The sequence below is a fragment of the Lutra lutra genome, chromosome 7 (assembly GCF_902655055.1).
Source record: "Lutra lutra chromosome 7, mLutLut1.2, whole genome shotgun sequence".
NCBI lineage: Eukaryota > Metazoa > Chordata > Mammalia > Carnivora > Mustelidae > Lutra > Lutra lutra.
Window position 1 is genome coordinate 127,316,846 of NC_062284.1, and position 288,358 is coordinate 127,605,203.

At 37.5% G+C, this 288,358-nt stretch overlaps 1 protein-coding gene and 1 pseudogene across 1 annotated transcript; both read left to right on the forward strand.

Annotated features, from left to right (window-relative positions):
- Positions 1-1,252: 1,252 nt before the first annotated feature.
- On the forward strand, positions 1,253-225,274 carry DIO2 (iodothyronine deiodinase 2). The gene is given in 8 exon segments (XM_047735554.1): positions 1,253-1,508; positions 40,487-40,614; positions 108,519-108,614; positions 143,133-143,224; positions 143,866-143,941; positions 211,022-211,295; positions 219,625-220,195; positions 220,198-225,274. Coding segments are annotated over 3 exon segments (816 nt in total). The 5' UTR covers positions 1,253-1,508; positions 40,487-40,614; positions 108,519-108,614; positions 143,133-143,224; positions 143,866-143,941; positions 211,022-211,073; the 3' UTR covers positions 220,221-225,274.
- Positions 225,275-276,297: 51,023 nt separating this feature from the next.
- On the forward strand, positions 276,298-276,426 carry LOC125105719 (uncharacterized; annotated as a pseudogene).
- Positions 276,427-288,358: the final 11,932 nt, after the last annotated feature.

Sequence of the window (288,358 nt, forward strand, 5' to 3'; positions counted from 1 at the left end):
AAGGTACTAAATTAGAAGTAGTGTCTGTGAATAAAAATATAGAGAAGTAGCTGGTGGCTACAGTTAAAGGGGATTTTGCCTGTTTAAAAGAAGAGAAAGTTGAGAATGTTTAAATGTTGATAGCAAAGAATCCACAGAGAGATGAAGGATGATGATGAGTTAATGATGTGAGGCAGTCCATAGGATTAGGTTCTCAAGAAGGCAGGACTATTGGGGGCACATGGGTGGCTTAGTCAGTTAACTGTCTCACTCTTGATTTCGGCTTAGGTCATGATCTCAGGGCTGTGAGATCGAGCCCCATGTTGAGCCCCATGTCAGGCTCCACACTGGACATGGAGTCTGCTTAAGATCCTCTCTCTTCCTCTCCCTCTACTCCTCCCCCAACTGCCCTAGTCTCTCTCGCACATGCTCTCTCTTTCCCCCTCTCTAAAAAATAAAAGAAAGGAAAAAGAAGGGAGGACCATTAAAAAATCCATGAGACAGGTAAAAGAATGATCTTCTTAAATAAAGAGATCATCCATTTTTCACTGTGGAAGGATACATGCATTGATGCATTCTCTTAGGTTTGCTGTTTTGGGAATTTTGGGAAACGTTTGGGTTTTCTCTGTGAAGCAGGAGGATGAAGTCACTGACTGAAAAGGCTTTGGTAGGTAGGGGTGGGGATGCTGGAGATTTAAGGAGAGTAGAAAGTTGGGTGTACTACTTATGATGACTGGAAGAAGAAGTCAACAAAAGAGACATTGCAGTTTTGCTGGATGGTATTGAGAGCTTGGTGTCTGGGAGTGTAGGTGGGGATTATTGAGGGAGAAATAACAAGCGATGTGATGGATCATCAGTGCAGATGACTGGGGCACTAAACCTAACATGAAGAGGTGGTGGGTTTAGAATAAGGTCACTTACAACTCTTATTTCCAAGAGGAGGCTAAAATTAGTAAAATCATCTTCCATGGAAGAATTTGAGAAGGACTTGATGGTTAGGAGTGACAATTGCCAAATATTCATCTTTATCTTCCCACAAGACAAGACGGTGTTTCCGGTTCTGTTCTGTTATAAAGAGTGAGCCAAGGACAGTTTTGTAGAACCAGGATTCCTACCTTGGTTTCCTCCTCCAGCTGCCTGGTGCTAACAGCTTGGAGTATTTTCTTACAGTCATATGATTGGTAACTACAATTCAGAGCAAGACTCCAGACAGGAATTTGTGCCAACCAATTAGAAAAGGTCATCACACTAATCCTAAACTGTACTAGGGGTAGGGAGAGATGCAACTGGCAAGACTAATTTTGTCATGTGGCATGCAAGGGCATGTGGCAAGCCAGTGGTCCCACCTTATCTTGGCTAAGAGCCTATAATCCTCGGTTATGATCAGATGTAGGGGGAAGGAAGGACTCATACTAAAAATCACCATGAAGTTAACTGTATTCAAGAGCAAGCCTTCAAGTTTCCCTAGCCATAAAGAATTCCAGAATGCTATGGCAGACTTGCTGAATTATCCTCCTCCTCATCACTTGGTGAGACTGTGTGTGTGTGTACGTTGGCAATCTCAGTTACCCTGTGACATGTTGCAGTGGGAACATTTATCACATTATGTGCTGAGAAAAGTAAAAGAAATGGGAGTTGGCTGAACCGAACAAAGTAAAGCCGGGATTGTTGATCAAGGAGTCAAATTACTAACTCTCGGATAATACCCATGTGGTGAAAGCATTTGTCACTGGATTAAAATATTAGGTGTGTTTTTCTCTCTATGTGTTTTAAAGAAAACTAGTTGTCTTAAAATGTTGTAAAGAGACTTGCTTCGTGACAGGGTATAAATCAACACATGTAGTGGAAAATCAGAATGTATTTTAATTAATATTAATCTCCTATGCTTCTTAAATGCCCAGTATTTGGAAGTGACAAAAGCTCATTTTTGATTAGGAGGTTTGAAAACATTTTACTTTCAAGTAATTGACTCAGGGTAATAATGGCTGAAAGCATTACTACTTGGTCATGGCAATAATAATGATAATGATAATAATTATTATAGCTTCTGTTTATTACTTACTTTGTGCAAGGCACTATATCATCCAAGCCATACAATAACCTTATAACCTGGTACTGTTATTTTATGCTAATTATTTTACAGAAGTCTTGTTTAACCAGCAAGAAAACTGGGCAGTACTAAATGTCTGGCTAGAATTCACACCAGGGTATATTTTTCTCTAGAGTCTATGCTGTGCTATGTTCTGCCATTTTCTCTGTGACATTTTAGTCTCCATGCCTCAGTTTCCTCTGTATAAAATAAGAATAATTAAACTTTAATTTCATTGGGATTTAAGGACTGAATGAGACAATACATGTAAAATTCAATGCCAAGTGCATAGAAAATACTCAAGCAAATGTTAGTTGCATGAATGCCCTAGAGTAAATAATGGATCCATTAGAAGTTTTGCTGCTTTTGTGTTGTCTGTCCTGATAAGCTGTCAGTTTGCACTTTGACTTGCTTTTCTTGCAGTAGCTTTTCTTGCAGTAAGAGGGCTGACCTATCCACAAACACTTCCTTGGGATCAAAAGCTCAGATCAACTAGTTGGTGCATGGGGTTACCGTTATAAAAATAGAATAAAGTAAAGTCTAAATGGCCTAAAAGAGAACTACATTCTGAGCTGTATTTAGCCGAAAGGAAAAAAAGCCTATAAAAAGAACAGTGTTTCGCAACAGGTTCTTTGAGAAGGGTCTGGTTAGTTAAAACCACAACTTTCTAAAGTGGGTTAGCAAAATCAGGACCAACATAAGAAAACCTGTGAGTGGGGCGCCTGGGTGGCTCAGTGGGTTAAAGCCTCTGCCTTCGGCTCAGGTCATGATCCCAGGGTCCTGGGATCGAGCCCTGCATCGGGCTCTCTGCTTGGCGGGGAGCCTGCTTCCTCCTCTCTCTCTGCCTGCCTCTCTGCCTACTTGTGATCTCTCTCTGTCAAATAAATAAATAAAATCTTAAAAAAAAAAAAAAAAAAGAAAACCTGTGAGCATGCATTCCTGTGAGGATTTTTAGGATATGAGGTCATCTGCCTCGTCTTTGCTTTCCCATATGTTTGGGAAGTTACCATTTCAAATCTTACTTGGGAGTACTACTCAGCAACAAAGAGGAAGGAATGTTGATACATGCTAAAATATGAATGGGTTTTAAAATAATTATGCCCAGTGAAAGAAGTCAGACAAAATAAGATAGTCTTTATGATTCCATTTATATATAATTCCAGAAAATGAAAGTTAATCTCTAGTGACACAAAGTAAATCAGTAGTTGCCTTGATACAGAGTGGGCGGGGAGCATTATAAAGAGGAATAAAGAAAGTTTTAGAGAGTGATAGTTTCACCAATGTATCAAACTGATCAAAACTTAACAAACTGTACACTTTAAATATGTGTTTATTATACTTCAATTACACCTCAATAAAGAGTTTAAAAAAATAAAGCAATTTAATAAAGCAGTTTAAAAATTTCACAGGATAATTTAAAAGATTCTTCTTTAAAATTGTAACTTTATTATTTTTTCCTTTAAACCTATTGTCATCCTTTTTTTTTTAAGATTTTATTTATTTATTTGAGAGAGAGAGAGACAAAGATAGTGACAGAGAACACAAGCTGGATGGAGAGGGAGAAGCAGCTTCCCTGCTGAGCAGGGACTCCCAGGACCCTGGGATCATGACCTGAGCAGACACTTAACCAACAGAGCCACCCAGATGCCCCTATTGTAGATTCTTATTTGAAAGAATTTTGTGTTTTCTGATAACCTCAAATTTCTGCATTGATTTTAGAATAAGCTATCAGATTTCCCTTACTCACTTATGCACATCTTTGTACTCTCCAACCCACACACGCAGGTAAACACATAAACCGGTTAACACTTTGATGAACTGCACTGAAAGTATACATTAATTTTGGAAGAAAAGACATTTTTATGATATTGAGTATCATGAACCATGAGTATAGTATATCTCCATTTATTTAGATCTCCTTTAATTGTCTTTCAAAAGTTTTACAATTTTCTCCATAGGTTTTATATGTTTCTAAATATTTATAATTGTATTACTATTGAAAGATATTATTTTTGAAAAATAATTTTTCTGTTGAAAGCTCATACAAATGCAATTGGTTTTTTTACACTGATTTTTAATACAGTAATCTTTTATTAATCCTTTTAGAGTCTTTGATTCTTTCAGGTTACCTAAGTAGCCAATGATAGCATCTATGAATACTAAGAGTTTTTAACCATTTTTGCTGATTCTCATGACTTTCATTTCTTTCTCTTGCCTCAATGTTTGGGCTGGTTTCTTTAAAACAATGTTAAATATAAATGGTGATTATTTCTTTTCTTCTTACTCTTATTCCTAATCTTAAGGGAAATGATTTCAGTACTTTATCACTGAGTATGAGTTTATTTTGTAGGAAGATTTTAAATCACAGATTCAATTTTTTTAAAGTTATAGGACTATTAATTTTCTGATCTTTCATTAATCAATTTTACTAAGTTACATTTTCCTAGCATTTGTTTTCAAATTTGTTGGCATAAAGTTGGTCATGAAAGTCTTACTACTTTTAAAATATCTGCAGCATTTTAAATTATATCTATTTGAGTCCAAATTTTGCTTATGAAAGCGTTCTCTTTTTTCTTGACAAATTTTGAATTTTTACTTTAACTTATGTTAAAGTCTTATAAGTTTGTAAGAATTAAGAAAATTAAGTTTATAAGAATTTTATAATTATAGAAGTAACTTTGTATTTGCAGATCATTTCTATTTTATATGTGTTCTAAATCTGAACTACTAGGAGAGAACTTCTTTCCTATTATTGTGGATAAACTGCTCAATGCTAAGTCTAACTTCTTCATCTGTGCATTAAGTTTTATACTTTTTTCCTACTCAAAGACACTGGCCTGCCAATTCTCCTCTTTCCCTGTATCATCATATTTCCCCCTGTTATTGGAACATTTCCATCAATGTAAAATATGCCATTATTTTTTCATCTTACAACAATAACAACAAACAGCATCCTCTTGACTTCACTGTTTTTTTTTCCCCAACTGCTGTCCTATTTCTGTTCTTTTGCAGCAAAACTCTTTTAGAAAGTTGTCTGCACTTGCTGTTTCCAATGTGTCTTCTCATTTTCTTTTTCTTGAATCCAGTCAAATCAGGCTTCTCACCAACCACTGCTCTGAAATTCCTTTCTTCTGGTCACCGCATTGCTGAGATCATGTTACCATCTTTTGATCCTCTTCTTAGTTACCTGATTAGTAGCATTTGACACAACTTGCTCATTCTCTCCTTTGAACCACTTTTCTTCCTTTGGTCCCAGTACAACACATCCAGCTGGTACCCCCTACCCCCCGTATTTCTGGCTACTGCCTCTCAATCTGTTCTGCTAGTTCCTTCTCATGTCATCACTGTCTAAAACTTTAACCCTTAACGGCTTAATCTTTGGAATTTGGGCTTTCTTTTATCTGTACCACTTTTTGGTGATATCATCTAGTATCTTGGTTCTAAATATCATCTATATTCTAATGACTCTAAAATTACATCTCCATCTTATATCTTTCCTCAGCACACCATTGTTAACTCTACTTTCTACGTGAACACCATAAACCTTCAATATGCCTGGTGGACAAAGTGGCTCTGAGGGTTTTTGGAAGTCAAAACCAGTTCAAAGCCAGTGCCTAATAAATTCTGAAATATCTGAGTTTTTCTTTATCCTATAGTACAGACACTGTGGGAAAAGCTCAAGGAAGATTTATAGTGTATATATGTGGCAGTGTAGCAGGCTGTATCCTCAAATGAAATTGGTCCCTCACTTTAATGAAAGGGTTCTGGAGTTATGTATGGAAACTGGGAGAGAGGCATTGTGTCAACTCATGTCTGATTTCCAACAGACTGAAAATTATTTTTTTTATAGATCAAGTAACATCTTAGTAAGCTATCTGCGCATTTCATTCTTAGAGACCCTGTAATAATAATTTGCCACTGCCAAAGATACCTGTAAGACAAAATATGCAAACTACCAGTTTATCTTCCCCCCATAGGGTAAATGTATCCACTTTGCCTCTGTCAGTTAGGCACTGACACTTGGCCTCTGAAACTGTAGGATCCCGTTGCAAATCAGGAGAACATCTCGACAGCAGCATCTTCCATTTTCATACCTCTCCTACAAAAAGCAGCAACCAGGGGGCTCTCCCAAGATTCTGGTTCTCCCCTTACCAATGTACAGCAAGTGTTCTTTAAGCTCTCCCAGTGAATGTAGCACAGGTTGAGGGTAGTAATGAGGTGGAAATGTAGGTCACATATGATACATCTGCTCTAATATTCTTATCTCCTCAAGCCTTTTGGAACTGTTCTGCATTTTGCCAGGGATGTTCTGGCATCTTGATCTCATTAAATGCAGGCTATCAAAAAGTCAAGGGCCACTCAACCAAAATAAGCTATTAGAACCACTTCCAATCAACACATTAAGTACATAAACACCATCAACACATCAAAAGCAATAAATCTGGTGTTTTCCAGAATTCTATTCCAACCTTCTTGGTCTAGCATCTTTAGAATCCATTTGGAGTCTTCCCTATCTTTTTCCTGAAATTGTTCCGATGCAATCAGAAAATCCATCTCACCACAGTCCTTGTTACCTGTAATGCCACAGTAGCTGAAAGGCCATAGTCACTTAGTTTCCCAAGGACCTACTCCAGTGGGCATCTTACAATAATCAATCACATGTAATGCTTTGATTAATCATATGCCAGTACATGTCATGGATCACTACCAATCCATTTCCCATTAACAAGGAGCTCGACACTCATGCAAACCCACAAAATGACCAAATTAACCCCAATATACTATGTTTGATAGTCTGCTTCACTGGATGGTTCCTAGTGCCAATATCTTTATGTCAGGGTCCATCAGAAACAAAGCATGGCAGTGTTTTGAATTAGTAACTATGACTAAAATTACTTTCTATGTATCAGAAAAAGAAAAAAAGAACAAAATAGAGAAAGACAAGGAGGGAGAGAGAGAGAGAATGAGGGTGTTTCTCTAAAACACTAGGAATGTCTCAGAGGTAGCAGTAGCTGGAAGCAGCCATTCCCTTAAGGATGGGAGAGAGCAAGAGGGAGAGGTTGGAAATTTTAAATCCCGGAGGTAGGAGGAAGGGCCTGTGGTGCTGGAAGTCAGCTTCTGACTAAGTTGTGCTTAGCTGGTGCTGATATCCTTCATGGGGCGAGGTGGGCGATAAGGATGTTTCTACCAATATTGGAATAATTAAAACTAGACTCAACTGCATTACTGAAAAGGTCTGCTGCTACAAGATGAAAGCAATGCTACAGGGAATGCTCACAGAAATAAGAACAGGCAGGAAGAAAACATGAAACCTACAGCAAACTGGTGACAGTTTGAGGCTCACTTTTATCTTGCAATCAGACTACACCCCAAAGAAGTTAAAGCATAGAAAATCACCAGTAGGGGGTGCCTGGGTGGCTCAGTTGGTTAAGTGTCTGCCTTTGGCTCAGGTCATAATCCCAGGGTCCTGGGATTGAGTCCCTCATGGGCTCCTTGCTCAGTGGGGAGCCTGCTTCTCCCTTCCCTTTGCCTGCGGCTCCCCCCATGTATGTGCTCTCTCTCTCTCTGACAAATAAATAAATAAAATCTTAAAAAAAAATCACTGGTAGGGCCTCATAAAGACTAAATTCTTAAAAACAAGAGAAAATAACACACATACACTACTGACAAAAGATTGGTAAATGATGTTACCTTTCCATCTGTCTCACTTTGTGGGTATGGTGTAAGAGCAAAACATTTGTACGCATGCATATGTATACAAGCGAAATGTTTGGGTTCATCCTTATGGTCACACAATTTAAATTTGTTTCCATAATTTCTTTCTTAAGAAGAAACTGTCAAGAAATTTAGTGAGCATATAATGTCAAAATATCATCTTTTATGTGTATTTATTTACCCCAGCATACATGACCTCCAAAAATAAGGAAGCAAGGGATGGGGGTGTGGAGAACAGAAGAATGATGTACCGTTCTGGGGCATAGTAAACATCTGTGAGATTCAGAACACAGGTCTGCTCCCGAGACTGAGAAAACCAAGGGGTTCTGAGACCTGGCCCCGAACATTCTGAGTAGTTGGAAACAGCACTGTGTGTGTAGTGCCACTTAAATCAGGCTCCTTGATTGCTATATAGGTATATATGTACGGATCTGTGTATGTAACTGTGCATATATGTGCACATAAACACTGTTTGAGTCTGCTTAGGCTGTTATAATAAAATACCATATACAGGGTGGCTTGAACAACAGATACTTATTTTTCAGAGTTCTGAAGGTGGGCAATTGAAGGTTCCAGCAAGGTCAGGTCCTGGTGAGAGCCCTCTTCCTGGCTTGTGACACCTGTCTTCTCTTTGTGTCCTCACCTGGTGGAACGGAGAGTGAGCTCTGGCCTTTCTGCTGCTTCTTATAAGGACACTGATCCTATCCCAAGGATGGACTCCACCCTTGTGAATTCATCCAGACCAAATTATCTCCCAATGACCCCACTTCCCAATATGATCACATTGGGGGTTAGGGCTTCAACATATGAATTGTGGGGGAATACACTCAGTGCATAGGATACATATGGGTGCACACACCCATTCCCCCCCGCAGGTGATTCTAATGTGCAGCCAGGGTTGCTAGCTATTGCCTTGAAACACTGCATCTCTGGGGCACCTGCATGGTTCAGTCTTTGAGCATCTGCCTTCGGCTCAGGTTACCATCCCAGGGTCCTGGGATTGAGCCCCACATGAGGCTTGCTGCTCTGCGGAAAGCCTGCTTCTCCCTCTCCCACTCCCCCTGCTTTTGTTACCTCTCTCCCTATTTCTCTTTCTGTCAAAAAAAATTAATAATAAAATCTTAAAAACAAACAAAACCCAGTGCCTCTCAAGCTTCAGCATGTATTAAAACCACCTGGAGAACTTGTTAATAAATGTTTGGATGGGCACTACCCCCAGAGTTTCTGACTCTCTAGGTTTCAGCTGGGGCACCAGAATTGCATTTCTACCACATGTCCAGGTCATGCTTGGTCGGGATCTTACTTTGAGAACAGTTTTAGAAGTTGCTGACCTCGAATGTACACAAGCTAGGAGAAATTAAGTGTAACTACTTCTCATCAGCTCCTGAGTTTAGGAATTCCATCCACACAAATTCTCTGATTTAGTCAACAAGTATTTTTTGAGTGCCTAGTAACATCTAGGTCCTCTGTTAGGTTCAGGGGATACGCTAGGGAATAAGGCAGACAGAAACCCTGCTCTCTGGGGCGTCTATTCTCTGGGAACCCAAGACTGTGGTGAGTCTCACTCCTTTGCATTTCTAAGGCACTACTCACTTTGCTTTGTAAGTATTTGTTTATCTCCTCACTCAAGGTGGGAGGGACTGAATTATCATTCATTCACTCTTTCGTTAGCTTACCAGAAAGAGGGCTTGCTGGGGAGATCTAAATTAAAAACCATAGTCCTCATCCTCAGGATATTTCCTGGGTAGCAGTGAAGACAACAAATGGAAAACTACAAGCCATGGCAATAAATGTGAGAGGAGCTGTAGAAGACTCTATTACCAAATCTCCTCTCCCTGACTGGGACACCTTTTCCTCAGCTGCTGCAGTGCTAAGGTAATGCCTTCTACCTTCCACTTGTTTTGGAGCACCGTCCCTGACTAATGGAAACCACCTGCCCTGGAGACTGTTGAGAGGTTATCACCTACCTATTACTTCTTGGAGTAAAAATAGACTCCAGCCAGGGGAAGGAGATGGGGAGAAGAAATGGACTCAAAAGAATCTGGGCAAAAGATTAATACATGGCTAAAGTGACTGGAACATGCTAGGAGGGTATGTGCTCTAGGAGATAAGCCTGGATGGTGCAGACAATGAATGTTTTTCAGTGACATAGGCAAGCATTTCATGCTATCTGCAGGATTTTAAATGGGTGAGTGACATGGTCAGATTTCCATTTTAAAACCATCACCATGGCTTGAAGGAAGGATTGGGGGTCAGGGGAGGTGAGGTTGGATCCACCGGGTTATTGGTTAACTGTCCTGGCTCTGAAGTCAGACTTCCTGGGTTTGAATCCTTGAACTTCCTCTTAAAAGCTGAAATACATTGGTTAAAATATGTAATTTCTCAGTGCCCTCAGTTTCCGTATCTTTACTTTGGGATTAAAGATAGAATTTACTCTTTAAGGTCATGAGGAGAAGTAGTTAAACAATTCATGTTGTGTATTTAGAACAGTGTCTGGCTCATAGAAAGTGCTTATTGTCAGCTGTCATTATTTACTGTTTTATTATGACTATTCTTAGCAGTAGCAGAAGTAGCACAAGGAAAGCAGCAGCGATGGCGGTAGTCTGTTGAGGTGAGAAAGGATTGGAAGCTAAACTAGGAAGGTAGCATTGGGGACAGAGAGGGGAAGAATTTTGTGTGATATTTAGGTTTTCAAGTCTTTGTTAACAGTTTGAACTCAGAAGTGGGTGAGAAAATAGCTTGAGCTCTTGGGTGGACATGGGGTCGTGCCATTTCCTGAGATAGGACTCCCAGGAGGAGATGCTGATTTTAATGAAAAAGTTGGAGTTTAGTTTTGTATACTTTGTATTTTAAACACATTTGCTACATCCTTAGGGGGATGTAGCATTCCCATGTGTCTTCTTGGAGGCTATATAGGTCTGACGTCAGGGAGATGGACAGACTTAGCCTTGAGAGAACTATTTGATAATCAGGGACATATTTGTGGGCGCCTGGGTGGCTCAGTGTCTTAAGCCTCTGCCTTAGGCTCAGGTCATGATCTCATGATCAAGTCCCGCATCAGGCTCTCCACTCAGTGGGGAGTCTGCTTCCCTCTCTCTCCTCTCTCCCTCTGTCGGCCTCTCTGCCTACTTGTGATCTCTGTTGGTCAGATAAATAAATTAAATCTTAAAAAAAAAACATATTTGCAACTGTTGTATCTATTGAGTGCCCTAAATATTTTTAAACTATATGAGAAAATAATTAGAAAAAATTGAGAGCAAAAATAGCTTTTAAAGATTTTAAGCAGAAGATGAGGATGGAGGTTTCAGGGCACAGCAAAAAAAGTAATAGAAAAAAAAATGCAGACTTGGGAAGAATACATGGTACATCAGAACTCTTAAATAGAACCAGTAATGTCCACCAGGTCTGTAAAACTACAAAATTGGACTCACATTGTCTAGGCAATGTCTTCAATTCCCAGACCACAGAGGGAATAGAGAGTATAAAAGGAGGCGTTTTTACCTTTAAAGTTACAGGTGACATTCCAGGTGCAAGGTGAGGAAAACATCTCATGTTCTCTTTGATGAATTTTCTTTTAACACCAGGGCCCAAGCTAAAGTCATTCCACAGTGTGTAATGCTAGCTCTGTAAGAAAAGCTGACTTGTTTTAGATGTTTTCTTAAAAAAAAAAAAAAAAAAAAAGCCACACACACACACACACACCCAAACCCTCCAAAAAAAAACAAAAACAAAAACAAAAACTGAGAGCATAGCATCATAGAAGGCTACTGTGATCTAGAAATCAATAAGTTAGAAAAAAATCAAAAGGGGGTTAAGTAGAATTGTTCTAGGGTCAAGAGTTCCCATTCTCTTGCCAGAATTAGATAAAAATGAAAACTATGTTAGAGGTTTAACAGTATTTTACAAAGCTAACTGTGCAAGACATATGTTACTTTATTTTTTGAATCAGATTAAATTTGGTCCTGAGCTTCTTTACCTCAGAGAGAGAGTGGTAAATTCAGTCTGGTTTCTTAGTGGGACTCCCTCCCTGTTTGTAAGTGTAATGCAGGGACGAAAGCTTTGGCCATGTGTTCTTTCCAGAGATTTGGGCTTCATTCTGGTTACCCCTGAAAAGGCCATGCTCCTTTGAAGTCCAGAGGTGCTGTTGCTCTTTCTCAAGCAGCTCTTGGAGCACAGGAATCTGAATTTTTAACCCTGAATTTCATACCTGGGGAAAACATACTTTAAGAATGAGGGGGAAATCAAGACATTTTAAAATGAATGGAACTAAAAGAATTTGTTGCCAGCAGATCTACTATAAATTACTAAAGGAAGTTCTTTAAACATAAGTTATGTTTGATGGTTTAAAAAAATTATTACACTGATAAGGCTTTAAATACATGTAGAGGAAATATTATTTCAAGTGCAGGAGAGTAAAGGGACATAAAGCTAGGTAAGGTTTCTACACATTACTTGAACTGGTAGAATGACAATACCAAACAGACTCTGATAAGCTATGTATATATAATGTAGTAACTCTATCAACCATTTAAAAACCTAAACAGAGAAACTAAAAAATGCTATAAATAAATTGAAATGGAATTCTGTTATAAAAAACGCCACAAGAAGACAAGGAAGAAAACAGAAAAACAGAGAAAAGAAACCAAAAAAATTACACATGTCCAATTATCTATTTTATTTTATTTTTTATTTATTTTTTTAAACATATATTTTTATCCCGAGGGGTACAGGTCTGCGAATCGCCAGGTTTACACACTTCACAGCACTCACCATAGCACATACCCGCCCCAATACCAAAACCCCACCCCCCCTCAACCCCCGTCCCCCCATCAACCCTCAGTTTGTTTTGTGAGATTAAGAGTCACTTATGGTTTGTCTCCCTCCCAATCCCATTTTTTTTATTATTTTTATTTTTTATAAACATATATTTTTATCCCCAGGGGTACAGGTCTGTGAATCACCAGGTTTACACACTTCACAGCACTCACCATAGCACATACCCTCCCCAGTGTCCATAATCCCACCCCCCTCCCAACCCCCTTCCCCCCATCAACCCTCAGTTTGTTTTGTGAGATTAAGAGTCACTTATGGTTTGTCTCCCTCCCAATTCCATCTTGTTTCATTTACTCTTCTCCTACCCCCTTAACCCCCCATGTTGCATCTCCTCTCCCTCATATCAGGGAGATCATATGATAGTTGTCTTTCTCCGATTGACTTATTTCGCTAAGAATGATACCCTCTAGTTCCATCCACGTCACAAATGGCAAGATTTCATTTCTTTTGATGGCTGCATAGTATTCCATTGTGTATATATACCACATCTTCTTTATCCATTCGTCTGTTGATGGACATCTAGGTTCTTTCCATAGTTTGGCTATTGTAGACATTGCTGCTATAAACATTCAGGTGCATGTGCCCCTTCGGATCAATACGTTTGTATCTTTAGGGTAAATACCCAGCAGTGCAATTGCTGGGTCATAGGGTAGTTCTATTTTCAACATTTTGAGGAACCTCCATGCTGTTTTCCAGAGTGGTTGCACCAGCTTGCATTCCCACCAACAGTGTAGGAGGGTTCCCCTTTCTCTGCATCCTCGCCAGCATCTGTCATTTCCTGACTTGTTAATTTTAGCCATTCTGACTGGTGTGAGGTGATATCTCATTGTGGTTTTGATTTGTATTTCCCTGATGCCGAGTGATATGGAGCACTTTTTCATGTGTCTGTTGGCCATCTGGATGTCTTCTTTGCAGAAATGTCTGTTCATGTCCTCTGCCCATTTCTTGATTGGATTATTTGTTCTTTGGGTGTTGAGTTTCTAAGTTCTTTATAGATTTTGGACACTAGCCCTTTATCTGATATGTCATTTGCAAATATCTTCTCCCATTCTGTCAGTTGTCTTTTGGTTTTGTTCACTGTTTCCTTTGCTGTGCAAAAGCTTTTGATCTTGATAAAATCCCAATAGTTCATTTTTGCCCTTGCTTCCCTTGCCTTTGGTGATGTTCCTAGGAAGATGTTGCTGCGGCCGAGGTTGAAGAGGTTGCTGCCTGTGTTCTCCTCAAGGATTTTGATGGATTCCTTTCTCACATTGAGATCCTTCATCCATTTTGAGTCTATTTTCGTGTGTGGTGTAAGGAAATGATCCAATTTCATTTTTCTGCATGTGGCTGTCCAATTTTCCCAACACCACTTATTGAAGAGGCTGTCTTTTTTCCATTGGACATTCTTTCCTGCTTTGTCGAAGATGAGTTGACCATAGAGTTGAGGGTCTATTTCTGGGCTCTCTATTCTGTTCCATTGATCTATGTGTCTGTTTTTGTGCCAGTACCATGCTGTCTTGATGATGACAGCTTTGTAATAGAGCTTGAAGTCCGGAATTGTGATGCCACCAACTTTGGCTTTCTTTTTCAATATTCCTTTGGCTATTTGAGGTCTTTTCTGGTTCCATATAAATTTGAGGATTATTTGTTCCATTTCTTTGAAAAAAAAATGGATGGTACTTTGATAGGAATTGCATTAAATGTGTAGATTGCTTTAGGTAGCATAGACATTTTCACAATATTTATTCTTCCAATCCAGGAGCATGGAACATTTTTCCATTTCTTTGTGTCTTCCTCAATTTCTTTCATGAGTACTTTATAGTTTTCTGAATATAGATTCTTAGTCTCTTTGGTTAGGTTTATTCCTAGGTATCTTATAGTTTTGGGTACAATTGTAAATGGGATTAATTTCTCTTTCTTCTGTCTTGTTGTTGGTGTAGAGAAATGCAACTGATTTCTGTGCATTGATTTTATATCCTGACACTTTACAGAATTCCTGTACAAGTTCTAGCAGTTTTGGAGTGGAGTCTTTTGGGTTTTCCACATATAGTATCATATCATCTGTGAAGAGTGAGAGTTTGACTTCTTCTTTGCTGATTTGGATGCCTTTAATTTCCTTTTGTTGTCTGATTGCTGAGACTAGGACTTCTGGTACTATGTTGAATAGCAGTGGTGATAATGGACATCCCTGCCATGTTCCTGACCTTAGCGGAAAAGCTTTCAGTTTTTCTCCATTGAGGATGGTATTTGCAGTGGGTTTTTCATAGATGGCTTTGATAATATTGAGGTATGTGCCCTCTATCCCTATACTTTGAAGAGTTTTAATCAGAAAGGGATGCTGCACTTTGTCAAATGCTTTTTCAGCATCTATTGAGAGTATCATATGGTTCTTGTTCTTTCTTTTATTAATGTATTATATCACATTGATTGATTTGTGGATGTTGAACCAACCTTGCAGCCCTGGAATAATCCCACTTGGTCGTGGTGAATCATCCTTTTAATGTACTGTTGAATCCTATTGGCTAGGATTTTGGTGAGAATTTTCGCATCTGTGTTCATCAAGGATATTGGTCTGTAGTTCTCTTTTTTGATGGGATCCTTGTCTGGTTTTGGGATCAAGGTGATGCTGGCCTCATAAAATGAGTTTGGAAGTTTTCCTTCTATTTCTATTTTTTGAAACAGTTTCAGGAGAATAGGAATTAATTCTTCTTTAAATGTTTGGTAGAATTCCCCCGGGAAGCCATCTGGCCCTGGGCTTTCGTTTGTTTGGAGATTTTTGATGACTGTTTCAATCTCCTTACTGGTTATGGGTCTGTTCAGGCTTTCTATTTCTTCCTGGTTCAGTTGTGGTAGTTTATATGTCTCTAGGAATGCATCCATTTCTTCCAGATTGTCAAATTTGTTGGCGTAGAGTTGCTCATAGTATGTTCTTATAATTGTCTGTATTTCTTTGGTGTTCGTTGTGATCTCTCCTCTTTCATTCATGATTTTATTTATTTGGGTCCTTTCTCTTTTCTTTTTGATAAGTCTGGCCAGGGTTTTATCAAGCTTATTAATTCTTTCAAAGAACCAGCTCCTAGTTTCGTTGATTTGTTCTATTGTTTTTTTGGTTTCTATTTCATTGATTTCTGCTCTGATCTTTATGATTTCTCTTCTCCTGCTGGGTTTAGGGTTTCTTTCTTGTTCTTTCTCCAGCTCTTTTAGGTGTAGGGTTAGGTTGTGTACCTGAGACCTTTCTTGTTTCTTGAGAAAGGCTTGTACCGCTATATATTTTCCTCTCAGGACTGCCTTTGATTTTGATTTTGAACCGTTGTGTTTTCATTATCATTTGTTTCCATGAATTTTTTCAATTCTTCTTTAATTTCCTGGTTGACCCATTCATTCTTTAGAAGGATGCTGTTTAGTCTCCATGTATTTGGTTTTTTTCCAAATTTCCTCTTGTGATTGAGTTCTAGCTTTAGAGCATTGTGGTCTGAAAATATGCAGGGAATGATCCCAATCTTTTGATACTGGTTGAGACCTGATTTAGGACCAAGAATGTGATCTATTCTGGAGAATGTTCCATGTGCACTAGAGAAGAATGTGTATTCTGTTGCTTTGGGATGAAATGTTCTGAATATATCTGTGATGTCCATCTGGTCCAGTGTGTCATTTAAGGCCTTGATTTCCTTGTTGATCTTTTGCTTGGATGATCTGTCCATTTCAGTGAGGGGAGTGTTAAAATCCCCTACTATTATTGTATTATTGTCGATGTGTTTCTTTGATTTTGTTATTAATTGGTTTATATAGTTGGCTTCTCCCACGTTAGGGGCATAGATATTTAAAATTGTTAGATCTTCTTTTTGGACAGTTCCTTTGAGTATGATATAGTGTCCTTTCTCATCTCTTATTATAGTCTTTGGCTTAAAATCGAATTGATCTGATATAAGGATTGCCACTCCTGCTTTCTTCTGATGTCCATTAGCATGGTAAATTCTTTTCCACCCCCTCACTTTAAACCTGGAGGTGGCTTCAGGTTTAAGATGAGTTTCTTGTAGGCAACATATAGATGGGTTTTGTTTTTTTATCCATTCTGATACCCTGTGTCTTTTGATTGGGGCATTTAGCCCATTAACATTCAGGGTAAGTATTGAGAGATATGAATTTAGTGCCATTGTATTGCCTGTAAGGTGACTGTTATTGTATATTGTCTCTGTTTCTTTCTGATCTACTACTTTTAGGGTCTCTCTTTGCTTAGAGGACCTCTTTCAATATTTCCTGTAGAGCTGATTTGGTATTTGCAAATTCTTTCAGTTTTTGTTTGTCCTGGAAGCTTTTAATCTCTCCTCCTATTTTCAATGATAGCCTAGCTGGATATAGTATTCTTGGCTGCATTTTTTTCTCATTTAGTGCTCTGAATATATCATGCCAGCTCTTTCTTGCCTGCCAGGTCTCTGTAGATAAGTCTGCTGCCATTCTAATATTTTTACCATTGTACGTTACAGACTTATTTTCCCGGGCTGCTTTAAGGATCTTTTCTTTGTCACTAAGACTTGTAAATTTGACTATTAAGTGATGGGGTGTGGACCTATTCTTATTGATTTTGAGGGGGGTTCTCTGAACCTCCTGGATTTTGATGCTTGTTCCCTTTGCCATATTGGGGACATTCTCTCCAATAATTCTCTCCAATATACCTTCTGCTCCCCTCTCTGTTTCCTCTTCTTCTGGAATCCCAATTATTCTAATGTTGTTTCGTCTTATGGTGTAAGTTATCTCTCGAATTCTCCCCTCGTGGTCCAGTAGCTGTTTGTCCCTCTTTTGCTCAGCTTCTTTATTCTGTGTCATTTGGTCTTCTATATCGCTAATTCTTTCTTCTGCCTCATTTATCCTAGCGGTGAGAGCCTCCATTTTTGATTGCACCTCATTAATAGCTTTTTTTGATTTCAACTTGGTTAGATTTTAGTACTTTTATTTCTCCAGAAAGGGCTTTTATATCTCCCGAGAGGGTTGCTTTAATATCTTCCATGCCTTTTTCGAGCCCAGTTAGAACCTTGAGAATCGTCATTCTGAAGTCTGGATCTGACATATTACCAATGTCTGTATTGATTAGGTCCCTAGCCTTTGGTACTGCCTCTTGTTCTTTTTTTGTGGTGATTTTTCTGCCTTGCCATTTTGTCCAGATAAGAGTATATGAAGGAGCAAGTAAAATACTAAAAGGGTGGCAACAACCCCAGGAAAATATGCTTTAGCCAAATCAGAAGATATCCCAAATCGTGAGGGGGGAGAAAGGGGATAAAAAGGGGTTCAAAAAGAAAAAAAAAAAAAGAAAAGAAACTATTAAAAGAAAGCCGATAAAGAAAAAATATAAAAAGGAAAAAAATATATATATATATATTAGATAAACTATTTAAAAAACATTAAAAAAGAAAACGGTAAAATTAAAAAAATTTAGCAGAAGAGAAAAAAAAATTGAAAAAGAAAATAAAAATAAATTAACTGCAAGGCTAAAGAATCATGGGGAGAAAGCCATGAGTTCCGTGCTTTGCTTTCTTCTCTTCTGGAATTCCGCCGCTCTCCTTGGTATTGAAACTGCACTCTTTGGTAGGTGAACTTGGTCCTGGCTTGGTTTCTCATTGATCTTCTGGGGGAGGGGCCTGTTGTAGTGATTCTCAAGCGTCTTTGCCCCAGGCGGAGTTGCACTGCCCTTACCCAGGGCCGGGCTGAGTAATCCCCTCGGGTTTGCTGGGTTTGCTTTCGGGAGCTTTTGTTCCCTGAGCGCTTTCTGTAGAGTTCTGGAAGACGGGAATGAAGATGGCGGCCTCCCGGTCTCTGGCCCGGAGGAGCAGAGAGCCCGGGGTCCCATTCCTCAGTGCGCCCTCAGAGAACAGCGCCCAATTACTCCCTGGCCTCTGGCCGTGCTCCAAGCTGACCAAGCCTGCGACCGGTTCAAGGTAACCCTGAGCTGAGAGCTCACTCCTCGGCTCTGTCTCTGTAACCGGCTTCCCCGTTCTAATACCGGTAAACTCTGTGACACTCAGACACCCCGATCCTTCTGTGACCCTGTGGGACCTGAGGCCGCGCTGACCCCGCCTGGGCTTCACCCCAGTTAAGCCTCTGGAGCGATGTCCCTCAGCGGAACAGACTTTTAAAAGTCCCGATTTTGTGCTCCGTTGCTCCGCCGCTCACCGGGAGCCGGCCCCTCCCCCCGCGGTCTTTCTTCCAGTCGCTTTGGATTCACTTCTCCGCCAGTCCTACCTTTCAGATAGTGGTTGATTTTCTGTTTCTAGAATTGCTGTTCTTCTTCTCTTCAATCTCCCGTTGGATTTGTAGGTGTTTGCAATCTTTAGATAAGCTATCTAGCTGATCTCCTGCTACCTGAAGTAGTCTCAGCCTGCTACTTCTCCGCCATCTTGACTCCTCCCCAATTATCTATTTTTTGTTATTGTTGCTTATGCTTTTGGTGTCATGTTGATAAAATCATTGTCTAATCTAAATTTGTGTAGATTTACGCTTATATCTTCTAAGAATTTTATATCTTGATCTCCAATCCATTTGTTAATTTTTGTATATGATGTGAGGTAGGGGTCTAACCTTTGGCATTCTTATTGAAGACCAATAGTGTTCATTTCAGGGTTCTTAATTCTATTCCATTTGTCTATATGTCTACGCTTATACTAGTACCACATTGTCTTGATTGCTATAGTTTACAGTAGCTCTTGAAATTGGGAAATGTGAGTTTTCCAACTTTGTTTTGCTTTTTCAAAATTGTTTTGGCTGTCTCATCCATTGCATTTTCATAGGAATTTTAGGATCTGTTTGTTTTTTCTGTGAAAAGACAGCTGGTGTTTTGGTAGGGATTGCATTGAATTTGCAGATCAATTTGGGGAATATTACCATTGTAACAATATTAAATATTCTGATCCACAAACACAGGTGTTTTTGTATTGAGTTAGGCCTTTAATTTCTTTCAATGATATTTTGTAGTTTTCAGAGTATAAGTGTTACATTTCTTTAGTTCATTTACTCATAAGTATTTTTGATGTTATTTTCAGTGGAATGATTTTCTTGATTTCATTTTTGATTTGGTTATTGCTACTATATAGAAATATAATTAACACTGATATTTTGATGTATCTTGCAACCTTGCTGAACTCATTGATTATCTCTGTTTTAACAGTTTTTTAGTGGGTTCCTAGAAGAGTTTCTATGTATAAGTTTATAGCATTGGCAAATGGAGACAAATGTACTTATTCCTTTCTTATCTAGAGATTTTATTTAATTTTCTCACATAATTGCCCTGGTTAAGACCTTTACTACTTTGTTGCATAGAAATAGCAAGAGTAGACATCCTTATCTAGTTTGCAATTTTCACCATTAATTATGTTAGTTTTAGGTTTTTTGTAGACAAGCTTCTGTATATATGTTTTTGTTTTTGTTTTTAATATTTATTTGTTTATCTTTTTAATAAACATATAATGTATTATTTGCCCAGGGGTACAGGTCTGCAAATTATCAGCCTTATATATTTCATAGGACTCACCATAGCACATACCCTCCCCAATGTCCATCACCCTGACACCCTTTCCTTACTCCCCCTCCCCCCAGCAACCCTCAGTTTGTTTCATGAGATTAAGAGTCTCTTATGGTTTGTCTCCTTCCCAATCCCATCTTGTTTCCTTTTTTCCTTCCCTATGCTCTACAACCCCCCACCCTGACTCTCAAATTCCTCATATCAGAGAGATGATATGTTAATTGTCTTTCTCTGATTGACTTGTTTCACTCAGCATAATATCCTCTAGTTCCATGCACATTGTTGCAAATGGCAAGATTTCATTTCTTTTGATGGCTGCATAATACCACATCTTCTTATTCCATTCATCTGTTGATGGACATCTAGGCTCTTTCCATAGTTTGGCTATTGTGAAGATTGCTACTATAAACATTTGGGTGTATGTGCCCCTTTGGATCCCTACATTTGTATCTTTAGGGTAAATACCCAGTAGTGTGATTGCTGAGTCATAGGGTAACTCTATTTTCAACTTTTCAAGGAAACTCCATACTGTTTTCCAGAGTGGCTATACCAGTTTGCAGTCCCACCAACAGTGTAGGAGGGTTCCCCTTTCCTCTAATCCTCACCAACACAGTTGTTTCCTGACTTGTTAATTTCAGCCACTCTGACTGGTGTGAGGTGGTATCTCACTGTGGTTTTGATTTGTATTTCCCAGAAATGTCTGTTCATGTCTTCTGCCCGTTTCTTGATTGGATTATTTGTTCTTTGGGTGTTGAGTTTGATAAGTTCTTTAGAGATTTTGGATACTAGCCCTATTTCTAATATGTCATTTGCAAATATCTTCTCCCATTCTGTTGGTTGTCTTTTGGTTTTGTTGACTGTTTCCTTTGCTGTGCAAAAGCTTTTGATCTTGATAATGTCCCAATAGTTCATTTTTGTCCTTGGTTCCCTTGTCTTTGGCAATGTATCTAGAAAGAAGTTGCTGTGACTGAGGGTGAAGAGGTGGCTGCCTGTGTTCTCCTCAAGGATTTTGATGGATTCCTGTCTCACATTGAGATCTTTCATCCATTTTGGGTCTATTTTCTTGTGTGGTATAAGGAAATGGTTCAGTTTTATTCTTCTGCATGTGGCTGTCTAATTTTCCCAACACCATTTGCTTAAGATACTGGCTTTTTTCCATTAAACATTCCTGCTTTGTCAAAGATTAGTTGACCATAGAGTTGAGGGTCCATTTCTGGGCTCTCTATTCTGTTCCATTGATCTTTGTGTCTGTTTTTGTGCCATTACCATACTGTCTTGATGATTACAGCTTTGTAATAGAGCTTGAAGTCTGGAATTGTGATGCCACCAACCTAGGTTTTCTTTTTCAACATTCCTCTGGCTATTTAGGGTCTTTTCTGGTTTCATATAAATCTTAGGATTATTTGTTCCATTTCTTTGAAAAAAGTCGATGATATTTTGATAAGGTTTGCAATAAATATGTAGGTTGTTCTAGGTAGCATAGACATTTTCTTTCAATTTCTTTTCAATTTCTTTCATTTTCTTTCAATCCATTAGCATGGAATGTTTTTCCATTTCTTTGTGTCTTCCTCACTTTCTTTCATGAGTACTTTATAGTTTTCTGAGTACAGATTCTTTATCTCTTTGGTTGGGTTTATTCCTAGATATCTTATGGTTTTAGGTGCAATTGTAAATGGGATCAACTCCTTAATTTCTTTCTTTTTTAAAAGATTTCATTTATTTATTTATTTGAGAGAAGAAGAGTGAGAGAGAGCATGATAGGGGAGAAGGTCAGAGGGAGAAGCAGACTCCCCATGGAGCTGGGAGCCCAGTGTGGATCTCTGGGATCATGACCTGAGCCAAAGGCAGTCGCTTAACCAACTAAGCCACCCAGGCTCCCTAATTTCCCTTTCTTCTGTCTTACTGTTGGAGTATAGAAATGCAACTGATTTCTGTGCATTGATTTATACCCTGACAGTTTACTGAATTCCTGTATAAGTTCTAGCAGTTTTGGAGTGGTCTTTTGGGCTTTCCACATAAAGTATCATATCATCTACAAGGAGTGAGGGTTTGACTTCTTCTTTGCCTATTCAGATGCCTTTTATTTCTTTTTGTTGTCTGATTGCTGAGGTTAGGACTTCTAGTACTATGTTGAATAGCGATGGTGATAATGAACAGCCCTGCTGTGTTCCTGACCTTAGGGAAAAGCTCTCAGTGTTTCCACACTGAGAAAGATATATGCTGTAGGTTTTTCATAGCTGGCTTTGACGATGTTGAGGTATATACCCTCTGTCCCTACACAGTGATGGGTTTTGATCAAGAAAGGATGCTGTACTTTGTCAAATGCTTTTTCAGCATCTATTAAGAATATCATATAGTTCTTGTTCTTTCTTTTATTAATGTATTATATCACATGATTGATTTGTGGATGTTGAACCAACCTTGCAGCCCAGGAACAAATCCCACTTGGTCTTGGTAAACAATCCTTTTAATGTACTGTTGGATCTTATTGGCTAGTATTTTGGTGAGAATTTTTGCATCCATTTTCATTAAAGATATTGGTCTATAATTCTCCTTTTTGATGAGGTCTTTGTCTGGTTTTGGAATTAAGGTGATGCTGGCCTCATCAAATGATTTTGGAAGTTTTCCTTCCAATTCTATTTTTTGGAACAGTTTCTTTGGGATGGAATGTTCTGAATATATCTGTGATGTCCATCTGATCCGGAGTGTCATTTAAAGTTTTTATTTCCTTGTTGATCTTTTGCTTAGATGATCTGTCTGTTTCAATGAGGAAGGTGTTGAAGTCTGCTACAATTATTTTATTATTGTCGATATGTTTCTTTGATTTCATTAATGATTTGTATAATTGGCTGCTCCCATGTTAGGAGCATAGATATTTAAAATTGTTAGATCTCCTTGTTGGACAGACCCTTTAAGTATGATATAATGTCCTTCTTTATCTCTTATTAAGGTCTTTGGCTTAAAATCTCATTTATCTGATAAAAGGATTGCAACCCCAGCTTTCTTTTGATGTCTATTAGCATGATAAATTGTTTTTACTCCTTTACTTTAAATCTGGAGTTGTCTTTGGGCCTAAAATGAGTGTCCTATAGAGAGCATATCGATGGGTTTTGTTTTTTTATCCAGTCTGATATCCCTGTGTCTTTTGATTGGGGAATTTAGACCATTTATATTCAGGGTAACTATTGAAAGATATGAATTTTGTGCCATTGTATTGCCTGTGAGGTGACTGTTCCTGTATATTGTCTCTATTCCTTTCTGGTCTGTTACTTTTAGGCTCTCTCTTTGCTTAGATGATCCTTTTCAATATTTCCTGTAGGGCTGTTTTGGTGTTTGCAAATTCTTTTAATTTTTGTTTGTCCTGGAAGCTTTTTATCTCTTCTTCTATTTTCAATGACAACCTAGCTGGATATAGTAATTTGGCTTCGTATTTTTCTCATTTAATGCTCTGAATATGTTATGCCTATTCTTTCTGGCCTGCCAGGTCTCTGTGGATAGATCTGCTGCCAATCTAGTATTTCTACCATTGTATGTTGTAAACCTCTTGTCCAGAGCTGCTGGATTTTCTCTTTGTCACTAAGACTTGTAAGTCACTAAGACCTGTAAGTTTCACTATTAGATGATGGGGTGTGGACCTATTTTTCTTGATTTTGAGGGGGATTCTCTGTGCCTCATGCATTTTAATACTTGTTCCCTTTGCCACATTCTCTAGTATAATTTTCTCCAATATATCTTCTGACCCTCTCTTTTTTCTTATTCTGGGATCCAATTATTCTAATATTGTTTCATCTTATGGTATCACTTATCTCTTGAATTATCCCCTTGTGGTCCAGTAGTTGTTTGTCTCTCTTTTTCTCAGCTTCTTTATTCTCCATCATTTGGTGTTCTATATTACTAATTCTCTCTTCTGCCTCATTATCCTAGCAGTAAGAGCCTCCATTTTTTATTGCACCTCATTAACAGTTTTTATGATTTCAAATTGGTTAGATTTTAATTCTTTTATTTCTCCAGAAAGGGTTTTTATTTCTCCAGTAAGGGACTTTCTAATATCTTCCATGCTTTTTTCGATCCCAGCTAGAACCTTTGGAATTGTCATTCTGAACTCTAGTTCTGACATATTACTAATGTCTGTATTGATAAGTTCCCTTGCCATTGGTAGTGCCTCTTTTTCTCTCTCTCTCTTTTTTTTAAAAAGATTTTATTTATTTATTTGAGAGAGAGACAGTGAGAGAGAGCATGAGTGAGGAGAAGGTCAGAGAGAGAAGCAGACTCCCCGCGGAGCCGGGAGCCCGATGCGGGACCCAGTCCTGGAACTCCAGGATCATGGCCTGAGCTGAAGGCAGTCGTCCAACCAACTGAGCCACCCAGGCGTCCCTCTCTTTTTTTAAGGTGAGTTTTTCTGCCTTGTCATTTTATCCAGATAAGAATAGATGAAAGAGAGAACAAAATACTAAAATGGAGGCAAAAACCCCAGAAAAATACACACTAACCAAATCAGAAGAGACCCCAAACCAGGGGAGAAAAAGAGAGGGAATATATATATATATATATATATATATATATATATATATATTTATATTGGTGAATAGAACAGGCCACCCCATTGATTTTGGGTGTTCTAGTTTCTTCGAAGAAAGTACCTCCCAAAATTAAAGAAAGAAAAACATATATACTCTATAATAAGGATAAACACAATGAAGGAATGGAATATGACTGTGACGATGTAAATTTAAAAAGATTCTAAAAAAGAAATTGATAAGTTGGTTGGAAAAAGAAAAAAAAAAAGAGGAGAGAATGTGATCAGGTTGGAGACTAGAACAAAGCCATGCACTAGATTTAGGGTATACTTTGATCTACTAGAAGAAATATCATCCCAAAATTTTAAAGAAAAAAAGCCTGTATGTATATAAAAAACAAGGTTAAATACAATGAAGGGACAATATATGACTATAACAATGAAAATTTTAAAAGATTTTTTTAAAAGATATTGATAAGATACAATAGTTAAAGAACATTAAAATAGGAAAGAGGAAGTTAAAAAACAATAAGAAAAAATAAAATTAAAAAAGTTTAACTTTGAAAGATTAAAAGATCATGGGGAAAAAGCCATGAATTCTATGTGTTGCTTTCCCCTAGCTCTGGAGTTCTGTAGTTGTCATTGATGGGTAAACTTGGTTTTGGCTGGATGTTCTTGCTGATCTTCTGGGGGAAGGGCCTGTTGCAGTGATTCTCAAATGTCTTTGCCAGAGGCGGAATTGCACTGTCCTTCCCGTGGCTGGGCTGAGTAATCTGCTTGGGTTCACTCTTGGTACATGTTTTCTACAAACACTCTCCATTCAGCTCTGGAGGATGGTAATGAAAATGGCGGGCTCCCAGTCTCTAGCCTGTAGGAGCCGAGAGCTTGGGGCTCCACTCCTCAGTGTGCCCTCGGAGAAAAGCATTCAATCCCTCCCATCTCTCTGGTCTCAGGCTGCACTCCGACCTCTCCTGGTTTGTGAGTGAGCTTTTCTATCTCTGGCGCGTGGCCCCATTTGGAGTCTCCAAACCCAGCAGATTCCTTCTCTGTGCTCCCGCACTGCTCCTCCCAGAGGAGGAGTCTCCCCAGATCTGCTACTTATGGAGTCCCTGCTCAAAGATCGGTAGCCCGACTGTGCCTCGGATCATGGTTTAAGGTAATCCCCAGCTGAAAGCACACTCCTTGGCTTTGTCTCAGTAGTCAGCTTTCCTGCTCTGATACTCTGGCAGCTCTGCTACACTCAAACACCCCTGGTCATTCTGTGACCCTGCAGGTCCTGAGATCACACTCTCCTGACGACGAGGGCTCCACACACTCCACCCCCTGTTTAACCTCCCTCAGTGGAGAAGAGTTCTGAAAGTTCTGATTTTGTGCTCCAGTGCTCTACTGCTTTCTGGGAGCCAGCCCGTCCCTCCCTGATCTATCTTCATGTCACTTTGGATTCACTTCTTTGCACATCCTACCTTCCAGAAAGTGGTGGATTTTCTGGTCTTAGACTTGTTGCTCTTCTTCTCTTCTATCTCTTGTTGCATTTATAGGTGTTCATAATGGTTTGATAATTATCTAGCTGAACTTCTGGGACCTGATGATATTTCAGTCTCCTACTCCTCTGCCATCTTGCTTCTTCCCTTTTGTATATATTTTTAACACCAAGGGGATCATACCAAGTTTGGTAATTTTCAGCCTGATTTTTCTCTCAATATACCACAAACATTTCTCCATATCATTAAATCTTTTTTTTTTCTACATGATGTAATGGGTATATGCTATTCTATTTTATGTTGTACCTTTTAAAACAAATTCTTTTGTAATTTCTCTAAGGTTAGTCATTCTAAAAATCAATATAAACCCATGTAGACTGCTTATTTAGGTTAAAACTGAAGAAATAGCATATCTGGTTTCAAAGACATATACCTGTGATAGATTTTTCTAATTCTATTTAATATGTATTCTTCCTTTTGATAACATTTAGAATATTTGTATATGTTCTTTATTCAACTTTATTGTACCTTTTTTCCTTCTGGGGTATCTGATTATCAAAGATATTTCTAGTGTTTTTTTTTTTTTTTCTTTTTTTTTTTTTTCTATTCCAGGCAGAGAAGGAGCATCAGAAAGGCCCCGAGAATACATTGTTTAAATAATGCAGGATTTGAGGCAAAAATTTACTTAGTAAGTTTAATTTCTTTAAGTTTATAGCTGGAATGAATGGATATCTCTTGGTTGTTGAAAAATCATCAAAGTAGTCCTAATAACAATTTGCAACTAGATAGGCATGAATTGACTGAGAAATTAGATATGTTTAGTAGACACTTTGCAGAGGTAGGAGACTATGAGAAACTGAGTTAAGGAATGGGAGGGGAGGAGTCATCCTACAATAATGTCCAGGGGGCAGGGGGACAATGAAAATCTGTGCCTGATGAATCAAACAGGAAAAGGCAATGGTCATTAACTGTGAATAATCTGAGCTTCCATGCTATTAGTGTTTACTATAATATAAATTTCTATTTGGGGATCACTGTACCAAAGAAAAAAATGACATTTTGTTTTTAAAAAAAAAAAAAAGAAATAGGGGGCACATGGGTGGCTCAGTGGGTTAAGCCTCTGCCTTCAGCTCAGGTCATGATCTCAGGGTTCTGGGATCGAGCCCCGCATTGGGCTCTCTGTTCAGCGGGAAGCCTGCTTCTCCCTCTCTCTCTCTTCCTGCCTTTCTACCTACTTGTGATCTCTCTCTCTCTCTGTCAAATAAATAAAATATTAAAAAAAAAAAGAAATAGTCCTCACACTGGACTCCATTTTACTTATAGTTGTTTTCCAAGGAACACTTAAGAGCCCTTTCTAAATGTGACATTTCAAAGCCTAGGATTCATGCCTATATACAATTCATCTCTTAGCATATATTAAAGGGAAAGATGTGTTTATGAAATTTTGCTCAACTGTTAGCAAAGTCAGTGCCTTTAAAATTTGGAAATTCCAAGTTTTCTTGTCAAGATATCTACATCTGTATCCCCAGCTCCTTAGCAAGAAATGTAAACACTTAAAATATTAACTTATTCCAGGCACCTGGGTGGCTCAGTCAACTGAGCATCTGACTCTTGATTTCAGCTCAGGTCATGATCTCAGTGTTGTGTTGAGATCTAGCTCCACTTTGGGCTCCGACCTCAGTGCAGCGTCAGCTTAAGATTCTTCTCTTCCTCCCTCTTTCTCTGCTCTTCCCCAGCTCATGCACACTCTCTTTCTCAACCCCCTCAATAAATAAATAAATCTTTTAAAAAATAAAATATTAGCTCATTTACTAATATTTTTTGAGATACAGAATGGCAATGCTTTGCTAAACCTAGGCAGGACTAAGGTCCTGTGCTTGGAGATGTACATTCCAAGAATAGAGAAAAAAATAAAACAAGCTGATGATGATATAATATAAAAATCTATGGTATAGCCTTATATATCTGAGCTGCTTAAGACCAAGACCAGACTAATATACTGAGTACCTATGCTTTAGAGGAGGTTTGGAGGTAGAGGATCGAGAAGCCAGGTTAAACAGGAATGTATCTTGCTGTGCAAAGAGCCAAGTGTTCTGGGTGAGATGGGGCCTGAGATTATAGCCTGAAGTGGTCAGATAGGATCTCTGATGCCTCTCAATTCCTCAATCAGATCATAAAGCAGGAAGCACATTCATTCTCTCAGTGTAGGGGAACAGAAGGGAAGATTTCAGGAGATGAGAGGTGGCTGTAAACACTACCTGAGAAATGCAGTGAAAAATGCTGAAAGCTCTTGGTCAGCATGGTCAACTTGGCACCCAAAAGTGTTCCTCACTGCCCTCTGTGGGCATGGTGCTGTCTTTGTTTAGATCCTTGAGCAGTCTGCACAGAGGGGCCTCGCTAAAGGTTGATGGACTGGAAGGGAACCAAGGGTGCTGAAAAACCACTGAAAAAATTTGATCACTGTGAAAGGGATCAAATACTGGTGTGCAGCTGCCATGGTGACCTCAGTTTCTATAGCTGAGAGCCCTCCTCTTTTCTCTCATGGCTACTGCTGCCGTAAGATGGCTACCTGGCCACTGGGTAAAACCCTTGTTAGGCAACACTTTCAATGTCTGCCTGCCTCTTGTCCAACCATTCTTTATACTAATGATCAATCTTTGCAAAACCCAACTTTGAGCAAGTCTGATCCTGCCGACTTAAAGTTTCTGTGTCAAGTTCACACTTTACTGATAATTTTTCAAGTACTTCCATAAATTGTTATGAACCTTATTTCATACTTTTTTTTCCCCCAGATATTTAGTCCTGGCTTCACCTAAGTCAGAATTTTTATTTTTGCTTCTGTGCTTTTGCTTAGCTATTTCCTTGGCCTCACTCCCCTTGGTTTAGATTCTACTGACCCTTCAAGGTCCAGTCTAAATCCTATTTTTAACTTGAAATTGTAGGCTACATACGTCATCTTATGAATGTTTGTTTTCTTTTCTCTTTGCCAGGGATGAGTCTATGACCTAAGAAGCTGGGAAAAAAATGAACTCGTTTAACATTCTGGTGAATCCAAGAGTTTCCTATCCTCCCATTTTGCTTTCCGTACCATATAGTAAACACTTGACAATGAAAGTCATTCTGAGGATCCTGTAGTACCTTGGACAGTGCTGGGCATCAAGCAGTTAACACACAGGGTGTGCTTGTTGACTGAGGAAGCCATGTTGAAAGATGTCATAAGGGTATACAGTATACGGAAGTGATCAAGAATTGAATGGCACTAGTCAGAGAGAGTTTCCAAAGAAGGTAATATAATTTTGCAAGGATTTTGCTTCTTTTCAAAGATGTAGAATGGGGGATAGAAAAGGAAAAATTCCAAATATTATGTGGTCTGCTCTCTTGTTTGGTATAAACATCCCAGGGAAAAATGGAACCTGGAATATTTGATGGATCCTGCAACTATGACATATCAACTTGGAATGTGCTTTATTATTTTTTTTTATTACTCAGAATCCCTGTGATTTTTAATAGTGGAAATTATCCAAGGGCAAAGAATGTGTGGTCCTTTTGACCAAGAACTAGTTTCCATAAATAAAATAGCTTACCAATTATCATCTCTTCTGTTTCCAGTCCATTTCTGCCACCCATAACAATGAAGGACTTCATTAAAAAACATTACTATTTTATTAAAAATATTAGATTGATTTATTATTCCTTTTAATTTCCCAGTAGATTTTGAAGAGATTATGGAACCATCTGCATATGCCCAGAAGCAATGATAATAATAATAGCAGGAAAACCTGCCTCAGATTTAGTGGTCTTTTCCTTTCTTTAAAAGTGAGCTGAATGGGGTCATTGCCTTTACTAATCAGTCATGGTTTTCTGTCTTTCAAATTGATAACGAGGGAGATCATACTTCTCAATACTCTTTTAGGGCATAGTAAACATGAATGTTTGCTGAAGTAAACAGTTCATGCAGACTACTTAATGGGTATATGCACTAATCAGAGCTCATGAAAAATTTGAGCCAGTTCATCCTTCACTTGTTTCCCTGTGCTCTCTATCCTTTATTAGTCTGGTGAAGCTTAAGAACCACATCTGTACCAGTTATAAAGCTACTGTTTCTTAGCTGCAAGCTTACTCCTCTAAATTCCACTTTTTGATGCTGAGGATGAGACTTTGCCAACCACGTTTCAGCCTGACCACCTGGCTCCCCATGAGGCTATGCCAATGGAGGCACTAGAGATAAATGACAAGACTAGGGGCTGAACAGGGAGGATTTCTCCTTCGTGTTTGTTTTGTCTGGGTTTCCTGTTTGTTTCCTAATACTGTGCAATACTTCTGCCCCTTAGCATCACAGTATACTTGCATAACAACAGCTGGATTCATTCTGTTGCTTCTCCAACACTTAACGGAGTTGGGTTAGGGTACCACCTCTGCGACCTCAGCCCCAGCTTGTACTCCCTTCTCAGGAGTCTGCATTTCAGCTCCACAGGGTCTTTCCTCTAAGTTTAAAAAGTTCCAACCTCTTCCTTTTTTTTTTTTTTTTTTTTTTTTTTGTCATCAGGGCAAGGAGTGTGGTTGCCTCTTGCAATTGTTACCTCTGTGATAATTTAATGCTGTGGTAGTAACTACACATACATATTGACTGTCGCTCCTTCTGTTCTAGAACAGAAGAGTTGAGTTCTTATGATGAATACCCAGTGGCTATTAAAATATTGGCTATCTGGTCCTTTATACAAAAAGTTTACTGAACCCTGCCTCTGTGTTCTATTCTTGCCTTCTTGCTAACAAGTTTATACTAGAATCTAAAAATCTCATCTTACATTCCCTCTGTTCAAATAACTCAAATGGTTCTGTTTCCTGCTTGGCCCCTGACTGATTAAAAACAGGCAAACAAACTGGTTCCACAAGTAGTCCCAGGAAATGGACACCCAAAAATTGGGATTTGGGGATTGGTTTGGTCATGTTCTTGGGCTTGGGCACAATGCTGCAATTAGGTGCTAGTAATCCATGGAATGCAGTAGCATCTTGTTTAATCAAATGATCATTTGTGATTGGTCGTGACAAAGTGAGTGCCTAAAAAGCTACTGACCTTGACCATTAGGACAATAATGATGATGACAAGGACTTTGGTGTGGAATGTATTGTGTGATTGCTCATACAGAAAGAAAATGACAAATTCAGCACTCAAAAATTCAGACTCTATTGCTATGCTAAAAGAATATTTTATTTTTTGTAGCTACAGAGCTAACACTGCTGAAAATCAGATACAAAATTTCAACTGGATAGGATGCAAAATTACAACAAAAGTTAAATTCACAATTTTTTCAAGTCTCTCATGTATAAGTTCTGACTCTTACTTGGGAGAAATGCATTCCTATTAGTCTGGTGAAATCTATAAACCCCTCTTGGACTACGGCTTTTAGATGCATAAGATAAAACACAGAGAATCAGAAGGATCTAACATTGAAATAGAGTAATCAAAACGTTAAACACATTTTTAAGAAATGAATACTTTAAAGAATAAGATCTAGCAGTAGGTCTTATAAATGCCATAATTTTGAACTCTTTCTTGAGATATCTGCATCAACTGTAATGTAGTATTTTCATATCCACTATTTCTGTTGTTGACAAAGTAATTGGTAATGATAACACTACTGTGGGTTTTTGCCCACATATATTATCAAAGGAAATGTTAAGTTTCACTTAGTGGTTCATACAAATAAAGATTTTTTTTTCTTCTACATCCATGTATCCCAAACTAAGAATCTCTGTTTTAGTCATATAGCTATTCTTGAGAAGTTACCTGAATAATACCTGAGTTAATTAGATGAGAGCCAAAGCTGTGGGGCTCATTTAATCTCCTTTGTACTCTATCTACTTACAACCCATCCTCATATCATTCTCCATTTCTTAGCCCAGGAATCTCTTCTCTAGGAGACTGGGTAAGCTACATCTTCTATGTATATCTATGTAGTACCTTGGACTTTCTTTTTTTTTAAAGATTTTATTTATTTATTTGACAGAGAGAAAGATCACAAGTAGGCAGAGAGGCAGGCAGAGAGAGAGGGGAAGCAGGCTTCCTGCTGAGCAGAGAGCCGAATGCGGGGCTCAATCCCAGGACCCTGAGATCATGACCCTAGCCGAAGGCAGAGGCCCAACCCACTGAGCCACCCAGGTGCCCCCCTTGGACTTTTGGTATCAAAAATCTACTACTTAATCTGGACTGTGCTTTCCCTGTTAAAAACTATGATACTATACTGCCTATTTGCCTTTAGGTATTCTCCCCAATAGACTCTAAGCCCTCTGTTATTGGAGACTATGTCTGACTTGTTGTCTCTCTAACACAGGAACAACTACCTAGGAGATACTCCATCTATATTTGTGAATAAACAAGTGAATGAATTGACAAATTCCAAGGTGGAAGTAGTTTTTCTCTTACTCACGGCCGAAGTTCTCAGCTAGGTATTTTATATAAATGTTGCCATGAGTGGAGATAGAAGAGAGAATGTGAACAATACATCCATATACATCTGCTCACCATTAGATAAGCAACCCTGTGTTCAGATCCTACTGACAGTGGTATGCTAGACATGTTATTTACTAGGGTGGATGCTGTTGGTTGCCTATGCAGTAACTACTGTTCCATTTTTCCTTGCGGATAGAATTATGATTCATTTTTACAGTATCAGTATGCTATATATGTTAGGGGAGACTAGGTCTCCTGTTAGGAGTAGGGGTGGGAGAGGAGTCTTGTTCAAGCTGATCTAGTCATAGTCATTCCCTTTGGCAGTGTTTGCTTCAGGCATTAGCATGTGATGCAACTATGGGTGATGAAACAAGATGACAAATCTGCTGAGGGGTGTCTAGGAAAAGACAAAAAGAGATCCATGGGAGGCAACATGCCTGTTCCTTTCGCATGGAAGTGATTATACGAGGAGGTGATGCTTAGAGCTCATACAAGCAAAATGTGACAATGAGGGGAGCAGCTGGCACACAGAGAGTGGCAGTGTGTAAAAAATGGAAAGAAAGTGCGCCATTGTTGGTATCATTGCGATGCTGTATTAACCAATGTTGTACTTGTTATACAACAGATGTCTTTATTGTTTAAGCCGTTTCTTTGATTGGCTCTTTTGTCACTTGTGTCCCAAAGTGTCATAACCACATCATCTTCTTAAGTGTAGGACAGCTTTACAAATGCTCCTAGACAAATGTGATAGGGGTTCCTTTCTGCCCGAGATTTCAATACTTGAGAGTTGCAGAGGTCTGCCATAGGATACGGAATTTTTTTTTTAGAGATCCAAAGCTCTAGCAGACAAATTTGGAGAGTGGGTAGCGTGCCAGCCATTTGTAAAGCTCATCAAATGCAGGCATTTAAAGCTGAGTGATAAGCCTTTGTAGGTGAACTAATGCCAAAATCCTTTTCAAACCCCAGTATTCTATGGCAAGGCATTCTTGCAGCATGTTATGTGTTACCATGTTATGAAACTGGCTTTGACATTTGGATGTCTACCACTTGGTGAGTGGTTAGTTATAAAATGCTATTGGTTCAACACATTATACTTCTGGAATAAAGCCTGGACTTCTGGGATCTTTTTAGTGGCTGGTTTATTTGTATTTCCAAGGCCATTTTTCCAATAAGCCAACACAATCAAATTACATGCAGCTTTGAAGACATTCTACCTTACAGTTTGACATTTTAATTAGGACTTTAAAGAGATAATAATCACTGCCCACGACTTCCCTAATGTTCCCTAGAAATGGGTCAGTTAATTAGGATCCCAGAAAAACCACTGCATACATTTCTTTTTAATTGTTTTTCCAAACTTCCATCACCACATCTCTTGGCTTCAACTCAGACCAAATCAAACAAACAGCAGGGAAGGGTTCAATCTCCAGACTTCTGAAAAATCCAAGGGTGCAAATAAGGAAGTGTTTGTGTCCATCATCTAAAACTGTATGTTTCACTCTGCATAAGATATTTTTCTTTCATTTCAAGATTGCTTTTGAAAGGAAAACCATGCCAGTTCATTTTATTAGATCATTCTCCATTAAAGCCATTAGGACCCTGTCCACCTGGTCCCTTTGATTCTTATATCTATACTTCATTATTCTTTACCTCTTCCAGGGTAAGGTTATTAATGGGTGGTCCCACTAAGGAATTTTTTAATGCTCTCTGACTGCATTAAATTACTTCTTAAGTGGATTTTACAAGGTAAGAGGAAAAATGAGTCCATCTATTATGGACAAACAAAGGGGCCCGGCGTGTGATAGTGATTCAAGAAATGAATTCTGTTCTCTTGGGTGGATTATGTATAACAGGATGATCACTGCCTCACCAAGACTTGCCCCTCCCTATCTCTTGGGTCAATATACAAGAATGGAAATGTGGTAAAGGTCTGAGTTGCTTTCTAATGCTCTGATGTGTTTTGACACATTCAGGATGGAGAGGTGGTTGCTGCTTCCCAGAAAAGGTTTAAGGAGTGTAACAATATGTCACTCCATCCTTCTGCCAAGCAAGTACATTTAGTCTCACTTTTAAACCTGATCATATGTGCTTCAGTCTCCACTTGGATGATCAGTTGCCACCTTTATCTCGGTTCCTGAGATCTTGCAGTTACAAAGTTCTTTTAGTTAAACAGTTGGGCTGTTGGTGGTTAATTTGAAAGGTAACTTCAATTTGCAACTTGATTGATGACTTCTCTAACATCCTGCTTAATGTATTCACTTCACTCTCTTTCACCGTCAGAGACAGGTTTACCTTGAACTAAACGAAGCTCAAGTTTTAAGACCCCTTGTTTGCACAATCCTCTTCCAAGTCTCTAGCAAGCGCTCTTGCAGTGCAATCCCATGTTTGTGCAAAATTTGAAAATACAAGATAATTTAACAACAATCGGTTATAACCACCATATACTCTCACAACAAATTTTATATTCTTTCTCTTAAAGAAGGATCCCCAAATTTCATAAACTTTAAGGCTAACAAAACTTGATCTGTCTCCTTCATTATATAAATACTTTTTAAAGGATTGTAAGTCCTAGATTAGAAAAGTGTGATGTGTCCAGATACCCACAAGGTTGCTTTCAAAGTAGCTATCTATGCAAAGGAATGTCCTTAAAGCCGACAAAATTTGTTTGGTATATTTTACTTTTCCTGACTATGTTTCTCTGAGATTTCTCCACATTCAAGATCTTTTTCTGATCTTGGGCGTTTAAATCAGTTAAGATATGTGTGCCACTTAGGACAGGGAATAGGCACAGTAAGTCCTCAGTGAATGCTAGCTATAATAATTATTGTTGTATTTACTTCCTCCAAATTTTGCAGCTTTGTGTATATCTTTTACTACCACTCCTCACTAGAGGGACCAATTCTACTATCACTCTGAGAAATGCCCCATGCCCTAGATGTGTCATTTGTTTTTCTTCTCTACTATTGAAAATATTTCATTATTTTCAGCCATCTGGAAGAATAATACAATAAAATTCTTTATGATGGACCACCAAAAGTGATGATGGCTTAACACAGTGTCCCCAGATGGCACAGTAGAAGAGTGTGGAGACTAAACGTTGCCTCCACAACTTACCGGTTAGGTGACCACCCTAACTTCACTTACTTCTGGGGGAAAAAAAGAGATAATACTTATTTTATAGGATGTTTTGGGAAATAAGTATGTAAAGCACTTATCTCAGTATATGGAATAGACTAGGCACTAACAAATGGGCATCATTAATGTAACCAGACCACTGACGTAGTGTCTGAACCCAAAAGAACGCACCTTTAACGGAGAAATTCAGATAATTTTTTGTCAGTTAGGGAGATATTCAGAGGCATGGTGATTTATCTAGTGTTTTCCCAACCCAGTGTAGTTAAAATTCCTATGCCTGTGAATAGCTCTATGTTTCCTAAGATATTGGATGAAGAACAATGAAAAGATAATATGCTGGCATACTTAGAAACGCTAAGTTATCTCATAGGCTCACTTTGCAGGGTTTCACAGCCCTTGGATTAAATTCTAAATCTAACTAATGGACTTTGGAGTTTACTAGAATTTGATAAAAATGTTATCAGAATGAAATTTGAATTTATCTGCCTAACTGATATAACCTTATACTGGACTTATATATAGGCTCAAGGAATAATTGGTAATGGTTAAGAATTAGATAGAACTTATTAGCAAATATAGTCCTCAAATCTCATTTGAATCAGGGATTTGAATTACTGCTTTCTACTTTACCTGGAAATTTTAAGAAGGATATCTATAGTAGTTTGTTAATTCGTATAAACTATTTGTTATTGTTTTGTTTTTATACTTAATGTATAGATTGTCTCTTAACTTCTTTGTCTATAGGGCCAAAATTGATAAAACATTCTCCTGAATTTGAAGAGGTCTATAGTCTCAAGGGTGCTAGACCAAGTTGGGCATTTCTACACTGACACACACATAAAATGGATGAGTGCTACATAAGAGTATATATAGTCCTCTTAAAAATAAATATCTACCAAATATGAAATATATAAAATTCTAGACTCTGAGGTTCTTAAGGGCAGCATCTAGCTGAATGCCTGGAACATAGTTGATGTTCAATATGTATGTGTTAAGTGAGTAAATGAATGGGTTGACTTGACTTTAATTAAGTGAGGTAGTTTGGACTTGGTAGGGAAAGTCCATGAAATATAATGAAAAATCTATGAATTTTTGAGCCTCTTTGGGCCTCTCTCAAAGTCAGAGACTTTGAGGGCTTAGAAAGGAAGTTAATGACTATATAGGCCAGCTGTCTCATTTTATACCAAGGAGACTGAATAACATATGTTAACTAGGGGTGGAACCAGGAGATGGTATAGAGGGCAAATGAGGTATACATTGTATACTGTGTCTCTAAGCAAATCTGTAAATCAGAATCACATTTTATGGAATGACATTAAGAAAGCAGTGCTATGTCAATGGCAAGATTTGTTTTTTTTCTCAAATTATTTGTTTACTTATAGTTATCAATTCCTTTCACATGAACTCCCAAGGACTGTCCAGAAAATTTTGTTAAAGGGAAAATTATAGTATTGCATATTGTCTGAGAAAAAAGATATGATTGTGGCTTAGGGGTTTAGAAATGTCTGTCTTTCAAAAGTTTCTATTTTAAGGAGGTGCGACCTATATGTACATGGTAGGAGTGAAAATTTAAGGGGATATGAGTAATAGGAAGTAAGTTTAAGTTTTATACAGTTGATGAAACCTGAAGCACAGCAATCCACATGGCTCTGATTAGTGTCAACCCCCATTTAGTTGATCATGGAAAGAAGAGGGGCAAAACAGGAAAGCACTGTGCTTCTGAACTTGAGAGACACCCCACTACAGGCATTTGGGTTCCTAGACTTCTGTGTGTGTCTGTGTGCGCGTGTGTGTGTGTGTGTGAGAGAGAGAGAGATGGAGAGAGAAAGAGTTAGTTTTGATTCATTGGGTACCTGAGTCCTTTGAGGTATTTGGCTTCCTTAGTCTCATGCAAAGCTCCTTGCCCAAGGAGTATAAGGAACAGATCACAGTAAAGCAGGCATGTATCAGTTCAAATAACTGGTCAGCTTTTTAAATCCCAAAGGAATTTTAGCTTCAGCCAAACATTTGAATTCTTTGAGCAACCCTCTGGGCTGATGCTTCTAAGAGTGGTTCTTCCCCATTAGTAACCACCATGAGGTCTGAACTAGTCCCTTTCCATCTCAGTTTTTGAAGACCACTGCTGAACAAATTAGGGTTTGGGCTGGTGATCTGTAGGATTGGTAAGACACCCCAGACTAAAACTGCCTTGTCTTAAAACAAGAAATAAACAATGAAGGCTATTCTTAGTGGTGAGTAAAAGACAGTAGGAAAAGTTGTAAAATTCAGGTGTGTCAAAAGCATTACATGTGTCTTGCCAGCATGAGACCAGTAAGTACTAAGGAGAGTTATAGCTACAGGTGGAAAATATTAAATTACTATTTTTGTACTTTCTATTGCCCTCAAAAGTTTTGGCAGAGATATGACTATAGGCTGCTGCTCTGGCTGTACAAAAAAAAAAAAAAAAAAAAAAAAAAAAGAAGAAAAAAGAAAAAGAAAAGGAAAAAAAAAGAATTCAGTAGAGAAATTGAATTCTGGATCTTTACTCATAGAGTTGGATTTGAGTGAGCAAATGTTAGTTTTTCAGTGAAATAATTTCTATAAACTGAAATTAAATTGATTTCATGGCTCTGAAGCTAACACATTTGGGTGTCCTCTTTAAAGAATCTTTTGAAATGTCAATTTGTAGTAGGGATATGAGGCTCACAATCATCCTGGAAAAAAAAAGGAAGAAAGAAAAAAGATTTCATTAGAATATTTCCAGTATTTTCAAAATTAATCTTGTACCACCTGCTATTATGGGTGCTTGCTTCCCAAGCGTGGCTGGTATACCCAACTTTGAGTGCTAGTTGGGACTTTTGCCAAAATATACATTTACTTGCCCAGCTTGGGGGAATGAAACTAGCAAATGGATGGCACTTTTAGGCACACACTTTTTGGTAGATGCTAAGTGAAGGAGTTTAAAAGAAAAAGAAAGTTCCATTCCCACAAACCTCTTTCTTGTTAATATCCCAGAGCTGAGTTGCTTGTAACATTTGGGCGGGTGAGGAAAGTGGAGAAATATCTCTGGCATTTAGCTCTAGGTGGGACAAACCACATTAACTCCACACTTTAATTGTAGCACATTTTTCTTTCCTGAGTTTTCAATCCTTTCTACATTACCTTTGACCAGTGACCTCTGCCTGGAATTTCCCTAGGTATCTATAAGAATTAGGAAGACTATACCCTGGAGATAAAAGTAGTCTGTGTTTCTTATCTGTGTGTCATTTGCTTGTACCAACCTGGCCATTCTATGATTAGGGCAGATTGTATTTTTCCAACCTCAAAGAATGTGTTTTACTAATTCCTTTCAAATTCTTCTCACTCAGTGAATGATTCAGAAGGAAAATGCTCAGATTCAGGTGAAGGCAGTCATATCAAATACTTGCCAGACCACAAAAACTTCAGCAGCCTGGGCTTAAGGCTGATTTCAGTCACTTAAAAATCTGGGGTTGAAAATACTATTTGTAGGGAACTTGTAGGAATTCCTCAAATGTCACAATGATAGGGATTGGGTCTGTCACCATTCAGTTGAAAAACCACTCAACAACCAGTCTTCTTTAATGACTTTTTTTCATCACTTTATCATCATTGTTTTGATTCTTAGCCCCTCTGATAATTTCCAGACTCCAGGATTAGAGTTTCTTTCCCTGGAGACATTGAGGATCGGCCCTGATGATCTTCCTTTGGGGAACATGGCTTGCTCTGTATTGCTTTTCTCTTCTTTGTGCTTTGGTCTTCATGCCCTAACTCAGTGGTTCTCAAATGTGAACATGTACCTGAACCACTAGGAGGCTTGCTGAACTATGGATTGCTGAACACAACACCCCCATCACCCCAGAGTTTCTGACTCTAGAGCATTTGGGTTTCTAAATCATTCCCAGTTATGGTTGATGCTGCTGTCCCCGGGCCACACCTGGAGAGCTATGCACTAACTAGCCACCAGTGCCCATTCCCGAACATTCCAACTTTCTTTTGTTTGCTGGTCATATATTTCTTTCTATCCATTTTTCCCCACTCGTTTTCAGATATGATGCTAAATGTACCAAACTTGCTTAAGCCTTACCATCTGATGTAATAACATTCAAAATACATAGTTTTCATTCACATTGTTCATCTGGGCATTCTAGTATTGCAACTAGTTACCTGAGGATAGTTGGACATCTCCAGCTATCACAGGCCAGCTCCCGAATTATGTAACTCAAGCAGACAAGGACAAAGCAAGAGTCACAGTAAAATTCTGTGCTGGGATGCAAGCTTATTTCCATTTTGTGATGGAGTTCTTCAGCCCAGTGATGTTGTTTGTTAATCAACCCAGGCTCCAGCTATCAGCAAAGGTGTTCCCTAAATAAATACTTTGGAAAACAGATGGGTTTATGTTTTCATACAGCGATGCATTTGTCAAAGTATTTTCAAATCAGTTATGCATAAATTGTTTGGGAAAGCTCAAAGTAGATCATCTGAGTTGGTCACCACCAGCAGGAAATGACCCTTGCTAAGGGTAATATAGATGCGAAGGTAGAAGTGTCCCTTGTCAAATTCCAGCAAGGGCAAGCGATGCAGCAGCTGCAGGCAAACCTGTTCACAGTGGCCTGATGGGGGGTGGAGTGGGGTGCATGTCAGTACTTTGAGGATCCTGGCTCTATCCCTACCCATGGGAGAACCTTGCATGTGATCACAGCCACAATTATAATGGGACTTGACAAAGTAATTGAGAGAAGCAGCCACTTTTGCAATGTTCAGGACTTGTTCAATGGATTTTCTTCCCCGTTTTCAGCAGCATTCAGCAGCTTTGGTGACCAGCTATGTTGTTTGGCAGCGGGCTAAAGGGATCACAATTGCACTGAGCAAGGAGCATGCTGAACAGTGATGTTCCAGTTTAGAAGGACAGAGCTGCAAACAAAGGTAGGCTTTTATTTTGGGCAACATCCTTTCAACTGCACACAATCTCATGCCCGACCACATGCCATTCACCACTGCCACGCTCACAGCACCGGGCATATGTCTTCACTCGCTTATGCGTGAATCCTGGGCGGGGGAGGGGTACTCAATACCAGCATCTTGTCTTGAGTTTCCTATTTGTTTAACTCTCTCCAGGTCTCATTTGCCTCTTTGCTTCTTTTTACCCATTTCAGCACCTATCCCCTCCTTCTTTTGGGGCCCATGTTTTATGAAGATGATTATATTTTTGGCAGGTGGTTTGGTTCCCTGAATGTAAAGTTCAGCATTCTCTTTGGACAGGAGAAAACTCATAGTACTGCAGCCTTTGTATATAATGCAGAGTAGGAAGCCCTGCCTGTCCACAGGTCCATAGGGAAAGCAGCTGCCTACAGAGTGTGGCAATACTTCCGCATTGCTGCCCCTGTCAGTTAATAGTTCTAGATATTTGAGTGACTATTTGACCAAAATCTATCTTCCTCACTGGACATGGACCACCGCGAAGACAGCAGCTACCTGTTTTGCTGTTGAGACTATTAGGTCTCAAGTGCCTATCAGAGTGCTTGGCACAGAGCAGCCACACCGTAAAACGTGTAAGGAAGAGAAGAATATACATCTCCGGTATACCAGTTGAATCACGGGAGGTCCTTAGCTGATCTTGAGTCCACATTGGGGATGCTGCTTTCCTTTGGAAAGAATTGTGCAGAAAGTTCTAAGTTTCATTAATGAGTTAGGTTTTTTGTTTGTTGTTTAGGTTTATTTTGAGACCTTCAAATGATGGTTTGTATGTGTCGAGTGGAAGTAGATGAACAATAAGAAGAAATACTAACTATGATGTATTATACACACTTTCTTCTAGTCTAGTAACTTGTTACTGAGATATATAGATTGTCAGAGCTTTATACATTAAGTTTCTCACAACTTTGGAAGTATGGTCTATAGTAGTTTCTCTAGGGTTACCATAATAACTATCACAGACTGGGTGAGATGAAATTTATTGTCTGTTTTGGAGGCTTGCAGTTGAGATCAAGGTGTCGGCAGGGCTGGTTACGTCAGAGGACTGTGAAGGGGAATCTGTTCCATGACTCTCTCCTAGCTTCTGGTGGTTCTTGGCAATCACTGACATCCATTGGCTTGTAGAAGCATCTCCTTGAGCTCTGCCTTCATGTTCACATGGTGTTCTCTTTGTGAAGCTGTGTCTTCTTATAAGGACACCAGTCATTTTGGATTAGGGCCCACCTCACTCCAGGATGACCTCATCTGAACTAATAACATCTGCAACAACCCTACTTCCAAATAAGGTCACTTTCTGAGGTATTTGGGGTTAGGATTTCAACATACAATTTTCAGATGGACAGAATTCAACCATAACATGATCCAGGAAGATGTAGCTATTGAACAAAAGATGCAGCTGCTCAGCCAGAAACTCTGCACCCAGAGCTACCTCTCCATGTTCCCTGTCACCTCCCTTCAGTGGCAGGGTTTCAGCCTTTTCCAACACAGGGTCAGGATTATCTTGGCTCAGCTATTAACTTTGATTTAATGAGCTGAACTTGTCTCAGAGAGCCAGCCAGCAGGTGAGTTGCCAGTTGGCCCCTCTCTGTGTGCCATCTCCAGTGGCAGTTAGGGACATGGTGTGAGACAGTACAAGAAGATTTCTGATGTCTGTAGAAGGCACAAAACCTGCTTTCCTCCTCACTGGTGTTTGCAGGGAAGTCCCCTCTGCTCCCCTCAGTGTGTGAAGAAGGCAAGGAAGCTTCTAGAACAGCATGTAGTGTTGGCTACTCAAAACCCTAACATCGGCTGATGAATACCATTGATCTGTTCTGACAGAAGAGTTCCTATCAAGGGAAAACTAGGGTGATGAAATACACTGGAACCATCTGACACAAATATTTTACTTCACCATAGTAAAGGGGGAAGGTAATGTTTGACTTCTGGCTGAATGTCCATGAGAAAGACCAATATGTAATCTTGTCTTTGGCTTGTTATCAAGAGAACATGTTACATCACTTGCTGGTAGCTTCCAGGTCCTTAAAAAAGTAACTTGTTGAGATACAAGGGCTTCCCAGATTGTAAAATTCAGTCTGTTGTCCCTGTTGATGCTGCCTGGGCTCCAGGGTATAGTAATTGCTTTTGTTTTGGGGTCAATGGGAGAGAAAGAGGGAGAAGAGAGTGAAAGAGGTGGGGGGAGTAGGAAAGAGGAGGAGAGGAGAGAGACATGAGCAAAGTTACAGCAAGGGGCCAGCACTGTGGTAAATGATTTGTCCACAGGGCATTAGTGGCAGAGGTGGAGGTTGAGAATGGATCTCTTGCTGAATGGGGCCAAGTGCTTTTTTAAATTAAAAAAAAAAAATCACTGGGTGAAGAAAGTGAGGAAAGATCAGGGATAAAACTATGTAAGAACCAAAAAAATGCAGGTGGTAAGGATGAGTGACAAGCCTGAGAAAGGATTATACACTATGGCCCTGCATCAGCTCCTGACTACTTGTGACATCCCAGATGAGGCACCTTAGTACAACGGGCCTGTGTTTCCTCACCTGGAAGCGAGGGTACTGGGACAGCTCATTTCTAAGGAAGTTTTATGGTAAACCTTCTATAATGTTGTTGTTTCAAGCCAATCTAGAGTCTGGATTCAGTGTATCTTTACTTAGCTACATCTGTCTCCATAGTCTTTTTTTTTTAATTTTAAAATTTTATTTAAAATCAATTAATTAACATATAGTGTCTTATTAGTTTCAGAGGTAGAGTTCAGTGATTTTCATCAGTTGTATATAACATCCAGTGTTCATTTCATCATGTGCCCTCCTTAATGTCCATCACCCAATTATCCCTTCCCCCCACCCACCTCACCTCCATAAATCCTCAGTTTGTTTCCTAGAGTTAAGAGTCTCTATGGTTTGTCTCCCTCTCTGATTTCATTTTATTTCTCTCCCTTTCTCTATGATCTTCTGTTTCATTTCTTAAATTCCACATGAATGAAATCATATAATTGTCTTTATCTGATTGACTTATTTCACTTAGCATAATACCTATAGTTTCATCCATGTTTTTGCAAATGGTAAGATTTCAATTTTTTATGGCTGAGTAATAGTCCATTGTGTGTGTGTGTGTGTGTGTGTATACACATCTTCTTTATCCATTCATCTGTCGATTGACATCTGGGCTCTTTCCATAGTTTGGCTATTGTGGACGTTGCTACTTCTAACGTTGAGGTGTGGGTGCCCCTTTGGATCACTTTTGGATAAATCCCTAGTAGTGTAATTACTGGGTCATTAGGGTGACTTTCCCACCAGTAGTGTAAGAGGGTTCCCCTTTCTCTACATCCTCACCAACATTTGTTTCCTGACTTGTTAATTTTAACCATTCTGACTAGTGTGAGGCGATATCTTGTTATGGTTTTGATTTGTATTTTCCTGATGCCATGTCTCCATAGTCTTAAAGTTTTATATATTTAGTTTAAGCTTCCATCTGATTGGTTCATGTCCTTTTATATATAATACTTATAATTTTCCTTTATGTCCATGGTTTTAGGGCATCTGTGCCACAAAATATTCCCTGAAACTATTTTATAAGAAGCAAGTGACCAAAATAAAAAAAACCTGCCATTTTCAAAGCTAAACACCTTTTTTTTTTTTAAGATTTTATTTATTTGCCAGAGATAGAGAGAGAGAGTACACACAAGCAGGCAGAAAGGCAGGCAAAGGCAGCGAGAGAAGCAGGCTCCCTGCCAAGCAAGAAGCCCAATGTGGGACTCGATCCCAGGACCCTGGGATCATGACCTGAGCCGAAGGCAGCGGCTTAACCAACTGAGCCACCCAGGCGTCCCAAAGCTAAACCCCTTAAAAAGATAAACCTCAATGGCGAAAAGTGAAATCAAATCCCCTCTACCAAATGGTAACTAAAACAAAAAAAGAATCTGTGTGTTCTAAAGTGGGGTCCTTGTGTTGTTGTTGTTTTTTAAAGATTTATTTATTTTAGATAAGTGTGAGAGAAAGCACCAGTGCACAAGCAGTGGGGAGAGGCAGAAGGAGAGGGAGAGAAGCCAACTCCCCGCTGAGCATAAAGCCCCATGTGGGGCTCCATCTCATGACCCTGAGATCATGACCAGAGCCAAAATCAAGAGTAACTTGAGCTATCCAGATGCTCTTAAAGTGGAGTCTGTAATACATATAAAATCCTGCCTCCAGTTCTTCAAACTAGAATTCTGAGGATGGTTGTACACCAATAATCAAGCATATAAGGGGAGAGGAAGTTCCCATTGAAGATAGGCTTTAATATCTATACTGTGAATTTAAATCCCTAGTGTATGGATTTGTTGATATTTTCAAGTACAGTGAGAACATACTCAGTAACGGTCTAGTTGTGTGAAGTCTGTCTTGAACTTATAGTCAAGGTGGCAGGATTTTACTTCAGGTGAGAACTTTCTTCCACACAGAAGACCCTCACAGAAGTTCTAGTAAGCAGCATCCATAAATGCTCTTGTTTTGGCACAAGTTTGTGATGCTGTGTTGATAGATTATATTGGGAAGGTGGGAGGCCATGATGGGTAGTGGTCAAGAACGCAGGCTTTCCAGATCCCAGTGGTTGTTTTAAAATACTATTTTCACTTCTCATAACCATGTGACTCTGCATGAGCTATTCGATTTTGATTTTCAAAAGCCTCTGTTTTCTTACCTATAACTGGGTGATGGATCTTAATATATATCTTAATTTTCTTTTGTGTGTATTAAATGAGATTATAGATGTAAAGTGGTCAGTAGAGTGGCTTAGGCTAAGTTCTTAGTAAATACTAAGTAATAATTATTATTGCACTTGTCATGATATCCTCCTTCTTGGAGAAACTAACTCGACTACAATAATGGATTCAGAACCTGTGGACTTTTCATCAGTGTGGCTCACTTGGTTCTTAATCTTTGACAAATCACAAAGCTCCAAGTGTACTGGAACCTAACATCACCCTGTAGACCCAGATCTGAAGGGAAAGAAAACACCCTTGAGGTAATGTTTGGGTGTGGTGGTGCCGCCTTCTTCGGAGCACCCAGTCCATTACAAGTCTGAACGATGTGATCCCGGCTCTCGGCACAAACACTGTGCAAGGAGATGTCTGTTTTGTAAGAAGACAGTCCAGACTTGTTTTTCAGGGCCTTCCATAATCCCATACTTTGTAGCTGCTGCAGCAGCAAGAAGTTTTGAAGATGGGGCCTAGATGTTATGAGAAAATGAAAATGAAAAAGAAAAGGTAGTTTGCAACCTCAGGGTAAGTAAATGGAAACTAAACAGGAAAAGATACAGTGAAAACAATGTGAATGAATATAAACATATATCCCTAGGTACAGGGGAATACAGAAAGTTTACCCCCATTTAAAAGGCCACCCCATTTGAATAAATATCTGCTCCTTTCTTGGCTATCTTCAATCAGAGGGCACTCCATGTCTTCTTAAGCATCCCACCCACTTTCTCTAGGAACTAACTTTATAAAGGTGATAATGAGGAGGAAAAACAACAACAACAACAACAAATCTTTATTCAAACCTTGTTTTCCATCTATTGGTTAACATTTCTGAACTTGAGAGGTAAAATAAAGCCAGTATATAAGTGGACATCCTATTAGTACCTACTTCATGAGGTTGTTGTACGGATTCATTGAGATAATCCACAGAACTCCTAGAGCACAGTGTCTGGCACATGACTAACACTAATAAAACCAACTGAGTATCCAATTAGTTGTGTTATGATTGAATGGGACTGTCTGGTTCCAACATTCTAATCCTGAACAATTGACTTTATTTTTCTGTACTTCTATTTCCTACTTTGTAATTAGGGATTCTAAGAGCACCTATTCCATGAAATTGTTGAGAGAATTAGATGAGATGATAAGATACATCTCTTAGAATAGAACCTGGCACATAGTAGGGGTTCATTTCACGTTAGCCATTATTGATGAAACTGTTCTTCTGACCCATCACTACTGGTCACCTGAGCCCTTCCCAGCTTGCTCTCTTCAGGAGAACTCTTTTAGGAAAAAATCTGATTAAAGCCAAGGCAGTAGGCTTACACTTCCAGACCCACTCTCATGTGCCTCCCAGGAATAAGGGTGGATGAAAATGAATTCATTTCCAGGGACAGCTGAGGGAGCAACCTGAAGAGAAGGCCCGAGGGAGAGGTAGATCAGTAGTTTCAGTGTGGTTTAGAAAGAACACGGAGTACTCTGAGGAGGGGCGGCCCAGGATGGTTGCAAGACAATGTGGTTTGGGAGTCTGGTCATGTGGTAGATGTGTGAGTCGCTCTGAACTTGGAGATCTTGCCCTGCCAGGTCCTGCTCACCTTTCATAAGCATGAAATCCACTTAGGTAATGCTTGGTACATACCCTACTGAATCCACAGTTTGTTCTTTACAGGTTTTTGGCAAAAACTGTTGTTTGCTAGTCACACCCAGCCTATTCTATATTTATTCTGAGTGCACAGGACTAATGAGATAATCATACCCTAGGGGCTGAACTGGTTGAAATCTGTAAATCACCTAAAAGTGTGATTACCCATTCATAATCCTTCTTTCCAATATTGTGTAGAGCTCATTAGTACGTATCTTTTTATTATTCTTTTTATGAAAAAAATTGAGGTTTTTTGCCTTGAAAGAACAGTTGGTGCAGGAGACCTAGGTGTTTTGTTGGAGCTATTTGGTTTTATCTCCATGATCAGATCAAGGAATGCACCTCCAAATGTAGGAGACTCTTAGCAGCCAGTTCTGTTCAGCTTTTTGCTTTTAGAGCAAGGACCCTCTGTGAAGGCCTGCAGGCACTGATGAGGCTAGAACACTGCCCAGTGAGGACTTGGCTAAAACTGACTCTTATCTAGGAATGGTTCCTAGAAAGACGTGGGTCCATGCACCATCTCAGGAAGAGGAATTCTGCAGAAAACAAAGTTAATTCTATCACAGGTTCTACAGACAGCCCCATGGCCCTTTGCCTGAAGTATCTTTCTAGACTGGACAGCAACCACAGGAGATTTATAGGTTTGTACTCTGGAAATTGCAGGTGATTGGAGATTAGAGAAATGTTTTTTCAGAAGTTACTTAATTTCATGATTTTTCTAGGCAGAGAGGACATGAGCATTAATGAAATTTTCATGACATTCCCAGTTTAATTGGTTGGTTGACTCATAACACATGGTACTATGATACACCTTCATAGTATATAAAGTGGTTCTGTAAATTTCTTTGACTTTTCCAAATTATTATTAGTACTACTACTACTTCTTCTCCATCTCCTCCTTCTCCCTCCCCTCACCTCTTTCCCCCTCCACCTTCTCCTTCTTTTTTGGTTCTGCCTAATACCAAATAAAATTGCTTGAAGTCATGTCTCCAAACTGTTATGTAGAGTGGGGCAGGGCAATGGGATGTGTCTGTGCATGTGACCCCATAATCCTTCCTGTAGTGTAGTGTAGCTAAAAGAGCCTTATTAAAGAAGTAGCAGATTAAGATTCTCCTTCTGTCACTGGCACCAATCTGTATGCTATGATTAGTGGGCCACTTCTCTAAATCTCAGAACACAGGGGTGTAGACCACATAACCTCTGGATTAGAATTCAGCTGTCTGTGCACTGCAGCAAACCATGGCTCCAGCCTTGAAAGGACTCCTATGCATGGCCTGTTTGGCTAAGCAGTCAAGGGGGTTGAGAAGCAAGACAGTGAGGAGGGGGACTTTCTAACAGGGTAAAAAAGGAGGGAAGCTGGGGTATGGAGGCAAAGTTTGTCCTTTGCTTTCTGAATGTCCTAATGTCCCCATGCTAAGGAGCAGGGATGATCCTGAAGAAACTCTCTCTCTCTCCTACTCTACCCCATCTCAACTCCTCCAGGAAAGAGAGTATGAACCCTCCATAATTATTTATTTGATTCACTTTCAAAAGGCATTTCTCTAAGGGGCTTTTATGCCAAGGGACCAAAAACATTTAGACAGTCTGAGTCTACATTTTTTATTTGTGTCCTGTCTATTAGGCATGTAGATAAAGAGTATAGTTTTCTAAACTTCCAAACTCTGGATGTTTCTAAAAACTTGGAGTAGTGTAAGCTAAATATATGGGTAATAACTTAAAATTTCACTTTTGACCACTTAGGTTTAATGATATAAGTTTTTTAGATCCAGCCTTTATTCTGTGATATAAGAGTATAACAAGTCTTTGGTGACTTAGAAAAAATCTTCTCCCATAACACTGTAGCTTCAAGTATCTTAATGAGATTTAGAGTTTCTACCTTAATATAATCTAACTGCTGGATGAAGTGTGATGATCTCCATCAGAGGCAGGCAGAAGGCAACTTCATTTTCCACTCCCTTAATCCTCCTTCATTTCCCTCTAGGGAGCCTTCTTAGGTAAAGGACCTTAACTGCTCTAGGTCAGCTGTTTCCCACGTGCTGTGGACCACATGCAGTACTTAGAGAACATTTATGCATCCTTGTCTCTGCTATTAGAGGAAGTTCAATTTGCTCTCAATACAGCTTGCTTTTCTTTAATATTTGATTTATTTGAGAGAGCAAGAGAGAGAACAAGTGTTGGGGGATGGGGAGAGAGAGAGAAGCAGACTCCCCACTGAGCAGGACGCCTGATGTGCACATCAATCCCAGGACCCGGAGATCATGACGTCAGCTGGAGGCAGATGCTTAACTGACTGAGCCAATCAGGTGACCCTCAATACAGCTTTTAAAATCACATACTATAGGCAGCCTCAGGCAGCTTCTTGTCTGGAGACTTTTTTCAGGTATATGTATTACATTAGATCCTGTACCCCCAAAGCTCTAAAGGGAAACAGGCCAATCCCCCCACGTGCTTCTCTTGACATGTCTTTCATTTGGCCCCAATGAGGAGGAAGTACTCTCCAACTTCTCTATTAATAAATAGAGTGGGGAGTTACGTGGAGAGGGAAAGGTACAGTATCCTAACAAATCCTTCCAAAGAAATAGTTTCTCTTCTTGTCTCTAACCACAATCCTTTTATCCCCTTGAGGAGAGTGTTGGACTAGTTGGACTACTATAAGGTTAGTTTTTGTCCATCCTCTTTGCAAGTGCTGTACAGATGGCCTGACATCTTAAGGTGGGCATAGATATATAGATAGATAGATAGTAATGTATTATATGTAATATATTATATATGTATGTATATATGTAATATATAATCTATAATGGTTTAATTTCTATATATATATAATCTATATATATAATCTATTGGTTTAATTTCATTTATAATGATTACATTAATTGTATGTATATTAATATAACATATAACAATATATTATTATATAGGTCTATAAGCTCCTTTAAGGTAGAGGCTTTTGTTGTGTATATTTATACTCCTTAAAATACCTTGGTCAGAGCCCCATGTAGAAGGTGCTTGATGTATGTGTGATGAGTAAATAAGTGAATCACTGATTGTCTGCTCTCCTGAAGAATGACCAGTTTCTGTTAAGCTGTGCACACTTTCAAGTTACCCTCCTGCATTCTGCTTCTCATGTAAGTACTGTTATTAAACTTCTAAATACTTAACAGAAGGCTGTTTTTTGGCAGTGAATGAACTCCTTTTGTCTTCTGTCCCGTGAATATCCTAACTACTTTGTCACTTTGATCTAGGGGGCATTTCATCCTCAGAAATGCAAAGGAGTTGGCAACTGCACAAAATGTGTCCTATTTCCTATTGCCGTAAAATCCACTGCTCTTGAGCCTTTGCCCGCCCCCTTTCATGACAATGTGTAAGCCACTAAATTGCAGTTACTGGCTGTGGCCATGGCCATCAAAAAATCGTGAATGCCATGTAGATTTGAGGCTTGCTCCACTAAAGAGCCCACAATGGCTTTACTGTAACTGGGTTAACTAGAACTTGGCAAGAGCTATCCAAGGAGGGTGATACCAAGCACCCTCCCCCCTTCCAGGATGCTGGCCTGATCTTCTTGTATTTGTGCAACTGGCCCATCCAGAGACCCACGAAAGCTGGGAGGAGGGCCCTGGTGAGGGCAAATCTCTCTGGGTCAGGTTGCCCTTTTGCAGCTCCCTTTCACACAGCTTCTCTTCCTGCAATGTGAAGTAGGTTAGAGGATAGCTTGTTTTCTTTTGCTATTTCAAATACAGCATTTAGGGTCATGCTCTGAATAATTTGCGCTTGTTAGAAATGACTGTCGTCCTCTTGAAGCAATAACAAAGGACTACATTTAAATTAAATTCAGCCAAGCAAGAGCCTCTCCACAAAATCAATGGAGCCAAGCATTTTTCAAAGAGTTATTTTGAATTTTTTTTTATCTGTAATATTCTAGGGCATAAATCAGCAAAGATATCCCAGAATCTAAAAAGAGATACTTCATAAGTCTTTAAAAGTATTTGGTAATATTTGGGGTGGGAATGAAAAAGTAAGATAAAGTATCAGATACACTCATCTTTAATATCACCTCTTTTAAGGTTTGGCAGACTTTATTCTTCCTTATTTTCTAGTATAAAATTTCAAATATGGATTTTTGGAAAGATACCTTCATTTATTTATTAAATATGTAAAAACCTTAATTGATCAAAGCCATGTCAGATATAGTTTGGAGATATCAGTTTGCGTATATGTTTTCCTACACACGTACAACACTGTGGTCTTCTTAGCAAATGTGGCATCAACGGTGACCAGCCTCAGGGGCTGGGTAGAGACTCGCTGTGTCAGTACACAGACACATACATTTTTTTAAGGCTTTATTTATTTATTGAGCAGTTTTAGGTTCACAGCAAAACTGGGAAGAAAGTACGAAGACTTCCCATATATCCCCACTCTCACATGTGCATAGCCTCCCTCGTGGTCAACACCCCCCACCCCATTATAGGAACCTATCTAGGTTTAAAATACTCTCTTTTCATGGTGTCTGTAGGAAAACCCACTTGAGTACTCAAGAATCCAGTCTGTACTTAAATATATCACAGCTGGTCTAAAGTTCTTTGAGACCGAAAACTCCATTCTTTTCTCATGCTGGACAGAGAAATAAGTACCTGGAGCTGCCAAACTTCATATTTTTAAAGTCAAGAAACAAAGTTCCATCAGTTATTTCAATAATTTGCCTTATGGTTGTTCTGTTCAATTAGGGATTAATCCTAATAAACCCAATGAGCAGCTTAATTATTAATAAACTCTGAAACATTAAACTCCTCATATACATTCACCTTGTCTGTATGATAGGCAATATCATTATCATATGGAAACATGTACATCTCTGCTATGTTTCTGCTTTCAAAACAGAGAGTAGGTTTTTAAATTTTTGTCAGTGTTTGTAAATGTTTGTTTAAATTTGTTGTAAATGTTGTAAATGTTTGTTTAACTCTAAACAAAGTTATTTTACCTGATTTTTGCCTCACCAAGAGCAAGCTATCTTTTTTCTATGTTTGCTGTGATTTTTTGCAGAATTCTTTCTGCGTAGTTCTTTGCAGTGGCATCACATAAACCCACAATACTCTCCTCCTTGGATATTCACTTACTGGTCACAAAGGCAATGCAACGTACATCCGGTCAGACTATCCCTTTTCCCCTTACTGCCTTCCCATGCCTCTCCTAGCTACTTTGACCTTAAGGAGTCTTGCTCAAGGTCAAGAGCAATATCTCTAGCAATTTACACAATACTTTTTCAGTCTCTGAAGCACGTGAGAGGAAAGATTCCTTTTCATGACTGAAGATGATATACACTATTATTATTTCCTCTCAGTTCAAACATCACATTCTTCTTGAATCCTTTCTTCCTGCCAAGGTCAATTACCTTCTCCCAATACCAGCTTCACCTCTGGGGCTTTCTTCTGTCTTTGGTAAAGTGTCTACTACCAATACTTTTCAGACCTTGGTATCATTAGAGTCAGCAAGGTTAACTTTCTGAAGCCCATCTTCCAAAATATAGCTATCATGAATTCATCCTTAGAAATTCTGATTGACTCAGTTCATTTCAGATGGCACTTGAAAACCATTTCACGAACATGATTCCGAAGTGGTCACATTTTGACAAACGGTCCAATTGCTTTCTCTGTGGCAATGCTACCTTTGTTACATCGGTATGACTTAACACTTTCTGGTTGTCTCAACAAAACAATGAAGGGAGAGGGGAGAGTGGACATGGGAAAGTAACCAAAAGGCAAATACTTTTATTTTCTGACAAACATTTGGTTGCTAGAGAAGTACCCCATCTCTTCATCTTTCAGAAGATGAGTAAATTTTTCCTTTTTTACTTAGAAGACACACTGGTGATAAGATAAAGTATATTAGCTCATCTAGAACATGATCTGTCTCCATTCCCCATCCTTTTATTTATTATTTTTATTTTTTTAAAAGATTCTATTTCTTTGTCATTTGTAAGAGAGAGAGAGCAGAAGCAGGCATTGTGGCAGGCAGAGGCAGAGAGAGAAGCAGGCTCCCCGCTGAGCAAGGAGCCCGATGTGGGACTCGATCCCACGACCCTGGGATCATGACCTGAGCCGAAGGCAGCAGCTTAACCGACTGAGCCACCCAGGTGTCCCATCCCCATCCTTTTAATAGTCTATCCAGTGTGACTCTAGCATGATCAGAGAAATTATGATCTGTGGACCCATGTGCATGCTATTTGCTGCAAAAATACCTCAATCCTAACCTCAAAGTATCCTGCCTTTGATTGATGAGACTATTATTGAATTATTACTTTGACATTTGTTGGCATCCTGAATTTAGGAATAACTTCTCTTTTGAATACTATGAAATTTATTGAATGAAATACTATTTTTTGCATATTCAAATGTCCAAAATTAATCCAATGTAGTAATTAAAATATAGCCATCACTTCTGTGTCATGGTAGTAGAAGTTCAATAACCATCTCCTTAGATAATGCTGAATTTGCAGGGCAAATGTTATAAACTTTGGAAAAGGATCAGTAATTGAGCTTATCTAGGGAGTTCTTGAGTTTAAAATGGTAATCCCATCTGATTTTCTGCCTATGCTTGTAGGTGTAGGTTGTATTTGAGAAGGGAGTTTTGAGTTCAGGAGTCAGCCTGGCAGCCAGACCAGGATGGTTAAGGACCAGGAAAATGGACTCATCTCTGAAGTCCCAGTCTCTAAAGTCTTATCCACTCTGGTGAGTGGATGGAGAGGTGGGGAGGTGACATTTTAAAACTATTCTAGGGGCACCTGGGTGGCTCAGTGGGTTAAAGCCTCTGCTTTCAGCTCAGGTCATGATCCTGGGATCCTGGGATTGAGCCCCGCATCGGGCTCTCTGCTCAGCGGGGGGGCCTGCTTCCTCCTCTCTCTCTGCCTGCCTCTCTGCCTATCTCTGTCTGTGAAATGAATAAATAAAATCTTAAAAAAAAATAAAACTATTCTAAAACAGTTGAGGAAGAAGTCCAGACAAGCAGGGAACATGCTATTTATAGAACTTAACAATTCAGCAGCTGGTCGGTGTCAAAGTGGTCCAGCAAGACATGATCTTGGCAACAGGTGTCAGGCACCAGTTGAATGATGAGATTTGTTTAGCATGACTGCAGCCTTGAATTGGCTAGAAAATTAAGGATGGATGCAATATTTATAAGTATTGCCTGTAGGATCTGAGAATCGTATCTTTCTTTGGCCTCCGTATAATCTCTAGACAAATAGCAAATTAGTGTCTTTACTTACTCAATAAATTTTAAACCCTTTTCCAAGCATGGTAATGTAAGATTAATAAATTCTACAAAAGTAAGGTTAACATTTCTGCTATATATATCACTTTGCACTCAAGACTGAAATGGGCGTTAAATCAGTACAACTTTGAACTTACCCTAAATTTCTTTATACCGTTAGCATTTAGTATCAGTTATATATTTTCTTGGTGAATCTTTGAACTTTCATATTATCCCTTCCACCACAGTTTTAGAATATCAAGTCATGAAGAGACAAACTAGTTTTTTAGGATACAAAAGAGCTTGTATTAGGGTATAAGAGAAAAGCTCATGAACCAAATATAGGATATAAAGCAACAGTAGGACTAACTAGAAGGTTAAATTAGTGCTGAGTTATATGAGTTATTGAAATAAGAGTTCATTCATTCATTCATTCATTTCCCTCTTTTAAGATAGGGGAAGCTGGGGCACCTGGATTGCTCAGTCAGCTAAGCATCTGCCTTCAGCTCAGGTCATGATTTCGGGGTCCTGGGATCAAGCCCCATGTTGAGCTCCTTGCTCAGTGGGGAGCCTACTTCTCCCTCCCCTGCCTTCTTGTGTTCTCTCTATCCCACTCTCTCTCTCTGTGTCAAATAAATAAATAAAATCATTAGAAATATATAGGGCAAGCTCCAGGTGTGCAAGTGCCTTTTTCTTTTTTTGTTTTATTGCTGCTGTTCACTGTTATATCCATATAATGCAAACAATGTCTAGCATCTGGTAGGTACCCATTAATTATTTGCTAAATGATTAATTGAAAATGATCCAAATGCTAGTAAAGAATTATCTGGAAGTAGTGTATAAGAGAAAAGCTCATGAACCAAATATAGGATATAAAGCAACAGTAGGACTAACTAGAAGGCTAAATTAGTGCTGAGTTATATGAGTTATTGAAATAAGAGGATAGGAAAAAGGAAGTTAAGGAAAGCAGCTCATTGAAATTTTCAATAATCCAGAATTCTCAGCTATAAAATACATGTGTTAAGACTAACCCATTTTGCAGGATTAAAACTGGAGAATCACTTCTTCAAAGTAAGTACTTTAGTGGGGAGGAGTCAAGATGGCGGAGAAGTAGCAGGCTGAGACTACTTCAAGTAGCAGGAGATCAGCTAGATAGCTTATCTAAACATTGCAAACACCTACAAATCCAACGGGAGATCGAAGAGAAGAAGAACAGCAATTCTAGAAACAGAAAATCAACCACTTTCTGAAAGGTGGGACTGGTGGAGAAGTGAATCCAAGCCACGGGAAGATACACCGTGGGGGGAGGGGCCGGCTCCCGGCAAGCGGCGAAGCAACGGAGCACAAAATCAGGACTTTTAAAAGTCTTTTCAGCTGAGGGACATCGCTCCAGAGGCTAAACCGGGGTGAAGCCCATGCAGGGTCAGCATGGCCTCAGGTCCGGCAGGGTCACAGAAGGATCGGGGTGGCTGAGTGTCGCAGAGCTTACAGGTATTAGAACGGGGAAGCCGGCTACACAGAGCTGAGGAGTGAACTCACAAGCTCAGGGTTACCTTGAACCGGTCGCAGGCTCGGCGAGCTCAGAGCTTTGCTGGAGGCCAGGCAGACGGGAGTAAATGGGCGCTGTTCTCTGAGGGCACACTGAGGAGTGGGGCCCTGAGCTCTCGGCTTCTCCGGGCCAGAGACCAGGAGGCCGCCATTTTCATTCCCGCCCTCCAGAACTCTACGGAAAGCGCTCAGGGAACAAAAGCTCCCGAAAGCAAACCTGAGCGGATTACTCAGCCCGGCCCCTGGTAAGGGCAGTGCAATTCCGCCTGGGGCAAAGACACTTGAGAATCACTACAACAGGCCCCTCCCCCAGAAGATCAACAAGAAATCCAGCCAGGACCAAGTTCACCTACCAAGAAATGCAGTTTCAATACCAAGGAGAGCAGCGGAATTCCAGAGGAGGAGAAAGCAAAGCATGGAACTCATGGCTTTCTCCCCATGATTCTTTAGTCTTGCAGTTAGTTTAATTTTTTTTTCTTTTTCAATTGTTTTTTCTCTCTTCTTCTGCTAAATTTTTTTTAACTTTTACCCTTTTCTTTTTTAACGTTTTTATCTAATTTATCTAGTTATATATTAACTAGTTTATCTATCTATCTATCTATATATTTTCTTTTTTATATTTTTTCCTTATTCATTTTCTTTTTTGTTGCTTCTTTTTTATTTTTTCTTTCTGAACCTCTTTTTATCCCCTTTCTCCCCCCTCACGATTTGGGATCCCTTCTGATTTGGTTAAAGCGTATTTTCCTGGGGTCTTTGCCGCCCTTTTAGTATTTTACTTGCTCCTTCATATACTCTTATCTGGACAAAATGACAAGGCGGAAAAATTCACCACAAAAAAGAGAACAAGAGGCAGTACCAAAGGCTAGGGACCTAATCAGTACAGACATTGGTAATATGTCAAATCTAGAGTTCAGAATCACGATTCTCAAGGTTCTAGCCGGGCTCGAAAAAGGAATGGAAGATATTAGAGAAACCCTCTCGGGAGATATAAAAACCCTTTCTGGAGAAATAAAAGAACTAAAATCTAACCAAGTTGAAATCAAAAAAGCTATTAATGAGGTGCAATAAAAAATGGAGGCTCTCACTGCTAGGATAAATGAGGCAGAAGAAAGAATTAGCGATATAGAAGACCAAATGACAGAGAATAAAGAAGCTGAGCAAAAGAGGGACAAACAGCTACTGGACCACGAGGGGAGAATTCGAGAGATAAGTGACACCATAAAATGAAACAACATTAGAATAATTGGGATTCCAGAAGAAGAAGAAAGAGAGAGGGGAGCAGAAGGTATATTGGAGAGAATTATTGGAGAGAATTTCCCCAATATGGCAAAGGGAACAAGCATCAAAATCCAGGAGGTGCAGAGAACTCCCCTCAAAATCAATAAGAATAGGTCCACACCCCGTCACCTAATAGTAAAATTTACAAGTCTTAGTGACAAAGAGAAGATCCTGAAAGCAGCCCGGGAAAAGAAGTCTGTAACGTACAATGGTAAAAATATTAGATTGGCAGCAGACTTATCCACAGAGACCTGGCAGGCCAGAAAGAGCTGGCATGATATATTCAGAGCACTAAACGAGAAAGACATGCAGCCAAGAATACTATATCCAGCTAGGCTATATTGAAAATAGAAGGAGAGATTAAAAGCTTCCAGGACAAACAAAAACTGAAAGAATTTGCAAACACCAAACCAGCTCTACAGGAAATATTGAAAGGGGTCTTCTAAGCAAAGAGAGACCCTAAAAGTAGTAGATCAGAAAGGAACAGAGACAATATACAGTAACAGTCACCTTACAGGCAATACAATGGCACTAAATTCATATCTCTCAATAGATACCCTGAATGTTAATGGGCTAAATGCCCCAATCAAAAGACACAGGGTATCAGAATGGATAAAAAAACAAAACCCATCTATATGTTGCCTAAAAGAAACTCATTTTAAACCCGAAGACACCTCCAGATTTAAAGTGAGAGGGTGGAAAAGAATTTACCATGCTAATGGACATCAGAAGAAAGCAGGAGTGGCAATCCTTAGATCAATTCAATTTTAAGCCAAAGACTATAATAAGAGATGAGGAAGGACACTATATCATACTCAAAGGATCTGTCCAACAAGAAGATCTAACAATTTTTAATATCTATGCCCCTAACATGGGAGCAGCCAACTGTATAAACCAATTAATAACAAAATCAAAGAAACACATCAACAATAATACAATAATAGTAGGGGACTTTAACACTCCCCTCACTAAAATGGACAGATCATCCAAGCAAAAGATCAACAAGGAAATCAAGGCCTTAAATGACACACTGGACCAGATGGACATCACAGATATATTCAGAACATTTCATCCCAAAGCACAGAATACACATTCTTCTCTATTGCACATGGAACATTTTCCAGAATAGATCACATCCTGGGTCCTAAATCAGGTCTCAACCGGTATCAAAAAATTGGGATCATTCCCTGCATATTTTCAGACCACAATGCTCTGAAGCTAAAACTCAATCACAAGAGGAAATTTGGAAAGAACCCAAATACATGGAGACTAAAAAGCATCCTTCTAAAGAATGAATGGTCAACCAGGAATTAAGAAGAATTGAAAGAAGTCATGGAAACAAATGATAATGAAAACACAATGGTCCAAAATCTGTGGGACACAACAAAGGCAGTCCTGAGAGGAAAATACATAGCGGTACAAGCCTTTCTCAAGAAACAAGAAAGGTCTCAGGTACACAACCTAACCCTACACCTAAAGGAGCTGGAGAAAGAACAAGAAAGAAACCCTAAACCCAGCAGGAGAAGAGAAATCATAAAGATCAGAGCAGAAATCAATGAAATAGAAACTAAAAAAACAACCAATAAAAGAAATCAAGGAATCTAGGAGCTGATTCTTTGAAAGAATTAATAAGATTGATAAAACCCTGGCCAGACTTATCAAAAAGAAAAGAGAAAGGACCCAAATCAATAAAATAATGAATGAAAGAGGAGAGATCACAACGAACACCAAAGAAATACAGACAATTATAAGAACATACTATGAGCAACACTAAGACAACAAATTTGACAATCTGGAAGAAATGGATGCATTCCTAGAGATATATAAACTACCACAACTGACCCAGGAAGAAATAGAAAACCTGAACAGACCCATAACCAGTAAGGAGATTGAAACAGTCATCAAAAATCTCCAAACAAACAAAAGCCCAGGGCCAGATGGCTTCCCGGGGGAATTCTACCTAACATTTAAAGAACTAATTCCTATTCTCTTGAAACTGTTCCAAAAAATAGAAATGGAAGGAAAACTTCCAAACTCATTTTATGAGGCCAGCATCACCTTGATCCCAAAACCAGACAAGGATCCCATCAAAAAAGAGAACTACAGACCAATATCCTTGATGAACACAAATGCGAAAATTCTCACCAAAATCCTAGCCAATAGGATTCAACAGTACATTAAAAGGATTATTCACCACGACCAAGTGGGATTATTCCAGGGCTGCAAGGTTGATTCAACATCTACAAATCAATCAATGTGGTACAACACATCAATAAAAGAAAGAACAAGAACCATATGATACTCTCAATAGATGCTGAGAAAGCATTTGACAAAGTGCAGCATCCCTTTCTGATTAAAACTCTTCAAAGTATAGGGATAGAGGGCACATACCTCAATATTATCAAAGCCATCTATGAAAAACCCACTGCAAATACCATCCTCAATGGAGAAAAACTGAAAGCTTTTCCGCTAAGGTCAGGAACATGGCAGGGATGTCCATTATCACCACTGCTATTCAACATAGTACCAGAAGTCCTAGTCTCAGCAATCAGACAACAAAAGGAAATTAAAGGCATCCAAATCAGCAAAGAAGAAGTCAAACTCTCACTCTTCACAGATATATGATACTATATGTGGAAAACCCAAAAGACTCCACTCCAAAACTGCTAGAACTTGTACAGGAATTCAGTAAAGTGTCAGGATATAAAATCAATGCACAGAAATCAGTTGCATTTCTCTACAACCAACAACAAGACAGAAGAAAGAGAAATTAATCCCATTTACAATTGTACCCAAAACTATAAGATACCTAGGAATAAACCTAACCAAAGAGACTAAGAATCTATATTCAGAAAACTATAAAGTACTCATGAAAGAAATTGAGGAAGACACAAAGAAATGGAAAAATGTTCCATGCTCCTGGATTGGAAGAATAAATATTGTGAAAATGTCTATGCTACCTAAAGCAATCTTCACATTTAATGCAATTCCTATCAAAGTACCATCCATTTTTTTCAAAGAAATGGAACAAATAATCCTAAAATTTATATGGAACTAGAAAAGACTCGAATAGCCAAAGGAATATTGAAAAAGAAAGCCAAAGTTGGTGGCATCACAATTCTGGATGTCAAGCTCTATTACAAAGCTGTCATCATCAAGACAGCATGGTACTGGCACAAAAACAGACACATAGATCAATGGAACAGAATAGAGAGCCCAGAAATAGATCCTCAACTCTATGGTCAACTAATCTTTGACAAAGCAGGAAAGAATGTCCAATGGAACAAAGACAGCCTCTTCAATAAATGGTGTTGGGAAAATTGGACCATTTCCTTACACCACACATGAAAATAGACTCAACATGGATGAAGGACCTCAATGTGAGAAAGGAATCCATCAAAATCCTTGAGGAGAACACAGGCAGCAACCTCTTCGACCTCAGCCGCAGCAACATCTTCCTAGGAACATCGCCAAAGGCAAGGGAAGCAAGGGCAAAAATGAACTATTGGGATTTTATCAAGATCAAAAGCTTTTGCACAGCAAAAGAAACAGTTAACAAAACCAAAAGACAACTGACAGAATGGGAGAAGATATTTGCAAATGACATATCAGATAAAGGGCTAGTGTCCAAAATCTATAAAGAACTTAGCAAACTCAACACCCAAAGAACAAATAATCCAATCAAGAAATGGGCAGAGGACATGAACAGACATTTTGCAAAGAAGACATTCAGATGGCCAACAGACACATGAAAAAGTGCTCCATATCACTCGGCATCAAGGAAATACAAATCAAAACCACAATGAGATATCACCTCACACCAGTCAGAATGGCTAAAATTAACAAATCAGGAAATGACAGATGCTGGGGAGGATGCGGAGAAAGGGGAACCCTCCTACACTGTTGGTGGGAATGCAAGCTGGTGCAACCACTCTGGAAAAGAGCATGGAGGTTCCTCAAAATGTTGATAATAGAACTACCCTATGACCCAGCAATTGCACTGCTGGGTATTTACCCTAAAGATACAAACGTATTGACCCGAAGTGGCACGTGCACCTGAATGTTTATAGCAACAATGTCTACAATAGCCAAACTATGGAAAGAACCTAGATGTCCATCAACACATGAATGGATAAAGAAGATGTGGTATATATACACAATGGAATACTATGCAGCCATCAAAAGAAATGAAATCTTGCCATTTGCAACGACGTGGATGGAAATAGAGGGTATCATGCTTAGGGAAATAAGTAAATCAGAGAAAGACAACTATCATATGATCTCCCTGATATGAGGGAGAGGAGATGCAACATGGGGGCTTAAGGGGGTAGGAGAAGAATAAATGAAACAAGATGGGATTGGGAGGGAGACAAACCATAAGTGACTCTTAATCTCACAAAACAAACTGAAAGTTGCTGGGGGGAGGGGGGTTGGGAGAAGGGGGGTGGGGTTATGGACATTGAGGAGGGCATGTGCTATGGTGAGTGCTGTGAAGTGTGTAAACCTGGCAATTCACAGACCTGTACTCCTGGGGATAAAAATATATGTTTATTAAAAAATTTTTAAAAAAGTAAGTACTTTATAAATTCAAAATTCCTTTGTAAAGATTGTAAGACCTGAAATCCAAAAATCTGATGGAGAAGATAGTTTGAAAGTTAGAGTATCACCCAAAAATATATAGATGGTACTAAAAGCTAAATAGATAAAGAAATTTAAGAGAAGTTCCAAGTTGTAATGGTTTAATGGCCATTCCATTCTTTTTTAAAAAAATATTTTATTTATTTATTTGAGTGAGAGAGACAAAGCAACAGAGAGCTGGAGCAGGGAGGACAGGGAGACGCAGGCTCCCCACTGGGCAGGGAGACTGCCCTGGGGCTCGAACCCAATACCTTGGGATCATAACCCAAGCTGAAGGCAGATCCCTCACAGACAGAGCCACCCAGGTGCCCCTGGCCATTCCATTCTTAAGTATAAGTGATATATATAGCAGAAAATGTTCAGTCTTATTTTACAGAATTAATAAATCTTACCATTACCTAGATTGGATAAAGGCTCTAAAATTTATTGAGTCAGTGGAGAAACTAATTTGCTATTTATCTAGAGATCTTTCGGAAGCCAAAGAAAAGTCCAGCGTTTTTTTTTTTTTTTTAATTTTTTGATTTAGAAATTATAATTCTGTCTATTTTCCTCAAAATATTATGAAATCAACACTATCATATTAAGGAGGTTTCTTATATAAACAGTTCCAGCACATTGAATGTTATAAATGAATGATGTCTACTGCTAGATTTTATCCTTTGTATGTTATAGAATTTTATTAATTTTCAATTAAAGACATTCACTTAAAACTTACCACAATGTATTTGAACCCATGCATAATTTCAATAATTAAAGAAAACCTCAAGAAAGGATATGACAATTTCTCTTTTCACTTTCCCCTTGTCTCACAGTTATTTTGATTTAGTCTGTAGTCATGAGCACTTCATGAAAAACCTACTGTATTGTGAATAAAGTTGAGCTTCACATAGTGTCCTACAGTTAACACTCTCTGGTTTATTGAAAGCTTGGTATCAACAGGATTCTACCTGAGAATATCTAGTTCCTACCACCATGCTATTCTCTGTTGAAAAGTAGACGGAATCATAAACCTGAGCTTTTATGGTTCATTCTTTTTTTTTTTTTAAAGATTTTATTTATTTGACAGAGATCACAAGTAGGCACAGAGAGTAGAGAGAGAGAGAGAGAGAGAGGAGGAAGCAGGCTCCCTGCCAAGCAGAGATCCTGATGCGGGACTTGATCCCAGAACTCTGAGATCATGACCTGAGCTGAAGGCAGAGGCTTAACCCACTGAGCCACCCAGGCGCCCTATGGTTATTCTTCAGAATTATAATCAGAGTCAGTGCTTCCCAAGCATCAGAGTAGGAATCAGTTCTGGTCAATGGTCAAGTGAAAAACAGAAGGACAAGGCAATGAGTTTTCATGAAGCCTTTTTTCCCCCAAATTAAAGAAATCCTCTTTATGTAAAGGTGATATTGCTCTTATTATTTGGCATAGACCATTTTTTCATTATAATTATAATGATAATAGATAGTTTTTTAATTTTAATAGATTTTTTAAAAAATGTTCTTACTTGGCTACCTAAAATATCAATGACACTGTTTCCTTCATTAAACCTTAAAAATATATATATGTATATATTTATAAAAAGTATAACAATCCCATGTGTATTCTACAATTCATAAGTCATGGTCAATTCTATTTTGTCTGACTATATCATTGCTCATCTACCTCTTTTCTTTTTTCTTTTCCTTTTTCTTTCTTTCCTTCTTTCATTTTTTTAAGCCAATCAATCTTATATTTTCATCCATAAATATTTCAGCATTTAATTATAATAAAATAAATATGAATTCCTTAAATGTATCTTGAAATTTTAGTGATTGTAAAATCCCAAATAGAATTGAAATAGATTCCAGAGAGGGTATTTAATTCCCTCAAATACTGGTGAGAATATGGATCTCAGAAAAGGGAAACACATTCACACTGGTAATTGGTGGAACTAGTATTTCAGCTTTGGAATTTTGATTCTAAGACCAACAATTATTCATGATAATGCATAAAGAAAAATACAGAGGACTCCTACTTCCTATCATGTACAAAAATTAATTCAAAATGGATCAGAGACCTAAATGTAAACACTCAAACTGTGGAAGTTGTAGAAAACAGAGATGTAAATCTTCATGACCTTGGAATAGACAGTAATTTCTTAGGTCTGACACCAAAAGTATCAACAATCAAGGAATTAATTAATGAAATGAACTTCATTAAAATTAAAGACTTTTGTGCATCAAAGGACACTATCAAGTAAGTGAAAAGGTGACCCACAGAATGGGAGAAATATTTACAAATCATATATCTGATAAGGGTCTAGTATCCAAAATATAAAAATAATGATTACAACTCAGCAATAAAAAGACAAATAACTTGATTAAAATGGGCAAAGGATTTGAATAGATATTTCTCCAAAGAAGATCTAGAAATGGCCAATAAATACATAAAAAGTTATTGAACATTATCAGCCACCAGAGTAATGCAAATCAAAGCCACAGTGAGATACTACTTCATATCCATTAGGTGGTTATAATATAAAGACAGATCATAATAAGCATTGGTTAGGATTGTAAAATAAAAAAAAAAAGGAATGCTCATGCTTGTCTGGAGTGAATGTAAATGGTGCAGCCACTTTGAAAAATAGTGGCAGTTCCTCCTCAGGTTAAATATAGAGTTGTCATATATAACCTCAATTCCACTCTGAGGTATATATCCCAGAAAAAAGAAAGCATATGTTCACACACAAAAAAAAACTTATACAAGAATATTCATAGCAGGGTTATTCATAGTAACCAAAAAATGGCAAGTCAAATGCTCATCAACTGAGGAGTGGATAAACAAAATGCGACCTATTAGTACAATAAGATATTATTCAGCCATACAAAGGAATGAAGTACTGATTTACATTATACTACAACATGGATGAATCTTGAAAACATTATGCTAAGCGAAAGAAGATAGACACAAAAGGCCAAATATTATATGATTTCAGTTATATGAAATGTCCAGAATAGGCAAATCCATATATACACAAAATAGATTAGTGGTTGCCAGGGGCTATGGAGAGAGGAGAGTGGGAATGATTGCTAATAAGCATGGAGTTTCTTTTGAGATGATAAGGAATGTTCTGGAATCGGATAGTGGTAATAGCCGCACAATTTTGTGAATACACTAGAAGCCAATGCATTGCACATGTTAAAAGTGTCAGTTTTATGGTATGTGAGTTGTGTTTCAAATAGATGAGCATGTTTCCATCCCCCAGAGTTATTGCTATTTTCATTTTAGTTATTTTCTTCCTTCATCTACTTTTTACTACCCTTTCCTAAAGGAAGATTCTGTAGTGGTAAACTGAAGTTGTAGATGAACAACATGTTAAAGAGCAGAATTATTTTTGCTTTTTAATTTTTCAATAATCTTTTCAGTTTAGAGTAATTTTAGATTTACAGAAAAGTTGCAAAAATGATACAAAGAAATCCTCTATGTCCTTCACCCAGTTTCCCTTAAGGTCAGCATCATATACAACTTCAGGACCAAGACCAAACACTAAGAAAGTAATATTGCTACGTTACTATTAAATGAACTCCAACTTTATTCAGATTTTACCAGTCTTTCCACTAATGTCCTTTTTCTGCACCAGGATTCTGTCCAGGACACCACTGTGCATGAGACATCTCATGCAAAGTTGTCACATCTCTTTAGCCTCCTCTGATCTGTGACTGTCTCATTCTTTTTTTTTTTTCTTTCTATCTTTTTTTTTTTTTTTTTGACCTTGACAGTGTTGGAGAAAATTGTTCAGGTACTTTATAAAATATTACTTAGTTTATGTTGTCTGATTTTTTTTCTCATGATTAGATCGGGCGTGTGCGTTTTGGGGTCTATTATGAATGGCCCTCTCTCATTACATCAGATGAGGGAGCATATGGTATCAACATGACTTAGCACTGGAGATATTACACTTAAGTTCTTGCTTAAGTAATGTTTACCAGGTTTCTCCACTGTAAGTTTATGATTTTTCTTTTTCATACTGTATTCTTCAGAAGTGAGTCGTAAATCCAGCTCATATGCAGAGCAGCGTGTGGGGAGATTAAGCCTTACCTTTTAGAAGGGTGTCTTTGTTCCGGCAGTTACAATAGAATACCATAAACCCGGTGGCTTATCAACAACAGAAATTTATTTCTCACAGTTCTGTAGGCTGACAAGTCCAAGATCAAGATGCCAGAAGATTGGATGACTAGTGAGAGCTCACTTTCTATTTCATAGACAGCTATTATCATGTTGTATCCTCACATGGTGGAGAGCAGACAGAGCTCACTCAATCTCATTTATAAGAACACTCTCCTATTCATGAGGGTGCCACTTGATGACCCACTGATGGCCCATCTCCTGATATCATCACATTGGGGGGCTAAGATGTTAACATGTGAGTTTTGGCAGGGGCACAAATATGGGGAGGTATCTACATAAATTACTTGTAACTTTTCTGTTTGAAAGATGTGTCTTTTCTCTTCCATGTATTTATTCAGTCATTTATATCAATATGGACTCATGTATATTTAGTTTATATTTACGTCATAATCCAATTCTATAATATTTATTTTGTTGTTCAAATTGTCCCAGCTTTGGCCACTGGAGCTCTTTCAGGTAAGTTCCTTTGTTTCTCTGATATGCTCCATCTTTTTAAAAAATAAAAATTTTTTTTTTCCATTGAGCACTTTCTTACTTTCTGACACTACAAAATGCTCAAGGCCCATCTTGTATACCCTCTTTGTATACCAGACCTAGAGCCAGTCCCATTTTTTTTTTTCAACTGGAAAATGGTATTAGAAACCAAGATCTAGGTACAGGGTGTAAAAACAGTAATATTTTTATATTGGCAAATGTCAGCTTGAGGGAAAGGAAGGGATCATCTGTCCAGTGGAAGAAAGAAGAGTGAGAACTAAGAATGAAGGGCACGGTTTGGATGATAGCTGAGGATTGAATGATGTGTTGAAGCTGGAGATCAGTCATGGTGCCCACTGGTTACCCACTTGAAACACTGTATATTAATATGCATGGTGACTCTACCCGGCATTTTAAATTGATGATGAGTCTATGAGGTAAATATATAACAAGACACCTTTGAAATTGAGTAGAATGTGCAATTCTAGAAGAAAAATTCCTAGCTGACCTCTAAGACCCAACCTCATTTGCATTCTCAGAACCAAGTACTGCTTGATATTGCTCTCTTTGCACTGCGTTTTCTTTCTTTTTATGAGGTAAACTCAAATAGTCCCTTAAAATATCAATGGTATAATAATGATAATGATAACTGTAGAGTGCAGTTGTTTGGGCTTCTGAAGCTCCTGTTTGTGTTTTATTATTATGACTTTTTATTTTGTCCCAGACAGAGAAAGACTGGATACCAGACATGCAAATAGCTGTGGTGGAGAGATTGGAAGGGAAAAACAGTGTAAAGGTCACGGTACAGCAGGCAGGGAAAGCATTGAAATTCTGTTCTCTCTAAACCTGAAATGCAGAGGCTGGCTATGTGGGAGATTGTAAAGGGAAATCTGCTTAATAGGAGAGCAACGAGGTGGACAATCTCTGCTATACTTATATTAACATATGGGCACCTCACCAAATACATTTTGAAAATGCTGGCAGACACTTTTTTTTTTTTTTTGGAATAGAACTGGAGAGTGCAGTTTTTTCTTTTTTTTTTTTTAGCAGCTGAAGATTTTGAATTGTACTATAGATTAGCTAGAAGTTACAATAAGCCCTTCCTGAGTCAGCTAAATAGTGAAATGAAGTTTCCCAAAGTTGGTTTAGCACTGGTGGGTAACATAATAACTCAGGAACCATTGATTCAATCCGTTTAGGGGACAGAACAAATGTTTTGATTTTACCTCCTTATTTGCCCAGGGTACCTGAGGGGGCTGCTATAATTAACAGTACATTGTTGTACCTGTAGAGTCCTTTTTATCTCAGAAAACCTATGATCCTGAAAGAAATAGATCTTACTAGTTTGCCTTAAACCAAAGGAAATGGAATCTTTCATTTGATCTATGAAACTGGATTTTCCTACTTACCTCTCCATGGAGGCAGCATGGCTGTGTTACAGGAGGCAAGGGCTGGGGATTTACCCTGCCTCCACTATTTACTTACTGCATGGCTGTCTGACCATCATGCTTACTATGGACTAAATTATGCTCCCTCCACAAATTCATATGTTGTTCTCCTAACCCCTACTGCATCTGAATGAGTATTCAGAGATAGGATCTTTAAAGAAATAGTTAAATTAAAATGATGTTATTAGGGGATGGCTCAGTCGGTTAAGCCGCTGCCTTCGGCTCAGGTCATGATCGCAGGGTCCTTGGATGGAGTGCCATATTGGGCTCGTTGCTCAGCAGGGAGCCTGCTTCTCTGTCTGCCTCTGCCTGCCACTCTGTCTGCCTGTGTTCTCACTCTCTATTTCTGACAAACAAATAAATAAATAAAATATTAAAAATAAAATAAAATGATGTTATTAGGATGGGCCCTAATCCAATATGATTGTTGTCTTTATAAGAAGAGGAAATTTGGACACAGACACATACTGAGGGAAGATAGTGTGAAAATACACAGGGAGATGATAGCTTTCTATAAGCGGAAAGAGAGGACTGAGATGGATCTTTCTCTGATGTCCCCAGAGGGAACCAACCCTGCTATATCTTAATATCAGATTTGCCAGCCTCTAGAACTGTGAGAAAACAAATTTCTATCATTTAAGCAAGTCTGTGCTGTTTTTCAGAGCATCCCTAACAAGCCAATGTAGTGCTATATGGGGCTATCACAGAAATCTTTCAGGGGAAAGAGAAAACTAATATTTGTTGACAGTCACTGTAGAGACAAATAGGAATAAACTTAAGATCTCCCTTAATCATCACAACTACCCTTTAGATTGGCATTAACTTCATTATATTGGTAGAATAATGGGCCCTGGGAGAGATAAGGTAGTTTGTGTAAAACTAAAGAGCTGCTGGTGGAATATATTTAAATTCATATCTCTTCTACTTCTAGTCCTTGCCCTTTTTACTCTGTGTCATTGGGAAATAAACTATAATAGGTAACCCAAGGCCAACCCTTGGTGTACTTCTACAGTGATTTCAATAAAAGATATACTTGCTTACTTAGGATTGAAGCCCAAGGAAGCTTTAAATTGGAAATAATCCAAACCTCTTGATGAAAGGAGCCCCCAGGATGACAAACAACCCTCTTAATAATCCATGAGTTATTTTGGTCTCCCACTAGATGGTGCTAGAGCCTATTTCTATGTCGTGAGGCATTTGGTCTGGGGATCCCGCTCAATCCAGTACTACTTTTGGTGCTTTGACCATAACCTATTTAGGTTCTACATTTCTCTCCTATTATTGTTCATGTTTCTTTACTTAAAATTGTTCAGGAGACCTTAAAAGTGCCTAAGTGAGAGAGTCGTCCACCATATTGGCATGGCAGGAAATACACACCACTATCGTGGTATGAGTAATACTATATCCAATGAGCATAAGATACTTTTTATTTATGGAAAGGTCTTCAATACCTAATCCGTGGTTGAATGCATAGAAAACAAAGGACTTAAGCTTCTATCTCCAGTGATTGATTCAGTCTGGGGAGAGGCATACAACTCCTCACAGCCCTAGTTTTTCCATTTATAAAATAGAAATAAAATATAGGACACTTACTTCAAAGGGCACTAGGGAGATGAATAAGGTAGTGTCTCTTAAAATACTCAGTGGCTGTTAAAGAAATAGGATTATATCCTCTTTGCAAATAGCACAAGAATGATGAAACCTACAACTTGACTTTGACCCACCAATTTGATGGCTTATTTGAATCTTTTGACCCCACTTGGTCACAGATTATCCCCAAGTACTTCACTGTTCTTTTTCTCCATAAGATAAAAGGGCATCCACATGATGGAAACTACCATTTGGGAAATGGATTAATAGTTGCCTTTCAGTTTCTCAATGGAGAAATTTGTTCTGCCCTCCAGAAGTAATTTCATCTCTATTTTTCTCCGTGCCCAAATGCTTTGCTAAGGGTAACATTTGGGATAAGGTTTCTAGATGGTCTCTTTATTCTTAGTCAGCAGGAGAGGTTTCCACAGTGCTTTGTTTTTCCAGATGTGTTTAGAAAGGCACATTGGAAGGTACATTGGGAATGAAAGATGATGGATACTTATGGCTAAATCAGATTTTATAGGTTTGAAACGTGCTATAGACTGAATTGTGTCTCACCAAGTTTCATACATTGAAGCCCTAATGCCTCACTGTGGCTGTGTTTGAAGATAGGGCTTACAAGGAAATAATGAAGGTTAAATGAGATAATGAGGTGGGGCCTGGTAGGATTGGATGAGTGTCCTTACAGAACAGTCATCAGAGAGTTACTGCTCACTTCTTCCTGCTCACTCACTTCCAATAGACCTCCCCTCCCCCAAGTCATGCTAGCACATAACAAGTTGGTGGCCCATTATAAGCCAGGAAGAAAGCTCTCACTAAAACCCAGCGGTGCTGGCACACTGACTTACAACCTTTGGAACTGTGAGAAGATAAATGTCTATTGTTTAAACCACCTGGTGTGGGGTATTTTATTATGGCAGCCCAAGCTGACTAAGATGAAATACTTACCTCTTAGCTCTAAGAAAGAGGTTAGCACACTGTGGCTGTAAAGGGCCAGATAGCACATATTTTAGGCTTTGCAGGTCATTTTAAAAGACAAAAGTGCTACTTTTAAAATCCCAGATACTCTGAATTTTAGAAAACCAACCAATTCTGATTCAGTGTCGTGCCCAAGTACCTTTTTTTTATAAACAGGGACCAATGCCACATTGCTTTTTGTATTTCTTTTTTTTTTAATGTTGCCAAAACCAAAAGTAGCTTTTTTCCCCCTTGTATTTTGCTACTTTGCAGTATTTGTGTGTGGTTTTTTTTTTCTTAATTTGAAAGGGACAGCACTGTGTATGTTTATAAACTAAATGAAGATATTATTTTGTATACACATTCATCTGAGAACAATCAGAGCAGTAGCCACATGGTGCTGGCTCGTTTGCAGCACAAACCTGGTCATCCTCATGACTACAGAAGGAAGACTTGAAAAATCACGTGGGTTCTCATCACCACCCTCTCCCTTAATGGAGTCTCTGATCAAAAAAGCTCCTATTGTATTGCTTCCTTTCTTTCCTTTCTCTTTTCTAGAAACTGGGTGGTTGTACCAGAATGGAATTTCACTTCTTGGTTATCCTGTGCTTCAGATGATTATAATCTAACCTAAACTAGAAAAAAAAACCACTCAACTCTGCCATGGTATCATGGAAGCAGCTATAACCAGTACATAAAAAAGCAAATGAGGCTGTGGTCTCATAAAACTTTCTTTATAAAAATAGACAATGAGCTAATTTGGTCATAGGCTATAGTTTGCTGGCCCTTGCTCCAAGAAGACACCAAAAACAGGGGTACCAGTATAGCCTCTGCCTTCGGCTCTGTCATGATCTCAGTGTCCTGGGATCGAGCCCTGCATCGGGCTCTCTGCTCAGGAGGGAGCCTGCCTCCCCCTCTCTCTCTGCCTGCCTCTCTGCCTGCTTGTGATCTCTGTCTGTCAAATAAATAAATAAAATCCTTAAAAAAAAAACAAAGCACTAAAAACAAACAAACAGCCAAAGCAGATATATTCTGTTTTTTTTTTTTTTCCTCAAAGACAGGTTTTCATTATTACTAAACAAACACAAAATCATGACAACTGACTATCTCTTCCACTTTTTAAAAGTTCCAATGTATGATTCTCCTTAGTAATAATAATAGAGTTACTTTGAAGCAAGAGGCACGTGGGCTAATGCTTATTTCTTTGGCTAAACAATATAAATTCTGAGTTCCCTGATTTTTATTTCTCCTAATCCAGTGAAAATCATCTCTCTAATGTCTTGTGTTCTCTTGTGTGAAACATTCAGATGGGAGATAATTTATGGCTCAAATGTAAGTAGCCTGTCTTTGTGATACATACCATGCTTGTTGACAAGTCCTTTTTGTGTCTTTGTATGATCCAGTTCTGACAGTTACCTTTCACCCCTCTTCTTCCCAGTGCTCTGCGACACTTAGCTGGTTTCTCCTTTTCCTATGTATGGGCTATAGTTGTTTGAAAGTGCCTCACTGGCCTCCATGACTTTACCATGACTGCCAAAGTTTTCTACTTGATGGTTTAGCTGTAACCACAACCACCGTTCCCAGGATGCTTATTTGGTTCCAGGCACGAGGGCAGCTATTTTCCAAATATAATCTCATTTAATTATTCTAATATTCCTATAAGGCAAGTATTATTATATCCATTTGGTAGATGAGGATAATGAGGTACAGAGTAGTTAAGTAAAGAGCCCACAACTGAATAATTGGCAAGCAAGCAGCAGAACTTGGTTTGGAACTCAAGAGTGTCAGAATCCAGAACATGAATTTTTATTCACTATTCCCTGGTAACTCTTTCCTGCACACACTTTGAAAATCCTCTTTCTCTTTTCTCCTACCCTCACAATACCAAAAACATGATCTCTATGTAATTAACAACCGTTCAAAAAAGCTGTGAGTACTGGAGATAGAATATATTATACATCATCTTAACAAAGACAACCTAAATATTTTTTTGTGAATTCTACAATTTAATTTCTTGTAAAAGATGGATTTTTTAGATCCATGCATGTACCATTTTAGAGCATTGTTCTCCACTGACTTAAATACAGGTTAGGTGACTCCGTGTCCATATGCTTTTTATTAAGACTAACAACTTATGGAAAATAGGGATGATTTAACTTCTCTTATCTGTAAGGGAATATACTGCCATCTGGAAAAATGGAAAGACTGTGGACTTATGCGTTAGGCAGAAGTTGTATTAGCCTTTTATTTGCTTCACAAGTTATATAACTTCTTGAAACTGTAATATTTTTATCTATTAAGTAAATTAATAATACCTCCTTACCCGGGTGACTGAGGTTAGAACTAGTATTTGCAAAATATATAGTCTGGTGTCTGGCACCATAATAGGCTCTTAGTAAATGTTAAATTGCTGATGGCTTTGATCAGATGACAAGTATCTTCAGAAATGATACAGGTTGATCAGCTGAAAATAGATTATTATTATATATCATGAGACATGAATTAAGACAATATGTATTGTTGAGACTGAATGTGTGTGTTTAGGAAAAATGTGATTTTTCTCATTTGGAATAAAAATGACATTCTGGAAGTCCTTGATATGACAGTGAGCTCTTTCAGAACAGTTTGCTGTTAAAGGGAAGAAGTGAGACACATGGCTTAGATTTATCTCTGAAATACACAATTTAACTTTTAAATGAAGGGGAAAAATGCTTGGGGCAAAATGTGTGTTTGGTTTTTTTTATGAACTTCTACCATTCTTTCCCATATGCACTTAGTATATACTTGGGTTTACAGATCAGGGCAGGATTGCATAAATGAACCAATCCCTTATTTGATTGCATTTATTATTTAAGCCATCATGTTGGGTCAGCAACTGTGAGTGACAGGAGTTGCTGACCCCCAGGCCGTCCTCTGAGACAGGATGAAGAAGATACAGCCCTGAATTTCTTACCAAACTGCCCCTTAGGTATCAACCAACCAGCAACGAGTAAATGTGATTATTACTCCTTATTTGTTGTGTGGATTATTAGAGGAAAAACAAAAATATGAGTCAGTTTTCTTTCCTCTCTTCCATTTCTACTGACTTTATCTCCCATGAATTAGTGTTTGTCTTTGTTAGAATACTAAGATATTTTGGTCCTTATTAGAACTACATGATTAAGGAAGCAAATCTAGAAAAAAAAATAATCCTAGACTTCATTGTTAAGACAAATATATATGACTTAGGGTCTATCAGATATTTGGGGGACTCTTATACCATGAGAGCATATAAATATTTCTTCATCTGGGTGTCAGATAGTAGTAGTGACAGTTATGGTCTGACTGTTACACAATGAAGGGTTATGAGTGTTGGGAAAAAAGAAAGTCAGTCAGGTTATCTGACCCTTGGGATAGGGTTGTCAGATTTAGCAAAAAACAAATAAGCAAAAACATGGGATATCCAGTTAACACTGAATATCAGATAAACATCAGTAACTTTTTAGTGTAAATATCTTCCAAATATTGAATGGTACATTATCTATACTAAGTGAAAATATTGTTTATTATAAATTCACATTTATTATGTTTTTAATTCCAGTATAGTTAATATAGGAAACTCACATTTAACTGGGCATCCTCAATTTTATCTAACAACCCTATGGGAGTTTGACAAAGGCAGATGTCAAGGCAGAGACCTGGGTACAAGACAGACAAATTGTGGGGCAAGCAGAAACACACACAATGAATTGGGATAAGGGGATCTTGAAAATGGGGAGAAACTTGTTTCAGGATAGAGAAGCTGTTTGATCTGGTTGTAACAGGAATTTTGACTTTCTAGAATGTGTCCTCCTCACACCTTCTGACATTGCTGAATTAACCACCTTACCAAACGAAGCACACCCTGGCAGTTTCTTTGGGTTGAACAGCCTGTGTAGTGGTCCAGTGGAGAAAGCCCTGGGCTGTGAAATGGTATACCTGTGATGGAAACTTGTTTCTGCCAATTATTAGTAGCACAACTAGGCGAGTAAACTAATCTCTGTAAACTCTAGGATCCTAAAATGTATCTAAAATGTATCTCCATCTAAAATGGAGAGGTGTTGAACTGGGTTACTCATTATAAAACTTGTTACTGGTTAAGTACCTAAAAGTCATCAAATCCCTTTTCCTGTGTCTTCCATCTTTCCTCTCTTCTTCTTTCTCATTAGTACCCAAACCTCTTTTAGTCTACTGAATTACCTAAATAAATAAGTGTCTTTAATTTCATATCATCTGTTCCTCCACTGGTGACAATCTCCTTCTTTTTAGCCAAACATCTTGAAAGAATATTCCCTGCTGGTTGAATCTTTGTTCTCTTTGTCCTCTCTACTTCCCAGTCTAGTTAAGATCACTAACAACCTTGTAAGTGAAATCAAATGGATGCTTTTCAGGATTTTTCCTCCATGACTTTTCTGTAGCATCTGGCATGACTGGTTCAGCCCTCCTCATCTGTGCACTCTATATGCTTATTTTCTTTGGTTTTGAGACAGTCTACCTATGTTTGCAGACTCCTCCTCTTCTGCATATTCTTTATATGTGGACATTTAGGAAGCTTTTCTCCTGGCTCTCTACTCTGTTTGCAAGTTGTCCTTTCACTGGCTTATGCCATTGTCAGGGCTTCTATTGATCCTTAATGGCAATTAACTACAATTGTAAATCTCCAATCAGATTTCTCTTGTGAGCTCCGTACTGCTATTTCCAACTATGGGATACCTGGAGTTGATGTCCTTTGGCCACTTCACTTTCAGTATGGCCTAAACATCTGTTGCTCCTATACCAGCAGGATATCAAAAGAATGTCATTTATTTATTTTTTTTTCTGACAACAAAGAAGATGGCAAAGGAAGCAAGATGTAACTCTTGTTTTTTTTTTTTTTTTTTTAAGATTTACTTGTCCATTTCAGAGAGAGAGAGAGAGAGAGCAAGACAGTATGAATGGGAGGGGTAGAGGGAGAGGGAAAGAGTATCTTTTTTTTTAAGATTTTATTTATTTATTTGACAGAGAGAGACATAGTGAGAGAGGGAACATAAGCAGGGGGAGTGGCAGAGGGAGAAGCAGGCTTCCTGCTGAGCAGGGAGCCCAGTGTGGGGCTCCATCCCAGGACCCTGAGATCATGACCTGAGCCAAAACCAAGAATTGGATGCTCAACCAACTGAGCCACCTAGGTCCCCTTAACTCCTGTTTAAACCCTATTACTCACGTAAATGTTTTCTGAGTACAGACGGTAGCCTTTTGCAATTATAATGATTTGTTTTTGAAAGGTAAATATGTTGATGATGGCTACAATTACAGAGTATATTTTTTGTCTGGCCATGTGCCTTTACAAGAAGTATTCCCAATAGTCTCTACTTGTTTATTGATTGTCTCAGGGTCATATCCTACTGATAATATTCTATATGCTTTTTTGATTGTACAGAATTTTGTAAATACTTATTAATTTAGTCATATACAAAGTCATTGCTCTGGTTATTGTGTTATCAATGCTTAGCATAGTTTGGGCGCACGAGGCAGTGTCCCAAGATGCATTTGGTGATGGTACATTCTTCCCTCATACACCTTCTGCCAGCTAAATGAGGACATTTATTAGAGACCTCTGCATAGGAGTGATTATGCACATTTTGGGCATACATCAATTTACCAAAGATTATGCTTCTCAAGAATTATTCTGAACACATTTTATAAAGAAAGCACATTTTGTAGTGATTTACATTATAATTTCAGGGATGCATGCCCTCATTAAAAATGTTGGCACTAAGGCAAATTAAAATCATTCTTTAATGTAAAAACTCTGCAATAACGTATTTATTTAGGAAAGAATGGCTTCTGAAAAATTATCCACAAGATATCAGAAATAACTGAAATGGCCTTGCTAGCTCATCTTAATTTCACAAAATTTTGAGATAAGAAATTACACTAAAAATAAACAACAAAATAATATTCATCTTAATTTCCACAGTTTTGTTTGTATTGTTTTATTTTTGAAAGGAAGAGGTTTTCTTGGGGTGGAATGAAGGTCATAAGAAGGGATTGTCTTAGTCCACTCAGGCTATAATAACAAAATAGCATAGACTGGGTGGCTTAAACAAAAGACACTTATTTCCTCACAATTCTGGGGCTGAAAGTCCAAGATAAGGATGTTAGTGTGGTTGAGTTCTGGTGAGGATCCTCTTCCAAGCTTGTAGATATTGGGGTCATACTGTATACATATGGCAGAGAGGGCAAGAACAAGCCCTCTGGTCTCTTCTTAGAAGGGTACTATTCCCATCATGAGAACCCCACCCTCATGACCTCATCTAAAACTGATTACCTCTTCAGAGCTCCACCTCCTAATACCATCACACTGGGGGTTAGGACTTCAAAGTATGAATTTTAGATGGACACAATTCAGTCTGCAAGGAAAATATTCTGCATATCTACAAATTGGCAGCAAACTTTTCTATTTTGAGATAAAGAATGTATAGCTGAATACATATTAGACTAAATAGTTAAACTGAGAATCATGTCTTAATAGATTACTATTCCGTTTGTCTCAAGAAATCTATGGACCTGAATAAGTTGGTGCCAATAAGTTTTATTGTATTCTTTAGACTGTTGTACACCTGGAAGAAGAAAAGTCTATAACCTGTGATAAAGGCTACCTTTTATAGCATTTTGAGTTGACCTTGTGTCATTTCTCTGTATGCACTTACTTGGACACAGAATAAAACTGAGAAAGGTAAAGAAATGAATGATTGAAATGAACCTGGTCTGGCTTGTCATTCTTTTAAAATCTTGCGGGTGTTGGTATTTTCTGTGGAGTTTAACCATTTCAATGGAACTTAGAGAGATGGCATTGAGGAAAATGAACTAATTTTGATGATGGTAGGATTACTTTGATTTTTCATAAAAACTCACATCCACACAGAGACAAGAGGTGTGCATGAATATTTGTAACAACATTATTCATCATAGCCCCAAACTGGAAATAATCCAAATGACCATCAATTGGTGAACGGACAAACATATAATAGGATACTAGAAGGAAAATAGAGTGTATTACTGATATAAGCTACAATGTAATTAAGCCTCAAAAACATTTAGCTTGGAGAAAAAAATCCCAATGCATAAGACTACGTATTCTATAATTTCATGTATGTACAACACCGAGAAGAGACAAATTTGTGGAGACACAAAGCGGTTCAGTGATCGCTGGGGGCTGGGATGGGATAAAGAGTGACTGCAAACAAGGGGGACAAAGGAACTTTTGGAGGTGATAGAAATGCTCTAAAATTGTATTGTGATGGGTGCACAACTCTATAAATCTAAAAAGCATTGAATTATACACCTATAATGGGTGAATTTATGCTGTATCAATTATACTTCTATAAAGTTGTTGAAAAAAACTAACTGCTAATAAAGCTTCCTGTTCTTTTTGCGGAACTGTTGAAAACACGTATCTTTGGGAATCGTCTTTGCTCTGGTCCAGCGGACAGTTCTCTTCATCTAGATTATACTGATCTTAATTAACACCATGGTCTTTTCATATATCCTCTGGAGTCCACTCAGAAGCATTACTCGCCAATTGGACACTTACTTTCCTTGGAAAGAGGTGAGGAGGGAGATGGGGCTACGCTGACCACAGAAATTATCTGTGACTTTCAGGCACAAGCTGCTGAGTAGAATGACAGGAATTGTAAACACATTAATTGGGAGGCACTGGGTGAGGCCCTCTGTCTTTTCTGGCACTGTCAGCCAAAGTGGTGTGGCCTTGGCAAATAAATCTCATAGCTGTGCTGGATTCCCATTATGAGCCACAGGGGTGCAGTTCCTGACATCTCGAAATTCTTGGATAATATCGGTCAGCACTTTGCTATCGTCACACTCCGCACTGAGCATATTCTCGCTTGAGGAACACTCTGCTCATCTCTACATCAGAATCTTTGGAGAAAATGCAGAGCACTGTTGAAAAGCAGATAATAAACAGTAATGGAGCAAGAACGGGGCCGTGTGAGTGCTGTTAGTCACAGTAAATGCAGCTGATATCCTCTCCGTAATCTCTCACCATTGCTCCTTTGTGCAGAGAGCAAATGATGTTTATAAACTTGTCTGGATAGCCAGTCTTTCACAAGGTTTTTCCACATGCTAATTCAGTTCATAGAATCAAATGCCTAAGTTTAGTTCATAAAGAGAACATAAAATTAAAACGCATTTCCTGCCACTTGTTCTGCAGTCACGTAAAACAAGGGAAATAATGATTAATTTTCTACAATGACACGTCTCGCTAATTGGATCATTGTGAATGGTACATATGGAGGCACTGAATTATTCTCTGGTTTGAGACCTAATAAAGACAGAAGGAACACTGTCATGCAGGAGATCCCATGGAAATATTGCTATAAGGGGATACAACTGTGCTCTTTTTTTTTTTTAAACTATTTTCTTTTTAATTTTTTTATTTTTTCAGCATAACAATATTCATTATTTTTGCACCACACCCAGTGCTCCATGCAATCCGTGCCCTCTACAATACCCACCACCTGGTGCCCCCAACCTCCCACCCCCCACCCCTTCAAAATTCTCAGATCGTTTTTCAGAGTCCATAGTCTCTCATGGTTCACCTCCCCTTCCAATTTCCCTCAACTCCCTTCTCCTCTCCATCTCCCCTTGTCCTCCATGCTATTTGTTATGCAACAAAAATAAGTGAAACCATATGATAATACCCAAGTTTTGTAGCAACATGGACGGGACTGGAAGAGATTATGCTGAGTGAAATAAGTCAAGCAGAGAGAGTCAATTATCATATGGTTTCACAACTGTGCTCTTCGTAAATAAATATCTTACATGACACTTCATGTGGGTACTGCTTTCTTAAGGTGTGATTAGACTGCAGTACATCTAAATCTGTAAAAGGCCAATTCATTCCATAGTGTAAACCTTTAGACAAATAGAATCACAATATTAGGAGTTGTAAAAGTGAAACATGAAGGCCCAAATTAAGGAAATTGAATTTGATATCAGAAATAAAATATGTTCATTTCTTTAAATCATCAAAACGTGAGGAGGAATAAGATAAAATAGTCCATGCTTTCTGAGAGAGTTGAATGTTGGTTGGAAGAGTTAAGGAACAAATTCAGGAGGAGGTAGACAGACTCGGTTTGTCTCAAATGGGATAAAACCTGGCCAGCTGGGAAAGAAAATGGGGATGGGAGAAGCATTCCGGTATATATTGACTATGGAGGTACGAATGCTAAAATACGCTTTGTGAACAGTGAGGAGAATGGTCTGGCTGTTGCAGAAAATATTTTGGGGAGTCATGGGGAATAAAGTTGGAAAGCGTCTTATACTGTATGGATTGTCTTGAATGCTATAACGGTGGGTTTAGATATAATTTAGATATTATTACCTAGATGGTAGTGAACCAAGTATGGTTTTGAATGGAGATGTGACCTTATGCAGATAGGATTCTAAAAATAATGTGCCACCTTTATAGAGAAGGTATTGGAAGAGAAAGACCTTGAATTCTCAGGGGTTCCTTAGGAAAATGAACTGAGAAACAGACATGGAATAAAATTAGATAGGTGTGGAGTGGAAACTAAAAAAAAATTCTTCCAGTATTCAAGTTAACCCCATAATTATTACACATCTGGATTAATAGAAGAGGGACTGTAGCTTTGACAAAAAAATATTAGTCAAGAAGGAGAGCTGGTAGAAAGGAAAATGATGAGTTTTAGGCAATGAATGTTGAATGCAGTATGTTGAGCACATATGTAAGGAGGTCATTGGCAGGCAGCTCCAAAGGCACCTACAATGACTGCTTTGTGCACTGTTATACTGTTTGCTGTATACCAGATGCCTGTGGCAAGACCTGTATACAATAAGTGTCTTATACATATTAGGTGAATGACTTGAAAGAAGTCAATGTATAATAATGGTGACTTGGTAAAATGTCAAGAACACAGATTTGGAAGTCCTCTCACAGAGATCCTAGTTCAAATTATGAGAAATGATAAGGTTTTTGAATGAGTGTCAGGAAGGAAAGGGAAGGGATAGGAAGGGAGGAGAGGAGAGGAAAGGAAAGGAAAGGAAAGGAAAGAAAAAGAGAGGAGAGGAGAGGAAAGGAAAGGAAAGGAGAAAGAGAATAGGAAAATGAAGGGGAAAGGGAGGAAGTAAAAGGGAGGGAGGGTAGGAGGAGAACAGGAGAAGAAGAAAGAAAATGACCAAGAGCCAAGTCTTGGAACAGTCTGCTAGTGGGGAAGTATAACAAGACAAGGACCCCACAAAAGAAACTATAGAGGTCAGAGAGATGGTAACTTCAATGTTTAAAATTTCTACAATTTAAAATCAGTGGGCAAAAACAGCACTTTAGTGGTAGTTATTTTTGTTGTTGTTGTTAAGATTTTATTTATTTATTTGACAGCAAGAGAGGGAACACAAGCATGGGGAGTGGGAAGAGGAGAAGCAGGTTTCCTGCAGAGTGGGGAGCCCAATGTGGGGCTCAGTTCCAGGACCCTGGGATCAGGACCTGAGCCAAAGGCAGACGCTTAACAACTGAGCCACCCACGCACCCCACTTTAGTGGTAGTTTTAGAAGAAAAACTACTCTCAATCCTACATTCACTTTTTGAAAAAGTTGATTCTTTGAGATTTGAATATCCTTGGTTGCTATAAAATTTTCTCTGGTAAACTATATGGAAAACGAAGGCATAATAGTGTGCTTCAGTATCATATGTGTTGTAACTTTCATTATTTTTCTTGTTTGCTGAAAGTGAAGAAAATGTGTGTTACACGTGTATTTTGATGAACATTGAACAGTGACAAGCAAAGCATGGTCACTTCCTCTAGGGTGATATTTTACTCTAATTTTGATTGTACAAAAATTAACTTTAGAAGCTGACTTAAGTATACTTTAAAAAAATCTCCATCAAGTGAGTTGCTTATAGTCCAATCCTAGAACACATTTCTTGTGAGTTTCCAGAAGGGATTTTTAGCCACACCATCAAGAAAATAACCATCCATGTTTTTCTTACAGTAGGAATAGAGGAGTCTCAATTTTTTCCTCCTTAAAATCACTTTTAAGACATTGTCCTTGAAATCTTAACCAACTTTAGATGATAATTAGATTTTTTTAGCGTTAATATGCAGTATCCATAACTGGTTTTGGCTATAAATGCTGAAAATTTGTTATAATGAGAAAGGGTAGAAATTTTTTCTTGAAATTTCAGATTTGGTATACTCTATGCTAAAACTATATCTGCCAAACAGCCAAGATCCACTGACAGTTATAATTTTTTCAAGTTTGACACAGTTGGTCTTTTCTCTGGTGTTTCAAAAATAGGTCACTTGGTCTTTCAGCTCATAAATTTAGCCAAGCATATTTCCTTTTGAGAATCAAAGGACCTCAACATGGAACACAAGCATTTTTTGATCCACATACATATTTTCACAAAGCAAAGGAAAAAAAAAACCACTGGTATTTCATATACTGTTATTCTCATTTTGATTATCTTGATAGTGACATGAGTTCTCTAAGAGAACCTGGCAGCATTTGGAAGTTCATTGCTTTGGGACAAATAGCACAAATCATCTAAAGTGATGATTTTTCTTTCTTTCCAATTCTTTTGCTAGCAATTTAGATTACCAAACCCAATATTTCTAGACTAGGAAAAGCATGTACTATAATCCTTCTCCTCCGTCATTCTGATCCTTTGTTTGGAAAAACTTTGATAGAATCAGGAAGATAACAGATCTTTGTGGTCATTGCTAAAGTTCAAAAAAAGAGCATTTTTATTCAAAGAATCTTTAAACATTCAGAATAAACTAATACTTGAATAGACTCTCCCAGTGATAGAACCATACCAAGTGAACCAAAGAAAACAAAAGGTAAAGATGATTTTCTTTTTTACCAAACTTGAGTTATAGTATTTTCTATTGAGTTATCTGTTTGAAGATTGACTACAGAAATTACACAAAGAAACACCATAATGTTCTTTAATAAGGAATACTATTTTTTTCCATAAAAAAAAAACATAGTGTTTGTTTCGTAAGAGTTTTGGAAACATTCAGAATGCAAGGTTTAATACAAGCCACCAAAGAAGTTAGGTTTTTAAGTTTTGTGATTAAATTGCTATTTCACATAAAATTTTCAGTCTTTGAGGATTCTTGGTTATAGGTTTTAGTAATTGCCAACTTCAACTGTGGGCCAAATAATAGTTTGGGTTTTTTTTAGGCTTGTATGATTTTTATTAAAATTTTTTTCTTCCAGTGCCTTTCAAGAAGGTCATTTCGTACCATTGCTCTGTATTTCAACTATACTGAGAAATCTGGATATCATCTTTTTACAATGTTTGCGACTCTTGATATCAGTCTTATAATATTTTGGAGTTTTCTTTTTGCTAACATTGGCAGTTATCCTACTCTTCCCCCAAAGCAAAAATGCCTCATTCCCCCATCACTTCAAGAACTTATAAAAACTGGAGATGGCTGCGTGGAACCTGGTATTACTTTTACAGAGGTCTAGAATCTAAGCTGTGTGAGGGAAGAGGCTTTCTTATTCACCACTCAATCCCTTCAGCTAGAAGAGTTGATGAGTCATTGCTCAGAAAATATCTGTTGAGTAAATTTCTTAAGTGAATATTTGTTTAATGTCATCAGTGATGTCAAGGGTGGGCAATGGATGGTGGGGCTGGCTGTTTGAGATATATGTGAGCTCCAACAAGTAGTTTAGGTAATTTTCCATGTATAGCTACTCATTTAGACCCATTTAAAGGTGCCTGGAGCCAGATTCAAATGACTTTATTTATTTATTTATTTATTTTTGTAGTTTTAAAGATTTCATTCAATTATTTATTTTAGAGAGAGTGAGAGCCTGAGGGGAAAGGGGAAGAGTAGAGGGGGAGGGAGAGGAAGAGAGGGAGAGAATTTCTAGCAGACTTCCCACTAAGTGAGGAGTTTGAGGCTGGGTTCCATCTCCGGATCCTGAGATTATGACCTGAGGCAAACCAAGAGTCAGACACATAACTGACTGAGCCACCTAGGACCCTTGATCTTAGTTTTAAATCTGTCTTCTAGCTTGCTTAGTCAGAATGAACCATAGCTCATGGAAAAGGAAGATGCATTTTCATAAATAGATTTCATGACCCCCACCACCCCCATTTTGATATTACAATAGATTCAAATATGTTAATTTCTAAAACATAAAATATTACATTTCATTAAGACATAAACATCAATAAAAATATATCACACATGAATTATGTTAAATATAAGAAGTAATTATTAAATGTGGCATGAAGTATAGTACTTATTGTGATGTATTCTTATGCTATTTCTTGTACACCCAAAGTTAGGAGTATTTGTTTTGATATTAATTTTATGTATTTCATATTATGAAAGTTTCCTGTATTTTAAAAAAATTTTTCCAAGCTTGTAGTTCTATTATTAAATATATTTCTTTGAAGGAAACATTCCCTGATTTATCTGCCAGATTTATATCTGAAACTTCTAAGGGGACATCTTGTTCTCTGCCTTCTTTTCCCCAGAATGCTGTTAAATATAAGCAAAGGGAGAAGAGAATTTGGACTTGGTGTTTACCAGTATGCCAAATGTAATTGAGGTCAAGCAGAATGACGAGTACAAGTGAAGTCTTTGTGATTTGGCAAGAAGGTGATTGTTAGATACCCATGGAAAGAACAGTTTTATAGCTAAATGAGGATGGAAACCAGATTGGAAAGCAAAGATAAGATACATTTGAACCCATCAGACAGTATAAAATGTAAAAATCTGACAATTACCAATTGTTGCAAGGCTGGGAGGAAGCGTCAAACATTAATAGTGGGAGAACACATTGAAAGAACTATGTTGGAGAGGCAATTGATACTATCTACAGTATCTAGTAAAGATGAAAATGCACATGGCCTGAGGTCCAGATATTGAACATCTGGCTAATTACTTTAGAGAAATTTTTACCCATGCCCATAAAAGACATGTACTAAAATGTTGACATTATATTTGGTAGTGAACAATTGGAAGCAACATGAATGTCCATGATAAGGGAAAAATAAATAACTTGTGTGTTATTTATATGATGAATATTACCCATCGGATGAAATGAATAAATTGAAGTTATATATCATTATGAATAAACCAAGTATAGAAATAATATATAAAATATATTTAATGAACAAATTTCAGAATGGAACATACAGTATGATATCATATACTCAAAACACTCAAAGGAACACTATTTTAAAAGCTACATATACGGGGCACCTGGGTGGCTCAGTGGGTTAAGCCGCTGCCTTCGGCTCAGGTCATGATCTCAGGTCCTGGGATCGAGTCCCGCATCGGGCTCTCTGCTCAGCAAGAAGCCTGCTTCCCTCTCTCTCTCTCTGCCTGCCTCTCTGTATACTTGTGATCTCTCTCTGTCAAATAAATAAATAAAATCTTAAAAAAAAAAAAGCTACATATACATGTAAAAAGACTACAAAGACCCATACATATGTAGTAAAGGTTGTGGATGACTTCTTATTTTACTCTCTGTATTTTTGAAATATTTTACTAAAACATGAAAGTGGAGATTGTTTTTCAACTTGGGGAGGCATACTTATATTTGAAGTTAGAGGGTGCTAAGAAAGAGGGAGAATTTAAAGACTCTAGGGATTGGGGATAATCATGGCCCTCTTGAAAATGAAGCATATAGGGTTTCAGGCTCAGAAAAGAGTTGACTGTGAGATCTATGCCACATTTTACTTTGTACATCTTATGACACCATCTATCTCCCACATCTGTGTCTTGTTGATTTTTGTGCATCTGATGCTGAGCACAGGGCCTGATAGCTAATCAGTGTTTGCAGGAAGGAAGTTTGGGAAAAATGAAAGGAAAAAAGAAAAATTGGGCACTGTGAAAAAGGGAAGAAAAGGAAGAAGAAGACAGTCAATGACAGCAAAGAAGACTTGAAGGAAAGAATAAATCAGAGCTGAATTGAAGAAAAGACAAAAGATGTGGCATTTGTTCTGTGTAGCCAAGAAGTATGTTTTCCTGTTAAGAATGGAAGGGCTTAAAAAAGAAAAAAAAACTTGAGTTTATCTTCTTTTTCAAACACTTGCATCATGTTCTCTTGGTAGTGGAGCCTAACTACATCCCTAAAACTTAAATTCAGTTATGAGGGAAAAAAATGACAATTTGGGAAAAGTAATTGCCAGATCTACTAAACTGTAAGAGGTAACTTGCACCTGTAAGAGTTATGTGAAAGGGAAGCAGACATAAAGGGAATTTTGTGAAGCTTCTAATAAGTCACAGAGCTGATAAAACATGGTTGATTTATTGATAGAATTGATCTGAGTTAGAAAACTCTTTAGCAATCACCTTATTTTGCATTATTATGAGGAATATGAAGCCATATGCATTGGACAATTTACATACATACAAATAGTGCTGCATCAATAATGGCTAGTGTTGCCTTGAACTGTGAATCACCCTGTGTGGATAATAATAAAGCCACATTAAAATTCCCACTAGAGTTGCCCCCAAGATCTGTAATTAGAGTCAACCTTAACTTGATTCTTTGATTGTATCCATTTCATACTACTGCTGATGTCAGAGGACTAAGGCCAGGACAGATGTTGACTATAGGCCATTTGTAATTGTGTTATCACACATGATAAATCATCAAATAATTCTGAGATAATTGCCCAGCCAAATAAATAACACCAAATAATTCTGAGATAATTTTGGTCTGCTGGGAAACAAATCTCAGGGTTTTATGACATATAGAATTTCAGTGTCAAAAAAAAATTGCACTTGATAGGCAATCAAATTAGTTAGGACTTTCAGATTTTCTGCATTTTTTTTCTTGGACTAGAAGATCTAAAATCACCGAGTAAATAGAATTATAATGTATTAAAAAAAGAGGAACATCTATTAATATTCCACAAAATTCAGTAGTGTGCATCTGGTACCCGTTATCTATAATTGGAACCAATTTTTATTACGTTTTTATCATGTGTTTGATCTAAAAGTAATCATGGGATGGATTCAGGAAACACGTAAAATAGTATAAATAGGGAGTGGGCAACTATGGCCTCTTGGCAGGTCCAGTCTACCACCTGCTTTTGGTTGGATGTGTACTAAGAATAGTTTTTACATTTTTAAGTGGTTGAAGGAGGTCTAAATAAGAATAATATTTTACGACATAAGAAAATTGTAAGACATGCAATTTTTTGTCTATAAATAAAGTTTTATTGGAACATAGCCATACTCATTCACTTATATATCTTCAATGGTTGCTTTCACACTAACAGCCAGAGTCCAGTAGTTGTGACAAAGATCAACATGGTCCACAAGTTCTAAAATATTTGCTCTATGGGCCTTTACAGAAGGAGTTTGCTGACCCCTGGTCTAAATATGTTATTTTGTGATTATGTAGTACTTTTCCTTCCTGAGATTGGCATAAACAACTCTTTGGGTCACTTGACAGTCTTGGGGTTTGGCTGGTCATGAACCATCACATTAATCGTCCTCCCAAGGCCACAAGACAGAGAATAGACAATTATATAACAATCATCCATGTAGGAAATAATGGCAATAATCATGTAGAATTTCCTGAGCACAGCAAGAGGAGCTCTTGAAAGCATACTTCCATTAAAGGTCTTTCAGCTCTTGCTGGAAAAAAGGATCTTAATTTAACCAACTTGTTGAGAATACTTTACAAGTAATATTGGTAGTCATAGACAAAGAAAATAGAGTTGGTATTTCCTTAGAACACTGAACAGAAGTTGCTAGATGATTATCTGCTTTCTTATTCCTTATTTGGATGCCAGCTTATATAGCTGAACTTTGTCCTGTATATTCTGCTCTTGTTTTTTAGTGTTTAATAGCTCAATTAAAAAAATAATTCTTACATGAAACTAGCTGTCTGTGCACAGAGTTTGCTCATTTTGGGGGGCTTTTTGTTTTAATTGCCAGGCCACTTTGGCTCTGTAATGCTCCTTACTATAAATTCTACACCCACTTTGTGTTTCTGCGCTTTTGTTTCAGTGTGCCGAGGTTGGTCTGTGTCACTGGGCATTGAACATGGGGTGAAATGTCCCCACCTACTATAAAGGAACCATAGAACCATTAAGGACACAGGAAAAAATTCTCCTTGGGATTTGACCATGTCAGAGTAATTTCTCTGCCTTGCTGAGGAAAAGTCCAGAAATGATGTTTTCCTAATAAAACTTATTTTCAATTATTGAATTTTATTGGAAATGTCTAACATTGCTATTGGCTTACCCGTCACTTTCAAACAGATGTGATTTTGTGTTTTCATAATTATTGGATTCAGAAATACCTACATGAGGTAAAGACATTTTTTTTTTTTTTAATGTCATGGCTGTGGAGCTTTTGCTTCCTTTGATGGCACTGAAGCCTGTTTAAGCAGCCAGGCAACTCAGTGAAGCTCAAAAAGGATGAAAGGCAGAATGGAAATGGCAATTTCTGTATTGCTTCTGGAGAACTTCAAGAGAAGTTTGATACCACCATGCTTGTCTCTGACACATATTCGTTCAATATTCAGTACAGAATTTTATATTGTTTTAAAAACAATTTGTTTTGCAGTTTCCTCCTCTCCTTCTCTTCTCCTTTCTCTCTTTCCTTCAACTTCTTTCCTTATTTCTTCCTTTCCCCTTCTCTTTTCCTCATATTCAAAGAGCAGTTTCCTTTCTATTTTTTTTTATTAGATTATTGTTTCTTAGATAATATGGATCATGATTTCAGTTTCATTGTCCAAAATGGTGTGTGTCAGATGCACTGTCACCACTCATGCAAACAGGGGAACAGTTAAAGAAATAAATTATAATTGTATCTTAGCTCTAAGTAGAAATATTTAAGGCAAACTTCATCTATCTTATCTCTTTCTACCTCTATGTCTTCCCTTGTGTCTTTTCTTTGATGGTGCTCCTTCCTACTCAGTTTTTACCTGGTTTCTTTCTCCACTCCATTCTCTCTTCTCTTTCCTCCTGGTTCCTCTCTTCCTTTTCTCACTATAATGTGGCAATGTATTGACTTTTTGTTACTATAAGATATTACTGCCAAGTCAGTACCTTAAACCAAGTCAGTGGCTTAAAACAACACCCATTTATAGCTCACAGTTCTATAGGTCAGTGTCCAGGTGGACTTGATAGAGTTCTCTGCTTAGAGTCTCAAAAGTTTGGTTAATCTGCAGCCTCCAGAGAAAAATCTGCTTCTAAGTTCATTCACATTGGCAGAATTTAGTACCCTGTGCTTGTAGGACTGCGGCCCCTACTTTCTTACTGGCTGTTAGCCATACCTCTCCCAGCTCTTAGAGGTCACTCTCGGGTCCTTGTCACCACAGCCCATTCCATCTTTGCAATAGAGAACTTCACTTCTAAGAACTGTCTCCTACTTTGAGTCTGACTTTCTTTCCCACTACCATTTGGAGAAGACTCTGCTTTTAGAGGGCTCATGTGAATAGGGTAAGTCCACAGGAATAATCTCCTGGTGATTATGTTGAACGGTAATCTTAATTACAAACACAAAATCCTTATTGCTATGTAAGACAGCGGTCACAGGACTAATGCCAGGAGGTGCAGGTTAAGGAGGTCATTTTAGAATTTTGCTTAACACAAATAACAACATTTATTTCCTTCTTTTGGGGACCGATTGAGACATTGATAGTGATGAAAGTTGACCCTGCCTTTTATATATGAGGAGCCTCACTGATATCCTTAATAAGGTTTGTTGAATCAGATCTTACCAGATATGTGAGACTGGAATAGGGCTTTATGACTTCTGCTGAAGTGTTTTCTTTATTCCTTTTTTTGCTTTTTTAAATTATTTATTTGACAGAGAGAGAGAGCGTGCGCACAAGCAGGCAGAACAGCAGGCAGAGGGAGAGGGAGAAGCAGGCTCTTCTCTGAGCCTAATGTGGAGCTGGATCTCAGAACCCTGAGATCATGACCTGAGCTGAAGGCAGACACGTAACTGAATGAGCCACCCAGACACCACTGTTGGTGCTTTTCTTGTAAAAGTTGTAGAATGCAGAATTCTACTTTTTTTTTCAACTTTGAACCTGATCAAAGACTTTTCAACTTTGAAACTGATCAAAGACAAGTAATTAAGGGCTGGAAGGTAATGAGATTTTATTTATTCTTTTCTTAAGGGTTGGTATGAGCTGAATTGTGTTCTCCCATTCAGAATCTGACTCCCCTATTCCACTCAGAATGTGACCTTATTTGGAAAGAGTGTCATTGTAGATGTAATTGTTAGAATGGGGTCATATAGAAGTGGGATAGGCTCCTAATCCAACATGACAGATTGTCCTATACATAAGAAGGGGAACTTAGGAAGCAAGCATACACAGGAAGAATGTCACATGAAGATGAAAGCAGAGATTGCGGTGACGCTTCCACAAGCCAAGGAATGACAAGGGTTACCAGCAAACCTCTAGGAGCCAGGGGAGAGTCATGGAACAGATTCTCCCTCACAGGACTCAGAGGGAACCAGATTTGCTGACACCTTGACTTTGAACTCTCAGCTCCAGAACTATGGAACAATAAATTTCTGTTCTTTAAGCTGTTCTCTAAGCCAGTTCATGACATAACTTGGTTATATATTGATATTGATATAACTTCATAACATAGTTATGGCAGCTCTAGCAAAAAAGGTTTTTTTTAAGTGATCCAAATTTTAAACCTATAGCCCATCATATGAAAAAGTTACATTTTGAAGAGGTGCCATCTGAGTTCTAACAGATAACTGCTAAGTAGTCCAGTAAAAAAACATTTCAGAAATTAAAGACAACTGGCTCTGGCAAAAATGTATCCTTTTTTTGCATTTTGAACTCTTTTTAAATACTATTATACTGAATAAGAAAAACATAAATAACTGTTAACAGCTTGAAGTAAGCAACAAGGGTTCATCTTTGTACCCCAGGCCTGGTGGTTTATAGCAGGTACCTAATAAATAATTGTGGAATGGAAATACGCAAAAGAGGAAAGTTGATTCAAATAAAGCATCACAGCATCGGGTCAGAGAAGGCTCTAAAGAAACAAACACAAACAAAATATTTGTAATTGAGAAGCAAATACTTCAAATGCATGGGACCTTCTTAGGAGGAATCCAAAGTTCATCAAATAACTCATTCAGCAAATATTTATTCTGGATGCATGACCTGCAAGGTGTGGTACTGGGACATGGGGGTAGAACGGTAAATGAGAGAGACCAGAGCCAGGCCTCTTGAAGTTGACAGTTGAGTGGAGAAGATTTGAAACAAATACACACTAGCAGATTTTTTAAATTAAAATTCTCTTACATGCTAGGAAGGAAACAGTCTTCCATTCTCACTCCCTTTGGTAAAAATAAATTTTAAAAAATTAATGCAGAAGATATGAACAGACACTTCTCCAATGAAGACATACAAATGGCTATCAGACACATGAAAAAATGTTCATCATCACTAGCCATCAGGGAGATTCAAATTAAAACCACATTGAGATACCACCTTACACCAGTTAGAATGGCCAAAATTAGCAAGACAGGAAACAACATGTGTTGGAGGGGATGTGGAGAAGGGGAACCCTCTTAAACTGTTGGTGGGAATGCAAGTTGGTGCAGCCTCTTTGGAGAACAGTGTGGAGATTCCTCAAGAAATTAAAAATAGAGCTTCCCTATGACCCTGCCATTGCACTACTGGGTATTTACCCCAAAGATACAGATGTAGTGAAAAGAAGGGCCATCTATACCCCAATGTTTATAGCAGCAATGGCCACGGTCGCCAAACTGTGGAAAGAACCAAGATGCCCTTCAACGGACGAATGGATAAGGAAGATGTGGTCCATATACACTATGGAGTATTATGTCTCCATCAGAAAGGATGAATACCCAACTTTTGTAGCAACATGGACGGGACTGGAAGAGATTATGCTGAGTGAAATAAGTCAAGCAGAGAGAGTCAAGTATCATATGGTTTCACTTATTTGTGGAGCATAACAAATAGCATGGAGGACATGGGGAGTTAGGAGAAGGCATTTGGGGGAAATTGGAAGGGGAGGTGAACAATCAGAGACTATGGACTCTGAAAAACCGTCTGAAGGGTTTGAAGAGGTGGGGGGGTGGGAGGTTGGGGGAACCAGGTGGTGGGTATTAGAGAGGGCACGGATTGCATGGAGCACTGGGTGTGGTACAAAAACAATGAATACTGTTATGCTGAAAATAAATTTAAAAAATGATTTAAAAAATTTAAAAATTAAAAAATTAATGCAGATCTAGCTGTAATAATAAAATATTATAGAATGGGTAGCTTACACTTTTAGAGGCTAGAAGTCCAAAATCAGGGTGCCAGCCTTGTTTAGTTCTGGTCTCCTTTTTGCTATGTGTTCACATGGTTTTCCTTGGTGCCTGCATGCAAAGAGAGAAAGCTATGGTGTCTCTTCCTCTTTTTATAAGGGTACCAGCTTTATCAGATTAGGGACTCACCCTTATGACCTCATTCAACTTTTATCACCACCTCACAGACCCTATCTCCAAGTACAGATTGGGTTTTAGGGCTTCAACATGTGAATTTTGGGGGGACACAAATATTCATTGCATAAGTCCTTCAAATTATTCCCCCAGGAAGTAACTTGGATGATCTTGTTATAATGCAAAGCAGATCATACCGCCTTTCACTCAGAAACTTCCAAGGGCTTCCCATTTCAGTCAGAGTAAAAGCCAAAGAACCTACTATGATGTCCAAGGTCCTGCTCTATCTGTCCCTACCATTACTTCTCCAACGTCATCCTTACAACTGTCCTCCACCCTAGTCCACCTCAGCCAGAGCAGCTCTTTGCCTTCCTCAAACATTCCAGTCACTTTCCTGTCTCAGGGCCTTTGCACTTGATATTCCTTCTTCCTGGAACCCTTTCTCCTTGAGTAGTCACAAGGAGACTTGCCTCTCCCCCCAGCAGTCTCTTCTCACATGTTACCTTCTCAGTAAAACATTCCCCAGCTCCAGTATCTAAAATGGAGTATCTAAATGTTTCTGATACTCATTCACTTACTTATTTTGTGCACTGTATGCTTTTCTGACTAAAATATTATCTTCATGAATGAATGCATTTTTCGGTGTGCTTTGTTCACTGCTGTATCTGCAGCACTTAAAACAGTTAATGGTATATACTAAGTGCACAAATATATTTATGGGGTGAATGAAAAAACAAACAGGGTGTTGTGATAAAGAAGAGTGCGTTAAGACCTGTTTAGGTTAATAAAAACGGTCTGTCTCAGGAGGGACAATAAAATGTAAACCTGAAAAATAAGATGCCATCATGAGAAGAGTCAGAGGGAGGGCAGTCATCTGGGAGAGGGGAACAGGTGGGGAGGGGTATGCTACACAAAGAGGGAAAAGTACATGCTGTGGGTTGGGAAAGGGTTTGGCACAGTTTGGGAAGTTAAAGTATTGATGAGATAATGAAAGAGATGAGGGGAAGGGTTTAAGATGAGGTTGCAGATGGAGGTAGCAGCCAACTTAAAAAGCACCTTGTCCACCATACTAAGGAATTTACACCTTTATCTTCGTGCAGTGGGAAGCCACTGAAAGTTTTAGGTAGGTCCAGGGTAGGACTTGATACAGTATTTATAAAAATAACCCTAGTCTATGTGAAAAGAAAGGTTTCAGGTGGGCAAGAATGGTGGAAGAGAGTATATTACAGTTGCCGAGGTAAGTTAATGGTAACTTGGATTTAATATTATCCTACCCTAGCTTTATTTACTGTATGTGAATTACTTAGCTGGCTTCTGTTATGGGCCTACAGCTAGAAGAGGGGCAGCAGACTATGGACATTCCTCTTGGACTAGTTACCACTCATCGGGTACAGGATATTTGAGGCTTAATATTAAACAATAAGAGTTCTACAATGTTGGGACACCTGGGTGGCTCAGTCGGTTCAGTGTCTACCTTCAGCTTGGGTCATGATCCCAGAGTCCTGGGACTGAGTCCCATATTGGTCTCCTTGCTCAGCAGGAAGCTTGTTTCTTCCTCTACATCTGCTTGCCGCTCCCTGCTTGTGCTCTCTCTCTCTCTCTGACATATAAATAAATAAAATCTTAAAAAGAAAAAAAAGAATTCTACAGTGTTTATCTTAATTGGAAATACTCTTCTCAATTTATTTGGTAACCTCAATGGGATCTAAGGGTGAGGATAACTTTTGAACTGGCATGCCTATCATTCCATGGATTCTATCTCTGCTGCATGATTTTCTGGAATAATGATTATGTGAGTAGAGCACAACAAATCAGATGCTTATTTTCTCCATCTGCCAAGTGGGAATTCTTCTTGTTTTCAAGGAATATCACTCTTTTGAGATAAAGACAACAGAGAAGATAAAATAAGTCAGCAGGTACAGCTCTAGATATACAAGGTGATATGCAAAATTAAAAGTATTCTAAGGACTATTTAAGAACGTTTCAGCTGAGACTCTCAAAGGAGTTTGCCAGTTCTCCATTACTGGTCATGACTGTTCCAGCTGAGGAAAAAGGTAACTTGTAATAGTAAAGATCCCAGGGGTAACAGAGTTGAGCTCCCCAAAGTCCTTGGCTTGTTTTCTCAATTTTAATAAATATGCAATCCAATCTGCCTGGTCTAGGACAGAACTAACATTTTATTTGGATGCAATATAGCATACAATTGCAATGGTTTTGACATATTCAGTTAGACAAGAGTTACTGAATCCCGCTCTTGTACAGAAAATTAACAACGGATGCTATTGCTGAATCTTAGTATCTAGATACAATAAATCCAAGGGCAATAAATCAAATGGGGAACCCTATTAACCAGCTCATATATAGATATAAAAATCTGTGAGTGTGAGTGAAGTTTCTGAGGGCAGTAACTTGGTGTAATGACAGCATTGCCAAGACCTACTGGTGTATGGGCGCACAGGCCTGGGCCCAGAACACAAACTGAATAGAAGAGTCTGTATTCCTGTGTTGGTTACTGTCTTTAATAATTGTTGTCCTTTTGGGGTGCCTGGGTAGCCCAGTCATTAAGTGTCTACCTTCGACTCAGGTCATGATCCCAGGGTCCTGGGGTCGAGCCCCGCATCAGGCTCCCTGCTCAGCAGGAAGCCTGCTTCTCTCTCTCCCACTCCCCCTGCTTGTGTTCCCTCTCTCACTGTGTCTTTCCCTGTCAAATAATAAATAAAACCTTTAAAAAAAAATAATTGTTGTCCTTTCTTTTGGTGATTGTCATGCTCAAGTTTATTTATTTATTTTTTTTTAAGGGCATTTTTTTTTTTAAAGATTTTATTTATTTATTTGACAGAGAGAAATCACAAGTAGGCAGAGAGGCAGGCAGAGAGAGAGAGGAGGAAGCAGGCTCCCTGCTGAGCAGAAAGCCCGATGTGGGGCTCGAACCCAGGACCTGGGATCATGACCTGAGCCGAAGGCAGCGGCTTAACCCACTGAGCCACCCAGGCGCCCCAAGGGCATTTTTTTTTAAAGATTTTATTTATTTATTTGACAGAGAGAGATCACAAGTAGATGGAGAGGAAGGCAGAGAGAGAGAGAGAGGGAAGCAGGCTTCTTGCTGAGCAGAGAGCCCGATGTGGGACTCGATCCCAGGACCCTGAGATCATGACCCGAGCCTAAGGCAGCGGCTTAACCCACTGAGCCACCCAGGCGCCCCCTCAAGTTTATTTTTAAGCAAGATTATCATGAGCGAAGAATTGATAATGATTTGTAAGTTGAGCAGGAGGCTTTAAGGAGCTCTGGGTGTGCTTAATAATTGCCAAGCTGCTGTCTAGAGATCTACTCCATTGACAGAAAATTCAGAAATTGAGTTGAAGAGGCCTTCAGTAGCTTTCCAGTAGAAACAGGGATTGTTGCTATGATCTCATGATGGGCCACCCTTCCTTTGAGAATTACATGCTTGAGAATATGGTCAATTTTTGCCTCACTTCCTCAGCTTAGCATGTTGGCCTTTGACATATTTGTGATCTAAGAAGAATTTGCCAATAAGACACTGTGTCTCTGCCTACAGACCTCATATCATGTATAAAGAGCTTCCCCTAGTATACAGGTGTATTTCCACCAATGTCAAAAATTTATTTAGCTACAGTGTAGTTTACAAACACTGGTCTGATGGTGCCTATATTAGGTAGCTGGAACTAGTGTGTGTTGTAGGGCATATGACTAAAAACTCTGGAGTCTATCTGTCTGGCTTCAAATATACAATGAAGCTCTTGATCCCTCTGTGACCTTTACCAAGTTATTTGATTCCATGGACCTCAGTTTCTCAACTGTAAAATAAGGTTGATTCTGGTAACTTCCACATAGGTAATACTTAACGTCATGAAGTTGTGAGAATTGAATACATTGATTCACGTAAAGTACTTAGAAGTGTGCTGAGTGCATAGTAAGGTCCCCATAATGTTACTTTTTATGATGTACCATGAGGCATAACATGACTGGAAGGAGGTCAGAGGCCCAATAAATACCATATCAGCAGGAAAGAGAGTACATGTTTCCTAGAACGTGTGGTGACTTTGCTCTCCAAGAATTTTAAAAAGCACATAGCTACCCAGGGCTGAAAGATTACCAGTGCATAGTATTGACATTGTGAAACACTGGTATTCTAAATTATTGCTAGTTCAGTGCTATTCTGGGACTTTTATTCTATTCAAGTGTCCCACCAAACGTGATGAGTTTTCGAAAATGTGCTGAAAACAAAGATTGAAGTTCATTGTTTCATGCCTACAATAGGCACTCCCCACCCCGACCCTTTAAATGTCTCCCTATGACAAAGCTTCCACATACTCCCGCTGCTCCCTTGTTAATTCTTAATTTGGGGTTGATCCATCGATTGGGTTATTCATTCATCCAAAAATCTTTTTGAATGTCTAGTAATAATTATGGTTTTTATTAAGTGCAAACTCTGTGCCAAGCATTGTGAAAAGTATTTAAAAGTATATCTTACTTTGTTCTGAAAAGAATATTTGGAGGAAGGAATTACTATGCCCGTTTTATAGAGTAGGCTTAATGAAGTGCTATATCTTATCCAAAGTCATATAACTTGTAATTAGTAAAATTTGAACTCAAGCCCAGGACTATAAAATCAAAGCACTGTGTTAAACTGCTTCCATGTTATCAGGCCCAATGTCAGGTACTGACAAAAATAAATGAGCCAGAGCCCCCAGTTTTAAGGATATCAGTTTAGGTCAGGGATTAGTTATAAATACAAAGAGTGACAATATAGTGGGATAGTGTAAATGTAATATAAGGAGGGCTTTGCTTCAAATCTTTCCTTCCTCCATTATGACATCTGTCCTTCTTCTTTCTTACCAAATTTGCCTGTGTCATGTTCCACTAGGTCAGGGCCCTAATCTCAGATAGAGAATTGGTAAATAACTGAGGATATGGCTATCATGAGCTGGAGTCCTAGATGCCAAATATTTTACAAAGTGCTTCTAGAGATGGCATCTTATTGTAAAAGGCTGATATCAGTAAGCATCTCAAGGGAAGTTTTATGGTAAGCTGCAAGGTTTATGGTAGGGTAGTCTTTGTGTCATTACATCCAATCATGAGGGCTGTCATCTATGTTGAAACTATGCATGTGGCCCCTTTATTTGTGCACAGAAGAATTCATCACCCCCATCCCTTATCTCTTTCCCCAAGCAAAGCTTCCCTGCCTTTGCTTCTTCACTACCTAAGTTCACCTTTGAAAGAAGGGAAGACAAAAAGTCTCAATATTTCACAAAATGGACAATTTACTTTTGGAGTCAAATCTGGCAATATGACCAGGAAATCTTTTTGGGGGGGAAAAAAAAGCTCTTGGTATTTCCTGCTTCTTTGCAGATAATGAATTCAGAAAGGATGACCTCCCCCCACTAAGCTTAAAAAAATGTTTACCTACCCTTCTGTTTTCCAATCCAAACTGGTATGATAACATTCAAGAGGTCAACATTTGAAAATGGGTTTTGAAAAAGAAAACCACCCACACTCAAAAAACTATTTTCCTTCCTAGTAAATGTAATTTTAAATTTCAAAGACAGGATTTAGGTCAGTGGTTTGGGTCATTTTTTATTTTACCCAAACTGGGCCACCCTTCCCTTATTGTGCAATTCAGAGGAATCAGAAAGATGTCAGGTAATAAAAATCCAGCAAGGAAAAAAAAAAAAAAGTTGGAATACATTTTGTCCAAAGTTGCATGCCCTTAAGTTTTGCTGACCTCAGCAGGATTTGTACATAAGTAACGAAGGGCAGAATCTGGTTGACTGATTTTATTATCCTTGAAGAGGAGATTTTTCTGACTGTAAAATGAAAAAAAAAAAAAAAAATATATATATATATATATATATATATATATATATATATATATAATTTATGATTCAGACCCAGGCTGACAGGCTGAATAAGAGATGGAAACTTACTTGCTTGTGGTTTTAAATACAAATATATGCAAGTCAGTGGAGACCAGGAGCACCCACACGTGACTGAGAGGTACTCAGGTCCAACATGACCTTTCCATTCCCGGAGCATCCAAGGCATATGGATATGCTTTCAGACAGGGTCTGCAAGTGAAGTTTATTATGACATGGAAGCAAGATGAGGTGTGCTGGGCTGACTGGACAAGTGACCTTTCCAAGCTGTCAATCTCTGTTACCCTCATATATCATTTCAGTGCAAGACGGGAGCCACGAAGACTGCTTTTTACCTTATACAGAAAGCTTTAGCTTGCTAGTGCTGATGCTAAACCTGGATTGATTACTTCTGATGGATGGAAAAATATAGATAAGGTGCAAAATTGATGTTCCTTTGAAAACCCTTTACCATTTCCTTCTTTATTAACTCAACCTGCTGTACTACCATTTGAGCTTGTCTGCTTCTTACCTCCAGCATTTGCTTGACCATTTGATTTCATATGAATGTGCTACTTTCTTGTACTAAATGCTCCAGTGCTGTGGTCCTTTGGCTGACTGGAGACTACATTTCACATGACTCAAGTGATTCCAATCAGTTGATATATGTATTTTTGCTGTTTGCAATACTACTAATGTATAGACTCTCATACTAACAAGTTCAGCTTTAATAAGTTTTTTTCTTTTTAATCATGCCTACTTTCTCTTTATGTAACACTTTCTTTTCAGAATTTCATATGTTTATTCAACAAACATAACCCAGCACTTGGTACATAGTAGACATTTAATTAATGTTTGCTGAATAGATGAATGGCTTCCTATTCATAGAAGATGTTGTATTTGAACTGGATTTTGAAGGATAGGTAGAATTAAATAAGTGAACAGGGTTGGTGGGACAATAAAACCAGGAATAGAGAAGTACAAGGCATGTATGTGGCATGGGCTTCATGTGTGGTACTAGATCAGTAATGAACGAATATATGTTGAATGAATGAATGAATGAATGAAAAATGGTGCTAGGCACCAAACAAATGAAGGATATATAAGCTATACCCACTTTTAGGAGCTTAGAGTCTAAGCTGTAAATAACTAATGACAAGTCATCTATTCATTCTACAAATATTTACTGAGTTCCTGCTGTAGTAGAGTTCCCCAGAAAAAGAGAATCAGTAGAATCTCGCTCTCTTGATAGAAAGATAGATGATGGATAGATAGATGATAGATAAATAGATGATAGAGACACAGATGGATATAAATATTTATATCCATAGAGAGATTAATTTTAAGGAATTGGCTCACAAGATTGTGAGTTCTGGCAAGTCTGAAATCAGTGAAATAGGAGAGCAGGCTGGAAATCCAGGAAAGAGTGGGTACTGCAGCTGGAATGCAGTCTGAAGGCAGAATTCCTTTTTCTTAAGGGGAGCTCAGGTTTTTATTTTCTCTTATGGCCTTTAGCTGATTGAATGAGGCCCACCCACATTATGAAGGCTCATCTACTTTACCCAAAAATCTACTGAATTAAATATTAATCTCATCTAAAAATGCCTTCATGGTGACATCTGGACTGGTGTTTGACCAAATATCTGATTCCTATGGTTTAGCCAAGTTGAGACTTTTATAAAATTAGCCATCACAGCTACTAAGTAGTGAGCATTGTTCTAGGTACTAAGCATATAGCAGTGAATGAGATAGATAAAGGTCCCTGTTATTATGAAGTTAACATCACACAGATGTGCAAAAGTTCCTTTATAACACATGGTAAATATTATGGAGAAAAGTAAGGTAAAAAAGAGAGAAGGGCAGCTACAATTTTAAAGAATGGTGTAGAAAGGCCTCATGGAGAAAATCCCATTTGTATCAAGACTTGCAGAAGTAAGAAAGTGGCCATAGAGATTCCTGGGAGAGTAGTCCAGGAGAGGGAATAGCCATTGTAAGCCTTTGGCAGGAGAGCACTTAGTGGTTGAGAATCAGCTGTTGATTGGTGCTTTAATATACATAAAATATAAGCACAGGTGTAATATAGGCAGAGCTTGCTGTTGAATTATTTTGGAAAGATTATGTCCAACTGGAGCCTTCTTGGACTAGACCCTAGTACCTAGTACTTTGTATATATTTATTAATGTTTTCTGGATAAATGAATGACATCTCATCATAGATGATGCTGCATTTGCGCTGGGTATGGAAGGACAGGTGGACTTAAATGGTGAACACTGGGGAAAGAACAAGATGATTGGTAGGAAAGTACTCGGTGTTCTTGAGTCATGGGCCTTAGTCCAGAATGACTGAGTCATGAATGATTCAGTGGACCGAGCATGGGGGTATATAAGGAAGACCAGCTCAAAGGGAAGGTTGAAGCCAGACCATGAAACACCTTGCAGCTAGGCCACAGAAATTGGGTGTCATTTCATAACACCTAATTTTTAAAAGAGGGGGAAAGTGAAGTTTTATTGTGATTTTGGAAAGTATTTGCTGAAGAACATTCTTTTAAACACTTATTCTTAGATTATTGCTAAGTATTATATGAAGAAAACCCAAAAACTTAATTTCCAAACAAATTTGGGATATGCTAGGTTAAACAAAGTTAAACAGGTTTTTTTTTTCTTAATTGCAATACTTCAAATAATCTTAATGTGCCAAGAGGTATTGTAAGGCTCAAAGAGATATAATAAGCTATGTTTTCATAATATTTTTGGTCACAGAAATACTTTGTGATAGTGTATCTAAAAGGATTAACAGATCATTGTGCACACTTCATTGGAAATCCTGTTTTAGGAAGGTAACACTTGTTTAAGACTGGATTGAAGGAGTAAATGAAAGAAGACTGTTTGGAAAGCTGATAGAATAGCCACGGGGGAGGTAATAGGAACCTGAACTGGGGCTAAGTGGGATTGTGAAATAGAGACTTCTCAGAGGTAGCGTCACAAATCTGTCAACAGATGAGTCTGTGTTTGATAGAGGAGTTGGGGGTTAAAAAGAAAAAAAAGCAGAAAAATTTAATGTCTTAGAGCATGGGAAGCTGATGATGTCCTCTGAGACAAAAGCCCCACAATAGATTTAGATTTAAGGAGAAAAAAGATAGACTTATGAGAGACTTATGAGAAACCAATTTTGTGATCCTTAAATACTGGGGTATTTTCTAGATATCTTTTTGTTACTACCATAGTTTAATTTCATTATGGCCAGAAATTGTATTTTGTATAATTTAAATTTTATTATTATTATTATTATTTTATTTTATTTTATTTTATTTGATAGAGAGACAGTGAGAGTGGGAACACAAGCAGGAGGAGTGGGAAAGGGAGAAGCAGGCTTCCCACCAAGCAGGGAGCCCTATGTGGGGTTCCATCCCAGGACCCCGTGATCATGACCTGAGCCAAAGGCAGACACTTAATGACTGAGCCACCCAGGCACCCCTTAAAGATTTTTTATTTATTCATTTGAAAGAGATAGGGAGAAAGAGCAAGAGCACAAGCAAGGAGAGAGGAAGGGTAGAAGAAGACTCCCTGCTGAGTGGGGAGTCTTATGGTGGGCTCCATCCCAGGACCCTGGGACCATGACCTGAGCTGAAGGCAGATGCTTAACTGACAGAGCCACCCTGAATGATTTAAATTTTTAAAAATCTGTTGAGATTCATCTTAAGGCCCATAGTATAGCCTATCTTAGCAAATGTTCCATACCACTAGAAAATAAAATATGTCATTCTTTTGTTGAATGGAAGAGCCAATAAATATCAGTTTGATGAAGTTAGTTGATAGTGTTGTTCAAGTCTTCTCTATTTTAGCTGATTTTTTTTTATTTAAAGATTTTTATTTATTTATTTGACAGACAGAGATCACAAGCAGGCAGAGCAGCAGGCAGAGAGAGAAGAGGAAGCAGGCTCCCTGCTGAGTGGAGAGCCCAATGTGGGGCTCGATCCCAGGACTCTGGGATCATGACCTGAGCCGAAGGCAGAGGCTTTAACCCACTGAGCCACCCAGGCGCCCCATTTGTATCTTTGGTATAAACACCCAGTAGTGCAGTTGCTGGGTCATAGGGTAGCTCTATTTTCAACTTGTTGAGGAACCTCCATACTGTTTTCCAGAGTGACTGCTCCAGTTCACATTCTCACCAACAGTGTAGGAGAGTTCCCCTTTCTCCACATCCTCACCAACATCTGCCATTTCCTGACTTGTTAATTTTAGCCCTTCTGACTGATGTGAGGTGGTATCTTACTGTGGTTTTAATTTGTTGCCTGATGCTGAGTGATATTGAACACTTTTTCATGTGTTTGTTGGCCATTTGTATGTCTTCTTTGCAGAAATGTCTGTTCATGTCTTCTGCCCATTTCTTGATTGGATTATCTGTTCTTTGGGTGTTGAGTTTGATATGTTCTTTAGAGATTTTTGATACTAGTCCTTTATCTGATATGTCATTTGCAAATATCTTCTCCCATTCTGTCAGTTGTCTTTTGGTTTTGTTGACTGTTTCCTTTGCTGTGCAAAGATCTTGACGAAATCCCATTTAGTTCATTTTTGCCCTTGCTTCCCTTGCCTTTGGTGATATGTCTAGGAGGAAGTTGCTGTGGCTGAGGTCAAAGAGGTTGCTGCCTGTGTTCTTCTCAAAGATTTTGATGGGTTCCTGTCTTACACTTAGGTCTTTCATCCATTTTGAGTCTATTTTTGTATATGGTGTAAGGAAATGGTCCAGTTTCATTCTTAAGCATGTGGTTGTCTAATTTTCCCAACACCATTTGTTGAAGAGGTTGTCTTTTTCCTATTGGATATTCTTTCCTGCTTTGGTGAAGATTAGTTGACCAATAAGCTGAAGGTCCATTTCTATTCCATTTCATTGATCTATCAATGTGTCTGTTTTGGTGTCAGTACCATACTGTCTCGATGATCACAACTTTGTAATAGAGCTTGAAGTCCAGAATTGTGGTGTCACTTGCTTTGGTTTTCTTTTCAAAATTCCTCTGGCTCTTCGGGGTCTTATTCCATACAAATTTTAGGATTATTTCTTTCATTTCTGTGAAAAAAGTTGATGATATTTTGATAAGGATTGCATTAAATGTGTAGATTGCTCTAGGTAGCCTAGACATTTTAACAATATTCCTTCTTCCAATCCATGAGCATGGAACATTTTTTTCATTTCTTTGCATCTTCCTCAGTTTTTTCATCAGTATTCTATAGTTTTCTGAGTATAGACTCTTTGTCTCTTTGGTTAGATTTATCCCTAGGTAACTTATGGTTTGGGGTGCAATTGTACATAGGGTTGACTCCTTAATTTCTCTGTCTTATTGCTGATAAACAGAAAAGTAACTGATTTCTGTGCATTGATTTTATATCCTGCCACTTTACTGAATTCCTGTATGAGTTCTAGTAGTTTTGGGGTGGAATCTTTGGGTTTTCCACATAAAGTATCATATCATCTGCAAAGAGTGAGGGTTTGACCTTGCCGATTTGAATGTACTTTTAAAAATATATATATATATTATTTTTATTATTTTTAAAAGATTTTATTTATTTGACAGAGAGAAAGAGCAAGAGAGCACAAGAAGTAGAACTGGCAGAGAGAGAGAGAGGGAGAGAGAAGCAGGCCCCTTGCTGAGCATGGAGCCTGATGTAGGGCTTGATCCCAGGACCCTGGGTTCATGACCTGGGCCAAAGGCAGTTGCTTAACCAACTGAGCCACCCAAACGCTCCTGACTCAGATGCCTTTTATTTTGTTGTTGTTGTTGTTGTCTGATTGCTGAGGCTAGGATTTCCAGTACTATGTTGAATAGCAGTGGTGATAGTGGACAACGCTGCCGTGTTCCTGACCTTAGGGGAGAAGCTCTCAGTTTTTCCCCACTGAGAATGATATTCATTGTGCATTTTTCATAGGTGGCTTTTATGATATTGAGGTATATATTCTCTATCCTTACACTTTGAAGAGTTTTGATCAAGAAAGGATGCTGTACTTTGTCAAATGCTTTTTCAGCATCTATTGAGAGTATCATATGGTTCTTGTCTTTTCTTTTATTAATGTCATGTATCACATTGATTGATTTGCTGATGTTGAACCAAACTTGCAGCCCTGGAATAACTCCCACTTGGTTGTGGTGAATAATCCTTTTAATATACTGTTGGATCCTATGAGTGAGTATTTTGGTGAGAATTTTTGCATCCATGTTCATCAAGGATATTGGTCTGTAATTCTCCTTTTTGATGAGGTCTTTGTCTGGTTTTGTGATCAATGTGATGCTGGCCTCATAAAATGACTTTGGAAGTTTTCCTTCCATTTTTATTTTCTGGAACAGTTTCAGAAGAATAGGTATTCTTTAAATGTTTGATAGAATTCCCCTGGGAAGCCGTCTGGCCCTGGGCTCTTGTTTGTTGGAAGATTTTTGATGCCTGCTTCAATTTCCTTACTGGTTTTGGATATTTTCAGGTTTTCTATTTCTGCCTGGTTCAGTTTTGGTAGTTTATGTCTCTAGGAAAACATCCATTTCTTCCAGATTATCAAATTTGCTGGTGTATACTTGCTCACAATATGTTCTTATAATTGTTTGTATTTCTTTGGTGTTGGTTGTGATCTCTCCTCTTTCATTTATGATTTTATTAATTTGGGTCCTTTCTCTTTTCTTTTTGATAATCTGGCCAGGTGTTTATCAATCTTATTAATTCTTTCAGAGATCTGGCTCCTAGTTTTGTTGATTTATTCTACTGTTCTTTTGGTTTCTATTTCACTGATTTCTGCTCTGATCATTATTATTTCTCTTCTCTTGCTGGGTTTAGGCTTTCTTTGCTGTTCTTTCTCTAGCTCCTTTAGGTGGAGGGTTAGATTGTGTATTTGAGCCTTTCCTGTTTCTTGAGCAAGGCTTATATTGCTATATACTTCTCTCTTTGCTGCATCCCAAAGATTTGGAACAGTTATGTTTTCATTTGCATTTGTTTCCATGAATTTTTCAAATTCTTCTTTAATTTACTGGTTGACCCATTCATTCTTCAGTAGGATGCTCGTTAGCCTCCATGTATTTGAGTTCTTTCCAACTTTCCTCTTGTGACTGAGTTCAAATTTCAAAGCATTGTGGTCTGAAAATATGCAAGGAATGATCCCAATCTTTTGCTACCAGTTGAAACCTGCTTTGTGATCCAGGATGTGATCTATTCTGGAGAATGTTCTATGTGCACTCCAGAAGAATGTTTATTCTGTAACTTTGGGATGGAATGTTCTGAATATATCTATGAAGTCCATCTGGTCCAGTGTGTCATTTAAAGTCCTATTTCCTTGTTGATCTTTTGCTTAGATGATCTGTCCATTTCAGTGAGGGAGGTGTTAATGTCCCCTACTATTATTGTATTCTTGTCAATGTGTTTCTTTGATTTTGTTATTAATTGGTTTATATAATTGGCTGCTCCCATGTGAGGGGCATAAATACTTATAACTGTTACATCTTCTTGTTGGATAGACAATTTAAATATGATTTAGTATCCTTCCTTATCTCTTATTACAGTCTATGGTTTAAAATCAAATTTGTCTGATATAAGGATTGCCACCCCAGCTTTCTTTTGATGTTCATTAATGTAATAAATGGTTTTCCACCCCCTCACTTTAAATCTGGAGGTGTCTTTGGTTCTAAAATGAGTCTCTTGCAGACAGCATATCAACAGGTCTTGCTTTTTTATCCAATCCGATACTCTTTGTCTTTTGATTGTGGCATTTAGCCCATTTACATTTAGGGTAACTATTGAAAGATATGAATTTAGTGCCATTGTATTGCCTGTAAGATGACTACTACTTTATATCATCTTTGCTCTTTTCTGGTCTATGTTACTTTTAGGTTCTCTCTTTGCTTAGAGGGCACCTTTCAATGTTTCTATAGGGCTGGTTTGGTGATCTCAAATTCTTTTATTTTCTGTTTGTCCTTGAAGCTTTGTTAACACTCCTTCTATTTTCAATGACAGCCTAGCTGGATAGAGCATTCTTGTTTGCATATTTTTCTCATTTATTACCCTGAATATATCATGCCAGTCCTTTCTGGCATGCCAGGTCTCTGTGGATAGGTTTGCTACAACACTGTATCTTTCTTATAGAGCATCCTTTTAAAAAAGCCATTTCTCTGCTCTTAATTTTTCTATGTAAGATCCATATTTCTAAATGGTATCATACTTCTTTTGATGGAAGATTTTGATGGAAGATGGAAATTTTTTGAGTACACATCTAACGATTGTTTCAGCTTTAAGTTTATGAAAAAGATTTCCCTTTTATTATTGAAAGATTTTTTGCTAAATATACAATTCTAGGTCAGCAGTTATTTGTTATTTGTTTTGTTACTGTCTTGTTCCTTCCATTCTTTAAATATGTGAGTCTATTATCTTTGGGCTTGTGTACTTTCTGACAAATATCAAGTGTAATTCATGACTTTGTTTCTCTATATGTACATTCTTTTTGTCTATCTTGAGGATTGTCTCTTTATCTTTGCTTTTCATCAGTTTGACCATAATGTGTCTGTGTGTATGTTTTCATGTTTATCCAGTGTGGGGTTCTCTGAGTTTATCAGATCTGTGATGCATTGATTTTCATTCATTTGAGACAATTTTTAGCCACTGTCTCTCTAAATGTTTTGGTGTTCTATTCTCTTTCTCTTCTTGGAGTTTAGTAGTGTCATGTTAAATCATTGCTATTTTCTAATAGTTTTTGAATGCTTTGTTTGAATCCTCCACTCCTTTTTTTTTTGTCTTTATGTTGAGGTATTTATGAGAATGATGGTGTTCTTTTTATATGATGACATATTCCAAGTCTGTTAGTCACCTCAGTCTTTGTCCCACATGCCTCTTTGACAAAGGGCCATAATAAGAATGGAAATTGCTTATCAAAACTGAAAACTAGGTCTAAATACCATGAAGAATCTTATTAAAGAATTAATTTTTTAAAGGATCTGATAAAGGAGAGACTGATTAAGGTTGTGAATATTAAAGGGATTTCACCAGGCAGGCTTTTATTTTTTTGCTTATAGGGACTAGGACTAGCAGGTTGGTTGGTCCTTCCTTCGGACAATTTAATTGTGGGGTAATCAGCAGATACAAGAAGTAGCATGCAAATATCAGTCTCAGTAAAATCTTTGAGATATGTACCTTGAGCTACTGGTATGGTGCTCATAGCTTGTGCTTGATTGAAAGAGCCTATGGAATGAAGTAGAGACCCCTCTGAAGTACTTCATAGGGCCAGTCACCTCAGTTAAGGAAGCAAGGTCACATGCCTACTTAATTTACAACTACTGTAACAAACAAGGAAGACAAACTTGAAAACACATTGATGAATCTGTTATGACTATCTTCAACTAATATTTGAGAAATTATCACAAAACTGATGGAAAAAAATGAATAATTATAAGACAAAATATAAGAAATGTGAAGAGTAGTCCCAGCCTATTCAATGTAGAAATATGAGAAAAAATGACAGGTAAATAGTAAAAAATATGAAGAGGAGAAAATTTCCCACAAGTGAACACTTGCATTTTCACCTTGCAAGCAGTTATCAACTCAAATTCAGGCAAAATAAAAATAAACTGCACCTACACTTAAGCTCAACATATTTTAAATATGGAGACAAAAGGGAAAAATACCTACAAGTATTAGGCAGAAGAAACAAGTCAGTTATGAATTACATCCCTTTCACAATATTAACTGCTATGAGACAATCTTTAGATTTTGAGGGAAAAATATGACTCAAGAATTTTATACTCACTCAACCTATTTTTCACAATGATGGAAACAAAAAGAAATTCTCAGAAATTTAATTTTGTTTTTTAAAAGCCAATTCTAAATCTCTGAAGAAAAGGTATATTTGTGCCCTGAAACAAAGTTTAGTATCCTTAGGTGGATATCATTCTCAATTCATTTTACTAAGCTAGGCTAAATTGAAAAGGAAAAATATGTATATTGTTTTCTTAGTAGATGCAAAAAATTATTTGGTAAAATGTTGCTAAAAATAAGAGTCTTAGGAACCTATGACAGGAGAAAACTTGCTTAAAATTCTAAAATTATCAGTCTGAAATAGAAAATGTGATATTGAAGGGTGAAAGGCTAGAATAATTCAAAATCAGGAATAAAGTAAGTAGATTAGTTATTACTAATTTATTTACTAATTTATTTAGTATTGCTTTTTAACAGATGGGATAAGATAAAAATAAAAAAAAAAAATTATAAATATTAGAAAGGAGGAGACAGTTTATTATTTGCAAATCACATAGAAAGCTAAATCAACTTAAGTGCTAATTAGAACTAGCAAGAGAATTGTTGGGGTTAATGTAGAGCATGAAATCATCCATAGCACCTGACTTGCTAAAATGTAACACAAAAGCCCCTGAGGCAGGGAAGGTTTTGGAGAGGGGCATAGGCCTTTGGAATGCCAAGGCCTGCATGACCACTCCACCATAGGATGACCACTCCACCGTAGGAATGCAGCTGGGAGTTGCCTTAACTGAAGCTTTCTTAGGCCAAACAGCCATCCTGTGATCTAAGAGATGTATGCATTGTCCCTTAGGCTATATTTAGCAGGACTCGGAGAACATGGAGAACACACAGATTAGCATATCATATCTTTCCCATAATCAGATCCTCCTAGTTCTAGGAAGACCTCTTGTCACACACATATCATGTGCTTGAAAAACAGTGAAAGATTTATGATTATCCTGAACAACCAATAAAAGTGGGAGCAAAGAAGAGCAAAGGGTCTTTGTCTCTGAGTGTTGACCCCCCTTGCCTTCTTCCTTCTGTGGCACAATTTAAAGTAATCTTTCATCCATTGGTACAGGGGTTGCTGGCCATTCCTGACAAGTGGTGACCCCGATGTGATCATCTTGCCACAGACCACTGAATGGACCACCTGAAAATGAAAAGTTTGGGCACAGTAAGTTGGCATCTGCTCATGGCCAAGTCTGGGGAAGTTTCAGGCTTGGGTATTTTTACAGAATTAAAAGGTCTCTGAGAACTCTGGATGTGGGGAAAACCTCTCTCTCCAAAGAGAGATAATATATTAAGGTTTTAAAGCAATTTTAATTTTTTAATTTAAAAAAATTATTAAATTTTTAAAAATTTTATTTATTTCTTTGAAACAGAGAGCACAAGAAGGGGGAAGGTCAGAGGGAGAAGCAGGGAGCCCAATGTGGGAAACCAATCCTGGGACTCCAGGATCATAACCGGAGCTGAAGACAGTTGCCCAACAGACTGAGCCACCCAGGCACCCCGAGTATTAACTATTTTTGATTAGTCACACAAGTTAGTAATGTTTGCAATGGTGCTGAAATCACACTAGCAAGGCTGTTCAACAGGATTAATAGCGAAGAGGATTCATATTTATCAAGTACTTACTATGTACCAGAAGCCGGATATTCAAATGTGTATACACACACACACACACACACACACACACACACACACATATACATACTATGAGGTAGATAGTTCTGTTTTCATCTTTTAAAAACTTTATATTATAAAACAAATCACAGATGTAGAAAATCATACAAATTAAATTTGTAGCTTAGTGATTATTTTGGGAACAAACATCCTGGTAACCACCACCTAGGTCAAGAAATAAAACTTCACCAGTGACCCCAGGAGCTCCTTCCATGTACCCCATCTCAATCATGGCCTCTCCCCGCAAAAGTAATTCCTAGCCTGACTTTTATATTAATTATTTCCTTGCTTAATCATTCGAATGTGCATCCCTAGACATTATAGTCCCATTTTGCCCATTAAAAAAATTAATATGTGTTTAAGCCTCCATATCTTTCTTTTCCTTGTAGTCTGTCTGTTATGCTGTTTGACCCAAAGAGTTTCTCAAAGTCTGGATCCTGTCTACTGCATCCTCATAGTCCAATTCAACATGGCCTTTGCCCTCTGCATTTTCTGCGTATTAGCAGCTGAGTCAGCCAGTTTCCATCCTTCTGGCATGATTATAAGTGGTTCCATATTCTTTTGTCAAGAAGTACATACATGGCTAAAGTTTGCTCTTCTTTGAAATTAGCTGTTATTGTGTATAATGACTACGTACACTAGTTCATGGTGGGTTGCAAAATCGCAATATTGTGTCATTTTGTTTTCCTATATCAGTTGTAATAATTTATAAGACGTTTTTCTTAATCTATTATTTGGTCACCCATTGGTACAGTTCATATAGGAGAGGTAGAACAAATACTTGATTCTTCTGTTTTATTTACATAGTTTTTAAGAATATAATTTTTTTTCCATACCATCTTCAGAAGGTGATCAGTTAGTGTTTTTGCCAAATATCTTTATGAACTCTTATTGAAATGTATTTGCACATTTCAATTGATTGCAATTATAATCTTTGTTGCAGCTGAAATTTTACCCTCATTTGGTTGGTTTCTAAGTCCATTTGATAGCCTCGATGGCTTCCTTGTTATCTGCTAAGACAGGATATTCCAGACCCATCTTTTATATTTCCTGCCACACTTTTAGAATCATCAGTTCTCCAAGATGTCCCTCTATTTTCTTAAATAGAAAAGGGAATTTCAAGACTATAAACTGAGCATTATGTATGCTCACTGCTACTGTATTGGTCATTGTTTCTAGGTCTTTTTCATGAATAGAGTTAGGTATTTTATATAAATACAGACATAGATTTTATTATATATTTATTAATATATAGATTTTATTATTTATTTATTAATATAGATTGCAGAGTATGTGTTTATATAAAGTATGTGTATATATACACATACTCTATAATCTATATGAATATTATCTATATCTATATTATATAAATATCTATAAGTTTATAGATATTTATCTATAAATTATATTTTAAATATATAAATATAAATAAATAGATATTAATAATAAATAAATAGATATTTATTTTAGATAAATAGATAATCATCTATATATTTATATATTTATATAATATAGATATAGATAATGTTAATATTATCTATTAGATATATAATATATGATATAGATAATATTAATATTATCTATTAATCTATGTAATGTCACCTATTAATATAGATAACACATTATATTAATAAATATATAATAAAATATCTATTTTATTATATATAATTATAATTGTTATATATTGGTATATATGGTATGATTTATATATATATATATCTATATATATATAGATATATATATATATATATCTCCCCCCACACACACACATACACCTGACATATGACTTTGGTTTCCAAGGACACAGGAAATGAAAAATTTGAAAGATTCTACAATAACTGATTTGCCACTTTATATAAGCAACAGTCTCAGAATAACAATGGTAAAACTGCTGCTACCAACTAGAGTACTGAAAATAGATACAAAAATGTTTGTATCCACTGTGCAGCTTCCCATCACTTTGGGGGACTATACTATAACTACCTTGTTAGAGCATATAGGCATTATAAACTTGTTTCTCTTTTAACTATAATTTAGTGTTACTTCTCCAAGTAAATACATACCAAGTGCTTATCACCCACCAGTCCTTATGGCAATGTCTCTCCAGGCATGTTGTTGGGCTGGAGCTCATTGTCAGTAGACAACTCAGCAAGGGCTCCTGGAAAAAACTGAGTTTTTGCAAGGTAATAATGGGTCTTTATAGAAGGTCAGTTTTGGTGGATATAAATTCTTGGTTCGTACTTTCTTTGAGTATCTTACCTATATGGTACAATTTCCTTCTGGCTTAAAGCATTGCTATTGAAGAGTGTGATGAGAATCTCTTTTTATTTTATTTTATTTTATTTTATTTTATTTTTTTTTGCCTATATGCCTAGAGTGTCTAAAGAATTTCTTCCTTCTCTTTAAAAACCAATAATTTTACAAAAGAATACCTTGATTTTATCATTCTGGGTTGATGATGTATTCCTTGCTTTTGTTGTTGTTGTTGTTTCTTTGTCATATTTTTCCTTAAAGCAATTTTTAAAGGCTAACAGAGTTACTATAATTGAGAAACAGCTCCTTAAGGTAAGCGGGGCCTCTGTAACAGAAGACCAACCTCAGGGTTTGTTAGAGGTTATTATTGAGCAGAACCCATGCTTCCCTGACCAAACAACATTAGACTTTGAAGTGTGGGAGGGAATTGGAAAAAACTTGAAACGTTGCCATAAACAAGGTAAAAAGGTGCCACTTGTTTCCCTTACTATGTGGAGTCTAGTTAGGTCCACCCTGGCCCCATTACATACTGAGGGCACCTCAAACGTTTTTAAAGAAAAAGAGGGGGAACCTATGACTCCTTTGGCTCCCCACATTAGCCCTTTAATTTCTCAAGTTAGATCCAACAAAGATGAAAACTCCCTCCCCTCTCCCCTTCACCCCATGCTTAGTTGATCCTTACTGGGGGCTACATCTGGGAAATGATACATACAGGGGATTGTTTCCTAGGGAAGTTGGCTGTAAGGACTACATGTGTTGGAAGGTTGCTTGGATCATGATGGATTTCCGTCTTTACTCTTCTCTGTCAGTGTCCTCTACTAACTACAAAATTGGATAATTTCCCCTTGTAAAATTTTTCTAGTGCTCTCCAGGGGCTAAAAACAGTGGGTTCTTCAAAGCTCAAGGTGAGTAAAATAAGGCATGACCTTCTGTGCCATGACCTCTTAGGCAAGGTAAAATAAAGCACAACCTTCACAGCATGACCTTTAAGCACAGTATCATGATATTTTAGTCCATGCACAAGCACCCATTGTAGTCTAGAATGTGATGGGGAAGCGGGGGAGGGGGCAGGACTACCTCCTACAGGGCCTAGATCAGTGGCGATGGTCATACTGATTTTGTTCAGGGGACGCCTCCAGTCGCTTTGACACCAGGAACCTCTGACATATCCCAAGGGGGACACCACCAGGGAGTCAGGGGGATTTTCTAGGTAATGGACCTCTTTTCTTCAGTTCCCAAGGACTCTTCCTTGGGGTGCCTTTTAACCTACTGGAAACAATTTGGATTGCAAGATTTAGGAAAGCACTGATCTTTAACACTGTGTGGACTCAGTGGCTCTATCAGTTAGATCTCTTCAGAGCTAATCATAAATGGACCTAGAGTACCCATTGCTTGTACCTGGGCCTTCATTGCTCTACACCAGGACCCCAATCTAAGGGACTTGCAGAATGGGTTTGCCTGAATGCATTTGGCTAATAAACTCCCTCCTGACATATTGGATGATAATTATCTGAATAGGGCTCCTCTGAGTAAACCCAGGCTGCTGGAGGAAACACAGTCCATCCCAGACAAAGGGAACTCTTGACTCCCTCTCTCTCACTGTTCTTATTAGATGTAGGGGCTTCTCCCTCACTCATTTCCTGGCTTAATGGCTATAATTGGAGCCAACTATGGTTAAGTCTACCTTGGGATGGGGACTTTAAGGAATATTCCCAAGCAGCTGCCAAAACTCCCTTTGTTTTGGGGAAAATTCCCTGTCTTCTCTGGCTCAACATGGACTATTTCCCCCTGTTGGCAGGAAAACATGGCCTTTGCTCCTTTGTTGGAGCTGACGATCTCTGGACCTGGGAACCCTTTCTCTGCCTTCTTGCAACTTTGCCTCTTCTGTCCCCTCTTCCCCCTTCTTTCTGCACCACCTTGGGTGTGGACTGCATAACTAACTTCTAGACCATCCTCAGGACCTCAGGCACCATGGCTCCTCCTACCCCTACCATCAAGGAGCAAGAAGAGCACTCCCCGGACCTAATACCATCCACTCTAGATTTCCCCACCAGTGTCTCTGGTAAAAATCTACAATGGGGTGGATCCAGGTGGAATATAATTCAGTATTTGAACTAAATTAAGTTTGTCAGTTTAATTAAGGTAGACATATCTTTAAGGTTACCAGCAGTAAATGTAAAACTTACTCTATCGAGGTTTACTAAAGGTCAAATAAGCTCATGTTTTCTTTGTTGCACTTTGTTACCAAAAAGATGACTAAAGTGGTGGCTAATTGTCTCATCAAAAATTTCATGGAAGTTAAGATAATTTTCAAAGTCTTTGGTAACCAGAAACCTTAAAGTTTTGCTTATATGGTAAATGGATTTATATTCTTTGGACATCTAGGTCTTTTCCAAATAGGATAAAGTGCTAAGTAATTGATTACTGGTTGTAGGTTTGGGCTTTTGACTTCTTATTGCAAAAACTAAAAATATTTAGGTCTGTTGGCAAAACATGTTTTATGCTTAACTGATTCAATGATTTGCCATCTAAAGAATTCTGGTGTGACAGTTGATAATTTGTTACTACTTAGTTTTCACTGGAGACTAAGGTTTCTAGGAATGCAAAATTCTAATAAATGTAGTTAAGACTGATGGAAATAACGAGAGCAAGTCTGTATGTAGGAACATAGGAGATATGTAAGAAAGATATAAGGAATGGGAATGTATTTTTGTTGAAGGTAAAAGAAGAATTTAAGAAATTTTGTCTTAAATAAGATGGTTGTTTGGAGAGATAAGTTGGGACAATCTGAATGCAGAGAAAGTTGTAGAAGGTTTATGAAAAGGAAATCTTTGGAAAAGAATTTTAGGTGTGGTTATGATGGACTAAGATTAAAATAAAGGGATTTTAAAAGTATAGTGGCATAAGATTGAAATTTTCTCTGTTCAAAAGACGAAGTTTTCTTGAATCATTGGTCTGCTCTTGATAAGAAAATGTAAACAAAGGTTTTATTCTCTTTTGTGTGCCCAGAAATCACTTTCTATGTTATGTCATTATCAGGTCTTTGGTTAATTAGTTAAAACTTCTCAATATTAAAGAAGCTGTGTTTTGCTAAAACTACATAACCTCCTAAATATTTGCCTTTGGAATCTCTTATTGTCACCTTGGTTAAATAAAAATTGAGTTTTGCAGTGATCTGTAGTCCTGTTTAGGCATGTGCTTTGAAACTTTCTAAGGTTTTAACAAATTTCCTCAAGATTTAAATCATGAACAAAGTCTTGTTAACTAATTAGGCTTGTTTGGTATGTACCCTATGATACAAGGTCATCAACAGTCTATATTCGGCTATTGAACTGTTTCATGTGTCACAGAAATAACTGAGTTTCCTTGTCAATTGGATCATAAAAAGTTCTTATATAAAATCATTAACAATGTCCATTTCTGAGTTTTTGTCATTTATAATTGTTCCTATTCTCTTATAAGATGAGGTTCATCTTCAAGGAAATTCATATAAAAGGGCTTAGGACAGATACAGGTTTTTGATATCTTTAAAAACCTAAAACTGAAATGTGTAAAACTTTCAGAACTAACAAAAGCTACATTCAAATTAAATAAGAATTAATAACTTGGGACTAAATGAACTAAAAAGAGTATTATAGTTTTGTGACTCTTATTTAAAACATTGCTGATTCTCTAATGTTTGCTCTTCCAGATTAAGGAAACTTTATCTTAAGATATCAATGATTTACAAAAATGTGATAAAAGATTCATTTGTGAACAAAGCATTTATGTAAAGTAGTATTTGCCCCACTCAGTATTCAGGCTGGCATACTGAATATGATGATTTATGTGAAGGACAAGCTGCTCAGTCACTTAGCAGGGGTCCTGTAGTGGCTAATATGCTTCAGGGGAGAGGTCCATATGTAGATGTAGGGGAGAGGTCCATATGTAGATGTAGGACAATAAACAGGGCTCCCAAGAACCTTTATTGAATTCGTCAATAAATTACAGCACACTATTTGGAGACAAATCAATCATAATCAGGCTATTACTAAGAGAGCACATTCTACCCTTAAATACATGATACAAAACTAAAATGGGGAGATAGGAGTCCTATAGCACAATTATAGAAAGCATTGCTTACTCTAAGTCTTTTTAATTTAAAAATTCTGATTTTGAAATTCTGGGCAAAGAACATTTTAAACCTCGCTACCTGCCAAAAACAGGAGCCCAAGTACTCTTGGGACCCAAACATAGGGATTGGTCAGGGACCAGTAGAACTCATAACATGGGGGTGAGATTACACTTGTGTTTCTACTAAGGACTGACCAGTGTGGATCCCTACTAGAAACACTAAACATTACCAAGGCCTGGCCTGGCCAGAATCCAGTCCCTCACAGGGGTCACCTGAATCTACAAGAAAAACAGCCAACTGTCATATGCCTTCCCAGTACCCACAAGGCGAAATTCACAACCTGGGGAAACCTCAAGAAGATGACCCAGAAAGCTCAGGAGATTCTAAACTATCCAAATGCTTCCTGGGTCTACTCATTGCCAGCATTATCACGGCTGTCTCGATTATTACTGCTACTAGTGTGGCCCTTGCCTTTCTTTCTCTCTCAGTTCAGACTGCGGCCTTTGTGGATCAGCTGCCTATTAATACCACAAGGGAATTCCAACTTCAACCAACTGTAGATCAGAAAATACTGGGACATCTTCAACTAATGGAAGCTGCTACTGAAAATCTTGGGGGGAAACAAGAAGCCTTAGCCTATGGGCAAGGCCTCTTATGTGACTGGGCTCACAGGTCCGTGTTATCCCCATGCCCTGGAACCAGACCGTACATGACTGGGAAAAGATAAAGAAACAAATGCACGGATCACTCCATGATATTTGAACTTTTTTTAAAAAAAGATTTTATTTATTTATTTGAGAGAGAGAGAGAGAATGAGAGAGGGAATAGAGGGGGAGTAGGAGAGGGAGAAGCAGGCTTCCCACCGAGCAGGGAACCTGATTCGGGGCTCAATCCCAGGAGCCTGGGATCATGACCTGAGCTGAAGGCAGACACCTAATGACTGAGCCACCCAGGTGCCCCGATATTTTAACTTTTGATGTTCAGCAGCTGAAGGATCAGATCCTCACCGCTTTGATGGTGGCGGAAAATCATTAGCTTCATGCAGAAGCATGGCAATCTATTTCTAACAATCTTCAGTGGCTTAAGCCAGCCACATGGTTCTCTTCCACAAAAATGGGGATTCTGAGGAGTTGCTCTTGTAATAATAATTACTGTTTTTCTTCTCATCCTAGTCTGCAAAATTGGAATAAATGCCCTAGCCACTCTCAGAGATGTGAAGCATATCTACAATAGTGCAATTGTCTCAAGAGCTACTTGCTGTAGCTTTAAAAGAAAAAAAAGGGGGGGGGGGATGTTGGGGTTAACGAAGAGCATGAAATCAGCCATAATACCTGGCTTGCTAAAATGTAACATGGTGGCCGCTGGGCGTGGTGGAAGGTTTTGGAGAAGGACATAGGCCTTTGGAATGCTGAGGCCTGAGTGACCACTCCATTCTCCAGAGCCTCTTAGCCCAAACAGCCATCCTGTGATCTAAGAGATGTATGCATTGTCCCTTAGGCTGTGTTTAGCAGAACTCTCTGAATATGCAGATAAGCATATCACATCATTCTGTAATCAGATCCTCCTAGTTCCAGGAAGACCCCTTGTCACACATCACATGCTTGAGAAACAGTGATAAGGATTTGTGATTATCCTGAAGGACCAACAAAAATGGGAGCAAAGAAGAGCAAAAAGGGTCTTTGTCTCTGAGTATTGATCCCTTGCTTTCTCTCTTTCACAGCAAAATTGGAGTAATCTTTAATCTGTCGGTACAGGGATTGCTGGCCATTCCCAGCAGAAAATGAAGTAAGGTATCCTTCTAAAACTTAGAGCACATAAGAATTAGTAGATTTCCCACATGTTCATATTTTAAAATGTGAAAACATTACAGAAACAATTTCTTTAATAGTCACAAATTTTGAAAATATCTAAGAGTAAGGTTGTATAGTATGTATGTATGAAGTATGTATAATTGGCAGAAAGAATTTATAAGCTTTACTAAGCAACCTAAAAGATGACCAATCAAAACTATCTCATTTTTGAAGGATTTAATCATATGGGTAATTTTTTAATGATATTTACTTGAAATTGGCAAGACCCAGAGATTTATATATAGCATGACTTCAAATATTGTTTAGTTCTGTTAGGAAGCAGGTGGGAGAAAACTTATCAAATGTTAACAGTGGTTATCTCTGTATAATGGAAGGTGGGCTGATTTATTGTTAGTGTGTGTGTGTGTGTGTGTGTGTGTGTGTGTGTGTTTAACGTGAATAAAATTTTTTAAAAATCGGATTAAATAAAAAATTACTTTTTTAAAAAGGTAATAACATCATAGCCTTACAGATATGAAAAACATAGGAGTTAAATCCATGTTTGTCAAAATGCAATCCTTACCTGAGCAGATTTCAGCTGGAGTATTTGTGTAAAAATTCTGACTGTTGGATCTCCTGTCACACCTACCTAATCAGGCTATCTTGATGAGAGCCCAGGAACTTGTATTTTAAATAAGCACTCCAGATGGTTCTTTGGCACAACCAGATTAAAGGGTTTGCTCACTTTGTGGACAAATAAAGCATTTTGGAGAGCAGAGAATAGAATAAAGTTGTAGGGCCTCTGTGGTTCTGCTCTTGCTGGTCAGGAATGGGTTTAGATGCAAAGCTAGAAGTCACCTGGAGGGTGAAGTGAGTCTCAGTGGTTGGTAAGTCATGTCCCTTCATAGTTGCAGAGCAGAATTCTCTACCCGGTACTCTTGAACTTGGGAAGAAGTTCTTACTGTCCTATTCACTCTCATTGTTCTGTAAACTCAGTAAATTCCAGCTTCTGGGATGGAAGCATAGCCTGTCATATTCATCACTGTATCCCCAGCACCAAGCACAGTGCCTGGAAATTACAGAGACACAGTCCATATTTGCTTGAGGAATGAGTAAATGGTAAATCGATCGCCAGGTACGTGTGAAACTGGTGCTCTAAGGAAATCACCCAGGCGTCAGGTCTGTGTGTCACTTACCTCTCCTCCCCCACCTTTTATCCTTACAACCTGATGGCAAGCCAAAGATAGGAGAAATCAAAAGTTGTTAATTGTTAGGAAATTCTGGGGATCTTGTATTTTAGGGACAGATGAGAAATTGTTGAAGCTTGAGGTTTATGATTCTATGGTTTTGGTTTCAGTACCTAAGAACACTTCTAGTTTATTTCTTGGAAAATAGAAGATTAGTAGATGTCCTAATAGCATACATGGTTCTGTATGAAGAAAATAAAGTTCTCTCCAGACCCTTAATGGTTGTATGATGCCCATTTGGGAGGATAATCTGCTTTACTGAGCCTAAGATTCAAAGGCTGATTTCATCAGGAAACACCCTCATAGACACACCCAGAAATAGTTTATTCTGGGAACCCCATGGCTAGTCTATATGACACATAAAATTAACCATCACGATGCATATATTTCCTTTGGCGGGAACAGATGCTAAAAATACCTATTTTAAAGGTGGAATCATATTCCTTGTGAAGCTGAGTCTCCTCTTCACTTGAATATATTTTGTATTTCCTATTGCTATTGTAACAAATTACTATGAACTTGGTGGCTTAAAACACACACATTTATTATAGGCTTGCAGGTTGGAAATGCGACACGGGTGTCATTGGGCTAAAACCAAGATGTTGACATGACTGTATTTTTCTGAAGACTCTAGGGGGCAGTTTGTTTTCTTGCCTATTCCAGCTTCTAGAGAGTTCATGTTCCTTAGCTTGTTGTCCCTTCCCCTATCTTCAAAGCTGTTACTGACTCAGGTCCTTGGACTCTGCAAGTAGTGGAGTGAAATAGGGCCCAGTGAGAATTTCCAGGCAAGGTTTTTTTGGGGATTATACTCGATTCACAGAGAAGGCAGCACAAAGGAAAGGGCCCTTCCTACCCAACTCTCAGAACAAAGTCCAGGAACAGATTTTAGAGAGGCTAAGACAGGAAAGGAGTGACATCTAAGCATGAAGGGGCAGAGAGATATACAGGAAGTTGGGCCCACAGGCACAATGGATAAATGTCTCATTAGCATATTAAACCTCCACCCCTGGGTGTAATTTTTTGGCATTAAAATGAAGAAAAAGTGGATGAAAGGTCAGTACTGGGGCCCACCTTGGTGCAGACTGGTTAGGTCCAGTATTCATCAGTCTGAAGTTGAGTCCCTCCTTTGGTAAGCATCCTGCTTCTGCATCCCTACTGGATATGCCATTCAAAAGACATAGGGTTTCAGCGGTCAAGGAAAGCTGGATTTCATGGTCAGGGTGAGGGGACCTAAGTCCAGTCCCTGCTCTGTCTCAAAGCTACCAACACATCATCTCTGGCCATTCGTCTGCACTTTTATCTCTTTCTGATTCTAAACTCAGTTGAGAAAGGTTTTCTTATTTTAAATGCCCATGCAATCAATTGGGCCAACCTGAATAATCTACAATAATTTCATCATCTGAAGATCCTTAACATTAATCCTATCTGCAAAGTCCTTTTTGCCGTACAATTTAACATAATTGCAGGTTCCAGGGATTAGGGTGTGGACATATTTGGGGAGTCATTATTCTACCTACCACAGACTCCATAGGACACCTATGTTTTAGGAATGTTTTGGGATATGGGTGAGTAGAGAAATGCTTCTTTTTCCATAACAGAGTACCTTTGTTCTGCAACTAAATCAGACAGATGTTCATACTGCAAATGCCAGAGGTTGCAAAGAATTTACTGCTTAGAGAGGAAAAGGACTGAAGGCTTTATTTATAAACACGATGCTTCATTTGGCCTAGAAAAGTTGAACTGAGATTCTGTTCTTGCTGTGAGAATTTGACAGAGAAATAACTGTTTTAATGTAAACCAGTGTGCTCTTTACTTCAGTTACAGAATCTGCCACCTCGTTCTCTATTAAAATTATGGCATTTGAGTTGATGTTATTTGAAGTTCATGGACATTTGGACAGTGGGAGATTGGAATTTTGAGATTTTGGAGTTAGACATTATCTAGCATTGGAAATAAATTACTTTTGACTGTATTTGTTTTTAGGAAAAGAAGGCAAGAAAAGATCTCTGACTGTAATATTATAGGTATATATTAATGATGACCCTAAGATAAACCAAATATACAAGACTCTGAAGAAGATTGCTAGAATTTAATTAAGACTCAGTAAGGGGTTCAGTTGGTATATTTATACACTGTCAATTATTTGCAGAAGAACATTAATAATCTGAGAAGTGTATGACCTATATTTGTCTGAGTATGTAAATAATAAAGTCCTTTTGCCAAAAGTTAAAACTGTTTATAGCCTCTGGAGAATTTCATAGTAACTATTTTTATCCTGTCATTTCTGTGTATCTTATGTAAACATGACTCAAAGAGGATTATCTTCAAGCAGGAATTAGTTAGCATTAAAAATAAGATGTACTCATCAAGCTTTCAACAGAGATACCATTTCCCAAATTGACAGTCTGTCAGAGGACTTCATGACTGCAAAGACATCATAATGAGAAAAAGGGGACACAGGCCTAAGTGATCCATGTGTGCTTGCTTTCGACACAAATCTCTCTTGACAAGTGGAATGAATTCCCATCTATACTCCAAGGATGTATGTGTGTTTGTTGTATGTTTCTTTCTGTCGATGAACAGTCAATTTAACCATAAATCATGGAGGATGTTCTTTTATATTCCTGGATATTTAGGCAGTGGAACCAGCTGTTGATGTGGTTTATCCACCCACGATACTAGTCGAGTCAATATCTGGAAACATAAAAAGCAGGAATTAAAGGGTCCTAGATGTGTTTGCTGCCTGCCGATATCCTATGGTTTTCCGGATCTCTCCCTCCTAAGTTTGGGAGTGAAAGGCCATGTAGTATGGTGGTGAAGAGTGAGGCCCCAGATTAAGAAGCCTAGTTTCAAATCCTGACTGCCACTTTCCAGTTGTGTGACGGTGAGAAAGTCATGTAATTTTAAAGGATCTCAATTTCCTCATCTATAAACATGGGGTAAAAATGGAACCTATATCATAGGGCTATGGAGAAAAGTACATCATTTTTGACATATGTAGAATGCTCAGAACAATACTTGACACAAACTGAACACTGAGTGTTACCAAATTACTATTCTTGTTGAGGTCATTTTGCCAGCAAAACATTTTTATAAAAAGTTGTGCAAACAACTTTTCAGTAAACTGAATTCTTTGTGGAATGACTTTTAGGAGAATTGGCTATTTGAAAGAAGGCATAGGAAATGCCTTGAATAGTGAAAAAAACATTTAACCCTTAGGATACAGACATCTCCGATTCTTTCAGAGCAGGAGGCCATGCCTATAATTCCACCATGTTTGATCGATGGGCTTTGTAATCAAGGAATAAGCCTCTCTCCCACTTCTTTTATTTACGTTAATGATACAGGGCTGGGAGGAGGACGAGGCACTAGACTTAGGTATCAACACCTCCCCCATTAATATATTAATATATTTTAAAAAATAAAAAATAATGCAAAAAGTCCATAATGAACACAATATCAAAATTTTATATAAAAGCAGGATCAGCGTTTCTGATTTTCCCTTTTCCCTCAATCTCAGTATGGCTTGACATTTCACTGAGTAATGCACTCCTACTTTCCATGTAAAAATCCAAATTATTCAGGAATAAATGTAATGTCAATGGTTAACATTAGTGACTATGTGCTAGCTCCTATGCTAAGTATTTTAAATGAAGAGATTGAATTAATACAAATACTCCCATTTGCATATCATTAAACTGAAATTAAGTGACTCGTGCCACACCAAATCCTTTATATCAGTATCATACATTTTATTTCTACATATAAAGCCCATACTATATTATTATTAATTTTATTCTAAACAGTGAATTATTTTTCAAGGAAATTTAAATGCAAAAAAATTTTTATTTACTCACATTCAAATTTCTATCTGGTATCATTTTCCCTCTGAAGAATTTTTAGTGATAAATTCTTAAAGCTTTTGTTTGAAAAAGTTTTAAGTTCACCTTCAGTTTTGGTACATATTTTTCCTGTGTGTAGAATTCTTGGTTGAAAGTATTTTGGTTTCAATAGTTTTAAAGCTGTCATAACATGGTCTTCTGCTTGCATAGTTTCTCAGAAGAAGTCTGCTGTCATTATTACCTTCAGTTTTCTAAATGTAATGCATTTTTCATTTCATGTTTTAAGATTTTCTCTTTATTACTGGTTTCAGCAGTTTAAGTATGATGTGCATTAGATTGGTTTTCCTCATGTTTATTTTGCTTGGTGTGTGGTGAACTGGTAGGATCTATGAGTTTATAGTTTTTATTAAATTCAGAAATTTTTTGCCATTATTTTTTTCAAATATTTCCCTTCTCCATTTGCATGTGAGATCATATGATATTGTCCCACATTTATGGACTGTTCATATTTTATTCTTTTTTTCCCTCTTTGTTTTATTTTGGATATTTTCTATTGCTCTTTCTCCAAGTTTACTAATCTTTTCTTCTGCAATGTCTAATCTACTTTCAATCACATTCAGTGCATTTTTGCAATTCACATTCGGTTCTTTTTGCATATTCCATTTCTCTTTATCATTTCTCTACCCTTTCTCTACCTTCTTGAACTCATTTATAGTAGCTGTTTTAAAAAATTTTGTCATATTTTTATCTCTGGATCTATTTCTATTGGTTGATTTTTCTCTTAAAGAGGGATCATACTTTCCCCTTTATTTGCATACCTGGTAATTTTTGATGGGATGCTAACATTGTGAACTGTATATATTTGAATGATGACTTTTGTTTGGCTTCTAGTTTGCAGTTAAAGTTCTTGGAATCAGTCTTATCCTTTTAAACCTTTCTTTTAAGTTTCAGTAGGACAGATCCAAAGGCAGCCTATAGTCTAAGACTAATTTAGCCCTGCTTCTAAGGTAATGCCATACTCAATTCCCTGTGTATAAGGAGATCTTTCTAAATCAGTGTGGTTGGAGTAGAACTATTCTCAGCTCTGTGTGAGTTTCAGGAATTGTTCACCTCTTCTTCCCTTACCCTTGGATAGTTTCCTTTCACACACATGCACATCAGTATTCAGCCAAAAACTCAAGGGCACCCCCTCTTCAGATCTCTGGGGGCTGCTGTCTGTGTAACTCCCTCTCTGGTATGCTGCCTCACTAATTCTAGCTCTTTTAGACTCCTTGGACTCCAATCTCTTGTCTCCTCAAGTCAGAAAGACCTCTGGTTCTATTTGGGATCCCCTTTTATTTTTATTTTTTTAAAGATTTTATTTATTTATTTATTTGCCAGAGAGAGAGAGAGAGCGAGCACAGGCAGGCAGAGTGGCAGCAGAGGCAGAGGGAGAAGCAGGCTCCCCGCCGAGCAAGGAGCCCTATGTGGGACTTGATCCCAGGATGCTGGGATCATGACCTGAGCCGAAGGCAGCTGCTTAACCAACTGAGCCACCCAGGCATCCCGGGATCCCCTTTTCTGTACTGCAGCCTGGAAACTCTGCAGGCAGTAAGTGGGGGAAATTGTAGAGATTGTTTTGTTTCATTTTCCTCAGGAACCATTGGCCTGTGTTGCCAGTTGTGTGTTTGAATATCATTGCTTCACATCCCTCGATCCCCCTCTATTTTTCTTGTTTAAGGTGGGAGGATAAATATGGACGTTACCTCCTCATGACTGGAATTAGAAGTCCCCTTAAGGGTAACACTATCGAATGTTAAGGACATTTTATGTATTATGTAATCATTACAATCTTTACCTCCTCATAGATTAGAGTCCAACAAATTAAATAATGCTGAGGAATGGTACAGCATAGAGGTTAAGAGCATCACTCAACCATGAGTTCAAATATTGGCTTTTTCAGTAATTAGCCATTTGAAACACTCTATTTCAACATCAGTAAAATAATATCATCTAATTCTTACAGCAATTATATAGACTATACGTAATACATGTCAGGTGCTGATAACAGTGCCTGGGAAATACTAATTTCTCAATAAATGTTTTTATTTCCAAAGTCACATGGCCTGTGGTGGAGCTTCTCAAATGGGATCTCCATTGCTCTTCAGTTTTCCTCTATTTCATGTTGCTTCTGAAAGTGAAGCTTATGAATGTGTTGTTGTTACAAAGAGAGCTGATGGAATCTGGTAAGCAAGTCTTTCTTTTTTTTTTAAAGATTTTATTTATTTATTTGACATACAGAGATCACAAGTAGACAGAGAGGCAGGCAGAGAGAGAGAGAGGAGGAAGCATGCTCCCCGCTGAGCAGAGAGCCCGATGTGGGGCTCGATCCCAGAACCCTGAGATCATGACCTGAGCCGAAAGCAGAGGCTTTAACCCACTGAGCCACACAGGCGCCCCTAGTAAGCAAATCTTAATGGACTTTTACTAACAGCTCTGTGTTGAATATATTGTTTTAGGTTCCCAACTATTCAAATAGTAGAACTGTTTAGAGTGTAAAGTTACCCCCAGTGATACAAGTGAATTTAGGGCCAGTGACTCAGGTCTGGAATATATAAATTAAAGCTAAAGGGTCTCAGCTGTCTCCAAGACCTAAAGGAGGCCAGTACTTTGGTAACTTGGCAAGCAAACAGTACAAATATTTTTGATGCATCATTTTTTTCTCTCCTTTTTTTCATCAGCCCCCCCCCTTTTTTTTGCCATATACCCACACTGTACTAATGCGACTGATGGCCCCCACAATATTTTGGATGGTGCCCTTGACTGCATTAATACGCCCATGAAGCTAGGTTGTTTCTGTAATATCCTTTCATTAAAAAATGTATGAAGGACTATTTCAGTGAGAGATTAATCTGTTTCATCACCATAGTAGTGTGTCTCTGCTTAGATGTCTTAAGAACATAGTGAAAAAGACATTGGACATTTTCTCTTTATTCAAAGAAGAGAGAGGGAGAGAGAGAAAGAATATAGGCAATGTGAGAGAGAGAAAGAGTGTAAATAAAATAACATTATTGAATAGAAACTTCCATTATATCTAAATATTTGTGAGAGATGGAAAATACTCCAGGGTATCTCAAAGTGATTTTACCTTAAACTTTTTTGGTAAGACTAAACATATTCAGTAACCTTAGTGTTGGAAACTCTTGTAAAGTGTCCACTGTCCTAAAGAAGGTAAATAATTAGAGGATTGATGAGCCTTCACCCTTCCTTTTTCACCAGCTGATCTGCATTGTTAAGCTATTTAAATGGTATCTGTTCATACCAACAAGGCCTTCTTTTCTCAGAATTCATCTCAGTTGATGTGGCTTTCCTATCAAAAGGAAAATTCTTTTAAGGTCAATCTGGGTTTTTTTTTCTTTTTTTTTTTTTTTTTTTTTTTTTAATAATCTGAGGTCACTTCAGGCCTTTAAGGCTTTAGTGGGTTTAATTTTTTTTTAATTTCTGCATTTCTTTGTGTCTCTGTCATTTCCCTTTATGATTACATTTGAATGGAATTTCTTCACTTTAATTATAAGTCACTAATGTTCTTCACAACTTGCTCCCAAAGTGATGAGGAGCAGCTGGTGCTTCCATGAGGTAGGGAACACCGAGATGGTCTCTCTCCCCTGTGCTGAGAAGTCCTGTTAGGAATGTGCCATGTTTAAATGTAAGTTCCTTTGTTTGTTTATCTGCAGTTGCATGACTGACCTTAGCTAAGTGGAACCTGATGAAAGAGAAGTGAAATTCTCATCACCATCCATTCTTTTGTTTTCTTGGCCACTGAGTACATTTTCCCAAGTTTCTGGCATTTCATTTTAAAGTTTATTTGGAACAATTTTTCTATTACATATTTTAAAAAAATGCATTATAAGATCATTTGGGTTTTCCAAATAAAGCTTTGCAAAATGGTTAACTTTATAAGAATAAACACTTTGTGTTCTTATAATGATTTTCCTTTTGGGATGGTAGAAATGATGTTTTTTTTTTTTAAGAGAAGCTGTAATCTTGAATGAAAAGTATACTCCACAAGGATCAGTGGACAATGAATGGTCTTCTACTAGAACACGGTACATTATTAGCCATTTAGCGTCGATTGTTTTAATTCCCTCATAACCCATTCAGAAGTGAAGTAATTCATTTTCCATACACCAATTGATAACACACACAGATGGAGGCAGCCAAACAAATTGAAGCAAAATGTCAAATTATATAATGTTACTGCCATCACTCCTGAGAACATGACATGCTACATACTGTCATTGCCTTATTCTCAACAGCGTGCTTCTCAATACATTTGAAATAGATGTCATTAAGTTATAAGTGTCATTATATAAACATATGAAGGTTTGGTTAAAACTTGGAGTATATTCTAGAGGAAGGGTTTACTGGGTTTCCATAGTCTTTCTTAAAGGGCATATCTTGATTTTATAGATGGGTACAAACACAGAGGAAGTCTGAGCCAATAGATGCAGAAAATAAAATATTCCGTCAATTTCAATCTGATAAAGAAAGTTGCAGTGTTGAATGTCTATTTCCCTACTGATGTTTTGCATTAATTTAGGATAGTGGCAGGAGGACCCTCACATTGCCCAAGTGCCCAACTTTATGTAGTGTTTATAATAGCAGTGTACAACCTTGTTTGGGTGTTGGAATACCTGTGGAACTTTAAAAAAAGTGCAAATGTCTAAACCCTGCCCAAGACCTACTAAAAACAAATTAAGGTGGAGGTCAGACCTGGGAATTTGATTTCTTTCAAAAGCTGCACAAGTGAGTCTGAGAAGAACAGTGCACTCAAAACTTTTTTTTCAGTTTTTATTTTGGGCGGCTTTACCTTTGTATCCATATACTATAGAATTATCAGAATAGTTCAAATAATAATCCATTTAAAAGATCCTGGACTATCCAGGTAGATTTTTAGAAATAGAAATTTCTTAAAAATCTGGTTTGAGAATGACATGCCATTCAGTGAGAACATCTTTTCTTCTCTTTCTTCAATCGTTTACTCTTAAAAAAAAAAAAAAAGTCACTGCCACCTGTCTTTATTGAAGGTCTGCTCTGGCAAGCACCATGCTGGCTCTTTTCATTCAAAATCTCATTTAATCTTTACATTTGTCCTACAGTAAATATAACTATGTGCACTACAGAGAGGAGCCAGTTTGGGCAGACACAAAGCAAAAGCCAGAATTTAAATTAATGCCTATCTGATTTCAAAACTTGTTCTCTTGGGGTCATCTGAGTGGTTCAGTCAGTTAAACATCTGACTCTTGGTTTCACCTCAGGTCATGATCTCAGGGTCCTGAGACAAAGCCCTTTGTCAGGCTCTGTGCTTAGCATAGAGTCTGCTTGGGATGCTTTCCCCCTCCCATTTCCTGCTCCTTTGCTCCTCCCCCCATTCTCTCTCTCACACACACACACACACACACACTCTCTCTCTCTCTCTCTCTCTCTCTTTTTCTCAAATAAATAAAATCTTTTTTTTAAATATTTTTATTTTTTATGCCATCCACCCTCTCTCCTTTCTTTTCATTTTCCCCACCCATTTCCTTTCAGTGCTTTTGTCCTCCAATTCTTGTTTTCTTTCACATCCTGTGCCATCAAATCTGGAAAATAACACAGAAGGGTGCATAGATCCCACAAAAGTTCTTGGTAATGATGAGTGCCTCAGTATTCATGTAAACCTCTCCACTTGGAGAAGTTCTTGTGGTCCATGATTTGACAAACCTTGGTCTGGTATCCTTTGACTAATGGAAATATTTATATTTTTTGACTGCTTCATTTTAAAGAATGTTCTGGGATTTGCTCAAGAGAATATAAAAACCTGCTGTCCCTGTTTCCATTTCCAGACCCAGACATGACCCCAGTACATTAAAGCATCTGCTTTTGATTTCACATCTTTCTTTCTTAAGGGCCATCTTTCTGAATTAGGTTTTAAAGTAGCTCAACAAGCAGCAAGTGTGAGATGAGAGTAATGAGAGAAATGGTTCTGGTTAAAAAGTGGCAGAAATTACAGAACTATCTATGGAACCTGAGCTTTGGTGTAGTCATCTATATTCATGGCCTCCCATTTACACTTGCCATGGGCTCTGGCACATCTAGCTGCTCATCCACTTGTGTTTCTCAAGTACAACAGAAGAATTTTGACTTGACTTACCCCTTTCTCCTCTAATCCACTTAGATTTCTCTCTAGGTGGGGCAAGGGGAAAATGTACTATAGTTAAAAACTACCATGTAAAATAAGAACTTAAAAAAATGATATGACTTATGGATAAAAGCTTTGACCCTTTCTGAAATGGAGCTGAAATGGACATTTACTTAAGAAGTCAGATTCTGCATGATATTTTATAGTATTTGTCTAGAAATTGCAGAGGAAACTAGCTCTAGATTCAGGGAACACAGAGATAAACAACTTGATCAACTTTGGAACTAAAGAAATTGACCAGCCTGGCAAGGATTGAATACTCCTGCTTAGCAAATATTTTGCACATAGTTCACACTTAAGAAATATTTGCTAAGGGAGTATGCAACAAAAGAAGACTAAAAGGAGGTGATATAGTTGATAACTGGAAGCCACATTAGAGTTATATGGAGTCAGAAATGTCCATTTCTACCCTGAAGACCATGTGTAACCCTGGGCAAGTGACACAACATTCCTGAGGTTCTGCTCCTGCTTCTATAAAATGATGTTCATGAAATAACAATGGAATATTATTCAGCTGTGAAGAATGAAATCTTGCCATTTGCAACAAGGTTGGAGCTAGAGAGATTATGTTAAGTGAAACAAATCGGAGAAAGGCAAATATCATATGATTTCACATAGGTGAAATTTAAGAAACAAAACAGAGGAGCAAAGGGGAAAAAATAGGCAAACCAAGAAACAGTCTCTTAACTATAGAGAGCAAACTGGTAGTTACCAGAGGGGAAGTGAGCTGGGTTGAGATGGGTCAAATAGGTGATGGGGATTAAGGAGTGCACTTGTGATGAGTACTGGGTGATTAAAATGAAAGTTTAAAATAATAAAAAAATGAGGTTTATGACATCTAATTCACAGATTGTTATGAGGATTAATTGAAATGCTATATGTGAAAAGTACTTTGTAAATTTTAGACTGTGCATAAACAGTCAAGGAAGCATGAGAATCCCAACATCACAGATATGCAGCATGGATTCAGTTAAAGCTTTGGTAGAGAGTCATGAAAGGAAAATTAGTAGATGTAAAGCTCCACAGGCTATATATGTTTGGATATAAAAGCTATTGCTATTGTTGAAGACAAAAACTTTTGTTGAAGGTAGATAATTGATTTAGAGCAAGGGCTGTGTCTTGTTAATACTTACAGTTCTAGTTCTAGCAGAGCCTGCCCTGGAGTAGATGTTTAGTGCACATTAGAAGGGATAAGTGAATGGATGAACAGATGGATGTGTGACTACATGGCTCTGGTTCAATTTTAGGTTCAGAAAAGGAAAAACAGTTTTTGATATTCTCTTTAGCTCAGCCCAATACAGTGTTAAAAGAAAACCAGCATGACTTCTTCAACATTTTGATAAGACTGCAGTGTTTTACCTCACTTTCTAGAAAGACAGGTGATGGCATGAAATACTGCTGAGAAAACAAGGCTTATCCCTTGTGATTAGAAACCACATTTTCTGAATTAGTATTGTTGTCAGCCAATGAGATCAACCTGACTGTTAAGTGATTGTTAAAGCAAAAAAGACCTATAAAAACAATGCCATCAGCCTGTTTTCTCATATGCCACAGAGTGCTTCCGGTGGGCAATGGGAACCAATATCCTTATTGGACATTGGGGTGGAAAGAAGGGAGTGATCCTTGTTGGGGAGATAGCTTTATACAGAAGTAGGGACAATTATGAATGAGACATTAAACTAAGTTCCAAGACTTATTTGAACCTATCAGAACTTAAAAGCACCAGTGTGGTATATCTCATGATTTGTGTGCTCATTTTGATAGGCTTGACATTTTGTGCCTTTGCATTTTGGTTATTAACATTTTGCACACATAATTGTGTGTGTGTGTTTATAGATAGGAATCCAGGCTCTTGGTGAATCCAACCAAGTAGCTTTTTTGTTGCACACACTTGTTTTGATAGTTTGAAATACCTCATAAGAAAGCAAGATAAAAAAAATTAACCCCTGGGGGCTAACAAGATAGACATGAAGCTTTATGAAAACAATCCAGTTCCTGTTATTGCTCTCTGGAAGAAATTTCTTGGGGTATGTGAATGCATCAAGTTTAAGCCTGCTCAAAGGAAACAGAAATAGATGTAGAAAAAGAGACACAGTTATCGGGCCTATCTATGTCAATGGGGCAACACACATCAATGAAGGATGCTTCCTGATGACTGGACAGCCAGTCTCCAGTAATAAAATCATAATTATAGCACCTAATGTGTAAAGGAGAGAGAGACCTGGGATTATGGGCAGTAAAGGATGACTGTGGGCAAATAGATACTACTTGCAGCCCACACTAGTGTGTCTGGGTTTAACAGGTAAAGATTCATTCCCTTCCTTTTCCCATCTTGAAGACCTGAAAGAATCCCAAGGGTATTAGGAACAAATAGGTGATCCAGTGGTATTATTAGGTGAAATGTGGTTATAGAGAACTTTTCCACTATTTACTTATCAAGAAATATTTGTTGAGCAGACACTATAGGCAGAGTGTTATTCTAGGGGCTTGGGTTACAGTAATGAACACAACAAAATCCTTGCCCATATGAAGCTTACATTCTGGTGGACAGGACCAATGGTGAGCAATCAACCACATGAACATACATATTACAATGCCAGATAGGGGAAGTATGGTGAGTAAATATAAAGTAGGCTAAAAAGATAGAGTTGACCTATCACAGACTGGAATAGCCATGTTAGAGGAAGTGGTCAAGGAAGGTTTCTCTGAGAAGTTGAGGCTGTAGGGGAGAGCTGAATAAATTGAGGGAACAAGGGGCGCCTGGGTGGCTCAGTGGGTTAAAACCTCTGCCTTCGGCTCAGGTCATGGTCTCAGGGTTCTGGGATTGAGCCCCACATTGGGCTCTCTGCTCAGCAGGGAACCTGCTTCCTCCTCTCTCTCTGCCTACTTGTGATCTCTCTCTCTGTCAAATAAATAAAATATTAAAAAAAAATAAGGGGACAAGTCATATGATGACATACAACACTTCTAGACTAGTGCTATAAGAAAATGGAGCAGCAAGTGTGGAAGTCTGGAGGTGATTATACTTAGATTTTTAGAGAAGCAGAAAGGAAGTGAGTACATCTTAAGTTGGAAGGTTCACAGGGAAAAGAATGAGACTAGAGAAACAAGCAGGCAGCAAGAGATCCAGGGAGCCCTGTGTAAGTTATGATTAGAATTTAGATATCATTCTAAGTGTGCTGAGAAACTATCAAAGGGTTTTGAGCAGGTGAGCAGTAGGATCTCATTTGTATTTTAAATTCATCTTTCTGCTGCCATGTAGAGAATAAACTTCCTGGGGCAGTCATGGTATGGAAACAGGACAAATTATCACTTCTCATGATCTCTAGTCTACAAAGAATATGAGCTCCTCAAAGGTAGAGACGAAATCTCTACATATTGTTCCCAGTGTTTTGCCTTATCCTGGCACTACATGGGTACATGGTAACTCCTAAAGAAAGCCTTAGACTAGGGTAGAAATATCTTAGCCTCTCATGACCTACGACACTTCTCATAAATGGTTGGTCTTCATGAAGGGTGAATTTGGGTTCCTTATGTTTTCTAGAATTTCTAAGGGATTTCCTGGGATCATGGGAATGTAATTATAATAATGACCATATAGAACTTGTAGTGAAATAGTTGGGGCACGGTGAAATTGTCACATGAAATGGGGACAAGAAGTTTGAGTCATACAGAGGTTTGGCTTGAGACCAAAGAAAAAGACTACATAGGGCAGCTGGTCAATTTGTTGTCTTGACTTGAAAGGCACTTTGCAGATTTAAACTATGGAAACATTAAATTTTCTTGTCCTCCTTCTCAGTATAAAATGTATTTGATAAGGTCAGAGAGTGTTGGATAAGAAATAGGTCTTCCTTCTTTGATGGGCTCCTCTAGAGACTTGTTTTGACCTGTGTCCATAAAATCACCCTTTCCTAACTGAATAAAAGAAACAAATCTGTGCAAGCCTCCTCATAATTTTGACTTGTGGGTGTCAGACAAGTCTGTGAGTTCTTGCCCTTATTATAAACACCATCTCCAGAGGAGGCAAACGTTCTTAATTTTTACAGTCACAATGCAGTCATGCTTTGAGATCATCTGAGAAGTGCTGTAGAAGCACAAAGCATTATTACTATCATTAAGGCAGTAATGACTATGATTATAATGCAGTTAGGGGAGCTGAGGAGGAATGGTAGTTAAGGGTGAGTAAGATTTATCCCCCATATATCTAAGTAAGATTTGTTGTATCAAAAACCTGTATGAGTGAGTGTGTGTGCTAGGCATAGACAGGTAGATGATATTGAGATATCATCACTGGAGGATATGTACTAAAATCCATTTTGGTGAAACTGGGTTAAGAAAACATCATTCCATTCCATTCTACTTAAAACTTAGAAGACAGCTTTGCTTTGTTTCAGTAATAATGTGTTGGTGTAAAGTATGACTTCCTTGCATATCACTTGGGAAATGATGGTGATCTCAGAAGCTCTGGATGTAGCAGGAGGTTCTGATATAAAGTATTTACTTCAGATATTACTGTAACTACTCTGGGGAACAAAAGGGAGACACAAGAGAAAGTCTGTAGTTTGACATCTTTGCCATTTACTGTTTTTTCCCCCACTTTCTTCCTTGATCTCCATTTTTTGAAATCTGTGATTCTGAAGAACTAACATTTACTCATTAAGTAAGCATTATGAAGAATCTGTTAAAAGCCATGCCTGGTGTTAGCTTGTAGGATTAATGGGCTGAATACAATTTGTTCCTTGTCTTAAAGGTTTTACAGTTTAGTGAGAGAGTCAGACAATAATGTCGATGGGTTTAATATGTTAAATACAAGCTCTTCCATTGTCTGAGCACCATGATCCAATCTGCACCTTGGAAATCTCCTTTGGGGTCAGTGTAGGATAGATTTAAGGGAGGTGAATTGGAGGTAGTGAGAGCCTGATCAAGGTCATTTCAGAAATACAGGTGAGAGATAATTGCCTTACTGTTAAGTTCTTGAAAAATTTTTCAACTCTGAAACCCGAAAACTTGGTATTATTTATTATGAGACCAAGTGAAGGGAAAGAGTGGTTTATAGGATTCAGAAGTTTGTATGGTTGGAATATTTAGTTCCTTGATGTTGCCCTGGTTTTGAGTGGAGTGGATAATGATGTCTTGCAGGAGTGGGAAATGTATGGATGTTTCCTCTGAGTTGGAGAGGTTCTGTGCAATTGAGGAATTGACTTAGAAATGTTTTGTGAGAAGTTCTCATAGAGGGCTAGAGTTGTATGTGACATTTTGGACATGGTCCTAAATGTTGCCTAAGAGAGCATGCACAATGATAATGAGCAAAAGTATCACTCCTTTTCTACTAGAGTAGATTGTCCATGGAAATTTCAGAGGCCCTCTTTCAGAATCTGAGAATTATTCTAGTGCAGAGAAAAAAAAGGAATGTGGGCACTGAGACTACACCTGCCTTGCCTGGGGTAGATGCAGTGGGTTTTGGGAGAAGATCCCTCCTTGTTTATTTCAGGCATAGGGTTCAACAAGTAAATAGATTCATAAAGGTATTCAAATTGTACTCTGTAAATTTGTCCCTATCCTGAGAGAGCCATAAAGCCTGTCACTTTATTTATTTATGTATTTATTTATTAAATTTTTTATTTTTTTTAATTTTCAGCATAACAGTATTCCTTGTTTTTGCACCACACCCAGTGCTCCATGCAATCTGTGCCCTCTCTGATACCCACCATCTGGTTCCCCCAACCTCCCACCCCCAGCTGCTTCAAACCCCTCAGATTGTTTTTCAGAGTCCATAGTCTTCATGGTTCACCTCCCCTTTCAATTTTCCCCAACTCCCTTCTCCTCTCTAACGACCCTTTTCCTCCATGCTATTTGTTATGCTCCACAAATAAGTGAAATCATATGATAATTGACTCTCTCTGCTTGACTTATTTCACTCAGCATAATCTCTTCCAGTCCCGTCCATGTTGCTACAAAAGTTGGGTATTCATCCTCTCTGATGGAGGCATAATACTCCATAGTGTATATGGACCACATCTTCCTTATCCATTCGTCCGTTGAAGGGCATCTTGGTTCTTTTCCACAGTTTGTCGACCGTGGCCATTGCTGCTATAAACTTTGGGGTACAGATGGCCTTTCTTTTTACTGCATCTGTATCTTTGGGGTAAATACCCAGTAGTGTAATTGCAGGGTCATAGGGAAGCTCTATTTTTAAATTCTTGAGGAATCTCCACACTGTTCTCCAAGTGGCTGCACCAATTTGCATTCGCACCAACAGTGTAAGAGGGTTCCCCTTTCTCCACACCCCCTCCAACACATGTTGTTTCCTGTCTTGCTAATTTTGGCCATTCTAACTGGTGTAAGGTGATATCTCAATGTGGTTTTAATTTGAATCTCCCTGATGGCTAGTGATGATGAACATTTTTTCATGCGTCTGATAGCCATTTGTATGTCTTCATTGGAGAAGTGTTTGTTCATATCTTCTGCCCATTTTTTGATATGATTATCTGTTTTGTGTGTGTTGAGTTGGAGGAGTTCTTTATAGATCCTGGATATCAACCTTTTGTCTGTACTGTCATTTGCAAATATCTTCTCCCATTCCGTGGGTTGCCTCTTTATTTTGTTGACTGTTTCCTTTGTTGTGCAGAAGCTTTTGATTTTGATGAAGTCCCAAAAGTTTATTTTCACTTTTTTTTCCTTTGCCTTTGGAGACATATCTTTTTTTTTTTTTTTTTTAGATTTTATTTATTTATTTGACAGAGAGAGATCACAAGTAGATGGAGAGGCAGGCAGAGAGAGAGAGAGGGAAGCAGGATCTCCGCTGAGCAGAGAACCCGATGTGGGACTCAATCCCAGGACCCTGAGATCATGACCTGAGCCGAAGGCAGCGGCCCAACCCACTGAGCCACCCAGGCGCCCTGGAGACATATCTTGAAAGAAGTTGCTGTGGCAGAACATTCATGAAAGAAATTGAAGAAGACACAAAAAGATGGAAGATCATTCCATGCTCTTGGATTAGAAGAATAAACATTGTTAAAATGTCTGTACTGCCTAGAGCAATCTATACTTTTAATGCCATTCCAATCAAAATTCCACTGGTATTTTTCAAAGAGCTGGAGCAAATAATCCAGAAATTTGTATGGAACCAGAAGAGACCCCGAATCTCTAAGGAAATGTTGAAAAACAAAAATAAAACTAAGGACATCACATTACCTGATTTCAAGCTTTACTACAAAGCTGTGATCACCAAGAGAGCATGGTACTGGCATAAAAACAGACACATAGACCAGTGGAACAGAGTAGAGAACCCAAATATGGACCCTCAACTCTATGGTCAAATAATCCTCGACAAAACAGGAAAAAATATACAGTGGAAAAAAGATAGTCTCTTCAATAAATGGTGCTGGGAAAACTGGACAGCTATATGTAGAAGAATGAAACTCGACCATTCTCTTACACCATACCCAAAGATAAACTCAAAGTGGATAAAAAACCTCAACATGAGACAGGAATCCATCAGAATCCTAGAGGAGAACATAGGCAGTAAGCCCATAACTTTAAAGATTATAAAGAAGCTAATTGTTTTATATTTGTCATTTGAAAAGACTGTTTGCCTTTGTATCACCGGGAAAACTATCATCACCATGCATTAATGATGCAAAGTATGTGTATAGGGGTCATGTTTTACCCACTGAGAGATCAAACAGCTTTGGGAAGACTTTTGGCACTTTGCTTGGACGCAAATATTTGTTGTTAATTACAAAAGAGGTCAGTCTAACTTCACAACAGATCTGAGTAATAGAGTACAGTGACCAGGTATTTTTCTATTCCCTCTGCAAGTGTAGTCAAGATGAATGACATTAAATTTAACCGGTAAAGATAAAGTCAGCAAGCCTTATTCTTAGTACAAGTAGTATAACGAACAACAGTAGAGGACTGATATAGAATCAAGGAAAAAATCTTGATGGCCATTGCTTGGGAACCTGAAAGTGCCAGGAACCAGGGACACCTGGGTGGCTCAGTCAATTAAGCATCTGCCTTTAGCTCAGGCCATGATCCTGGGGTCTTGGGATCGAGTCCCGTGTCGGGCTCTCTGCTCAGTGGGAAGCCATCTTCCCCCTCTGCATGTGTGCTCTCTCTCTGTCAAATAAATAAATAAAATCTAAAAAAAAAAAAAAAAAAAGCCAGCCTCAGTGTTGCCAATCTCTTCCTACGAGTTTTGATAACATAAGAGTTGGCTACATCTTTGGGATGCTTTCAGGTATGGTGAAGGGACTGGATAAGCTCTTTAAGTTCTGTATTAACAATATTATATTTATTTGGAAATTTCCTCTGAAGCATTTCCAGAAGTGTGGACTATTTTTTAATTCAAAGGTGATACTTATTCGTTGCTTCTAAGAAAAGGCTTTCCAACTTCATTGTCAGCATCTTTATGAGAATAGAAATAACATGGGTTGCATGTGGACACCCTCCATGATATGAAATCACTCCCTCCTATAGCTACATGAGCAATTTTCTTTTTATGTCTTCAGAAGAAGCAGAACTGGTCGTCCATGGAAACACATGAGTATAATTCGCTTGGTATTTATTAATACCTTCTCATTATGATAGGTGCCGTGCTGAATGTTTTCATGGCCATGATCTCATTGTATCATATTTTATTAAATGAAGAAATAGATATAAGACTGGTGCTTTTTGGTGGAGAGGGTTGTTTTGTTTTTTCCCAGAGACACAGAGCTAAAATGTGGCAGAACAAAGTTCCTGAGTTTGAGGTTATTGGTTCTTTCTTGTGCATCTGTCGTCATCTTCTCTCACTGATCCACTGTTAATAACTCCCTGCCTATCAGACTGAGCCCCAGGCAACAGCTTTATCCCACCTACCACTCCTTCAACCCCCTCTGATATTCCCCAAGCTAAGCTCTAGCCTATCATTCAATGTTTCCGTCTCTGCCTAATTCCTCAGCTGTTAGCTCAAACCATAAGCAGTGTTGAGACTTCTGGATCCCCTTTTAGTTGCATAAATTTTGGTTTCAGAGGTCTTCTTAATTCTACACTGCTATGATGTAAAGAAGAATGCTATAGCAAATCTGGTAGTTATAACTCCCAAACATATCTCAAATCTGTCAAATTTCCACCAATACCACATTTTCCATCCTAACTCAAGCCACCTTCTTGAAAGAGACAAAAGTGTGGACTGTGGTGAAAGTAGTCTCATGCTTTACTATAGAGAGTGTGGTCCATGGACCAGTAGTGTCAGCGTCACTTGGGAGCTTGTTAGAAATGCAGAATCTTGGGGCACCTGGGTGGCTTAGTGGGTTAAAGCCTCTGCCTTTGGCTCAGGTCGTGCTCTCAGGGTCCTGGGATCGGGCTCTCTGCTCAGCGGGGAGCCTGCTTCCTCCTCTCTCTCTGCCTGCCTCTCTGCCTACCTGTGATCTCTGTCTGTCAAATAAATAAATAAAATCTTAAAAAAAAAAGAAATGCAGAATCTCATACCCCACCCTCGGCTTGCAGGTCAGACTCTGCATCTTAACCAGATCACCAGATATTCCTGTCTACTTTAAAGTTAGAGAATCAGTGCTCGAACAGACCTCCCCACACTCTGTCTCCTCCATTACATTCTCCCCCTGTATCCAGTGTGATCTTTATTTTTTTTTAAAGATTTTATTTATTTATTTGACAGAGAGAAATCACAAGTAGGCAGAGAGGCAGGCAGAGAGAGAGGAGGAAGCAGGCTCCCTGCTGAGCAGAAAGCCTGATGTGGGGCTCGAACCCAGGACCTGGGATCATGACCTGAGCCGAAGGCAGCGGCTTAACCCACTGAGCCACCCAGGCGCCCCCAGTGTGATCTTTAAACAACATAAATATGTTTATACCATTTTGCTACTTGGAGTTCTTTAATGGTTTCCCATCTCACTTATAAAGTTCTAACTCTAGACAATAACCTACAAAGTCCTACAAGATCTGGTTCTTACTAACTACTATTTACACTGAACTTCCCCTTCCTTTCAGTTCTTAGACCACAGCGTGCTTGGTTTTACCTGTAGGACTTGCCTCATTGTTTCCTTTACTCTGAATACTTCCCTGCTGCTCTTGGCATGATCTTAAATCTTCTTAACCTTTCATTTCAGCTTTGAAATGTACAGATGTACATTTTCTTTGGAGAAAATGTACAGATGTACATTTTCTTTGGAGAAAATGTACAGATGTACATTTTCTTTGGAGAAAATGTACAGATGTACATTTTCTTTGGAGAAAATGTACTTGACCACTCTAAGGAAGTTTCTCCAGTTTTTCTCTATTATAACCATGCTGGTTTCATTTATAGCATGTATCTCAATTTGGCATTATATTATCTATTTATTTCTCTAACAATTGTCCATTTCCTCTCTTGGACTATATAAGGGTAAAACCCATGACTACTTTCCTAGTCCTTTCCTAGTCCTTAACTTCCTTGAATAGAGAATGTACTCTATAAATATCCGTTCAACAAATGAATAAGCCATACTGTTGTTATGTTTCTTATTGAATTTTTTAAAGAGTATATAATGAAAGAGAAATTGTTAGTGTTTATAATTCTTGCCATTGTTCCTAGTTGTTTTTGGCTTTTTTTTTTTTTTTTTTTTGTCATTTTACTCAAATTATGCTGTAAGCTATAAAGATTCTGGAAGGTTTTCCTAATACCAAATTTGAACATTATCAGCATAGTGATTTTTTTTCTCCAAGCTATTTGCAAATGTGAGCTAGTTCTCATTTACCTACTATATCCAACAAATATTGTCCTTATATCAAATATCCAGCCATCTCCTTAATGGAAACCAGAAAGTGTTGTCTACAAGTATAATTGCCTTGGTCCAGAGTTGATGAGAAAACATATTGAACAAATATTCTTTTTTCTTTTCTTTTCTTTCTTAAGAGAGTGCTGTAAAGGATGTAGGGGTAATGAGTTCAAGGACTGATGTCTTGAAATATTGGGCTGCAACTGATGCTTAACCCAGGGTCAGAAAAAGAAAACTCCCTTGTGATGTATCATTGCACAATTGCATAAAGCACATGTGTAATAGAGACTTATATCTTTCCCTGAAACATCTGGCATTACTCATCATGAGAAGCAGGTGCCTAGGTTGGACAGACCACATGTCCGTTCCAGGATGACACATTTCTGTTGTTTCTGGGTTGCATTTTAATTTTCTTTGGCTCTTGTCAATGCAAGCACATTAGTGATCAAAATGATAATGCAGAGGAATATTACCTAAGAATGAGGGTAAACAAGGTAGCTGTTGCTTCTAGCTTGATGAAGTTCTGGGTTGCAGAAAATTAGTAAGCCATCCTGTGACTGACAGCCCATGACAGTCCAGATGTAATGCTGGTATACTTGCTGTGACAGGTTGAGTTCCAGCTTCCATGGATGGAACTTGTCTTCAAATGGAGGGTTTGCCTGCTAGCTAGCCAAAGTCTTTGTTAGGTGTTAGCTAACCATGGGTCAGGGTGTCATAAAAGTTTTCTGAGTTGAGCCCTTTTCTCTCACATAAGCTTTTGTGTCTCATAGGATGAAGGCTTGTGAAAGTACTGGAACAAATTTTACAAATGCACAGTACTTTAGCCAGGGTACATCTTGTCACACTTACTAAGAGAACATGGTGAAGTCACCTGTCCTGTTGTGCTTTTCTCCCTTGTTTTACTCTAGTGTGGTGTTAAATCATCAATTGTTAGATTTCCAGGATGAAAACCATCTGGTTATTCAGGTCCATGCACCCTGCTTGTATTGTGATCTCTCTGAATCCGATGCAGAGTATGTCAGGAAATGAATAAGTGAGGTTCTAATAGTGGCAGTGTTTCTCAAGGTCTGGTGTGCTGATTATCTGTTTCAGAATTACCTGGCATTCTTCTGGAAAACATAGACTTCTGGGATGCACCCTACAGATCTACTCAATCAAGGTCTCTGACATAAAGATTACAAGTCATGTGGTCAACAAATGTTCCAGATAATCCTTATGAATTCTAAAGTTAGAGAACTACTAGCTTCTGTTGAAATTAAGTGTGCTATCTTAAAATTATCTTCTAATAGGCTTTCAATAGAATTGGGGATTCAAATAATCAACTTTAAAAATAAGTTTCATGGATCAGCAATGGCCCTACAACACATTCTTGGCTTGTCAGATTTGATACCAATTAAAATCATCCTAAAGTTGACCCTTAGAAATGTAAGTATCTGAGTCCTGCTCAATAGTAACTCTTTATAGATCAGAGACTTATTTTCAGGGGTGGTTTACATGGTCTGGAGTGCATGCATGTGTTTGTGAGTGTATTTGTGCATGTGGGCATATGCGTTGTGAGAAGAAAGGGGAGTTGATTGGGTTCTGTTGTGCCTGAGGACTTTAGATCACCTCTTCATACCCAGATCAAATACTTACAGAATACTAAGAGGAACTCATCTTTTTTCCTTTAGTGGAATGAGTTTAAGAGATTTTCTTTTGCCTTTTTCTTTTCTTTTTTCTTTTCTTTACTTTTCTTATCTATTCTTTTCTTTCCATTCCTTTTCTTTTCTTTTCTTTAAGATTTCATTTATTTATTTGAAAGAAAGTTAGCACACAAGAGGGAAAGAGTGAGCATGAGCAGGGTGGGGTGGGGGAAGGGCAGTGGGAGGGGGAGAAGCAGAGTGCCTGCCAAGCAGGAGACTTCCTGCTGGGTTTAATCCCAGGACCCTGGAATCACTACCTGAGCTAAAGGGAGATGCCCAACCAGCTGAGCCACCCAGGTGCCTCTCTTTTGTCCTTTTCTTTTGCAAATGAATAGATATCCCCTATATAAACTATTCTCATGACTCTTGTTTGTGTTTTGTTTTGTTTTTCTTTTGAAAAAAAAAAAAAATTCTATAGTGCAAAGATGCAAAAAACATCATTAAAAACCAGTCAGGGTGTTTTTTATCCTCACTGCTAGAAGTCATTTCTGAGAAATGTTTATTGAACTGTGATATACAAACAGAAAATACACAAACTGAGCATCACATTTAGCCAGTATTGAGATCAAACAACAGAACGTCATTGAGTCCCCAGAAATCCCATTTGTCCCTCATTTCAGTCACTAAAACTTTCCAAGAAAAACCATTTTCCTGATGGCTAGAAGCAATTTTATTTCTCAAAAATATCTAATCATTTTACTTATTTTTTTCTGTAAATATTAATCTTGCTGCACATATTGGAATCTTTAGCATCTTGCTGATCTATATTAATCCAGTCTGAACTTTCCTGACTACTTGCTGACTTTTTAAAAAACCCTTTTGTTTTGTTAATTTATAATTCTAGAATTTTTCTTTCATTAAGTGATGGTCTCTACATTCAACCTGAATCATTTGTTTGTTTCATGTTTTGTTTCTAACCTATAATGTAGAAATTAAAATTTCAGGGTAGTATTAAGTGTGTAATTAATATCAATTGGGGAACACTTTAGGCAATTGTTTGAACTACATCAGTTTAAAACAAGTGGTTGATATTTTTTTCCATTTTATCTACTGGGTAAACTTGATCAACAAGCAAACCAATTGGTTGGATATAATATACTCAGTGCAATAATTCATTGGAACCAGGAATAATTCATTAAGAATTTATATTTGGTGTATTACGGAACGACAAATAAAAAAGAATATGGGGCTCCTAGGGACTACACATGATTTTCCTTTGTGGTCATAAATCAGACTGGTATTCTCAGCAATAGGCAGGCCTATTGTCTATAAGATTAAAAAGAAAGGTATTATGGAAATGTGAAAAGAGTACTGTACTTGGGGTCTGAAACCTTGTTGTGACCAAAGGCAAATCATATACTCTCAACAAGAGCCAGTTTCTAAATCTATGGAATGAGGATGATAAGATTTCCCTTGAAAAGTTGTGGTGAGAAGTAAATAAGATTAATATTTCTAATCATCTAAGAAAATGCCTGGACGTCATCATGTTCAGTCAGTGTGGCTTTCCTCTCTTTCCACATAGCCAGATAGCGTGTACAAAGAGGTTTAACATGGGAGGCCTGTTTTATTAGAAACAAGAACGCACTATACTCTATCCACTTCCATACATTTTCGATTTATTTATTTCTTATTCTAAAATAAATACATGCTAATTAGGTAAAAATTTGGAAATAGAGTTACGTTGAAGAACTCCCTTAGATTCCATACTCTCAGAGACACACAGTCAATATTGGTTTCAAGCATCTCACTTACCACTGTATTTTCTTCGTACCCCTCTGAATGCTCTGTACATAGTAGATCTATCAGTGTGTCAAAAATTGACCTTTTTCCAAAAAGATATGAAAGTGGTTGTAAATCCTTTATGACTATTCATTATTGGCTTAGCATGAAACCCAGCAGATTTTCTTGTCAACCTACTATATTTCTCAATCCTCAAGGACAGATACGTGTCCTGTTAACTTCTTAAATAGCTCTAGGGACTGAGATTACAGTATCTCTTTTTATAAGAGGCTAGGTCTACAGGGTAGATGTTAATAAAACACACCATTTAAAAATTATTTTATTAGAATTTTAAAATGAAAGCTGGGTTTTTCTTTTCTTTTTAAAGGAGTACAGCAAGGTGGAAAGCACTGAATTAGGAATTCCAGGAGCTGAGTTGTAGACCCCCTCCTTCATTCGTTTCCCTGCCTTGTGATCTAGGTAAGCAGTGCAACTTCTGTCACCTTATAAAAGCAGAGAAAATAATGACTGCCTTGCATTTCCTTTTATGTGGTGATTGTGGAAATCAATTGCAGTAATATATGTGGTAGTGTTTCACATAACAAAGTGCTATAAGCCTTTTGTGTTGACATGGTATTAATAGGAAAAATAGTGTGCGTAACATTAACATAAATATATCTCTTGGGCTATATGTGCAAACAACAGAATTTACTTTATTTTGATGCTACTTCACAAAGCTGTTATGTGTGTGTCCTTAATAATTCTCATGAGTGTATAGAGGCTGAAAAAAATACCTAGAATCACAAAAATTCCCCAATTGCCTGGAACTTTTGTGGATTATCATGTCACCTCTGTACTAAGTTCCACTCTAGAAATTCAGAACACAGAATTAGAAAAAGGGATAATAATTAATTTTCCAGCACTCATCTTACCCAAGAATAGAGTTCTGTTTATATTACCATTTTTGCTCTGTAGATACTTGGATACAGCATGATGATAGTAACTGTTATCCAAGGCATTAAATGGGCTACTTAGCATTTGGGAAAAAATAGCATTAACCATTAAATATTATAATCATGATTCCCTTAGACATGTTGTAACATTTCTGTGTCTTTGTGCAGAAAGAATATGCGCTTTGAAGTTAGAACAAATTGGTTTTGAACCATTGTTCCACTTCACTAGCTTCGTGACTTGGGGGTAAGTTATTATCTGCTCTGAATCTCACCTTCATTAGAATTCAATGAAGTGCCGTATATAGTGTAGTAAGGACAGTGCTTGGCACACTTTTGGCATTGTGTTAGTTCACTTTTCCTTTTCATCATGATACCAAAATGTTTACATGTTTTTTTTTTAAGATTTTATTTATTTATTTGACGGAGAGAGAGAGATCAATGTAGGCAGAAAAACAGGCAGAGAGAGGTGGAGGGATGGGGGTGGCAGGTTCCCTGCTGAGCAGAGAGCCTGATGTGGGGCTCCATCCCAGGACCGTGGGGTCATGACCTGAGCCGAAGGCAGATGCTTAACCCACTGAGCCACACAGGCTCCCCTAAAATGTTTACATATTTTAACAGAGATGAGTGTTTGATAACTTACAATAACATGAAAAATCTATTCCACTTATTTTTCCTAGGCATAGTATAAAAATCCATGCTTTTATCTGCATGGATTAAGAAGTAAAGAATTATATTTTCAAACAAGATGTTTTATTGGGAATTTGTTTACCTTGCCTAATGCAAACATAAGCTATAATTGGATTAATGACTTAAATGTGAAACTAAAAGGACAAAAGGACTAGAAGAAAATATAGGAGGATATTTTAATCATCTCAGATTGGAAAAGGTTTCCCTTTACATGATAGATGCTCAGGGATCGTAAGAGAAAAATATGTCATATTTCATTACACTAAAATTTAAGGCCTCTAGCAAAAAACAAACAAACAAACAAACAAACAAACAAGAAAACCCACACACACAAAAAAAACCCCCATAAAACAAAGGGTGAACTGTGGAAATTTATTTAGAATTCAGAAACAAAGCCTGGTATCCTTAATATCCTCAAAGGCCTTTGTAAAGAGCTCGTACAAATCAATAATAAAAAAAAAGATAAACAATTTAGTACAGTAAACAAAGGTCATGGAAGGGCATATGTTTAGGTAACTCCTTCTTTCCACCTAAAAAAGAGTTACCTTGGTAATCTTGAGTTCATGTCCTGACAACAGAGTATTAAACCATCTTTATAAATGAATGGGAAGACGGTGATCCTATATTTTGCAACTGTGATCAGCTCTGCTTGGAATGAATGAATTTTCTTGACTGAAACCTCTAAGTTTCCTGAAAAAAAAAAAAGTGTTTAAATTCTTGGTTTTTAAAGGGGTGATCTTTCTAAACATGTCTCTTTACTTTGTCTTCTTTATCAGGGCATTAAAGAACCCATACTTAACCCTTTCTTGATGACTTTATTCATCATCACAAGCACTGATGATTATGCAGTGCAGTGAGGGTAGCCAGAGCCCTCTACTCCTGTGCTAGTTAGGTTAAGATGGCTGTGCGGTTTGAATTCTTAGGGAGATATCAACACTAGCAATAAAAGGCAATCTTATAAATTACAGTTACCTTTGAAAATCCCCTGGGGAGTCTCCCCTCTGGATATCGATGTATAATCATTCTCATAAGAATTCCAGAATAGCCTTTTCCTTAGCATGGGAAAGACTTGCTTTTACTATGATTAAGGCTCAGATAAAGTAGTTGGTTCACAATGTGATACCAGGTTCTATGAAAAAAAAAAAATCTGCGTTTGACCTCTAGGGCACTTGTGTTCTGTTTATACTTTACATCAATGTGCTGATTACATCTTCATGCCTATGCCATGAAATACCCATTTTACAGGTGAGTCAGTGGAGGCTTTGAGATATGAAATCCTTCACCAAATCATGGTGAGGACATGGGACATGGGACAGCCTGTGATTTTGATTTAGAGTAATCCTATGTTATACTAAATTTCTTAGAATTGTGTGTAAAATAAAACTAAACAGGTTCTAAGTGAGAGTCCAATAAACTTTTCACTGAATGAAATAAGAAAGTTTTAGGTATGAGCTTTGGAAGTAGGTGTGTACTAGCTATTCAGAAATATGACCATCTTCTGTTCCTCATTAGCATTCTGCCTAGGTGAGGTATTACTTTGCATATCTGCAGAGATGATAACTAAAGTATGAGGTGCCATAGTTTATAACGATATGTTTTTGATCATGTATGCAGCTTGCCACACAGTATTGTATAAAACACATTGTGATTGAGCAATGAATTTCATCTTCTCCTGGGTATCTCGCATTTCACACCTCTATACTGTCATTGTCCTCATGAATCTTTCATTGTGCCTCAGAGTTGGGTAATAGAGTTGAACATATCAGGCATGGAAGCTTTCCTGGAAGGGATGTCTATAATCAGCTGATGAACTGAATATAATTTAGCTATGCATGATGTAACTCCTTCCATATACACCCCACAGGAAAACCCTGAGTAAGGGAAAACAAACCCACCACGGCATGTTCACTTTCTATTCATGACTGTACGATCTTGGTTTCTAATACTCTGGAATAAAAAATGGTGATGTGAATAGCCCAAGTTAAGGTGAGGCTCTGAGAAACAGGGAATTTTATATAAAAACTCCCTTGTAATGATTGTGATCAAATTACTTAATGTTCTTCTGTTCTTTCTAAGAAGACATTAGCTAAAGAATCATTTTCCAAACCATATTTCAAGCAATTAACTAAAATACTTGCCCACATGTTTGCGATTTTATGACATTGAAAGTTTTTCCTATTCTCTTTTCATTGTTCTCAGTGAGAATTCTTTGCATTACTCTTAGGATACATCTCTGGTGTCTTTTTCAGTCATGACTCCATCCACCCTGTCCCCCACCCCAACCCCCCATAGCAGCTCCACAGGAAGAGCCAGTTGGAACACATTTGTTAAATTATACATTTTACTTATTTATAATCTATTTTATTCTTTTTATTAAGCCCCTGTTGTTACAGAATTTCTTCAGTTTCTAATGTTTGAGCTGCCATGAATTACTCCATTTTTTTTTAACTTCAGAGTTTGAAATTACTCTTCCTTAGTTTTGTAAATTCATGTGGATTGGCAGCTCCACATTTTCCTATTCCCACCCCACCTTCCCTTTTGCTTGAGAGAATGCCGCTGCTGGTGGCCACAATTTGGAAATGGTAGCTAATAACATTAACAGGCTGGAGAGCTCTTGCATAACCCCTTCAGGCTTACTCTCTACAAAATGCAGATGATACTAATAACACCTTGTGTAATCAATGTGAGGATTAAACAAATGATGCATATAATGTTCTTGGCAAATTGTCTTGTGTGAGAGAAATGTTAATTATTGTTACGACTGTCATCTCATTTCTTGGAAGTCCTTTTGTATTTGAAACTTGAACTACACTTTGCAGTTCATATTCACTTGGTAATTTATGGAATATATGTTAAGTTGTCTTGATTTCAATTTTTCTACCCATTCAGATTGCTCCTTACCTTTATTTTTCCTTTTAGCTACCACCCTATTTTTCTCCTTTCAGTAGATATTGTGTGAAAGAATGTGCTATATTATCAGCTCTGGGTTCAGAATTTTAGAAGCCATCAGCTCTGAAAACATTGTGGTATGCCATACATACCACATTATGGTACCATCCATACATAAACCGAAACAAAGTTGTATTTTTTTTTAAATAACGTGAAATTCTATAATAGTAATCTCTAGTTTACAGATGATGAAATTAAGGGAAATTTTTCACGTTATGGTTATAAATTTCCAAGTCAATTCACTATACTTGAATTTTGTGCTTTTTCAGAGGGCTAACTGTTGAGCTATTAGTCTCTGCATTAAATAAGTCAGCCTTGTTAAACCAGTTGCCATTTCTTTAGCACACACAATCACACTCTCAGTGAGCAAGAATTCTTGTCCCCTCACAGGGCCTTCTAGCAGGACTAAGAATCAATTTAACATGAGACCAGTTAATAGGAGAAAATCAAATTTAATAGCATATGCATGGGGAATCCACAAAGACATGGAAATTCCGAAGATAGTCAAGCAAAATGAAGTATTTATGTCATCCTGAATTAAGGAGAAGGGGGTAAGGGTCTGGGAATTCAGAAGAATGCAATTCATAGGGAATAAGAAGAACAGATGTTCAGTAATTAGATGTTACCTTGTTATGCAAATGGGTCACTTACATAAAAATTACCTTTGCTAATAACCCTTATTCTGAGAAAGATGCCCAGTTTAGATTCTTCTTTGTAGTTAAGTGAAGGCCAAAAGTTTTTCTTGAGCCTGCGGGGTATGGATTGCTTTCAGCTCAAAATAATGTTCATGCCGAAGTGGCCCATCTTGGCTTTGGCCCCTACCACACATACTACTTTGTGTGTGTGTTTGTATGCCTGTGTGTGTTTATATAGTTATATAGTTAACTATCCAATATAGTTAAGATACATAATTATATGGAATCACGATATTATTCAAAGCATATAGGCTGGAAGGGAGATTATAAGACAGCTGTTACATCTGCCATTTGCTAATAGGTTTTCATGTCAGTTTCTTTTTTTTTTTTTTTTAAAGATTTTATTTATTTATTTGACAGAGAGAGATCACAAGTAGACGGAGAGGAAGGCAGAGAGAGAGAGAGAGAGAGGGAAGCAGGCTTCTTGCTGAGCAGAGAGCCCGATGTGGGACTCGATCCCAGGACCCTGAGATCATGACCTGAGCCGAAGGCAGCGGCTTAACCCACTGAGCCACCCAGGCGCCCCTCAGTTTCTTAATATCTATGAGTCTCCTCTCTTGGTCTGTGAAAATGGGTCATAACAATATTTGCTTCTTAGTGTTACTGTGAAGATTATGTAGGTGACACCATTTGAGAAGTTATTTAGCACTACATAATTTAAGTGAATTAAATTTTTAAAAATGGCATACTTTCTTCGTCCTATTAAATCATTCAGATGTGAGATCAAGGTCAGTACTAAGTAATTGTTATCTAGCTATCTGTGTTGTTCCTGGCTGCTTACTGAGCAAACTGTCTTTTTATCACTAATGTATGAGCACCAAGACAAAAGTCCTAAGGGAAAGGCCAAGGGACAGATGTGAACAGTTATACCTACTTCATGGACTTCTTGGGAGGTTTAAATTGCTTTTTTTTTTTTTAAGATTTTATTTATTTACTTGACAGAGAGAGATCACAAGTAGACGGAGAGGCAGGCAGAGAGAGAGAGAGAGAGGGAAGCAGGCTTCCCGCTGAGCAGAGAGCCCGACGTGGGACTCGATCCCAGGACCCTGAGATCATGACCTGAGCCAAAGGCAGCGGCTTAACCCACTGAGCCACCCAGGTGCCCTAAATTGCTTATTTTTAAAGTGTTCACCACACTGCCAAGTGCACAGGAAATGCTAAATAAATGGGGTGTTGTTGATTTTTATTGGTGAACATCTTTGGAAGCAGGGTCCATTCTGACTTTTGGCCAAAGTCAGACTCCAGGTTCAGGATTTGAAATAAGCAAGGGTAAGAGTACGATTGAGGTGAGGACGTCTAGAGTGAACACGGAGACATGCAGAGTTTATGCAGAGAATAACATCAGTCCACATAATGTTCATGAACTGTGATTCTGGATAAATTTTTATGGATACAGATTCTGGAGAACCAAGGTTATTTTGGAAAATGCTGTAATCTCTCGTTGCTTTCATGGACGATGAGTGATGTAAATCAGAAGGCCTTTGTTTTTCTGTGTGTCTAGGGGATTGAGTGCAATTTAAAGGTGGTCCCTGAAACAGAGCTGAAATTTTCAGCATTCTGAGAGGAGGATGCACTTGAAGATTCTGAGAATTTGGGGAGGAAAGAGAAGAATAAGCAAGGTTGGCTAGCATGTGGAGAAAGAGAAGAGGCAAAAAAAGAAAAAAAGGTCTTGGTAGTGATTTGGAAAAGAAGAGAAACATCTAATGGAAGCTTTTAAAGGTTTTGGAGAGATGTGCAATTTAAATCTCCTCCTCCATCTTCCCTACAGAATCTTCAGTAAAACCTGCTCTGCTCATGAGTACTCTGGTGTAGACGGATTATTTAGAACTGTGAGATAACAGAGGTACCTCCAACACAGAGATAGCACAGAGCTGGTGCATTTGAGACTATCTGGGCTACACTCTGCTTTTCTCTGTCCCTTTGACCCTGGCATTTATTGTTCTTGGAGGCTTCTATTATGCAGAACAAGCTTCTTTGTAGCTTTTTATCCCGAAATGTCCAGATTTGAATTCATCTTCAAGTTCGGCTCTATTCCCGGGAAGCTCCAGTACTAATTTAAATCACCAGAGAGCACGTGCACTACTTTGCTATGAGGGTTTAGATGTATATAGTTCGAGGGATTAGGAGGCAAGATCCTGGTGATGGTGCTACTGAGAATTGCATTAGTTGCTGCTGGCTATAGAGAAAAGCATAATGTAATGGTATAATTAAAAAAGGTCCATGTAATTTTTGATTTGGATCCATTTGAAGTTGAATCAAGTTTCTGTCTTGTTTGCAAGGTGACCTCAATCAACTTACATAACTTCTCTAAAATTTAGGTGTTCTGATCCATAAACCCTTTCTTCACAGAGTTATAAGATTATTACCCACAGACAGGTACTAGTAGTCGAATGGCAACAGGTTGAAAGAGTCTAGTAGAAATCATCATTGTCTATTAAAGTGAAAGATATTTTTCTCTTGGTTTTAATATTCCTCTTTGCTAAATATTTTGTAGAACATGATTAGTACTATGGTATACCAAAAGAAAGATGCGCTTTGATAAATGTTCACTCTTTCATAAGAAAGCAATTGTAATAGTCAATCAAGTCTTCAGATATTCTTTTATTTTTATTGTAAATAATCTGATAAGTTTCCAAACATCCAGATTCATAGTAATAATTAATATTGACTCCCTATATATAAAACTCAATTTTTTAAAAAATTATCATTATTAAACCGAGAGGAAACAACTTGACAATGTTTTTAAGCACAACCTTTTCAATAGTGGTGAACACTTCCAAAACCAATTATATATCTCAATAGCCATGTGAATATGTTACATTTGCAAATGTATTCTTATCTTAAAATTTGTATTATTCAATTAGTACATGAACTTAAAGTATAATAAAGGGGAGGACTACTGAACCATTTACTAGAGAAAAAGTATGTAATTATTTATTCTACCAAGTCAGTTTCAAATTTCTAGTGTCTCTGGAGCTAGGAAATGCCAACCAATTTGAAAAGGAGATAATCACAATCTCTTCGCCAATATTTTCTGTCTTAAAAGAACTAAGAATTATGTCTAACGTTTTTCTTTTAGCTGTTGCTGGGCAAAAATTTACCTTCTATAAATCTTGCCCATATAATAAGCATAGTGGTGCTTGAGAAATATAATGGATAACAATGGTAGTTTTGTAGAAATGTCTTTATTAAAGACAATGGTAGTTCCAGTATATAAACATTTATGGAATAACTAAGGGGGTTAAGAAGGGAGGTTATCTTTAAGTTTCTTAATCATGTTAGTTGTAGAGCATTGGGAATATTGTTCAAGTTTCTTTCTATTAAAAAGATAATCTAAGGCTAAGTTTAACTAGAAATCTCTTGAGCAACCAATATGCAATCATTTAGTAAAGAGAGAGAAATTAAAAGGCTTATACAATAAAGTTTTTTTTTTTTTTTCGAGTCAATTTTAAACTCACTTTAATAGGGACTAGTTGAAAGTCAGGAAATGACAGATGCTGGCGAGGATGCGGAGAAAGGGGAACCCTCCTACACTGTTGGTGGGAATGCAAGCTGGTGCAACCACTCTGGAAAACAGCATGGAGGTTCCTCAAAATGTTGAAAATAGAACTACCCTATGACCCAGCAATTGCACTACTGGGTATTTACCCTAAAGATACAAACGTAGTGATCCGAAGGGGCACATGCACCCGAATGTTTATAGCAGCAATGTCTACAATAGCCAAACTATGGAAAGAACCTAGATGTCCATCAACAGACGAATGGATAAAGAAGATGTGGTATATATACACAATGGAATACTATGCAGCCATCAAAAGAAGTGAAATCTTGCCATTTGCAATGACGTGGATGGAACTAGAGGGTGTCATGCTTAGCGAAATAAGTCAATCGGAGAAAGACAACTATCATATGATCTCCCTGATATGAGGGAGAGAAGATGTAACATGGGGGGTTAAGGGGTAGGAGAAGAGTAAATGAAACAAGATGGGATTGGGAGGGAGACAAACCATAAGTGACTCTTAATCTCACAAAACAAACTGAGGGTTGATGGGGGGAGGGGGGTTGGGAGAGGGGGGGTGGGGTTATGGATATTGGGGAGGGTATGTGCTATGGTGAGTGCTGTGAAGTGTGTAAACCTGGCGATTCACAGACCTGTACCCCTGGGGATAAAAATATATGTTTATAAAAAATAAAATTAAAAAAAATAGGGACTAGTTGATAATTAATAGAATCCATTACTAAGACTTGATGGCCTGCTCTAGTACTTTAAGAAGCATATTTATTCATCTTCAAAGCCAGGGGATAATGCTTTTGAAACTAGGTCAAAGGGAGAAGTAGTTTTTCTTGGACTATCATATGATCTAATATTGCTTGACTTCTATACTGCTGGGTAACAGACTGCAACAAAGATATCATGTGATTTGTTTACATTTCAAAGAAACACATTAAAGACTTTATTTCATTTTGCAGAGTTGAGAACTTTTGTGATACCTCTACAGTTGATTTTAGGGCTTCATAAAGATCTTAATGTAATTTAGCCAGAGCAATTCCATCCGGTTAAACAGTGATTTTGTTGTTTATGCAGTAAAACTTAAACTGACCCTGTCTTCCCCCTCACCCGCCCAGGGGAACTTACTTAAAATCAAGTCTAGGAAACCAGTAGAATATGGTCGACCAGTTCCTGATAACAGAGCCCAAATACAAGGGCAGGTCAGGTCAGGTGGAGGTAACAGAGCCCGAATGCAGGGATGAGTCGGGCCAGGTGGAGACATCCAATCAGTAAAGCATGCATACTGTCTCCCTAGCTACCAAGGAGTGTGGGCCCCGCCTTTTGGGCGTCAATCCTGACTTAAGGTGATAGGCTAGCTCAAATAGCTACTATGCGGTGAATTGTAATTCAGTTGGCCACCTGTGTGTGGCCAGGCTCAACCACATGGCCTTTGCTCTATAAAAGTTAGTCCACAAGGCAGGGAGCCCTCTCTGTAAGAGGCAACCCTGACCAATCGGTTTGATTCTCGATGCTTGGCGCGAAATAAAGCTTTGCTTGACCTTCGCTTTGTATCAGTCTCATTCCTTTGACCATGGACCCAACACTTAACAATAGATTTTGTGATTTTTTTTTTCTGGTCTTATCTAAAGCAATCTAATTTCATAATCTTCATCTCCATTTCTATCTCATCTTGTACCCCTATCTATCTCTATCCATCTCTCTCTATATATAATTCAGCCTATAAAATAACAACACTATAGTAAGATACATTTTAAAATCTGGATGATATAGCTATGCGTTCCCATGTTTTAATAAATATCAGTTTAGGTTATTTCAGTGTAGTGCACCTAAACTAACAAAACCCTTTTCATGTTTATGCTTGGTGTTAGCAGAGGCACTCGGCATTTATGGATCATGGCTGATGCCCACTACTGTAGATGAACTGTTGCTTTCTATGTCTTGACACCTCTTTTTAAAGTCTAAGAAAATTCTAATTGTTTTAGGAGGGAAGATGAAAGACATTAACATTATCTCACCTGGGGAAAGAAAGCTCCTTGAGAATCTTCTAGAATAGAATCTTGAAAAGTACTGGTTAGTCTCCATCTACTCTGAAAAATAGTTTTAAAGCAAGAAGAATTTTGTTCATGTCTAAGGAAGAACTTCCTAAGAATAAGGATTTCAGACACTCACATGACTTACAAAACATAAGCCTGGCATTTTTTCTCTCCTCTCATCCATAGGAAAAAAAGCAGTCCATGGGAGCCACTGTGGATGTAATGGTTAGAGGCAGAAGACTTCCTGGAATCCAATGAACCAATCAGTTACTTTTTTCCCCTCAGTAAATGTCTTTCTCTCTCTCTTTTTCTCTCTTTTTGTTTTTAATTGGGAAAGTGTCAGTATGGAGTACATTTTAGATTAGTTTTAATGTGTTTTATGTTAGTCATTTCATCACATGAAGCAACTTCTACTGAAATCGGTCGGTTGAAATAACAACCTATGCTAACTTTAGACAAAATTAGGAAATTGATTGATAGAGTTATTCTTGGTATTTTATTTCTTCTACATGTTCTTTTATAAATCCTAACTCTTTCTGGTAGGCAATGTGGTGTAATAGAAAAGTACTGGACCTGACAATGAAATCCACTTTCCCATATAGCAGTTGGTCTTCTGGTCCCAGTTGCTGAACCTGAGTCTCTCTTTCCTCGTTTCCAAGAGGATTAGCAGTCCTGATTTATGGAGCTGATATGAGCATTACATGACACTTCACAGAGTATTTGAAACAGAAGAAATGTTTTCTTTCTTTCCCTCTTAAGATCTCTCCTGTCACAAAAGAAAGCAGTATATCTAAACCATCCTAAGATGTTGTTGTCTTAATAAGTTACTCTCTTCCAGGAATATTTGAGTTTAGAAATAGCCTGTACAGAATTTTAAATAACATATCACAGGTGAGGAAGGGAGACATTTTAGAGTACAAGAATACTCTTGGTTCCCTTAAATAAAACTGTGGAAGTGATCACATGCATCATTTACATATGATTCTGGCTAACTTGCTCCTGGTCTTGTACAACTTATCAGCTAGTTGGCCAACGGTATTTGGCATCATGGCTTTGATGTGGTGACCATTTATATGACATGTTAAAATGATGACATGCTATGAAATATCCAGTTCTTAAAAAGGTACAAAATTCTAACACATGCTATGAGATGGATGAATCTTTAAAACATTTGCTATGTTAAATAAGTCAGACACAAAAGGACAAATTTGGTATGATTATAATTAGATGAGATACCTAGAATAGTCAAATTCATAGAGACAGAACAGTAGTTTTCAGAGCTGGGGGAAAAGGGAAATGGAGAGTTACTGTATAATGGATAGAGATTTTCAGTTTGGGTTGGTGAAAAAGTTCTGGAGGTAGGTAGTAATAATGATTGTATAACAATGTGAATGTACTTAATGCCATTGAACTGTACACTTAAAAATGGTTAAATTCAGTTAATTTTGCATTATGTATATATACCACAATAACAAAGGTAAACTGCTTAATACAAAATAATGACATAATGTAAATGCTGAAAAGAACACAGATCCAAAAACAGTATCAGAAACTTGGAAAAAAAAAATTTGTAAAAGACATATTTGAAAGAATTGTTACCGTAATATACAAAGAACCTTTTTAAAAAGAGTTTATTCACTTATTTGAGAGAAAGAGAGAGCCTGAGCAGGGCAGAGGGGCAAGAGGGACAGAAGGAGAGCAGGGAGCAGATCCCTTGCTGAGCAGAGAGCCTGATCCCAGGTCCCAGGGCCCTGAGATCATAACCTGAGCCAGAGACAGACACTTTACCAACTGGGCAACCCAGGAACCCCTACAAAGAACTCTTAAAACTCAACAATAAGAGAATGAACAACTCAATTAAAAATGGGCCAAAGACTTTAAAAGACATCTCCCCAAAGAAGATATGGAGATGACAAATAACATATGAAAAGATATTCCACGTTATATGTTATTAGGCGTGTGCAAATTAAAACAAAAATGAGATATCACTACACATGTATTAGAATGGTCAAAATCCAGCACTCTGACACCAAATGTTAGCAAGGATGTGGAACAACAAGAGCTCTCATTCATCACTGATGGGTTTGCAAAATGGTACAGCTGCTATGAAAGACAATTTGACCTTTTCTTATAAAGATAAACATACTCTTACTATATGATCCAGCAACCATGCTTTTTGGTATTTACTCAAAAGATTCAAAAATTTATATCCACACAAAAGCCAGGATATAGATGCATAGAGTAGCTGTATTCATAATTGCCAAATTTAGAAGAAACCAGGATGTCCTTCAGTAGGTGAATGAAAAAACTGTATTACACTTAGAAAATGGAATATTATTCAGTGCTGAGAAGAAATGAGCTGTCGAGCTATGAAAAGGCAGAGAAACCTTAACCAAAAGTGAACCCTAATGTAAACTATGGACTTGGGATAATAATGATATGTCAGTGTAGGTTCATCAGTTATAACAAAATTACCCTCTGGTGAGGGATGGTAATAGGGGAGGCTGTGAAGACGGGCTATGTGGGATCAGAGATTGTATAGTAAATCCTATATCTTCCCCTCAATTTTGCTACAAGACTAAAACTCTAAAAAAATGTCTATTTTTTAAAAATGTGCACGGAGCATAATTATATAGCTTGGTTTATTTTAATAAACTTGAATGTAACTTTTGTAATCAATACTCAAATCAAGAGATAGGAAAATATTGGCATACCAGGAACCCCCATGTAGCTCTTTCTAACCACTACCAACTTGCAATGATTAACCACTATCTCAACTTCTAACAATATAGGTTATATTTTATATTCCCCCCTCCTTTTTTTTTTTTTTATACTGGATACAAATGGAATGATATAGTATATACTCTTGTATCTGGCTTCTTACACTAACCTCTTTTATTTGTAAGAGACCATCCATATTGTTGCCTGTAGTTGTAGATTGTTTATTTTCATTGTCACATAGTATTTCATTGTGAAAATATCCTATAATTTATTGATTCTCTCCACTATTGATATATTTTTGAGGAGTATCTTGTTTTGGGTGATTGTGAAGTGTGCTTCTATGAATATTGTACTGCATTTTTTGGTGAACATATGGTACATTTCTGTTTAGTTTATACCTGGGAGTAGAATCGCTAAGCCATAAGGTATATAGATATTGTCAAGCAATTTTCCAAAGTGGTTGTATCCATTTACACACCACGAGCATGTCAATATTGACTTGCTCTGCATTCTTACTTGCTTCATCAAGTTCATCCTTGGTTCATCCTGCCCGTTTATTTAGTTCTTCTGGAGGGTAGTCATATAAATTGATATAATTTTTAAAATGACTTCATAATTGACTCTATTGTACGTATTTAGATGTCTCTGCTTTTGGTTAGGTTGATGCTCTGGTTAAAAAAAACAACAAACTCCTCTTATTCTTTTACCCGACATCTAAAATCTTATTTCACATCATCTATTCATAAATAAAACAGTGGATTTTTGGTGTGGGTTCCACTTTTGTTTTCTTGGCAAATACTTCAAAAGGCAACTGGTAGCATCAAGATTCCAGTGTCCTGGTATGAATAAATTAAGAGTTGTCTCTGCAGAGTTAAAAATCCGACTTTGAAATATTTTGACAACTGTTTTACTGTTGTAAGTGATTTGGGCAGCCTGTTTTTATGGAGAACAGAAATCAAAATAGTTTGAGATCTCAAATGGGTATAATTACTGATATTGACTAATAAAAGTTAATTATTTAGGAGTATCCAGGATATGTAGAAAAATTGGGCATTTTACCTAGAAGCTAAATAGGAATGACATTAAATCTTACTAACTCAGATTGAGACATAGTCATAGAAATATTAAATTTGAGTCATATTTATATTTAATTGAAATATATTGATATAAAATATTAATTTCAGGTGTGCAGCATAGTGATTCAACAATTATAAACATTATGAAATGCTCACTATGATAATGATAATCATAACCTGTCACCATCCAAAGATATTATAGTATTATTGACTGTATTCCCTATGCTGTGCTTTACATCTCCATGACTTATTTGTTTTATAATTGGAAGTTTGTACTACTTAATCCCCCCAATTGTAACTAAAGTGTTTGTCAGTGGCCACTGAGGAATTTGCTAAATTCCTAAAAAGTGAATGGAGGAGAGGAATTCATAATATATTACTTAAGTGTTGATAAAAAAATTGGGTACTCAAAATTTTTCTGGTCTGTTAAACATAAACTTTGCAGTACCATATATATTTGCTATTTCATTAATATAACATTTTTAAACTTTTTTCTGATCTATCACAAATTCAAACTGAGTAGATAATGAATTAATAAAGTGTTTTTGTAATACTCTGATCTTCAGGGATTCAGGGATTCCCAGGATTAAAATTACATCCAAATAAAGCAATCATTTATGTATCAGATGATTTATATAGGTTGATAACATGTACACAGTTTCTAAAAATCAATGAACCATCATTATGCATTACCATAACTAAAAGAAAGTATTATACTATTAATAATATATTTCTAGATACTCAAACATGTTATGAAATCCATTCACGTCTGTCAGTCTTATTGTTCTATCCTCAGCTGTCACTTAAGGGATAAGCAGTTTAAAGGCTGAAGATGAATTTCCTTGTTTACATAGAATGCAACCCCGGCTATAGCACTCTAGGATGGCTGAATCTCTCTGATTGTGAAAGAAGAGGCATCATGAGCCTTCTTATTTTAGCTATCCTTGAGGGGCATATAAGGATGCCCTTGAGGTATTAAGTTAGATGGGTTCATCCCTATGTTAGGGTTATTGGGGGTTTGCCAAAGGAATATAATACTTAGTTGGTACTTCAGAAGGCTTGTGTGCCAGTTGAAAAATTGTACTTTATAGTTTTTAAATAAGCAAGTAGAGTTCCAACGTTCCCTGCCATTCCATTCACCACAAAACTGCCAGAAGTGATCTTCAGTTGCTATTTTTATTGGTTAGTAAGGTCATTCTTGTCATTCTTTTTTTTTTTTTTTTTTTTTTTTTATTTATTTGAGAGAGAGAGATCACAAGTAGGCAGAGAGGCAGCGGGGAAGCAGGCTCCCCGCTGAGCAGAGAGCCCGATGCGGGGCTCGATCCCAAGACCCCGAGATCATGACCTGAGCTGAAGGCAGCGGCTTAACCCACTGAGCCACCCAGGCTCCCCCTTTACTGTGATTTTTTGGAATCTCCTTCCTATCCTTAACACAATTCTAGGAGACCTGCTCTTTGTGTTTTGTTTCATTCTCTGTATGTAATTTTCTGACTTTCATATATCATCCATTGGCTTATGTTATACTTTAAGAATGCCATTTCTCTTCCCAGAAGATATGGTATGCTAGAATATAATCTTCACAGGGACAGGGAATTTTGTCTATTTTTTTTTTCACTACTATATCCCCAGTGTCTAGAATAATGCTGGGCACATGGTAGTTTCCCATAAGTTTGCTGAGTGAATGAGTGATAAATGGCAATTTAAACTTCAGGTAAATTATAGCAATTAAAAAAATGGAATTGAAATAGTAATTTATTTTTTATTTTATTTATTTTTTATTTATTTGACAGTCAGAGATCACAAGTAGCAGAGAGGCAGGCAGAGAGAGAGAGAGGGAAGCAGGTTCCCTGTTGAGCAGAGTTCATGATTCGGGGCTCGATTCCAGGACCCGGAGACCATGAGCTGAGCCAAAGGCAGAGGCTTTAACCCACTGAGCCAACCAGGCACCCCTGAAATAGTAACTTAAATCCAGTTTTCCGATACCAGTGGCAAAGGAATATATTTATCTTACTTAAAACTTCCAGATGATCCCAGAGGGCAAAACTCATGAGCTCCGCTCTTTTTTTTTTTTTTTAATCTTAGAAAAAAGTCTTCATTAAATGCCTCCTTTGTTTGTTCCTTTTTTTTTTTTAAATACCCACCACCAGGTTCACCCAACCCCCCACCTCCATCCCCTCCAAAACCCTCAAGTTTTTTTCTCAGAGTCCACAGTCTGTCATGGTTCCTCTCCCCCTCCAATTTCCCCCAATTCACTTCTCCTCTCCATCTCCTCATGTCCTCCATGTTATTCCGTATGCTCCACAAATAAGCAAAACCATATGATAATTGACTCTCTCTGCTTGAACGCTCTCTTCCTTTTTTTACAATAAGTTGCCTCATCCTCAAGCTGAGAGCCTACATTTCTTATCTCCTTGACTGCCGAAGTCTTTGCAGGAGCAAACTGTCTCTACTCCTTTGAGGGTGGGTCAGCCTTCCTACTTCCTTCTCCCATTTCAGTCTGGCTCCTCTCCTCCCATTTTCCTGGAGTTCCTCTCACGGATGTCACCAAAAGTCTCCCAGTTTTGAGATTGGATTGTCTCTTTTAGTCTCTCTCTCATTTGACTCTTTTGGAGGATTGGACCTCTCAGCCTGTCTCCTTTTCCTTGGTTTTTATTTTTCCCTTTCTCCTGGCTCTCTTCCTAAATTATTGCTTATTTATGAGCTCCCTTTCAGACTTCTGTTTACTGCTGCGAAGAAAACTGGTTTTCCTCAACCCCACTTCTCTTATTATACATCTTTCCTACCATGAACCCATTCAGTCCCTTGACTAAAACCCTGATCTCCATGCTGCTGATTTTCTAGTCTATATCTCCACTCCTAAGCCTCACACCTTTATGTCCCAAAGCATTCTAAATTTCTCTGGCCATATGTCTTTTACATTGACATATTCAAATCTAACCTCTTAGATTTGAGTCAACACCAATTTAAGTTAACACCAATTCTTTTTTTTTTAATTTTATTTATTTATTTGTCAGAGAAAGAGAGAGCACAAGCAGGCAGAGAGGCTGGCAGAGGCAGAGGGAGAAGTGGACTCCCCGCTGAGCAAGGAGGCCAATGTGGGACTCGATCCCAGGACCCTGGGATCATGGCCTGAGCTGAAGGCAGTGGCTTAACCAACTGAGCCACCCAGGCGTCCCAAGTCAACACCAATTCTTAAAATTTGTACCATCTCCTGTCTGCCTGTTGCAGGTTATAGCGTTACCATCCTCTCACTCAAGCAAGATAAGTAATATTTATTCTTGTCTTTTCCTATCTCCTCCATATCTAGCCAACAGCTGAATCTTATAGTCTTAAATAAAATTGATTTTTGTTATTCACAGTAGTTATGTTTTATAAAGTCACTTTGAACCATGAATTAGTGAATATGAACCATTGCTCCTAGAGGAAACACAAGTTGGTTTCCTGTGAGCCTCTGGTAACAACATTTTTGTCGACTAAATAATGGATAACCTTATTTATGAGTTTTTGTTTAAAGACACCTTAATTATGACATATTGTTCATTTGTTAACATTGAACTCACAGCCAGCAAATAGCATTTTACCCCCTGCCTGAATGAAGTTAATCTAGCACAGGTATTTTCTCCATGAGGCATATCACAGTCATCTTGCACTCAAGAACTCTAGACAGCACTGTGCTTGGGGGACATTTTAAGCTGTGAAATAACTAACGAAAAGCACAAAGATGTGAAAAACAGGGCACTATGTGGACTCTGAAAAGGACACGTGCTTTCAGTATGAAAACTGAAACAGGAAAGCTGAGCGTTACCTTGTCTGATCTCAACTGAGAATATGCATATTGGGCAACTCAGAATTTTCCCCAACCTGTGCAAGTCTGCAAATGACTATGAAAGGGACACACATATTCAGTTAAGGGTCACAAGAAATGTTTAGTGAGTAGGAGTATTTGCAAATACAGACTTTGCAGGTAATTAGGATCCACTCGTGTATTTGAATCCCCCTCCTTCCTTGTTTACTTCGGGTGTTCATCATTTTTTTCCTGGGTTATATTTGCTTAACTATTACCATTGACTCAGGTCTCTCTTTAATTCCTCCTACTACTGTTTTTTAGAGCTCATGATTAATCTTGTCACATTTCAGTGTAAAAACTTTCAGTGTTAACCCCAATAGTGAAGGTACATATTTAAATGTATCAGCATATGTAGATCAGCCCCAACCTACTTTTCCAGTTCTGTCTTTCATATCTGCACATGCTACTTTCTTTTTGAGCTCTTCATTGTTCAGCAAAAACTGTATTACTGTTTTATACCTCTAAGACTTTTGATATTCTTCACACTCACAGTAATAACCTCATTCTTCTTCATTACTGGATAAAGATAGGTCTCAAGTGTCATATCCTCTGAGTAGCCACCTGAATCTGAATCTTTGTCAGGCAGGTAATGCTCCTCTTACTTTGATTCCATAGAGCATTATGATATACCTGGACTTGCTTAGACCTCCCAGAACCCTGTCCCTCTTTAAATGGAGGAGCCATATTGCACTCATGTAACTCTTCTTTCTCTATTCCTATCCACTCAGTTATTACGCTTTATCAATTCAGCTTCTAAAATATTTGATAATACCAGGCTTAGCATCTAACCTTTGTTAGTCTAACAAGACATGCTTGTTGAGTAAATGGTTGAGTGGATAAATAAACAATAGAACTTTAGTCAGTTTAGGAGAGATTTTTTTGATTGTTCATATACTTTTATTAACAGTTCATAAGAGATCATGAAATAATAGTCCTCAACTATCTATGTATCAATGTACTAAAAATAAACTAGAGTATATAAGCACTTACTGGCATTTATTCCTATTTTTCTTCGTGGTTACATCATGTTTTCTATGGCATGGAAACAAGATGACAGCCATTTTGAAACTCACTCTGAGCTGGTGCCATTTACATTTATTTGGTGTGGGTCAATTACCTTTTTTTTTTTTTTTTTTTTTACTAACAGGATTGTCTAGGGAAATGAGAGAAGAAATGTGTTAGGATTTGAAGAATATTGAGTCATACACATTATTTTTTTAGTTAATTTCTCTGAGGGAAAATCATAAAACAGAAAGTGATAATATAAGAACAGTTCAGTGAAATAGTTTGTAAATGATGGCATGAAAAACTTGACTTTATTTATTTTTCCTTGGTAAGTAATAATATTTGAAATCATGGCTGTCTTTCACTGTGATCCATCTTTACATTCTAGAAAAGTCATTTATATGCTGATGAATTTAATACCTCTTGCCCTCATTTTTAGATGAACATCATTGGGTTACTTGCATGTTTGCAAGAAAAATTAAACTTCCGAAATACTCCATTCAGGAATAGAAAGTGGGTGTTTTATTTTCTTTTCCTCTAATGGATGAAAAACTACAAAGGATGCATTTTTATCTATGGGAATTTTGTCTGTTATATCTAAAATGTGTTTTACTGTTGCTTAGAAGCTATAATAAAGCGTTTATCTCTCTCTGTGTTCACAAATGCTTGTGCGTATAAATCTGCAGCAAGATAAACACTTCACAAGACTTATGTATGTATGTATGTCTATTAATTTCTTTTTTATTCTGGGATTGGTATTCACCATCAAGTACTGAGAAGAAGTGGAACCCCTGTAGTATAATGGAAAGGGCATTTCCTTTCGACCTTGGCTTTAGTCTTACCTCTGTCTTTACCAGTAAAATTAAGTTGCTTGGAGCTAGCCACTTCAGATCTCTGAACCTTACTTTTCTTGCCTGTATAAATGATTCAGTTTAATAACATAGTTTCTAAGATCACTTTACTTTTAAAATTCTTTGATGAAATATGAAAATTCAGTTACTACAGGGATGCTAGTAGGAAGATTTATTTCAAGCACAGAGTAGGCATTTAACACATTGAGTGCATATTTATTACATGAGGGAATACTGTGTGATGGGTAATTTTAATGTGTCAATTTAACTGGGCCAAAGAGTGCCCAGACATTTGGTCAAGTATTATTCTGAGTGTGTCTGTGAGAGTGTTTCTGGATGAGATTAACATTTGAATTGGTAGACTGCTGTCCATAATGTGGACAGACCTAATCCAGTCAGTTGAAGACTTGACTAGAACAAAAAGGCTGAGTAAGAGGGAACTCCTCCTGGCTGCTGGAGCTGGATGTGAGTCTTTTCTGACCTGAAACATCAGGTCTTCTTGCATTTCCAGCCTGCCAACATTTGGACTGGGGCTTACACCATTGGTTCTCCTAATTCTCAGGCCTTTAGAGGTTGGAGTCATGCATTGGCTCTCTAGGGCCTCTAGCTTTGCCAACAGCAAAGCTCAGGACTTCTTAGTCTCCACAATTGCATGACCTAATTCCCTATAATATCACTCAATCCATCCATCCATCTATTCACCCATCTATCCATTCTGTTTGTTTCTCTGGAGAATTCTAATACATCTTACCTTCCTTCTCCACCTGTATCCAATTACACATCAAGGCATAATGTCAAGCCCAAAGTCAATCGATAAGGAAGAGTACTCTGTCTTCTAGGAGCATGGCACGAATGAGAAGCAAATATTCATGAACAAAGAAAACAATCTACTATAAGATGTAATACATGTAAAGCATTTAGCACAATGTCTGACACAGAGTATAAACATATTGTTTGGTAATTGTACAATAGCAGTAATAATTACAATAGCTAAATTATACAGAAACAGAGGTAATGGAGTAATTTTATTCTTGCAGGGGAATGTATGATGGCATTACAAAGGGATATTGGGCCATTTGCTCAGGGAAGAAAGAGAGGAAGGGCACTCTAGATGGAAAGAATGTAATGGACAAAGACATAATGATACAGAAAGAGACTCGGCCAGAGGCTAAGTAGATGGGCAGTTTATGATCATTTCTGGAAATACTGTCTAATGTCTCACCAGTTATAACTTATGATAACTTCAGCTACAAGTAACAAAATATTTAATTAAAAGTAGCTTAAAGAACAAAACAGAAACATGCACTGTATCATTACACAAGAAGTTTTAAGGTGCTGAATTTTAGGATTCATTCAGTATTAGAAGAATGTGTGCACTGACATAGAGTTTTACTTTTCTATCCTGCCACCCTTGGATGGTTTTTAGGTCACTCCTCTTGTCTCACTGGCTAGAAATAGTTCAGATGTTTATTCCTAAATAATTACTGGTAGAAAGAAATGGAATTCTATGATTATTTTGGAACAATAATGTCTGAGGAGGTTCCTACCTTCTCTGAACACATTTCTTTTTCTAGAAGAACAAAGTAAGGGTTCTCTTAACAAACAAAGGATGATACCAGTGGTGTCTACCATGCACAGATACAAGATTTATGTTTTCTATTCAAGATTAAACATTTGGGATGGGTAACCGTCTCAGTGAATATTATCTTGATTTTAATCATTTATATAAATTGCATCTTTGGGTAACTTCTGGAACTAAATTATAGTTGAGAATTGAGAAAAACAGACATTTAAGTATGGGGCCAATAGATTTTTTTTTTTTAAGTAGACTATCTGAATATGTTGGTAACATAGAGATAAAATATTGGTCCAGGGATATGGTATGGCCTCTACTTTTACCTTGAAAATGTCTGTGAGGTTTGGCAAGTGTATGATTTGGTTTATATAATAAACTAAAACAAACTTCACTGGAAAAATGTTATGTTACCTGTTTCCATTTTCTAATAATCATATCGAATAAATCCCTTACCCTATTATTTTTTCTTTTCTTTATTGATGTATTGTGGCAAACTTTACCAATATTGACAACTGTCTTAATCACTTGAGTCTGCTACCACAAAAATTATCACAGACTGGGTGACTTAAACAACAGATCTTTCTAACAGTTCTGGAGGTTGGGAAGTCTAAGATCAAGATACCAATTAATTCAATGTCTGGCGAGGACACACTTCCTGGATCATAGATTGTTGTTTTCTCCTTCTGTGCTCTTTATGTACTCATAGGAACTCTCATCATGAGAGTTCTACTGCATGACCTTATCTACATCAAATTATTTCCTAAAGGACCCATTTCCCAATATGATTACATTGGGGATTAACCTTCAACATATAAATTGGGGGAAGGGGCAAAAACATTCGGTTTATAGCAATAACTTAATAATTTCCTTTTAAAAAATCACTTATTTTTTATAAACCTAAAGAACAATCATTCTCCTTTGAAATGCTCTCATCTTTGTGCCATTACAGGGGCCAGTTTGAACATTTGGTCAATTGTAGCTTTCTTGAATGGGATGCTGATTTCCAAGGGTAACTTTGCAATGAACATTAAATGCCAACAAGATGACATGCATCAACACATACATTTACACGCAGTGTTAGAATTTTAAACATGTGAAAGCTTAATCTATTCACAACAACAAAAAAATAAAATCTCTGGAACAAAAGGTGGAAATTCATCTATTTTCCTCTCTTGATCCATATTCTCATATTCAGACAGCATGGTTCTGTGACTCATTGGGCTAATCCCTTGTTTATAACATATTTCAATGCCCACACATTTTTTAGTTCTCATGACTTTCTTTTGTTCATATGTTTGAGTCAATTATGTTAGCTATTCATCAGTGTGTCAGACAAGTCTCTACCACTTTATTCTTCAGTGTCTCTTATTATAAGCTTTTTGGCCCCCCCACCCCTCCTGCCTGATAGAATTTAAATCACAAAATGGAGCAGACAGGAAGAACTCAGGATGTACGGGCTTTATGAGAAAGATTAGTCATTAAGAAAGATGTGGAAAATACATGAAAATGTGAGGACAAAGAGACCAAGATGGCTGTTTAGTGGGCAGATTCCCTGAAGAAAAGACCTTTATAACTACAGAGATGTAATGGAGAAAGAGTTTACATAACACAGTTGGCATCTGCTGCATTTTTCTGGTTTGAATTGGTAATTTCAATTTTTAAAACATTGAATGAATGAAACGTTCTCTCAAATATTTATGTCAGGATTTATGGCCTCTCTCTTAATATTGCCTGCTGAAAGAAAGCCAATTAACAAACAAATGGGCACAAAAGTTTTTAGATTCATTTCAACAATTTACTAGCATATTCTCATGGTATCGAAAAAATGCCATGAATGGAACATGTTTAAAAGAGAAGGAAGATTTTCTAGGACTGAAGATCTACTAAGAATCAAGCACTGTGCTAGGCAACTTCCATTCATCATATCCTATAGTCTTCCCAACAGCCCTGAGAAGTTTGCCTACGTATTTTACACAGGAATGTATTTAAACTTACAGAGTTCCAGTAATCCACACTTTTCGAATGGAGAACTAGGACTAGAACCCACTTCTTTCTCTCTCTCCAAAGCCTTTCCGAGTCATTCTTTACCATGTTTTTAAAAGACTACATGAGATTTTTTTCTTTTAAGTTTGGAGTATTAGAATGAGTGCCTAATTAAATGTATCAAGTTTATATACTCACTATTTTAAGAAGAACTATGCTTACTATTTTTTAAAAAATATTTTATTTATTTGACAGAGAGAAATCACAACTAGGCAGAGAGGCAGGCAGAGAGAGAGGAGGAAGCAGGCTCCCTGCCGAGCAGAGAGCCCGATGCGGGGCTCGATGCGGGGCTCGATCCCAGGACCCCGGGATCATGACCTGAGCCGAAGGCAGAGGCTTTAACCCACTGAGCCACCCAGGCGCCCCCTATGCTTACTCTTTTTATAACTTTTTGTTTTTGCCATCTTCTTGTTTGGTTCTAGCTGGAAGCAAAAACTGTTATGTAGCCTTAACTTCAGGGTTTGTAGTTTGTTTTTTGATCTATGTAGATTATACTATTAGTGGAAAGGCAAATTGGTACACTTTCATGGCACAAATTACAATATATATCTCATGTCTTAAAAATGTTTATATTCTTCAACCTAATAACTCTTCCCTGTAGTTAGTATAAAGAAATAATCTGATATATTCCCAAAATTATGTCAAGGATACTTATTGCATTATTACTATAATTGCAAGCAATTGAAATGACCTACGAGGAGTTATTGATTGAATAATTTAGAGTTTAGCAATAAGGAAATTCTATGTAGTTATTTAAAATGATAATTTAGAAGAGTAATAATTTAGATGTTAATTTAAGTGAAAGGTTTATGAAATGATAAAGATAATTCCAATTTTATTTAAGTTTATATAAATATATCCATGAAAAATATAAGCATGCATGTCAAAAGGTTAACAGTTATCTAGGTAGACATATTATGGAAGATTAATATTTTTCCTTAATTTTGTTCATAGCTCCAAAGTTTATAATATAACATATAATAAGTTTTCCAAAGTTTATAAATTCCTATTGCTTTGTAGTCTAAATAAGTAAAATAAAATGTTAAGATAGCAGATTTTTAAAGAATTGTTTTCTCATTTAAAATCAACAAATGAGTCACACAAGGAATTGTGTGATCCTTCATCATTTTTTAGCTTATCTTTTCCAACCTATTTTTAGTTTGGACTAGATATTGTAATACATATAGTCTCAGGATTTTTTTTTTTTGTTTGGTTCAATCGTTTTGCCATAACTTGTATCAGATTTCCAAATAAACCATGAAAGGAACTCATTCATTGCTTAGACATGTTTGAAGGAAGCTGCCTGACACAAAGGCAACAGGAAAAATGAGCCAAGGGTATCTTTCTCTAAGAAAACCCCATGTCTGATTTTTTAAAAAGCCTTTAAAAAGAGAAAAATTATAGGTACTGCTCTGTTCATGGTTGATGATGTTTGAGACAGTCCACAAGCCCTGTGCTTCATAACTGTACATCAGACTACTCCTTCTCCCTCCAGCCCTTACCCCATGTGTTATTATTCTTGGAATTGTGAAGCATCTTCTAATTGATGGGCACATTTCATGCAATAGTTTTGTAGTTGTAATTTCATTTTTGTAATGAAAAAATTGTAATTTCATTTCAGTTTTCATTTTTCTTTTCTTTTTTTTTTTTTTTAAGATGTTACTTATTTATTTGTCAGAGAGAGAAAGCCCAGGCACAAGCACGGGGAGCAGTAGGCAGAGGGAGAAGCAGGCTCTCCATTAAGCAGGAAACCTGATGTGGGATTTGAGCCCAGGACACTGGGACCATGACCTGAGCCAAAAGCAGACGGTTAACCATCCGAGCCACCTAGGTGTCCCTCAACTTTCATTTTTCAATAGTTTTATAAATGTAATTTCATTTCAACCTTTCTAAAATACTTTCTAACTAGAAATATTTTAAATATGCAAAAATAAGCATCTACCACCTACTCCACTCATACACCATCAGTTAGAAATATATATACAAAATCCCAAGACAGGTGCAATTCTGGCTGCAATGTCAAGATTCCAAATGGGAAGTTGAATTTGTAGAGCTGGAGGTCGGACTTCCAAAGTGCACATTTGAATCTCGGACCTCACCTTTATGTCAGCCAGTCTCTGATCTCACTCTCACCTCATGTACACAGTGGCATCAGGCTGGAGGGGATATTGCCACTCTCTTCTTCCCCAGCATCCTTCCCTCCTTGTTGTTCTTTAAGTCAGTTTTCAATTGCAGTATGTGAAGATAGTAAGCTTGTGCTTTGTTACTCTCTCTTCCTTGCCACAGCCCTTCACTGCCCCCCCAAATTAAGATTACCATGATTTTATCTACTTTCCCCTTCTTCTACAGTTTTTTCTCTTAGTTTCATAAATATTTTTTGAGGTCTCCCTTTCTTTCCTCCCTGTACATCAATTTAGGGCTACATTCAACATTTGGCAAAACATGGCAGCAATAAACCAGAGTGACTCGTGCCATTTAAACAACCAATGGATTCAAAGCCTTTGCATTCCTTCCATGTAGCAGTAGGATCAGGGAGGCCCTTCTCCCCTCAGCTCTGCTTTCTCTCTTGCAGGGATTAGGTATGGAATCCACTTATAATATTATTTGTGTAATTTATCTAGAATCTAGTTAGAATCTTTTGACGAGTTGTCCCATTAGTGAAGTATTCAATCTGATATGGTCTCTAAGGTTTGTTTCTCTTCCTTATTGGTGGCTGTTGATTTGATAAGCACCAGAAACAGTCTCAGAAGGTTGCTGGGTAGCTTTCAGACCCTGCCAGCCACTGTGTTTTCAGAAGTGGTACCGTGAGGGTATTCTTTCTACCAGACTCCAGATGGAACAGAGTCCATTTACCTGGGCTTTCCTACTTCTCATGTAGGGACAGTAGCATCAAAGTGGACATGAAGCATGGCAGACACAAGCATTACATATTACAGTAGAGATATGAAAGAACATATTCTCTTTGTTTTGGATTCTCCACCTTAAAAGTGCAGTCTATTTATAAACACTGGTTACAAATGAAAATGCATCTTTTTTAAAAGAAACACCTTAAATTATGAATGCCTTCATAACTATTGGTAATAATCTAACCTGCACAACATGAGTTCATTCACTCCTTGGTGAGTCAGAGATCTACCATGTAGAGTTGTCACAGAAGTAAAAGTCGTTTGCAACAAATATAAGGAGATCATAGGGAAGAACTTTCAAAGCCATGACTCCCTGAGCAGGCGTGAATGGGTTCCCTTTATTTAAGGTTAGGATGAATTTTTAGATAGAGAAGCCTTGTTATCTATGCAGAGGTGGGCATAAGGCCATGAACGCACCTTAAGGAAACATGCCTTTACATACATTATATGTTATGTAAATGAGGCTTGTGCTCCTCCTTGGATGGAGATTTTAGTATTATGATGAGGTAAAGATAGTTGCTGGTCATTCTAGAGGTCACTCCAATGGTCCATCTTTGCAGACATGAGTCAGGGGTTTACGAGTCTGGGTGGTCTGGGCTGGCTGAAGGTCTTGTCAGGACAGACACAACCTCTTGGGTGGTTTCTGTTTCCATTGGCCTGAGTTAAGAGATAAGCTAGAAAAAAGATTTTCAGGAAAAATGGGGACAAAAGTCAGTGAGGACAAGTAGGTGGGCCATAAAGGTCAGGTCTTGGGGTCTAGCTGGTGATTACAACAGATGTCAGGCAGCACTTTTTCGGTGCTGGGTACTATTGCAAGTGCTTTATCTATGAGTTCATTTAATCCTCACAACTCTGTGAGTTAAGTACTATTATTATTATTATCACCATCCACAATTTATAGATGAGAAAATAGGCTTAGCCCAGGGTTATACAGCTAATAAGTGGTGAAACCAGATTTGGAGCCTAGGGAATCAGGCTCCATCACCCTGTGCTGACTTTGGTGAGCTAGCTGTATTTCTAGGAAACCGTGATAATGACAGACCTGATGTTAACAGCAGCAGCACCATCCCAAACACCTTGTTGAACCACAAACGTCATTCTAGGGGATGATCCTGAGTTGAAAGGCACACGAGTTTGCCTTTACTAAAGGATGATGTTCTTTTGAGGCACCCATCCCTTGAAGGATAGCCCTAGGGTTCCCTATGCCAAAGGGAAAGTTTCTGTAATTCAGACTGTCAGCTAAATCTTTGCATTTGAACAAGAAGCACCAGAATCTGGATTGAGACCACCCACACCAAACAAGAGGTAGGTCAGACCTTTCAGATTGGGTTTGGACTGAGATTACAAGCTTCCTGCAAATGGTAGACACTGTTTATTAAATGGATGACTTTATTTATTTAGCTTTCCTGATTTGTTTTAAAGCTAGCCGTATGTAACTGTGCTGCTTAAAATCCTTCAATCTCTTCTAATTGCTTGGTGAGTAAAATCTAAACTTTTTTTTTTTAAAGATTTTATTGGTTTATTTATTTATTTATTTAACAAGAGAGAGCGAGCGAGCGCAAGTAGGTGAAATGATAGGCAGAAGAAGAAGGAGAAGCAGACTCCCTCTGAGCAGGGAGCCCCATAGGACTCCATCCTAGGACCCTGGGATCATGGCCTGAGCTGAGGGCAGAGACGCTTAACCACTTAACCAACTGAGCCACACAGGTGTCCCTAAAATCTAAACTCTTGAACACAGCCTGCAAGGGCATGCGAAATCTTGTCCTTGCCTCCTTTTCCAGTCTCAAGGAGCACCTCTTTCCAGTTTGCTTCAACCCCTCCAACCTCACTGGCCTTTCATTAGTTCTTTACACTTTTAATAGTCTTTTTCCTTTGCCTCACACATCATTGTTCCTCCTTTCACCTGGGTACTCATTGTTGAAGTGTTCGCTAAAGTGTTCTTGTCTTAGAAAAGAGGCCTACTTTCCTGAATTATCTTCCCAATCCTTCTGCTGTATGGCCCTTCCTCCAACTTTCTATTATACATTATTTCCATAATTATATTTTTAATATTTGTCTTTCCCACAATTGTTAACCCTTGAAAGGGGCAACCTAGAGGCTCTGTTTAGTTCACCATTGCTTATTAGCAACTAGTAGAGTGCCTAGCAAATAATATAGGTTTTGATTTGATAAATATTCATTAAGTCATGAATGAGCCTCAGTATGTTCTTATATAAAAGGGACTTTTTAGGGTTGTCGTGAAGATTAAATGGTATTTATTCACAAGCACTCACATATCCACAGTTTAGTACAGTTCTAGTTATGAATAAATCCTGAATAAATATTAGTACTCTCCCTTCTTTACCCTTTGATGGTAGTGACCTCAGTGTGGGCTCTTTTTAGCTTCTCTTAGGCCATGATTAGGATGTTGAATGATGGCTGGTGGAGATGCTGGGTCTGGAGTACATGGGAATCCCAGAAAGAGAGGGCAGCCTGAATAAAAGCAGAGGGCAGAATAGTGAATACAAAAATTTGAAAGAAAGGAGTAATTTTGATTAAGTAAAAATCAGGGGCTGTGTACGAAAGAAAATAGATTTGGTTCAGATTTGGAGAGTGTTATTAAGGAGTTTACAAGAGAGGTTGACTAATCAATACAGATTTTGGAGTTATTTGCACAGTTGCTTGAGAGGGCAGAAAATCCTAGTGGGACACTTCATTTGTAGCAGAAAGGAAAACAGGGAATATGACTGCCAGTGCAGGTAGGTTTATAGAATTGACAATCATTTCTTTTTCCTTTGCTGACTTTTCTTCTGCTTATCAATTAAGTGCTGATACTTCCTGGACTCTGCTTTGGTATTATTTTCTCCTTATTCTGTTCTTTCTCCCTAACTTCCTCATTTTCCCATTATAATCATATGATTGGACTCTCTTATACTTAGCAGTATCACATTATATTCCAATTCAAAGCAAAAAGTCCAGACACATCTAGCTAATACTCCCCAGATTCCCCTGAGATATCTCAATCTCTTCGTTTCTAAAACCCAACCCACTATTTCTCCCACCAGTGTAGATGACTTCTTATATTGCCTGTCTGTTCAGAATCCTAGGAGTCATCTTGGTTTCCTTTCTCTCTCTCCCTCCTTTTTATATGGAATCAGTGTCAATGCCTATAGATTTTACCTCTTTGACGCTGACTCTTCACCACTTCTTCATGCCTGTCCATCTCTGTTTCTCCATCCTCATTGATGCTTAATTAGGTCATGCCTGAATCAGTTCTCACCCAGCCAACAGTTCCAATAAATCTACTCCTCCTTAGCTGAGTATTTTCCTCCATTGCTTTTACTAATCTTTCTAAAATGTAAATAAGTGTTTCTTCCTGGCTTAAATATCCTCAATTTCTCTTCATCCATGGGATGAAGTCTAAGAACTTTAATCTCTTATTATCACCTATGAGAGTTATCCTTTCCTAGCAGAGGTCATTCCAGACTCCTCTATAAGCAGAATCTGCCACTTTCTCCTTTGTATACACATCACTCTGTTTTCAGTCCAAACCAGTGCCTAACACAGTGTTAAATATATCACAAGTTTTTAATTAATGTTTGTTGAAATAAAATGACATGAAGACTGGAAACAGATTTGGAAATGGTTTTTACATGGGGAGTGGAAGGAGAAAGCAGAGCCTAAAAGAGAGTGAGAGTGGGTGAAACAAAGAAAGAAAACCCACCAAAATTAGGAAAGATGGGAATAGGCATTGGAATTAGAGAAGAATGACCACAGTGTTGAGTAATAAAATCCATTTACCTTTGGTTTCTAAAGGAAGAGGAGGAAGTACAAAAGTATCAAATATAGCAGAAGAATCAAAGAAGAGAAAGAATGAGTGAAGATACCATAGGTGGGTAATTAGGAAGTCATTGGTGAGATTTGGGAAAAGAGTTTTAAGGGATTAGAGGGTGGGAGGTAGAAGCCACATGGTGAATGAACATTGAGAAATGTGGCAAGGAGGTTGGCAAGAAGTACCCCTGAGAATTGTAATCAAGAAAGGAAGAGCGATATCATGGAGTTCATGTTAGAAGTAGAAATTCTCCCCACAAAATATATATTAACCCCTTTCACTTAATTTGAGAAAGTTAAAAAATGTGATAGAGTTATGTTTTATGCCTTCCTCTGCACACCAACTGCTTTGAAATCTTGAAAAGATTATTAGGATAAATATTGAATGTGTAAGGAATTGGATTTGGTTTGGGAAAAGTGATATATAAGTATATATATGTACACGTGTTGAAGAGAGAGAGACCTTTGAATATAAGTTACTTTTTCAATTTGTCAAGTATTTGTATAGATTTTAAAAAGTAATGAATATTATCATTTAATCTAGTCATATGAAAAGAATATCACATATAATTCCTCTTCCCAGAGAAAACTACTGGCATATCCATATTGTGTGTGTGTGTGTGTGTGTGTGTGTGTGTGTATGTGTGTGTACACACCTATTGCATGACTTAATTTTAGCATCCTAACTCAAAACTTTAAAGATTAGATAGGAGGATAGTGAGTTCATTTATTGTAGAGTTCGTTTGCTATGGCTGCTGCTTGGAACTGCTTTAACTATTTTTTTTCCAGTGGAAGCTCCCAGTCTACTTTTACATTTAATGATTATGCTGTTTAAATGTAGTCTAACAACACTGAGGAATTTATGACAGAGTTTTGTGAGTAGTAAGCTAAGGCCACTGTTCCTGAGCTTAATGACCCAAAGAGCTATGTCAATCGATAATATGTTGTAAAAATTCTACAGAATAAATAATTCAGGCCTTTCTCTTCTACCAAAACAAACTCACCATCTCAGCAGTTCTTGTTGGGCCTTTGATTCCCTGAATGCTATCCTCCACGATGTCATAGCTCTTTCGTAACCAGGCCAATGACTTCTCATCCAAGGATTATAACCAAGAGTGTCCTAAAACCTTGAGGGAAAAGCCATCTTCTGGTTTTCTGAACTCGCATGGGAAGTAGAACCACTGGGACAAAAGCTCCTGCCATTTCTTGCTATTTTTCTAGCTGAGTGCTAATGGGATATAGGATTTGGCTCTCTTGAGATTTTTGAGGACACTTGAACTCTGACCTACAGAGTGCCATTAGGTTTGAAGAAGAAAGAAAGCAATGTTGTCACATCATGCTGGTCCCTTATGGAAACTATGGTTTCAAGGCTTTACTTTCCAGTGTTTGAAGCCTGCCTCATCACATCATCTGCACAGGAGATGAAGCTAGCTTGACTTCTCATGCCAGCCACACTTTGATATTGCTCTCTTCCCTTTTCCAATGTTCTTTACATGTTATGCCAAAAAAATAATAATTCTATGAACCTTTTTACCCCGATAAGTGCTCACACAATGAATTTAATTAAAATCCCCTTTATCTATTATGCTGAAAACAAGGAATTAACAATATCCATTAAAATGACTATTACATTCACATCAAATGGATTTCAACACCCAACTGAAATGACATGGAGGAAGCCATAATCATGTGAGGCCCAATATGGTGTATAATTTTTAAACCTTTCAAAACCCTAAATTATTTTAATCTTCAAACGTAATTATCATAAATGTCAGTCAAACTTTCTCAAAGTCTCTTTCTGTTGAACAAAAAGACACAAATGAGACTGTGAAGACTTTAAGCTTTACAAACTCATGATTAACTCTTCCATTACCAGTGGACTCTCAGGCTCCAAAGAAACAATACATTTTTAAGGATGTCATAGGGCCTGAAATATAGCTTGCAGAAAATATAATCAGGGGATTATAGTCAGGCGGTAATAACATTCCTTGAATTAGTGTTGGTTGGCTGATAACTCCAATAACTTTTTAACAATAGCTATAGGTTTGCTTTTTGACACAAATTTGTAAAAATGACTATGTAATAATCACTATATGATAATATTCAACTTTATATAATAGGTGAAGTTGTTCATCTTCTTGGTACCTTCAATGGGTAGCACTGCAGAGTCATACAAGGTTGAGACATGTAGTAAATATAGTGATTGCCTTTCTTATGGCATTGGAGGGTATATTTATCAAAACCAAATGCTATTGCTCAGGTAAAATTTGTCCAAGGAAAGGAAGAAGACCTATTTTTTCTTGAGAAGAGAGAGGCTAGTTTTACTCAAGGGGGTGTATTAAAAGATGATGTCAACAAAAAAGAAAACACAAACTTATTTTAGTTCATCCTTTACCACCATTTCCAATAATACACTTTATCCAAATTATACATTTTAAGGTACTGCCAGGAAAGAATTTTTTAGGTTATATGATCTTTTGGGCTCATAGGTATCCCCTTCTAAAGAAGACAAGTTGCCAACTCTTTGCATGTGCCATCTTCTCCCTTCTGACACCAATCATTACAGAGTCCAAATTCCAAATTTCAATTAAAACTAAACAAGTGACTCACACACACTACTTCAATTACATATAGGTTATAAAATTATCTGAAAATTGTTAACCTGTTAGATTTTTAGAATTCACCCGATACACTCGAAAAGTCACCTTTTTAAAACCCTCCTCACATCACTTCCACTCCATCACATCAATCCAGGACTCAATCTTTATTCTTTTTCCCTAATTACTTTATTGCCTTATCTGGTACTTGTCCCTTCTTTATTGTTGGTAAGGTCTGAAAGCCTGTCATATTGAGCCTGCTGTTACTCCATTATTTGCTTTGAATAAATGCTATTATGTAGCCCTAATAACCACAGCTGTGTAAGCATCTATCAGTCTTTTATTGTGGTATAATTTCTATATATGAAAGCAATTTGCCCTCAGTGTCTGCTGATGATTTCCATTGTTTGTGTTGACACATTGCTCAACACAACCCTTGGCTCCTGTCTATCCTCTCTTTCTCTCCTTCCCACTGGAGCAATTTTAGCCTTTATCCTAAAATGCTACTTTAAAACTAATGAAACTAAAGTGGCCTTAGCCCTTCAGTGACCAAAAGGGCAAGATAAAGAAAAGTGACTGACTTACCAAATCTTGAAAACACCTCAGTTTGATGGCTCCTTTCTGAGACATCATTATCATCTGTGTGTGGATTGCCATGCTGACTGTGTTATTACCCTTAAGAGTGCCAAGGATTTTAATGGAAAGTCAAGACTAGAAGCTGTCTGTTGGACTCTGTTACAGAGATAGCAAGGGGTCCCAGTGATGTCACTGTAGGTGGGAGTAGTTCCAAGCTAAAGGTCTTTATAGCAGAGACAGATTCTGACCATGGACATGACTATGAATGTTGAATATGCCACTGACGTCCCTCTTGGTGGTTTTTGCCAGAGTTACCTTGATGCCATACTTTTCTGGGAAAGACTTTGAATGAGGTCCAGAAGCACAGGAGGCTGAATGGGGAAGAATATCTTTGCATCTCTTTATGTTTGTTACACATCTGCATTTCACAAATGAGTAAATTAAGGTTCAGAAAGGTTAACTATCCTTAACTAATCCAAGGTTACTCAGCCAGTTTGGTGGCAGAGTCAAGACTCAAACTCCAAGCCTCTCCTCTTTCCATCATATCTCTGAAGTGGGGTTGGGGGAGCTCAGGCTTTCTGGGCTGACACCAAAGCAGTGTTTTGTGATAGTGGAGGGCTAGAATTAACTCCCACAGGCACACTAACTTTCAGGCTCACATAGGTCAATTCATGTGTGAAGTGATGCTGACAAACCGTTGTTGTACACTAATTGGGTAGAGCATCCACAGGTGGCTCATTTGGAGCAGTTGTTCAGGGGTTGTCCTAAGTCACCCCTGACATCTGAAAATGGTACCTCAGATCACACCAAACCAAGGGCTTCCTGTATTTTGTGTCATTAGCTGTATCAGTTTGCTATGTGTGTATTTATGCATGTGTGTCTGTGTGTGTTGTTAGTTTTATAATTAATCATAGGGTTAGCCTGATCCTAATTTACTTTGTAATAAACTGAAAACATAACTTCACCATACTAAAAGCCAAATTCTGTTGTCTCGGCCTTCAAAACTGATCTGGAAACTGACTACTTTCACCACCACTGCTGTGGTCACCTTAGCTAAAGTGAACATCATTACTTGTTCGAAATACTCTAAAAACGTCCTTATTGTTTTCTTCGTGCTCCTACATTCCAATTTTTCCAATTATACCTAGCAGCCAGTGTGCTCTGTCTAAGATCTCTATCAGACCACATCATGTCCCTTATCAAAACCTTCAAATGGGTCCCTTCACAGTTGCATTATAAGCATCCCATGCAATGTTCCTAAGAGGGATGGTCTGAGCTCTTTGTATCTAGCTCATTATAGCCACCTTTATAGCCATCTCTTACCACTCTGCCCTCACTCTCTCTGCTCTAGCCCTACTGGTTCCTTGCTCTCCACACCCATCAAGTGTGCTTACATTTCAGAATCCTTTCACATGGTGTTCCCCTAACTGGAATGCTCTTCTCTTCACAGCTAGCTCTCATTCACTCACATTATTCAGGTCAGAAAGGGCTTTCCTGAACTCCCCACCCCACCTCACACATTCACTTTCTATCCCTGCCTCTGAATGCTTTTTATTTTTTTATAGCACTTAACACTAATTGACATCATATTGTAGATTTACTCATTTGTTTGCTTTGGTTTGTTTGGTAGTAAGTCTCCCCCACTAGAATACAAGCTAATGAGAAGAGGGACAATTTTTGGTTGGTCATCACTCAGCCTTCTGTGTTTAAAGTGCCAGACACAGAACAGTTTCTCAATAAATATCTTTTAATGGATAAATGAATGAATGCAATCTGTTAACCACTTTAAAAGATCCACTTTGGTACTTCTGCCAAACGAATGAAAGAATAGTTTACTAGGGCTTCATTAAGCACTTATAACAAATATTTATTAAGCTGGGTGCTGGGATTGCAGGTACAAATAAGGCAGTCTGTATGTAAGGACCTCTCGCTGGAAGGCGAGATACATAGAGGAGTGTTAATGACAGACTGTGGAAGTTGGGGGAAGGTTCCTAACCTGGTCAAAGGGGAAGAAGGACAGTTAGGGTTTCCAGAGATTTCTGGAAGAAGGGATAGCTCAGCTGAGTGCTAAAGGATCCTTAGGACTTAACTAAAAGAGAATGTAGGATAGGTCAACCTAGGCAGCAGGAGGAACCACACATGAAAATGCACAGAGACAGAGAGAGAGGAAGAGAGAGTCTTTAGGAGAACACCAGTTGGTATCATTCATGCCCCATTCATTCTTGCATGAGAAATGAGACTAGCAAGAAAGGGTGCTTTAAGATAAACATGGACAGCTAGCAGGTTTCTCCACGAAACAAACAGAAGAAAATCTCTTTCTCCAAAAAAATGTTAGAGAACTTTATATTTACTGAAATTTTTGGAAAAGCTTCATGGTTCTATATGAAGTTCAGAGGTGAAAACTTGGCCAATACAGATTCTTCTAGTCCTGTTGTAGGGAGACATTTTTGAAGCCCTTCATTTACTCTAGATATTCAATACATTTTGATATTTTAAATAAAAGAAATGTTTCTTTTATTATTAATCTGAGATTACATATACATAGCCAAGTTTTCAATGGCTCCAAAACTTTAGCCGAGTCCCAGAGATTTTGGCTGAGAGCACTAAGGCCTCTCCTGATATCAAAAATGGCTTGGGATCTTAAAAAACAGAGTTCCTTGTGCTCTGTATTAATATAAAAGTCTCATCCTGAAGCCTTCTTCAGCAGACAGCATTATACTTCATGAATGTACTTTGCAGGGAGGGCCGAGTGGGCCTTGTGGGGATTTGAATTTGTGTTTTCAGAGCTGCTAAGTATTTTACAATTGATACATAGACAACTAAATGGTTCCTCCAGGACTTCCCTATTCTACCAGTGGAAGAGGTCAACATAAATAATCTATGGACAAATGCCGGCTCTTTTGGGTGGATTTTTTTAGAATCCTGTTGAAACTTACACACTTCCAGAATTGAACTCAAGCCTGCTGAACTGGCCTAAAAACATTAGTGTTGACCCTTCCAGAAAGATCATATTATGTAGCAAAATCTCAGACATTTTTATTATATCCAGTTGGAAAAACAAAAAACAAAACCAAACTCACTGAAAAAAAAAAAGTCACTGGGTTGAGTACAGTTTTTTAAACTTCTGGGGAGAAAGCTCTTAGAGCCTTTCCAGCTGCTTATTCCCTCAGAGTTCATTGTGACCAAATTCACAAAGCTGTATTCTGGCACTAGTGATAATTACACAAGCAGATGTACCACTTAAAGCTTTGATCTTAATGGTTGTGAATTAAACAGAGTTGAGCCTTGTCGCTACTTTAAGAGGAGGTCTACAAGGAATTTTAAAGTTCTGCAGCAATAAACCTTATTTTTTGATATAGTGGTGCTCAAGAGCAAACTGGAGTATAGTGGTTGTCCAAGAAAGCACCCTGGGTAGTCCAGAAGTTTATTCATGCTGCCATAATCTTTGATATCAGTTTTTAAAAGATGACAATAATAAATTACAGACATTTTTAATTTCAAAATTGTGGCCAAAAAATGATACGTTTTGTTTAAAAACAGAATTTTTTTAAAAGATTTTATGTATTTGAGAGAGAGAGCATGAGAGGGGCGAGGGGCAGAGGGAGAAGCCGGCTCCCTGCTGAGCAGAGGGCCTGATGTGGGACTTGATCCTGGGACTCCCAGATCATGACCTGAGCCAATGGTAGTTGCTTAACCAACTGAGCCACCCAGGTGCCCTAAAAACAGAAATGTTTAAGAAACATAGAGCCTAATCCAAACATTCAACTATCATTTCCACGCAAGTAGCCTCCTTCAGCATCAGCAACAAAAGAAAACAAAAAACCTTGCTGGTCTGGATCTGGGTCTGTTCTTAGTCCTCTATTTTCAGTTGTCTCCTAGAAATAGCAGACTCATTGCATGGAGAGAAAACTCATTATTTTCTCTCTTCCTCTAGGCCAACTACTGTTTTCCAACTTGGGTTTCTAACCTAAGAAATAATGAAGCTGTCAGGGTACAACAGACATAAATGAGGTAGGATCTTTGACTCTACGATTTTCTTCATCTCTAAAATCTCTAAAATCCATGAAGCATTTGATGTGTCATTTTTGCCATAAGGTGGCTCTTGAGTCTACCTTTCTCTTCATTCCCACTGCCTTGATTCAGTTTCTCATTACACTATATGGGATTTGAAGAGCAAGGACCCTCCTAAACAGTTTCATTTCCTTCTCTCTCTCCTGAATATTGCTAAAATTATAAGCTTCCTTAAATCCTACTTTGTCATCACACCTTGTCAAAAAATTCAAACTTGGTACCTTCATTCCTCCTCTATAGCTGTCCCTGCTCATACCCCATTGCTTGTTAGCACATACCATTCATTCTCTTCTGATTCTCTTCTGCCCTCTGGACCACATCATGCTCACTCTGTTGGGACCCATAGCAAGGGTACTGGACTGAGAGTCAGGAAGTGTGGGTTCTTAGCTCTACTTTTGTGAATTATTTGTGTGAACTTGGGCCTGTCATTCAACTCCTCTGGACTTCAAGTCGAATACTAATCAAAAGAAGCTGCTATATCAATATCTATATCAGTATCATCCACAGTATACATGAAGGTGAGAGAATTACTTATGATTTTGAGAAATACAAAAAAAAATGATGAAAGGATAGGTTTAGAAAACACATTCTCAAATTTTATGTACACAATTAGCTCAAAAATCTGATTTAATGACTGACAAAATTTCAGGGAGGAATGTACACAAAACCATTGACATTAGTACTATATCTCTGTCTTCGATAGCACAAGCCAACTAAAATAATTTTCTATCTGTGTGTATAGAAGCCTTGAACAACAAAATCAGCAAAATGGTTTAATTCACCTATATGGAATATTGCATCCAACAATTAAATAAGAAACATTCTTTTCAAGCACATATAAAATATTTATATTTTAAAATATAATATAAAATATTTAAGAATTATTAAAATATTTATGAAAACTGATCATGCACAATGTCATGAAGTTAACCACAACAAATTTCAAAGGACTGATAGCATAAATACCACATTATCTAATCACAGTCTCATCAGGACAGAAGTCATTAATTCCCTAAAAATATGAACAAAATGATTGGATTTAAAATATATGTTACTAAATACACTCATGGGTCAAAGAATAAATCATAAATTTGGAATATAATTAGAGTTTAATAATAATGAAACTCCTGTCAAAATCTTGTTATGTATATGAAGTGGTAAAGAAGGGCTCAAAATTAGTAAGTCAAGTACCTTAAGCGTTGAACTTAAAAAAGTTAGAATAGCAAGATAATCCTAAAAAAGTGGAAGGAAGAGAATAATAAGAACAGAATAGTAAAATGGAAAATGAGGAAATACAATGAAAATCCATCAAACTAGAAGTTGGTTCTTTGAAGAGTACTAATAAATGAAACACTGACAAGATTAATCAGGAAAAATTTGGTGGAAATTACATATAAGCAACATTAGAAATGAAAACGGGGACAGATGTTATGCAGATTAGGAGGATATTATAAACAAAAAATATCTGAAAACTTAGGTAAAGTCAATAAATTACAGAAAAATACAGTTTTTGAAACTGACCCAAGAAGAAATATATGACTAATTATGTAATCATTAAGATTTGGAGTTTAAAAATGTTTCCATAAAGAAAGTATAATGCTCAGAAGGCTTTATGGGCAAGTGATACTAAATTGTCAAGATAATTCTAAACTCATATACACTCTTGAGGAAGACAAAAAAGATCATTCCCCAGTGCATCTAATAAGGTTAATATTACCTTGATATCAGGCAAGACTATTGATAAGTATTAGGTCAATGTTATTATTAAGCATGGACACAATAATAATAGCAAATAAAATCCAGTGACATATATAAAAGAGATAACCATGACTAAGGTAGGTTTATCTCAATGATAGTCTAAGTTTAAATATATTATCACATTAGCAGAGAGGGGAAACCAAATGACAAAATACTAAGTAGGTTAAAAAAAAGCATTTGGTGGAACTGAATGTCCATTTTAAATAAAAACTCCTTGCAAACTGGAAAAAAGAAACTTGATTTAATGTAAGGATCTGCAAAAATGCTATGGTAAGCATCATATTTAACCATGAAATATTGGAAACATTTCTTTTTATATCAAAATGAAGTAAAAATTGTTTATATGGAAAATTCTAAGGATTCTATAGGAATTTTATTATAATTAACATGCATGGAGTGAGACCATTAGATACAAAAGTCATACACTAAAGTTTATTATTGGGTATGATGACATGAATGCATAATAGAGTCTGTGAGGAATTAAAGTGGGTAATGTTCTTGGATAGGAAAACTCAGTAGTATAAATTGTCAGATCTCTCCAAGTTGATTTACAAGTTAAAAGGAATAATCTACAAAACCTCAGTAAGATTTCTTGTATTGTACTGTTTTATTTTTATGGTATTGGATAAGCTGGTTTTAAAATATATATTGTAGAGCATATGCCTAAGAAACTAAAACCCCATGCTCCTGAACAGGAAAGCCGGTATGTGTGTGTGTGTGTGTGTGTGTGTGTGTGTGTGTGTGTGTGTGTATCTTTCCCTGCCACATAAGTGATATATATGCAGGGGGAAACTCATTAACAAATGGAAGAGCAAAGGGAGTTCTCACATAAAAATAATTACCAAATGCTAACCTTTTATATCAATGATTATCATATGAAAACAATAAAATAAATTGAATTCCTACCATATACCATAATCAACTATCAGTTCTAGATTGAATAAAGATTTAAATGCCAACGTCCAAACTAGAGAACACTTTAGGATTCAATAATGAAGAATATATTATTAATTTTTTAAAAAATTAAATAAAGGTAGGCCCTAAAGGAAAAGACAAATAAGTGGTACTAAATTAACATTTAAAGATGTTAAATTAATATTTAAAAATTCCATAACAAATGCAAAACAGCAAGATGCATTCCAGGAGAAGATTAAACAATCAAAAAGGGATTAGTAGCTGTGCATCAGAAAGAAAGAGAAGAACTCAGTAGAGAAATAGAAAACCAATCAGCAAATAAACAAACAAAAAACTATAAAGAGGTTTACATAGAATATGAAACACAAACGGTTCATAAACATAGGAGATCTACTCAACCTCATCTGCTTTAAGGGAATAACAGATTAAAATCATAATTAGATATATTTCACACACCATTTGGACCACATTAAAAGTCTGCAAATACCAAGGGATGGTGATAACATGAAGCAATGGAAACTCTCATTGGATGTTGCAGGATGGTCAGTTGGCACAACTTCTTCGGAACTGTCTGGGGTTCCCAAGTGAAGTTGAACTAGTGTGTTTCTTTCCTGCTCTAGAACCCAGAGAAACTCCTTACTGTGCTCCAGGAAACATACAAAACAAGAATGTTCCTGGTAGGGTCTTGTCGAAGAGCAGCTGGGTACAGCTGAAATGCACATATTAATATTTAAATATTAAATTAACATTAAATATTAATTTAACATCTTTATATGTTAATTTAGTACCATTGTGAGATATCCATACAAATGGAGGACACCAGTAGAGAAAACAATCCAACCGTCACTATGCACCACCATCAGTATGGGTGCAAAACTCAAGTTAAGGGGGAAAAAACAAGGCAAAGGAACAGATCAGCATGATTAATTCCTACAGTACAAGACTAACATTCTATTATTTAGGAAAACCTTCATAGGTGGAAAACTCTAAGAAAAACAAAGATATACATATAAATTCAAGATATTTCTGTCCCACAGGGGCTTCTAAAATACTGCTGATATTTTTTTCCCTTCACCTTAGCGCTAAATACATGGATTTTTTAATATTATTATTGCTTAAACTGTTGAAATTTGTTTAATGTACCACTTTATGAAATGTTTCGACATAATAGAAAAACGTTTCAGAGACAGATTAATCTCATGAATAACCCATCCTGGTTTCGGCCATGTCTACCTTATAATCTCTTTCTTTATGTTAAGCTGAAGGATTCAGCACTTATTCTTTATTTGGTCTATAAAGTTTCATAGAGAATCAAATCCTACTTACACATGACAGCTTTTTAAGCACTCAAAGACAGTTGCCCTGTCCCCTTTTAGGCTTCTTTTTGTTTTTATTTTTTTTCCCCCAAAAAATCAACCTTCCTTAAATCAGGTTTCCAGATACCTCACCATTTTGGCTACCTTCCCCTGGACATGCGGCCAGAACCGAGTGCAACATTCCAGTTTGTTCTGGCCAGCAAAATGTCTGATGGGACTATTAACTTTCTTGTTTGGGACACTGCATTTATTGATATAGCCTAAAACTGACCTAGGTTTTTGTAGCCCTGTACACCTCATGAATTTATCTTGGGCTCTGTGTCATTTCAAACCTGAAGCCTTTTCACATTAAGGTCTCTGTAATAAGATTTTCTTTCTTATCCTATACTTGTGAGGTTAGTTGTTTAAAAATTATACTTGGGACTTCACATTTATTCCTATTGCTTTATCTTGGAAATTTGGTTACATTTTTCTAACCCACTGAGATCTTTTCAGTTCTAATTCTGACATCCATGTGTTTACTTTTCTTCCTAGATTTACGTTATCAGCAAATTTGGTAAACAAATATTTCATTAATCAAGCATTTATATAAAAACTACCACGTATAAGGTAATGTGGTAGGTAATGCAACATTCACCGCAGTAGTAAATGTAAACATTAAAATGGAGGTACTCCAGAGTAAAAACTTCTCTCCGAATAGATAGTCCACTCATAATCAAAACCTTTTGATATTTGATAAAAATTGGCGCACAGATTTACAATCTACATTTCCCTTTAAAAATTTCTCCCATACTCATAGTTAGCTGTCACATCTTTGTTGGCAAGACCTAAATCTATCCCTTCAGCCTTGACTGAATTATTTTATGTGATTGACTCCTCTATTTTGCTACTTTGCCCTCCATGAAACTAAGCTATATGCAGGATTTTCTTTTTGCCAAAACCTGCCGTTTCCCCTTTATTATTTATCCATATTGATTAATGACCTTAACATCCTCTCGTTCTGTCCTGACAAACTTGAAGTAGTTTTTATTTAAAAAGTCATACTGATTTTTTCTTAGCATGGATGAATGTGGGATCCTGTTATTTTTAAAAAGAAAATCAGTAGTGTAATGATACAAATGTAAATTAAAATAAATATTCATAAATTCTATCTAGAAATGAGCATTTTATATTGCTATTTATCCTTTGGTCATTGTTCCATGCATTAGAGAAACAGTCATTGTTCACTTACCTGAATGAGCAAAACTTTTAATATAATGTGAATGCATATAACTAAATAATAAAGAATAACAATAAACAATAATAAGGAAGAATAATAAATATAGGATAGTAAATAAATAAATAAATAAGAATAATAAGGAACTACAGATGTAATTATCACCCCGTCAAGAAATAGGTATCACAAATACCCAGATAACCCTCATACGCTCTCTCTGTGACTACTTTCTCTCCCTCTACAAGTGCTTCTATCATGACTTAGAATATTATAGTTCAGGAGCACCTGGGTGGTTCAGTTGTTAAACGTCTGCCTTCAGCTCAGCTCATGATCCCAGGGTCCTGGGATCAAGCCCCACGTCTAGCTCCCCAGCCTATGGGAAGCCTGCTGCTCCCTCTCCCACCCCCCTGCCTGTGTTCCCTCTCTCGCTGTACCTCTTTCTGTCAAATAAATTAAAAGAAAATAAAAAAAAATTATTGTTTGTTGTGCTTGTTTTTTTAAAACATTTATTTAAATGAAGTAATATACATTCTTTTGTGTCTGGCAAATTATTTCCTGTACTATGTTGGTGAGCTCTATCCACTTTGTATGTGGGACAGTAGTTTATTCATTTTTATTATTGCATAGTATTCCATGGAATAACTGTGCCACAAAATATTTATCTACTCTAGTATTGATTAAAATCTGGGTGGTTTTCAGTGTGAGGTTCAGTGTGAGGTTATCATGAATAGTGCTGCTATGAACATCCTTTGAATGCACACATGTATTTCTCTTTGAAGTATGTCTAAAAATGGAATTGTTAATAGGATATATATATATATATATCAAATACACATATTTGATATATATGTAGCAACTACATCATAGGACATATGTTTCCAGAGTGGTTCTACTTATTAGAATCCACCAGCTCTCTATAAGAATTTTAGATGTCCCATTTCTCACCAACACTTAGGATTACCAGTTTTATTTTAGCCATTCCAACTGGTGTGTGTTGCTATCTTCTTGTGGTTTTGGTTTACATTTTCCTAAAGTTGAGCATCTTTTTATCGATGGCTTCTTTGAACCTTACATTTTTGCTTTCCTAAAATATCGTTTGATAAATGGAAGTTATTAATTTTAGTGTCTTTTCCTTTAGCTTTAGTGCTCTGTATGTCCTGAGTAAGACTTTTGGCTTACCTCAAATTATTAAGGATATTCTTCTGTAGTTTCTTCTGGGGGCTTCACTGTTATATCTTTCACATTTAGATCTACCATATATACCTTTAGTTGATTTTTGTACATAATATGAGAATGATTTTCTTTTATGATATTCCTATCTAGATAACTTAGAATAATTTTTTTTAGAATGACCATTCTTTCTCCAGTGCTTCAGACTGTCACCTTGGTCATGAACCTGTTGTATGTATATGTAAGGGTATAACAGACTGTTTGTTCTGTTCTGCTGATCTAAGCATCTAGTCTGTTGGCAATACCATGTTCTCTTAATTACTGAAACTTTAAAATAAGTCTCAACATTGGTTAAAGTCCTTTAATTCTTGTCCTTCAAGATTGGCAAACTTCTGCCCTTTGTAAATTTCCTTCATTATAGAATTTGCTTGTCACTGTCTATCAAACAGCAACAACAAAAACCCACTTCCTGAATTTTGACTGTAAGAAATTTGAACGAAAAGGTCAATTTGGAAAGAATGGATATGTTTATTGTATCTTCCTTGTAGCTTAATATATTTTATTCCTCTTATTATTTAATGATAGTCCATTGGCTAAATATGGTCCTCTGCCTGTTTTTGAAAATAAAATTGCTGAAGCACAGCCACACCTATTTGTTTATATACTGCCTATTTCTGCATTGGCATTACAGGGCAGAGTTGGGTGGTTGTGACTATCTAGCCTACAGAGGTGAAAATATTTAATATCTAACCCTTTGCAGAAAATACTTGTTTATGTCTCATTTGAATATTGCTTCTTTTTGTAATTTTTTTTTTTTTCTGTGTGGGACTCCTTACGTATTTCCTTAGGTCAACTTCTATACATATAATGTATTTGGATATGATTATAGATGCTAAAATTTAAATTTTCATTTTTCTGTTCATTGATGTTTAAAAAATACTATTGATTTTTATACACTGAATTTGCACCCTATCTGTGGATTCTCTTCATTTTTCTGTGTATAAAATCTTACCAGTTTTTCTTATTTGCTACTTCTCATATATGTTTATTGAATTGGTGATAATGGCAATCCTTATTTTGTTACTGATAGTAGAGGGAGAGCTTTATTATTATTATGTAGGGCATTTGCTATAATTTTGTTGAAATAACTTTCATCAAATTGAAGAAGTTTTCTTCTACTCCTCGTTTGCAGTGAGCTTCTATTATGAACTGTTGAGTTTTATTAACTATTTTCTCTGAATATACTGAGATGTTCAATATGATTTTACTTCTTTCTCTGTTAATGTGGGAAGTTATGTTAACATTTAAAATGCCTCAAATTACTGAAGTAAGCCCAATAGGTTGTGATGTATTATTCTTTTATTTGTTTGCAAATAAACTTAGAGTTAAGTCTTGCAATTTTTGTTGTTTTGTTTTGTTTTTGCAATTATAATCCTGAGAGAGATTTGGCTATCATTTCCTTTGTAAGGTTTGATATCAAGCTTATGTTGCCTCAAAAAAATGAGTTGGAGAGTGTTTCTCTTTTTCTGTTCTCTTGGAGAGCTTATTTAAGATTTTTATTAGTGCTTTCTTAAATATTTGGTATAATTTAGCTACAAAGTTATACAGGCATGGAGTTTTCTGAATGGCAAAAAAATTTTAATTGAATTATATTATTTTACAGTTCTAGAAACTTCTACATTCCTTTAAGATATATTAAATAGTGGCAGAACATTGCTTTTTCTGTAACAACTAGGAAAACCTGCATGATTTTAAAAATTGTATATGCTTATTACTTATATCTCTATCTCTGTATCTATGTCTACAAAAGTCATCAGAAAATTGTGAATGTGTAGAGGTCCAGAGGAATTAATTTCCAGAGATGGAAGAGACCTTCTACATGGACAACGTTTGGCAGCCATGTTCTTCTGGGGGCTTTACCAAGTCCAGTCATAATTTGAGGTTTCTACACAGACAGGCAGAAATTGCTGAGGGAAAGAGAAATCAGGAGCTTTTAATGCAGGGATAGACAAGCCACTTGGAAATTGGATGAGTTGTAAATGCATAGCTATTTTCCCTCACCATATTTCTCCACAAGACTTTTGTCTAGGATTCCGAAGGAAGGAGACTGGGATGAAATACTCAATAGAAACTATTTCTAGTCCCAGTACTTAGAGCCAAATTTCTGTGAGGTGGAAAAGTTTATAATAAACACAAAACAGCTCACACCTTTGTGACTTAGTCTAACTAAAGTGGCAACCCAAAACGTTTACCCCGCTCAATTCCTAACTAGTTCAAAAGGGCCAGTCACCCTCCCTGTCTGTCTGACAAAGGAAAGTCATGCCCTCTGAGGGAAAATAATATTGACTCCAGTCTCTATTTTCTTTTTTGGCATACATAAAATAATTATGCAGCATATGAAGAAAGAGGAAAATGTGATCCATAATTAAAGAGATATACATATCCCTGACTCCCAGATGATCTAGATGTTGGAATTAGTAGACAAGGACTTTGAAATGACTATTACAATTTGTTATGGAAAGTAGAAAAAAAAATAGATAAATTTGATAGAAAGATGGTGAATTTTGATAGATAAATATAGTTTAAAAAATTTTCCAAGCAGATACTATGGATCTGAAAACAAAAATAATATCTGAAATTAAGATTTCATGGGAATGGCTTACTATTAGATTGGACATGCTAGATGAGTCTCATAACTTCAAGAAATCTTAAAAAAATTTTGTCTGACTTTTCTATTTGTTATCAGTGGGATCATTTGCTTGAATTACCTATTTTGGCAATATTACCAAACACAACTTTTTATAATCCTTATTTTCTTCCTGACTTTTTGAAAATTTTTTGTGTTATGGTAGTCACCATACATCATTGGTTTTTGATACAGTGTTCCAAGATTCATTGTTTACTTGTAACACTCAGTGCTTCATGCAATACATGCCCTCCTTAATTACCACCACCAGGCTCATCCATTCCCCCATCCTCTCCTATCTAAAACCCTGTTTGTTTCTGAGAGTCCACAGTCTCTCATGGTTAGTTTCCCCCTCCAATTTCCCCCCTTTCACTTTTCCTTTCCTTCCCCTAATGTCCTGTCCTCCATGTTAGTCCTGATGTTTCACAAGTAAGTGAAACCATATGACAATTGACTTCCTCTGCTTGACTTATTTCACTCAGCATTATCTCCTCCAGTCCTATCCATGTTGATGCAAAAGTTGGGTATTCATCCTTTCTGATGGCTGAGTAATATTCCATTGTATATATGGACCACATCTTCTTTATCCATTCATCTCTTGAAGGGCTTCTTGGCTCTTTCCAGAGTTTGGCTATTGTAAACATTGCTGCTATGAACATTGAGGTACATATGACCCTTCTTTTCACTACATCTGTATCTTTGGGGTAAATACCCAGTATTATAATTGCCAGGTCAGAGGGCAGCTCTATTTTTAATTTTTTGAGAAATCTCCACAGTGTTTTCCAAAGTGGCAGCACCAACTTGCATTCCCACCAACAGTGTAAGAGGGTTCCCCTTTCTCACATCCTCTCCAACATTTGTTTTTTCTGGCCTTGTTAATCTTTGCCATTTTAACTGGTGTAAAGTGGTATCTCAATGTGGTGTTGATTTGAATTTCCCTGATGGCTAATGATGATGAGCATTTTTTTCATGTGCCTGCTAGCCATTTGTATGTTTTCATTGGAGAAGTGTCTGTTCATATCTTCTGCCCATTTTTTGACTTGATTATCTGTTTTTTGGGTGTTCTTTATAGATCTTGGATATTGGACCTCTGTCTGTAGCGTCATTTGCAAATATCTTCTCCCATTCCGTGGGTTGCCTCTTTGTTTTGTTCACTGTTTTCCTTGGCTGTGCAGAAGCTTTTTATCTTGATGATGTCCCAAAATTTGTTTTTGCTTTGTTTCTCTTGCCTTTGGAGACATGTCTTGAAAGAAGTTGGTATGGCCGATGTCAAAGAGGTTACTGCCTATGTTCTCCTCTAGGATTTTGATGGATTCCTGTCTCACGTTGAGGTCTTTCATCCATTTTGACTTTATCTTTGTGTATGGTGTAAAAGAATGGTCGAATATAAAATTATATATAAAATTCTTTTATACATAGCTGTCCAATTTTCCCAGCACCATTTATTGAAGAAACTGTCTTTTTTCCACTGGGTATTTTTTCCTGCTTTGTCAAAGACTATTTGACCATAGAGTTGAGGATCAATATCTGGGCTCTCTACTATGTTCCATTGGTCTATGTGTCTGTTTTTGTGCCAGTACCATGCCATCTTGGTGATCACAGCTGCCAAACACAATTTTTTCAACTATTGTGTTAGTTAAGTTTGGATCCTTATAACAGCAAACACCAGTGGCTTGAATACCCGAAAAGTTTATATCTCTCTTACATTAAAGAAGACCAGAAATAATCCATCTAGTGCTTTTTTGGCATTTCTGTGGTCATTAGGGACCCAGGAAGTTTTTATATTTCTGTTCTACTAGACTTAGCATGTGGTTTCCATCCTCAGGTTTGTCACAGAGTCTGAGATGGCTGCCAGGACTCTAGCCAACATGTCCTCATTAGAAACATAAATGGAAGAATGGGAAAAAGAAAACCTACCAGTTATCTGACCTTTAAGGGCATATTCTCAGAAATTCCATCTAACAAAGTTTGCTTTTATCTCATTGGCTAAGATGTAGTGTCATGATCACCTGGCTGTAAAGGAGGTTGGTAATGTAGAATTTTATCTGGCAAGTAGTCTCAAATAGAATGGAGTTATAATATGAAGAAATAAGAAGAGAGTAGAATGGATATTAGACAAGTAACTTGTAGTCCCTAATATAGCTCCATAATATCCTATAATGTGGTGGGCCATAATTTATTATTGTTGCACATTCATGTTTTCCTTACCTTTTCCATTACTATAGCATGCTGTGATGAACCTCATTCTGTAAAATTTCCACATATACATTCTTATGGCCCATTTAAAAAATATCTTCATATTACACCCCTGGCATAGTTTTAATATTGAATAATCCTTTAAAAAATCCATAACTGTAAAGTATTTATTTATATGCATACTCCATAACTTACTGTATTATTCCCTCTTCCTGGGCAGTTTTTCTCTATTGTTTTGCCATCGGAAGCAATACTACTATGAACAGCATTTCATTCACTTCTTAAGAAAAAATCTTTGGGGGCACCTGGGTAGTTCAATTGTTTAAGTGTCTGCTTTCAGCTCAGGTCATGATCCCAAGATCCTGGGATCAAGCCCCACATGGGGCTAGCTGCTCAATGGGGAGTTTGCTTCCCTCCCTCTTGCTGCCACTCCCCCTGGTTGTACTCTCTCCCTCTGCCAGATACTTGTTGATTTTTTTTACCTCATTATCTTTGGGAGTCATTATTTATTCTACCATAATATTTATACTAATTGACATTTCTATTAATAATATATTAGAATTTTCATCTCAGTATATCCTGTTCAGGGTTAATTTCTGTCTTTAAAACAAAAAATATTTGTAATTTTACAAGTGAAACATAATATCATCAATTGATTTAATTGTTATTTCTTTGATTATTATTTGTTTTAGATATATTCATATATTTGTTTTAGCTATATTTTTTCTTATATTGCCTATTCATGTCTCTTGCTTATTCCATTGAGTTGATTTTTTTTTCAATTAATTTAAATAACTCTTTAAAGATAAATTATATTTAACCTCCATTTGCAATAAATATGTTGGATTTCTTCCCCCAGTTTATTCTTTGCCTTTTCACTCAGTTGGCAATAGTTTGTAAGTAGAGTAGTATTTCCATATAATATCTACAGGTTTTCCTTTGTGATTTCTTCCATTATATGCTTTAATTTTTCATCGTCCAAAAGAGATGACTCAAAAATTTACCTATCTTTTCTCATTTTTTTCATGATTTTATGCATTTTTTATAGGAACATATCTCACACATGTGAATTTGATTACACACATTATTTCTTATATTGTATTATATTAATATAATATATCCTCTTATATTAATGAGGACCCCTCAGAGGGCAAGGTCCAGATTGTAGTCCTATTTTTGTCTCTAACACTAAGTACAGTACTTGGACGAACAGGTGCATCATACCTGTTGTTTAATGAATGTGCACAGAATGAAGTTGTCTTCACGTACTTATTTCTTCAAGTACACCATCTCTATATTGTTGTTTTACACTGTTCCTGGGGTCCCATGTATTTAAATCCTCATGACATTTTCTTTTTACAATTAATATAGTCATTCTAGTATCATAAATTTCCCCAATGAAAACTATATGACTAAATTTTTTCCAGTCACTTTGTAGTATAAAGTTGTGAGATAATGCGGGAAAAAATAAGGGAGGGATAGGAATGTGTGGACAGACCGTACAGTCTTCACAGTTCTCCCCAAGGCAGTTTTACAGTTTGCTAATGAAACTAAGCCTCAGGCCCTTGACTTGCAATGTGTTTATATAGTCATATATTTTTGCGAAGTTTACACAAGCGAGGTATTTTAACCACAGTTGATTAAATCAACTCTCTCTTTACATCCTGACTTTTATTCTTTAATACTTTTGTGTTCAGTGATGTTGGAGAACAGCAGATATTTTTAGTAGAAATGCACTTAGTTCAGGTTTAATGAGATGTATTTATGTTATTTGCAGTCACTTGTGCATAGTTAAGCTACTGCTAGCTGTCCTGGTGTGCGATTGTTTCTAGGAATATTGCCCTCTATAACAAATCAGCTGATACTGTGATAGCAAAGTACAAGACCAAAAGACTAAAGATGTAATTGTGGAGGAAAAATAAGGCTGGAAATATATAAAATCAGAGGCTAACTGCTGGAATATTGAACCTTACAACTCTCATATGAAAGAACACCCAACATCCCTCCTAAAATCTCATATTGACTGTAATGAGTCATAAAGTTGAAAGAAAATCTTCTAATTGATGAATAAGAAGAAATTTTATTTCTGTTTGCAATTTTATATAAAAACTTATCTTTTGGGGGCACCTGGTTGGCTCAGTGGGTTAAAGCCTCTGCCTTCAGCTCAGGTCATGATCTCAAGGTCCTGGGATCGAGCCCCGCATCGGGCTCTCTGCTCAGTGGAGAGCCTGCTTCCTCCTCTCTCTCTCTCTCTCTCTCTGCACCTGCCTCTCTGCCTACATGTGATCTCTGTCTGTCAAATAAATAAATGAAATCTTAAAAAAAAAACAAAACTTATCTTTTGTTTGATAATATTATTTATTGCCTTATGAAGAGATGATCAAAGAATATCCAGGCATAAAAATTTAAGAAATGCACCCTGCAGTTAAGTAATAATAAAAAAAATACTCTGCTATTTTTCTGGATTTTGTGATATTTGTGGCATTTCTCAGCCTTTTAGAATTTGTAATTTGTTGTGATATCTTTTCAATGTTCTGAATAGCTATTCACTTTTGTACTTAATTTTTTTGTATTTATAACTACATGTTCTTTTTCTTAAAGAGGGCCCTCCCAAACTCTAGAAACTTCTGGCCTCATAAAACCTGCATTTATTCCTGTGTTCTCTCTTGTGCTACCATATTCACTACAAAGAACCAGTAGAGTACCCTCCAATTTGCAAGGCAAAGTCCTTGGATCTTCAAAGTCAACAAAACTCAAATCACATGAAACTTCTATTTTCAGTAACAGTACTCCTCCTCTCTCTTTGGTAGGTACGATGAGGTAGAAGGAGACCAGAATTTTGGCCGATGAAACTGCTTACCTGATCCTGACAATGACAAAGATTGCCAGCCTCTCAGGCTGGGACAGTCTCATCAGTCACCCTGTGCTTGAACTATTAGCACTGTCAGCTTCCTCTTAAGAGATGACAATTCAAGGGTAGCTTTCCTCACCCACTGAAACTCCTTCAGTCAAAAGAGCAAAACAATCAGAAGGAGGGGCAGGAAAGCATATCTCTGGCAACAGAACTGGCCCCATCTACTTTCAGTCTACAGAGCTTCTTAAACTAATTTCTGCATGACTGTGAAAGTGATGCTCATCAGAAGTCCTCGACTTGCTGGTACAAGAGCTGGGGCAGGGCTTGCGTCCTCTGCCTTGGAAGGGAGTGGTTGTGATGCCAGGAATAGGAGGGGTACAACAACTTTGCCCAAATATTCTCACAAATGAAGTCTGATTAAAAATAACAACAATAAACATGTGCCCATATTTGTTTATACATGTATTATCTTTGCAGGACGAGCAGAAATGAATGGCTGGCTGAGGATATTAGAAATGAAAGCTAGCTATTAAGTTTTGCCCTCACTCGGTAACAGGAGGAAGACTGTAATGGACTATCTTCTGACGTTGTGAGGATTATTTAGATCTGAAAACAGAGTTGTAATTTTTTGACCCTAATGGAAGTAAAGTAGATGTCTAGAGAGTATCATATAACCCCTGGTATTATTAAAAATAGCAAGTATTTACATAATTTGAAGAGAAATCACAGTGTAAGTTGAAACTTGTAGAGGTTCTGATAGCTTATATGGTGTTATTTCTGTAAACATTCACAAAAATCGATTCTGTTGATGGATTTTAAACATTTGGTACTTATACAGTTATTCTGTTATTTTGAAAATAAAAAGATGGGGGTGCCTCAGTAGGTTAAATGTCAAGTCTTGATTTTGGCTCAGGTCAGGATCTCCAGGTTGTGGAATTGAGCCCTGCGTTGGGCTCTGAGCTCAGAGGGGAGTCTGCTTGAGCCTTTCTCTCCCTGTCTCTCTGCCCCTCCCCCTGCACTCACTTGCTTGTTCACTCTCTCTCAGATAAATAAATAAGTCTTTAAAAAAATATAAAGAGATGAAAATTTTCACAAGTTTCTATTTCTCTGAAAGGTCATGATAGTTTATCACTATCAGAAGCCCTATCACCCGTGTGCCTTAGTTTTATTTTTATCTGCTATAGAAAGAACAAAGATCCCATTTGGGGTGAAACAAGGGAAAAACATCTCAATTGACCTTCCCCTAAGTCCTTTTTTCTTTACCTCCACTACTAAATCACCAAGAGAATTAAAAATGTGCCTGTTGGCCACTTAAATTAATGAACTGCTAATGTCTGATGCAGGGACATCACCTCCATATGTTCTAGATACATATATGAATAGATGCACATCTGCCCTGAATGTCAGTGTAATCCATGTAAATCAAGGATTGGCTTTAAAATCCTTATTCCCGGAAACCTGGGTTAAGAAGTATTGAAGAGATATGGAACATGAACAACCTGTCCTTTGGCCTCAAGATCAGACACAGAGTTGTCTGGTTAAAAATAAACTCTTAATTTTTTTTTTAAAGAAATTTGTCTTTACTGTTAAAGGGGGTCCTTGTTGGCCTGCTTTACAGCTCTATGATTTCCTTTAAAGCAAGACCACTGTAGAAGAGGCATATAGTTCCATTCTCTATTTCTTATCTCATTTCAGCCAGTTCGTTATATTCATTAGCATTTATGCTTGCTCTGAAACCGTTGTTTTCAGCTAGGGGTAATTTTGTTCCCAGGGACAATTGACAATATCTGGAGACATTTTTGACTGGGGGATCAGGTGAGGTGTTGCAACTAGCATCTAGTAGGTAAAGACCAGGGATGCTGCTAAATGATCCTACAATGCACAGGACAGCCACCAAAACAAAGAATTATCTGGCCTGAATTACGTGGAGTTTGAGAAACTCTGGTCTAAAACAGTACACGTAAAGTAGAAAAAGTGAAATCTTTTTGATGATGATTTGTTGAAAGAGTTTTACAGGCAACCTGAGAATGCATCCCTTCTACCATGAGCTCCTAAGTCTCTTGTCATTTTATTTAGTGGCTACATCAACTGGCTCAAGTAAAACAGGTTCTGATTGCTGAACCTTATTTTCATTTTCACTGAGAAAGAGAAATGGCTTGGGGTGGACATCTTCACCTCTGCTTGCTCTTCTATGATGGAGGAATCTAGTGGTTTCAGAAGAATCACATAGGATAAAATCTGCCATAGGTTAGGGCAAGTAAATGTATCTGTAATTTTTATAATTTCCATAAGAGAACTAGAGGTCTGATGTCCCCTGATTTTGTTGTTATGCAAAAATTCTTATCTATCACTATTAAGTAAATATTGGTGTTTCAATTAGTAATACTACCTTATAGATTAAGCTCAACACAGAAATAACCGATGGCATTATTTAACAATTTTTTGCAGTTCGTATGGATGACTAAAAGTAATTTTGTGGAATTGACAGGAATGTTTATGGAATAAATTATTTATTATGGAATAAATTATCACTGTTAATGTTGGAGGGATTTGACTGAATTAATCTGTTTTTGAATTAAAGATCTATCATTGATCTGGAAAATTGTACAACCATACTCATCCCTTTGCATATGTATCTCCATTATGCTTAGACATTGAAGAAAATCTAGTTTACTTAAATTCTGGAACCACTTCTGAATTTCACAACTACAGTGGAGATCAGAAGGAAACTAGAAAGATAGTCATAGCACCAGAAATTGGTCCTGTAATAAAGAAACTAAATAAATGAGCATTATTCATCCTATGTCTATAACAGTGATAATGAAGTTACTTAGAGTATGGAATATGTCATAAAGGACAGGCGTAAACTAGTATCTGTTCCTTTAGAAAACAGACAGCAGAAGGAAGTGAATGATTTATAAATTAGAAGGGGTTATTTCCTGAGAGTGGGATGGTCAAATATTGTAACATGTTACTGAAGGAAAAATCATAAGCCTCTTTTTTAGAGTTTTTAAAAACCAGAACATTGAACTTATTCAATAGTTTAAATATTCTTTTTATTATAGCCTGTGTCAGTTTCCGATGGCTACTGTAACAGATTAACACAAAGTGGTTGGCTCTAGCCAATAGAAATTATTCTCTCACAGTTCCAGAGTCCAGAAGTCTCAAATCAGTATCTTTGGGCCACAAATCAAGGTGTCGGTCAGGTCAGAGGTGGTAGGGAAGAATTCTTACTTTGCCTCTTTTAGCCAATGTTCCTTCGTTTGTGACCACATCACTCCAGTCTTCAAACCCAACATCTTCAAATCTCTTTTTTGCTGTCTTCTCATTGCCTTTCATGTGTCTGTGTGTGTGTGTCTGTGTGTGTGTGTGTGCACACATGCACACACTTGTGTGTGAAATTTCCCTCTGTCTTTTTTTTTTTTAATTTTAATTTATTTATTTGAAAGACAGAGATCACAAATAGGCAGAGAGGCAGGCAGAGAGAGAGGAGGAAGCGGGCTCCCTGCTGAGCAGAGAGCCCGATGCGGGGCTCGATCCCAGGACCCTGGGATCATCACCTGAGCCAAAGGCAGAGGCTTTAACCCACTGAGCCACCCAGGCGCCCCACCCTCTGTCTTTCTTTTACAATAATTTGGGAGATGGCACTTAGGGCCATCTGAATTATCCAGGATAATTTCCCCATCTCAAAATCCTTGACACATTTGCTAAGACCCTTTTTCCAAATAGGTAACAGTTAATGGGTTTCAAGGATTAGGATTTACAATTTTTTTTTCAGGAGGGGGAATGTTTTTGTTTTTGTTTTTGTTTTTTTAACCAGCCACACAAATTGAGGGATAAACTGGTTCCCTGCTTCATGGGTACCTTCCAGTACTGGGATTTTATGATCCAAAGATTGTGACCTTTGAAAATTTGCTTCATCCCTCCCTGAGACTTGGTTTTCTCACTTATGAAATGAGCCTAATAATGATATTTAGGCCAATAAGATTGTTACAAAGATTAAATGACTCAATACAATTAAAATATTTAGAAGAGTCACTGTTATATAAGAAGTACTCAGTAAGTGTCAGCTATCAGTACTTGTTGGTGCTGTTTGTGTTGATATTATCAATATTATAAAAAAGAAGGATTATGTGAGAAGATAATTGGGTACTTGCAGGTGGCCTATGATATAATCCACATTTCTTTACTGTTCCTTTATTTTGCCTTGACAAATTTAATGAAGGTGAGTCACAAAAGTAAAGTGGTGACTTAGTGTCTACAGAATGTGTTTAATCTGCTTCCTGGAGTTCATTTAACTTTTTCTACAATAGGGATGGACTAAGTTAACTCCCAAATTGAGAGGTCAACTCAGAAACCAGTCTTACAGAAGTTTCCATCAAGAATGATAGCTTTAGGAATAGCAGAGATATAGTATTCTCTCAGAGAAGAAATTATTCTATACTCTTGAAAATGTTTGAGTCACTTTTTCAACTTTTTATGGACATAGGTAAAATCTCAAATTTTTAGATTGTAAGAGAAATCCTTTCCTGCTAAGTTTGAGTACCACCCTTAATAACTTGGCTTATTTAATATCAGTCTCCCATTTAAGTTGGCCTTCCTACCTCTAACACTTTAGGTTGTCCTTCCCCCGACCCCACTCCACCTCCATCATTATTGCAGTGTAAGAACATCTAATTTGTTAGTAATAAAACAACATATTGTCTACAAAATGTTTCCTAGCCAAAGGTATTATCAGGTTTTCTAGTGACATTCTATGTTCTCACATACATTAGGTGTCATCATTTTGAAGAAGGAACCGCTGGGCATAGTGCAGTAATTTGTAGGGGACATAATTTCTTCCAGGGGCTATATTAGGCCACTGACAGAGACAATGACAGGCCAGACTAAAAAATAATATTAATTTGTTTTCCATTATTAATATGATTTTTTTAAAAATAGAATTTCAAATGTCAAGGGGATTCCAATGGGAATATTTCCATTTTTATCTGTGCATTTCACCAAGAAATAACCATATATAAGCTCCAGTGCAATGGCAATCTGTAGACCTTTTGACATTTGAAATATTATTGGGTTAAATAATATGAAATTGCTGTTTTAGTAGGTCAAAAAAGGTTGAATGTGGTGGTTTCATATAATACAAAGTAAACAGACTGTACTCCTGTGAGAAAGGAGCTCAATTTTCCAGAGCTATTAAATGAAAAGTAGCTAGATGAAACATTCAAGTATATAAGGCAATTTTTGCATTTTCAAGTTACTGATATTTCTTCCAATAAATATAAACTGGGTCCTGTTTCACATCCTTTACTTTAATGTCAATGATTATGGGAACATGCATTATTAAAAGAAGGGAAATGAGCGAAAGAAATTCATTGTAGGGAAAGCTAGGTAAACAGAAAACAATGAAAACTGCAGATTGTTACAAACTTTGTAATCATTTCTGTTTGACAATGTTTATCTCTTTAAATGTTTATCTTCTTACCCATTTTTATTTCATTTTTATGTGTCTCATAAAGTTGGATATCACTCAATGTTTAGCTCTTTGGTGTCAAACATGGAAAGCAGATTGCCCTGGCATTTTTATATACTGTAGGAAAAGAAAGTCATTTTCATTTATTGAGATTTATTATTTGAATATGTTTTCCAATATAGCAAAGCACACCTACAAAATTTAATGTACATGCATATGCAAGTACACTATGCCAGCATAGCATCAGGTAAAATTTTATATTTTCTGTTGGAGAAGATGTAGACACTCAAATAGCTGCACACACTTCTGCCCTCCCAACCCTCCACCCTCTCCCTTAGTGATCAGTGTGATATGGGGAAAGGTATTATGTTTTCCATAAAACCCTCCAAACATCCATTTATCCCTTTCTAGGCCAGGAGTTGTTCTGGAATGGTACGTAGTTGGGAAGATGGAAAAATCTCTAATGGGAGAGATTATTACCTTTGGGGAATGTTGGATGACTCAGGGAAGGAGAATGACTTTAGGGAACAGGCACACAGACCTGTTATTATGGGTTTCACTAAGAAGTTAAGTTTTACATTCATATGATTTTTGTTTTTTATGGCAAATATCATGATTTTCTTGTATTAATAAAGTTTCTCTGTGAGAAATTTCACATTAAGCAACACGTCTGCTTGTCATTGATCACCTCCATGAGTTCTTATCAGCCTTTGTTCTATCACAGTCCTCTGATTCTTATAACCTAGTTGGCAATTTCATGTTGTACCTTGTAGCAATTGCATTTTGGTTTGGATGTAAATGAGTAAACTGAGACCACCTCATAATTTAAAAAGCAATCTCACTCTGAGCCAACATGTGTAATGCCTACCATTAAAAATGGGGGGAAAAGGGAAATGACTGGTTCGATAATTAATGAAAAATGCTTTTTCATTATTGTTTGTGCATTTTTTTTTACAACACCTATCACTGTAGCAAGCAGGGTACTCAGATGAAAAATTGAATTCAAGCCCAAAAACAATGGGGAGGAATGTCTGTTTTCCATTTCTTTCTTAGTGGTTTGACAGATAAATGTCACAGTGAGTAAAAAGATAGATAAAAGAAAATAAATCAATTAGCTAGCTAATTCATATGATGCTTTATGTAGGCAAAGAAACCTCACAGATGTTTTGGGAAAATAAAAAAAAAAAAAACCTGACTTGAACTTCCTTCAAAATTACATGGAAATCAGGGAAGTAGGTGAGGGTTGTAGAGCTCAAACAAGATTGGTTATGAGTTTGTATCTCTTGAAGTTGGTTGATGCATACATGGGATTCCTTATTCTCATCACTCTACTTTTGCATATATTTGAATTTTTCCATAAATTTTTCTAACATCCCAGGATTTAACTATTCCCCAGCAGGAGTTTATCCTTTAAATATGGAAGCAAGAATGTTCATTTGTGCATGTATACTGCTGGCCCTATATTTCATAAATATTTCCTATTTCCATAAAGTTTTGATATCCACATCTTTCTTGCAGTAGCTTACAAAATTTTCAACAAGTAAATGTATTCAATGTTTCTGACCCTACATCGTATGTATACACTATCAGGGTGATTTGTCATGAGAAGACAGAAGTAATAAAAATCATAAATAAAGAAGCAAGAGGGATACCCTTGCTATAGACCAAAGAGAACTGGAAGAATGAAAATGTGGATTCTGAATTACTCAATCCATTTTTTCTCTGTAGTGGTATAAAGTTTCCAAAGGCTACCATATCGGAGAGTCACTGAGTTAGAACTTCAGTGAGGTTTATGAGCTTGCCTTTGTGACATACCTAGAAAACGTAAAAAAGAAATTAATGGCTTGAAATCATATAAGTGTAGTAGTGGAAGACTGGAATTGACCTGGCTACTCTTATCCCCACCACTGATTATTATTTAATTGGATGTGAATAGCAGTATCAAACAGTACTTCCTACCTTCCATGATATGTCCATAACATTCAGATATTAAGACTGAACTTGTACATACTAACTTTCAATTATAAAAGGAGAGAAAAGTTATATTTAGGTCCCTATTTCTGGCTGTTAGTGGTAGAATCTGTCAGAACAAAGCTTTAATCAAACTTTTTTCATTTTGTGTAACTGTAACAACTTTATCGTTAATCAAGAAAAGGTTATCTATACCTAAATAACTTAGTTCCAACGTCAAAAAAATACTATGTATGTATAATTGTAATAGAGATTATTTTATCAGTAGTCTCTATTAGAGTAATACATAAACATTGTTTTGAACTTGTTCTGTTATCAGATACCACATTTCTAAATTTGGTTTTGCAATACAATATTTTAATGCGGCTTGTATATTTTCTTCATTAACACTTTCTTGACTCTTATTCCACATAGAATTGGCTAATTCTTCTTTTATACCATACTGTATGCTGCAACTTTATTTATTAACAGCACCTGTACTGTGAGTTGCCTTTTTTAGTTACATGTTTGTCTCCCCCTACTGGACTCCAAATTTGAGACCAGTAATCCTTTTCAGTGCACAGCAAAATGACAAGCTCTTTGTAGGTTTTTAATAAATATTTGCTGTAAGTAGATTGGCAAATTGAATAGATGTCTTCTGGTGGCTGATATTTTGAGTGAATTTGAGCTTATTTTATTATGTAAGCAGATGACTTTGGCTTTTTCCTATCCCTTTTCTCACATTTCCCGTACCCTTTCACTGGGCCTACACGCAGAAGAGGAAAATATTTTACCCACTGACTTCTAATTTCTCGTCCTTTCATTGAATTAACCTCTACATTCTTTGTGTTTCTGTTTTACCAATATTTAATATATTCATTAATAGATCAAACATCTATTGTGATCAGGAAATCAAATGTTATTGAATGTGCACTGCCTGCCCCCAACAACCCTGATTATATTCATCCTTCTAAATCTAGCCTTCTCTTCTATTTTTCTGCCTTATCCCTTTTCTCCCCTGCCCCCATTGCCTGTAAACACCTTCTAGAAGAGTCCTTTTGTTAAAAAACAACAACAACAACAAAAAAAACAAATAGCTTTAATAGCTCTTTTAAGACCCATAGTTCTGAGGTTCCCATGGTAGGAGAGAAATATTTCTATGTTGGAGGAGTAAACAGTCTCTTAAATAAGATACAAAGTAGTGCCACATATAGTGGCAGGCTCTGGATTTTGTTGTGGCTTCAATTTGTCAAACACGTTGTCCATTAAAATGTCAGTGGTTTTCCTTCTTTGCTATTGAGCATTTTCTACCCCGTTTTGGTCCAAGAAAACTTAGGAGATCAGTTGTTTTCTAGGATCAGGGATATTTGCGTACATTTTCTATCTAGCCTTCCTAGAATCATGGAAGATGCAGGAATGGTTACATAGTGAATAATTTATAGAGTTAATGAATATGCCTCTCTAAAGGGCTCTCAAATAGGTTCTGTTCAGGGTTGAGTGTGGTTAAAGATCCAGGTTGATTATTATTTTTTAGGCAAAGTTTGTGCATCCATAATATCCACCATTACAGGTAATCATTCTTGTTTTCCACTGAGTAACCCAGCTTTCCTTAAAGTCATTTCGAACAGGTTAGCAATTCATAATAAAATCAGATCTGGCCTGTTAGGAATAATTTTTTTTTCCAGAAGTTTTTATTAGAGGGAATCTGTTGATACAGATAGGTCCAAATAAACTTACCAGCCAGGATTCCTTTTTATTTAGAAGATTTTTAGAATGATACTAAATTTCGCGGGATGCCTGGGTGGCTCAGTTGGTTAAGCAGCTGCCTTCAGCTCAGGTCATGATCCCAGCGTCCTGGGATAGAGTCCCACATCGGGCTCCTTGCTCGGCAGGGAGCCTGCTTCTCCCTCTGCCTCTGCCTGCCACTCTGCCTGCCTGTGCTTGCTCTCTCTCTCTCTCTCTGACAAAAAAAAAAAAAAAAAAAAAGATACTAAATTTCTCAAAAACATGAATATATTAGCCACCAACATGAGATAAGTATGGGAAGACATCTTCATCTCCATTTTATAGGTAGAAAATCAATCCAGAGGTTTGTTTCTGATCCTATGGGTCTGTATGGGCTCAGAAATAGATTCTGCATCTGAAGATTGAAACCCGCCAGAACAAGACATCTCTTGGTAACTGGTAAGTGCCCATTTGCTGAGTGAGCTGGTATTATTTAACGCTTATCAAGAAGAGATCGAGATACTTAGGCTGAGGAGTTCAGCGTCTTAGCTTTGTGTCCCATTTAGTTCATTACTGAAGAAAAAATCATGAAGCATATTGGTTTTACTTTGGGAAAACAGATTTCGAGTCTTTAAATCATGATAGAAAATTCTCCTGAGAAAACAAGATAAGAGTATTCAGGAATTCGTACACATTTATTTTTAAAACAATCATTTAGCTAAGTGGTTGTGTCTTGATAAAAGACGACAAGTGTCCATCTAATAAATGAGGCTAGATTTTAAAAATAGATTTGAATTTCAGGCCTTATATTTTGTCTGTAGAAAACAAACATGCTTTCCTGTCTACTACCTTTAGAAAAGTGTAAGATTTTACTTAATTGTACCAAAAAAAGTGTCTTCAAAATTGAAATGGAAACAGAGCATAGTTTATGATTCTGGTATTCTGCCATTAGCCCAGTTGGATGGTTTTATGTATATGTTACATATTAACTTATTCTAAACTATTACTTTAAGAGTACCATGGGCTTAAAAAGGTTTTGGAAAATTGTCTTATTAGCCTCCCTCCCTACCTTGAAAATAAGCCCACTGATAACATTTTCATAACCTCCCTTGGTAACATATCTCATTGTATAGTCATCTTCATTGCAGCTATTTTATCCCCATATCGAATGTGGATTTTTTTATGCTACAGTAATTCTATTAGTTTCACTATCTTCACTGAGATTAGAACACGTTGCTTATTTTCTCTGTGCATTTGTGTCTACCAGTTCTTGAGAGAGGAGGTGTGGCCTCCTTTACCCTCAGTGAGAACAAGCTACTATTGCCTCTGGAATTGCATGAACCAGCATGAATCTTAATATATTTTGTCATGCTCTGTTCATGTACTCAGTATATGAGTGAGGCAATGTATAAGTGATTTTTTAAAGGCAACTGTAAAACTGTTTATAAAGAATGGCCTATTTTATTTTAAAACTTAATGTCAGCTGGTGGTTTCCTATGAGCTATAGAGCAGAACAAAGTAGAAGAAAAGCTGGTCCAAAGATGATGACTTTTTGACCGTTTTCCTTTGTTTCTCTTGGTCTGCTAGAGTGGGTAAAGATTTAGGCGGAATGAAGACATTGAGTCACATTTTAGGAAAAGAGGATGAGTTCAATGTATTCATTTGAGAGCTTCTTGTCCTGAAGGAATTCATCTTGTATAACCTTACAGAGTGTTCTTTTCTATTCTCCTGGCCTCTCCACCACCAAACCTGGGTGTCTCTAGAGATTAATAAACTATTCTCAAAACTAAATAACACTCGGCCTCTTCGTACCAGAGAGATTTGGGAAGCCGGGGGTGGGGATCGGCCATCAGTTTAGATCTAGACCAGGTCAATAGCAAATGAAGGCTGCTGTCTTGAAACAGCTGTTCAGTGGCCTCTGTGAAATGAGGTGGTGGCTTCCATCCAGTTTCTGGACAGCTGTCTTCCTCACAGAAGGCATTGCCACAATTGGCATTAATTGGCTCTCTTGCTCACAGCCTCTCACAAGAAGTTCATTGAAATTTCTCTTTTCTCCCTTCCTCTCTCTCTCCACCCTCCTCATCTTCCTTCTCTTCATTTCTGCTTTCCCCATCCTGTTGTCTTTTACCTTTTCCTTTCCTCCACAGTCTTACCAGTAGGTGGCCCGGAAACAAAAGAGTAGCAGCAGTTCCTGAGGGAAAAATGCATTAACACCTCAGCCTCTGTTTTCTGCCAGGGCTTGCAAAGGGACCTGAGACCAGCTATTGGGATAGAATGCTCATACCTCCCACAGAGTCTGCCTTCTCTGCCCCAGCCCTAAGCTGCTTTACTCAAGGTGTGTCAGAGTTTACTCTGGGGTTGTCTGTTTTATCCATGGAGCTTCTTTCATCACAAGGCAGGGAACACGGCTGCGTTTGTAAAATGGATGGGCCCACAGGGAATTCTGAATGATTCAGTAGTGGTAGTACAAACCCTTCATTATAACTCCTCCTTGGGCACAACCAGGAGTTAGTAGAGACAGAAGGTCGTGCAGTTTTTGATTCCCTTCTCTGATAGGGACTGTACTATTTGGCGGGGTGTGGGAGCGTGGGTGGGTGGGGGGGTGGGGAAGGTATATGGCAATCACATTCCCAGTCCTGAGCAGACGTTTTTTGATTTATGATCTATTTATTTGACATGTTTTTAATAAAGGAAGAATTAAACTCCATTTTAAAACTATATTTAACAAATTGAATTATAAGGAATAAAATTCTGTGAAATAAGACTTTTGAAAGATCCACAGCATGAATTATTAACTCCACAGAATTCTTTGGATTCTCTTTGGCTCCTTCATAAAACAATAGCGAGATAGCAGTGATAGCTTCCACCCCTGAAATTTTCAAGTCTGCTCTCCAGTTATCTAACTTCATGTTCTCAGTCTCAGTTTGAGCCAAAAAGAGGAGCAAAGGAACACTTACCATTCATATTCTTATTTCTCTAGCCAGAAGGAAGCAATGGTGGACATGATGCTCTCTTACTATAGAAAAAGACCACAATTAAACTGTTTTACAGCAATTCTGCACTTACTAAAAAACCCCAAACATTTTGCCCTAAGCTGCCTTTGTTTAGAATTTGAAACCTGTGTACAACGTATGGAGAAATTCAACCAACATGCCACACATTGGTTTGCAATTAGCTGATTACAGTGTTGATTGCTAAGAACGCTTATATGGCCAAGAAGATAGCCAAGCCTTTGAAATCACCATATGAAATCTAAACCAGGAGCTTGAATTGGGGCAGTATTAAACAGATGTGAAATCCCAGATATCATTTGCAATTTAGAAGGTAAAATAATTCAGCACAACCACTTTTGGCAAGGGTTTCGATTTTCAGAGTATGGCCAGGACCCGCAGAACAGTTATGTAAGAAAAAAGTGAGGTTCAGTTTTAGGGAAGATATCCTAGCATGAGCTCTGACTCTATAAGCCTTCATGATCCACATTCTCTCATCTGTATTATGGGATAAATCATTCTCTGTCACCTTATGTGTTATTTATTTATTTATTTTTTTACTTCATGGTTTACTTGAAAACCAAAATGTTGAATAGTGTAAATAATTTGAACAAGCAAACTGTGTGTAAAAAAATAGCTTTGGAGAAATGTAATTTCTAGAATGGACAGATTGTCTAATAGGTAAAGGAATGACTCTCAGTTTTGTAATTCATTTATTTATTCATTTAAAAAAATGATGGAAGAAATCTGAGAAATGATACAAAGAGGTTGGCTATGTGTCTATTTGTCCTTCTGTTTTAAAAAACCCTCAAACACATCTGACTGCCAAAGAAGGAAAAGAAAGAAAGAGAGAAAGAAAGAGGAAAATAAAAAGACAAAAAAAAAAAAAAGCCCTTCTGATTTATAATCATTTGTAGTTTGGATGTGCCTTGAAGTTTGCATTTAAAAAAGAAAACATTTTTCTGATTTTCTACCAATTCCCCTCCTTAGCTTGCCATTTCTAATCATATCTTTCTCCTTGAAAGCAAATGACAAGTGAGGAAGCATTGGTTTATAGCTGCTAACATCTCTCCCTTAAATGAGCACTGCTTTCATTCAAACAGGTCAAAATGAATGTTTGAAAAGGGGCGAGATTTTAAGGCTTGAACAGTGATTGGAAACATCATTTCCTGACTCCAGACCTTCTGTCATTGTGGAGTGGGACTTCATCTGGCACTTTACCTCTCCCTTCTACACTAGTTAAAATGCCATGTGGTCACTTCCCTCTCTTTGTCTTTTTTTCTTCAATAGGGACACTGAGAAGATTGAGAGAATGAACGGAGTAAATGTTATCATGTATCTGAATAATATTCTTTAGGCAACAATGTACACTAGTCCCATAGAAAAATATTTTTCTATGTGGTTTATATTCATTTCTCTAAGCTCTGAAATCTCTCAAAATTTAGTCCTTGGAATATAAATCCAAGATTCATAATGGGCTAAACCAAAGAGAAAGATGAAGGAATCAGATTTTTTTTTAAGATTTTTATTTATTTCACGGACAGATCACAAGTAGGCAGAGAGGCAGGCAGAGAGAGAGAGAGAGAGGGAGAGGAAGAGGCAGGCTCCCTGCTGAGCAGAGAGCCCGATGCAGGACTCGATCCGAGGACTCTGGGATCATGACCTGAGCCAAAGGCAGAGGCTTTAACCACTGAGCCACCCAGGCGCCCAGGAATCAGATTTTTTAGGACAGTAGGGAAGGGGCAGAGTTGTGTCAATGGAAGGGCCACATCCAAGGCCAGCCAGGTGTACAGTTCTGGGACACCCTAGCCATATCATATTGTATGTGAATGGTGCCCCCTAGTGTGGAGGAATGCATACCCTACCCATTGGTCCATTCAATACATCCTCCTTGAATTTACTCTGTGCCAGGAATGGTTCTAACTGGTGGAAAATAGGAACAGAGAAAGCAGATAGGAATCCCTGGCCTCATGAAAACTAAAAGCATTCTCATTGTATTTTTTTCTTAAGGAAAACAGAACTGGGCCAACCGAATAAAATGCATATATATCCAGAATTTGGTCCATTGGCCTACCATTTAATGACCCCTGCTCTAGGCTTTTAAATTATTTCTGTAATCTTGCAGGTTATAGCCAACAGGGACAAAATGCAGAAATGTACTGATGATAGGTTTACATTCCCTGCTTAGCTCGTGCTTAATGAGAGCACTGTGTACATAGAAAAGTCGGCTAATTAATTGTCAATTTAAATTCTATATCCTCACCCCAGTGTCTATACTTACTACTCCTTCTTCCAAGAAAATGTAATTACTAGAGGTGATCAGTTAGGTAAGTGAGGAAGGAAAACCAGACTGAGGTGGGGGTCATGGCATTCTGCCAAAGCATTGTCTACTTAAATAGACCTTGGTCATGGAGACTTACGACAGAAGCAAGCCATTGAGCAATGTTCAGTGTGGCTCTTGAACCAATTCAAAGTCTGCTCCTAACCACCTACAAATTTAATCAATTTTTTTTCAAGGAAAAAGGAAGATTCCCCAAAGCTTCAGGTCTCTTAAGGGTTATGCTAACAGAAGCAGGGAAAGTACAGAATTTAAAGAGCTCACTTAATAAAGAAATTTATTTCTCAGTCCTATGGCATCTTAATGCCATTTGATAGAAAGTTTTAATTTAATCTGTATATAGGCAAAATGGAACTAAAAGAAGATCTGGTCAACTAGCTACTTTCATGGTTGTCTGGAAGATTTTTTTTTTCTTTTCTTTTTCGCATTGGAAATTTCAGTAACACCAAAAAGAAAACTTGTATTAATTTTCTACAAAAAGCTTTAGAGAAATGCTGTGATGGTACTCAAAGAGTTCAAAAGTTTTCCACCTCACAACTCACTTTGAATATTCTTAAATAAGATATTGACTCAAAAATATTTAAAGAACCTGGGTCACAAATCTGATGAGAAACTGTCACAGTATAAAGGTATAAAGACCAGACGTAAGCATCCACATCTTCCAAAAAATAGAACAGAGACCATCCCTGAGTACTCTTCCTCTTTTCTACCTGCCTTCCAGAATCCTTTCTTTCCAAAAACCCCTCATAAATGAGTGATAACAATAATCATCATCAGAGGAGAGAGTGTTTCCCTATCAATTTACACATTACATTAAATTACTTTTCCCAAAGTCTGGAAGCATTTCCTGAAAACTGTCAAAGGTATTAATTTTTTTTTCTCTCTCTCCCTCTCTTTAAATCTCAAAGCAAAATTCCACTGTCCCTCTACTCCCCCCCCCCCTTTAAAAAAAAAAAGTTGTCGAGTTTTGCTTTTCTATTCACTGCAGTTCTGGCCAAAGTAAAGCCCTCTTTCTCAATGACGTCAAGATCTTTACCAAGATTAGGCTTTCATTTCTCTATTGCAGCAATTAGCCAGGGAATGTATAAAAGGCTTCAGGGAGACTCACTGGGCTGCAGAGAGAGAGGCACTTTGCACCACAGACAGATAGCACGAAGGAAAAGCCAGAGGGAGTGAGGAAAAGAGGAGTCAGTCGCTCCTGGGGAAGGGAGAGAGAGACAGCCTGGGAGAAGGAGAACAGAAAGTGTGTGTAAAACGGAGTATAAAGAAGGGGAAAAAAACTACCCTTAAAGCACATTTTTAAAAACTCTGGCAATTCAAGAAAGAAACAGACTACGTTTCTGAACATAGAGACAATGAAAAGCTAAAGAAAATTTTGCAATCTCTGCCACAGTCTCATAGGTGCTTGGAAATGAAAGTAGAACTGCCTGTCTCTAACCGACTCTGAGAGGGGTAACTGGATTAGGGACGGGTGCGCCAGTTTGTGTGTGTGGTTTTTTTCTTTTTCTTTTTCTTTCTTTCTTTCTTTTTTTTTTTTTTTTAACATCTTAAATCCTGAAAAAAAAAAAAAAAAAAAAAAAGCAGCAGCTCCGAATTGAATGAATTGATGGGCACACTCCAACTGCTGGGCTGGAGAGACTGGACTTGGTCTTGCCATTTCTGCTTCTTTGAAAGAGGAGACAACTTGGGCTTCCTTTTAATTTAGTTTTTCTCCTTCTCCCCCCACCCCCCGGCCTTCCCCTTTATCTCCCCCACCCCCTCTATCACCACCCCCCTTTTAAATAAGAGGGTGAAGGGGAACCAGAGCGCACAAGGGAACTGACTGGGAGGCAGAGAAGATGGGCATCCTCAGCGTAGACTTGCTGATCACACTGCAAATTCTGCCAGTTTTTTTCTCCAACTGCCTCTTCCTGGCACTCTATGACTCGGTCATTCTCCTCAAGCACGTGGTGCTGCTGCTGAGCCGCTCCAAGTCCACTCGCGGGGAGTGGAGGCGCATGCTGACCTCAGAGGGAATGCGCTGCATCTGGAAGAGCTTCCTCCTCGATGCCTACAAGCAGGTGAGCCGCCCCGACAGGGGCTTCTCCCGTGGTCAGCAGGGGCAGGGGCTGGCCAGTGAGGGGCAGCAGGCCGTGGGGAGCCCTGGGCTGGGATCGTGGTGCTGCCTCTGGACGCCTGGTGGCTATGCTCCAGGGAGCTCCTTCCTGCGCCTTCCACACCTGTCACGCAGGTCAGATTTGGGCGTGACAGGTAGGAAGCTGCAATGACTCTGTGTGACTTAATAACAAGGCGTAACTTTCTAACAAGGGTCATTCATGTCTTAGGGCAGTTTTGAAGTGGAAACTGTTTGTGCCGGTTAAACAATTTGGGGGAAATGTCAGAAAATGTCAGGGGAGGGGAGACTGCTGCATTTTACCTGCTCTTGTCACAAACTGGGATTTTGATGTTTCGCTTGATGAAGATGTAGGTGTATCAGGAAAGATGGTTCAGCAGTGGGCACTGAAAGGCAAGGGAAAAAAAGAAAATGCTACTTAGAACCCTCAGTGTTGGCAAGATGTAGCAAAATGCTCACAGCCAGTGGGATTTGGTATAATAACCCCCTCATTTCTGGTAGAGGTAAGAGTTAATGAAAGCAGCCCTTTGGGCAGCGTCCTCCTCTACATGGACTTTTTTTTATAATTGAAGGATAGTTGACATACAATGAACAGGTGTACCACATGGTGATTTGACAATTATCTGCATTAAGAAATATTCACCATGATATGTGTGGTTACCATCTGTCACCATACAAACTTATTAAAAGATTGACTATATTCCCTATGCTGCACTTTTCATCCCCATAACTTATTTGACTTGAACCCTTTTGAAGTGGTTATCAGGGACCGAGTCCCCGGTCCTGGGTTACTAGATACCAATTTGCCAAAAAAAAAAAAAAAAAAAAAAAAAAAAAAAAGCTGAGAACTAGCTGTCAGAAATCCAGACTTTGTAAGGGAGAGCACATTTGCTTTCTCAAAAGCAAAACAAGTTGTCCTCGAAAGAGCAGATAAGTCTATGGTTCGTTACTGTCTCAGAAGTGTTAGAACACGTGTTTTGAGCTCTAGAGCAGTGGCCTCACTTAGGGGCAGAACTCATGTCTCAGGGCGGCTTCCCAAGACCTGAGTTGATGAGCTTTGTTTCTAATACTTACTGACAGCCCAGACTTTTGACTGCTTGGAGATGTTGGTAGGACATCCCCAACTCAGATCTCAAGGGGCAAAGGGGAACTGGTCCTTTGTTGGTTGTCCCCCTGCCCCTACCCACGTGACTCCTAAAGATCTCTGGGCTTAATTAAGAAGAATGGACTCACTTGGCAAAAGTTGCCGTCAAAGTAGACAATCTTGGTTTTCCCTAAGTGTATTGGGAGACCTTGTCTGAGATGCCAGGAAGGGAGTTTGAAAGGCATACAGAAGCCAATGAAGTGGTACATTATAGACAAGTGACACCTCAGAAACAGAGTGAAAACTCAGAATCAGAGAGGGGGACAGGAATGAGTCCTCCATCAATAAACTCTAGAAAAATAAATCCATGCACGAGGAAAGAAATAGAAGGAACTTCTAGTCACAGGGAATCTGGAGTAAGCCTGTTCCACTGAAAATGAAACAAGTGCTCAAGAGGGAAATATTCATGAATTAGGGGCATTTTACTATATTGCATATCTTTGTTATCAAAAGTCACCTGCCGAAGGTCTGCATGTGTTGTCCTAAAGACCAGAGAATAGTAAGAGCTCTTGGTAGTATGTGAAAGCTCCTTTATAATAATAGGAAACATTAATCTCCTTTCTGTTATGTATGTTGGGCAAAGGGGAGTCAAGGGAGGGAGATACCGAGATGATCATTTCATTCCCACAAATGTATCATTGAATGTGACATTCTTATGTTTTGATTTGGGAGTAAAGACTTTGAAAGAGGGTGGAGGATGCACATGTATGCCAGACACAGTATTAGCACGTTCCCTCATCTATATCTGGATTTTGGATAATGGCCATGCCAGTGGCTTGAACTCAGCATATTAAACTCTTGCTTCTTTGAAAGATAATAGACTTTTTGCCTTTTAATGAAAGTCACCACTTGGGAGAATTTTACTTATATGCATATATGCTTATATGAATATCTCACATAAAATATGGGGGCTGTGCTGTTACCCACAAATATCGAGAGTATTTCTTCTCTTAGGCAGCTTATTGGAATAAAAAGAGAAAAACAAATTGCCTCATCAATAAACTTCATTATTTTTTTTTTGCTTATATATAGTGTTCCATGTGTTGCAATATTTTGTGATTTATATTCCAAGAAATTGACAAGGAAAAGTGATTTTTCTTTTTTCTTTCTTTCTTTCTTTCTTTCTGCAGATGGTTTATATATTCTCCTTTATTGTTTCTATTGATTAGTGACCAAGTTCACAACTGTTGTTATTATGTATGCTTTTTATGACTTATATATTAGATACCATGAGAAGAAGCAACTCAAGAACCCATATATCCAGAGACAAGACTGGATTGGGTGAATAGAATAGAAACATTGTGGACACAGCTTGCCTTGATTTTTAGGTCTCCTTCTGTCTCCCCAGTATGACAATGTGGTGGCTCTGGTGGCATTTAAGGGTCACGCCGAATCTCTGAAACAGGTTGAATCACCTCCCCGACTGCTGTTGTCCTCTGCTACACTGTCTTTGGGTGCCGCCAGTCTACGGCCACGCTGGAGGAGGCTCTGTGTGAGATGGCACCACAGTATTTCACAATCCTGACTTGCGTTATTTGGAGGTTGCCACCTGCAGAAGCAGAGTTTTCCTGGCTGAGGGGTTGGCGCACCTGTGATACGTCAGGCATGTCCTTTCTAATTCCCTTTGTTGAAGGTTAGATATTTGGGAAGATATTTAGAGATAGTGCAGTCAAAGTGCTAGCCCTGTATTTGGCTCCGACAGGAAGCCACAGGGAAATCAACAGAACAAAATAAAACAACCCTCTACATGAAAATATTGAATGGGCTTTAAAATTAACTTCGGAGGGAAACCTTTAAAGATAACTTGCACTCAGAGGGAGTTCTGTGCACAGTGTTGATGAAAAAGAAAGTCTACAGAAACTTGCGGAAACTCGTGACAGAGGTGAACACCCGAAGTGTGTTCTTTAAGTTTTCCTAATCTGTGTCATTGCATCTTAACACTGTATCCTTGTGCTGGTGCTCCAAGACTCAAAAATGCAACCAAAAGCAAACTACCGTGCCTGGGAGCCTGGCTTCCACCTAAATGAAGTGTAAAAGTAAACACACAGTATAGATGCTGACAAGCAGTTTAGCTTCTGAGTGGTTAATATTGCAGTAGCACAGAAAACATATTCATTTGAACATATAATTTTGGTTTTGAAGGGTCTCTAACATCCTCCTCCTCTTCATTCCCCTCAGACCTTTTGACACTAGTTTCTACAGTGGAAAATAGCCCTTTTAGGAGAGAAAAAGTCCCAAAAGAACAGAAAGGAGGCCACAGCTACAGCTTGTCCATCACTTGGATAAAACAGTAGGAAGTGATAGAGCTCAGAGCTCTGTTTTCAAGGTACAGATCAAAAAGAGAATGACCAAAAGGGAATCGAACTCAGAGTAAGTAGCTCACTCGTTCTTCAACTCTGGTTTATTTGGCCAATTTGAATGTAAATGGGTAAATTGTTGCCTAATAATTGTTTGGCCATGTTTATAAGGACGCTGATGTAGTCTGGTCATTATGTCAAAGAATTTGAAATTTCGTGATGGTTGATAAAACCATTCCAGGGCTTTGGGTAGCAAGAAGGATGTGTAAATATTGTTCTGCCACCTCCCCATTTTTATCATTTGCCTTACTTCCTATCATGAGATGAGGTGATATTTTCTCCAGAACCCTTTCTCAGGCCAGGGGGGGAAGGTGGGGGAACAAGGTTAGTAGTATATGCTCTATTTCCAGCTTCTGCTTCATGAATGGTTCTTTTTTTCCCTTGCCCTGCATTTCACAGTCCACATGCTAAAGCAGTATTATCCTTTTCTTCATGCACTGAACACTGTCAGTAAAAGGAATACCATCATCAAGGGAGTCAAATTTTATATGCCATACATTTACATTCTTGTTCATGTTTATAAATATGACTATCACATTTGTGCTCTGCCTAGAGATGCCCCCTGTTGTAAAAATGCAACCCTTTATTTACCTCCCTTGTTGGTGTTGTGTTGATGTTGATTACACAAACATAAGAAAGGACAACTGTAATAGCGCAGATGAGAGAGATAAAGTCAGTGATGACGGTATTACATTTTACGTATGTCCTTTCTGATCCTTGCAAAATAAAGGGACCCTTTGGGAACATCGGAACTTCAAGACCAATTAGTGGAAATGATGTTTCTTGTGTTTGGGCATTAAATACTGGGCAGGGTTCTCTTTAGAGCAGCTAATGCTGGCAGGGAAAGAGGTACCGACCTAATTACTCTTCCGCAAGAGTAAAAAATGCCTTTTGAATGCCTCTTTGGCAAATATGTCTCATTAAGGACAAAAACCAAACACAAACCCTCTAAGAAGGAGAAATTAAGATGATAGGTAACTTGTGGCCAGGAGACTTTCTGTGCCACTGTGGGAAATTAAAACAAAGTTTGGGAGTACCAGGGGATAACTTGTTTTTGTTGAGCTTCTTTCCTGAAGCCTAAATGTTATTATGGGATGAACTTTATTTTCTTCATCATTCTGGCTCTTTGTCAAGGAATGCTTTGCTCCTGGGGAAAGCAAAGAATCTTCCATCATTGGAGACAGTGGTGATTCTCCCATTCCATCTCAGCAGGGCATATAACTGAACAAACCAAGAAACTCTTCATTTGAAACTCTGGTCATAATAAGAATTTAATTGCCACAGAGATCAAATGGAAAGATGAGAAATGACATTGGTCTTACATGGCAATTGAGGAAGGACAATAATGTCCTTTTGAAAGATTTATTTTTTTAGGTTAAAGGGAACTTTCATTTTTTTTAATTTCTAAAGTTTATTTTTTCTTTATCATTCCTAAATTGTCATCAGCAGGTTTTAACAAAATGAACAAACTTTACAATTAGTAGATGAGATTTACAAAAGCAGACTACTGGTGTACTCACTTTGGGGCTCACAAATAATGGATGTGGGTTTTTTTTTTCCCCTTCATAGGTTTGTTATTATCATTAATATCACATTTTCTCTAACCTAGTCACCCTCATGAACAGGATGTCTGCTTATGACCTTCCAATCTTCAGTAGGGTCCCATGGCTGCTTAGCAAAATAAAGAGGATTGGCTACTTTCACTTCATACACACATCAGCCAAGATCATCAAGAACAGATTGATAGTATTTGGTGTTGATTATGGCAGAACTCTACAATAGGGCTCCAGGATTCACATTTCCAAATTATCTGACTCAGTGAACATATCCATCACCCAAACACAGTTATGTTCTTTGCAGGTCAAGATTATTATTAAGTGTAAAATTCTTTATTGACCGCTACTCTTAGGATTATAACAGCTACCATTCATTCAGTGATATCATTCAACAAAATTTTCAGCTTAACAAAATGTTAACCCTTCCCCCAGCACTAGCACACACACACACACACACACACACACATACACACACACACACTAGGCATTATGCATTTGGTACCTTTTCTAATTTTTAATTTTAGAGTGAATATATTATAGTTGTTTGAAATTTTCTGAGGTAGATTAGTCTGTATTTTGAAAATAATTATGTGGCTGAACTATGTGTCACCAAGAAGAAGGAGGAGCTGCTTTAACTTTCCAAGAAAATTAACTATAGGTAATGAGAGTCACCTGTGAGTGAAGCGTCAGATTAGATTGTTTAGTTGGAACTATCAAGAATAATGCAAAGATCAGCAGTTCTGCGTAGGTGAGAGTTCGGGGCATCAGAAGTCTTTAAAATGACTCCAACAAGCAGATGGTTGTTTTCACCTACCAAGAACCTACAAGTCTACACTCCAGAGATTATTTTTCTCCTGTGCATGGGTTGCTCACTCGACAAGAAGTCACTACAACAGCTCATGGGTTTAGACTGGTCTGGATGCATTAGATCTTTATATCACAGTATATTGAGGAACACAGCACAATACCATTGAAAGCAGCCCTCCTAGATTTGTTACCTGTATTTTAAGTGGGAAAAACCTAACGAGAAGGTAATGGTAATGCTACCCACCACTTAGACCTACAAAGAAGTACAAGAAGTACCCATAGATTAAAAGGTTTATAATACCTTTAAAATGTGTATCTTTAAATTGTCAGTGTATTTTAATACCTCAGAGAAGAGTGAGGTATTATTTTACCTCGTATAAAACAACCAGCTGAAAGTGGCTTGTTAGATTTCTCCATCTAGTGTAACTTGCAAATTAACCAAGAAAATTAATATAAATAAAGCAACTTTCTCCCTGATAGTAATGGAAAACAAATGTACTTATTTAGGAAAGGAACAGCTTCCTTTCCTAAGAAAGAAGGTTGTTATTCTAAGATTTTTTAGAAAAAAATAATCGTATTGTTTTAAATCTGCATCGCTAGGATTTTTCAGAATGGAAAGGAAGAACTTCTTTATTTCTTTCTCTACAGTTAAAATGAGTTATGCATTCACATTAGATAGAAGCTTCTGAATAAAAGCCCTTGAGTATTTTACATCAGTTTGGATTGTTGAGTCTTTAACAATTTCCTTCTAAGTGACTTCAATTACTAGCAGTGTTATGTGTGGCTGTATTTATACAAAGGGAATAAGTCGATCCAGTTGGAAGTGTTTTGTAATATTAAGTATAGTGTATAAAAATCAATTGGGCTGTTGTAAGTTGTCCCTAATGTTATTGGCTTTGATTAAACCATTCTGGGGGAAGATCCGATTGTGTTAATTCAAACTGAAGTAATTGGTTCTTTTATGTTGCCAGCTTTTTATTATCAATTTACAGATCCAAAGGCCCGCAAACTTTCCTTCAGTCTGTGTTCAACTGTCTAAACTACTTGCAAAGGGGCACGGAGAGTAATTTTCTTGCATACCTTCTTCTATACCTGTCTGGATATTTTATAGTTTAGAGGAGCTTGTTAATGGAATACATGATAGATGAATAAATAAATGGTTTGTGATTTCCTAGATAAAAACAAGAAAACCATACCAAACCAAAAACACATGAAACACGAGGAACTAAGAGAATTGTGGAATAATTGCATGTTTTTGTTATTTCATTTGTTTTATGGAAATAGTGAGGTTCTAGTTGTAGGAACCTGAAAGTAAGCAGCAGCTTGAGAAACCTCTAGGAAGGACATCATGTTGAGAAGAGCTCAAATTACTTTTAAGGGTAATCTTTTTTTTTAAATGTAGAATTTCCCAGAAAGGCAGTATGCTGTTTCACATGTTTAGTTGGCATTTGATGATGAAACCTATAAGCGCACAATGATTTGTAGTGTACAAGAGCTTATTTTATATATTATAACTCAATAACTGTCCAAGGAAGGCAGGTACCATTATCACCATTTTACAGATGGAAAACGTGAGACACCAAAGAGGTGAAGCGGGAGTAGCCCATTTCAATAAATAGCAGAGCCCAGGTTTTCCACCTCTGGCCCGAAATACACATCATTGGTATTGTTGTCCATTGGTTGAAATTAAATGAATTAGCATCAGGCAAGAATATAAAGGCCTTTCCCATGTGTTTTAGAATTCAAAAGTGGGAATTCAGAAGGAGGTAGCTAAATTTCACAACTCTGATAATTTCTCTTAAAGTAGACCATTTATTTTTAACTTTTAAAGTGAAGTCAATTGGGCGCCTGGGTGGCTCAGTGGGTTAAGCCGCTGCCTTCGGCTCAGGTCATGATCTTAGGGTCCTGGGATCGAGTCCCACGTCGGGCTCTCTGCTCAGCGGGAAGCCTGCTTCCCTCTCTCTCTCTCTCTCTGCCTGCCTCTCCATCTACTTGTGATCTCTCTCTGTCAAATAAATAAAATCTTAAAAAAAAAAAGTAATGTTTGAAAAAAAAAAGTGAAGTCAATTAATCATTTGTTATATGATGTCTGCTAACCATTGACAGCAAAGTAAGGGCAGGAAAGAATATCGGCATCAAGGTAATGTTGGAGAGAGTTAACCAAGATGCCTTTGATGATGAAAACAACTAATCTCAGTAACTATACAGAATGAAAAACTTCTACTCTTTTTAGGGTCTTTTTTCTACAATACCTGCCATGATGTCTCTTTACTTAAATCAATCTAGGTTTATTACATTCTATGAAGGAAATGCCACATTTGATTAGAGCCAGTTGTTTTTGTATAGAGTGAAATGGAGTGACAATGCATTTCATATGGTATTCTCTCCCTCTTTTCTTTTTTTCACCACCAGGTGAAATTGGGTGAAGATGCCCCCAATTCCAGTGTGGTACACATTTCCAATGCTGAAGGAAGTGACAACAGTAGAAATGGTGCCCAGGTGACGATGGTTGATGGAGCCGAGTGCCACCTTCTTGACTTTGCCAGCCCTGAGCGCCCACTGGTGGTCAACTTTGGCTCAGCCACTTGACCTCCTTTTACTAGCCAGCTGCCAGCCTTCAGCAAACTGGTGGAAGAGTTCTCATCAGTGGCTGACTTCCTATTGGTCTACATTGATGAGGCTCATCCTTCAGATGGTTGGGCAGTGCCTGGTGATTCTTCTTTGTCTTTTGAAGTGAAGAAGCACCGGAACCAGGAAGACCGATGTGCAGCAGCCCACCAGCTTCTGGAGCATTTCTCCTTGCCGCCCCAGTGCCGAGTTGTGGCTGACCGCATGGACAATAATGCCAATGTAGCTTACGGGGTAGCCTTTGAACGTGTGTGTATTGTGCAGAGACAGAAAATTGCTTATCTGGGAGGAAAGGGCCCTTTCTGCTACAACCTTCAAGAAGTCCGGCGTTGGCTGGAGAAGAATTTCAGCAAAAGATGAAATCTAGATTAGCTGGTTAAAGGTATGATTGTAAAGGAGTTTTTTTTTTTTTTTAAATTATGTAAAGGAAAGGAAATTAAGAACTGAATCCACTATTTCCACCGAGCCCCATTGTCTTGCTGAAAGTTAGGAATTTACATGTCAGAAGAACATAGACATCTAACATCTCCATACTCCTTTTACCACTCAATGGCATTTGGCTAAGTAGTAGCCCCAGCACATCTCCTCCTAATGAAAAGCCCGAATGAAAAGATCCCAAGATGGAGAGGAAGAAATGCTGTTTCAACATGTGTTCATTCTGCCTTGGGAAAGAAGTAATACAGCTGATGCATGCTTTGGGACTTGAAGAAAAGACTTACCTGAATAACTACTATGTTAGGGAACTGTTGTCCTTATTAGTATAAGGAGTATTGCCTATGCTTTATTCAGCACGGATAGAGCCCATCTGGAAAGTTCCCAAATATTTAAGTATAAAGAGTCCTTGAGCCCAGTTCTTGTGGTTAAGGCTTTCATGTTTAACAATGTTCGAGTAGTTTCTGCTATTCTAGTTTCTAGCCATGTGGTGCTCTATGCCAGTCTAAACATCCCAGAACTCACAGGTGTATTTGCAGATATCAAGGATGATCCCTACCTGGAGGATTAGGATGATTATCTGAAATCTGAGGGTTCCTTTCTAGGCAGATGGGGAAAGCCCTAGAAGAAAATCCAACTGACAAGCTAGGGGCAGGAGGCAGAAAGATGAGGAGGCTTCACAGAGTTTCACCTTAAAGCTATGGGGAATGGGACTAATTTGTTAGTCACAGAAACATGGAAACATAAAACATACATGGGCCAGAAAAAGAAGCAACTTAATTGAAATCAGCATGGAGAATATGCATATGAAATCAATGAATTTATCATATATTCCTCAATTGAGGGAGAAAGGAGGATGGAAAGGAGAAAAAAACCCCATGCTTCATTATTTTTAATTATGAGGGTTTTTTGTTAGAAATAATTACTTTCTAAAATAGGTCTGTGGTATGTATATTTTCAGCAGGTGAATTATACCACATGATACTGACTAAATGTAAAACCAGTAGGTCCAGTGGTGCTGGTCTGTCCCTCTCCATTCCTACAATTCTGATGTGGCCCTATTCATTCTTGTTCTCAGTCTCCTTAACGGATGCCGGGCTGGAGAGTACATTCTTCATAATATACTCTTGATAATATATATAAATATATTCTCAGCTGCTGTGGGAGGTAGGTGCCCTGGCCATTCAGCTGTAGCACTGTTCTCCTCCCAGAGTGGGTGAACTATAATGAATAGTAAGTGCAAATAAACAAGATTTCTTCAGTTACAAAATAGAGGAAGAGAAAGTTACTTTGAGACAATTCTCATTAATAATTTCGGAGGCTTTGATACGAGGCAACCCTCAGTGGCTTGGAATTTGGCAAAATGGAATTCCCATTTACATTTAAATTTGGACTGGGATCTTCCTTTGTTCCAGTTAGCTGAGGTCTAGTAATCTAAGGCCTCTGTCCTCATTATAATGCTACACACACACACACACACACACACACACACCATATTTCTCTTTAAAATACACTATAGTTTTACCTATAATATAATATCTAAATATCATAACCCCCAAAGAATAGACCAATTAATTTTGTATTATAAATATTTTATTGTTAATTTGAGGATGATATTAAATCACAGTATATGGTTGTATTGATACGTACAATCAAAGGTTCTTATGATCATTCCATTAATAATTGAATCATAAAATAAAAGTTGTAGAGAAAAAAGAAAAACACTCAAGTTGAAAATATCTTCCAGAACTAGTTGCCTGAAATAAGAAGAAGTTGGGAATTGAGTGTGTAAGAACCAAAAGTATATTCAAAGAAACAAAACAGAACTGGAACAATGTATCAGTCATATCAGTAGTTTATTGTTTAGATATTAATGTACTATTTTAACTGATTATTTTCTTTACAGTAATATTTAAGCTTTTCAGTGTCTTAAATTCTATAAAACACACCCTGCAAAGAAACAAAGGAAATTTTGAAAATGTGGCAACATCTAACAAATTTCTGGAAATTCCCACGGAGAACAGATTACTTCAGAGTTCTCAGTCATTAAACTTTATACTCCAGACTGGGCCGCACTGAATTTTATCTTTAAAATGGTGTCAAGATTATGTGGTACCCTAGAAAAGTAAAATGAAAACTTGGTTGCAGCACACTCACCCTGTTGTCCTTAAACTTCCCCTTTGTTCTACATGTACAATAATGGAACAGGATGTTAGAGAAGCTGGTGGGGGGATGAGATTTGGCTAAGGCAGTGCTAGTTGTCTGGGAAAAAGGATGATGGAAAAAGCACCCAGTTGCGATATATGTTTAAGGAAAAGAGAAGGTCGTGTGTGTGCAGTTCCTCTCCATGAGGATATTCCAATGGAAAAATGAAGCAGTGGAAGTAAATATACAAAGGCATAGGCTGAATATCAGGGAAAAAGATATGTTCAATAGAACATAGAAGACTTTCTGGAAGAAAGGCAGTTAGGGAACAATGAAGACAGTGAATTGACAAAGCTCAGGAATCCTACAGTCTGTAGAATGGCTTGGTGTTAACCAGAGTTATGATAAGCCTATAATTATGTAACCTATTTATCTCAACATGGTTTTATATGATTTCCTGTGATGCATCTTTTATGAACGTAACAAGAACTCATTATTTGAAGTAGAGGAGAATCAGTTCTTAGCTGGTATGCTCAGAGAAATTATTAGAGTGTCAATACCCACCCTACCTGTCTTGTCTTTATAAAGTATGTTCCTTTGACCAATTGTTCAAACATACTTGGTAAAGTATGTTCCTTTGAACAATTGAGACCTAAGCATCCCCTCCCCCTAGGCTGTGTTTACATGGAGCTATCAGTTTAGCCTTTTAAACTGAATTAGCTTGTCTATTATTGAAATAGTTTCCAAGTAATTTTAGATATTATCATAGCATCTGGATTTACTCAAACCTTTAGTGTTTGAAAGACATATGTCTTGGAACTATTCAAACTTATTTTATTTTATTGCTTAGAGAAAATATTAGTGGAATCAACAATGACTTTCTTGAATGGGTGTGAAGGAAATGCCCACAGAATAATGTAGAAATGTTTGATCCAGATATTAAAATGTAACTGACCTCCTCAGAGGAAGACTAGTAACTGTTCTTTGTATAGCAAAAGTGACAGTCGTTTAACTTATATGACTTATTGTTTTCATGTTTTGGATCTCTGGTACTGTGTCTTCACCTTGTTTATAGAATGTACCTTTGATTTTTGGTAATATCAAGTTCTGAATGGCCTACTGATTTAAATTCTGCCATTAAGCAGAAAATGCCTATTCTATGACCAAGGGGAGAAGAGAAGCCTGCTGTCTTTTATTTTGCTGGAAGTGTGTTTCACTATTTGGGCTTTTGAATAAAAAATATGAAATATGGTGAGGTCATGTGTGGGTACTGCCTTGTTGCAAGAAATACCAGAGGGCATGTTAAAGACAATATCTATGCCTTTGGGAGAATTCCCAGCTGGATACAAGGTGCTCTTAGCATGTCTTGTGGGTTATATCCACAGCAAAAGGAATACACTGATGTACAGGGCTTTCCATTCTGTAAATCTGACTGATGGTTTGGAAAATTAGCTTAATTAGAATCATATGGCCATTGTAAAGGGGAAAATGTAGACACCAATTTCTGTCCCACTGAAGGGTTAATGAAAACCTCTCCAGCACTTAGAGGTTTTCAGAACATGTCCAATGTCATGTCTCTCAGCAGAAGAGATTAACAGTAAGAATTCCGATTCCAGGAACTTAAAACAAAATGATATTGCCAAAAATCAGAGCAAAAATGTTTTCAGTTATAGTCCAACTTTCTCCCTACTTTCTACTTTATCTTAAAAATAGAATCCAAACTTAGGTTTCACATGTACATCCAGAACGGGGCATAAATATCAATTTCTGCTTGGTGATCAGCATTCTCCTGGTGGTATCTTGAGGTCCTCCATGAAAGAAGGAAGTAGGGCCTGGGAGAGTTAGGAAGTTGCTAACTGGAGAGAGGTAGGCCCTGAGAATTTGGTCTACTGATTTGAGAGAATTTGAAAAGAAACTTCTTACCAGTGAAAAAGGCTGCTGGGTATCAATGAATGACTTTAGAATGAGGCAAACATTGGGCTACTTCTTAATGTCTTAAGTTCTGGATAGCAGCAGAGGCAAGGTCTCAACTAAGAGACCCGGCTCTGTTCTAAGGTGAGTCTGAACCAATAGAAAACAAACATGTACAGATATCCAAACAAGACTGGTCATGCAATTCAGGGCTTGCTGCCCATTTAGGGCAGTAGCACCAGAGCTCCATGGAGTTCATTTAATATTTACTGAGGTGATTTCAAGGACCCAGGAGATGTTGAATGAAGTCACTATTTGGGCTCAAAACTATCCCCCCTTCCACCCCTCAAAGCAAACAGGTAAACACATAAATGAAAGAAGCCCACAGAAGGGGGTGGGGAATAAATAAAAATTCTCTCAAGACTTTTCCAGACTACATCACTGGCCCATGTACTTTTTATGTGTATTAGGATGAGAGACTATGAAGACATAGGTATCCAGTACTTTATAACCAAAGCAATTAAAAGATATTGGGTAGGGAATGTTGGCCAGTTTTACTTAGTTTTGCATCACATTATTGCCAGACTCTATCACTAGCCCAAGTAATCGAGTACCCGGAGAGGGAGACTGGGATGTGCAGAGGTGACCAGTGTGCAAATGATAACTACTGATGAAAGAGTCACTGACTCAGTTAGTGGTTGGATGTAGTCACATTAGTTTTCCCCTGCCCATCTTTGTCTCCCTGGCAAGGAGACTATTTGGGGCACGATGCTATGGGTACTGGGTAAATGTGGTGAGAATGCACGTGTGTCTTTCTCTGCTGCTCAGTTGCAGAAACAGAAATGCTTTGGAGGTTATCGTAGAAGGAATGTTATTATATTGGTGCTGAGTGGTATGTGTGCTTTTAAAATTTGTTCTTGTATTTTAATAAACTTTGAATAAAAGAATAAAGTTACTCTTTGGTTCTGTTTATTTATTTTTAAATTATTCTCTAGACCTTGCCCTGGCTGGAACACATTCATGGTTGACAAGGGAAAGAGAATCCATCATTCTAATATTTATTCCTTGGTATTTGTGGGTAAAGACACCAGCAATGCCAGGTTATTTTAATCTCACGATGTGTGCCAGGGTCTTCAAGGAAATCAAGACAAGTTAGAAGAAAATCTTCAGATACTTTCCATATTCATGAACAAGTCACACACAGAATTCATGGAAAGGGCCCTATTGAGCCTATGGAACAAAGTTTTACTTTGTTATATTTATGCCTCAGGTTTATTTTTTTTAATTAACATATATTATTTGCTTCAGGGGTACAGGTCTGTGAATCTTCAGTCTTACACATTTCACAGCACTCAACATAGCACATATCCATTCCAATGTTGATAACCCACTCACCATATCCCTCCCTCTCCCTCACCCCTCAGCAACTCTGAGTTTGTTTCCTGAGATTAAGAGTCTCCCTCCCCAATCCCATCTTGTTTCATTTTTTTCCCTTCCTTCCCCCCTCGACACCCCGCCCGCCTCTCAAATTCCTCATATCAGAAAGATCATATGATAATTGTCTTTCTCTGATTGGCTTATTTCGCTTAGCATAATACCCTCTAATTCCATCCACATTGTTGCAAATGGCAAGATTTGGGGTTTCTTTGATAGCTGCATAGTATTCCTTATAAATGTGTACAACATCTTCTTTATCCATTCATCTGTTAATGGACATCTAGGCTCCTTCCATAGTTTGACTACTGTGGATATTGCTGCTATAAACATTTGGATATGTGTATCCCTTTGGATCCCTACATTTATATCTTTAGCGTAAATACCCAGTAGTGCGATTCCTGGGTTGTAGGGTAGCTCTATTTTCAACTTTTCGAGAAACCTCCATACTGTTTTCCAGAGTGGCTGCACCAGCTTACAGTCCCACCAACAGTGTAGGAAGTTTCCCCTTTCTCTGCAGCCTTGCTAACATCTGTCTGTTTCCTGACGTTTTAATTTTAGCCATTCTGACTGGTGTGGGGTGGTATCTCACTGTGATTTTGATTTGTATTTCCCTGATGCCAAGTGATGTGGAACACTTTTTCATGTGTCTGTTGGCCATTTGGATGTCTTCTTTGCAGAAATGTTTGTTCATGTCTTCTTCCCATTTCTTAATTGGAGTGGAAGAGCATTTGACTGCATTTCTTAATTGGATTATTTGTTCTTTGGGTGTTGAATTTGATAAGTTCTTTAGAGATTTTGGATACTAGCCCTGTATCTGATATGTCATTTGCAAATACCTTCTCCCATTCCTTCAGTTGTCTTTTGGTTTTATTGGCTGTTTCCTTTGCTGTGCAGAAGCTTTTTATCTGATGAAGTCCCAATAATTCATTTTTGCTTTTGCTTCCCTTGCCTTTGGCGATGTTTCTAGGAAGAAGTTGTTGCGGCAGAGGTTGAAGAGGTTGCTGCCTGTGTTCTCCTCAAGTATTTTGATGGATTCCTGTCTCACGTTGAGGTCTTTCATCCATTTTGAGTCTATTTTTGTGTGTGGTATAAGGAAATGGTTCAGTTTCATTCTTCTGCATGTGGCTGTCCAATTTTCCCAACACCATTTGTTGAAGAGAATTTTTTCGTTGGACATTCTTTCCTGCTTTGTCCAAGATTAGTTGACCATACATAGAATTGAGGGTCCATTTCTGAGCCCTCTACTCTGTGCCATTGATCTATGTGTCTGTTTTTGTGCCAGTACCATACTGTCTTGGTGATTACAGCTTCATAATAGAGCTTAAAGTCTGGAATTGTGATGCCACCAACTTTGGTTTTCTTTTTCAACATTCCTCTGGCTATTTGGGGTCTTTTCTGGTTCCATATAAATTTTAGGATTATTTCTTCCATTTCTTTGAAAAAAAATTGATGGTATTTTGATAGGGATTGCATTAAATGTGCAGATTGCTTTAGACAGCATAGACATTTTCACAATAATTGTTCTTTCAATCCATGAGCATGGAACATTTTCCATTTCTTTGTGTTTCCCCCAATTTGTTTCATGAGTACTTTATAGTTCTCTGAGTACAGATTCTTTGCCTCTTTGGTTAGGTTTATTCCTAGGTATCGTATGGTTTTGGGTGCAGTTATAAATGGAATTGACTCCTTAATTTCTCTTTCTTCTTTCTCGTTGTTAATGTACAGAAATGCAACTGATTTTTGTGCATTGATTTTATATCCTGAAACTTTACTGAATTCCTGTATGAGTTCTAGCAGTTTTGGAGTGGAGTCTTTGGGTTTTCCACATAAAGTATCATTTAATCTGCAAAGAGTGAAACTCTGAGTTCTTTGCTAATTCAGATGCCTTTTGTTTTCTTTTTGTTGTCTGACTGCTGAGGCTAGGACTTCTAGCATATGTTGAATAGCAGTGGTGATAGCAGATAACCATGCCATGTTCCTGACCTTAGGGGAAAAGCTCTCAGGTTTTCCCCATTGAGAATGATAATCACTGTAGGTTTTTCATAGACAGCTTTTATGATATTGAGGTATGTACCATCTATCTCTATACTGTGAAGAGTTTTGATCAAGAAATTGTGCTGTACTTTGTCAAATGCTTTTTTAGCATCTATTGAGAGTATCATAAGGTTCTTGTTCTTTCTTTTATTAATGTATTATATCACATTGATTGATTTGCAGATGTTGAATCAAACTTGCAACCTTGCAGACCAACCCCACTTGGTCGTGGTAATAATCCTTTTAATTGTTGGCTCCTATTGGCGAGTATTTTGGTGAGAATTTTTGCATCCATGTTCATCAGGGATATTGGTCTGTAATTCTCCTTTTTGATGGGGCCTTTGTCTGGTTTTGGGATCAAGGTAATGCTGGCCTCAAAAAATGAGTTTGGAAGTTTTCCTTCCATTTCTATTTTTTGGACTGTTTCAGGAGAATAAGGATTAATTCTTCTTTAAATGTTTGGTAGAATTCCCCTGCGAAGCCGTCTGGTCCTGGGCTCTTGTTTGTTGAGAGATTTTTGATGACTCCTTCAATTTCCTTAGTAGTTATAGGTTATAGGAAAGAGGAAAAGTTAAAAGAAATAGAATAAGAAAAAAAAATTTGATCAGTGAAGTTGGTATTGGCTGTATATTCTTGCTAATTTTCTGGGGGAGGTGCCTGTTGTGGTGATTCTCAAATATCTTTGCCTGAGGCAAAATTGCACTGCCCTTGCCAGAGGCCAGGCTAAGCAATCTGCTCAGTTTTGTTCTCAGTACCTTTTGTTCCCTGAACGCTTTCCGTAGAGCTTTGAGGCCAGGGAAGAAAATGGCGGCTTCCCAATCTCTGGTGCCAGAGGAGTTGAGATCTTGAGCCCCCACTCCTCAGTGTACCCTCAGAGAAAAGGAGTCAATCACTCCCATCTCCCTGGTGTCTAGCCACACTCTGAGCTTACCTGGCCTATGACCGAGCGTTTCTGTCTCTGGTGCACAGCCCCGTTTGGAGTCTCCAAACCCAGCAGATTCCTGTAGCATGCTTCCACTCCACTCCACTCAGAGGAGGAAGGTGAGTCTCTCCAGATTTGCCACTTGTAGGGTCCCTGCCTGACAAGTAGTGGCCCGACTGTGCCTTAGATCATGGTTTAAGGTAATCTTGAGATGAGATTCCCCTCCCAGCTCCGTTTCTGTAGCTGGCGTCTCTGCCCTGATACTTGGGGGCTCTGCCACACTCAGGCACCCCTGGTCTTTCTGTGACCCCACAGGTCCTGAGACAACACTGTCCCTGTGAGGGCTACCCCCCTGCCCCAACTGCTAAGCCTCTGGAGTGACATTGCTCAGTGGAGCAGACTTTTAAAATTTCTGATTTTGTGCTCCACTGCTCTGCCGCTTGCAAGGAGCCTACCCATCCCCCCCCAACCCCCCATGGCCTATCTTCCCGTTCCTTCGGATTCACTTCTCCACACATCCTACCTTCCAGAAAGTGGTCGCTTTTCTGTTCCTAGAATTGCTGCTCTTTTTCTTTTCAATCTCCTGTTGAGTTTGTAGGTGTTGAGAATGATTTGATACCTATTTAACTGAACTCTTGGGACATGATGATATTTAGGTCTCCTATTCCTCTGCTATCTTGCTCCTCCCCACTCTATGCCCCCAGGTTTTTTAAGTGCAATATATAAACTTTCTAGGAGTTGGTTAAAGCCATATATATATATATATACACACACACACACACACACATATATTTTATAAAATATGCTTGGCAGTGTATTAATGTGGAATGAAAAAAATTTTGAACATGTTTATATCAAGTACTTCGCATTTTGAGAAGGTATAAAGGATATGAATGGTTTTATGTAGGCAGTGGTCTGTTAATGAGAAGAGATGTATTAGCAACATGGTTAAATATGTGCATTTTGTTCCTGAAAACAGGTAACTCAACTAACATAGTACTGTATCTCGAGACTCTGAACTTGCTCGTAATTTCCTGTGTATAATAATTATCTTAATATTTGTAGTGTCTTATATAATATGCCAGGATTTTAATGGAAATTTGAGGAATCATGACTTTGGCAACTATTAATTGAGATCCTATTCTTTGGATCTTTTGCAATAGGATGTGTTAAAGCCATGAAACAAAATTCACAAGGATATGACTCCTTTCTGGAGCCTGTCATGGATTTGTCAAGGCTCTGCAAGTGGCAAATTCAAATTAGTCGACAAGAAAAAAAAAAAAAAAAAGAATTTACTGGCCAAAATAACCAAACCCTAGAAATGATTGGGATCAAACTTAGCTCAAGGAGAATTGGATGGATCCAGGGACTTTAGAAACCTTCAATGCTTGCTAAGTCTTGTGTCTTCTCTTTTTTGGGTGTCAGCTTTTTCTTTCAGATCAGCTTCTCATGTTGGGTGTTCTAGTTGGGAGAAGTTCCTTACTTACATTCTTTTTTTCTTTTATTGGGCTATAATTGACACGTAACATCATATTAGTTACAATGTAACAATTGATATTTGTATATATTGTGAAATGATCACCACAAGAAGTCTAGTTAACACTTGTCACCATATGTAGTTTGAAAGAACTTCAACTTACAATGGAACCGGAAGGTATAAAATGGGAAAATTCAGACTTGTGCCCTCAGAAAAACAAAACTTAAGGAATGAGAGATGATTTTCCACAAAGTTGTGATTTACAGAAAAGTGATAATACTGGAATTTTCTTAAATGATACAGAGTTGGTCAGGAGTTGCCTCAAATCAGCATTGGGAAGTTTTGATTATGGTTTCCAGATGCATGAACAAGAAATGACCCAGATCAGGTTGGTCTTGCAAGATGAGTTGAATCAAGCTTTGTTTGTATGACTGGACTGGTTTTGTCTTCTTAGAGAATTTTCAAAATTGGTCTTCATTTGTGTTTTATTTTAACAGACTGAATGGGCTCTCCCCTCTTTATACTCCTGCCCATAAACACAGCTAACCCAAACCTTCAGAGGACTTGCCTGTAGCTTGCTACAGTTTGCTTGTCCCAAACTGCAACTCCTCTGCTATTCCTGAATAAATACATCTTTTGGGCAATTTTGAGTTTGACTCAGTTTGCCTCTTTATTTAGGTCAACAATAGTTGCAAATTTTTTTTTCTTATTATGAGAACTTTATGACTTACTATCTTAGCAACTTTCCAATACGTAATACAGTATTAATGATAGTTACTGTGCTGTACATTACTTACATTTTAGCTATAAGATGCTTCAGATAGAGTTTGGCCCTATCCCCAGGGAAGGAAATGAATTGGACCAGCTTGCATTACATCCCTACTCTGTTGCCATGCCATGCTACCAAAAAAAGGAGAACAAGAATGCTGGGAATCTCCAATGGTATCAGAAGTTAACTCATTGGCCATTTCTTTAACCTTCCTAATAATGAGGGTTGAATAAATGATTGGATATGTACAATCAATAAGAACAAGTTCAGTGGAAAGAAGGAAAGGACTCTGGGTAGGGCTCTCAGAGGAAGTTTTATGGAATCTAAAAGGAGGTGAACTCAGAGAATGGGTTAGATTGAGAAAGAGAGAAAGATGGACTTTCATTCAGTAAGTCAATCTGTATTTACAAAGTGTCCATGAGATGTGATTGAGAAAGCCAAATCTGTCAAAAAATAAGACATTAAAATGGCCATCATATTTGGAAGGGAGAATTCAGTTCACTTCCGTGAAAGTTGAGAAAACTGAGGATAGAAGCTGTGTTTTTTCTTTGTATTTCTCCCTCTCTTGGTGAATAGACATTTAAATATCTAAAATACAACCACCAATGAATTTTTTAAGCACCTACTAAGTCATAAATAAAGCACTATCAATCAAAACACCACATTTGGTGGGCATATATACAAATGGTATGAAATATGGTTTCCCACACTATGTTTACAGTCTTGTTGATAAATGAAAAATCTAAATATGAAATCTAATGTACCAGATACAACCTCCAAATGTACTGAGCCTTAAAACCTTGAAGTGTTGCCATTTCACTCCATCTAGAAGGACCTTCAGAAGAAATTGGAGGGGGGAAAAAAAAGAAAAGAAAAGGGCACTTTAAAAATAAGCCAGCATTGAGCTCTTAAAGACATTCCAGGAAAATTTGTAATAAAATTCCTTAGTATAATGCCTTTTATTGGGGCATTTTGCAAAGGTATTCACAATCCTTTTCCAATTTTCACATGGGTAAGGATTCACTGTGGCTTAGTCATCTTAGACAACTGCTGTTGGTTAGATTTGCATAAAGAGACAAAAAGTACACAGGATTAAGAGGCAGAGAATAAACCCCCAACACACGCCAGTGCAAAAACTGGCAACTTTTAATCAGGAGGGGAAGTGCAAGGTCCTTTGTTGCAAAGTTAATGTAATATCCTGGGTGAGCTGGCACACCTAGAATTCAAGAGATCTACCTACAGGAGCCAAGACCTGCTGGAGAGTTGCTAAAGTTAGGCTCCTCCTGGAACACATGCTGATACTTGTAGCTAAATGTCCCAGGGGAATAATTCTGGGTCTTGCAGCTACCTACGTCTATGGGAAGAGTGGTGAAGATTCCAGGTATCTCTTGATAAACTGTGGCCATTGTAAGCCAAGGAGATTGGACAGGAGAGGATGCTAGGGATCCAGGAACCCATCCATTACTACTCCTGCTTCAGAAAAAGGAGTTTAACTTCTGTTTCTTCCTTAACTTTGCCACCCCATTTATATTTTCCCTCTCCATCAGAAAAAGATAAGGACTTTAGCCTGACTATAGTGAGTATGGAGATGGGCTAGGATGGAGTAGATTGTATAATTGATACAGTTCATGCAATTCAGGCAAATATCTTGATTCAGGCATTTTAGACAGCACATAGGAGGCAATTTAAACAATTTATTAGCATGTGCACAGACCACAGGCTTAGGGATCCTCATAGGCCACTCCCATAGGACAGGTGGTTAAGTGGCCAACACACTGCTTCAAGACAGATTCATCAGGCAACACTACTTGGCCAGGTGGCCCCACCACATTTTCATTGCCTTTTGTGGGTTACCTACACCTGGGTTACCTTTGTTCCCTTAACTTTAAGGTATAGGTGCTTTACCAATTCTAATGAGAGGACCACCTTGGAAATGCTTGACTAGGAAATTTCCTTTAAAGTGATAACATGGTAAGGGTAATTTTAGGAATTCTCACCCTTTGTTGGTACTAGACACATCTAATCCCTCATTCCCTACAGTGATGGGGGAGGGGAGACAAACCTCCCCTGCTTTTGTAATAGTGACAGTCTCCTTCATGAAACCCAACAGTCTGTCAACTCACTCCACTACTGATTCTACCCATGTGAGTGTGTTCCCTATTACATGTTGAGGATTTGTAATTATATACAGGCTCTTCATATGCTGAAATCCCCTGAATTCATTCTTTACCACTATTTCTTATGGAAAAATTTATTTTGGCATGTGTTCTTAGTTTTTGCAGATTTTTTGAAAGTCTCCCCTTCTGGTATATCAAGGAATGCCTGCTTCTATTTTGCAAAGTTCAAAGTTCTGGCCTGCATCTCCTCCTGGAGCTCAGGGCTTCTATACAGAGATTGCTGAAGGATATACCTATATCTAACCATTTTAGTTACATCTTTAGAAGATTTGTCATTTTCTATTACACGTAAACACTTACACACACATCTATAAATATATCATTAATAGTAACATATGTGTTTTATTTAATGGCACACAAAACCCAGTTACCTTCTAAGCCCTAGAGAAAAAAGGATCCCTTCATATACTGAAAGAGAAAGGTTGAACCCCAACAGAATTGTCAGTCACCATTCTAGTGACTAGATGGAGTGGACAAACCATATTGTTAATGGGTGTGCCATGATTGTGGAAAACACATCAAGAAATCATCCAGGTTAAGGGCTATTTCTGTTTCTTGATGATTCAGGTACATCTAGTTACACACGTCACCCAGAAACACCAAACGTGTTTGCATGCTGGTTTTGCGTGGAGCTGGAAGCCCTTCAAATAATGTGCAAGTGGCAATAATCCTTTGAGTGCTGTGTTGCTTCATTGGCTTCTTAGTCACTCTTTGGAAACAGTCCTCTAAAGTCACCAGTGACCTAATCTAGACAAATCCAGAGGCAACTTTTTTTTCAGTCCTCACTTTCTGTATGTCACAGCATTTGGCACTTGGAATTGCTATAGCTTCTCTGTCTTACTGTTCCTTATTCTCATCTAATCCATTAAAAGGGGATGTTTCCACATGATTATTTCTATATATTCTGTTTTTCCCTTTTGTAGTCTTTCTGTAATAAGGAGGGAGAAAATGTGGTCACAAATTATACTACTTAGCCTTAGGCCTGATTGTGAGAAGGAGAGACCTAAAATAATAATTACTAAAGACAGAAGGCTTATCTTTCTCATGTAAGATTTCTGAGGTAGGCAATCTGCAGCAGGTATGGAAGCTCTGTTCCATAAAGTCCTTAGGGATCTGGACTCCTTCCCGCTTTCTGCTCGACCCCCATGAGGCTGTACAGTCCTTATATCCCCTTTCCTAGGTGGGAGAGTAGAAAAAAGAAGAGAAATAAAGGCAAAGCAAGTGTCCACCAGCTTTTAAACAGGAGATTCTTAGAAACTGCTTTATGGACATTTCCACTCACATCCCTTTGGCTGGAACTCCTGCCATAAGACAATCTGACCTGCAAAGATGGTTGGAAAATACAGTCTTCATTCTGGACAGCTATGTGCCCATCTGGAAATTCTAGATTGTAGAAGGGGGAAACATATTTGTAAGGACATTCTACTGTATTTTCTTCTAGCAGTTTGTCTACCTGGAACTAATTTTATTTATGGCATTAAGCAAGAAATATAACTTTACTTTCCTATCAGGTAATTAATTATTACAGCATCTTAGATTCCTTTTCTCCCAGTGATTTATAATGCCAGATCTGGCAAGTTTCTGTGCATGCATGGGTCTGTCTGTATGCTCTGTGTTCTGGATTTACCTTATCTATTTGACTTTCTGTAAGCTACATCTTTATTATTAGGTCAATCCATTAGCAGATACCAATATTTGGTTTTGACCTATTAAAATGTCAGTTTCATATGAATTCAAACTAACCCTAAAGTTTCATAATAAGCTTTGTTATTATAAGTTCCTTTCCCTACTTTCCTCATGCATACTTTTCCTTCTAAGGAGTATCTTGGTTATTTTTGGCACTTTATTCTTTCATCAAAAATTTTAGAATCAGTTTTCTAAGTTTCAAGAAAGAACATTTTTAGCACTTTACTTGGAATTTTGTCGAATTTATAGATAATTTTATGGGATAATTTGCATTTACATGATTTTTCAACTTTCTATGAACATGGTATATCTTTCCATTTATTTAGATATTCTTTAATGTTTTACAATGAAGATCTGTAATTTTCTCAATAAATTTCTCACATATATTCCAACATGTTATTTTGGTGTAAGAATCTAGTTCTTTTTCAAATTACTATCATTTCATACACAGACATTGTTCATTTATATTTACTTACATATTTGCCAATTTACCTGCTTATTAGTCCTTCCTGAATGTTAGGCTTACCTCATGAGATGAGTTTCTTTTTTCCTAAAGTACATTATTTAGATCTTCTTTTAGTTAGGAGTTGCTGGTGGTAAATGTTTTCTGTCTTTTATTATTATTTTTTTTCTTATGGATATCCTTTCTCTTGCTTTTGAATTAAATTTTAAGCAGGAATATAATTGTAGATAACCTTTTGAACATGTGATTCTGTTGTTGTTTCCCATATTGCTGTTGAGAATCTACTGACAGTCTGTTACCCATTTGTGGTTGTTGTTTTTTTTATTTATTTTATTTTTTTATTTTTTCCTCTCTCTCTCTGGCTGCATTTTTAGGGGTTATGCTCTTGTCATTGGTGTTTTAAAACTTCACTATCATGTACTGAAATGAGGATTTTTTTTTTTTACTCTTATTGATATTGTTGCGCTTCTAGAATTGAAGATATATGACTTTCAGAGAATTTGAAAAATTGAAAGCCTTTAATTCTTTGAATGTCAATTCTCCTGTTTCTAGATGTTTTTTCCTTTGTTAACTCCAAATAGATGTGTGTCTTTATTCTGTTCTCTAAATCTCCTACTTTTTTTTTTTTTTTTAATTCCAAAGGCACTGCATTGCTTTTGGTTTTCTTGGATCTCTCTTGTGAGTGCTCTGAATCTCTCCTCAGCTGTGTCCAATCTGTTGTTTAAGCAATCTGCTGAGTTTTGAAGTTCAAAATTTATATTATTAATTTGTGAAAATTCTTCTGAGTTCTTTTTCAAATATTCCTGGTTATTTCTTGGATGTGCCATGTTCTACATTTTTATTTTTAATTCTCTCTTATCCCCCCAAAATTTTTAAGTGTATTTTAGGCTAATCTGTATCTGATTATTCTATCATCTGAAAACCTTGGGCTGTTTTGTTCTGTCTCTTGTTAGTGCCCTGTTTACTTGTCTTTTTGATCATTTTATATTATATTCTTCCTCTTGGTTGATATTAATTTATGGAGATTCTGAGGAATGTGGGTTAAGGGAATTTTTCCTCTAAATGAGATCCAAGTTTCCTCCTGCCAGGTGCCTGAGCCACAAATAACCTGGAAGCCCTTAAAAATTAATTTTGCTTGCAGTTTACTAGAATGCAAAGTTACCTAGTGTTCAAGTCCCTAACATTTGAGAGGCAGGCTTGACATTATGAATTTCCAAGGGAGAGTCATTTTTCCTTTCCACCAAGACCTAAGGCAAACTGCTTCCTCTGTTGCTCTCCTTTCCAGTGGATGAATTTTTTCCCTGGCTTACATTTTTATTGAGGGAATATTTCTTCAAGTAACCCAACTTTCTGTAGGAGTCTCAGATTTGACTTAATACTGTGATCCAGACTGAAGTCTTTCTCATCCTTCTAGGTCTTGACTGTTAAAACCTGAACATCTAGAGTTATGCTGCCCCCTGAGCAGACTGTGACTTTAACACCTGCTTACATTCAGTTTCATGTTCTTTTAGGCTCCTTTTTTTTTTTTTTTAACCTGTGATTTTCTCTTACTTTTTTGTTATTCATCTATGTAGTTTAAAGTCTATTTGTTTTATTTTATCCAGGATTTCTCAGGGTCTATAGTTTATGGAATATGTAGCTGATCTTATTGCCAAAAGTAGAACTTGCTGCTATTCATTCCTATGGAATGTTGTCCACTTTAGTGATTATTATCATCAATTCTATGCTAACAGAGAGTGAATCCCAAATCTAGATCTTCAGACCTACACTGTCATCTGCTTTCTATTTCCCATAAGCACTTGTTGTTTTTGTTTTTAAAGATTTATTTATTTATTTTAGAGATTGTAGGAGGGGTAGTGGGAGAGGAAGAGAGAGAATATTAAGCAGGCTCCACATCCCAACTCAGAGCCTGACACAGGCTCTGTCTCATTACCATAAGATTGTGACCTGAGCTGAAATGGAGAGTTGGATGCTTAACCAACTGAGCTACCCAGGAGCCCCTCACATTAACATTTGTTAATACAACCTAGCAATCTGAATATTTCATAAGCTCTTAAAGCTCAAGGTGTCCGAAGTGGAGTTTATCTTCTGGGAATTGATTCTCCTATCCAATGTTGCTATTTTGTTCTTTAACAAATTAACATTATTCCTAGTTTTTAGCCTATCAGCCTTGAAAATACAAGAAACACCTTTATATTCTTTATACAAACTATCACTATCTCCCCCTTTTGCCCCAATAGCTGTATTGTAAATTATCATTCCTTTTTTTAAGAGATTTATTTATTTATTTATTTGAGAGAGAGAGTGCATGCCCACATTTGTGCATATGTACATGCAGTGTGGGAGAGGCAGAAGGAGAAGAGACTCTTAAGCACACTCTATGCTGAGTGCCAAGCTATAGGCAGGGCTCCATCTCAGGACCCTGACATCATCACCCTGAGGTTACCTGAGGTTGGTTACCTGAGCCCAAAACAAGAGTCAACTACTTAACCAACAGTGCCACCCAGACACCCCTATAAATTATCATTCTTAATTCCTACCTAGAATATAAAATCCTAATCATCTCACTTAAGTATAATTTGATGTAATTTTAATGTTTCTAGTATGTATTGATCATCTTTGTGAAAGGTAATATGGAAGCTGCTACAGTTGATATAAAAAACATGTTATTTGGCTCTTTCCTCAAGATTCTTGGTTCAAATGGCTAATAAAAAAGAGCTTATTTACTAAATTCATATATATTATTTTTCAATTAGGTATTGACTAAATATAATTGATTGCTTAAATGTCTCTCTCAGGTAACACATGTATGGGTAGGGATAAGAAAGAAGAGAGCCTAATGTTCACTGGAGTTAGGTGATGACTCTGAAGACAACGTGAAGAAAGGCAAAGCTGAGACAGATGCTTTACTGATGACAAATTACATAATTTCAGTGCATGCATATAGTCAAGTATCAGCTAGCTATATAAGTCAATAAATTCCCATCCTCCTTTTCTTATTTTTCTTTAGCTTCTTCTTGCTAAACTTCTTTCACCTTTTAAAAACTTTTTAAAAAAGAACCTTGGTTATGCACCTTCAGTGAGGTTTGATCTTACAGTTTCCCAAGATTCCCCACTTTTTCTTGATTATATTTACTACCTTTTCTTCAAGACTCATTACCCCCTTGAAGTGTGTCCTGGATCCTCTAACTCATTGTTTTCTTCCTACTTTCAGATACCTATTGCATTTATTGTAAATTTTTTTTGGAAAAAAAAAAATAGAACAACATGCAGCTAAGCATTGGCAATTTTCTATTTCCCTTAATCTCTTTAATGAATGTTTAATATAGGAAAGTAAATATTTTAGTCATCTTTTATTTTCCCAGTGATAAACATAATGTCTGATTCATAGTTAGTGTTCAATACATTTTACTTAGACTTTATCTTGTAGATAGAGGACTGTTCCATGAGAAATGAAAAAAAAATGCTTATTCCTCTTACATCTGCCACCAACCATAGTCAGGTCTCTGACTCAACATGAGCATTTAGAAGATAATTACCCTGTGAATTTATGGGCAATTGAGAACACTTTATTCCAATATAAATATTCTTACATCATGGGATCACTTAAAATTCACCTTCAAAGAATTAAATAATTGACTCAAAATATGGAGTATTATATGTCAATATTTTTACCTAGTTCCAGAGTATTTGTCCTATCACTTGATTCATTAATTTACTACCTTTGTTTGAGACTCCAATTCTAATTTGGCACTAATAATAATGAGTTTTATGAAATTCATCATAGATTATGTGTGTTATATCTGCTATACTCTGTGATCTATAAAGACGTTTAGATCTAAAGGAACATGTGTTTAGATAATTTGGTGTTGGAGATTCTGTTACAGATGGTACTTCTAATTTATGACTATAAAGGCAGAAATCTTATTTGTATTGTTCACTCTTTCTATCCTCAGTGAGTGCTCAATACAGTTCCTTGAACCTGATAGATATTCAATAAATATTTGTTAAATAAATGAACAAAATATTGTATATTCATAATAAGCATTATATGGGTCCAACACTTTTGTTTGTACAATCTGAATCTTTTTTTATTATTATTTTCCCCATTTTAATTTTTTTTATTTCTTTTCAGAGTAACAGTATTCATTGTTTTTGCACCACACCCAGTGCTCCATGCAATATGTACCCTCCCTGAGGGTACCTGGTTCCCCCAACCTCCCACCCCCAGCCCCTTCAAAACCCTCAGATTGTTTTTCAGAGTCCATAGTCTCTCATGGTTCACCTCCCCTTCCAATTTCCCTCAACTCCCTTCTCCTCTCCATCTACCCACGTCCTCCATGTTATTTGTTGTGCTCCACAAATAAGTGAAACCATATGATAATTGACTCTCTCTGCTTGGCTTATTTCACTCAGCATAATCTCTTCCAGTCCCGTCCATGTTGCTACAAAAGTTGGGTATTCATCCTTTCTGATGGAGGCATAATACTCCATAGTGTATATGGACCACATCTTCCTTATCCATTCATCCGTTGAAGGGCATCTTGGTTCTTTCCACAGTTTGGCAACCGTGGCCATTGCTGCTATAAACATTGGGGTACAGATGGCCCTTTTTTTCACTACATATGTATCTTTGGAGTAAATACCCAGTAGTGCAATTGCAAGATCATAGGGAAACTCTATTTTTAATTTCTAACAATGAAAATACAGAAAGGGAAATTAGAGAATCGATTCCATTTACTATAGCAACAAGGACCATAAGATACCTGGAATAAACCTAACCAAAGAGGTAAAGGATCTGTACTCGAGGAACTACAGAACACTCATGAAAGAAATTGAAGAAGACACAGAAAGATGGAAGACCATTCCATGCTCTTGGATCAGAATAAACATTGTTAAAATGTCTATACTGCCTAGAGCAATCTATACTTTTAATGCCATTCCAATCAAAATTCCACCAGTATTTTTCAAAGAGCTGGAGCAAATAATCCTAAAATTTGTATGGAATCAGAAGAGACCCTGAATTGCTAAGGAAATGTTGTACAATCTGAATCTTGTACAGTATGCTGTTTTCAGAATATATTGATAGATGGTCACTCAAATAATTTGGTATACTTATCACAAAGGACTTATTTGTCATTCCATAAGTGAATGTGCTAGCTAATGCAAATAGACAAGGGGATGGTACCAAGGGAACATGGGAACAAAAGATAGGTGTTTTAAAATACATCTCACTTTTTAAGTATTAAATAATGTAATTTAATAAGAGGTCCTTATTGCATTATGAAGTTTGTCAATAAACAGACCAGGTGCCTGAGTGGTCAGAAAATCTAGATTTTTTTTCAAAAATTTTTATTTATTTATTTATTTTTAGAAAGAGAAAATACATGAGGGGGGAAGGGGCAAAGGGAGAGAGAGAGAGAGAAAGAATTCCAAGCAGGCTTCATGCTGAGCACAGAGGCCAATGTGGGGCTTAATTTTAGGACCCGGAGATCTTGACCTGAGCCAAAACTGAGAGTCAGATTCTCAACTGACTGAGCTACCCAGGTGCCCCAGGAAAATCTAGAATTTATTGTAGTTTATTGTTGGCCAGTTATGTGACCTTGAGTGGTATCACTATCCTGATCTAGTTTCCTTATTTAAAATGAAAAGCTGTCTTAATTTTGTGAGGGTTCTTTTCAGCTCTAACTTTCTATATTTTGTATTTATTCCACATGTGTTATATATTGCAATCTCACCAGTCCACAGTTGGAGGCACCAGCCGTCCCTGCCCCTACCCAACTGAGTATATGGTTTTCATGTAGGAATGTAAGCCTGGTGTGATCAGATCTTCATATTTTTAAAAAAGAAACCAGAAATCTGGATTTTTATGTAAAATTTCAAGCTTTTAAATATTCACCACAAAGTCAAATAGCTTTAAAACACTGTTTAATCCAAACAAAATACAACAGTGGGCTGGGTTTGGCCCATTGGCTGCCAGTTTATCCTTTAAAGGATTTTTTTCTGCTCTTACCATTTTCAATTACTACTTTCCTGGTCAGTGAACAACAGCTGCTGCATATTATTTTTCTCCTGCTTCTGCAGAGAATAGATCTAGTCCAGTAGAGTTGGATCATAATATGTGTAGAATGACATTGAAATTATGACATGAGGAAAAAACTATATTCTATAAATCTTACTTCAGATTTCTAAGGTATACTAGTTAGTTACTTTATATAGATCCTAATCAGAGAATTTCCACATTATTTGGGAGAATAAAAGAGAGATCCAAAAAGAGCTTCAGAGGTTCAATAGGCAGCAATTCAGTAGAAACCTTGATGTCTATTTCTCAAGAGTGATCAAAGAGAGAGGACACAAAATAGGCTTAGTGAGGGAGGAATGTTGTTATATATCTAACCCAATTATATTCCTTCTGCAAGTTTTATGCCTTGTGAAGTCATCTAAACTTAATTAAAATTTAATTGAATCAGAATGGTGTGTCAGAAAATCACACGGCCACTGGAATCAGACTTGGGTGTGAATCTAATTTCAGTCACTAACTGTATAACCTGAAAGTTATTAATCTTGTATGTGCCTCAGATACCTCTTCTATTAAAAAAGGACAGTAATACTTACCACTCATGCTCATTGTAGGGAACAGAAATAACACATTACTGATATGTAGTGTATAACAAATAATAGCTGAACTTAAACTAAATTTAACATACTTCTTTATGGAGCCTCTTCTATGTGGCAGTTTCTGTTTGTGTCCAAAGAGGAAATAACATGAGCACAGCATTATCCCTACTCTCAAAGATTAAGTGTTTGTAACTGGGAATAAAGTATAACCACAGATAGATATCATTCATGGTAGACTCTAGTGTGTATTAACAAATAACATAAGAGCACATAGAAGAGAGAGTTCTATATCATCTCTTTTATAAACACTTTTATTATGCGCCTCACTGAAAAGTTGTTGAGTCTTGGTTATTTTAGTAGGAAGAGATGGATTGAGAAGAGGTACCAAGAAAGATCTTCCAGGAGAAGATAACAGTATAAGAAAATGCACGTTTTCCAGAAATTATAGGAGATAGAGTGAAGACACTGACAGAAAATATAATGGGAAGAGAAAAGAAAAAATATTGGAAAGAAAGGTCTTGGAAAGATGATGCAATTAGCAGAGATATTCAATTCCCTCATCACCAGATTCCAATAGAAATGGCCAAGGTCATGTAAAAACCTGTGAAAATTAGAAACTGTGAAATTCATCTTCTACAAATGTAAAAAAAAAATTTTGGACTACATAAAGTCCAAAAATGGCAGATTAAATAAAGGATAGAATAATGACCTAAAGCTTCTCCTCATATAAAGAGCAAGTGTTCTCTGCTTGAAAAATAGAGATTAGTGGAGACGGGTGAAACATATTGATGGGCTTCTAATTCAGAAGAATGGCAGACTTGGGATAAGAAGTCACAAGAAGCACAAGTCAGAAGATCTAATGTTTTATTCTGAAGAAATGGAGGAAGTTCTACCTCTTTGGGCTTCTATTCTAGCAAAGGGAAGATACAATTTTCTTTATCTATGAAGGCATGTAAATAGGGAATACCACTAAACACATCAAAATGATATTGTATTCAAAAGGTTAAGATCGCCTTTCTGTAAGTAGATGAAGAAAAATTTAGCAATGTTCTTATTCTTGTTAACTAACATGATTCAAGAAGTTGTCACAGCTATAAACATTGTGCAAGATGTTATGAAAAGGAAATATTCTGAACTCATGAAAGATTGCATGGGAATTTTTAAAAATGCTTAACTAAAAGGAGGCAGTGAAAAAGTTGATTAAATACTTTGAGAACTAAATAATGATGTTTGAAATTTTGAAAATTTCTCCAAGTACCTACAAGGATAAAAAATGGAATTCTTGAGAGAGAGAACAAAAGAAAATTGAACACAGATTTAGGGGGAAAATCTACATACGATAGAATGGAAATCAGTAAGAAACAGAAAAAAAAAAAAAACCAGAAAGAATAAGTAAAGAAGTAAAAGAAGAAATTGTGTCAAACTAAAGAAAAACCCAAGTTTTGGGGGTGCCTGGGTGGCTCAGTCAGTTAAGCATCTGCCTTTGGCTCACGTAATGATCTCAGGGTCCTGGGATCCAGCCCTGAGTCCTGGGGATGCTGCTGGCTCCCTGCTCAGCAGGGAGTCTGTTTCTACTTCTCCTTTTGCCCCTCTCCCCTGCTTGAATGCTCTTCCTTTCTCTCTCTCAAATAAATAAATAAATTCTTAAAAAGAAAAACAAGTTTTTCATTGAGACAGTTCACCAATTATCAGACAAATTTCATGGAAATATACCAACACCTAGAAATAGCTTGCTGAAATTCTTTAAAATTGAAGATAAAGAAACAAACTTAAAAGAATAGTAGATAATTGCAACAAGTTGGGTAAAAAATGAACTAAGATGGGGCTGGATTCATATGTTTCCCAAATACTAACAGCAATAAGAATGATTCTGAAATATAAGAATTCTATACCCACAATATGTTTGGCATATAGAATGTGGGCAAAGGAGAGATATTTCCTATCTTCAGGGGCTGGGGGAGTCATTAATGTATATTTCCTGAAAAAAAGGAATTAGTTGAACACACATCTGGGGAAGATAATTGAAATTTGCAGTTAAAATAATAAACTCAAGGATAAGAAAGTCATATTTAAAAAAATAATTTTGATCAATATAGGCATTTGAATATCAATAATTATTTCTTGGGTGGTGAAATATTTTGAACATTGAAAATAATCTTTAAAGTAATGCATGACAAGCAAAGAATAACCTAATAGTAACTCAATCTAAAAGTTCAGATTAAATCAACAATAACTGGAAACTGGTAAGAAAAATGAAAGAATGATAAAGTTATACCATGTCTTATTACATACATGGATAATTCTTGATACTAATAACTAGGGAAACTAGATTCTAATGCATTTTTAAAGTAGAATTTAATATTTTTATCACTGCCAGAAGGAAAACATGATGTAAATCTTCCAAATCACTAGAAAAAAATGGAAGAAAATATAACCCCAAGTAAATGTCATGATATAATAATTAAATAAAATAAGCAGTAACTATATATGCTAAAATGCCAATAATTATTAGTTCTATGTTATCAAAGCATGGAATAAATTTACTTCTTTATGTTTATCTAAATTTTATATGCTTTTACATAACCACAGATTCATTATGTAATAAAAATAGATCACTTATATTTGAGTCAGTGTAACAAGTGTTATTAAAACAATTAAAAATTATTTTCAAGTATGAAAAAATGCTACCAATATACTAGCAATGAAAAAAAAGGGGGAGATGTTTCCACTTTTATAAACAAGGACATATGTAGATAGACCAAAATATCTTTGAATGATAAAATTAAGATTTATATCATTTTCATATTTTTGCACAAATTTTGTACCTAGAGTTATTTTCATAATAATAAAAAAATCCTAAAAAACTAAATCAAATGCTGTCTAGATCTTGGCTGGGGCTGGGCTGTGGAGAACTTGAATAACAGGTTAAGGAGTTTGGATGCATTCTTGGCCAATGGGAAGCCACTGAAGGTTTTTAAGAAGGGAAGTGATGTGAGCAGATTCGTATCCTGAGATTAAGACAGAATTATTATTATTGTTTAGGTTGGATTTGAGTGGAAAATGACTGGAATTATTGTAATGGTCTAGACAGGAAGTAACAAGGGCCAGGACTACATCTCTGCAGCAAGGATAGGAAAGAGGAGAAGCATTTGATGTACTAGAAAGCAACAGTCAAGGGGACTTGGTGACAGCATTCAAGGTTAGAGAGTAAGGAGGAGAGAGAAACCTAAGACATATGGAGTCAAAGTTACTGGGAGAACAATGATACTCTTAGTAGGGATAAGATAGTGAAGGGAGGCAGGAAGAGGAAAAGGTTTAAGAAAAGGATGATTTCAAATATGTTAAATTTCTGGTGTTGAAGAGATATCACTTCTTTGGGGTATTATGGAATAATGGCTGAAATCCATCTAGGAAATACTCTTTTGGAGCTATAATGGTCTTGCTGAATGATCCTTTTCCTTTCTTGACAGCACATGGGTAGGAATCCAGAGACTCCCAGCCCCATATGGCCAATGATCTATGTGAGTACCTGCTTCTTTCCTACGTTGTATAGAAGCATAACACTAACCCCAGTGCCAAAGACCCCACGTGGGTTAGAGTCCCATGAAAAGTCTGTGGAGCCCGACCTCCCTCATTTCTATATGGCTTTGGAACCTGAAATGCTATAGCCTCTTCTCAGTGCTTACTCAGTCCCCTTCCTTAATCTATCCTTCTAAGAGTGAGTTATGGTGTGGCTCTGTTTCTCTTGATACACAGGGTAGCCAAAGGATGATTGTTTTGGAGAGAAATAAAGATTGAGGTGAGTGTATATACTCCATGTGGCTAAGGCTCTTTGTGGTGAAAGATGGATGCAAGTGTGAGAAAAGATGAGTGGCCACAGTATCAGGGTAGGATCATTTATACTTTTGTCATGAATCATGTGATCTACTCGGCAGAAGGAAAACAGAAGCAATACATAGGACAATAAAATGATGCTTAAAATCTAAGAGTAGATTAATATTTTTTTAAAGTATTTTATTTATTTATTTGACAGACAGAGATCACAAGTAGGCAGAGAGGCAGGCTGAGAGAGAGAGAGAGAGAGAGAGAGAGAGGAGGAAGCAGGCTCCATGCAGAGCAGAGAGCCCGATGCGGGACTTGATCCCAGGACCCTGAGATCATGACCTGAGCCGAAGGCAGAGGGTTAACCCACTGAGCCACCCAGGTGCCCAGTAGATTAATATTTTGGTTACTGGTGCTAAGTACTAAGTACAGCTGAGTACCAGTAGGTAGGGGGAAAATCGGGTACAGATTTTTAATAAGGTGTTTTTCCTAAACCACAATTAGAGGCCCACTTGAAGAGTTTCCTTTCCCTTTGTGACTCACAGAAGATTGAAATCACCATTTCCTGTTGAGGGGAAACACAAGAAAAGGGAAGAGATGTATCATACTTTGGTCAACCCTGGATTTCTGCTTATTGGACTGGTTCCTAAATAAAGAAAACCAGGAGCGCCTGGGCGGCTCAGTGGGTTAAAGCCTCTGCTTTCAGCTCAGGTCATGATCTCAGGGTCCTAGAATCAAGCCCCACATCAGGCTCTCTGCTCAGCAGGGAGCCTGCTTCCTCCTCTCTCTCTCTCTGCCTGCATCTCTCCTACTTGTGATCTTTGTCAAATAAATAAATAAAATCTTAAAAAAAAAAGAAAAGAAAACCATTTTCCTCATATTCCTCCTCAGTCCATGCCTCCTTCCACATCCTCAGCACCATTCTTAAGCCCAAAACTGCTCTTAAAGATTAAATTTGACAACTTAAAGGATTTGTACCTCAGCTTCCAACCTCTTCTTAAAATCTCTGCCTTGACACCAAGACATACTACCCTCTTCTTTCATGTGGCCCTGTATTTAATGGCCAGAAGTGATTGGATCAAAGAGGAGGCATCTAGGCTAATGTTCCTGGGTGTTAGAAAGCAGTAATAGTGGATAACATAAGATGCTATTTTGGACAAGTGCAACCAAAGGGGGCCAACCAAGATAAAGAAGATACAAAGAAAGGTCAAGATACAGATGGTCCTATTCCCTAGAGAAACAAAAAAAGTAGCCCCACTCCTAGACTTCCCAGTTCCAGTTCCTGTCCTTGTGTGGCTCTTCCTTTTCTTCCTTTTCTTTTCTCAGCTACCTATTAAATATCTTGTGCCTCCTTATAGTACAGATCTTTTGTATAAACTAGCAAAGTATCCATTCCTTGTCACAGATAATCACAAAGACACTTATGTCAACTATAATAACTTGGGAGAACTTAATCCTTTCTCCTTAAGACTCAGTCGTTGACTCTCCTAGATTTGTTTATGTTGACCTTTCATCTCTCATGCAAGGATGCTAGGGCATTGGAGGTTAAAAAGCTTGCCAGGGTCATTCACACAACTAAGCAGATTTAGGTGAGGAATCTAGGCTTTGTTATCTTTCTTTGGCTGTCCTCATACTAAGCTCGCTCTACAGCTCAGTCCTACTTCATAACTACTGATAATTGAAATGTGATCAACAACATATGAAAAGTATCCATAAGCCATTTGGTGCAATGTCCAAGTTCAGTTTTTCCTGGTAAACTAATTTTTCCTCTATAGTCAGTCCTCTTTCTTAGCTTAATTAAGAGGCTGAATTAAGAGGCCAGTAAAGAAAGTTTCTGTATGCATATCTTTCACTCTTCTGACTTTGCTAGAAACTATTGCCTGGACAGGCAAGATGATATACTTAATTTCATACTCTACCTGATCATGTGGCAAAACTATTAAAACATTGGACATTTGAACAGTATTCAGGGCTCCCCCACTGAACACAGGTCTCAAAACTTAGTCAATACTGATTGTGGACAGAGTCACAGGTGATGAGAGGCATATAATCATCTTCTTTATCCAATACCTACTCCTCTATTGTTCTGATTTCTAAGATCCCTGACTGGTCTGTCTGGATTGCCGGAAGGAATTCTTTGCTATGGATTACATGCAGTCTGTTGTGGAACTGCATTTAGCAGGCTCTCTCCACATGACTTCCCAGATAATTTTGATTTGCATGCCAAGATGTTGCATCATATTTAAATCATCACTCATAAAAAATATGTAGGTAAAAGGTAAATGAAGTTATAGCTTCAAATTTTACAAAATTTACAAAATGCTTTCACACATATAAACTTAGTTGCTCTCAGAAAGGTCTATGAAGGGGCGCCTGGGTGGCTCAGTGGGTTAAGCCGCTGCCTTTGGCTCAGGTCATGATCCCAGGTCCTGGGTTCAAGCCCCACATCGGGCTTTCTGCTCAGCAGGGAGCCTGCTTCCTCCTCTCTCTCTGCCTGCCTCTCTGCCTGCTTGTGATCTCTCTCTGTCAAATAAATAAATAAAATCTTTAAAAAAAAAAAAAAAAGGTCTATGAAATAGGTACTATTACCTCCTTTGTTTTACAGATGAGGACACAGCCTCAGAAAAGTTAATGATGTTGATAAATGGCAGAGATAAATCTTATCTCAAGTCAAGTATTTTTTTGTCTACATTCTGCTACCACTCATTCCTTCACTCAACAAATATTTCTTGAGTGCCTATGTGGCACTGTGCTCAGAACTAGACATACTTCTCTTTCCATCTTGGGAGATCAGAGAAGACTTTTCAGTAGGAGTGGTGTCCAAGCTGAGAAAGAAAGAAGTGGTAGATGTTCTTCAGGCAAAGTGGGAGGGCTGGGAGCCTTCCAGTCAGACCAAATTTTTTATCTCTAAACTATCCCAGTGGACCTGAGACATAGAAATTAGGCAAGGAGTGAGGAACTAAATTTCCACAGTTGTGCAATCTCATATTTAAAACATGAAGAAATGCATCAATTAGAATTTCTTTTTCCTTTGAGAGTCAAATTAAGTGTCTTGTCACTACCTTCTCAAGACCAAAGAGAGTTTAACACTTCAAAATGGCCTCTGGTTTAATGATAATTTTTTGGCAATTGAATTTCTTTTTACCACTTCAAGTGTAACTGAAGATTGAGTTTTGACTGTGTACCTTTCGCAAGGACTTTGAGGCTGCTTCCTTTTTTGAGGCAACCCTTTACAAAGACTGGAACCTACCTTTCAAAAGCCAGGTAATAGGGTTTGCTTACACAGAACTATTAGGAAAATGGATGCCGGCTGCAAAAGCAAGATCTGTTCTTTTGTATTCCATAGCATGTTAATGAAGAAACACCTCCTCTAGTTAAGCAAAGTCATTACTCCTTTTAAAACACAGAGTACACCTCTCTACATGATGGACTAACAAAGCAATAGGCAAGACCAAACTGACAGCCTGGCTGGGATGTGTTAGAAGACTGACTTATCATTAAGTCTTTGGAGCATAGTTTCATCATCTTCCTAATAAATCCCATATTTCACTGGCTTTGAGGAGAGTCAACACCCAAACAATGTATTAAACAATACATTTGGAAGCAGGAGAGTATTTGCAGGGGTGAGGTAAGGAGATAGTTTACAACAGAACCTTGAAAATAACACTAGAAAGAAAGAAAGCAGGAAACAGTGCAGGAACAGAGGACACATCTGGCTTAGGTGGGATTATGTGTAACATGTATAAAGAGATAAACCCAGGACACTTACATAGGCAATCAAGGGACATGGCTGAAACTCTGTGTTCAGTTATAAATATAGTCATTTTTAGATGAATTCATCAGAAGCAGTTGGGATGGCAATTCATCAGGGTACAACTCATTTCAACGTCTATAACATGGGCTATTTGAAGAACAAGGGGTATGGGCTGCTAATTGAATGGCTTAGAAGGCTTGAGGCTTGATTTGGATGAATTAATAAATGTATAAATGAATAAATTAAGATATCAGAAAACACATTTAATTTGACTACTATGACATTATTATTATTATGATTATTTTTAAAATCCTTACTTTGAAGGAGTTCACAGCTTACAAAGGGAGACATATAAATTAAGGTATATCATGGTATGATCCAGAGTGCTCTGGTAAAGATTTGCATGGAGTGTTCAGACAGAACAGAAGGGACTAACTCTATCTTCCTGGAGAGTTAGGGAAAGCTTCCTGGTGGAGGAGACATTTGATCTGGATCATGATTGATGAATATGTTTCCAGAATGAAGAAGAAAGAAGCACATTCCAGGACTAGGGAATTACCTGTTTGCCATATATCTGTCTCCATTAACTCTTTTAAAATCAAGCATATTATTTGAGAAAGCTCACCTTTGTCATTGTCAAGGGTAAATTTACCATATTAGACATAAAAACCCTGAGGATAGAAAACAGTGTGGCCACAAAGATATATAATGTGAATCGCAAATGCAAGCCACAAATGTAATCTTAAAATTTATAGCAACCACATTTTCAAAAAGAGTAAGAGAGAAGCAGTCTAACTTTAATAATATATTTTATTTAACTTAGTATATCCAAAGTATTTTCATTTCAACCTATAATCAATATAAAAACATTGAGGTGGTATTTTATATTCTTTTTTTTGCACTAAGACTTTGAAATCTGTTATATATTTTACATTTCATAGCATATTTCAGTGCAAACGAACTACAGTTCAAATGCTCACTAGGCGCAGGTGGCTAATGGCTACCGTTTGGACAGCTTAGAAAACCAGCTTGTAAATTTTGCAGGATGGGATACCTCCGGGAAGGGCGAACCTAGACTGGGTCAGGGGAGTGCCGAGACTGAGGGTGCTTTAGCCAGGGCCCAGATGACTAGCTGTGCTTATTTCCTGACTTTATCCAAAGACGGCCAGCAAGGTCAGTGCTGGTGTCTGCTGCTCCACCCACAGAAAGTATGCCAAGTCAAGTTTTCCTGGGAAAATTCTCATTTTGCCTTCCCTTTTTAATTTTATTTAAAAAGCCCACAGGCTATTCTTCTCAGTACCTAGTAATGTCTTTTCCAGCTTACTTAGGAAACAGGACCTTAAAATTTCCCTCACATATTAGCCCCAGTGGACCCTGAAAACTTGCCCAGAAATGAGCTCACAGACCTTCTCATTATGGCCAGAGGCAAGTAGTACTGTCTGAGGCATCAGGAGCAGAGGTCAGAGGCAAGCTCAACTGCCCTGAAATACTGCACTGCTATTTCCACCTATAGACACCAGATATAGACGATGCCCAAAACTGACTCAGCTCTGGCCAAGGCATAAGAGAGAACAGCTCCTTGAAGCTCCTTGATCACCTTGTATAGGACTGCCTAGAGATCCACTCATTGTAGACTTTTCTTCTTGGGACCTGGCCTCCTGCTCCTGACTGATCCCCTGGCTTGCCCCTAGACTTCTGGCCCTCATACACTACTTAAAATGAAACATTAGATAGGATGCTGCTGCATTGACCTGGTTGTTTCCTCCAAGGAAATTTCCTGATTATACATTTACTCCTACAAGGGCAGGGGAATCCATTCAGGATGTGGCTGTAGCTGCCGGGTCTGTAATTGAGACAATAGGGATCCAGAGAAGTTAGTCAGCAGAAGAAATGCCATTTGATATGAGTCCCGTGCTGGTCCTTAGTGCTTGTAAGAGTTGCCTGTGTTGGGTATGAATACAAAAGGTCTGTTTGGAGGAAATAAGCCATTTCCATTCATCCTTTTTGGCAGTAGATAACAGGATCCCTGTGAAATTGCTGGGAGGGGTTAAAAGTCTTATGTTCTAGGAATATGCCATTTATCTTTTGATGGAAAGCCAAGGCAAATGAGAATGAAGTATTAAGTAATTTTTCTTTAGATTGTATCATCATCATCACATCAATTTATTTTATTATTATTATTGCTACTACTATTAGTACCTTCTCCAGGTTTCTGCATTTCCTGAGTTTTATATACTTTAATTATTTAATTATATTTACATTCTCTCTACTAAAAGGCTTTTGGGCAGCCTAGTCCACCAGAAGACAATATGTGTGCATGTGTGCGTACATAGTTCAGCTTTTGTTTGAGGATAGGTAAACAGATAAGACAAGTCATTACTAAGATCATTATAGCCTGGGTCATTACCCACAATACCATCTGCTGGTATTTTATCAAGCCTCCTTCTATTAAAGAGTCATTAAATTACTTCTTGTAGGAAGCTTATAAATTAGCCCATATGACAGATAAATAGGATACCAAGTAACTTTGTTTTAATTGTCTCTGCTACCATCCAGTGTCACTCAGTCTATTTACTTATTGATAGCACTTTAATTAAAGATACTCTAAATCTGATCTTGTCAATGGTCGGGGGTAGGAATATAATACTGAAATGAGAGGCTGAATTCCACATGGTTTTATTTATACAGTGTAATTGATAGCATAATTTTAAACATGTACTTCCCTGTGGTGGAAAATGATTTGTTTGTTAATCATTTGAGGAAGTAAACAGAAGAGGATAGAATTTTCATCTATATCTGTTTATGATATTTTAATCATAGAATATCACTCAAAACTCATCTAAACGCATTTTTGTCCCAGGGTAAGACACCTATATTGTCTTCGTTATGTATCAATGTACATTATATACATGGAGCTTAATTCTCCTTGCTGTCCAAGCCTTCTTCTCTGCCCCGACATTCGATATCAGTCTTGCTCTAGTCCTCATTATCTGTGGGAGTTGCCTGAATTGTGTGTGGATGCCTCGGGAATAGTTAAGACTGGCCAGTCAAGGGCAAATATAAGGACTGTGTTTCATATTGCTGGAGTTAGAAAAGCCTTCTGAGCGCAGGCAACAAAAGATGCTGCGATCACAGGAGTTGGCTCAGCCAAAAACAGTAAGAATAAAGCCAAGGACCAAATTTCAAGTGAGGATGAAAATAAGCACTAACTCTGGAGGGGTCAAAGTTAGAGGTCAAAGTTGAAAGCATAGAGTGGAGAATTTGGAAGTTGGTGGGTGACATCAAACCACCCACTAGTAAATGTGGGATTTGAACAACAAGCCCTGTTTACCATGACTCCAAAGTTCTTCATATTATACCATGCTTCCTCCTCTTCTATTAATAACTAGATGTTAGACTTTAGTCAAGTCTTTGAACTTCCTACCTCACATGATAGTTACACTTGTGAAGAAGTTCTGAAGATACAATGAAGATGTCAACCACTATCATCAGGTAATTAGCCACTGCCCAGGGATACTCAGAACTGTGTCTGAAAAAACAGGAAAAGAGAAAAGCTGTGTCTTTGCATGGTCTACATAGCTATCTGAATAGAGAAAATTTAGGATATTAGTGAACTCTTTCATTTTCATGTTGCTGAATTTTGATGGAATGTTTTTCATGGAATCAAATTGTTAATTGATTGAATTGACTAGTTGTTAATTGAATCAAAGCAGCTGAATGAACTTTGTATAGACACATCAGAAACATTCCTTTCTGATGATCCTGGTTCCTCCAGGGATTTAGGGCCTGCAGTAGGGAAAATCTTGTGAAAACCAAGTTTGCTTTCACTCCCCATGAGTGAGCGATTGACCTGTCATGAAGTTCACCAAGGAGGCTGAAATGGTTCTACCCACTAGTAGCTTCTGAGATTCACTTCTCTTCTGTGGTTCCACTAAAGAGCATACATAAAACTCTATTTGTGAGTACATTGTTCAATATTTAATACATAGTTGGCATTCTGGTAGGTGGAGGCTAAGTTTTTCTTCCCATGAAGGATTAGTCTAACTTCTTGGATGTTTTCATGGCTGTTGAGAATTGTGTAAATGATCATGTTTCTATTTTTACTTTAATTTCCAGGAAGTTCCGAGACAAAATTTTGGCTGACATAAATCAGTTATTTAAAAATACACACGCTTATGGACTTATACATTTGTGTTCAATCTCTCCCTTTCTTTAATAGCTCTTTTTATTTGTATTTTTTCCTGATTTTACTTTACAGAAATAGGTTCCCAACTGTTTGCCATCCCGCATAGCCTGATTCAGGCCCAGAATGTCTTCCAAGATCCTGCCATATTGTACTTTTTTATAATGTGAATTTCTTAAAAGCTGATTCAATACCCTCTGTGGTATACTAACATTAAAACAAGTAAACAATTAGTACACACTTACAGTAGTGTTAAACTATATACATAATACCCTAGAATATCTATACAAAAAATAGAATAGTCATAAGTATTTCATTTTGCCTGCTGGGTTTCAGAAACATCAAAATAAAAATATAATTCCCCCCTTTCTCTTTGTTGACAGAGTCTTACTTGTCTGTCATTACCTAGCTCAAGTTCTGCTTTCTTCATGAAGTCTTCTTAGCTGTTGTAACCAAATGACTCTTTTTGGAACTCCATAGCACTTTAAGCTCACAATATACAGCTTAACATTTAGTTACGTTACCTTGTATTTTTCATTCATGTTTCTGCTCCAGCCACACTGGGCCTGTGTACTATCCCCTGACTCTACCTTGTGTTTTCCCAACTGTGACTTTGTTCTTGCTGCTTCCATTTGGGATGGCCTCTTTTGTCCTCCTCTTATAGATTCTACCTTTTAACCAGGGCCCAGGTCAAATAACTTCACCCCATGAAGGCTGCACAGCCCAGGTCAGCCAGGAACATCTCCAGCTTCATAGTGCCTACCATCTGTCTTATAGAGATTATTTTAATAGGTATTTTTGGGTATCTCCCATATGCTCTTTATAATCCAATATTGTAATTATTTACATTTCAAGTTTAACTTGGGGAATGATGGGCCATATATGGCTGTTTCTAATATAAGATTCACATCTATTACTACACCCTATGAAAGAGGTTCTCCAAAGTAGTTTTTTATTTTTTATTGTTTATTTATAATAAAATTTTACATAATATATAATCCTTATATATTATATAAAATATAATTATATAATTATTATTATTTATTAAATTTGTTTATTTATTTTTTAATTTAATATCTATTTGCTAGATATTATGACCCTTCTTTTTTTGGTGTATGTTTACTACTTCTTTCATCTCTTACTTTATGTTCTGGGTTTTTGTTTTTATTTTCTTACAACAAAAATGAACAATAAAATCTGTACTGCAATTACCTGAATGTTTACCTGGGAGATTTAGGACTTGTCCTTGTCCACAAACTTTATTACTATTACTATGCCTAAGACCTATATTAGTCTGTACCTTTGGTTGCAAGTGATAAAATACCAAACCAAATGAGTTTAACAAAAATAAGAATCTTTTAAATGCGAGTTTACTGTCTACAGAAGACATAAGGTTGGCTGACTACCAAACCATTGCTTTTCTCCTCTGGGCATTCAGTTGCAGTCATCTCCCATCCTCTGTGCAGTTGAGCATGCCCATATTATTTGTTCTGCCCATGGAATGTGGGCAGAGGTGACAGGTACTGGTTACATACCTGACCCAAGAATCCCTCCTCTCTGCAATACTCCATTTGCTTTTCTCATTTGGTCTCTGCCTAGAGAAGTGGCACATAAGGTAGAAAACATCTGAGTCCCTGTCACTGCTCAGAGAAAAGCCACCTAATGGAGATACACATCCGGTATTGACTGAGTGAGATTTTAAGAAAAAAGTGTATTGTATTAAGACCCTCAAATTTTGGAATGGTATTAACTGTCAAATATACTGGGAAATCTCACACAATAGGAAAAAAAAAATCTACCACATTGTGAAGACTGTTACATAATGGGCTCCTTCAGAAACAACTAGAACCAACATTTAAGTGTCTACAAAGTTACTTGTTTCTAGAGGGCTATTAAGCCACCTTCTCCTATTTGGTAGGGAGAGTGAGAGGTTAAACCATGTACATAATTTTTACTCATAGGAGAGAGATTTATCGGGATTTAGAAGCAAGAAGGAAAGAACACAGAGCAGGGACACTCTAGGGGTCAAATGAGGATTGATGTATTACCTGTTGTGTTCCAAATTAAGGGAGGTTCCCTTGAGGGGAAAGGAAGATAACTCTCTATTAATATTTTGATAGGGCTTAGAACCCTGAACCTCTGCCTTGAGTCCACTAACAAATAAAAATGTTTGCATTGACTTCTAGTTATCCAGACCAAAGAGATGTATATTTGACTCTTATAAATTATTAATTTTTTACTTATTGTGCATTGGCTGCCATAGAGAAAATTAAGTGCCATGTGTACTTTCTAAAATGCTTATTTAGACTTCTCAGTCTTATTTCAATAAGTGTCTGTTTTCTCACTGATGGCTGATGGATTTGCCACTTCTTCCTCCCCTCAGCCCTACGCTTTATTTGAATGTATGAATTCAAATTAGAAATTCCAATAAGTTACTGAGAGAAGGCACATCATCGTTTTGGAGGCAGCCTTAATTAGGAGTGCCTCCCTTTTCTGGAATAGCTCCTACTTTGCTTCTTTGGATTGTATTGAGATGGGAATTTTAAAATATTGATAATCATATGCTGATCAAAGATGTTTAAATATCCCTTGTTCTCTATTAAATACTTTACAATGTCAAGGAATACTGGAATACTACCTGGGCGCTTTTAGCTTTGGTTTTTTTTTTTTTTTAAAGATTTTATTTATTTATTTGACAGAGAGATCACAGTAGACAGAGGCAGGCAGAGAGAGAGGGGGGGAAGCAGGCTCCCTGCTGAGCAGAGAGCCCGATGCGGGACTCGATCCCAGGACCCTGAGATCATGACCTGAGCTGAAGGCAGTGGCTTAATCCACTGAGCCACCCAGGCGCCCTTAGCTCTGTTTTGAAGGTGGGATCCTTCCATAGTTCAAACATTCCTCTTACTTGGAATCCAAGATGGAATATAACAATAACAAATAAGCTTAACTATATTACAAAGGAACCACAGAACCACAATAAAGAGGGTGGTAAGGAAAATTACTAAGTAATCTTGGAAAACAATATTTCAACTGGATACTGTAATGCTAAAGATAGAAAGAACCGCATACAAATTTTGTGTTCTAGTTAGTAAATTTGTTGTCCTCAATGGTATAGATTAGCAATTCTGCAACTTATTATTTGTATTCTAGGATTGAATAAATAAGTGAATATAATGATATGATAACAAAAGATAGGTTTCATATTGTCAGAGAAAAAAATAAGCAAAAGGGAAAGGATAAAGAGAACACTATACTATTGGATTAGAAACAGAGGTGTCAGTATAAACTCCTGGTTTTTAATATCATGGAAACAGATATAGCTATATATTCATGTATGGGTCAGAATACATCCATATTTTCTGTCCCTGGCACTGAGAAAGCCTAGAAGTAATGATACCCTAGTAGCAAAAAGAATACTATGCCCCAGACCTTGGTTTCTAAATACCACTCTCCAATTAAAGGATCCAGACTTCTCAAAGAAATGCCTGATTAAAGTCTGGAATAAAGAAAGTACATGATAAGAATTGGTACATTTTTAGATGCCAGAAGGGAAGGAAGTGCTCAAAAACTAATGGGAGCATCTCGAGGAGTCAACTTGAACCTTAAATTCCAAATGACGCATCTGAGACAATGTGTGTAATAAAAATGGATAATGATGGCAATGGCTTAAAATATGTGGATTAAAACAAATGTCCATAGGTCCATATAGACCTAAATAATTAAATAGGTTTATTCTTTAAGTTGAATTCCAGTTAAGAACTAGGAAAAGTATGGTGGAAATAAATGTTTAAGAAACTGTCAAACCAAGAGGGACTTCAGGAGACATAACTAAATGGTAATGTGGCAACCTGGGTAGGATTCTGGAATAGAAAGAGAACAGGAGGTAAAACTTGGGAAATCTGAATAAACTATGTTAATAATAAAGGAGCAGCATTGGCTCATTAATTAAGCAAATATATATTTTTAAAAGATTTATTTATTTGGGGGCGCCTGGGTGGCTCAGTGGGTTAAGATTTATTTATTTGTTTGAGAGACAGAGAGTGTGTGTGCAAGCGAGTGAGGCATGGGGGAGAGGGAGAGAGAATCTCCTGCAGACTCCCCCACTAGGCATAGAGCTGGACATAGGGCTTGATACTACAACCCTGAGATCATGACCTGAGCTTAAATCACAAGTCGGACACAACCAACTGAGCCACCCAGGAGCCCCTAACAAGTATATTAATGTAAGATGTTAGTAATAGGGGAAACTAGGTGTGGGGGAAATGTATTCTAAAGCTATTTAAAAATGGTCTATTAGAATTTGAAAAAAAAAAAATCCCCACCTGGTCACTACCATAGTTGTGATTGTGGCAGTCAAGTATCATCAATGGCTCTTAAAATTAGTGGGCACAAATGTGAAGAGAATTAGGATGTCTGTGTAGTTTCAAAGCATCTCAGCATAAAATGCTTATTAATGACAAGGGGAAAATAAGTGACTTCATAGTGGAGAAACCTGGTAGATACCACGTCATCCAAATGATCAAAGGTAACACCAGTAAAGACTCTTACGACATCCTGTGCCTCCTAATATAAATAATGCAACATCTCTATAGGCAGTGCCTCTCAAGTTTTAATGTTTATATGAATCACTGACGGATCTTGTTAAACATGAAGATCTGATTGAGGAGGGATGGGGCCTGAGATTCTGAATTTCACAGCCTGTAGGAAAAACCTGTAACCTCTTCAGCAAAGGGGGAGCTGGGTGGCAGGAGAGTGTTCTCATCCTTTGTAACCCTCCTCCAGACTTTCCTTGATCTTACTTGAGATATAAAGGGATGTACTTCTTTTTGGTGTTTTTTTAGCATCATAAACACCCAAAACTCAGATAGGTATTATTTCTAAGCAAAAGGCTTTAAGTGAGGAATTTACATGTGACAAGAGTTTTCCTTTCCCAGAGCAGATATGTAAGAACAACTGTTTAGGAAGAGGACAGAGAGATGTTAGGCAGATATTACTTAGAAGCAATAGTTGATAGTCTTAGCCTGTTAATATCATCTGGTATCCATAAGTAGGAAAGTTTGTTACACCGTGTATGGTAAGAGCACCTGAAAGCACCATTTAGGGAATGATCCTGAAGGTCCACAATTACTTCAAAAGTCCAAGGAGTGTATTAATATCAAGGCTGAAGAGAAACTTTCCAGCAGCATGGAACAGTGCATAATAGAAGATACCATATCACTGCTCACTCATTTGCTGGCATTGATTCCGATTGAATTTTGTATTCTTGTAGAATTCTGCATCTGATGGCTGTTCAGGCTTCTCAGTCACCAGCTATGTTGCTGCTGGCCTGGTCATGCCTAACCTTCCCATTTCACAGATAGCAGTTGCCTAATGAGGTAGAACTAAAGGGCCTGCTCCAGCAGGATGATTCGAAAGAACATTTGAGCCAGTTTCCTCTTGGCCTTATTTTCTGGACTGAAGAGATCCTGAATTCTAAGAAAACATGAATGGCTTTGCTTCATGGTATGATTGTATTTTGTTTTGAGGTTATATGGGAATTTGTGAGAGGTTAGCTAACCTCATCTAAGAAAATGAAATTGGGATGGGAGAGTGTCCAGGTGTCAAGATTGTGGTCAACCAATGAAGAGTTTCCCTCTCAGGCAGCTGTTGGCACCAAGTTGAAAGTGACGGGATAATTTAGCTTATTTGTTTGTTTGTTTTGTCCCAAGACATTTCTTTTTCTGGATCCATATTATCAATCGCCACTTCCAGTCCTTTTGCTCTCAGCAGGCTTCCCTACCATGTTCCATCATGTTTGAATCATGATGATTTGGGAAACCTGCCTGGCTTTCATTCCATGTCCTTTCCCCTATAATGTTGCCTCTCCAATTACCCTACCTGACTTTGTATCTTGCAACCCACAGATAAGAGTATTTCACCTTTCACGTTATCCAAGAAACCCTTTACTTGTACTTCATTAGTACCACTTACGGTAGGTGATACCTTCCAAATTCTGAAGGATAGTCACGTCTAACCTGGAATTCTATTCTAAGTGAAACTTCCAATCACTCTTCCCCCAAAAAAGTAAATACTATTTCTGATAAAGCATTTTTTGAAAAACTGCTGAAGCTCTCATGCACCAGAATAAGGAATAAACCAAAAATACAAATATCTGGAAACCACGAAATGTGGAAAACCAACACAGGAGAGGACCAAAAGGAACAGCCAACATGATGATAAAGGGATATCCCAGGTTTTCAAGAATGGCAGCCTGTGTTGGAACAAGAGGGTTGGAACACAAGAACGTGAGGAGGAATTAAGTTGAACTATACAGAGAGTTTGCAGGGAGGTGAAACATGTATGGGGGGCAAGAGGGCATGTAAATAGATCAGTGCCCATCTTCCACATCATAACATGGAGGAGGTTAAGAAAGAGCAAAGCACACATTCTGTTTAAACACGAAGAAGCAAATCATGGCAAGGAATGGCTAAAGGGAGTGCAGATGTTTGCCTCTGAGGACAAGAGTGGGAAAGGAGCACACAGAGATGGTTGATTTTATTGAAAGACTTGCAAAACTGTCTGACATTGTTTTTATTTTCAAATAAGGAGATGGAGTGACTTACTTCAAGGGATAAATAAATAACCTTGATAATGGTTATTTATTTAATAATAAACCCTGATAATGGTCAGGTGACTAATTAATTCAATTCAAAAACTTATTAAGCATGCATTATGTGGCAGATGCTATGGAGACAGACAAATAATATTTCTGCGCTTAAGGACCTCGTAATCTGGGCCAGATAAGACATGCACACAATTATTGTGATGCAGGATGTGATAAGGAATATTGCAAATAATGCTCTGGGGAGTATGGAGGAAGAGGCAATGGTGTCAAAGTGGTTGGATTTGAGAAGGATGCAAGGAGAGTTACATGTGAATGGCATTGCCCAATACCCTGGGTGAACTGGCTTGTTTTCTAGTTCTTGTTTCTCTCTCTCTCTCTCTTTTTTTTTTTTGTTTGAACAGAATGTAAATGATAAGGAACTTCTTTCTTAACTTTAAAATATTCTTTGGATTAGGAGAGATTTGGACCTCTGGAGATAGGAAAAAGGAAAAGCATTACAGATGAAGAAAGAACTATAATATAGTTGCAGAAATAGGGTGACAAAGGGCATGTGAGGAGAATGGCAAGTTATATGTGAGTATAAAGTGCATGGAAGAGATTTAGTCTGTGGTCAGAGCAGAGAGTGTTCAGAAAAAATAAATCTATTTACCTGAAATAAATGAACAAGATCCTGAAAGTAAACTGTTTCATAGAGGGTTCTGTGTAAGAGTTGTGGTTGTCCTTATATTTCCAGTGCCCAGCTAGTGTCTGGCATGAGGTAGGCTGGTCAGTTTAATAGCATGGAATCAACCATTTGTCTTTTGAAATGAGTCAAAAAGGCCATTCCCTGAAGGATCATTACTAATGACACTGCAACTAGTAACAATAATGCTGATGACTCACATTTATTGAGTATTTCATATGTGTAGCATTAAAGTAAACACTTCATTGAATTTCCTGGTTTCCTAGATTGTAGGTATTGTCAGTAAATTCATTATAGAGAAGTAAAACTGACGCTTAGAGAAGGTAAGTGGCCTGTAGATTTTGAGACAAGTACTTATCTTTCTTCTCTGTTATATAAGCATTTGGATCACCCATTTATAAAATTGTGTAACATTTTTAAAGAATGATGATGTGATACTGCTTAATTTTTTTAAAATTTATTTTTTTTAATTTATTTTCAGCGTAACAGTATTCCTTGTTTTTGCACCACACCCAGTGCTCCATGCAATCCGTGCCCTCTCTAATACCACCACCTGGTTCCCCCAACCTCCCACCCCCGGCCCCTTCAAAACCCTCAGATTGTTTTTCAGAGTCCATAGTCGCTCATGGTTCACCTCCCCTTCCAATTTCCCTCAACTCCCTTCTCCTCTCCATCTCACCATGTCCTCCATGTTATTTGTTTTGCTCCACAAATAAGTGAAACCATATGATAATTGACTCTCTCTGCTTGACTTATTTCACTCAGCATAATCTCTTCCAGTCCCGTCCATGTTGCTACAAAAGTTGGGTATTCATCCTTTCTGATGGAGGCATAATACTCCATAGTGTATATGGACCACATCTTCCTTATTCATTCGTCCGTTGAAGGGCATCTTGGTTCTTTCCACAGTTTGGCGACCGTGGCCATTGCTGCTATAAACATTGGGGTACAGATGGCCCTTCTCTTCACTACATCTGTATCTTTGGGGTAAATACCCAGTAGTGCAATGGCAAGGTCATAGGGAAGCTCTATTTTTAATTTCTTGAGGAATCGCCACACTGTTCTCCAAAGTGGCTGCACCAACTTGCATCCCCACCAACAGTGGAAGAGGGTTCCCCTTTCTCCACATCCCCTCCAATACATGTTTCCTGTTTTGCTAATTTTGGCCATTCTAACCGGTGTAAGGTGGTATCTCAATGTGGTTTTAATTTGAATCTCCCTGATGGCTAGTGATAATGAACATTTTTTCATGTGTCTGATAGCCATTTGTATGTCTTCATTGGAGAAGTGTCTGTTCATATCTTCTGCCCATTTTTTGATATGATTATCTGTTTTGTGTGTGTTGAGTTTGAGAAGTTGTTTATAGATCCTGGATACCAACCTTTTGCCTGTACTGTCATTTGCAAATATCTTCTCCCATTCCGTGGGTTACCTCTGTTTTGTTGACTGTCTCCTTTGCTGTGCAGAAGCTTTTGATCTTGATGAAGTCCTAGCAACAGCAATCAGACAACAAAGAGAAATAAAAGGTATCCAAATTGGCAATGAAGAGGTCAAACTCTCTCTCTTCTCAGATGACATGATACTTTATATGGAAAACCCAAAAAACTCCAACCCCAAACTACTAGAACTCATACAGCAACTCAGTAACGTGGCAGGATACAAAGTCAATGTACAGAAATCAGTGGCTTTCTTATACACTAACAATGAAAATACAGAAAGGGAAATTAGAGAATCGATTCCATTTACTATAGCAACAAGAACCATAAGATACCTGGGAATAAGCCTAACCAAAGAAGTAAAGGATCTGTACTTGAGGAACTACAGAACACTCATGAGAGAAATTGAAGAAGACACAAAAAGATGGAAGACCATTCCATGCTCTTGGATCAGAATAAACATTATTAAAATGTCTATACTGCCTAGAGCAATCTATACTTTTAATGCCATTCCGATCAAAATTCCACCAGTATTTTTCAAAGAGCTGGAGCAAATAATCCTAAAATTTTTATGGAATCAGAAGAGACCCTGAATCGCTAAGGAAATGTTGAAAAACAAAAATAAAACTGGCGGCATAATGTTACCTGATTTCAAGCTTTACTACAAAGCTGTAATCACCAAGACAGCATGGTACTGGCATAAAAACAGACACATAGACCAGTGGAACAGAGTAGAGAGCCCAGATATGGACCCTCAACTCTATGGTCAAATAATCTTCGACAAAGGGGAAAAAATATACAGTGGAAAAAAGACAGTCTCTTCAATAAATGGTGCTGGGAAAATTGGACAGCTATATGTAGAAGAATGAAACTCGACCATTGTCTTACACCATACATAAAGATAAACTTGAAATGGATAGAAGACCTCAACGTGAGTCAGGAATCCATCAGAATCCCAGAGGAGAACATAGGCAGTAACCTCTTCGATATCAGCCACAGCAACTTCTTTCAAGATATGTCTCCAAAGGCAAAGGAAACAAAAGTGAAAATGAACTTTTGGGACTTCATCAAGATCAAAAGCTTCTGCACAGCAAAGGATACTGCTTTATTTTATTCTACAGAATTGCATTTCATTTAAAGTTGGCCACAAAAGGGGTGCCTGGGTGGCTCAGTCAGTTAAGTAGCGCAGTCCATTATGCATTTGACTCTTGATTTCTGCTCGGATCATGATTTCAGGGTTGTGAGATTTAGCTTGTGTCAGGCTCTGCACTGAGTATGGAGAGCACTTAAGATGATCTCTTTCTCTCTTCTTCTGCCCTTCCTCCATCATACATGTTCTCTGTTCCTCTCTAAAAAAAGGGAGGCGGCAAGTAGCTCAGTTGGTTAAGCTTCTGACTGTTGGATTAGCTCAGGTTATGATCTCAGGGTCCTGGAATTGAGCCTGCACTGGGGTCTGTGCTCACAGGGGAGTCTGCTCAGAATTCTCTCTCTTCTTCTTTCTCTGCCCCTCCCTGTCCCTCCCTCTCTCTCTCTCTCTCTCTCTAAAATAAATGAATAAGTCTTAAAAAAAATTGGCCACAAAAGTATAAACATGATCCCAATTTTGGTTTAAAATAGTATATATATCTGGAAGAAAATATATCAGAGTTGATCAAATCTAAGATAGAACTGGTCCTATGATGCACCATTATTTCATATACCAATAAGAAAAAAATTCTGTTGATTAAATTATGATGTGCCACCAACTGTAAGATATAACCTTATTTTGGAGATGTTAAAATATGAGAAAATGTCCATCGTGTAATAAATGAAGTATACTGATTATAGCGTAGTGGAATTATACATGGTTTAAATTCTCTTTCTTATAATGCACATATGTTTCTAAGTGTTCAGCAATTGATATATATTACTTTGATTCTGAAAAAGTTGATGTTTTTCAGGTGTTAGAAATACTCAGGACATCCCCACAACTAGGAATAAAGGTACAGAATATAGATAGTAGACATCAGTAACTTATACTACTGTTTTTGAATTAAATTCAGCAATGGCTTTATGATTGACCTATGTATGATTGACATAAATTCCCTGAAACACACTGTTGTAACACAGATTTAAGGGAAATTTTTTTTAAAGGGAGATTTTCTGTAGGAGATGGTGGAATAAGGCATATTTATTTCAGTTCCTAACTCTTTCCATGCCAGAAACCTGATGAATACAACTTAAATTTGGAAACATAAAATCTTACCTGAATTGAAACTTGGTTAAAATACCCAAACACAGTCTATGAATTGCAACCATCCATCAGATATAGTGGGACTTGAATTCAATGGAGGAAAGACATTGAAAACCAATACATACCTCTTGAGTTTAAGCAGACTATGGATTCCTCTCAAAGTAAGCAAGGATCCTAATGGGGCCATTGGATGATTTTTTTACTTGAAACAATAAGGAGTGAAGGTGCAGATGGTGATGAGAAAAGTGAAGAATATGATGGTTGGGCATGTACTGCTGACCAAAGCTAAACACTAAATCACCAAATAAAAGGCATTTGTGGTAAGATGCTTCACAAAAAGTCACAGAGAACTGCTGTAGAAAGATACCCCAGAAGAGAAGACAGAGCAGATTTGGTGAGAAGGAGCTCAGAGATGACAAGCCAGGTGATGCGGGTCAGACAACGCACATTCTCATGCTTTTCTTTAGAAAAAAGTATGCCAGGTTAAAACTGCTGGTTCAAAGATGAATGATAAGCCAAAGAGATCCAAAGTGGGACTTTGGCACAGATGTTACAAAAACAAAAAGATATGTAATTTATTATAAAGAGCAGATGAAAGTACATTTTAGAAAACATGAACTTTCTACAAAATCAAAGAAAATTTCAGCCAAACATTCTTTATATTTTCATAGAATTAGGAAGAAAAATATATATTCTGAAAGAAATAATGAGATTTAATAGACAAAACTCTTTTAATCATTTTTATCTGATTAAATGTTTTATTTAATTTTTAACCAATTTTGCTAATTAATTTTAAATTAAAAATGATAAGACAATATTAGGAGACACAAAGGACACTGGCAAAAATCAGGAAAGAGTTGAGAAAAAAGTAAAACTATTGCATAAATAGAAGCTACATAGAAGAGGTGGCAAAAAATAGAATGGTTGTTACTCAAAACATTTCAGACCTCTAAAGTATCATGTCAATGACATGGTATTCAGGTTTGGGGATGTCACCAAGGCAAAAATAATAGAAGAGATGTCAGAAATGGAAGATAAAGGAGAGCAAACAATCATATAATTAGTGTGCCTGAGGTATAGAATACGCTGAAGTGGAAATATATTCAAAGATTAAATAGAAGAAAAATTTCTACAAATAAAGAAAGACAAGAGGTTTCAGGAAGAACAGTTCATCTTTAAGTGTCATCTGGTGTCAGAGTTTCCTTATTGCCATCACAGAGTTCTGGAACTATACCTATATGGTGAAAAGAGCCCTAAGCCAAGATGTTGGATTTGTTTAGATGCCACACATTGGTATTTTTGCAAGCAAGAATTCATGAACCATAGTCCTTTTTGGATTAAGAAAAAATATTGAAAACAAAAATGAGAGAGATTCTTGATGATAAAAGTCTGCCTCCTGAGAAATGAATCAAATAAAAAATTCAGAAAAAGAAAAGTGATGTCTTATAAGAATTGTTAAGAAGCATAGAATCAACGTATACATGGGGCTCAGATTGAACAACATTGGGATTACAGTGACAAACTAAATGTAAATATTAAAAACTTTAAAAAGATAAAATTAAAATATGCATAACTATCTGGTCGTATAAGACAGGAGTGGGAGAAGGAAATGTAGATGGGGAAATATTGTCATACATCGTAAGTGGAAATATTACATAACATAAATGCTGCCTAAAGTTGAAAAAAATCCAGCAATAGAGCTTTAGTATTTAACATTAAATTATAAGTCTAATCATAAAGAAAACTATTATAAGGAAGAATAAAAGCAAAACAAAATAGATAAAGCATCATATGATAATAGATAGAAAACAAAGAAATTTACAAAATACATATGACACATAAATTGTTTTAAGATCCAACTTACCTAACACGGCTATTGTTAATTTAGCTTTTAAAAGAAAAAAGAATTTTTAGGTTGGATTTAAAAGAAACTACAACAAAAACAAGCAAATAACCCATACTTTCAATTAGTTGGAGGATAGTTGGACATATTTCAGCATAGCCATAACCATAGAATACAGAGATTAAGAGGAAGACCGAGATATCTATCTACTTATCTAATCTATCCATCTATCCATGTAGATGTAGATATAGATCTACAGATATATACACTAATATATTTATATAATATATATATAAAATATTATCTGAAAAGAGTAAGTTGTAGACAATTTATAATAGCATGGAATTTTTTTATTTAAAAAGCTTATGTATGAATACAAAATTCTGGAAGGATGTCAAGATACTTTATATTCATTATATCTTAGATAATGGAATCCACTTTATATCTTTCTGTTTGAATATTAATCATGAGCATATATTACTTTAAAAATTAAACTGAAAAAACAAAAATTGCTTTTCCATTTTAAAAATGTTGCCAGCCTGTTTTGCTGAGTCTACCATTTCACTATAGAGTATAATTCTATCATTAGATAATTGATTATAAAACAATGACTAAAAATACTATAATATATCGTAAGTTCATTCTCCAACTAATCTAGCTAAACTTATGGGATTTTGGAGTGAACGTAGCACATTTTCATCATTTTTATATATTTTTCCACCAAAAAGTACAGTCACAATTTAAAATCAAATCATAAAAGGATGTAGAATATGTTTTGCAATTTTTGTTTTGCTTTTTGAATGAACACTATCTTCCAAAAAATAATAAGTAATTTTTTTTACATCTTACATAGAAAAGAATTCTCAAAGTATATGGGAAATTCAAAAGACCAAGGAGAAGAACACTATTAATGAGCAATATTAAGAGGATTGCAGGTGATTTTTTTCCCTTTAAAGAATCTATTTTGAAAATTCTATATTCTAACCTACTATTCTACTATAGGAGGCACTGAGAAGCTACCACATATTTCAAACCAGAAAAACACATAAAGATGAGTTGATTGTAAAAGCAATGAAATTTCAGTTCAGGGTCCTAACAAGGCCCATCCTGGAATATTGTGTATACTTCAGACCCCATGAAGCTTGACTATGTCCTACTGACTGTATCTGTGCTCCATAGGATATCCTGCTTATAATGGATTCAGAGAATGGTGATACTTTATTGAGGAAATTACTTAAGTTATCTTTCTCTACTTTTTTCCTAAATACTTTGTCTCTACCTTAGTTAACAGGAAAGTCAAGAGCAGGTAGTAATATCCCAGGTCAATAATGACCACAGATGTGACTTTCTGGGGATGAAATTCTCTTCCTTGCCTTTTGCAGTAACCAGAAGACAGAAGGAGTGGCATGGACAACATCTGGGCCACTGTCTTCTCCCTTCAGGCCCTGTTCTAGCTGGAATCCCACTATTTCCTTAAATATTCTGGACTCTTTGCCTCTTCAGGTCCTTTGTGCCAGTTGTTTCTTCAGTTTATGTTTAAAATTACAGTTTATGAAAAAAAATACAGTTTATGTTAAAAACCTTTATCTTTACTCTGTGTGGGGTCTACTCTTTCTTATCTTTAGCATCTGCTTCAATGTCACTATAGTTCCTCAGAAAGACATCTCTTAATCTGACCATTTGCACCCATGACTTATAACCCCAAAATCTCAATGGCTTGAAAGAACAAACCTCAAATACCATATGATTTCATTTGTATATGGAATTAAAAAAAAAAAAACTGAGACAAATGAATAAGCAAAGAAAAAGCAGAAACAGACCTACAAATACAGAGAAAAAACTGATGGTTTCCAGAAGTAAGGAGGAAGGGGGATAGGTAAAATGAGCAAAGGAAAGAGGGAGACTTTTTAATAATTGACTTCCAATTATGGAATGAATAAAACAAGAATAAAAGGTACAGTATAGGGAACATAGGGAATATCAATGATACTGTAATAGTACTGTACAGTGACAGACACACTTGTGAGCATAACATATAGAGATGTTAAATCACTATGTTGTACACCTGAAACTAATGCATTGTGTGTCAACTATACTTAAATTAAATATTTTTTTTTTAAAAACTCATATTCTACATGTATAGTTCATATATTCTAACTTAAACTTATGGTGTAATTTTTGAATCTCCTTATCTGATAATAAATACAAAACTATGCTAAAAAAAAAAAAAGGAAATGAACTCATTCTACTGAATTAAATTGTAACAAAACAAAACAAAAACAACACTTCATACCCAAAGCAGGTCAGCAGGACAGTTCTCATCACAGTCATTCAGGGTCTGTGTTGGGTGCTCTGTGCTCACAGGATGACACATTTTACTGCATGCCTCTATAGTAATCATGGTAGAACAGAACGTAGAAGATAGAGAATGGTGTGGCACATCAGCTCTTGAATGCATCCACGTGGAAGTGACATACATGTCCTCTGCTCTTTGGCCAATGCAAATCACATGGCCAGACCTAATAGTAAGGAATTAAAATGTGAAATTGACTCTCATCTTTGGAAGGACAGAAGATCTAGAAACATTGGTGGCAGACCCCATGTCTGCCACTCACCCTATGTGGAATTAGTCCCTTCTCTCTTCTCTAGGTCAGTGTTAAGTTTGAGGAAACCCAATGAAGAGCAATCTTCTTTACCAGCTGAATTTGGAACCGCTTAAGAGATAAGACAAATAATTCAAAGATAATCCTGGAGATAGAAATGTTAGCTTTATTACTGAATGGGAGGTAATGGCTTAGATGTGTGGCAACAGAGTTTCCTAATATCTAATGCCACATTTGGACTGACATCTTTTGGGAGGGGCTTTCAGAAGGAAGCTGGTGCCTCAGAAGAAGGAAGAATAGAGAGGTTGAGATATGCATGCTGAGGATCTGCTCCCAGACTCACCAATCAGATAAGTTACTTCACCATCCCAGGGAAGGAAAGAATTAGGTAGTAGAAGGAATTTTGCTCTTACCACCTGAGAATGCAAGTTACATAAGGGAAGGTGCATTTCTGCCTTATTCTAAGTTTTTAGCAAAGTATAGGACACACAGAAGACTATTCAATGCCTATTAATTGGATGAATAAATCAATCAATTAATGGGATACTGGCTACTGCCTGAATCAGATTTGCCGGGGATCACAATGAAGTTGAAAATAACATAAAAGACATTGTGCTGGAATTGATTAATCATGTGAGGGGGTTAATAATATTAAAATAGTATTATTTAATAATAAGTAATATAAAACTATTATTATACTATTTATCATAGTAATGATTCCCATTCTATTATGTAAATCAGTATTGACATAGTGTTCATATTATATATTACAAGTATACAATTATGTACTTGAATATATTATTTACTGTAATATTTATACCATTTATATAACACTATTTTCTGATATTATAGTAATAAAAATTCATTATTGTTATTATTATTATCATGGTATTATTTAATATGAAGACTATATGTGACCTGAAAAAGCCCAAGTTCATCTGTGGATTTCTGAGCTGAAATTAAAATCTCCCCAAAACAAACCTCGGGCTGCATTAATTTCTTTTTTCTGATGAGTTAGCTAAGTGCACATATCCCTGTCCATTGTCTTTATTCTTTTCTAATAACATTTGCCTTAAACAAAAGTTCAGAAACAAGTGTAAAGTATGTTTAAAGGGAAAACAGATGTTTAAGTTTAAAAAAAAAAAAAGGAGGCAAGAAAATGATACAGAGACAACCAACTTCATGGAAAACCCAGAAATGCAGTCCATATAAAAAATGTTTAGCATATTTATGAGTGATGAGGAAAATAGGAAAGAAGTAACAATGAGATTTAAGCTTAGAATAATTCAAACTGTCCAGTAACAGCTAACATACACACCGTGTAAATGCACACCAATTAGAGACAAAATAGAACCCTGAAGATTTAAGGTCTATCTTGGTTCAACCGCCAAACTATTATTAAGCATGGAGAAAGATCAGATGTGAGTAGTACAATTTCACTTGGTAGCCAGGGCTTTTCCTGAGACCATCAGGGCATTGAAACCATACAAGGGCTAATTCAATTTATTCAATAACCTAATTAATATCAATTAAATGTAGGCCAGTTAGTTCCATTAATGAGTGTAAACTCCTAATGAAGTCAGGGTCATGAGTTCAATATGGGCCAGGGTCTTGAGCTCTAATTTTATCTGTTGGAGAATATGTGGTACACTCTTAACCCCAGTTAACCTGTCATAAATTTACTTGGTCATGAATAGAATAGAATGGAAATGGCAAGGGTGGGGGAACCAGGAAGTCAGAATTCACTCAAAAAGAAGAATATCCATGGTTTATATAACCCATTACTATGCTAGAAAAACAATTCAAACACCTTAATTGTGAAGAAAAGTCAGTAGCATCATCTTTATTACAAAGATCAAGTTATTATTATTGGTTAAACATAAGTAGGTTACTCAATCTTATACTGCCTGTAAAATCAACCACCAGTGTTTAGCAATATAGAAGTAGTTGGATGCTTTCCTATTCTTAGGTGATTTTCATACACTTTCACCTAGAGACATTTTGGTACTATTCAAATGAACACTGCAGGGTTTGGAAGTGCCTTGAAACATGATTAATGTGTTTGGAAATCGATGACATGGAGATTGTTATGAGAAGGGGATGCTCTTTCTAAAGCTTTGATGGGTGGCCCAGATTTAAATATTATGAATTTCAAACAGGTAATGGATTAAGAATATATATTGACAAGTATTTAAAAAGCTGTAGGAAAACATTAGATCATAGAAATTTTGAGTTTCAGTGAGAATATAATTGACCAATGTTGAGTTCAGGAGACATTCAGTTAATGAATCATTAAATGTGTTCAAAGGAAGTTACAGACAAATAATATTCCTGTTATACATATAAATACATATATAAATGTATACATAGCTACTTAACTGTGTGTGAATTTACTTAGATCTAATTGAGTATCAGTAGATAAGAGCCAACTAAATATCTGTACTTAAAGAATACTATAAGTATTATATTTCCATTTATTCTTTTATCAAAAGAATAGTTGCTTAGGCTAATAATTCCCTGTTTAAAGGCAACTCTAATGACCTCTGAGGTTCTGCCCACCTCAGCAATTTTTATAGAATTATAAGCACTGAATACTTACCATATACAAGGTCCTTGACATTTATTTTAAATTATTTGATTCCTTGCAATAACTCTATGAACTCTGAACTGTTGTCTCTATATTAGAAATGAAAAAATTGAAGCTGGGAGAGAAGAAGTAATGTGCTTAAAGCTTCATGATTAATAGAAAGACTAAATTTTGTCTGATTCCAAAGCTCATCTTTTAATTCTGTAGTGCCTCCTTTTATACCTTTTATCAGAATTGATAGCATATAAAGATATATCCATGGGCTTGGTTTAAAAAAATTCAAAAAGATTTGTGAAATTTAAAACAAAGGAAAAATCATAAAACAAGTTTTGTAGGTGGTAAGGCAGATGAGCTTAAATAAGCAATCAGATGTGACAATAAAGGGCTAAATAGAGATAAAAGTGTGATTTTTACTACTTAAGTGAATATCATTAAGGCTAATAGCCTACTTTCATCTTAGCCAAAATATGAATTCAGTGTGATGAATTATGTATTACTTGAGCTACACCTGATTGTGAAATCCTCTAAAGAATTTACTTGAATCCTGTTTTTCCAGTTAGAGCTTTTACTTGCTTCAGGGAGAATTTGGTAGTAAGGGGAAGTTCACAGAAAAAGAGTAGATAAGAAAGAGATTTCTCCATCCCTCCACACTAGGGAATATTTGGGAATGTATGGACATACTATCATAGAAAGAAAAAGCAACAATAATAACAATAGTTGGCATTTCCTGAATGCTGCATTACTGTTTGAAGGGCTTTGTGTATATTAACTTGCTTAATCTTCACAAAACAAGAGCAAGAATAAACTTGATAAGAAACCCTGCCATTATGGAACTTTTTTTGTGGTAAGGATGAACTTGGCTTAATGAAAAAAAAGCTGAATATATCAATCATATGCATAAACTGTCAATCATTTATTTTCTAGAATCATTATAGAGTTACTTTAAATACCAAACTTTTCTAACACGTTTTAGCTGCAATTGGATTTATAAAACTATGATTTGGATAGAAACTTCCAAAATACCATTTTTAAATGAAAACATATATACCATGTGCTTCTCGCATTTATTTGTCTGTTGACCCCATTAAACCTAAAGATGTCTGACTGAAGCTAAAAGAAATAAGATGGGGCGCCTGGGTGGCTCAGTGGGTTAAGCCGCTGCCTTCGGCTCAGGTCATGATCCCAGGTCCTGGGTTCGGGCCCCACATCGGGCTTTCTGCTCAGCAGGGAGCCTGCTTCCTCCTCTCTCTCTGCCTGCCTCTCTGCCTACTTGTGATTTCTCTCTGTCAAATAAATAAATAAAATCTTTAAAAAAAAAATAAAAGAAATAAGATTAACCAGTAAGAGGATTTATTTCCCTTTTGTTTTTGTTTTTGGAGATATTATTAAAGTCATTTACTAGGTCTACATTAAATGAGTGGCCTTGGGTTCTTCTTCAATACTCATTTTCTCTTCCTTGGCCCACTTTATTTTGCTATGGCCATGGACTATGTTAACACAAAAGTTGCAGAGGATAATACATAGTCTCCTTCTGGTTGCCTGGTCGAGGTCAGAATCATAGAATGCTTAAATTGTAAAGAACACCCTACCTATCATGTAGTAGTCTACTTTTCTTTGGTTTCTATATAGATGATGAAGGGGAAAAAAACTAGAGAGTAGTAAATTGGCATGACTTTTGTTCAGCATTTTTTACTAATTCATTTCTTCTGCATTGATTGAATTGTCCATATATCTTAGTACAGTTTAGTCTTGGCTATTGTCTCAGACTATGCAGGTAAGTAGGTAAGGTAGAGTGTATTTTGGTAGACTGGATTCTTGACTTTATGTAAATATAATTTGTAGTTTGATATCTCTTCAACCTATCTCTTATTAATATTGAAGTTATTCTTTCAGAAAGAATAATTTGACCATCATATTTCATAATCTGAATATAGAGTCTATTAGCTGGCATCTACTTTCACATGTATTCTTGACCTTTGTCCTTTTACCCAATAATTCACTGAGTACAAAGTAGTGAATATATTGGAGATTATATCCTATAAGATTTAATGGCTCAATTATACTCATGTTGCTTATGAGACTCTTTAATGGCATTTTGGCACTGGGTCATCTCACTAAGACAGCAGAGAGGGAAGTGTGTGCCTGACGGACAATTTCTTGCCATGGGGACAACCAGGGAAGTTCCTTTTGATAAATACTTAAGTTTTATCCACCCTATGCAAAGTATAATGCTAGGTCATGTGGGAAACAAAGAGGCAAAGGATGTAGTCTTTAAGGAGTTTCTGTGGTTCTAAGGAGTGTCTGTGGTACTAAGGGGTTTCTGTGGTACTATGAGTCAGGGTGAGGTGTTGGCCTGGGTAAATCAGAAGAGGAACCTAGCAGCAAGTCGAGGTATATGGGAAGGGAGAATGCTGATCTGAGGTAAGGAACCAAGAACTAGTTCCAAGAGAACAATAACAACTCTTGTTTTTACTTCGTGGCAGGCACTATTCAAAGCACTCCACTATGTCAACATAATAATATATATTAATATTTATATTATATATAATAATTTATATTAATTATTTTATAGTAATCCAATGAGTCAGGCATTGCTATTATTCTCATTTTGCAGATGAAGAAAGCTAGACAGAGATGTTAGTCTGGTTGCCTAAGACTTGTAACCTGTAACATGAAGAGAATGGATTTCATATCCTGGCAGTATGGTTCCAGAAGCCAAGTGCTAAATCACTAAGCCACAGTTGTATAAAGACTCTGACTTGAATAGTTGATTGATCCATGATAAACACGATTAATTAACTGGCCCATAGATACAAATGTCTTAAATGAATCTCAGAAAGCCATCTTGCTTCCCTAAATGCCAGTATGGATTGCCATTTTATTTAGTTTTATAAATGCTTTTAAGAGCTCTATTCACCTCATTGTAGGAAAATTTGGGAAACCATGGGTTTTAAAGTAGGGAATCATTATCCTGTTTTATTAATATTTTTAAAGATACCTAAGAACAATTTTTTATACTTTAATTATACATTTTTATATTTTAGTAAAATATATTTAACAAAATATAACTGATATGTTTAATTACATATTTTTAAAATATATTTTTTGATATATCTTATTACAAAGAGAATCAAAAGGACTTTGCTCTTTCATCCTCTAGCCAAAAAGATTACCTAACCAGAACACCATGCTTTTACTTAGACTTTATGGAAAAGATGAAGTTTCTAGTATCTTTGGAAAAGGGTAAATATACACGGTAGTCTTGGAGGAAAACAATACACTGGTTGAAGGGTAGACTGTAAGGTAGGAACTCAACATGTATCAGTATCAGTTTTGTGGCTGCTACTCATTGAGACAATGGTGAGATTACCATCTAACATATACATTCATTCTCTTTCCTAATAGCTTCATGCTTGTGGTGATTAGAAGAGACATAAACTAATCTTTTAACTAGATAACCAATCTTCCAGCACCTTATTTTATATCTTATCCAAGAAATTAGAAAAGGACCATTGTAATAAAATCTATTAATTTCTTCCAAAGATCATAGTCACCTTAGTTAGATATTAGTCCCCAGTGGTATCAAAGACTACTGATTGTTGAGATGTTGCTCTTCTTTGTCTAGGGTACTTATTTGGGAGAACCACCAAGATAAACAATTGCTGTCTGATTCAATCAGAAGTCACTAACTTCTTAAACATGATCGCCTGGTTTATATTCCAAAACAATGAGTCAGTGAAAAGTTTCAAGGATATTAGAAAAAGTCACAGTGGAGTTTCAAATGTTTTTGTCTTTAAATCTATTAGAATTTTCAGTCTACAAATGTGTATCACTCCCTACTTTTAGAGAGCTGAACATGCATAGATCATGGGCAGTTATTCCAACTCAATATATAAAACACATTACTCTCTTGATCATTTAAAAATATCCAAGCCATATAATTTTAGGTATACTTTAATGACAGTGCAACACTTTGGGCAAAATCCAAAGTAGGGATTGCTTAATAGTTACTAATAAATATTTCCCAATGTCTTTGGTCTTTACTGTTAAAATTAGTATCTTAATCTCATATAGGCATGGCAGTACAACATGCCCTCTCCCATCAGAAAACTCCAGATGGAGTAATAAGCCATTGGATTTAAGTCATTGGATAACTTTTCATGAAAATGCTGCCAAAGCACTGACACCATCATCAGATTTAGTCACTAGAATATTTCCAAACAGGCTGATTGTGAATTCACATTGCCCTTTGACAAACAACTTTGCACACTGGCATCTTTTGGAATGCTAGGAGGAGATAAGTTTTGGAAGCTGAGTCTACCTAAGGCTAAAGGATTGGTCATTTGGACTGAACTGGACAATCACTGAAACAATTGACCAAACCATTAAAATGACAAGTAAATAATTACACTAAACCATAATTTTAATTAATGATTATGGTTCAGAGTGGGTTGAGAAATAATTTGGCACAGCGAGGCCAAGTGGTATCAGAGAAACCATGTTGGATGCAACAAAGACGAGTCTGGTTCTGACAAGCCATGTGAATGGGCAAGTCACTTCACTGTTCTGAGTCCCAGTTTTCTTATCTATTAACTGAAATTGTTACCAGATTATTTGTTTAATTAGAAAAGTTCACTGCAGCTTTGCGCAGTGGCAGTATCGTAGCCAATGAGGTTTATCCGAAGCGTGATTATTGCTAATAGAAAAGTTCACTGGAAGAACTTACTGGAATGACTGAAAGTTAGTTATTTGAAGCTGTTTTAAACCATTTTTAACATTAGCTATGGTGGTCAAGCAGATTTCCTAGTTCTTCCCTCAAGTTCCTCCTGCTCTACTTTCTCCCCACACAAATCATAAATAATAGCTACATAGAAAGCTATTTGAAAGAAAAAATCACATTTCGATGATTATTATAGATTCCACTGTATCATATAGTGAAGAATTTTTAATAAATGTCAATTGAATAGAATTATCTTTTATCCAGATTTGAGGATCCAAGGGCAACTTATCTTTCAGAGTCTTAGAATGATCTTGTAGTTCAGCTCCAAATCAAATCTTTTTGGATCCTCTTAAGAGCTTGACTGCTTAATTCACTCAGTTTTCCCACTGAAATAGCCTCTTCCTTACTACTGTGCACAGAGAATCCTTTTGTCCCTCCAAGACTGTCTGGTATCTCCCTCACTAGATAAGTTGGCAACTAGGAAAGTTGTCAAGTTCTGTTTCAGTTCAAAAGCTCATCTCTGTCTAGGGTACTTATATGGAAGCATTACCTGTTCTTTACTACATTTTATCAGAAAGTTTCATCTCATTTAGTGTTAGAAAGTAACCTAGGTCTTTCTTTGTAGAACTCTGAAATGAAACCTTGGTAAGGACGTTTATTTCTCTTTTCAGGAGCTCATAGAGCTGTTGTGGTAATTCAATGGGGTTATATATGTCCATCTCCTAGTACCATCACACAAGAAGGATGTTAAGTAAATGTTACCTCTCTCTCTCTCTCTCTCTTTTTAATTAACCACCAGGAAATACATATAAAAACTAACTTTCATTGAAAAATATGTTCCTTGTCAGAAGTTATCATTCCTGAGTTTTTGGTATATTGTCTCATTATGTATTGAGGAAGCAATTCCAGTTTTCTGAAGGGGTAAATCTGTAACTTTGAATTTCTGAGGTTAATTAGTGTCTTTGACCCCTTTTGATTAATATTAGGAATGTTGAATAGAAAATTTTAGCCAGATTCCAACCTGAAGTTCTTTTTGGAATGCCTTCTTCTCCCTTCATCAACCTGACAGTTGAAATTTAAAAGGCTATTTGTCACTTCCTATTGTGACCACCTATCCATGATGTTAGCCAGCTGTGAGATAGCTGCCACATTTCATCCCTGAAATGACTGTAGCAAAAGACCCCAGTAAGAGGGCCTTTTAACTACATATTGAGTCAGGAACAGAATCCTAATTTGTTGGGTTTGTGTTATTACCCAGGCTTGGCCTACATGTACAAACTAGCTTGGGAATGAAACAGAGATTGAATTTAGTTTATTCCTTTTAAGTGACTAACTGAAATCTTTTTATTAGTTTTCCTTTCCCAATATGACCAGCTTTATTTCCTCTTCAAATTATTGTGTCTAAATAGACAGGACTTTGTGATGAGATCACCAAGTCAACATTCCATTATGAATCTTTTTTGACTGCAAGGAATAGAAGAAGGAAAGGGGAGGTGAGGGAGGATGAAGGTAGGGAATTAAGTGTGAAAACATCCCAGACAAGAGCAAACAATGGTGCCAATGTCAGGATACATTTCCACCTACAGGTATCTAGAACAAAACACTCTCATCATTTGATTGGAGATATTTAGTAAGGTTCACCTAACTTGTGCAAAATAGGTTGTTTTGTGTTCATTCCTATGGTCAGTCTGTCTCTGAGCTTCTTAAAAGGCCTTTCCAGAGACATGGACTTAAAAGCAATTTTTGAAGTTTTTCTTAGAGGAATATCCATATTGGACTCTTCTTTTACTGGCATTAATTTACTGAGGATGGATGGAAATTTCCCTCCTTTTCTTCGTTTGTTTTTCTTTTGAGCCAGTCTTCAACTTAAACTTAATGTTATTATGCAAAGGGAAGGAAAATTTTACTTGAAGAGTAACCAAACAAGATTCAGTTCAAGCTTGTATTTATTTCATTATTTATTTCACATTCCAATTTTCTTTACGTTTTTCACAAATATGCAACTATATAGAGACCTATCCTGATTACAGAGTGACTCCATATTCCAAATAACTGACAGGATGACATATAATGATCACTCAATTTAATAGGCTTTTGCTCACTTAATAGGGCCAGTACATTTTTTTTAGGGTATGAAAATCCTGTGAAGAAGTTGCATTAGCCAATAGGCACAATTAAGGAAAAGTGTTATAGCCAATGGATACATGCAATGAACAGTATCACAAGCATTTTGAATTAATGATACAACCCAGAACTCAGATTCAAAATACCAGCTGTTGAAAGAGAATTTAAGACCAAATGTTTTATACATTTGTGTCATGGAAAACAACCATCTGCTCTACTTTTTTTTTCCTGCAAGTGCAGTCTCTCCAAGTTAAATAAGGCAATGCCTGAGGATTGTTCCATGGATTCCATGACCATGTCTTCTTTGCATCAAAAATCCCACTAGCTGGAAGGAAAAAAAAGATGATAGTTCCACCTAATTGATTCTCTAACAACCAGTTAATTGATGAAAAAACTTAAACTCTGTCAAAGGTTTGGTTTTCAAAAAACACTACATCCAAAATCTTACAAAATTTGAAGTAGCCCTTTGTGAAATTAAGATATGCCAGAAACAGTTTCCCTATTCCTAGGAGGGATTTAGTGTTTCATCAGAGGAGGCTTGTGAAGTATCTGGATTAGTAGGGCATTTTCCAAAGGGCTGCTAAAAGACATCTTCTCATTGACCATGAGCATTGGATCAGGCTTCAAGATGAACAGAGCAATTACCAATTTTTTCAACCTGAATGCTACATTGGTATAGTGAAGTGGGGGGATAGAAGCTACAAAGACTACTCTTCCCTTCACGTTTCTGTTCTAATGCATAGATTAGAACAATAGAGAAATCCTCCTCTCTGAAAAGGTTAATTGGTTTTCTTGGTATAAACTCAACTTTTTACTGGAATTAACTCTTAACATAACTGAAGGAGAGCCACATATATCCACAAAGATGTATATTATAAACAATTAAAGGATGTTGCGGAAGAAGATAGTCAACAACATTTATGCCATATGCTAGCAATGCCATACATTGAGGAGAAGGGAGTTGAGGGAAATTGGAGGGGGAGATGAACCATGAGAGACTATGGACTCTGAAAAACAATCTGAGGGGTTTTGAAGGGGCAGGGGGTTGTGGGAGGTTGGGGGAGCCAGGTGGTGGGTATTATGGAGGGCACATATTGCATGGAGCACTGGGTATGGTGCATAAACAATGAATTCTGTTACACTGAAAAGAAAAAAAAAAGAATGTGAACATACATAGCAAAAGTATAAACACACACATGAAAATGATAAAATAAATTTAGGTAAGTAGTTAGCGCTACCAGTGAGAGAAGAGAATATGATAAAAGACTTAGGAGACATTACTTTTATTTGTGATGTTTTATTTCTTATGCCAAGTGATGACTTAATGGGTTCTATTATTTTTTATACTTTGTACATTTGAAACATCTCAGAATTAAAAAAGAATCTGCCAGGTCAGTGGTTAAGAGCTTGGGACTTTGGGATCACACAGACCTATGTTTAAGTCTCAGTATTCTTATGTAATAGCTGTTTGTTGTTTTATTGTTTTTTGTTTGTTTGTTTGTTTGTTTGTTTGAGAAAGTTACTCAACCAAAGATCAACTTCTTCATCCTTGAAATGGGAATAAAATAGTATCCATTTTATAAGATTATTTTCTGGATTAAATGAATTTATGCATTTACAATATTTAGCAAATTGCCCAACATGATATGCTCAAGACATAGTATGTATATGCTTATACACAAAATGGAGGGCATTTTGTGTACTTGGGTATAATATAACTTTGTCTTTTAAAGCTTACTAGCCATACAAGCATAGGCAAGTCACTTAAACCTTCTGAGAAACTAATTCCTCATCTTATAAAATGCAAAAAATTGGATTACCTATCTTGTCTTTATCACAGGATCTCTAAGAGTATTAAATGCAATAATGTATAAAAACACTTTGAAATACATAAGTCATCATAAAAATAGTGTTTTAGAAAAATTTCAACATTATTTTTTTTTAAAGATTTTATTTATTTATTTGTCAGAGAGAGAGAGAGGGAGAGAGAGCGAGCACAGGCAGACAGAATGGCAGGCAGAGGGAGAAGCAGGTTCCCTGACGAGCAAGGAGCCCGATGTGGGACTCGATCCCAGGACGCCGGGATCTTGACCTGAGCCGAAGGCAGCTGCTTAACAACTGAGCCACCCAGGCATCCCTCAACATTATTTTTTATTTGCCTCCATTCACTTATTCAGCAATTGAGAATATTGAAAATGTTATACTAGACACATTGCTAAATTCTGTGAAAATAGTAATATACTTTAAAAAATATATGTTTCCCACCCTCATGCCCTCTTTGTACAGTTTGGTAAAAGATAGTAATAATAACCAGGTATATTAGTCAGCTTGGACTTCTATAACAAAATACCATAGACTGGATGGTTAAAACAATAGACATCTATTTCTCACAGGTCAGGACTCTGGGAATTCCAAGATCATTGGCAGATTCACTTCCTGGTGAAAGCCCTTCTCCCGGCTTGCAAATCATTTTTTCTGTTGTGTCTTCACGTGGTGTAAAGAAAGAGAGATCTGGTATCTTCCCCCTTTATCTGAGAACTCTAATCCTACCATGGCTGGGGGGGGCACTCTCATGCCCTCATCTTAAGCTAATTACTTCCCGAAGGCCCCACCTCCAGATACCATCACACTTGGGTTAAGTCTTCAATATATGAATTTTGTGGAGATACAAACATTCAGTGCATGAAACCAAGGAAAATGGAGAGAGAGAAAGGAAAAAAAAATATATGTGTCAAGGCTGTGTAATAGGAAGGGGTAAGATGAATAAAGAGGACATCAAGAAGTCTCCATGCTACTGTAAGGAGGTGGGAAGTGGATGTTGTGGTGGTATGTTGAAGCTGTACAAGTGGAAGGCCAATAAAGGAATTTGTAGACCATGTTAAGAATTTTTTTCAGAGAAGTCACTAAGAACTTTAAGCAAGAGCATATGTGGCCAATCTATTTTACAAGGTTATTCTCAAGGCTGTGTAATGATCATATTAGAAATGAGAAAGAAGGGGAGTTAAGAATGGCTTTCTGTAATCCAAGAAGAGATTCTAGTAGTTTGGAATAAGGTGGAGGTGGGGTGATGTTTAAGAAAGCTATACATACTGAGGATTGAACAGTAGGTGGTTGGATTTGGGTTCGGTGGAGGTAAGACAGGAAGAAAAGTTGTCTGCCTCACTGATTGATACTAAAGATCTCAGCCTTTAAATAAAAGACTGAATTTTAAGACTTTGGATGGTCTTTTAAAGTGTAACACCTAATTGAAAGAAATTAATCCACACTTTCAAGATATATTTATTGAACTTCTACTAATGGCAAATACTGGTCATAGGATGGCAAACAATACAGCCAGATTTAATCTCTGCTCTCAGAGTGCTTGCAGACTAATAAGGGAGGACAAAATTGAACAACTAAATAGATAAAATCATCACAAATTATGATGTCTGAATCATTTTCCTGTGGCTGCCATAACAAATTACCACAAACTTGGTGGCTTAAACAATAGGAATTTATTCTCAGACACTTCTGAAGTCCCATTAGTTTCCCTGGGGTGAAATCAAGGTGTCAGCAGGGCTCTACTCTCTTGGGAATTTCTAGGGAAGAATCCATTCTTTGTTTCTTGCAGCTTCTAATGCTGCTGACATTCACTGATGTGGTTTGTGGCCACATCACTCTGATTTTTGCCTCCATACTCACACTGTCTCCTCCTCCTCTGTGGCAAAATCTTCCTCAACCTCCTTCCAATAAGGATATTTGTGATGGCATCCAGGATTCACCTGAAGAACCCCCATCTCACTGATATCACCGATTATCACCGATAATCTCCCCATCTCAAAATCTTTAATCTCATTTGCAAAGTCCCTTTTTGCCACATAAAGTAACACTCACAGGTTCTAGTGGTTAGAACATGGGTATCTTGGTGGGGGAGTATGTTTCTGCCTACCACATACCCTGTGAAGGAAATAAACAGGGAAGTATGATGAAGAATAATGATAATTTATTTTATGGCTAGAAAGTAAGGATGAGAAAAACTGGAATGAGGTACAAGAAAGAAATAAACTGAGATCGTTTAGGGCCTTGCAGGTGTCCAGATTTTATTCTAAATGCATTGGGAATTCATCCAAGGAATTGAATTAGAAAGGCAATGTGATTTGATTTACATATTTAGAAAGATAATTTTAGCTGCTGTAAAGAAAATTGGTAGAAGATGGATGACAATGGAAGCAGGGCAACATGCCAAGAGGCAAAAGAGAATGATGTTTGGAACAGGGTGGTTCAGTGGAGATAGAGCTTCATGGACAGAGCTGAGATTCATGTTAGAGATAAAATAATCAGGATTGAGATGGACTAGATGTGGAGGGTGAGAGGGACAAAGAGGAAAAAGGGATGGCACTTAGATTTCTTACTTTAGCAATTAAATAGCTAATGATGTTATTTTCTGACATGGGGAAGTGAGATGCAGAAGGAAATAGGAGTTGTGCCTTGGGAATATTAGTTCTCAGATGACCACGAGGCTGCGAAGCTATATAAGCAGTTGGGTGAAGAGGTCTGGAGCTCAGAGAAGAGGTGTGGGCTGAAAATGTAGAATAAGGAATGTTTAGCACAGAGATAATAATTAAAGCAATCAGAATGGATGAAATCACTCAGAAGCTGCTGTTTGAAGAAAAATGAAGGGAATCCAAGGCAAAACCCCAGGGAATACTGGTGCTTAAGTTTAGGTAATGGAGGAAAAGTGAGCAAAAGAGAGTTAGAATGAGGGAGGGAGAAACACCCAGAAGAGGATATTGTCACAGAAGTCAAGAAAGGAAATAGTTTCATCGAGGAGAGAAGACAGAATATGTTCTTCGTATCTGGCAATGTGGAGGTCACCGCTGATTTTCACAAAAGTGGTTTCAGTGGAGTGATCGGGGTGAAGCCAGGTTGCACTGATGAATTACTGGGGAAAGCTAAAAGGTGAGTGTAAATGAGGGAATAGTGATAGCACCAATTTTCTGGAGTTTTCTCTTGTGAAGGCGAGCAGAAAGTAGAGATACAACCAGACATGTTTTAATTTTGAAGAGAGATCCTATTAGGGTATGTTTGTGTATTTTCTGAGTAGGGGTAAGGCAATAGAGAGGAAGAAATTTGGTGATACTGTGAAAAAAAATTAAATTGGTCCCATGGTGACTGCGTGTATTTGAGAAAATTTCCAGCAGCCCCATCAGCTTTTCTCCTCTTTGATTTCACCTTTTTGCTAGCGCCTTCCTGGTAAAGAAAGAAATTTCTTTTAGTGACCAAACTCCATGTCTGTCTGAGAGGCTCTATCATACTTGTTGGCTTTCTTTGCAGAGCCACTTTCCCTTATTACTTTGTTCTTTCTACTTGAAAAGTCCTGGACTTTTTTTTATGAATTAAGATAAATTTTCTTAAAATTTTCGTTTCATTTCTGCATCTTGCCAGCCATTATTTAGCCAAGGTGGGATGGAGAGGGTACTATGAGTCATTGATATCCTTAAATACACTCTAGAATGGGACTGGTTCAAGACACACACCCCATCCCCATTACCCTTTCCCTCTCCTGCATAGGTAAATCCCAACATTATATCACTCCAGGCTTCATTCAATCTGGAACTGGATTATTTTCCCCAGGTGAGTGCAAAAGCAGAGGCAGAGGCTTGGCGGGAGAATCTTTAGAGCACTGAAATGTCCAGCCTCCAGCCCTCTTGAGTCTCATGCCTCATGATGGAGGTGTCAGCATTTGAGTATCAGCCTATCACTTATTTCTTACAGATACCCTGATCACCAACTTCCTTGTTTTCTTAGAAAAGGTGAAACAAAAAAGCTGCCTAAAGTACATGAGGTATGGGGCACCTGGGTGGCTCAGTGGGTTAAAGCCTCTGCCTTCGGCTCAGGTCATGATCCCAGGGTCCTGGGATCGAGCCCCGCATCAGGCTCTCTGTTCAGCAGGGAGCCTGCTTCCTCCTCTCTCTCTCTGCCTGCCTCTCTGCCTACTTGTAATCTCTGTCAAATAAAATAAATAAAATCTTTAAAAAAAAATAAAGTACATGAGGTAGCTTTTATTAGTAGGAGACATTGAGGAAAACCTGGATGTTGTGGCTATACTCCTTGAAAAAAAACGGGATTCGTACTTTCAGTCAAATGTAGTGCCGCTGAGAAGTGAGAATCTGTTAAAGACAGAAGGTGAGCAGAGAAGGAGGAGGGCTCTTTACTCTGCCCACTCTGTCCTAAGATTTGAATTCGAATAGCCCTCTAATTTGTAAGCACCAACCCTTATGCTCCTAGTTTACTTTGAAAGTTCCTCTTTGCCAGGGAAGTTTTTACCAAAATTCTATGCCATGTTCCCAAAAATCTCACCTGGAAAAAACATGACTTGGATCTGAAAGTTAAAATGTAGTAGGTCAAAAGTCAGCTGTTGCAGCCACAGGGCAAAGATCAGGCTTGATAATGATGTACATGAAACTGTGACATGGCAGTGCCCCAAAGGAGCCTGATTAAGAATCGCAGTTAAGAGCCAGCTGTCCCATGGGGACAAATTCTGACCTGTATGCACACTGAGGCAGTTTGAAGACACTTCTAATCTCAAATGAGTTTAGCAACTCAGCCATCCCTAGTGATTTAAAAAAAAAAAAAAAAAAAAAAAAAAAGATAACCCCAAGGAGAGTACTAATGCCGAACTTAGCTACTTTCTCCCATAACCTGGCCACAAGAGAATCATTTATATTTCAGATATTTGTATTGAAAGTATAATTTTGGCTTAGGAAAACTAAGTCATGATCACAGGGGAAGTTTTTTGTTTTGTTTTGTTTTTTTATAACCTGCTCTTACAATGCTTAACTCTCTTATCACAATAGTACACAGTGAGACTAGTCTAGAATATTCCGTGTTATTCTAAAATATGCTTTGATTTGGTTGTTGTTTTCTTCTGGGGTGACAAGAGAAGGCGAGTAATGTTAAGAACCATAATAAGGTTCTGGGAGATTGGGGCATAGAGAAAGGAGTGGCTTTCCCCAGTTGAAGAGTGGTCTGAAATGCAGTGCTTGCATCCTGATTCTGAAGTGAGGACTATAAACTCTGATTGTAACTAGAGATATAATATGACTTTTCAACAACTAGTTGGTGAAGCTAAAAGCCCATAGCCTTTCCATAATACTTTAAAGGAGATTTTAGATCCACAAGATAATACTAATCTTTACATGTAGCTATAAAGCAACCTCTCATTTATTTAAAACCTTTAATTCAGGTTGCATATTCCCCAAGCTCTCTAGTATGCCCCTCCTTATATTGCTTTTCAGAGCTTGGTTAGCATCTCCTTGGGAAGAAGACCAGATGAGCAGAGCAAGGGAAGTGACATGGCAGGAGAAAGGACATCCTAACCAGGAACATTGCCCCTAAATGCTCTACTTCAGTGGTTGGTTGGTTTGTTGTTGGCTTCTCTTTTGTTCCCAGAGAAAACCCTTCAGAACCTCATAGATCTGAATTTTGACTGTGGTTTCACATAGAAAGTGACCTGTCAAAAGCCAGTGGAGTAAATGCAAGTGAGACGGAGCAGATGCTGGAAACTGCCAGGAGAGCAGAGGCTGTACTTCATTACATGACCAGATTCTGACAAGGGAAAGTTAGAAGGCCAAGAATCTGAGCTGCCATGGTGACTTGGCCGCTAGACCTTAGGCCATGAGGCAGGACACCAGAGTTCAAGGCAGACTGCATTTCACTGAAGCTCCAGGCCAATTGAGTCATACTGAAATCTGAGATGGAAAAGACAAAACCAGGTCAGCTGCTCATTTATCAGGGGCCAGAGAAAGGCTACAGTTTACTCCCTGAGATTTCCTTTCCAGCCTTACTTCAGGCCAGATGGCATCTAGAGGGCCCAAAAAGAGTTTTAGTAATCCTTGGAATGGGATAGTCCTAGCCCACCAGTTTGAAAGCATTACTTAACATTCAGGAGCCAATTTCCTGGGTCAGTTGTACCTCCTCACTTCTATGTCTTTAAATCATGGCCAATGCCTGATTCTTCCTCCTAGGTGTTTGTGTCTTCCAAATATTTACTTTTCTTTATTTTCAGACACTCTCATGACTATGAGCTAATAATGAGTGAACAAATGTTTTCTGAAATACAAATTGCTGTGTTAGATACTGAGCAGGAAACATAGAAATTAGGGGACAGAAGATCTCTCCACAGTAGCCTTTTCAGTGTGTTCTGATTGGTATAGTCACTGTTGCCCCCTAACCATTACAACATAAGGTAGTTGAGAGTAAGTACCAAAAAAGAGGATAGGGTGGTAATAGTTATAGGAGTTCCGCTTACTGGACTGATTAGAGTAAGTCAATGTTGACTTACTGAGATGCAATAAGGCTTTCTTTTATCCATAGAACTGACCATTTTTCAAGTGAGTATACAAATGCAGGATGACTTTCATTCTTCCCCCTTCTTATGATAGCATAAGAACTGGAAGAAGAAAATCATCAATTCAATGATTATTTTGGTTAACACAAATCCTAAGAACTAACTCATTTCGTGGGAGTGGGAGTTACAGAGAGAGTGGTCTGGACGACTGAATAAACTGAACTGACAAAACCTAACAGATCTTTGGCATATGAATTATGCTTTGCCTTATAACCATTATTGAAACCGTCTTATTTGTTAGGTTTGAAGGTCTTTGTTTCCTGGAGATGTTTCTTGTCCATCTTAATGTATCACATTGCCTCTAGTACAATGTGGGGAACAATCTGCCAATATGGGAAAAAAGGTCTCTGGCCTCTCCCTTCTGGGCATACACTCTTCCCCTTCCTGAAAACTCCTACCAACACCACTGCTTACTTACTTCTGAAATTTTATTGAATAACTCATACTCATTTTTCAGTCTCAGGTTAGACATCACCTCCTCTGGAAGCCTCATCTGATCTTCCCTCCTAATGTTTTGGCTGGGTGTTCCTCTACTGGGCTCCCACAACAACCCCTGATCTTCCTTGTCAAGACACATTTACATCACTGAGTTGCCTGTCTTCCCCTCCTGATGCATCATAAACTTGAGGACATGCCCAAGACAATGCCTGTTCCAGAATGGAAACTCGATAAATATTCACTGTTTTAATGAATAAAGCCTGAAAGATTGAATGAAAAAAGGTGTATCATGGATGCAACTGTTTTGTCTGTGCTTTGGGATCCTTCCCCACCCCTAAATTTGCCTTCTTCTTTTGGCAATGGGGTATCTCTCCTCTGCATCAATGCAGGAGGTTTCATTTGAGTGACTTGCAAGGAAGAGGCAAGATCATCAGAGTGTTTATTGGACCATCCTCTCCCACAGCTCTGGCTGGTACTTCACAGAAGTGGAAGAATGGGCAGGTTACAACTCACCACGGTCTTCCCACTGTGACTTTCTTTCATTTCAAGCCAATTGACAAATGTATATTGACTTTTCTCAGTGCATGTTCACTGCTGCACTCAGTGAAAAAAAATCTTTACAACCAAACCCTGATTGGATTTCTTCTGTTTCCCCGACGTACACGTGAGGGAGTTGAGTTATATAATGTGCAGGAGGTCAGGCCAGGCTGACACACATTGTTTTTGAACTAGAAGCCTCTGGGTTTACAGGCTGTGGCAGGCTCCTGTTTCCTAGGTTCCCTTAAAGGTCTTGGTTCATTATCTCCTGTCAATAAGGAATGAATGGGGTAACATGTCTTCAAAGTTTGGGTTCCCATTGCTTTTGTTGGAAAATAAACACCAGCTCTTTATAGCTTCTGATTTATTAACCAAGCCAGCTTGTTGAGTGACTTAGAAAAATTTTAGAAACAACTGCTGCATTAACAATGGTCAGAAACAGGAGAAAGTGGAATTACTCACAATGTCAACCTTGATTTCCTTTTGCTTTTT